This window comes from Brachionichthys hirsutus, chromosome 2, assembly GCF_040956055.1.
Source record: "Brachionichthys hirsutus isolate HB-005 chromosome 2, CSIRO-AGI_Bhir_v1, whole genome shotgun sequence".
In the NCBI taxonomy this organism is placed as follows: Eukaryota; Metazoa; Chordata; class Actinopteri; order Lophiiformes; family Brachionichthyidae; genus Brachionichthys; species Brachionichthys hirsutus.
In genome coordinates this window covers 14,486,140-14,701,085 of record NC_090898.1, presented here as the reverse complement: position 1 = coordinate 14,701,085, position 214,946 = coordinate 14,486,140, and the positions used below count along the sequence as shown (strand labels likewise).

Genomic DNA, 214,946 nt, shown 5'->3' with positions numbered 1-214,946 from the left:
CTGGAATGGAGACTGAATGTGTGCCATGTGACATTAAACATATGAGCCAATCAAATGTTCCCGTTCATTGCTACATTAACTTGCTGAGTGAAAACGACTCAAACAAGATTTAAACACTTGACAGCCCGATTAAAAAAAAAAATGATTTACATTATAATAAATAAAACAATACTTAGAGGCAAAATAAATGAAGAAAATATAAGAATATTATAGGAATAATAACTGTTTACATTTCAGATGAAGTTGAGTTTCACATTATGACGTCATCATCCTGGATTAACTCACAACCACTTCACCAGGAGCAAAGTTTGAATTCTCAGTCATCCATTCATTCTGCAGCAGTCATGTCTCTCAAATAAGCAATTATCTATTTCCTATTATTGATGGATGAACTGGAATTTATGTGTACAATTGGTGGAATGTCGAGAGCCCAGATGCTTTTCTTGAGGTTCCACTGATTACCAGCAGGGGGGAGTAGCATATAACAAAGGGCTGAAGAGGATAGGTTCAATCAAACCTCTGGCACAACTGGACGGCGTGTGATCATCAGATTTTAATCACGTTATGAAAGACAGCAGAGGTGATTCAGCGCGCGCACACATGCACACACACACACACAGGGAAAAAGGAGATCAAATAGGATCAGGTGTATTTCCCTCTGCGACAACTTTATCATTAAGAGATTACGTTTTACTTTGGAGAATACTTTGTATGACACAGATTACTTATCCTTCGGAATTAACTTTTACTTCAGAGATCAGTTTTTACTAAAACTGTATTTGCTTTGTTCTTTAAAGGCCAGCGTCAGATGAGTTCTTTTTACAAACACAGGTTTTCGATCATGAAGGTTGTGTGTTTAACCAATCAGAGTATTCTAACCTCAGCTGAGGCTCCTCCTATTCTGAAAGAGACCCTCCTCCTAACGACGAGCTAAATGGTTCCTTTCAACTGAGTTCAAACAACTCTCAATCATCAATTTATCGATACAACAAAATGTTATTTTAGACATTAAAAATGGAGTTCCTCAGGGCTCTGCTGTCAGTCCTCTATAGTTTTTCATGTTTTTTCCCCGGAAATGTGGTTTAAATGTTTGTTTGTTTTTATCTCTAGACCCTCCTCTTCATCATCTTACTCACTTGATCCTACAGCAACTAATAAATAGTACACCAGGAATCTTAAAAAAGTAATTGTCTGCCTCTTGTTCGCAGATTGGAGGATAGTATTTTTTTATGTACCGGTAATTAATATTTGATCAAAATAATTTTCTTTTTCATTTGTGCAGGTCCATAAATTTTCATCTGGAACAAGACTTCATGATACAGTCCAAATGCTACTATTTTTATACATATTGCATATAATACATTTTTACTAAGATTAAATATATTCATTTATGCCACATTTATCTGCTCTTTTATTCTAATCTCTCTTCTGTCAACCTCAGACTTAAACCATTTAAGAAGCAGCGCTCTGGTTGAGGTTCGAAGAGATTAAATTTGATTTGTTTTCGGATTGTATCCCTTTCAATGTGTGACAATACAAATGTATTATACAAATGTATATAGCGTTAAATGAAATTTTTTAAAACAAAGTTTGTGAGAGAAAATAAAAATAGAACTGGAACAAAGTTTTGTTGAGAGTAGAGAGAAAGGGAGTGGAAAATGGATGTGTGATGATGGAATGATGGAGCAGAGAAAAAAGGGTGAGCTGCGAGGGAAGGAGTGAAAATCGATGTTTGAAAATAGAAAAGAAAGGCAAGTTGAGTGATGTAAGAAAAGGAGAGCGAGAGAGAGATGAAAAGAGAGAGAGTGATGGGAACAGAGAGAGATTATTTAAGAGAGAGAGAGAGCGGTCCTGCCACTGAGCCGTGTTGCTAGGCAACTGAACATCTCCTCTTTGAAGTTTTTTCTCATTGTTTTTTGTGTGTGTGAACAATCAGGTCAAAGCGAGGCTCAGCAGTAACTATGGTAACCACCTCAACTCCAAGCCTGGCGGTCGTCCCGTCTCTGAGGAGAGAGAAATGCCCATGAAGTTCAGGTTTTCCTTTAAGCCTGAGCTGTGACTCTCAGGCAGATGACTCAACCCAAGGAGTGACGTTTTGTTTGTGGCCACTAGAGGGAAGAAATACTCTTGATGCACAGATCGACACAGGATGAAGATCGTCTCCTCCTATGAATGACACTGTTGATAGGACATTGACCATTTAAATACCTGTCCCTCGGGTAGAACAACAATTATAAACTTTGTGATTCTCAATTATTTTGCAAGGTTGTTTTTTTTTTAGATATTTTGTTAAACAGTTTTTTCCAGTGATGTTTATGTCAGGTCTGATCACCAGCGGTTACTCTGCAGGAGCAGCATCACAATACCAGCTGATCACTGTGACCAAATGATGTAATCAATCACCACCAGTCAGCTCGCATTCAGACATCCTTTCAAGTTTTAGCCAATGATTTTCTACTGATTAGATGAAACGAATTAATTTATTAATCATCTTAACTTCATTTGAACCACTCAGTAAAACTATGCCTCTCTCTCTCTCTCTCTCTCTCTCTCTCTCCCTCTCTCTCTCCTCAGCCCCCACCTTTGTCTCTCCTCAGTGTAAATTGATTCCGGTCACCCTTTAATTTTTTTAAGTTGGCGTGAAACAGACAGGAGCATGCATGACAATGTGTGTGTGTGTGTGTGTGTGTGTGTGTGTGTGTGTGTGTGTGTGTGTGATTATCCAGAACTCAAACTGCCTGATTTGAACACCACAGTGATCACGCTTCTTCGTTGCCTCTTTTCTTCATCAATATCCAGTTCTTAAAAATCTAAATGCTAAGCTAACGTCATCCAGCAAAAAAATAAAAACTTAGTCGACTAGATAATTACACGATGATGTCATCAAACTGCTGCCAACTGATTTAAAGTTTTCCCAAAGGGCTGAACTCTCTGTTTGGCTGCTAACGTTAGCCCCCAATGCGTGACTTCTCTGTGATGAGTTCGAAAAAGAGCTGCAACATCTCCAGAAGTGATGAAGACTCGCTGTCCTTCATCCCGGGTCAGAGCCGGCAGATCCAACCAGTGAGTCCACAAACAGAGGCGGTCCAGGCCGTGCATGATGTCATCCTTTCAACTGCTAATCTCTCCTGGAATACATTGGAGTACCAGCTCCTCACCTGACATCCTCTGTAATCCGTTTATCCGTTGGCATGACAACAGTTCTGATAATTAAAAAAAAAAAAAGCATTTTTAAACGGCAGACGTATGACATACGACAAGAGCCAGGCCATGAGGGGGTGCCACTTTCCAAACGCTACGCCACACATCTGCAAACACTTCCTGCATCAAGACGCCTCCAAAAACGATCTCGGTGTTCCGATTTGTTGAGTCAGCAGAAATTTGTGAAACAAAACACTTCTTCATTCCCCCCCCCGTTGTGTAAATTCAAACAAACCTCGTTTCCTTGTGGTTGGTTCATTCCGATTGACATCTTTGAGCTAACGGGCTAAATGTGCTAGCACTTACCAAGATAACTGCAACCATCTCAAAGGCTTGAAGGGCTTTGTTGTGATGACATCACAGATGGCACGTTTGGATCTCTCCCACCAATGAGGTTTGTGTTTGCTCAAACTTCTCCCTTACCACTTTATTTTCCCCTCCTCTTGTCCTTCCACCCGTCCTCCGCCATTCTTCCACAAGGAAAAATAAAGCCAAGAATGGAAGTGAAACAGGAGAAGTGGAAAGAGACGAGACAGCGATGGAAGGAGGAGAGGGGGGGGGTTAGACCACCTCAAGTGGCTTCAATTAAGAAAATTACAGAGAGCAGCCATAAGAAGAAACCCCAGAGCTGTCAGACTCACGGCTGATTACAGAGTCCTGCAGGATCTAAACCTGAACCTGATCCCAGTCTGGACTATTTTAGGCTCCAGCTGCTCTGGAAACACTGAGACTGTTGCCCCAGGCCGGAACCAGTCTTAACCAGTCCACATCTTAGTTTCGCTCACCTTCACTTAGCCAAGAAAATCTCTTGTGTGGGAGGGGCCCCACTTTAAAGAACTGCCCACAGACCAAACCCCTGACGACACCTCTCACCTGAGCCATCGCCTGCTGGCACGTCGAGCTCAAAGCGAATATTTGCCGACCATGTATGTAATTATATAGTTACTAATTAGGACTAGCTAATTAATCTGCTACGTGCAGCTGTAGCTAACATGTTTGATTGGATGGACGGACGTGTAGATTTAGCTTCAAACTCTTTACTTTGTACTATCATTGATTGGATATCTTCCAATCAGGTAGAGTCTGTTGGTCACCTGCGTTAGGTCACACCCACCAGTGACGTCACTAGTGTACGTCACTATTTATTAATCTGGAACAATCTCTCATGACATAACAAAATATTTATCTTCCTTTCCACATTCTCACTCTTTTCTATTTTCATCCTGCTCTCTGCTTCTCCATCTCAGTGATTTTCATCCCTCTCTTTCTCCATCCTCCCCTTCATATTTCTGTGTGTTCATCGCTTCATCTCTTTCTATCGCTCTTCCTGTTTTCTTGTCCTTTTCACACTCGTGCCTTTCTACAGCTATTTTCTTCCTCTCCTCCATCTCCATCCTTTCATCTCATCCCTCTTTTTTAATCATATATTCATCACTCGCCCTCTATATTTATATATTACACATTCTCTCTCTCTCTCTCATTCATTGATGCTCTCTCTCAGTCTCTCCACATCTGGCTCCAGGAGGGGAAAAACAGCAGATTAAGGAGCTGGACTGTACCAAAATATACTTTTAATGGTCGTGAACCAACATTTTTTTGTTTTTACTATCAGCACTGTTGTCATTTATTTATTTATTTTAACACGAAACCAGCTCTTATCTCATGTTAATCAGAATAAAACTATTGTTAGAAATGATCCGACCCTTTAATCGACGTTTCTCGGTTTGCGCGACCCGCTTTAATTGATTATCCCCTGCCAGCCGGGAGCGGAATGGTACGGTCCAGATGGGGGGCCGGCTTGTAGCGGAGAGGGGACAGTCCGAGCCAAACCAACCCGATGCAGGCGGTGTATTCTGGGGGGGAGACGCGCCGCGCGGAGGTCCCACTACCCGGGATTATTGTTCCACTGTGGTACGCGTGACGCCTCGTACCTGTCCGGACCCCCCCCCCCCCTGACGTCACTGCGATCTAGTTTACTTTATGCTGCGCGCGTGCGACTGTGGATGTAAATACCTGAAGTGTGGATTTAAACGCGCCGTTCCGTCCAGGTAAGAGCCGAGGTGTTTGGAGTTTTGGGAGGTGAGGAGGAGGAGGAGGGTGGGGTGTGTGTGGCGGGGGGGGGGCGCGCGCACACACGCACACACTGTGGATGTTTTGGGGAAAACGCCTCACCTCTCCACCGCATCACCAATCATGTGCGGCTCCTGCTCCGATTTTACGTTGGAAATGTCATATTTTTCTGTCTGTGTGTGTGTGGGGGGGGGGGGGCACACCACCGGTGGGGGTTGTTACCCCAGGTAGAGGTTACCCCCCCCCCCCCAGGGCATTTTGGTCCGTCCTTCGTTAACGCACCGAGCAGCTTTACGTTTTTTCATTTTAAATTGAATTCTGTGCGTGAAAGGGACGTGACCGTGTTTTTCTGTGAGCCGTGGGAGAGAGGGGGGGGGGGGGCAGTGGAGGAGGGGGTCTGGGAGGTAGCGAGGCTCCAGACGCCGAACCATTAAAGAAGAACAAAGGGGGGGGAGGCAGCAGAAAAACGCTTAAAATCGCAGCCGGATCGGCGGAAACGCGTGAACGCGTCGTGCGGGGACGCTGCGGGTTCACGCAGAACCCCCCCCCCCCCCCCCCCTTTAATGGTCTTCTGGATCGTGCGTCCGTCCATGTGCTGAAAAAGAGAACCCATCCCTCTGGACCAGTTCCGCTCACAGAACCCAGACTGATCGATCCAGCGGTTCTCAGTCGAAACGTTCGACAGGTTTATCGACTGATCGTTTCTGTTCGATGCAAACGATCATTTAGATTCACGCCAGGCTGAAGGTTATCAATCACATCTCCATTCAGTTGTGCAACACGCGACCTCCAGACTGATTGATCCTAAAATAACATAGAGATCAATACTGAACAGAATCCTCTACGATCAGCACCACGGTCAACAGATCAGTAATCAATAATCGGTGAGTAATTACGCAGGTGATTTATATATTTTTTTAACTTTTCTTCTGTTGCGATCAAACATTTAATTTCCTGTCAGTTTATCCGCAGTGATCAATACTGATCATTGAGATCTAAAGAGGATAAAATCACGTTATTGATTAGCTATTAGAAATGAGAGATGAAGACCGATTCTGACATGATAGCGCATCACTGTGTGCGTGTGCGTGTGCGTGTGTGTGTGTGTGTGAACTTTTCATCGATTGGTGTGAATGTCAAACACTAACCAGGCTCTGGTTAATACTTATTTCATTTTATTTATTTGAAGACGTGATTTTTTTTTTTAGTGTTTGCGTTCTCACGTGAGCCTTATTTACACGTCATAGTTCCTGCTGTCACCATGGCAACGACTACGTCCAGCTGATCAGCAGAGGATGATGATCAAACAGACCTGGTTTCCACGAAGGTCCAACCAAACTGCTAACTAGTAATAAATCCCTCGATGGTGACGTCATACGTCTGGGGGGGGGGGCATCTTGAGACGGAGTTTAGCCTCCTGGCAGCATGCTGCCCTGTTTCATTGTGCTAGCGCTGTGCTAACATGCTAAATAAGGATGTAAATTGAGAATAAATATGGCCGACAATCTGCTGTCCCGTGCTAGTGCCATGCTAACTTGATTTGCTTGTCTAACCTTTAACAGTTCTGATGCCCCCCCCCCCCTTTTATTTTTTACATTACATTACACATATGAAATACACACTACGCCACCTGCTGGTGTGGAGGTATTTCCTCTCGTTGATGCTAGCTGGCCATCAGTCGTTGTCTTGGAGACGAGTTTGCAGGAGAACAGAACAAACCGGGTTCCTCTGTAGAACCGGTCTGGGGGGGTCAAGAGGGGGGGCTCGTCTGAAGTCTGAAGCTTTAACACGTTTTCACCCTGAGCTCCAGGCCCCGCCCCACCACATGACGGGGGGGGCGGGGCTTCATTGCTCATCGCTGTTTCCATACGTCCCGTCTGAGGCCACCAGAACCAGTCTGGTCTCTGGAGGCCCAGCAGGTGGAGCGTCTGCCTTCCTTTCACACTTGCATTAGTTCAGAATCGGGCCCTGACATCACCGCCCACATGCTGAGTCGGTGATTGTCGGCTCTGAGGAAACGCTGAGTCAGCAGACGGAGAGACTCGCTCTGATATGACATTTTCAGCCTGCAGAGTTTCTGTCTGTAACGGCGTCCTGCTGCAGTGATGTCATGCAGAGGTTTGTGGTTGTCGGCTCGGAGTGGAGCCACGCCGGGTCGGCTGCTTTCCTCCTTTGCAGCCCCGAGGAACTTTACAACACACAGAAGCAGCCATCTTGGTGTTTCACTGGTACCTTTAACACCACATGATGGGGGGGCGGGGCTTCATTACTCATCGTAGGTGTTCTGGCAGCTGCTAGCAGTTAGCAGCAGCTCTTCGGCTTGAGGCAGCATGAGGTCCAGGAGCTTCTTATCTCTCCTGCACCCAACACAGCAACGCCTGCGCTTGGCACAGGGTGGCGCCGCCACATAGAACCCTGTGGTTCTGGGCCAGACCACCAGACGGGCTCCCCACCCAGGTCTGGCTGCAGAAACGAGGTCCTGTTAGCAGCTGACACCGAAGTTACCACGTCTGCTGCAAGCACTGCGGCTAACGCTAACACGTCGGCAGCCAGCATCGCAAACAGTTAAAGCGGGAACTTCATGAAAACCCTGAATATGGTAAAAAATAATAAAAACAAAGAGGATGAAACCAGTGGTACATGAACTGTGTACTATTTACAGTAAATACTAGAGCATTCAGTCACTACGGTGATGACAGCATGACTGGCAGGTGGTGGCGCTGTTTCTTCTTCTACGCACAAGGCAGACTATCGATGCTGTTTCCTCTCCTCGTTTCTGTTTAACACTCGACAGAATCCACCTCTTACGTGACACAACACACACACACACACACACAACACACACACACACACACACATATGCATGCAGGATGAGCTGAGGAACAGGAAGGAAGCAATCCGCTGACACTCTTCACTTCATTGATGCCTCCTGACCCCCCCCCCCCAGCAGCTGCGTGAGGTTGGGGTTAAACTCATACGTGTGTTCTTATCGACTTCAGACGTGTGTTAAAGTTTACAACCGGAAAACACCCAGTGAAGTGAAGTCGGTAGAGAGCGGCGTCTGAATAAATACTCTAATACAAAAAAATAATAATGAGGCGTGTCAAAGGGTTAACTCATCAAAGACCTTCTCCTGACGCCATTGTTTCCCTCCAGGATCTGGGACGACTTCACTTGCTTTAAAGTAGCTGCTGCTAACATTTAGGTAAGCAACTTAATTAGGCACTAATGAAGGCGGCGGCGAAACTCACAGACATTAAAGACAGGAAGGTTTTCCAGCGATGCGGTGCGTCACCAGTAGATCTCAGCGTGGAAATAAAGGACCAACCCGCTGTTTTTCTTGTTTCAGCTCATTTACAAGGCGGTGTGGAGTTTTAATATCACTCAGATTGTTTTTACGCACAGCGTGAAAACCTCCGTAGTTCCTGCTCAGCCCTTAAAAAATCCCATGTTGGTTTGTAGCCCTTCCCCCCTCCAGCGATATACCAGCAGCAAATTTACCTTCTTCAGGCCGCACTTTAAATAATCCAAGATGCTCATAGGTCAAGGGCCAATCAGGTGTTTTGTTTTACACGTCTGCCTCTAGCAGAAAAAAAACATTCAATGTTCCAGAAACAAAACAAAATAAACAACTTCATCTGCGCCGTGGCCTCGATGCCCCACATCCAATGTTTGGCGCCGCACTCGATCCATTTTAATGAAACGCCGATCCGAGCTGGCGTCACTTACTGAAAAGACAAGTGTGTACTGGTGCTGGTACTGAGCTGTTGGTCTCCATGGTAACAGTTTCTGGAGTGACGTCACAGGATGATGATAATCGTCAGGGTGATGTTGATGGTAGCGATGATAGCTGCCCCATTAGCACAGTGTGTGTAAATCAGGGCCTCTGTCAACTCTCTCTCTTTCCCTCTCTCTCTCTCACACACACACAGTGTTAGCCATCATCACTCTATCAAACTGTGATTTCATTAGGGCTGAGCTCTGTTGATCACATGACAGGCGTTTCATTGGACGGCTTAGCTGATGGAAACCAGAAGCGCTGGAGGTCTAAACAGTGGCGACGTGGCGGCCATGTTGTTTCTGTGGGACACACTGAAGTCAAATGTTGCAGTGACATTCACGAAGAGCTGCAGCAAATTGTTGCCTCTTTTAGCTCCATGTTTTGGTTTTGTTGGAAAAGTCCAGACACTTTTCCACGGCCTGTTATGGGTGCAACCGAAGCTGGATGGGGGTTGGCCATTTTTATGTTAGTAGCAGTTAGCAGCTAACACTATGCCTTCAGACTGAGACGGCGTGAGTTCAAAGAGCTACTGTGGGCTAACACAGTCATCTGGAACCAACGTCTGTGATGATAATAATAAAGTTAAAATGTTTTGGAACTCTTTTATTGGACTGTACTGGTGACCTTTGACCTCGCTGCACTGATTGATGGGCCTGAAAATCAAATCAGAGTTTATTCCTGGTCTGCGTTGAGCAGCACCGAAGGTCGCTTTGGCTGAGGCCAATCGATGTTTCCAGGACAGATGATTGGCGACGCCCACACGCATGAGACTAATATAATTAAATGTCATTATGCACATCTCGTGTGTAGCGCACACACACACACACACACACACACGAGTTCTTCAGGTAGTTAATTGGTGACATCATGATGTCATGAATGCTTCATTTAAAGCTGACATCATGCTCTAAACTGCGTGAACGGGTGCAGCACTGGCTGTAACATGCTAAAGCTAGCTGCTGGTTCGCTTTGCATAATTAGCTCGTGCTTATTTCATCAGCCGCGTGTGCAGGTGGCTAGCATAGCGGTTGGTACATACTGTAAGCCGAGCTGTCAGGCTAATTTTGGTAACCTTGTAACAGCGGTTTGCTAGGATAGTGTCTTTGTGCTAAGCTAAGGCTAAATATGGGTTCATGTAGAAAAGGTTGATCTTGAAGTTAACCATTTCCTTCCACATCTTCAGAAGTGTGAGGAGCTGCGAGGAGCCCGTATGGCACCCGGGGAGCAAACTGGGGTTCAGTATCTGTTCACATGCAGGCTGCAGGCGATGGAACCTCCGACTCCTGTTGGGTATGCGACCCCCCCGAGAACAGAAACCGAACCATTTCTCCTTCCTCTGTTAAATGAGAGTGAAGTGATGGAGCAGCAGTTTGTGATTAACTGCTGAGAGAAAGCAGCAGGAAGAAGCTCAGATTCACAGACAGGCAGTAAAGTGACAGGACAGCGTGTTAGCATGTTAGCGCTGTCACTGGTAATAGCACAGACAGTTAACAGCGGCTTGTAATTAGAGAGGCCGTCTGAGAGAAAGACGCAATAAAATTAAAGTACACAGTAGTTTACACTTCACTGTGTTCATTTAATTACAGGAAGTGACACAATAGTCAAATTAAATCAGATTTAAAGTCGCGGCGACACATTTTAAAGAGGAAAATCGGGTTCTGAGCGGTTTAGAGGTCCTTTTTCATGTTTTATAAAATAGAATCCTATTTAATCAATTTCTGTGTTTAGATATCAGGACAGATACTCACATCTGATTGGTTCATGGCTCTTTGATGGTTATCAACACTAGGATAATACTTTATCAACAAACTATTATATGGTCATTTCCCTGCAGCTGCAGTTGACAAAGCGTGCCCTGCAGAAGGAGAAAATGATCTCATTAGGATTTCAGCAGATCAATAAATGGAATAATAATCCTATTGATAGGTGGAGCTTTTCCATCTGCGTGTCCGGCTCTTATCTCCTCCATCGGACCACCCTGATCCCTCGGACCCACCCTCCTCCAGCAGGAAGCTGCAGCACAATGTGCCTTTGTGGTGGTTATTGGAGCCAAACAGGGCCTCAGTCAAAGAGATGGAGGGTGAGGAGGGGGGGGAGGATGCAGATGGAGGTGTCCCTGTGTGTGGGTGAGGGTCAGGGTGCACTGGTTCATGCCTCCTAGTTAGGAGCAACCGGTTGGAGTTTGGCCCATCTGTAAAAATTATTTAAACCTTCTCCTCCGTTGATGCCCCAAGTAATCAGTTACTTCAGTAAGGAGATCAAAGTAGAGTATCAGCAGGAAAATGTACCGTAAAATGGACATTTCAGACCTGTCAAAGCTCTGGGAAATGAAGCAGAGTTGTTTTTATTATATTCATTCATTCATTACTTCATTCATTCGTTACCTCTGCTGAGGCTGGGGGTTGTGAGATCACCGGCGTTGGTTTGCTTGACTGTTAGCATCATAGCTCAGAAAGTTAAGGATGGATCTTGATGATATTTTCAGGATATGTTGGGAATCTCACCAGGAACAGATGATTACATTTTGGTGATGATCCAGAAGAGATCCTGGATTCTGGATCACTTTGAAACGTCCGTTAACATTGCGGTCAATGGAGCTTCAAAATGTGTTCCTCAATATCTCGATTGATTATTGACCGATGTTTATGGAATTTGAACGAATCGTGTAGGGTGGGGATCTCTATCTCTATTATTATTCTGACATATGTTATTATCATATTATTATTTATTGTAATAATGTAACCATAATTCGCTTTCATAAATATTAAGCTGTCTGTTGGCCTCGGTTAACTTGGTCTGTGGTTCAGCAGGTCAATGGAGATGCGGTCCAGTTGGAGAAACTCTATCTGTCCAGCCAGCTGCCTGTTGTCTTCAGCACACACTGGTCCATCTGTCGAGCCCTCCTCTCCCTCGGCCAGCAGGATAATTAGCTAATGTGCTGATGTCTCACTGCCTCTTTGTGTTGGAATTGTGTGTCACAGGGTTAATAATGGAAGCCACTACTGCTGGAATAAAAAAATGTATTGCCCCTTCCATTCATAAAACACTTCTTCTACTGTCTCATTAGCAGCGGTCAGTTGGAGTCGAACCGCTGAATGCTTCGTCAACATCAACATCATTGTCACCATCGTCGCTAGTGAGGCCACTCGAGTTTTAGTCGGATCGACGTATTTCGAGTTTATGTTGATGTGAGCGCAGCGGTCGCCGCGGGGACGACTTGCTGGTTTCATCAAAAGAGTTTCTTCTTCAGATGTTTTTGAAAAGCAGCTCAGGAAGGCCCAGACCCTTTAGCGAGTTGGTGTGTCACCAAGGACGGTTTATTAGCGAGGACAGTTTGTTAGCGACGACACGCAATGGGAGTCATACATGGAATCCAATCTACACCTGAGATATTAAGGCTCCAACGTCTCCTCAGGTTTATCTGCTGCCAGCACCACTAAGGTGTTCCACTAGAGTCTTTGTGCTAAGCTAGGCTAAATAAAACAGACGACTTCACTGTACTGAAGAATCCAAAACATGCACTGAACAAACATTTTTCTTGCAATTCCAACAAATAATGTATGTTTTGTTTCGTGTGCTTTTTTTCCATCTCAAGAACTGCTAACTTCTAGCTAAGGGTAATGTCGGTTATGAGGATGGTAATATTGTAAAGGCTAACTGCTAACCAAGGTGAATGTAAATTCCTAGAATGTTATTGAAAGCTAACTGCTAGTTGAGGCTAATTTAAGTTCTTATGATGGCAATGTGAGCTAAGCGATGCTAATGACTTTATCTTAGTGATGTCATTGGGTGTCGTCGTCTGCCGGTTCTTGACCCCCTGCTGAGTTCATGAACATCAGAGATTTGCCTCTTGGTGAGTGCAGTAAACGTGAAACTAAATAAACTCCACTGTGTTTGTGTTGTGGCAGAAACACGCAGACGATCCTCTGTTTGGTCTCGTTCAAGATACAAACGTGGATTAAAGGCTTGAGGGACGTTTGTGTGGTTTCCAGCGATTCAATCCGTCAGTCAAACATAAACAGCTGCCGGGACGAGGGGGAAGTTTCCACCGGATCAGTGTTACGTGAGCTTCAGGAGCGAGAAGGCAGACGGAAACAGATCGATAATGTTGACTCGGTGTCGCACACATCTGATCTATACATCTCTGCACAATCCTATTCCTGTTTGAGCTTTTAGCATTAATAGCAGGATTTAAGCTCCTTGTCAGACTGGAGGTGAAGGATTGGTGTAGCTCTGGGCTGAGAGTCCAGAAGGTCCAGGTGTGTGTGTGTGCGCGTGTGTGTGTGTGCGTGTGTGTGTGTGTGTGTGTGAGAGAGAGAGGAGGCCTCGGAGTATAAATGGGTGCACCTGACCTCTTATCAGTGCTAATTCTAACAGAAGCATAACAGATCATGCTAATTTAGAGTGTACGACTAACAGTAATGCTAGTTTACAGTGTAGTGGTCATAATGCTAATGCATTAGCGGCGGTGTCTCTGGAACGTAACTCCATTGTTAAGTGAGGACCTGCTGTATTTAACCTTTTGAAATGTCCTCTGCGGGCTTCTGTAGTTGAATATTTGTACATTTCTGAAGTCTCTCTTTCTCTCTCTCTCTCTTTCCAGTCATGTCGCTTTGAAGCTGCCTCTTCATCAGACCTGCAGCCAGCTCTTCTCTCCTCCTCCCCTCCTCTCCTCCTCCATCCCTCCATCCTCTCCTCCTCTCTCTATCCACCATGCTCCCCTCTGACTCTTCACTTCCCCTCTTTCTCCTCCTCTCCCTCCTCCTCTCTTCCCCACTCCACTCTGCCCCGGCTGTTCCTCTCCCTCCATCCACGGCGCCCGACAGAGCGGTGTACCAGGTGTTCGACACCTCCCTCACCCACCTGACGGTCCACCGGAGGACAGGTGACGTGTTTGTCGGTGCCGTCAACAGAGTGCTGAAGCTGTCTGCCAATCTGACGGAGCTGAGGAGTCACATGACCGGCCCAGTGGAGGACAACGCCAAGTGTTACCCACCGCCCAGCGTCAGAGCCTGTGCCCACAGGTCTGTCTCACCTGTCTACACAACACCTGTCTGTCTCACCTCTTTTGCGGCACCTGTCTTATGTCCATTGGCTGTGTTTTTATCCTCATCTATTTCTCTGAACGGTTTACCTCTCTCTCTTGCCTATCTGTCTACATCCTCACCTTATGCTTGGTCAACTGTCTTCTCACTCACCTGTCTAACAGCTTACCTGTTGTCTCATGTCCCCACCTCCAGACTGGAGTCGTCGGACAATGTGAATAAGCTCTTACTGGTGGATTACACTGGGAACAGACTGGTGGCTTGTGGGTCGATCTGGCAGGGCATCTGTCAGTTTCTCAGACTGGAGGATCTTTTTAAACTCGGAGAGCCGCATCACCGTAAAGAACATTACCTGTCTGGGGCCAGGGAGGCTGACGGGATGGCAGGTAAGCTCCGGTGGAAAGTTGAGTCGCACCTGAGCAGGTAGAACACTAAGAGAAAGAACAACGAACTGTTTGACAGCTACTAAACCAGCAACAACAGGCACATCTAGCTAACTGCTAACCTAAGCTAATGTTAAATAAAAGAAATATCCAAAAATCTACGGTGAAGTTAATGCCGGGTTGAGCAGCTCTAGTCTCGCACCGGTAAAAATTAAGGAACACTTTTTGAAGCTACACGGAGATGGGGAATTGTTATTGCTAAAAAAAAGCCCTGAAATGTTTAATACCATTTGTTACAACATATATTTGTGAGCAATCCTTTGAGGATGCTGGACATAAAAAGAAAAGGAACAGACTTGGCTGTGAACATGACATGAGAGCGGCACCAAGGTGAAGCCACGCACCTGAGCTGTCTCTCAAAGGCAGCAGCATGTCATTTATTGTGAGTTCATGCACTGTGTTGGTTTTGGTCTTTGAAGAAGCTGATGTTCATGCACAGTTCATTTTGTGCACTATTAAAAAAATGAATTTGAAAAAAAAAGCATATTTTATTTTTCACTAAAGAAGGGTTTGGTGAATGTGCATATGAAACTGGCGGGGTTTGGTGCCTCCCACGAGGTTAAGAACCCCTGATGTTTGAATGTTCACTTTACGCGTTTCCTGCAGGTTTAAATTCGCCGGATCTCGTCCTGATATTTTGTTTTGACATTTTTTATGCCAAAAAGGAACAAAAACTTAGCTCCGGCATTTCCACTTTATTTTGTTCTTGACAGGCAGGAAAAGCATTTCAACCTGCAAGAGTCAATCATTTTGTCAGGGTGTCAAAATGTTTTCAGGTTTTTATTCAGCTTGTAGTTGGAACAAATAGGCCTGATTGACGGCTGCGTGGTCGATGCGCCTCATAGCAGATCTGTGAGACGCTGCGGCAGAATCTACGGGATGCCAGAGGGATCATCTGCGCGCTGTCAGACGACTCCAGAGCCAGAGACGTAGTTTTCCTACCGTGCCCCGTTTCTTCGACCTGTGGCATTTCTCCTGTCTCCTGAAAGTCGCCGCTTTGAGTTCACGTCAAACTTTTAGGTCCTAATTCACGACAGAGCCTGATTGGATGAATCGTTTTCCCCTCCCCTCCAGGCGTGGTTGTCGGTGAGGATGACTGGACGGCTGACCCGAAGAGGAAGAAGCCTTTGAAAGGCGGTAGCCGCCTGTTCATTGGCGCCGCCATCGATGGGAAGTCTGAGTACTTCCCCACGCTGTCCAGCAGGAAGCTGGTAGCGGACGAGGAGAGCGTCAACATGTTCTCGCTGGTCTACCAAGACGAGTTCGTTTCCTCACAGATCAAGATCCCGTCAGACACGCTGTCCCTCTACCCGGCCTTCGACATCTACTACGTCTACGGCTTCTCCAGCCGCACCTACGTCTACTTCCTGACCCTGCAGCTGGACACGCAGCTGACGCAGATGGACGCCGGTGGGGAAAAGTTCTTCACCTCCAAGATCGTCAGGATGTGCTCCGACGACACCGAGTTCTACTCCTACGTGGAGTTTCCCCTGGGCTGCAGCAAAGACGGCGTGGAGTACCGGCTGGTCCAGGCCGCCTACAAGCAGAAACCGGGGCGGCGGCTGGCCCAGGCGCTCGGCCTGTCTGAGGATGATGATGTCCTCTTTGTCGTTTTCTCACAGGTGATTTACCTTCATTATACCATCCTGAATCGAATCAATCAATCGTCAATCTGTCTTTCCTTCTTGTTCTTCTACTTGTTTTAATGCTCCGTGTGAAATTTCTGTTTGCTTCCTGGTTCTGTGGAGGCGGCACCTACTTCCAGGGTTGCCCCGCCCCCTCTGGGCTTTTGACCCGCCCCTCTCAGATTGTTCTTGTGGTTTCAGGGTCAGAAGAATCGCTCGAACCCCCCCAGAGAGACCGTCCTGTGTCTTTTCACCCTCCACGACATCAACCTGGTCATGAGAGAGAGGATCCGCTCCTGTTACCGTGGCGAGGGAAGACTCTCATTGCCGTGGTTACTCAACAAGGAGCTGCCCTGCATCCACACGGTGAGGAACAACTTCTCTTTTTCTCTCTCCCTGTCAAAAGGAAACACCAGCTCTGAGGAAAACCAGTTATCCCAGCAGGAACTGTAGAGAAAGAGACTTGTCTCTCACTGCAGTGGGGTTATTTAAGGTCACGGGGGGGGTAGGTGATGTTCTTATTCACAGCGCTGACGGCCTGTAATGGTAACCATGGCAACCGGCAGGGAAACGCGCCAGGATCTGAGTCCGGAGGCTCGGGTTGGATTTGGAAACTGGATGGTGGGAGTAGAAGTGGGGGATGGGAACGCGGTGTCAACACTAACTAACCAACTAACCAATCCGAGTCAGACTCAGGAAAATGTTTTGGGGGCAAAGACAGTGGAGGCGGAGCCAGCGATGAGGCTCTGACCTCCTTCTTTTATCATAAACAATGGGGGGTAATATGGCAGTGTCCCTTGTTTGTGTTTGTCTACTGTGTGTGCGTGTGTGTGTGTGTGTGTGTGCGTGTGCGTGTGATCTTGAGGCCTCTTTTGCTTGGTTTCCAGGTTGTCTTGGTCATTCTGTGAATATAATCTTCTTCCTATTTATCTACAGACGTCCATCTTCCTCTTCATTTACCCTTTTTGGTTTTCTTGGACTCACAAGGACCCCTCCTCCACGCATGTGTTTGTTTTTCTCAGGAGTTCTGGTAGCAGCATAGATACGACATAAAACCTAGCATTATCTGCGTCTAAAAGACGTTCTCCATCTTGTTTCGCCGTCTCACCGGCCGCAGAGGCAGAGCTCTGACAGCTGATTGGTCAGTAGAGAGGCACCAGGCACATGAAAATAATTGATCAGGACTCACAGTCTGATAAATAAAACCTGTCTTAGATTCATCGTCTTTCTGCTTAGTGGATGAAGATGTTCTTCTGGTATCGATCGCTCCTCTGTTGCTGTCGGAGTTTGGATGTCCTGTCGGGTCGGGTCGTCTGCTGAGATGATGGAAGGGAAATAAATGCTCTGTTCTGTCTGCTATAAATAGAGATGTGAGCTGATCTGAGAGCAGTTAGACCAATGTTTCTCCAGATTTTTCTGCTCTACTGCTGTGAGGCATCGAGGCCTGAACCCGCTAATGACAGGGTGTTAGCCGACCTTGGTGAGTGTGTGGACCCTGTAATGAAGGACTGCGCCCGGTTTCTATACACTCTCAGCATAATAACATACAGAAATATGAAACGATGACGGATTGAACCTGTTCTTGTTTCTGAAGGGATTATTTTTAAAGGTTTGAAATTATTCTCAATTACAAACTGGTCAGAAGTTCTAAAATTACCCATCAAATGTGGGTCTCAGTGGGTTTCAGGAAGTGAGCCTTGTGTGACAAACATTTCATTTACATGAGTCCAGCGGCGCTCGCAGCTTCATCTTTTGAATCTGTGATGGTTTAACTTGTATTTTGAGGAACTCTGGAGTTCAACATGGGCCACTGCTTGGTCCACGGATTATTATTATTACACTTGTCATTAATGACATCATGTTTAGGGGACCTTCATCTCAACAAATGTCTCCGTCCTCTCTATTCCACAGCCGAAGCAGATTGGAGATGATTTCTGCGGTCTGGTGCTGAACCAGCCGCTGGGGGGCCTGAGGGTCATCGAAGGGAACCCGCTGTATGAGGACCGGACTGAAGGCATGGGCGCCGTGGCAGCTTACACCTACGGAGAACATACAGTGGTGTTTGTGGGAACCCGGAGCGGACAGCTGAAGAAGGTAGGATGGATGGATGGATGCTGGTTGATTGGTTGACTCGAGGAGAACAAATCAGTGGTGTGGAAGTATTAGTATTCTTTTGGGATGATTCACAATTTTCCTCGTGAATGGACCAATCAGAGCAGAAGATTAATCTGATTGGAGGTTCAGTCATCTAATCGGCATCAGATGTGTGTGACTGTATCCGGGGGGAAATGAAATGAAAATGCCCGCTCATTGAGGCAGAAAGGGAGGAGGTCCCAAAAACCACACTGGAAGCAGACAGCCGGATCCAGGACCTGTAGGTGTTGTTGTTAAAATGAGAACACCGCCAGCATCCTAAGAAGCTGTGCCTGAATTCAGACCCAATAATAAACAGCAGGTATGTGATAAATATTTAATTCCTTCACGTGTTTTTTTGCTGTGTTTTCTGAGCTGCCGCCGGCTCCGTCCTCATTATTCTTATCCGTGAAGCTGAAGTGTTGTTGTGATTTCATAGACAGTAAACAGTGAGTTCATATCCAGGGTTTTTATTGGCTGAAAGGACGGAGGTGTAGCAGGACTGATCGGTCCAGAACTTCATCCCCTGGAGGAATTGTACTCGCTCCGTGCTTCTCATGCTGTGGTTCCGAGTATGCAGATCCCAGACTGAAGGAGTTTAGCTATATATAACTGTAATATACAGTATACTATTAGCTATAATAGCAAATATTACATAATCTTGGTTACAGTAGCAAACATCAGCTAACCGTTGGCTTACTTTATCTCTGATGCCTGAGACTAGGTTGTGTCTGTTCTGCATGGCTTTTATGAGGTCATCAGTTACATTTATCTCATTGATCTGGACAAAAATGTAATTTTAAACATTTATTTTCCATTTATCTCCTGTTCTATTCAAATATTCCATGGCTTTAAACCCTACCGGTGAGATCTGATCTCAGGGTTTGGGTTTAAACGACCTCTTCCGCTCATCAGGACTGATGGAGCCTCGTCTTCAGAACGATCCATTTCTGAATTCACTTGTACAACGCTGGATTATTGTGTTTTATGTGAATGTGAAGTGAATTTAAAAAGAGATGTAAAAATCAGACCCCAAAGAGCTGAAATCAACTCGCTCAGTGTTATCTGAATGAAATAGCGTTTAAAGGTCACTGTGGTGTAAATGATTAATTTTGCTCCTCTGGTGGTTTTCAGCAGGAGAACTCTTCTCCATGCATCTTCCTCCAGACGCATTCATCTCCATCAGTGGTCGTTAAAATTAAAAGATGCATTTAAAAAGCTCTTCTCCTTCCACATCTGACCTCACCATCAGCTCCAGCTCAGGTTTCCAGCCTCTGAAGGATGAATTTTAATTGGCTGAAAAGTAAAAATGGAGGCTGTTCACCCCGCTCACCTCCTCCCACGCAGCAACTGCTTTAATATTCAGAGACATGAGGCTCCTCTAAAGGATGACCTCTGAGAGGAGCAGTGATGGATGGAGGGAGGAGCAGAGGAGTAGCCGGAGAAGTCGTTTGCGTTGTGCTGGAAATGGAGGCTTTGGTTGTGTATTTTGGCGGAGAACACTTTTGTTCTGTATTTAGTGATTCTCCTCCTCCTTCTTATCCTTCTTTTTCTCCTCTCAATCACTACAGCAGCCAACCAGATGCTAAGAAATAGAGAACCTTCATCCCGTTTTCACGTCTCACACATTGAGGCAGAAATGTGTTCAGAAGAGTTTATTGATGACGAGAGAAATAAAAAATAATTATTAGTCTGATAGTTATCCTTGAAAAACTATATTTTTCACTAATGGTATTGTTCCTGTACTCTAACTGGTAATTTTATTACTTTGACTGGTATTTCTAGTACTCCAACTGGTCTTTCTAGTGTTCTTACTGGACAACGTACAGGTAATCATCGACTTGCGCCCTATGCGATGGCGACAGTTCGACTTTACGACTGCGCTGGTCTGTTGTTTTTTTATGAGGCGTTTTTACAGTTTCTGTGGTCTCACCCAGGATGTCTACCAGGAGGAAATTGTCTCTTTCTACTCCTCCTTTACAGAATCATGACGCATTACGGTAATTTAACATGGGCCGATTTACGACAAAGTCAGCTATCGACAAAACCCTCGGAACCAATTGTGGTCGTAAGTTGACGACCCCCTATACCGGTACTCGTTTAATGATGAGTTAGAACATGCTTTTCCCGAAATTTAAAAGTATGTCTTTAAAGAATCGTTGTTACGACAAGCAGAATGTACTGGCTGCGGAATTGTGAGTGAGTACTTTAACTGTTGTAAAGGATCTGAATACTTCTACACTGATTTTGACCTCTGAAATCTTGTAGTAACCTAACCTGAGTATCTGAGTCTAGCTCCTTTCTGTCCACTGGTTCCAACAAGCCGGTGTTAGCAGTGATCTGGATTAGTCTGACGTGGACCTGGAACCCGAAGCAGCTCTGGGGCATTTATTTTGTGTGCCAACACATGCAGGAAACCTCAAACGGAGCTAAATCCAGATAGAACACATTTTAAACTGCTGCTCAGTTTACCTCAGACTGGGAGCTGACCAGTCCAACCACAGCTCGCATCAGGCGATTCACTCAAAACAGATCTTGATGGATGAAGAACAAAACCTCTAAATCAAATTAATCATCGGAAAACCAAGTAACATTCCAGAAGAATTCCTGGATTTCAGTGTAAAAAGTGTCTCATAGAATCAAACACAAAGATTTGTTAATAACACGATCCTTATGAAAAGAGCTAGTGATGCCAACAGTGCCGTTTTAGTGGGATTAGCCATAGCAATGCGAGTGATCACGTTTTTATTTTTATTTTTTTACAGCCAAAAGGCAAAATAAATTATTTTAAAAAACAGTTGAAAATCATCTGAAGACTAACATCTGATTACGCTATCAGCTTAAATAGCTTCAGGATAAAGGAGGTGCAGCCGTGTAAAGCTAACAGTGCTAACCAGCATATTTCAGACTTTTTGAAACCAGTAAGGGTCAAACAGATATTAAGGTTTTTCACTGAAGCATCATCTGGTTGCTAAATGTGTTGTTATTTCTCTGAAAGAAATTAATTTAGGTTGGTCTTAAATATTTCAATATTCGTTTCAACGCTTCAAAAGACAATTTGTTTTTAAATCTTTGTGATTCTTTTAGTAGTACAGGCATCAGTACTGTTTACTGTACTAGCAGTAGTATCACTGCCACACAGAGTCATATTTCTTTAGTAGTTAGACTTGTTGCCGTGGCAACAGTAGTAATGGATTTCTCAGCTATCAGTAATCATTTCATATGAACTGATTTGACAGCTGATTGGCTCAGAGTGGGTGATGTCATTTGTGTGTTAAGAGAGAATGAGGCGACAGGAAGCTGGAAGGGTGTGTGTGTGCGTGCGCGTGTGTCTGTTCTGCTTCCAAAGCAAACAGGCGGAGACACGCTGCACTGACCGCAGCCCCCAAACGCACACACTCTCACCCAATCAGAGCTGAAGCTGTGCTCTGGTCTGTACTGGTTTCCAGTCTGTATGTTGTACTGGTGTCACTGGTTGAGAAGATCCAGACGGATGGCCCATGTTGAGGTGTGACTCCCCCAGTAAAGGAGCATTCCGCTGATTTCACTCCAGATAATCCATTAACGGGTCAAGAGGAGTTCTGCTAGGGTTAAGACGCCCAGCTTTGTAGCCAGGGAGGAGCTACATGCTAATTGCTATCAAGTAAAACGAATGTAATGCAAGCATTAGTCCATTAACTCCACTGGTTAGTTAATCTGGGAGCAAATTATACCACCTTGAGCTGTGACTCCAGATTCATCAGGAGGGCGAATGCTTTATGCTGAACCATTTTACACAATATCCCAGCTGTTTTTGGAGTCAGGACTGTCCAATCGTAGCCCTTGTTGTCTAGGCTGTTTAGTTTTAATGTCTTGTGAAGGCTGGAGGTAAATCTCAGGAGTCGTTTCTCACCACGGCCATCCGGTCTGATTATCAGGCTGAAAGACTGCAGTTATTCTGTTGATAATTCTGCATCTGGCGCTGTCAGCGCTCGTCCTTGTCCAGCTGGCACGTTGCCGACGTCCCTCAACTTTTCCTTTAAATCTTCGTCTATAGAGATTTCCACAAACTGACACAGTCTGAAAGCCTTTTTCCAGCATTCTTATTAAAGGACGCTTCCTCCTCCCGCTGCTCTTCCTCTCCTCCATTAGCACAAAGTGAATTAGCGGAGATGAGTCAGCCAATCAGCTGCGGCATTCAGAGGGAACGGAGCCATTATTGGCTAATGAGACGATGGGGAATCGAGGCTTTTATTCTAATAACAGTGATGTCTGTTTGTAAGCGAGCAGCCTGCACCTGCCGCTCTCCTCCCAAACATCCTTTTCCGGCTTTTGTTGCAGCAGCGAGCAAAGAAAGAATCCTCACAGCCAGAGTGGATAATCAATCTGCTGATCAGGTTAGCATCAGGAGATGTCTGCACCTGTTTCTGTCTTTGAGATGTTTCAGAGGAAGAAGCTGAATACCCCCCCCCCCCCCCCCCCCCCAATCAGGGCATGATTGTTTGTTGTTTCCAGATGGTTGCACCTGCGAGTCTCACCTGTGGAACTTATTTAACGCTCACTTCACGCAGGCGTCCCAGACAATGTGGTTCGCCCATCTAAATCAGCTACTTGGCTAATGTTGGCTATTGTAACAGCTGTTAGCTATGACATCAGAAAGTAGTTAATGTTAGTTGTTATTGTTGACATTAGCTATTGTAGCTGCCATTGGCTAATTTTTCCTTTGATAACAGAAATGTGTTACCTACCTTTGTACATTAGCTCCGAAAGCTAACATTACCTAATGCTAGCTATGATTACTGACATTCGATATCTGTAGCGAAAGGTATTTTTACAACTATACAATTGAATATGCGATGTAACTTAAGTAGTAAACTGATCAAACGGAAACATTCAGCTGCCCAGTGCTGATCCTGAAGGAGAACTTCAGCACCGGACAGCTCCATATGTAGCCGGCTACATATGGAGCTGTCCGGTGCTGATCCTGAAAGTGCCGTCTTTTCCGCGGGATAGGTGTTACCTACCTTTGTAAATTAGCTCTGAAAGCTAACATTAGCTAATGAGAGCTGTTCTGGTACGCATTAGCTATCATTAGATTTGCTAGCTAACTAGCGTGCAGAATTTAAGTTCCGCTTTTTACATCTGAATGCTAATCGGCCTCATCCTGTCGATACCTGGATGTTTGTTTAGAAGAAAACTTTGCAGTTAATCTCCTTCAGGCTTCCAGCAAGTCAAATCGCCCTCAGTGGAGCGGGGCAATTGATTGGTTACATTTTTTGATGAACTGACAGTAACTCAAACACACATCATCCCATTAGTAGTCTCATTTAACTGAGGTTGATTGGTGTGGGATTGGACGAAGACGTTCCACACCTGAGCTCTCTGCGTGCACGCACGCACGCACACATGCACATGCACCCGTCTCAGTTGGAGTTTAGGGCCAGCTGGTGTTTTTGTTTTGATATCTTGTAAATTAGATTAGAGTCATTGGTTGTTGCCGTAGCAACAGATAAATCACTTGCCAATCCGTTTCTCCTCTCTCACTTCTTGATTTGTAGCCAATCAGATATTTGAGCGAGTTCTGTCAAGCATGAGTTCATCGATAAATTATTACTAAATAGATTATTTAATAGAAGTGTTTATTGATACTAATATTCTGTTGATTATTGCCAGAATCTTGAACTCCTACACCTGGGGTAGGATCTCCTCCGCGATCTGGAGGGTACGCTCCACCCTTTTTCCGGCCTCGGATTTAGAGGTGCTGATTCTCATCCCGACCGCTTCACACGCGGCTGCGAACCGATCCAGTGAGAGCTGGGCACCATTTATAGCTGCTAAAAGGATCAGGGAGAGCGGGCCACGTCTGAAGCCTGGGTGTAGATTTATGCCTCTGCCTAGACCAGCTGCAACTGTCACGAGCCAACCAGATGTGTGTGCGCGAGGGCGGGCGGGTGCGTGCGTGATTGGCTCTCTGTCTGAAATCGGTTGAAGGTTCTGTCGGCATGTTGAGGCATTGTTTTGTACGGGTCAATGAGAGGCTTCTGTGTGCTTCCTGTTGTTGCCGTCAGGTTTTTCGTACTCGCGTTAATTTGTTTCCCTGTTTACGTTTCGTGTTTTCCTGAATGCGTGTTGAAGCGGAGGAGGCGGGGTTTGTCAGATTGGAATCAATGAGGTGTTAAAACACCAGTTGACAGTACGACTGACTGTGTGCGCACGCGTGCGTGCGTGTGTGTGTGTGTGTTAGAGAGGGAGTGTTTCCAGATGTTCTAGTTAAAAGCAGATGTGGATAAGCTCCTGTGATGAAGTTAGAAGCTGCAATCGTTTGTTTGGTGCCTGCTGAATACATGAAAGCAATTAGTTCCACATTAAATCCATATGATTAGATTGAACCTTTTGAATTCATTCTACAAAGGCAGCATTCATTATTATTATTATTTATTATTATCTCCGCCGAGGAGATTATGTTTTTGCCTGCTTTGGTTTGTCTGTTTGTCTGCCTGTTAGCAAGATCACTTTGAATCTTTCGGTAACATTGCGGTAAATGGAGCTTGCTGGCAGTGACACTCCAAAGGTTTCCATGTTGATAGGGTTAGGGAGCAGGGTCCGGATGTTCAACAGCTGTTAGCGTAGCATTGTATGTTAGCATTGGTGGGTGACAGGGCTAACAGGTTTGAACCTGTCAGAGAGAGCTGTAATGATTTAGTCTGTTTGCCTGACTGTTTGACCTCGTGTGTGTGTGTTTGTGTTTCCTGTAATTATTTAAACGGTACCTATTATGCTTTTCTCTCACATAAATCACGCCACTGTGTCACATGTTTATAGTAAACATGGTGAATGAGAAAAAGCACAGAGGCCGAGTCACGCTGCGGACAGGATGTCAGTCAGGCAACTTTCAAAATAAAGCACCATAAGTCAGACATACACAATAAAACATTTAAGATAGTTTCTGTGTTTGCATGAATGCATTGCAGATACAATCTTAAGCACAATTTTAAACACAACAAAGCTAAATATATCTGAAACCAACAAAGAATGCAGCTCAGTGAATGTATTTATATTAAGGGATGTTTAACATGACATTAACTATATAGTGTTACGGTGTGTGAGTGTGTGTGCGTGCATGTGTGTAGGTGTGTGTAGGTGTGTGCGTGTGTGTCCTTGCCAGGTGATAAATGACTGTTGGTCAGGACTCTCCGATAAATCACACACACCGCTTATCACAGTGGTGTGTGTGTGTGTGTGTGTGTGTGTCAGGACTCACCTTGGGAAATGACTTCATCTGTTTCTCTTCCTCTTTGTCCTCCTCACCCTCATCTCTCTCTCTCTCTCTCTCTCTCTCTCTCGTTCTCTCTATTGACCGTGTTTTTTACAGCAAAATCTATAAAGTCTTTCCCAAAGGACTGAGATCACGCACACACACACACACACACACGCACACAGACACACACACACACAGTTGGAACAGTGTGTGGTCTGAAATAAAAGCGAGCGAATCCGTTTCCTCTTTCATGGCTCATCCACAAAATATTCCTCTGTGCGTGTGTAGGTGCGTGTGTGTGTGTGTGTGTGGAGGCCGCTGCCACGCCCAGTCTGACGGCCATTTACATGACAGTTTTTTTGTTTTGTGAAACCTGCGTGGGACCCAATCAGATGTGAGGTCATCATTCAGTGTGAAGTGACGTAATCAAACGTCATCTATCTGCCGTCTGATTGGACCGTTTTATTCAGCTGCTTCATCCTGTTGCTTTTATCAGTATAGCGTTTGTGCTCAATACTGAAAGCATGTCATCAACTCTAATGATGTCATCAACTCTAATGATGTCATCAACTCTAACAATTACACAATGAAATGTAGCAGTGATGTAATTGCCTGTAATGGTGTCACCTATTCTAAGAACAATGTTATGTATTCTAATAATGATGTCATCCCCTCTGATGGTGAACATTCCTACCCGTTATAAAATCTGAAATGACCCCGACCCTAAACTGGGATGTTCTCCAAACCAGTCTTGATATCAAAAAGTCAATTTATCCCAGTGGAGAGCAGTTTAGACGTTGATCATGTTTCTGTGCTCAGGACCCCTCCCCTCAGAGGGGAGGGGCTTACATCTGGCTGTGATAGTTGAAATTAATCTGATCGATCAGAACCTTCATTATTATTTTCATCTATTTTCTGACCAGATCTGAGGAATTAGATTCAAACGGTTTGACGTTCTACCACGTTAGAACAGTTCTCAACATTTTTAAACTCCTCTGACTCTGCAGTTTTTATTAAAGTACTTTCTCTGCTGCAGTACTGCGGCCGTGCTGCAGTATTTGTGCTCCAGTGTATTAGGCTGTGTTTAGTTTCCAGAGATGGGAACATTCCTTTGTGTTCTGCTTTTTGTCACTGAGGCTGTAAACACACTGCAGCTCAGACCAGCCGTCTGACGGAGCTGAATACCGACGATAGAAAGGTGTCCAGAGAGCCTCCCGCCGCCCCTCAGGAGAACGCTCGGCCCCATTGGGGGGGGGGCAGACCCTTTGGTTGGCCACGCTGGTGCTAACTCAGACAGTGGTGCAGCAGTTAGTTGGAGGGTCACTGCCACCGGCAGTGGATCCTTCTCACGTCTCTGTGGACGACAACCAGTCCTGGTTCCTGTGGTGCAGATACAACCACAGTTCCTCCTACCACAACAAGCCTTCAAAGTTTTCTTCAGCTGGTTGTGTTACCATGGTGACCAGGAAAGGGCAGCGATCAGCTGATGTATGGAGACGGCTTCTCCAAGCCAGGTTGTTTTCTCTTCTCCTTCTAACCCATCTGCCCTCACTCGCTCCCTCTTCTACTTTTTTCCCCTTTGCATCATCCCTCTGTTTGCTAACAGCTGCCCTGCATACTGGAGGATGGATGATGTTGCATCAACACACACACACACACACAGAGGAGGATTCATTATTATTCGGTTTCCACGGTGACAATGGAAGAGCGGGTTTACCTTTAGCATCTTAAATGAGCTGATGTGTGTACAAACAGACACACTATAAAGTTACATTTATTAATTCAAGAATAATTATTGATGATAAAAAAGAACGGTGTTTTTAACCTCTTTCAAATAAATGAACAACGGTTTTATTTGCGTTTGATGTTTTTCCGTTTTATTGAAAGACGACGCCCGATTTAACAGAAATCTGACCTCAGGTAAAATTCTTCAATGGTCACATTAACAAGGAAAGAGGGGAACTACTGAAATAAAAAAACAGAAATGTCCTTAAACCACAGAATCATTCTTTATTTTATTTTCATCATTTAGATCCATTTTCTTGTAGACAACCTCGTTCTTTTCGTCTACATTTGAACCCGGTGCCTTCTTGCTGTGAGGCAACAGTGCTAACCACTGCACCACCGTGACACAGTTTATGTGTGTGTGTGTGTGTGTGTGCTTGAGGGGAATAAACCACAGTTGGTGGTCCCAGTATTTTCTATAGTGTGTGTGTGAGGGCTGGGGGATGGGAAGGAACTAATAAGATTACAACTGCCCCACCCCCCAGGTGTGGAGCCGACTGAACATTGTTTATTATCTGTCTGTAGCAGCTAAATGGATCTCTCTCTCTCGCTCTGCTGACCTGTTGATGCTAATAAACCAGTTAAATCATGAAAGCATCAAATTCTCAGAGGAAGCAGATATTTTATTGAAAATAATTTTAATCAGCAGATTTTTCTCTTTTTCCTTCAGGTTTGAATCGGGTCACGTGTTTCTGGTTAACACTTTCAAGTTCACAGTAAACCGACCAATCAGATAAATATCAATAAGAGTCACAGAGGTTCACGTGATCAGATCGGATTAGGTTCTAGTCCGTATGTCTGATCCCGTCCTCGTTCCGATCCATCAGCTGGGACTTTAATCACGTCACCAGACCGCTGTTTCTCTTTCGGCGAGGGTCATGATGTCACTTTCCTAAACACACAGCGGTGAAAGTATGCCTAAACCTAAATGTAGTAGGTTCGCATGTAAAATGAATGTGAGGAAGAACGAGAAGCAGCGATTCTTTAAGACGAAGACATCCTGAACACCTGCTGGTTCCTCCACCGGCGAGGTCCGCAGGAAGGAAAGGAGAACCCGAGAAGAACACATTTCAAATTTGTTCACATTAGCGGGTCACAGTGTGAGAGGAGCGGCAGCAGCTGGATGAAACCTGAGCTAGTATGCTAGCAGACATGCTGTGTGTGCGTGTGTGTGCGTGTGTGTGCGTGTGTCTGTTGCAGACAGCAGCCACTGTTGAGTTTCAGGATGTGTGTGAGGCGACAGATTGAATGAGCTGAATGAATCCGTTAACAGACGCTGATGCGTTCAGCACAAGGCGTCTGAAACATCAAAAGAAATACACAAATAAATATCTCAGATGTTTAAAAAAAAAGAAGTTTGCAGATTTTACATCTTCTGCAGTAAACCTTTCTGCTCAGAGATGTACAACATGGCAGCAGCGCATCGGTGACCAATCACAGTCCACCGCCACGCCACGTATGGCGGGAATGCTCAGCTGTCCACATACTTTTGGCAACGTGTTTTTGAATGAGCGTTAATGATTCTGTTAAGAGTGGACGACACTTAGCGGGCCGCAGATAACGGAGTAATAGCAGCAGCTGTGTGAGAGTAATCGGATCAGTTACCACAGCCATCGGTCATCTAAAAAATACTCAGAGTGTTCTATTACACCGGAATGTGAGCCAGCTGGCTGCCGGCGTGTGTGAGCGCCAAGATCACGTTACCACCAATAGCTGAGCGGAATAAACATTCGCCTCGTTTACACCGTCCAACCGAGGTGGGATGGAGACTTGTTGCTCCGCCTCTGAGAACATGGTAGAGGAAGTTACATTGACGAATCTACAGACTCCGCATCCTGTAGCAGTTAGCAGCCAGTAGCAGTTAGCAGCAGGTAGCAGTTAGCAGTCAGTAGCAGTTAGCAGCTAGTAGCAGTTAGCGGCTAGGAGTGTCTGGTTGTTAACAAGGTGCTGCAGGTTAACCCAAAACGAAAGATCAAAAACTTCTCGCTCAAACACAAAAGTATGAACCTGAAATCAGAATTTAATCCACGTGAAGAAACCAACTAATTAAATCAGGACATTTTAGGTCGTTGCAGGGCCGTTAGGTCGTTAGGTCATGCAGGGCCAAGACGAAAAGAGACCCGTGTTAGTCCATCACTTAAAAATGACACCCGGCGACTTTTACTGTGAACTTCCTGTTGGGTCACTTCCTGTGTTGGTGTGCTTCCCGTCTGGCACACACACACACACACAGAGTAATTGTGTGTGTTTATTCTGGAGGAACCTAAAAAGGGAGGTCATCTATAAAATCTTAACATGACATCAATCAATAAATTGGCGATCAAATGCAGTCAGGTCTGATTGATCACATTGATTGATGTGTTGCCTATAGTCACAGTTTATTGATCAGGACCGAGAAGGTAGGAGTTAAAGACAATGTCTTGATTTGTCCACCAAACATTCATGAAGCTTCACAGTGAAACCCAGTAAAAGAAGACACACACACACACAGCCTCTCATGACCTTTAACCTCTCACCCTTAGACAGTCTGATGTGTGTGTGTGAGGTTAGAACAAAGCAGGTGTTGATTGTTTGACTCTCAGGCTTCAGTTTCGGGTCAAAGGTCACTTCCTGCATTGCTGGGTCCATTCTTCCTCTGAAGGCGCGTTCTGTTTCTTCTTCTGTGGTCATCATGTTTTCATTACAGCGGAGATGGTTCATTTTCCTGTTAGCTTAGCACAATGGCTGGAGGCTGACAACTAGCGGAGCTCCATGGAACCGACAGGAGTTTAAAAAGTGTTTGTTTGGTTTTTCTTCCGGTCAGAAAATGAATCATCCTGTTTCTCAGCAGTTTGGTGAAATTTGAAATGTGTTTGTTTTATTGTAGAAAAACTCAAATCAGTTTCCAAAGCTCAGATTTCAGTGTGTTGCGTTCGCTGTCTGCTGCAGTGTCCTACTTTAAAATCTCCTCCCTTGCTCTGTGTCTAATTATCTGAGCTTCTTAATGATCGCACAGCTAATTAACAAAGAAACACTCCCCCCCCCCCACACTCAGCTTCCTTCCTTCCTTCCTTTGTTTATCCTGCTCGATGGCATCTTTATTCACCTTTACTTCCATTTTCCCCTCCCTTCCTAATTTCCATAATTTTATTTTTTGTTCCTGTCCCTTCGTCTTTTACTCCCACGTCTGCCTTCAATGCTCTCTATCGCCCCCTGCCTCTCTTTCATCTTTCCTCCCTTCCTTCCTTCCTGCCATCCTTCCCTCTTTAGTTTGCTTTTATTTCCTCCATCCCCTCTTCCTTCCATCGTTTTTTTCCTTACTGCTTTTTGTCTTCTCCCACCTTCTTTCATCTCCCGCCTGTCCTCAATGCTCTCTCTCTCCCTCTCTCTCCCTTCCTCCTCTTCCTCTGTGGTGTTTTTCTGGGTCACACGCAGGGAGGGAGGTTTGGGGAGATTTGGGGAATCTTATTTTAGTCGCTTCACATTTCCCAACATTCAAAGAGCCTTCTGCTTTATTTTAACATCATTATCATCGTCATTGTCGTCATCATCGTCATCATCATCATCAATCCTCAGATGGACTTCAATGAAATCTAATCCTGTCGTCCGTCTCATTTCTGTACGATGCTGTTTGTCTTAATCTGAAGTCGTTTCCGTCTTCTATTGGTTGGGTTTTTATATTTTTGCTGTCGTGCTCCTCAGAGGATGAACCTTGAGGTATTTTGAGGATGTCATCCTATTGCATCAGGTCACAGTAGAGCGCCCCCTCCAGCATACAGCTTTTTCCGCCTATCATTTCTCAATTATTATTGGAATCAAAACAACATTTCATTTCATTTCAAAGTGTCCTGTTAGCATCAGGCTAATGTATCGTTCCTTGTGTCTTTCAGATCCGAGTGGATGGGATCCCTCCGCCGGCCCAGAATGCTTTGCTGTATGAGACGATGATGGTGGTGGAAGGGAAGCCCATCCTGAGAGACATGGTGTTCAGTCCGGACCATCAGTTCATCTACCTGCTGAGTGACAGACAGGTAACCAATCAGAAAGAGATTCCAGAAATCAATCAGAAATAAACCAGAAAATCTGAGGAAACCTGAAATATTTCATATATTATGTTGTTTGAACATCTACAGACCGGAAGCTGTGAATATGAATATTAATTAGCTGGCGCCATGATAGAGTTTCCGTGTGTGTGTTTCCCATGTTAACGCTTGTATTGTACCGCCGAGAGGGAGCAGAGCTGAGCTCAATAACTTACTTCCTGTGCAGCTGATGCTCCACACACACACACACACACACACACACACACAGCTTTGGTTTTGTTTTCTTCACATAATCTGTTCATATTTTTATATGTTTGGTCTGATTTCAACGATCAGCTGTGTAAAACGTCAGAAATTAATTTGTGTCCAATAATGTATTAATATAATATTTATTGGATAAACAAATAATAATGACACATTTAAATTATTGAACATTTTACTTAATTAAAACGTAATTGTGGTTTGAGCAACCACTGAATCAAACTCTGGATTGTCAGATTAGGATTAAAGTCTCTCAGGTGAGTTCACCTGGAGCTGCTGTGTCCACTGTCCACAGACGAGAGCCAGATTCCACCCATGACCAAATCAATAACTGTTCAATGTGTTTTCATTCTGAGCAGGGCAGGTAGGACATCATGTTGATTACAGCAGCACATCATAAATCAGCCTGTTTGGATATGGAGCGCTGTTAGTTCATTAAAAATCATATTTCCAAAAGTATTGGGACGCAGCGATCTGCACACGCCTGAGGCAGCATTCAAACGTTCCTGACGGTCTGTTGCTCGTTGTTAATCTAGTGGTGTCATGATGCTTGTTTCTGGGATAAGGAAGTGAACTGTCTGTCTCGGGTAATTGATGCACCTGCTGAGAATACTTTAAACTCAAGTCGTCAGAGAATAGAGAGTGCAGAATCAGCTGTTTTCTACTTGAGGTCTGGCGACAGCGACGCCGGCCCTTTAAGAGATAAAGAGGTCAGGGAGAATGAAGCTGTTCATGCGTGAGCATCGGCGAGACAGACTGTCGACTGTGCAGTCGCACACACACACACACACACACAGTGAAATTCTGCCATACATGCAACAAATGTAATATATTTCCATTTAAACGCAGAAGTCTTAAAGCCCCTTTCTGTATCGAGCTTATTGTCAAAATGCCTCCAGAAGTATTCCACAACTGGAAGCTATTGTCCGTCAGGAATGGGCTAAGATTCCTCAGGAACATCGGTGTCCGGATCAGCATCGTAGCGATGGTCTTTAGTTTTGCTTCCGGCCTTACGTCGATATTAATTTAAGTCGATCAGTTAAGAGTGTCTACATCTTGTATTTATTTGATTTAGCTGCTTTACACCCAAATCAATGTCTGCGTCGATTCCATTGATTATGGATTGCTCTGTGTGCTTCAGGTGAGCAGGCTGCCGGTGGAGAGCTGTGAGCAGTACAGCAGCTGTTCAGCCTGTCTGGGATCAGGAGACCCCCACTGCGGCTGGTGTGTCCTCTTCAACAAGTAAGCCCCGCCTCCTGGACGTCAAAATAATAAACCACCGACTGAAGACGTCAGTTTTAAATGAAGTCAGTCAGAGCAAATGTGTGTGCTTAGCCCCGTGTTGACCCTGTGGTGACCTTTCACCTCTGCAGGTGTTCCAGACAGGAAGCGTGCGACAAGTGGGAGGAGCCTCAGCACTTCAACACCAGGCTGGACCAGTGTGTGGACATCTCTGTTACACCTAGCAACATGTCGGTCACCTCCCCGGCAATGCAGGTATGCAATCGCACCAGACCGGGGACGGTCGTCATTGGTGACACACACCTGACTCTCTCTCTCTCTCTTAGTTAACCATTCAAGTGCAGAACGTCCCGGCGCTGTCAGGGGGCGTGTCCTGTATGTTTGAGGAGCTGAGTGAAACCCTAGGGGAGGTGCTGGCTAAAGGTCATGTGATGTGTATGTCGCCATCACTGAGAGAGCTGCCAACACACAAACAGTCCCACGGTGAGACACACACACACACACACACACACACTTCTACGTGTTGTCGTACGTTTGTTGGTCGTGATGTCACGCTTTGGTTTCAGGAGAGAAGTGGGTTGTCCAGCTCAGCCTTCGGTCCACAGAGACAGGACATCAGTTCATCACCACCGACTTCATCTACTACAACTGCTCTGTGCTCAACTCGTAAGTCTGACACCTGCTCACCTTTTCAAGCCTGCTGCTACTGTACATTCGTCTTGTCCCGTGAGGGACAACCATCGATGTTTGGTTCGAAACATGGACACCCTTACTGGCGTAAACACAACCCTCACCTGTCATCTGTTGCTCCCTCTCAGGTGTACTTCCTGTGTCAGCAGCGCGTTTCCGTGTCATTGGTGTAAATATCGTCACGTTTGCACCAACAACCTGCAGGACTGCTCTTTCCAGGAGGGACGAGTCAGCAACATGGAGGTGGGAGCGCTCTCTAAACATTTAAACTCGTCTCCTTCTTCTTCAGGTGTTTTAAACAAGCCTCAATAATAATAATAATAATTGTTTAGTTAATATTAACTAGATTTTGTTCAGTTTTCAGAAACCAAAATATATCAAAATCATCATTTAAAAAAAATCGAATTGATCATAAAATCAAATAATCGAAAATATCAAAATCATCGTAGAATCAAATATCACGAAAATCATAAATCATCAAATCAAATCATTAGAAAATTACTTATTTTGTCTTTTTTCTGGGGCCCCTCAGGGCCCTCACTTTGAGCCACTACTAGAGTTAGATTAGAAGTAAAGCATCAACAACATGACATTAATCTCTTTTATAATGTGGTGGAGTGTAATACAGGAATAGATCAACATCTTTTCTACACACACACACACACACTCCAAAACCTATGATTAATTTCATGAAGAATTTTAATCGATCGCTTCACAGACCCAAAATATTTATTTTGGGATGTTTTGCGGCAGTTTGTGTTGAAGTTTTCGGTTGCGATGTTGTGAGCGAGTGAAGAAAGTGGAGGAGAGCAGGAGGTGGAGGTCAGAGCAGCTTATCTCCATCATTACACGGTTCAGTAAACAGCGATAAAACTTCAGGTCGGAAGCGAAGGACACGCACCGTCTTCATCAACACATTTCATGAACACACCAAACAACTCTGTTAGAGGTTGGCGGCTGGAACAGCTTGGGTGACCTGATGTCAGTGAAGGCCCCACCGTTTCAGTGTCCTTGCTGTTGCATTCAAGGACCAGTCTGATTTAATCTTCTGCTCATTTCTCACATTTTAAAAAGGTTTTTTTTTTTCAGCTGCTGATTCTGAAATGAACCATTGGTGGTTTGTGTAACATGTGACGATCAGTACGAGTACACTGGAGTAACAGATTACATTTTACTCTGATAAGTAGAGACAGACACTCTCGTTATCTCGCTCAGCGAGACGTCAGGCAGTCGCCGCCGTCTCATTGATTGGCGCTCAGTGTCATTACAGGTTGACGGTAACAACCTCTGATTGGCTAATTGGTTAATAGAAGATGAATAGACACTTAACTGACACAAAAGCATCCAATCAGAGCAATTAATGTTAATTACCAGGCAATTAAGCTGACTAAAGAGAGGAGGGAGGGAGGGAGGGACGAGAGAGAGAGAAGAAATATTCTGGCTGAGTGGAGGAAGTCCCTTTCAGAGTAAAAGTATTTTTGATAGAACAGTTGAAAAGAGAGCAGACCAATAAACAGTAAACCGATCAATACAGCACATATTTAATTTTTTGTAATTTTGTCACCTGAGGCTCTTTGTTTCAGTTGACTATCTTTCAACATAGTTGGACAAAGGATTGTGGATTTATTCCAAGAGGAGACCGGGCGATATGCGCCCTTTGCTGTGAAAGTGTGGTGTGTCGGACATCGAGTGGGCGGCAGCAAACCCCAAAGTCCAACAAAACTCATTTCCAGAAGAAGTCCTGGATCATTCTAGATGCCGTCATAGTCATCTTCTGGTGAGGATCAGAAGAAGGTGGATGTAGCGGGTAAAGCAGGAACATTCCAGAACTGGAGGTCTTCAACGTTCCCAGAACCTGGTGCCTGAATCTGCAGTAGATCTGCAGCAGGCTCTCTAGAAAGAACGAGAGACGTATAACATAGAGCATGATTTTGTTAGAATTCTGTTTTAATGATATTTAAGCCTCTGAGAGCCACACAACAACTACACACCAGTTCCTGCTGGCGTCCGCTGCGCTCTGGTCCTCTTCCTGTGGTGCTGATGGTCTTTCTGTCAATCACAATACAATTAATTACCGTGGTGACGCTCGTTAATAAAGGTTTCACCCCACTGAGCGCCAGGCATTGTGTGTGTGTGTGTGTGTGTGTGTGTGTTGAATCCATCACCAGTCAGCCATTGCTTAACACTCCATGAACACAGGATCTGATTGGCTGCCTTCTCTTTTTACAAACAAACCTTTTTTTTCCATTTGTGTATGGAACTGATTGACAGGTTGTTTTTTTTTAAGGTTGCCAGCAGGGGTTTATTAATGATGTCTGGTGCTACATTTAAAGCTGCGCTAATCAATAATTCATATTAGCAGCAGATGTGTCTGGTCATCATGACTCCATTAAGAACAGAAACCTCTCCTCTATCTCCCACCTTGTTGTCAGACATGCAAACAGCAAAAACATGGAGCCGGTTGCAAGAAGCGCTGCGTTTAACTAATTAGCCGGTGGAATATTCAGCAGCGAAAAGAGGAGCTAATGAAAACAAACCAGAGCTAAAAGTTCAAATGAGACCCTAACAAAACTCTAAACTTACATTTAAGCTACGATATTCCATCATTAGTCCTGCAAGGGGAAATTCCCATTCCGAATTAGCTTAGTTTATTCAAGCAGGTTTAAAGGTTGTTTCATGTTTATTGAATTTATTGGATAAATTAGACTTAAGACAGACAAGAGTTTATTTATTTATAGATAAAACATTTGACTCAGATTATCTTAAATTTTAATTTCATGGTAGCTAACAGTTTATTTTAACAGATAAATTATTTCAGTTGAAGTTACTAAATATTTTAATGGAAGCTAAAAAGTATTCTATCTATCAGTGTTAGAGAATAATTAGCTAACCTAGACAATACTCGCTCATGTTTTATATATTCATTGGTTTTTTTGCTATTGGAAACTCAGTAAATAATTGAGTTTGATGATTTAACACAGACATAAATACATAAAGGTGTACCACAAGCATCACTGTACGGCCTCTGGATTATCTCTCTCTCTCTCGCTCTCTCTCGCTCGCTGCAGGGCTGTCCTCAGATCCTCCCCACCTCTGACATCCTGGTCCCGGCGGGGATGGTCCGACCCATCACGCTACGAGCTCGTAACCTCCCCCAGCCTCAGTCAGGCCAGAAGAACTACGAGTGTGTGTTCAACATCCAGGGAAAGGTTCAACGCATTCCTGCTGTCCGCTTCAACTCCTCCTGCATCCAGTGTCAGAATACCTCGGTGAGAAACACTGCATTACCCAGCATGCACTGCTGGCATGATGACCATGACTTTAGTTTGGCAGGATGTGTTTATATGATTTTGGTATAGTTATATTATTTATTACAGGTAGTGGTAGTAATGGGATTACTGCAGTATATCTAATAATGTGATGTCATAGCTAATGTTTTTATAAGGTACCTAAACATATTTTTTACTCTCTGTGACACACACAAACACACATTTGTTCCATTTTATTACCAAATGGATGTCATCTTTCATTGAACTTCACCTTGTTGCCCTCCATCTCTCTGGTTGTCATGTCGACCTCAGTAGTGTGACCTATAAGGTTAAAGGTCAGGCTACAGGTGGACAGCTAGTATTGATGTGTCTGAGTGCGATTCAAATATGTAGGAAGCACACGCTACTGATTGATTGTTGTCCTGCGCTGAGGTGACACACACACACACACACACACACACACACCAACTGTTGTCCGTCTGCTCATGCTCATTTCCTGCCCTTCATCTGTCTTCCTGCTGGTGAACCACACTTACAGATGGTCAGTGTGTGTGTCTCTATTTGATTAAGTTACCATTCCCAGAGGAAATGGTCTGTTTAGCACAACACACACAGACACACACACACACACACATACACACACACAATATTCCTACAATCTTAACATTCCTCATCCAGACTCTTCATTTATCAAAATGAAAGCACAAAGTCCGTTTCTGTCTGAAAGACAGACCCAGGATTTACAGTTTAATGTGGTTTTAATCTGCTCTCACTTTTTTTGGGGGGGGGGGGGCAGCCACAAACTATATTGTAGCACATCTTGAGCTGTTTTTACTGATACCTGGATTAAAATGATGAAGATTATGAATTGTCAGTGTCGGAGCAGAGAAAGGCTCCGCCCTCTCGACCGGCGACATAACCAGAACAGTTAGACCAGAGGCGGATGGTGTGGAGACCTCTACACCTACATTATACATTCTGCACGTGTGTGGTAATTAACCCTACGGGTTGCAGCAGGTCGTAGCAGCTAAAAGGTGAAAGGTGTGGGCTCTCCACCCAGAGGTCCCAAGATACTGCATAACACCTTTATTAATTATCAGCCTTTAATTAAAATGTCTACCTCCTCCAGGATCATAATTATCACAGAATTTCATTTTCAATTTCCTAATTAAAGAGTCCAAACCCTTAAATTACTTCCTCCCCGTCTCTGTAGTACTGGTACGAAGGGGACGAGGCTGGCGATCTCTCCGTGGATTTCTCCATCGTGTGGGACGGAGACTTCTTCATCGACAAGCCTCCGACGATGAAGGGTAAAAAGATTCTCGTCGTCATCAGTCAGTGAAAAGCGTCTCCCACTGGGATCGTGTCGTAAAAATAAAGGCTTTCCCGATACAGGATTTACTTACGTAGGATTAATACGGCGAATGGTTCAATATGTAGCCGATAGCAACCGCGCTAGTTATTTTAGCGAGGAGTGTATCACCCGTTTCCTAATTGCGCAAACTCTTCTCGGCTCTTTGTTAGCATTGCTTTATAAGTGCGAGGCTCAGCGCTCCAGCTGCGGTCAGTGCCTCAAAGCGCCGACCGCCTTCGAGTGCGGATGGTGCACCGAAATCAGGAAGTGTCTCCTTCGGCAACACTGCCCAACACCCGAACAGAACTGGATGCACCACGGTCGACACAATCTACGCTGCAGCCACCCACGCATCACCAAGGTAGGGAATCAAACCTGCAACCTCATCACTCAGGAAAGAGATTAGCATGAGCCGACGTCATATTAGTCGTAGAAGCATTAGCAGAAATCCTATTAGCTGTAGCAGCACTGGCTAAAAAAAAAAATCATGTTTACCTTTGCACTATTGATTCAGATTGATCCCTTTCCCATACAGATTGACCCCCTGACAGGCCCTCGGGAGGGGGGGACGCGGGTGACGATTGAGGGGGAGAACCTCGGCCTGCAGGTGAAGGAGATCGCTCACGTTCAGGTGGCGGGGGTCCGCTGTAATCCTGTTCCTTCACAGTACATCAGCGCTGAGAGGTCAGTGTGCGTTAGCCGGTTGCTATGCCGGTAGCATGTCGAATGACTTCAGAGGCGCGTGACCACCTGTGTAACGTGTGCAGGATCGTGTGCGACATGGACGAGGCGCTCCTCCCTCACTCTCCGGGAGGTCCCGTCGAGCTTTGCATTGGAGTCTGTAGCGCCGAGTATCGAACGCTGTCCACCCAGACTTACTCCTTTGTGGTAACTGTAGTAGTAGAAGTAGTAGTACTTTTAGCAGTAAGAATTTACCAAACCTAAATCTATAAATGAGTCCTCCTCTTCCTACCCCAGAGCCCCAGTTTCGCTCGAGTCCATCCGGAGAGGGGTCCGGTTTCGGGTGGAACCAGGCTGACGGTTACGGGTCGCCATCTTGCTGCCGGCAGCAGCGTCAGCGTTTACATCGAAAGGGAGGACTGTCTGTTTGTGAAGTCAGTTTGAGCCTGTTCGCTCCGGTCAGCGAAAATCAATGTGTGAATATAATATCGCTGACCACGCCCCTCTCTTCCAGACGGACCAATCGGGAAATTGTTTGCATAACTCCAGCCTCCCTGTCAGCTTCCGGACCCGCCTCCATCCATCTGATGATTGACAAGGCCGAGGTGACGAACCCAGACATGAGATACATCTACACCGAGGACCCGACCATCACCAGCATCGAGCCCAACTGGACCATCCTCAAGTAAACGAGAGCCTCAGGGTTAATCACCAATCAATCAGAGTATTGTTCTCTAACCTGTGTGTGTGTGTGTGTGTGTGTGTGTGTGTGTAGTGGCAGCACAGTCATCACAGTAACCGGAACAAACCTGTTTACGATCCAGGAGCCTAAAGTTAGAGCCAAGTACGGCGGAGTGGAAACCAACAATGTGAGAAAACGCTGCTGTTGTTTTTACAAGGCTATCGCGTTAGCATCGGCTTGAGTGCACGTTTTCAGTTGTGTTTTGGGCAGGGTGGGGGGGAGGGGAGGGGACTGTCTCAGCTGCTTTTGGGTGGGCGATGGGGTTCATCCCATACAGGTCACGGGGAGAACATTCAGAATGCGGAAGTGTATAATGCACATTTAAAGGATGGAGGTTCACTCTCTTGTGATGATTTTTTTTTAATCTTCTCTCTCTCTTTAGTTTTGTACCGTTGTCAACGACAGCACCATGACGTGTTTGGCTCCTGGGCTGATCTACGGTAAACCGAACCCACCAGAGGGGGCGCTGCGTCCTGACGAGTTCGGCTTCATCTTTGACCAGGTAAAAAATAACAACTGGCGATGGCAGGGAGGCAGCGACCTTCAGCGACCTTCAGGGTTAAATTTGTTTTCAAGTGGTTCTAATCGCTCGAGCAGTTCTGGTTCTTGTGGTTTTGATGGTTGTTGATGTTGGTTTCCACAGGTGTCTTCTCTGCTGGTCATGAACTCCACCCCCTTCACTCACTACCCTAACCCCACCTTTGACCCCCTGGGGAACGCTGGGATCCTTGAGGTCAAACCAGGGTCACCCATCATCCTGAAGGTGAGAAAAGCAAAAGGAAGTTCAGAAGAACTGACATTTCCCTCGATAATTTGACTCTGCTACATTTATTTCTTTATTTGATTACTTCTAACAGAGCATTTCTGCGTTCTGATCTGGTTTCAGGGTAAAAACCTGATTCCTCCGGCTCCCGGGAACAACCGCCTGAACTACACCGTCCTGATTGGAGAGTCTCCCTGCCTGCTGACCGTGTCAGAGAATCAGCTGCTCTGTGATTCGCCGGATTTGACCGGAGAACAGCGAGTCCTGGTGAGCACCGCCCCGTGATTGGTTGGTTATATATCACGAAGATGATTTAGAGACCGTCATGTTTCATGGACAGATAGGAAATAAAGGAAAGAGGAGATATAAATGAGGAGCAGAGAAAGATAGAAGAGGAAGAAGAGGGCAGGGGGTCTTTAAAAAGGTGAAGATCATTAGGCGGCACTCCAGGGAATCATGGGTAATTAGTGATGTCACACACGTTCAAAGTAAAAGCAACGATCACATAGCGCGACCAAACACCATTGATACATTATTAAAACGATCGGCTACCGATCAATAACGAATGCCATGTTAGTGCTTTCACCGTCTCATCCGTTCATCATCATCAGCTCATCTTCATCATTTATTCATCGGTTTGTTCAAACGCGCTTTCATCTGTTTTATAATCAATATTTAGAGCCTATTAGAGGTTTTAATAAAACAATAACACAGAGCAAAGATAATTAATAAACACAGAACAGGAAAGAAAGAAAGAAAGAAAGACACTTCCACCTCGTTCTGATGAAGAAACGGCAGGTTATCTGGGGGGTGTGGCCTATTGTAGAGAGACCGAGGCGCTGGACCTCGTTCTCTAGATTAGTTAAATAAATAACGAATATGGTAGTTTTCTTTATACTGTCTTTCTTTCCAGCACAGCTCTGATGCTAACGTGATGCTCTGTCTCTAGATCCTCGTCGGTGGTCTGGAGTACTCTCCGGGTATGCTCCATATCTACTCCGACAGCGCCCTCACGTTGCCCGCCATCATTGGCATCGGAGCGGGCGGCGGCGTGCTGCTCATTGCCATCATCGCCGTGTTGATCGCCTACAAGAGGAAGACGCGAGACGCTGACCGGACGCTGAAACGTCTCCAGCTGCAGATGGACAACCTGGAGAGCCGGGTGGCGCTAGAATGCAAGGAGGGTATGTGAAGACATGAACTAACAACCAATGACAGAAGAACGGGCCGGATCCAAGATCAGGGTTTATTCTGGTTAGTCAAACAAATGAAAGCTTCCTCGTCGTCCTTTCAGCCTTCGCTGAGCTGCAGACGGACATCCAGGAGCTGACCAACGACATGGACGGAGTGAAGATTCCCTTCCTGGAGTATCGCAACTACACTATGAGAGTCATGTTCCCTGGAATAGAAGAACACCCGGTTCTCAAAGAGCTCGACGTACGTACCAGGAAGACATCACCACAGTGTTATTACAGAAGATTCATGCCGATTCATTTCTCCCTTTCAATTTAGCTCATTTATTTTGCTTCATTCTCATTAATTAGTCATTAAAAAAAAATATGTTAGCCCCATTTTATAGCTTTTATTATGAGCAAACAAGTCTCCGTAAAAGTCTTTAACTTTACTATAATTATATTATTATAATTAATAATCTGCTGGCGGTGACTACTGAAAGTTATTTGAACTTTTTTGTTTTTTCCAGCATGTGCTGAAATGTTGATCTCCTACATATGATGCTCAGGATCAGCACTGGACAGCTCCATATGTAGCCGGCTACACATGGAAGAAACACTGATTAGCAGATTAGCACTGTTTTTAATGCTCTGTAACATTCTATAACAGACTCTTAATGCCTATAACACTTCATAACTAGCTGTTACTGAGTAAACAATGCTTTATAACAGACTGTTACTAAGTACAGCTCCAACTGTTTGTGTTTCAGTCTCCAGCTAATGTGGAGAAAGCTCTGCGTCTATTCAGTCAACTCCTGAACAACAAGATGTTCCTGCTGACCTTCATCCACACCCTGGAGGCTCAGAGGTCATTCTCCATGAGAGACCGGGGGAACGTCGCCTCTTTGTTGATGGCAGCTCTGCAGGTACCTCTTAGTGACCTTCAGGCCGTCTGTGGCCACGATCGCCTCCTAATTGCTGACCAGTAGCTGATGATTGGATGTGAGTTGCTTCAGCTGGTTTTTGTGCTTCCTCTGTCCAGGGTCGTATGGAGTACGCGACCATGGTGCTGAAACAGCTGCTGGCTGATCTGATTGAGAAGAACCTGGAGAACAGGAATCATCCCAAACTTCTGCTAAGGAGGTAAGAGGATTAAAAAAAAAGGGAACACAATACGATCTAAACATGTTCTGAAAGTCGCGAATGTAAACGCGTGTCATTCTGGAGGACATTTACTTCCTGTGGGTTTGGGACATGGGCAGCGCAAAAATGCTCGCCATCAACCCCACGCCTAGTTTAACCTGCATGTATGAAGTTAGCATGTGTGAAATATCAAGATCGCACGGAACCTCTTGGACCCACAACCTTGATGCAAAAGGGAATCGTCCATTTTCAATTTGGTGCAGAGTCGAGGGGAAGTAAACGGGAAGTTGTTTGTCCTCAACTCCAATTTAAACTTCATATGTTGGATTAGACTTTACCTGTGACCTGTGTGTTCAGGACGGAATCAGTGGCCGAAAAGATGCTGACGAACTGGTTCACCTTCCTGCTGCATCGATTCCTCAAGGTCACCACCTCCTCGCTCCTTTTACTACCACTTATTCTTCTCGTCCTCCATTTTTCACTCTTTCACCTTCCTTCCTCTCTTACCTGTGACTATTCAGATCAAACCCTGACTTGATTTCTGATGGTTCTCTACCTGTCTGACAGGAATGTGCAGGTGAGCCTCTCTTCATGCTGTACTGCGCCATCAAGCAGCAAATGGAGAAAGGTCCGATCGACGCCATCACGGGAGAAGCTCGTTATTCTTTGAGCGAAGACAAACTCATTCGACAGCAGATCGATTACAAGCAGCTGGTAACACACACACACACACACACAAACACACACGCACACAGAGTGTATTAGCCTTCACACGCTGATCTCTTGCTCTCAGACCCTGATGTGTATCCCTCCGGAGGGCGAGGCCGGGACGGAGGTCCCGGTGAAGGTGCTGAACTGTGACACGGTGACTCAGGTCAAAGACAAGCTGTTGGACGCCGTTTATAAAGGAATCCCATTCTCCCAGAGACCTCAGGCCGACGACATGGACCTTGGTAACATTATCATCATCATCATCATCATCACTTTACGGGCCAGCGGTTCTGGTTCTTAGTCTGGAATAAAATGATGAATATAGAATAAATAAACATTTCATGAGTATAAAGGCGACGGTGTTGTAATGACTTGCCGATATGCCCAGGGTGAACCCCGCCTCCCACCCAAAATTAGCTGGGATAGGCTCCACCCCCCCACAAACCCGCACAGGAAATCAGTGACATTTGACTCACATTTCTATGGTGTTTATCTCAAAGGGTTAAATAGCGATGATGCTTCAGTCACGCTAGCAGTTCTGCCATACTGTACTTAGACACCGTCATGCTACCAGCTTAATGCTAACATTATCATGCTAATACAACATGTGGCAACATGTGGCTAACGCTGTTTAGCATGTCCTGAGTGCAGACCGACCGCGCTAACGGCGTTTTTGTGTCATCAGAGTGGCGTCAGGGCCGACTGACTCGGATCATCCTGCAGGATGAAGACGTAACCACCAAGATCGAGAGTGACTGGAAGAGGCTGAACACACTGGCACACTATCAGGTACACACACACACACACGCACACACGCGCACACACACGCGCACACACACACGCACACACACACACACACACACACACACACACACACACACACACACAGGGAGTTCTGTTTCTTATCCGTTCCTGCACTGAGTGTGGAGTCGATTTAAACTGTGGATGTGATAAGCTCGATTGAATGGATAATTAATCATCTGATTGGCTGATTGACTGGTGTGTTGCTAGGTAACAGACGGCTCCCTGGTGGCACTGGTCCAGAAGCAGGTTTCTGTCTACAACATCGCCAACTCCTTCACTTTCACCAGATCACTGAGCAGATACGGTAACACACGCGCATGCACACACACACACACACACACACACACACACACACACACACGCACACACATTCTCCCAGATGACAATCACAGGATTAATCCCTCTCTTTGTGTCTTCAGAATCGTTGCTTCGAACATCCAGCAGTCCTGACAGTCTGCGATCCAGAGCTCCGATGATCACCCCGGACCAGGAGACAGGTACCAGGCAGTATCCAGAACTGTTAGCCAGCATGCTAACCTCAGCTAGTGTGTTTAAATCGTGTGTGTCGGTTGTTGGCAGGAACTAAACTGTGGCACCTGGTGAAGAATCACGAGCACAGCGATCAGAGAGAAGGAGACCGAGGCAGCAAGATGGTTTCTGAGATCTACCTGACCAGACTGCTGGCTACCAAGGTAACAAACACACCATAATGAGGAGGGTGGAGCATCGCCATGAACCGAAGTGGGGGACTTATTAATTTTAATTTATTAGAATATCTGATGCCATTTGATTTTTGGGTGCTACATTCATTCATCCTGTGCTCTCGTCCTCCCGTCCACCAGGGGACGCTGCAGAAATTTGTGGACGACCTGTTTGAGACTGTGTTCAGCACCGCCCACCGGGGCTCTGCTCTCCCGTTGGCTATTAAATACATGTTTGACTTCCTGGACGAGCAGGCCGACAAACGGCAGATCAGCGACCCAGATGTCCGACACACCTGGAAGAGCAACTGGTAAGGAAAAAGACCGAACATCAGGGAGGACGCGAAGGAGAAATAATTTAAAGAGCTAACGGACGCTTCCCGTCAATCCTCAGCCTTCCTCTCAGGTTCTGGGTGAACGTCATTAAGAATCCTCAGTTTGTGTTCGACATCCATAAGAGCAGCATCACCGACGCCTGTCTGTCGGTCGTCGCTCAGACCTTCATGGACTCCTGCTCGACGTCCGAACATCGGCTCGGCAAAGACTCTCCGTCCAACAAGCTGCTCTACGCTAAAGACATCCCCAACTACAAGAGCTGGGTGGAGAGGTAGCTAACGTTAACTCACAGCTACGTGAAATGAATGTTGACGTAGCAAAGCACGCTAACCATTAAATTCTTTATTAAATTGTCTAAGTTATTGTTGTAAATGAGTTTTAAATCGGTACGTTGGCTCGTTCTCTGTGTCGTCCAGATACTACAGGGACATTGCCAAGATGCCGAGCATCAGCGATCAGGACATGGACGCCTACCTGGTGGAACAGTCCCGTCTCCATGGCAATGAGTTCAACACACTGAGCGCACTCAGCGAGCTTTACTTCTACATCAACAAGTACAAGGAAGAGGTAGGAGGGGTGGTGTTTCTCCTTTTGATGACACCCCAGTTTGGGGAGCCGCTTTACACCGACGGCGCCTGATTCAAATGGTCATTTCGGTGCTGGTCTGAGGTCTGTCCTCTCCATACAGATATTGACGGCGCTGGATCGGGACGGGTACTGTCGCAAACACAAGCTGAGGCACAAACTGGAGCAAGCCATCAACCTGATGTCTGGAAGCAGCTGAAAGAGAGGGGGGGGGGAAGGGGGGACGAACGGACCGATGGATGGATGTGGGATGGGTTAAGAGTGGGGGCGGGAGAAATGAGGGCATTTTGTTTTTCTGAACTGTTTGAACAGTCAGCTGAACTTCTCAGTGTTGGACCGAACTGAAGGCCACCGCTGTCTGTCTGTCTGTCTGTCTGTCTGTCAATTGATGGACTGATTGCCCCAGCTGGCTCTGTAGTCCGGTGGCTGGGGGGGGGGGGGGGGGGGGCAGGTTTGGACTTAACGTGTTACGGAGTCATTTTAGGGGAAAAGGAACCTTCTAGATACGCCTGTCGGTTTTGATTACAGGTGTAATCAGGGATCAAAACAAAGAGGCGTGGCTGTAGAAGAAGCCCGAGTCAGGTTCCACCTGCTCTGTGGATCTGGACTCATCGGTCTGACTTCAGGGTTTTCAGCCTAGTTTAGATCTGTCTGGATGTTAGGTTGAAGAGCCAACGGGTCAAGTCGAGTTTCAGTCCAAACGGCAAAATGCGTTCTGGTCTCGGGATGAAGGAACCAAGATGGTGTCCAGGAAGTCAACACGAACGGGCTCAAGCTAATCTGAAGAGTGTCACCGTGGTTGGGATGACATCGGGAAGATGAGCCGTCTTTGTTTTGTCCTCTCCCTGAACGGAAAAGAATCGGGATTCCAAACGACACGTTCGGTCAGTCTTTGAGGAGGATCATCGATCTGCTCTGATCTGGCGCCGTGACAGGTTCAGGCGGTCGTTTCAAGCTTTAACGTAGAAGGTAGATGCCCCCAAAACGTGACCAAGACTTGACCTCGGACTGTTCGACCGAGCCTCGTCAGGTTCTAGAGGGTTTAAAGAAACCACTCGATGCTTTTCTCTGGACAATCACTCTGTACCACAGCACACTGAGCCCGATGCCTACTGACCGACCGGTACCTGTGTCCATCAACCCGCCGCCTCCCAGAACCTTCACTTTCTCTCCTTCAGAACTTCACCTACTTTTATTTCACCCATCTTTCTTAAATAGTTCCTCTCGTTACTTCTTCTTCATCCTTCCCCTCGACCCTGCTTTGTCATTGGTCCGTCACGCTGGCCTCTGGCCTTCCTACTGGCCAGGAAGACTCTTTAGTAATGTACTGCCCGACCAATCAAGACTGTGGATTTTTTTTTTTTTGCCAGAATCGTGAATAAGACAGAATTTAATTGGTAGAATACATTCCAGCACAGGCAAACACGCAACGTCTGTAAATAAGCAGGTTGACTCGCTCAACTTTTTGTAAGTGGAGAACGGAGACGGGCCGCGGTTTTTCACCAGAATAACCTGGAAAATGTGGTTCTGGAACTGGAACTGGTTCTGGAAGCGCCTGTGAACTGGTTGGTGCCAGTCGGCTGCACATCCACTCACATCCAGCCATGCTTTACAGCGCCGTGCTCGCCGTGCCTGGGGGAAATACTGTGCGGTGCTACAAGCCCAGTATCATGTAAACGACCGGACTGGATCGCGTCAGAACCGGACCGGACTTGGACCAAACCCAGATCCAAAAACAACCTGGAATAGAGTTTTAACTGGACTGAACTTTTCAGGCTTGTGGCCATAATTGTAAAAAAAATTAAAAAAATAATATTGATGATAAAGTATGAAAAAGAAGTGGAAAAAAAAAAAAAGTTAACGTGTAATAAGAACTTGATTTGACCGTGTGGACTTTACGGAGCCAGACCTGTATAAAACTAAACATTATGCTACATCAGAGTCTGGAGGAGGAGAGAGCCAAGAGTCGGGGCGACCGCCTCGAACCAGCATTTAACCGGATAAATGCCCCCCCCCCCTTCCCAACACCCCGTAGTTCTGTGGTAGAACACTTTCACTTTGCACAGCTGGATCATGTTTGACCGTCAGACGTCCGTTTGGGTCCAGTAAATAAAAATCAAGGCTGATAATCTGACCTCTGATAGCGGTTAGCTGTTAGCCAGCAGCTATCACAGGCACAGCAGTCAACAACTAATAAAACACAAATCTGCTCGTGTCAGTAAGAGCAAATCTCTTAATATTTATGTAAACTAACGGATCGGTACCGTACGTATCTCCGTGTTGCTTTTGACCTCTGAACATCGGGGCAGGCGGCCATCTTGAGACGGGACGCCTTCCGGTGGCAGAGGGACGCTGGCGCATTGGTGAAAAACGTCCGTCTTTTGGCTCTCTGCGACGCCACGAAGCTGCTAAGCACCTTTTTTTTGTTTTTGTTTCTTGCTGTTGTTTCACTGTTGTTTGAATCTTTGGGGCCAAAAGGACCCGAATGAGGAGGAGGAAGAAAGAGGAAGGGTCCTGATAAAAGACTGCCTTTTAGCTGATTCATTATAGAAGTGGGAGGGAAGCCACTACGGTACCAGAACCACTGTTTGTCCGACACCCAACCTGTGAGCGTGTGATCCTCCTGCTGATGCTGCAGTGGAAACTCAGCCGATAAATCACCGATCGTATCTTCGGCACAATTAAAAGCCATTTTATCAAGGCGCCAGAGAAAAACATCCAACGTCTCCCATAAACTCAGAGTCGTGTCGTTAGGCCAGAATTTACATCATTGATGGGGAGGAGCCTGTAGAGAGAGGTGGAGGAGAAATAAATGTTGGGGGGAGAGAACATGTGAGGATCACAATGGAAAAGGAGGTCAGAGTCTCTTAGCATGCTGAGGAGGAGAAGGGACGGAAGGAGAGTCTGTGGGGAGACTACTGATCAGATGGAAGCAGCGTCATCCATCTGATCGGCTGAGGGGAGGTCTGTGAGGAGAAAACACTCCCAGAGGAGGAGGAGGAGGTGCTGACATTTCATCCGTTCACAAAATCAGTTCTGGAAATACATGGAATAATAATTTGAAACAAGTTTTCTTTAAATAACGTAGATTGCAAGTAGCTGTTTAATAAATCTAAACGCTCCGATTAATACCCAATTTAATTCCTCTGTAAGTAAATCGAGAGCGTTCAGCCAATCAGATGGTAGTTGGAGTTCTGCAGTACATCTTCCACCCACTGGTGGCAGCACCGAGCAGCGGTTTACTGGCTACAAGCCAAAAGCTCTTTGTCACGTGGTGCTGTTTGCAGGGAAATACGGCTCTCCTGTTGGTTGTCAGTGGGCAGGTGAGCATCACCTGGAGCAGGTCTCACTGAAATAAAGTTTGAAAATAATTAATTTAGGGTTTTTATTGATCAATGAATCATTTTCATTATTTATTCACAGGCGACGTGAAGAGATTTATGAGGAATCACTGCAGAATTGTGTTTGGATGTTTTTCCACTGCAGCAGAGAGAAGATTGTGTGTTTGGTTCTCTCTCTCTCTTTCTCTCTCTCTCTCTCTCTCTCTCACACACACACACACACAGTCTCAGTCAGATATTTATTGACTCTTGATTTTCTTTTAATTTATTTTTGTGATGAGATATTTATTGTGGGAGGATTTACATCATGTATTTGTTTGTACAGCGTTTTAAGAGAGAAAACAAAAACATTTTTGACGTGTAGTAAACAAACATGTTCGTGCTGGGAAACAACAACAACGAAACCAGAGGAATTCTAACATCTCGCCACCGATACAAACGTTAAAACTAGTTCCACGAAGCCAACGACCAGCTCGAGTAACATAGCCCCACCCTTCTCCACAAAGCCCCTCCCACTCCGGGAAACTCCTGGCAGATGGAGTCGAGCCATCAGCCCATCCCAGTGGGCTTCACTGTATCATAGCAACAGCAAACCACTGGTTGGATGTCTTTATTGTACAATAATATTACTATTATTTTAACCACTACATTTATTATTGCTCTGAGCTGGTGTTTCTCAGCTGGGATCAGGATCCACAATGTTCAAATTAACTTTATTCATTTAAATCTTGAAGCACTTTTTCGTATCAGTGTCTGAAAGGATGTCAATGCCAAACAAACTCCCAGATCTTTGGGTCCGCTTTGGGTTTCAGACCCGCAGGCTGAGAGGCAGAGCTCAAACCGGATCTTGTTGTGTCTTAATACGGGACTGATGTCGTGTGATCCAATCTGTTCGAGGCCCAACCAACATAAAGTAGCAGAAAATAGAGAGTCAGGACTGATCCAGACCCAAAGATGACCCTTGATCACAACCCCCCCCCCCCCCTAGAGGAAATCAGCAATCCCAGTCTGATGTCATGAATTGTTAGCTACACGTCAAACTCTGATCGTATCCTTCTTTCTTCTTCTGTTGTATGTGGGGGAAAGTAATCTATTACTGTAGGAATGACGTCACTGCTTTGGTTAAATTCATTCGTTCATTCTGCTCTCATCAGTACCTGACCTCGCAGCGTGCCCGTTCCGCCCCTGAAGCCTCGTGATTGGCCGGTCGTCACGTTTATGCTTCTTCCCGGAAGAACTGGTCGCCTTTGATCCTCTCCAGGGTGTAGTCAGGGCCCATTTATTTGATGCCATTCTCCATTGCCTTATTTTTTTAAATTTTTGCTGAGTTGAAAATGTTCTGATGATGATGATGAATTATCTTCATGTAATAGCCTGTGTCAGTTTTTATACCATTACCATTGCCTTCTGCTGAGTTTGTATATTTGTGTGATTTCACTAAAGTGTAATTGAAAAGTTGGACTCAAAGAAGTTTGTTTAGTCATTTGTTCAGTCGTGATGGTATATATATATATATATATATTTAGAAACTATTTCTTTCACACATCCCATGATATCCACTTAAGTTAAAGTCACGTTCAAATGGAACGTGACTTTAACTTTGGTCTCCTGCTGCGCTGACATCAGCCAGGGAAAGCCTGCAAGGGCACAGACTAATTAGTGGAGAACAATGAACCAACCTTATCAGCAGCAGCGGGACGAGAAGCGTTATCTAGGGGGGGGGTTTAATCTCAGGCTTTTAATTATCAGGAATTAAAATACACCAGAGATGAGAGTTCAGAGGAAACTGTTCCGATCAGCTCCAAGAAACAGATTCATTCGTTCTTTCTTTTCTGAGCTGGTCAGCCGTGAAACAATTAGAATTAACATCCGTCACCAGGAATGAATCAAAACAATGAAATTAAGAACAAAAGTAGAATATTCCAGTGTCATTTTACCATCTCATCTTTCTCCTAGAGTAGCAAGTTCAGGAAATCATGTTATTTAGACTTTCCTTTAGCCTCTGAGCTAAAAATGTTAGCATGGATCTCAACTGATCAAGGTGGTGCCTGGAAACCACACCCCCTACCTAGATGTGGAATATACTGTGTGTGTGTGTGTGTGTGTGTCTGCTGCCAGTTGCCCAGTCAGCATTTACTGGTCTCTCACACACCCAACCACTCTACCAAATTAACTGTTAATCATAAATGGTAAAAAGTGTTGAGTCACGACTTTCCTCATTTCTGCTCAGAGCCACACACAACACACACACACACACACACACACACACGCACACACAACTGAACGGATTATTTTTTTCATGCTGCATTAATTGGCTGATTACTTTCTCCATCAATAAATTGATTGGTTTGGTATAGGTATGGGTTCCAGTGTCAAGTAGAGTAAGAAATATTTAAACTTCTGCAGTCATCACAATCATCTAAAAGCATTTTGTTTAAAGTCCAAGATTTATTCTTCCACATAAACGACACGTAAGCTATTTCCAATGTAACATGAATCACACCAGCAGCCTGGCGGCGCCGTGGGTAGTGCTGTTGCCTCACCGTGTCGACGTGGATTCTCTGGCTCCTTCCCGCCGAAGACCTGCAGCTTAGGCGAATTGGTTGTGTTCAATTGTCCGTGCGTGTGTGAGTCATTGTTTGCCCCCGCATGGCCCCGTGATGACCCGGTGTCTCATCCGGGGTGTAAACCGATGGATTCTTGCTGGGGTAGGCCGCCAGCATCACCCGTGATAAAAAGGTTCAGGTCCACGCAGTGAAATCAGAAGTGATGCCAGATGACCATGAGGGTGGAGTCTCTAAATCAGAGGCTATCATTGGTTCAGGTGTGACCATGATGATGTCATAGCTCATCACCAGTGTCAAACCTGCATGTAGACCGGTGTCAAAATGCTGCAGTGACTTTGGAGAAGGTTTTTTGTTGGTTGATGATTCAGTCACTTCCTGTTAGCGATGCTAGCGCTGCTGCGGACCCTACCTCATTAACGCAGTCACCACGTCTGGTATTTAAACCACATTTTAGGCCCATTTTAAAGTTACACAGACTTAAATCTTTGCAACTTTTTGTTATCTCGATTTTTCCACTTCATTTGTTTTTCCATCTATGCCTCTGTGATGTTTTGACTTTGTTCGTGTTTCATTGGCAGCCACATGCCAGTTTTTTTGTTGTTGTTGTGTGTTGCTTTTTTGGAACTTCTCTTGGGCATCATTTTTCTTCCATCTCACAGAACAGAAACGTGTTTTTACTGTGAGATGAAACTCCTGGCTTCATTCTCTGTGGAAATGCATTCATCATAGAAATGAAAGCCCGCTGTCGCTGGAAATGATTCAACAGTAGGTGTTGGAAAAAAACGCATCAGTTATCCAGGGATTAGACCGTGCCGAACCCTTTCTCCCTCTGAGCTGCAGTTAATGAGGCTCTCCATGTTTGTTAGTGTGATGAAAATACCCACAATCCCTCAGGAGAAAATTAAGCCCCTCTCTCCAGAGATTAGACTAAGTACAGAACTGTGGGACGCAGTTCCCTGCAAAATATGTCAATCTTAATTATTATCATCTCCATTTAATGCCTTAAATTCTTATTTACATTTTTATTCAAGTGATACAGATGCAGACGCATCCCTGTGGATTCCCTGAGATTCACAGTAGTTAACAACGTGCACGCTCCAGGGATTAGACCAAAACGGGTTTTGTTCATACATTAGAAATATATCATAGTTAATGGTATTTAGGTCATGATATAAACAGTCTATGGAGAGAAAAGAAGTGACAGCAGAAGTTCAAAGACAGAAGATGTGTGAGCTTATCCTCTCCTCTGAATGTGTTCCCAGGTGATAGACATATCCCACCGGACCGGTCTATTCTAAACTGTAATGAGAACTGGCAACAGTATCCATGGATCAGAATAATGTGAACTGGTTAGAGAGTAACACGATTTAGGTACAGACTAATCCCTGGGTAAAAAAGGTTGTGTATCCCTCGACAGCTCCTCATGTAAAATAAAAATAATGACTCATGAAGTCACATTGACCCAGAGGCCATGCCTGTGTTTATATTTACATGCTATAGAGCAGGGGCCTCAAACTCAAATTACTTGGGGGGGGGGGGGGGGGGGGCTCATCAGGTATTCTACAAAAAAAAAAAACATTGTTAAAAAAAATCTAATTTCGCAAGTACGTGATTACTAACAGTACTTTAGTTAGTTAACTAAAGATTTCTGATAAATACAGTGGATAACAAAAAGAACGTAGCATGAACTCAAGATGAAAGCATAACGTGTGTGTTTACGTGACTCAAGTAGCTTCAAGTAGAAAGGTGTATGATGGGAAATGCAGTTTTACCTTGGCCTTCTGGGGTTAAGGTTAGCTGATGGTGCCAGCCTCTGTTTCTTCTAATCTGCTCATTGATTGGTTGAATGTTAATGTTGTGTCTGAATGGGAGCAGAGGACACACACACACACACACACATACATGCACACACACACACACACACACACACACACCTGTCCATTGACTGGAGCACCAGACAATTAGCTAATGGCTCCTTAAGATCGGCATCCAATAAATCTTCCAATCAATCAGTTAATCAAGACCGATTAGTCAGGATTCAATCGATTCTCTTGATTGATTGATCACAGGATGCAATCACCGTGGCAACCACATGGCATAGGAATGAAAAAACCATTGGTATGTGCTGAATCCCAGGGTTCATTGCACATCAGCAATATTTAGATTTTTATTCTGATACAACAAACAATTAAAGTTGATTTAAAATTTCAGACTCCATTTCTGATTTACTACAACTACCAAAGCTACCACAACTACACAGTATTTATTGTGACAACTATTAACTACAACAGTGTTGCTAGGTGACAGGTGAGAACAGGAGATGACGGTTTGGAGCGCGGTCAAAGACGGTCAAAGGTTCCGTAGAGTAGATCCTTTGAATCAGGACACAAGTAAAAGCAAAGCAAGAAACCTCAGAGATGATATTAGAACTTAATGCTGGCCAGTATTAATACTCAGATTCCCAGCAGGCAGCGTAAATTAAAGTGTGAAACGGTATTCTCTGCCGGTGTTTGAACACACCGTGGGCTGAGCCGACCCAGAAAACATATTTATTTATTAGTTATTTATCCCCAAACAGGATTCCGATCCAAAACTAGAGAATATGAACCCACACAAGGAATTATATATTTTAAGTAACAGCTTTTGTTTTACCATCAATTCAGAAAAAAATGCTCATCTGTTTGCTTATTTCAGATGGTGTGTGTGTGTGTGTGTGTGTGTGTGTGTGTGTGTGTGTGTGTGTGTGCGTGTGTGCGTTTGTGGGTATGTGGTATTATAATATTAAAAATTACATAAAAGCATGAATATATAGAAAGAAATATTTAATTAAATTCAACACCATTATTTGTAACCTACTAGTAACCATAGCAACAGCACGACATAAAACTAACTCTAACTAATAAATTTTCTTATGGAAATGTCTTTACTACACAAAGCTCACAGCATTACTGTACTCATACAGAAGTAGTATTATGAGTTGGAGTGATGACATCATCAACCAGTGATGCAGTAATACCCTACATACTCCGATTACTGTTGCAATCCTGATTTAATGTTTGCTGACATATTCATATAGTCGTCTGTTTTTGATCTGGTTTCAATCCTGAATCAGTTTATTCTGTTTTTATTAGAATAAAAGGAATATTTGTCTTATTTTGGTGAGTTCATTTAAAAAGTACATTTTAGTTTTGTCTTTTTTGGTTGACTTTTAATGTGGTCACAGTTTGATGACATCATCATCATCATCGTCATCATCATTGCGTGATGTCTCATTTTCAATCCGATCCCGGTTGGGATCCGGTCCAGTTCGGACTCAAATTTATCTTCTAATGTTCCTGATCTTGATCCTGGAGAAAATCTAGTTGTTCCAGAATAACTGTCAGAATAATGTGATCCAGATACTCTGGGCAGGACTTGGTGGCCCAGCAGTCACATGATGAGGGTCAGCCTATCAGGGGCTGGCGGCTTATGTGGCATCATGGAGAAGCTTTGGTGGAGGTTATTCCTGTTAAAATATTATACAAAATTAAGATCAATTTAAGAAGGACACGTCTTCGGGGATGATTTAAAGTCTGTCGTGAAGATGGCGCTCGTGGGAGCGTTGTGCTCTCGTTAAGTTTTTAAATGGTTGGTTCATGAATTAATAAAAAGTAAAAGATGAATCTTCAGTTTGTGGATCAAAACCAGACTTGAGTTTAATCCTGTTTTCAGTAAAACAGCTCATCGGACAGTCAGTTAACCGACAACCTGCCTCCTGCAGATTCAATTACGGAGGACATTACCGTAATTGAAGGCGTCCACATCTGACAGCCGCCGTCGGGAGTCTGCGGCTCCCGCTGAGGTCAGAGACTCTGTGGTCAAAGACTTCCTAAAAAGATGCTCAGACAAAACCTTTCTTTTATCATTTATTTGGTTTATTGGCAGGAAATGGGAAGAAAGCGTCTCCTGATCAGTGAAAGGATTACGCTGACATGGTTAAGCTGCCTAGCAACAGCCAGGCAGCGTTTGCATCATTTATGATTGGATGTCAGTTGGTCACGTGACACAGGGCTATATTTATTGAATGAAGTCTGGCCATCATATAAAATAATCTCGTTAGAGCAGACAGCTTTTAACTTTATTCTACACAACAGCTGACTCTTCTTCTTCTTCTTCTTCTTCTTCTTCTGCTTCTTCACCTTCTTCTTCTTTGGATTGATTGATTGAAGACATGTCTGAAATGCGAAAATGTAATATTAACTATTACAACGGAAACTAGTCATTAGCTTTGAGACGTGGCGTTAGCCAACATTAGCAGTGCCATCTGACATGGCTGACCTCCTGTCAGATTAAACAGACTGGTGCCCCCGTCTAGAAGAGGGGTTTTGTGTTACTGCTGCTTCATGCATTGATGAATTATTGATTATTGATTAGATTTAAGGACAGATTCATCCTCAGTCGGCAGCAGCAGTCAGACCTCTGCGTCCCTGGAGAGGGACAGATTACTGGGATTGCTTCCTGGTTCACTTTCCCCTTCATCTCCTCTTTCCTCCTCTCTTCTCCTCCATCTTTGTCCCTTCTAGAGTCCGTTCGTTCTTCCTCCTCATGGCTGTATTTGCCTAATCGTTTTATCCATGCGCCATGACTGGAACACTCTCTCCAGCAGAAGGACACATTACCCGCTGCCTGAACCGCCTCAGCCCCTGCCAGGATCAGGGGGGGGGGGGGGGGGCTGCACAGAGCTGATAACGACACACACTCCGGGGGTTTATCCGTCTGTGGCTTTAATGCTGCTGCTGATCGATGAGTCTGAAATATAATTCTGTTACAATGGACGGTGAAGACGGTAAAACATGGCCGCCTGCAAGAGTTTCACATCCAGTTGTCCTAAAATGACGATGACCTTATTAGACTTCAGTATTATCGAATTTCGTCACATGATCTGGATTTTTAGTCCAGATGTACTGTAAATAGAAATATTTGTAAAGTAGTTTAGGAATAAAAAATACGGAAATTGAGCCACACTAACAGGAAGTCACAAAATAGGACTACTCAGAGTACAACCGAATCATGCAGCATGTGATGACGAGTTCATTTCTCCATCACCCCTTGTGTCTGCTGCTTTTTAAATAATCACACCATTTTCAAGTTTTCCATTGGTCACCCAGAAAATGCTATCAGCCAATCAGGTGCCCCGGGGGGGTGCCTGTTTGGCTCAGCGCCGCCCAGCGACCAGAGGAAAGATTTTAAAGAGGTTTTATGTGCAATTTTAGATGACTGGAACAGGATGAGAGGAAAAAACACCTCTTGCTGCAAATGTTCACAAGAGCGTCTGAAAATATCCCCGTACGCGTGAACTGATTCCTCCTGTTTCCTGCTGTGGGTACACACAGTACACAAAAATACACATACTTGTTTGGAAACTGCAGTTTCTGTTGTGACGAACTGATGGACCTGTTTGCTCATCAATCCCTCTGGCAACGTTCTTGATCTTTATTCAGTTGAAATTACATGATACACATATTATGATCAGGGATCAATAAAGGCCTGTCTGTGTTCTCATCAGAACCTACATATTGTATCCTTGAAGATGGAGAACCAGTCTGACCAGTAACCAGTGTGATGTTTTTCCCGTCCGCCCTCCTGCCTCCAGGTTCTGCAGACAGTGTCTCCCTCTGCTGGTCAGAAGATGCAATGTGCACAAAGGAGACGAGCATAAACTGTTAATTACAGTTTGAGGCAAAATGATCCAGCCCGATTGTGTGTTAGCTTTATGGACAAAATCTACTATGATAAGCTGTTAATAACCAATAATAACTAGATCAATTGATATTAAAGTCCTTTCCTGACTGCAGGCTCTTTTGATCTTTTACCCTTTAATGACCAGCAGTCTAGTTCTTTCTAGAGACCCTGTTGCTGCAAACCTGATGCAGATCCAGACACCAGGTTCTGGGAGCGTTCCTGAGGAATCTTAGCCCATTTCCTCACAGACAAAGATACTCTCAAATATTCCTGCTTTAGCTGTGCCTCCACTTTATCCAGATCCTCACTGGAGGTTTTCCAGGCAGGCGACTGTGACGGCGTCTTGATGATCCAGGACTTCTTCTGGAACTGAGTCTCGATGGACTTTGGGATCATTGTCCTTCATCCTCAGCATCATCTTCCTCACAGATGGACACGTTTTAGACAGAATCAATCAGAGGCTGAGCCTTTGGACTCTGCAGGTTTCCAGTGGACCAGGACGCAAAGCAGCTTCAGAACATCACCATGCTTCACTGTGGGGAGGGGGTTCACTGGAATCAGCTTCATTCTTCCTCCTCCAGGCATGCTGCTGATCCAGAAGCACCAAAAGGTTGATAATGATGATGATGATGATGATGATGATGATGATGATGATGATGATGATGCTATTTAGGAGGTTGAGTTATTTCTAAAAAAAAAAGCACTCATCAGTAAAAGTAGATCTTTTTTATGTATTTGGTGGCGTTTTAATAAATGAAATATTCTTTGTCTGTGTTTTTATGCTAATAAAGCATTCTGAATTTGAATTCATGACCCCTTGTCTATGACTGGCGGATACTGACTCCTCCCACTTGTGTCTGTATCCAATCACGTCCTAGGATCAGAGTGAGCTGGCACTAAATGCCGGAAGCCCGACCCAGCCCGGCAGTAAGCTAGGCTAAGCTAGGCTAAGCGAGGCGTCGCTGCAGCGGGAGGACGACGTTTCTCTGGGTTCGTGTCTGCGGGAATCTTTACGGTAAGTCCGGTCTGCTGAATCACGACTTGCTAATAGCCCGTTCACAGCCCAGCGAAGCTAATGTTTGCTAATTCATTGGTTTAGTAAGTAGCTGAAACTATCAGGCCAGAATGTCGCCATAGCTGAGATGCGTAGTTGAACAACAGATAGAAAGTTCGGGCTTTGGATAGTGTTAAATATAATTAAATATAATAGGTATAATTAAATAGTTAATTAATTACAAGGTGAAGTTAAGATAACATGCTAGTCCAAGCTAATTTACAAATTGGGGCGCCTGTAACTCCAGGAAATAGACGGGAACAGATCGTCATGTCGCCGATAAGAGTTGATCGATAGTTTGATTTTATAGCGATGTGGAGCTTCAGTTCATCGGGCTGGTTGACGTTTTCTTTGTGTTTTAAGTCGAACAATCGCCTCTTAGATACATATTTGCTAACCGTGCGTCTGCCACGCCCCCCCGGAAACAGCTGACGGGAGATTAGGCTCGTCCGATGCAGCAAATAGTTCGTTATTTATGACGTTCATTTTATGATACGAGAGTGAGCGACCTTTTTATTAAAATGACGTCATCGGAGAGTCGACGTCAAACGTTCATGTGCTTCTCAGATGCGTGGCGGATGCTGCGGAACGGCTGTTTGATGACCAACAACAGATCTGGGACCAGCAGAAGATGAATGTCTGTAAACGATCTGCAGCTGATTCTGATCTATGAGTTTGATCCAGAATATCTCTCCGAGGATTCGTTATTGTGGGATGATTACTACATTCTATCTTCTAACTTCAACGTCGCCAGTGATTGGACAGGAATGGCGCCGACATCAGATCTAACGCGCTGGCGTCTGATCGGGGTCCAGGACGTAATCTGAATCTGGTGATCCGGATTGTTTACGTTTACGGGATCAGAGATTACGCCCAACGGTGATCCGGCCTGACCTGACATCAGGGCGGAGCCGAAACGGATTCAGTTAGGAGTCTAATTTATCTTAAGGTCGCATGCTGAGGGTCAGCCTATCAGAGTGGGTTAGAGGCGATGACGTCACAGGACGGTCTGGTCGGAGTGGCGTCTAATCTTTGGACGGGACCCAACTTATTGATCGCATGTCTGGATGATTGGGAGTGGTGTAATTGATGCATCAGGTATTGATTGGAAGGCCGGGGTGCGTGCGCTGAAGTCCTGCGTCTCCTGACCCATCGGAGGTTTATCCTCGTAGAACCATCACGTTTATTTCTCCATTTTGTTCTGCGTTCATCTTGTGACGACCATGATGCTAATATGCTCCGCCCCTCTGACCAAAGAGCAGTCCGTCTGTCATCCCCTCGTCTTCGTCATTTAACACCAATCGGTTTTTCGACCTCTGACCTCTGACCTGCTTTGTTTCCTCTTCAGGAGTGACCATGAGTCTGCAGTGGATGGCGGTGGCCACCTTCCTCTACGTCGAGGTCTTCTTCGTCCTGTTGCTCTGCATCCCCTTCATCTCTCCGAAGAGGTCTGTGTGCACGCACACACACACACACACACACACACACACACACACACACGCACAAACACGCGCCCCCCCCCCCCAAACTAATACGACTAACAATGCTATTGATGTCTCATCATAAACCTGCGTCCATTCAAAGCTCTATTTGGACACTAGATGGCACCACTGTGCAGTCTTACTACTTCATGTTTTTTTTTTGGGGTTTTTTTATGTGTGGTCATGTGACTCTGCCTGACCCCTCCAGATGGAGCCGCATCTTCAAGTCCCGGTTGATCCAGACCATCGCCATTTATGGTAACACCTGGTTCATGGTGGCCATCGCCATCCTCGTCTTCCTGCTCATCGGTAGGTGCTCTTTGTGACTCGCGTCCTCGCTGAATATCAGAGCTCTCCTATGCTGTAATGGCGTCCTGCACAGTGCCGCTGTCTTTGGGTGGGTGATCACGATGTGTGTGTGTGTGTGTGTGTGTGTGTGTGTGTGCGTGCATGTGTCTAGATGCTTTCCGTGAGGTGAGGAAGTACAGCGTGGCGGAGAAGGTGGATCTGACCAACAACCCGACGGCCATCGAACACATCCACATGAAGTTGTTCAGAGCTCAGAGGAACGAATACATCGCCGGCTTCGCCCTGCTGCTCTGCCTGTGAGGCGCGCGCACGCACGCACGCGCACACACACACACACACACAGTAGGATGGGACGTATCATCGGGTGTGTAATGTAAATCCTGCAGCATGATCCTGATTGGACGCGGCCTCGGTCCCCGTTTGTCTGACCCCTCAGACGGGGTCACGCGTCTGTTTTGGTGGTTTCTCCTGCATGATTGATGGGGGGGGGGGGGGGGGGGCAGCTTGTGTTCCAGTGGTTAGACCAATCCCTCCACTGACACCAGCTGATCGGAGCAGAGGCCATGTTCAGAACCGAAAGTGTGTCGTCCTGCAGAGGTTAACGCTATATTTAGCCACTGGTGACCGGCTGAGCTCCAAATGTGGATCAGTCCCCAGCAAAGGTGCTAATCTGTTAGCGGATGACATCATTACGGGGAACCAACCAGACCGACAGAGTGGTGAACTGTTCCTTTCATCCTTCGAAGCGGAACGAGGCAGTTAGTTTGTGTTTCAGCTGTGATTTATTACATCACACACACGCGCACACACGCACACACACACACACGGCCAGCAGGGAAATGTCAGGGGTGACTCCGGCTGCTTGTGCTGTTACTATGAATGGTTGCTGCTGAAACCCAACCGGAGCCGTGCGGCCCGCGTGTCGGTCGTGGCTGAGTCGTGTGCGTTCTGGACGCTCGGGTCCGCGTGGCCTCGCTAACCGGTGGTCCGTCCGCAGGCTGCTGCGTCGCATCGCCACTCTGCTGTCCCAGCAGGCCACGCTCATGGCCTCCAACGAAGCCTTCAAGAAGCAGGCAGAGGGCGCCAGCACCGCCGCCAGGAAGTACATGGAGGACAATGAGCTGCTTCAGGAGGTGAAACGCACGCGGCTGAAATGTTTAACCTCGAGAAGCTGTCAGAAATGTCGTGGTAACCGGATATGGGGTCATCAAGGTGAAGCGATCATCAAGGGCCCCCCCCCCCCCCCCCTGCTAAAAACAGGCATTGCTTCATATGTTTGACTCACACACACACACACACACACACACACGCCATTCACTCCCATGTTGATTATTTCAGACACTCGTTGATGGTGAAGCGTTTGGCCTCTGATTGGCTGCGTGCGTAAAGATCTTGACTCGGGACCTCCCCTTTTTAGTTCTAGTTTTACAGCCTCATAACTTCAAGCTTCTTGTTTCCAACAGAAAATGTAAATATATTTTTATTTATTTCTGGTGTTGCCGGGGAGAATCCTCGAGAGCTCGAGATTAATTTGAACTGGAAAAGCAAATTTTCTGACAAGCGGTCATCCGGTCCAGATATTACCATGGAAACGGGGAGACCTCCTCCCTGCAGGAATGTCATCGACTTAAAAGTATGCGAACAAAGTATTCAGACGATTGTTGTGGCCAAGTGGCAAAAGATGATGGAGAAACTGCATTTAGCATGTTAGCGCTTAGCTAGCAGCAGCAGTTTAGCACACATTTGGATTTATTTTCTGCATTTCCTGCCTTTGGGCGTGGAGGAGGTTCCAACGCGACTGTCTGTCCATACACAGTGTGAGAGTTAAAGCAGCCAATCAGCATAGAGCAGCTGTCGCACTGAGGTCAGGAGGTGCTTGGTATGAACACCTGTCGCTCTCCGGGTGGGTGGCTTCCTTCTCCAATTCGACCTCCTCTTTATTCTGTTTCTGATCCACCTGCAGATTTTCTTCATCGCATGTTTAAAAAATAAAATTCTTCAGATTCAGGGTGGAAATTTGAACTCGAAGTTAATCAATTGATCTGATTAATCGATGCCGTGGAGCGTCACATCTGAAATGCTGATGAAAGCTTCTTTCCTCCTTCTGATTCGACCTTGTTATGAGACGGGAGGTGCAGCAGCTCGCGGGATGGATGGTCTCCCGTCGGTAAAATACTCCGACCCTTTGTTCAACAGAAACTACGTGACGCTGGGGTGGAGGTGCCGGAGGCCGGGAGGAAGGGAGCAGGGCCACACGAGGAGAACAAGACCCTGAAAGAGGAGGTGAAGACCCTGAAAGGGGAGCTGGACACGACAAAGACAGGTGAGGAGGAGGAGGAGGGGAAAGTGGCAGAAAGGTGAATCTGCCATTTATTCAGAACCAGCGGGAGGAAATGTTTGTTTTTATTCTGAGGAGGCTTTGCTGTCAGGAGTTCAGGTCGCCTCCTTCATGTCTTCCAGCTCTGCAGAAGTCCGACGGCGACGTCCGAGCCATGAAGAAGCAGGCGGAGAACCTGGCGGTGGAATACGACAGGCTGCTGGAGGAGCACAGCAAACTGCTGGTAACGCGCGCGCGCGCGCACACACACACACACACACACACACACACACCTGCTCACAGGAACGCATTAGTCAAAGGCAGTTGGAGATAACTGTAGTTACTGCCTCCATTAAGGGGTGTGGCTGCTGGCCTTGATGGGAGGGCATTCTCCTGCTGACATTATGCCCTGTTCCTTGTCTGCAGGCGGTCAGCGACAAGAAATCTGACTGAGAAGCCTCCGCCCACCCCACGCGAGGCTTTTCTCGAGGATTACTTGACGTCTCTGGGGCGTGATTGGTTTATTTTGTGTCCCGTCAGAGTTTCACCAAAAGAACATCAGAAACGAAAGCGTTTTGTTTTTCATCATTCCGTGTTTCTGCAGGAGAGACGACTTTCATTCCAGTCATCCGCTGAGAAACGTCAAATGTTAAATTGTCGTACATTGTTTTAAAGTCGGGGTAGAAAGTCGCACACAAAATGATGAGAAACCGTCGGTTGGTCTGTCAGACAACGGCACCTGAATATTAACCTGGATCAGTGACCTTGATCGGAATCTGGTTTGATTTGTGTCCACATTGGTGTAAAATCTTTTATTCCTTTTTTGTTTTTGTTTTTTTTTGTGGCAGAAATGGAAAAGCTTTTTTTTATTTTGATGGGATTTGTTTAAACACATCTGTGATGATTTAAACGCTGTTTTTTTTTCGCCTTAATGCAGCGTCAACATTAATTCCTCATCCTGTCTTGTATTTGAACGGCTGTTCATTGATGGTACACTTGGATGCTCTGTATTGATAACGGCACAATCAATACTTGGTGTCTTCATCTGACCTGGATTAGGAGATTGAGGAAACGACTAAATAAGGGCAAGCATTCCCACCATTCGGAAGGTCCATGCACAGCCTTTATTTTGAAAATCTGTTGACTGTACTTTTCTGTGACTGGATGATACTTCTGGTTTCGATACAGAGATGGTGAGTTAATGTTTTCACCTATCATGTTTTTCTGTCACCCGATCAATGCTTTGGTGAGTTGTTTAAATAAAGGTTTGTTGAAGGTCAGAGATGTCACTTCCTTTTTTCATTTAGTTTGTTTTTACATTGATGCTTTTAAATGTCTTATATTAATTGTACTTCTATAAGTACTGCAACTAACACTCAGTACTATCAGAATACTCACCAAAGTTAGTTTTGCAGTGGAAAAAGTCACAATTTCTCCTTCAGTAAATGTTGAAAATGCCTCAAACATGAAGAATGGACGGAGATGAAATAAAACTGGAATGCTAAACTAAACTAAATCATTTTCTTTTTTTTTAATTTTATGTAATTTCTCTGTAGATGTAACTAAAATAAAAGTTTTTACTGGAGTGTATTTTAGTATTTAAATGTGTTTCCTAAAACAAAACAGTTTTCATCTCAAATCCTTGCGTTGGACAATTGCAAATATCTCCAGACACAAAATCCAATGCAAAGTTTTTGGATGAGTTTGCCAAACAAAGTTCAAAGCCACTCTGAACTTTTTGTATGAATAGTGCTGTACAAATAAACGTGCCTTGCCTTTTTCGGTTTATCCTGGGAATCACTGGAATTGGTTTCACCCCGGTAAAGGATCCGGGCCGTCCAACACGTGTTCCTTGTCCGTCGATCGTCTGTAAACACATCTAAAAATAATGCTTCACCTCGTCCGTCCTAATAAGGCAGCTGTCGGTCTAAACGTGTGCCCGGTCACATAGAAACCGGTTTGAACCGCCTTCAGATCAGCTTTCACAGCCTGCGTCTAAAACCGCTGCCCGAGCGCGTCTCAGGACGTCTGAACGCAGTCCAGGGGTTTTATTTCGGACAAAACTCGAGTCGAGATTCTCCCGTTGAATTTAAGCCACGCCCTGCTGAAGCCAAATACCCCTGTTAGCATCCCGCTACAAATACTGATGCTATTAATCAGATGTTTTATTCTGCAGAAGGGCTCTCCTCTCATCCTCATGATGTCACCAATGATGTCATGAGACTGATGAGAACCAGAAGCATGTAAACCACAGTTCTACAATCTTCATAACACATGAATGGAAACCCAGTGGAACCTCAAAGGGTTTTAAACTGCAGCAGAAATCCTGCCGAAAACTCAGTAACCATGGAGACAGGAGTGGTTGTCATGTTAGATTTATTGCTATTGGTTTAGTTAAACGAGCACAATGGTTGCAGCACGGGGACCCTCCCAGAGGTCAAAGGTCAGTCTAACACAGGTGACATAATCAGGGCTCAGTATCGTGAGCGTTTATCATCCCGTGTTACGAGCACATTTATGTTTATTGCTGTCCCGAGGACAAGTCTGGTCTGTGTGTGATCGACCTTTTGCTGATGATGTCCTTCTTTACATTAAACAACACTAAACGGATGGTTTAAAATCTTGAAATCTTTTCACCACAAATTAAATTCTGATTCTCAGATGTAATTAAATTTTTGTTTTACTTTTAGTGACATCTTTCCTCCCGTTCTTCAGCTCCTATCTGTTTCCAGCCCAAACACGGCGTCCTGGAACCAGAGATGTTTTGGTTCAGGCCTGGAACCCATTGATGCTCAGTGATCTCCACAGGTTATTGATTATAAGCCAAGGATACACAGAAAGATACTTTTTTAAATTAATCAAAACAGAGAAAAACCTCTTTGAAGCACTTTTAAAGAAGAAAGATTTCCCTTTCATGAGTGCTCTGCACCTCAAGGACCTTGTGCCACCCCGCCAAAATAAAGTCCCCACTCAGCACTGCTTGTTGACCTCGCATCACCGATGAATATCAGAAGAGTCTTTCTAAAAAAAAACAGTTTAAATTTGGTGTCAGCTTTTTTTAAAGCTGTGACACAGAACAGGCTGGTGAGGAAAACACTTCCAGGAACATCTCTTCCTGCCGGCGGCTGAAAGCAGCCGATGAGATGTTTGCATAAAAGCTGAAGCTGGACGTCGGCTGCCGGATTTTGGAGTTCAAAGCAACAGATTTGTGAATGATGGCAGTAGCGCCGATGCTGTACGTACGATATCTAAATCAAAAATGTTTTTAAAAATATATATATTTCCAAGCTAAAGAAAATTTAGCTTTGAGCTATATCTGAACTAAGTTGCTTTGGATTTGCCACAAACTCCGCCCCATTGTCACATGTTGGTGGTAAAAAAGAAAAAAAAAAAAAAAGGCACTGGGTTTGAGGAAGTGACTCCAAATATGCTCGACCGTCCAGGAATCAAACGCCCGGTCCGGAGCAGCGGATCAGGTCAAGATTCCACCTCGTTTCCACGTCTAAAAAATGTGACTGAAACATTTCAAAATCGTCCAGCGGACGCCCAGCTGAGCAAATTCCTGGAGTCTGAGGTAGCCTGAAGCTAGAGGCGCTTCGGCGAAACATGAACAATCAGCCCCGAATCATCGTCATATTTACACATTGTACACACACACACACACACACACCCCTAACCCTAAAATTAAAATGATTCTTTATGAACATGAAAAACAAAATGACATTCTGGTAAAAAGTGCTAGCAGTCGGTCGCTCTTATTTAATATTTCAATCGTTCCCTTTGACTGGTGAGTGGTTGCTAGGAGACAGAGTTGTAGATAAGCCCCCCACAGACTGCTAATTAGAAAAGCAGAACCATCCACAGGATGCTGTACTAGGTTCTGTTTGGCTCGTTGACCATTTGGGTTAAGACAACGACGTAAGGCGACGCTCGGCGTCCTCCGGCTCTCATCGCTCCGTCAGGACCAGGACCAGCAGGACGCTCCGTTTGGCACTTGAGTCAATGCAGAGCAAAGCCAGATTTTGACCCGACCTTTGAACCCCCCAACTTCCTTACAAAGGTTGAATGGGACGTTATGTTTATTCAGTCTCTGATTGGCCGGTTAGATGCGATCCATGAGTGATAAACGACGTGCTCTGTCTATTTGTGATGTTAGTCAAAATGATTCATATTATAATCAAATAATTAAGAATTAGATACATTGATCAGTTTTACTATTATTAGTTGGGGAGCAGAGAAGATTTAGACTAAAAACCTGAACAGGAGCAGGTTTAGGACCGGATTTGATCCAGAGCGACTCATTAAGTGCTCGAAGACGGTCTGATGATGCGTTCAAGGCTCTCTGAACAACGTCTTCCTGGCAACTTGGTGCATTCAAGAAACAGAAGGAGAAAGAGAAGAAAAAGACGACAACCTCGGCCATTTTAACGACTGGAGTCTGTCTAGAACTCTGTCTTCGTAACACACTGTCTCACTCACACACACACACACACACACACACATCTTAAAACAGAGCTGGAACCTATGAGGATGAGGCGATGGTGTGGTAACAGCCTCCATCTGCCCCCCACCCACCCACCACAAGAATGTGAGACGCCGTCAGCTGGAGAACCTTCCTCAGGTCCTCCAGGGCTCCTAGTTAAAGAAGGAGGAGCTGTTGTAACCCTAACCTGACCAATCAGTGGAGTCCTGCCACCCAGCTGAAGATGAAACAGGTGGGTCAGGTGGGAGGTGACGGCCTTCCTGTAGGCGGGATGGGAGGAGTTCAGCCTACATGACGCTCTCATAGATGATGACTTTGTCGTCGTCGGTGCCGGGGGACAGCAAGGTCAGGGACTTGATGTCGGGGGCCATGTACTCCAGGTGATGGGATCCCCACACCGGATTGGTCAGGTGGGCCCAACGCTGGAAGGCAGCGGGAAAAGATGCTGATGGTAAAACAATCCAGCAGATCAGAGACCCAACCAGACCGCTTCTATAACGCTACCTGGGTGGGGTTTGAATATTCACGCCAGCTACTTTAGCATTCAGCTAACATGCTGACCTCTTTGAAGGTTCCCTTGGCTCTGAACAGTTTGTAGAGAATGCTGACAGGGATGCACAGCATGGAGGACAGCGCCAGGCACCAGCCAATCACCTCGCCCCACCACGGGTAAACGTACGAGTTGTTGTAGGTCAGCGGCTTGTAGTTCACCAGGTGGAACAGGAAGATGCCCTGCAGAAAGGAGGAAGCACAACCGAGTCACCCGACTCCTCCCTCTTCTACCAATACAGCTTATTCATTAATTAATGTTTTCCTTTCTGGCAATTTATTGTGAAAGTCTATACCAGGGGTGTCAAACTCATTTTCTCCAAGGGCCACATTAGCGTTATGTTTGCCCTCCAAAGGTCAAATGTAAACCGTAACACAGTAAAAAGAAATTAACTAAATGTAATGTCATTTAATGTAAAATAAATGTAACTACTCCTTAACATGCTGTTAAATAAGTTTATTTTTTAAACTCTTTAAATTAAAATAAAATATTCAGTTTTGATATCACTTTTTTTTAAAAGGTTCTAACTTAAAAATTGTTAGAGATAAAGCCATACTGTAAATGAGAAAAATCATAAGTATGAACCAAAGTTTGTGATGGGAATAAATTAAAACATCTAATAATGTGGAAAAGTTCCATTCAAATGCAATCATCACGCAGGAACAAAGATAATCGATACAAAATCAAAGCAAAACCAAAAAAAAAAAACGAAGTGGGAAAGATAAAGAACATTCCCCGAGTCAATGCCGCGGAAAAGACGTCACTTTCAGGATCAGCACTGCACAGCTCCATATGTAGCCCTACATATGGAGCTGTCCAGTGCTGATCCTGATCCATATGTAGCCGGATCAACATTTCAGCACATGCTGGAAAAAATAAAAAAGTTCAAATAACTTTTAACTGAATACTGTCTGCATGACTTCATTATTATATAAATGAATGCTAGTTCATTGGATATAAAGATGTATTTTCCTTTTCTATGTCTATGTGATGAAACTAGCGCTGCTAGCTATCTTAGCTGTTGCTCTCTGTTCAGCCTCACCAAGCAGACACACGGAGTGATGAAGGACCAACACCACTTCATCCAGGGGAAAGGCCGATAGCCAATCATACGAGCTATATCATCCATGAAGCGGTCAGCACCTGCGGGAAATTAGCAAAGGAGAAACAGTCTGAAGATACTACAGAACATGAACGCCTCATTTAGCCGCTAACGCTAACAGCAGCAGTGTTTACCATCCGGTAATGTACGGAATGTTTAAACAACAACGACAACAACTAACTTTAGCACTAATTGATAAGCTACAGTCGTCAAATAAAATAAGCCTTTATTTATTTTTAGTTGCTTAAAATGAAACCTTGCGTTTTAGCTCTCATTGGGGAGGGGGGGGGGGGGGGGGGTCGATCCACCGAGAATAGAAGAAGTAGAATCTTTTCTATTTTTCTACGACTCACCTACGAAACATGTTCCTGTAATTTTAACACTACACTGAACTGTGACCTTTACTGTAACTCAGCTATTCACAGGGCTATTTTTAAATCAGATACTGTTCTATGGAAGCAATAGTCACTGTGAAACACAACACTCTGTGTGTGTGTGTGTGTGTGTGTGTGTGTGTGTGTGTGTGCACCCACCATAGACCCAGGCAACTACTATACATTCCCAGAATGCTTGCCACAGCAGAGTCATTCCGCTGGCTGAGTAGTAGTCGAACAGCTGGAAGACGTACATCCCTCCCTGCAGACACGGGTTCCGATCAGCTGCTGACGGTTATCAATGAACGCAACCCGATACACATGTGATTGTCTGACCTGTGTCACCATGGAGAGGTCGATTATGAAGCACAACGAACAGCAGATCGCCACGGCGATCTCCCTCTTGTAGCGATGGTAGTGCCTTCCAGGAAACAGATCCAGAATTCCAGTCACAAAACCCTCCACACCAACAAACTGGAGACGGACAGGTGGGAAACAGTCAGTCGGTCAGTCAGACCGGACAACGTTACGGATATTTATACCAATGATGTGTATTTTTAACTGATTTTTGAATCCGTAAGTGGGGTATTCAATGTTAAAAATGAAAAAGAAATTCTGACCTCATTCTGGATCCGATCCAGATGAAGTTCGGTGGTAAGATAGAGACCCTCACCCTACATGACTGTGTCAAATCCCATAAACATCGGTCAATAATCAACTCAAGGTATTGAGGAACAAATTTTGAAGATCCATTTACTGCAATGTTAATGAAAATTTCAAAGTGATCCATAATCCAGGATCTTTTCTGGATTATCACTAAAATGGAATCCTCTGTTTCTGGTAACATTCCCAAACCCGCCGTCTGTGCAGAGGTAAGAAGGTGATGCTTTATTCCATATATGGTGATGGGTGGTGGGAGTGGGGGGGGGGGGGTCACCTGACTACCAAGTCCCAGCAGCAGCAGCATGATAAAGAAGAGCGCCGCCCACAGAGGAGCCACCGGCATCAGGCTGACCGCCTTCGGGTACGCAATGAAGGCCAGACCTGGACCTGAAACACACACACACACACACACACACACACACACACACATCCAATCCTTGTTATTAGACCATTAGTTACCCATTCGCTCCCAGATCAGAATATTTTATCCGGGGTTCAATGTAGTACTGCAATGTTATCTTCCAGTAATAAGTAAACAAACTGCTGCAGAGCTGAACTAAATATAACTGAGGTCACATCGATTCAGTGTTAAATATACAGCCAGCCTGTAACCGTGCGCGCACACACACACGCACGCACACACAAAACCTTTCTCTCCAGGCCCAGAGATAAAGTATCCTTAATCTTTTATTAATTTATAGTCACATCTATTTTACGCTAAAAACATTTCCAGTCTTATTCCATCATCTCCAACACTATGACATCATAACAACAGATAGATTGCAGCACTGATGACCTCACTGAGGGTCATGTGACTATGTGGGACTACAACACTACAGATCGAATATAAACATACATATGACATCATCGGTCAGGCCCAGGTCGGCGTCACATGACTGTGCTATAACATCCTGTACATAGAAATTATTTTGCTAGCTTAGCATTAGCTTCCAGACAGCTGTTCGCATCTACCTGTTCAGGCACATTTTGAAAAACACATTAATGGACACAATGCAGCCAATCAGAACTTGAATATTCACCTGAGATTCTGATGACTGGACCTGAGGAAGGTGAGTAAGCAGCTGGTCCTACCTGAATCAGCCACCTGAGAGATGTCGACGCCCTGCTCAGCAGCCATGAAGCCCAGAATAGAAAACACAACGAACCCAGCGAAAAAACTGGTTCCACTGTTGATTAGAGCCAAGATGAAGGCATCTCTGCAGGAAAGAGGAGACATAATCAGGACTTCAGGAGTTGCGAGGATGCCTGTGTGTGTGTGTGTGTGTGGGGGGGGGGGGGTGTACTTGTAGCAGTCGTTGTTAAAGCGGTTGTAGCTGCCCAAAGCAGTCAGCGCTCCGAGCCCGATGGCGTAGGAGAAGAAGATTTGCGTGCCGGCATCAATCCACACCTGAAGAGAGATACCTGTTCAGTTCAGCATAGGTGTGGCATTATGGGTGGGACTAACAGGCCCGAGCCCACCCACTTCTGCAACTGGACTATCCCTAACTAACTAGACAAGCCTACGTTTGATCTTTTATTGAAATAGTTGATTTTGATGTTTAAATACATGATGAAGACTAAAACATGGCATTCTTTGGGTTGTCGTCAGGTGTCGTCTGGACCAATCACAGTCCAGGCAGGCTGTCAGACAGGTGTTGTGCTGGCTGCTTGCTGATTGACGGATATTTAGGTTGCAGGAAGTCCGATTAAGGACACGAGTACCTGAGCCTCCCCCAGTTTGGACCAATCTGGTTTGATGTAGTACATGATGCCTTCATAGGCTCCAGGAAGTGTGACTCCTCTGACCAGCAGGATGATGAGGACCACGTAGGGGAAGGTCGCCGTGAAGTAAACAATCTGAAACACAGGCAGATGTAACCAAGTACATTTACACTAGGGATGCACCGATCGATCGGCGCCGATATCCTTAATTTTGCGCGATCGGCCGATTTCTACTCATAAAACCGATTTTTTTTCTGCCGATCTTATCTACCTTCCTCAAAGGTCTTTTAAATGCGCCTGTTTAGCTTGGCTGGACATGTAGATGAGAAAAGGCGTCACATGTCTGGTGACGGAGCAGAACTGACCCGTGCCGTGTTTATTCTTGTTATTAGCCTTTGGCTTCGACTGTTTGTTGTTGGATGTTTGCCTTTTTGTCCTGTAATTATTTTACATTGAGGTCATCACGAAGCTTCTGCATTTGAGAAATTTGTCTTTTTGCAGAACAAGAAAGAAAACTTAAAACTCAGGACACCTTATTGGGGGTTTAGGTCGTTTTGTTAGTTTGTCCTGTAGATAGTCATTTTATTAACAACCTCAAGCCTGGTCATTTGCTTTTATTTTTAAAAGCACAATACTGCTGTGCACTTTATTTTGGTGAGAGGCTCAAAACAGGTCTGCAGCGCAGCCTGTTGCACAAATGGTTTGTTTTTTCAGTAACATAAGATTGGAACATTGAAATATGCGTGCTGTCAGTGAATTAAAAAATCGGTATCGGCGGGTCAGGACTTTTAAAAAAATCGGTGATCTGGCAGAACATTGCAATCGGTGCAGCCCTAATTTACACAGGTTCTGGCGATTACAGAGTAACTGAGTGTTTGAACCTTTGACCAATAAAAACCTAGAGTCAATGGTCAGGTTGGGACTCAATCAATTTACACAAAGAACAGATGAAACTCATGGATAAAACTACATTAATCTGAATGATGTGCTTTCATGTCTCCACAGAACAACATCTCAAACCTTCTGGGTCTGATCGAGACGGTTCTGAGCTGCTGGAGCCTCTTTTCTCAGTCTTTTGTGTCAAACTTCCTCAGTAAGACAGATTTCTTTTTAAAAAAAACAAAGGATCATTCCTTTCCTACCCCCCACCCCAAGCATACACTTAGGGTTAAAAACACTGTGAGAATGAAGGGCAGAAAACTAAACATGAAACCAAAGAAGAAGAAACACAAAAAGGAACGTGGAGTTTCAGCACCATGGAGAGATCCCAGGAGACACACACACACACACACCTTCTGACCTCCGGCCCCCCTGTGATGGGGTCACCCAGACGGGTCTACTCTCCTCCAGTGAGATGCTCAGCTTTCGCCCTCCTGCTGACGATCAGCGGAGCAGATTGTTTCTGCTGGACTGAGAGTCGTGTGAAGTGAAAGACGAACCCTGAGGCCCTCGGGTGGAGCAGAGTGAAGCCTCCTGCCACACAAACAATCCTCTAGAACCCGGTGAGGGTTTACATTGTTCGTCCTCACGGAGATGACGTGACAAAGAACAGGCCTCTGGCTCACCTTTATGACGCCACAGAACATCAAAGAGGCAAGAAACCCCTTCAGGGTGAATTTGCTTCAGTCTAATCCGACCTCTTCCAGTTCAGTCACATCCTGGACTAAATCAAATAAAGTGTCCACGCTAAAGTTTTCTTTATTATCGTGTCAGGAAGGCGATAGGGAGCCTTTGATGTCACCAACACAATCAGACCATCCATCCAAGTTCCCACATGATGGCATCATACTTGTGGGCGTATGCTGAGATTAAGATTAGCCTAATAGCAAAATGCTAACCAGATGTTTGTGATATTTCTGTCTCCCTGTTTCCATGGTAACACGTGTCCATGTTTACTGATGGTATGGGATGCAGAGGCTGGCAATCGAGCATGACAGGCAAAAATTGAATTTCTTTAAGACAACTGTTATGTCAGCATCGCCGAGATGACATCATTGCCAGCGGACCGTAAACAAAAATAGAAACCAGCAGCTGTTGCGGTATCTGTAGTACACATGCAGTACTGTACATGTGTACTTCTCTCTGCCTCTCAGTCACGTCCCACTGCAGTCAAGCTGCCCTCCGGCAGGACGACCAATCACAGCCCGCCACCTCACAGCCCCCCACTTCCTAAACCCGTGCCGTAACCATGGGAACGCTGAGCCTGCCATGTGACGGCAGTGTGTATGAGTCTCATCATCATAAGGCGATGAAGCACAGACGGTAAACCATGCTGCACGGCGAAGGCTGCGCCTTTAAAGGAACAGTCCCGCAAGTGTTGGAGGGAACCGATCCACGGAACCGATCCACGGAACCGATCCACGGAACCGATCCACGGAACCGATACACCCATCCATCCATCTTCTTGTAAAAAAGACGATTGTCTCGACTGCAGCCGCTTTTCATCTTTGCAGGTGACGCATTTCGCTGGAGCCGATCCCAGCTTGCTACGGGCGAGAGGCGGAGAACACCCCAAATGTGCCACCGGCACATTGCGGGACCAAATATTTTTTTATTCTTAGAGGCTAAAGAAGTCACAGATTCATGACCCGACCAGTGAGTCCAGTAAAAAAAATATTATTCAAATTGTTGTACATTTTTTGAGGGTAAATAAATGTTTTAATCCGCGTTCAGAATACCTTCCCGGTGGATTTGACTCCCTTCCAGACGCAGAAGTAAATCATGACCCAGACGGCCATCAGGCACAGCAGGACCTCCCAGTTAAACTTTCCGGGTTCATCCAGACCAGAAGAGATGTTGAGCACCTTGTTCCTGAACGGAGAGACGACAACAGTCGTGTTTGACCATTAGAAAAAGCTAGCTAACATAAAGCTAGCAGCTACCGCACAGCACCAAACAGGTTTTTGCCTTCACATCGCAGTCCACAACTGTCAACCAGAACCCAGCCAGAAGCACCAAAGCAGAACGTACTCCCAGAACTCGATGATGGGTGACCGTGCGTTGGCCAGGTCGGAGCAGGACATGTTGCCGGCGACGGTGGCGTTGGCCAGGCTCCCGTTCTTGCAGTTCTGATGTTGGAAGGCTTCGATACAGTTGAGCGTGTTCCATTCGTGGTCACAGGTGGACCAGGGGAGGGTGGCGTTAAAGGACTTGATAAGGTAGTAGAAGCCCCAAGCCAGCACCATGATGTAGTAGGTGTTACAGAAGAAGACGATCACCATGGAGGAATAGCCCAGACCTGAGGAAGAGGAGCAGGAGGAAGAATGAGTCACGTGTAATAAATATAACACATGGACAAAAGAAAGAAAAAAAACATTTAGTGAGGATCAATCGATCACAGACCGCCAAGGGTCACGTGGCAAACTCGTACCTGAGGGGAAAACATCTTATCAGCGCCGCGTGATTCATTACCTCACGCCGACAATAATAAAGTTTGACCTTCAACGACCTTGTCTGCACTGAGCGAAACAGGAAACACACTGAAAGCTCCAGGGCATCCATCAGGATGACAAAAAAAAAACAAAAAAGCATCTTGCATTCAGAACCCCATAGTAGCATCATGGCTAATGCTAGCTGATACCGCATGGGACGGCCTGCAGCGTACATAGCTGGAGGCCGTCAGCGCAGTTCCGTCACCCCGTCAGGGCGGAGGTTCGTCCGGAGCCCGGAGCAAACGTCCCGTCTCAAACCCAAACATCTCGTTTTTTGTGTCTAAACAGAGATGACCAGGAAGTAGACCGTTGGCGTTGTAAGTCTACGGGAGAGAAGGCGGAGCTCCGTCAACAACGCCAGAAGTCTAAAGGTTAGTGGAGGGTGTGTGTAGTAAACGGCAGCCATAGAGAAGTCACCTGTGAAGATCAAACAGTGTGTAAAGCTAACAAAGCTATCTGCCAGCAGTATTAAAGATATGCATTTAACTGCGTGTGTGCGTCTCTGTGTGTGTGTGTGTGTGTCTTGCTGGTAGTTTTCCAGGCCTGTCTGCTGGCACGTACTGCAGGATCACAGATTATCACCTCCAGATAAACCTCGACACAGAGCTGGAGTTGTGTTTGCAGACCGGCGTGTCGACTGGACGCCTCCAGACGACTTACTGCGTGGATTTCTAGAGATCTAGACTCTGATTGGATAAAGTTAAGCATGTGACCTTTACAGCAAGAGATCATCAGCTCCAAGTTAAAATGGGAGCTGATGAGGTCATTGGTTGGATGTCCTGTTGCTCCTCCCTCAGCAGGAAGTGTACGTCTGTTAGCTTCCAGATTAGCATCACTAGCACCAGCACATGTCACCATGATGGATGTGGAGTAAAGACTGAGGAAGTGTTTATAAGCTCCCCTTCACCCTACTGATGATGTCACCACGCCGTCAACAGCTGCTGAATTTAAACTGAGTTCTTCTCATTCTTCTACTCACCTTTAAACAGCGGAGCGATGTTCCAGACGTTGATGCTTCCAGCCTTCATGAACTGTCCCAGAGCGATTTCCAGGAAGAAGATCGGGATTCCTCCGATAAAAACAATCAGCAAGTAGGGAATCAGGAAGACACCTGCAGGAGGACACACAGATTCAACGTTACACTCAATGTGGCAATTCGGAATCAGCATCTATTGATTTTCACAACTGATAAAGTATGTGTAAAGAGTTACTGAATCAAATGTACATCGGACATTTAATGTAAATGTATTTCTTATTTGTTAAATGTGTTTATACGAGTTTCAATAAAAAATTAAAAGCTGAAAGCTTTTCACGATATTCGCTCAGCAATGAATGACCTTTGTTCGTATAGACTGAGGCGAGAGACATGAATGAATAATTAGTGATGCTCTCTCTTTATGTCTGTATTCTAATTAGTGGGATGAAGCAACAGTTTCTGGGTCAAAGCGCCACCAGGAGCTGGAATGAATGGAATCACCCTGGAATGATCTTGGGTGAGAGAGGAGAGGAGGGAGGAGGGTGCGAGCCAGAAGTTGCATAACAGCCTTCACACATGGATATTAAAGGAGAGAGAGAGAGAGAGACCCTCCTCTACAATAACCAGTATGACCACAAAGATAGATAGATGATAGCTAGGTGGAACCCCGCCCCCCTGCTCTGCCCTGACTGGTGTCAACAAACACGTCCAACGTGTGATTGGTTCAGCGCTGAAACTGAGACCCAACCAGAAATAGAGCTGCTGCTGCAGTTAGCCCTCTAAGCTGCGGCTAACACTACAGTGAGTTAGCTAAAATGGCTAATCCGAGTTAAATCACTGGGCTAAACGCTGACTGGCTGACAGGGTTAATGACAGAGCACAAGCGTCATCGTCATCAGTGAGGTCATGGTTCCAGGTCTAGCCCTGAACCGTGGGTACTGGGTAGTGTATTTGGCCCCGTTTTAGCTGAGCTTCCAGGTGACCCAGGACCAGAGGCAAGCGATCCATCATGTTGGATCCATTGAGTGTTGATTATGATTTATTAGCAGACATGGGTCTCGACTTGCAGGTCTTATCTTTTATCTTTCCCTGGAAGATGATACATTATTTCCCTGGTATCAGATGTGATTCTGGTAAATATTAATGTCAGCAGTTGAAGGTTCAGCAGGAAAAAACACAAAACTTTGGAATCTTTATGTGTTTTAAGACTGGTGTGGACAAACTGGTTCGTCATCTAACATCAGGCAAACAAACGTTACTGGAACAAACAACAACGTGACAATTAAACATTCAGTATTTATATTAAAGAAACAATTATCAATGTTTCTTGTCATTCCTGTTAACTGCTGCTGACCAATCAGAGTCCATCTCAGAGTCAACAAAGAACTTGATATGTCAGCAGCTTTTGATGATTAAACATGAAGCAGGTTAGAGAAATAAAATCTGCATTATTATAGATGGCAATGATTGACTGGGTTCTCTCTCCACGTATGCTGATGACATACATGTTTATATATTCAAAACAATTCATATTTAGAGACATTTTAAGATGTCGGCTCAACTGATAGAGGATGTTTGTGTGTATCAGGGTTTGCTAGTTAGCAGAATAGCTATATAAGAGAACATTCAAAGCTCCACCCACTACAGGAAAAACGCTGATGAGAATTGATGAGAGAGATAAAACTGAATTTGTAAATTAAGATTATTATTGGTTGAGCGTTTCTTCTGGTCTGCGGCCCGTTGAACGCCGCTTGCCTTGTTGGATTTAAGTTCTACATGCTCACAATAAACTTGTAGTTCACGTTACTAAAATGTAAAAATAAAATGGAATGGGCCCATCTATTTACTGATGATTACAGCAGATTTTTACAGTCGTTGAAGCCAACATGCAGACAAATATGTTCGTTTCATTTGCATTTATACAAAGCTTCTGAAAGTTTATGAGCAAAACAGAAATGTGTTAGTTCCTGTAAGACCTTCCCAAAATGTGTAAGGAATTGTAACGAGAAGGCGGCCCTAACATATCCCCACAACTAATCTATTATTCCAAAAATGGGACGTCACAACAACCCCAACCAGAAACAACCTACAGATAAAGGCGTCCACATACTTTTGGGCATGCAGTTTATAAACAAGGAACAGGAAACGAGGGGAGGAAACAAGGAGGAGCAGCGAGGACTGTCAACAGGATTAAAAGATTTCAGGCCACTCCGGTTAATCTCTCATCCACGTGGGGAGATGGATGATGATGTCACACTTGGCAGTCAGCCAGCTCGCTCTCACACACACACAAACACACACGCACACACACACACACACACACACACAAGGCATCATTAAACTGACACTGAATCTAATTATACCTCTGAACATCAAAGACTCAAATGACAGCCCTGACCTTCGACCCCTATTCCAGAGTTACCACCATGGAGACGTGCAGATAAGCACCAACGCCTGAACTGTCCAATCACAGAGCAGAATTATTGGGCTGTAAGAACGAGGATCATGTGACCTCTTTACTTGCAACGACAGCTATTTTGTAGCTACCGGCATGTGTTCGTGTGTGTGGGGGGGGGGGGGGGGGGCATGGTCAGGTGACTGCAGGAGTAAAACACAAATTCACTGCAGGATCATAAATCTGAGCGATTCTGCAGAGGAGAGAGGAAGAGGATGAGGAAGAACAACGGGCAGACAAAGGACATCAGATTATTATACTTCACTGGAGTATTTACACTCCATGTTCTAAAGCAACAAAAAAAAATGTTCAATAAAGTTTTGGGCATTGAGACAAACATGATGCCATCACTTGAACGCGCAGCAAGAGGTGCCAGCAGATGGCGTTCAGATTTCACCTGCTAACCGGAGTCATGGTGACATCCGGCTAATAGCGGCTAATGTGGCTAACAAAAAAAAAAAAAAAGCATGAATGGTCCTTTAAAGAGCTGGATAAATCAGGTGTGGAGCAGGTGACCTTTCAGTCGAGTCCGTTACCAGGACGTCAGAGTGTGGAGCGAGAGATTTAACGCTCCTCCTCCTCCTCCTCCTCCTCGCTGTGTGATCGTCCAGACCTTTATTATCTGTCCATTCAGACTGTGGGAACGAGACCTTCTCCAGTCAGGAGGAACGTCTCTATTTTTCTTTCTTTCTTTCAGCACGCCGTCTCTCTTCTGGAGCCACCCGTCCTGTCCTGAGTGGGATGGGTGGGGTGAGCGGAGGACAACGGGTTCTTCACAACGCCTCGTAGATACATGCTCACCGGTTCTCCTCCGCTGCAGGTTAGAGGAGCCTGGAGAACCTCGAGGGAACCTGTCAGCAGAACCTTCACAGCGCCCACCTCCCATGCACCTATCCATTCCTCCCTCCCATGCCTCAGCAGAGCCATCAGCCGCCACCACCAGCAGTGGGCCAAAGAAACGGCAGAAACGGCACGTGGCTTCCTGAGGGTGATGTCGCACGAGGAACGGTTCCATACCTTTAAATGGTTAAATTCAACTATCAGACATGACCGGGTGTTCCTCTGGGGGGGGGGGGGGGGGGCGTGGTTTTAGGATCTGAACCTGTTATTTAACAAAGTTTCTCTGACATGTATAAAAAACAAAACAGCAAAACACACCCAGGTGGTGAAAAAGAAAAAGCAGGAGAGGGGGCGGGGCTTCAGTCGCCTGTACCTGTGAGGAGGGATGCAGCGAAGCCCAAATACTTCTGTTCCGTAATAAACAAAAGTTCCGCTGGCCAGACGAGCTGCTTGTGTTCGACTTTCATCACGTGTGAACAGACATTAAAATATAGTTCCTGATCAATGTTCCCCTCTAATTTTTCATGTGTCCCTTTGGACAACTTTGAGCAACATTATAATAATACATTTTATTTTAAACGCACTTTACATTTAAAAGCAAATCTCAAAGCATACACAATAAAAAACAGATACAATCATCACGCAAAGGATGTGTGTACTGCGGTCCCGCGAGAACTCCGATTACAATGGCGTCATTAGATGCGTAAAAACACGTGAATCTCATCATTAACCGGAGCAGCCGGTCACCGGTCACCGACTCACCGTGGGAAATAGCACGGAATGCATTTTTACGTGTTTATGTTATTTTCAATTTAGGAAGGATTTTTGTTTTTTGTTTTTTGTGCGCAACGTAGATTTTTGCTGCGCGAAGACCGTATCAGCTGTGCGTAATTACGCACGAGCGCACCTTAGAGGGAACACTGTTCTTGATCCCTTTAATTAATATCAGATAATTAATGACAGGAAGTAAATATTCTTTCAAGGTTGAAAACATGCGTCGTGTGTGTGTGTGTGTGTGTGTGTGCGCGCGTGTGTGCGCGCGTCTTACCTCCGCCGTTCTTGTAGCACAGGTAGGGGAACCTCCACACATTCCCCAGCCCCACAGCGAAGCCCACGCAGGACATGATGAAGTCCATCTGCCGCGTCCACGTCTCCCGCTCCTGGTCACCCGCCGCCCGCTTCTCTGGGACGGGACCGGCCCCACCGGAGCCCGCCGCCGCCGCCATCAGCGGGACGAGGCTCCCGTTAGCAGCCGCGGAGGGGTACCCGCCGCTCCCGTTAGACAGGAGGAGGGGGCTCCCCCCGGTCTCCTCCAGGAGAACCAGAGAGCAGGAGGAGGCTTTGCGCGCCTGCTTCTCCATCACTCGCAGTCAGTTTAACTTTTACTTTATTCCCACAGCTAGAACCCACCAAAAAACAGTCAGGAACCAGTCAGGAACCAGTCAGAAACTAGTCAGGAACTAGTCAGGAACTAGTCAGGACACAGTCAGAAACTAGTCAGGAACCTGTCAGGAACCAGTCAGAAAAGTCCACACTATTTCTGCAGTTTCTGGGACAATTCGTTTTGCTTTTACTTATTTTTTGCTCACCACCGACCAACCGGACACCAGTCGGGAACCAGTCAGAAACCAGTCAGGAACCAGTCAGAAACCAGTCAGGAACCAGTCAGGAACCAGTCAGGAACCGATGAGTCAGTCAGCAGCAGGTGCAGCTCTACTCGGCTCCGGAATCCACCGTCGCCTTCATTCATAAAACACGTGATTCACCGAAGCGGGAGGATATTTTAACTCTTATTTAATTAAACAGTTCACTAATTATAAATCAGATGAAATGATCCAAAAAGGTCAAAATAAAAAATAACGGGTCAAGCACCGAGAACCGGACCGCGACCTTCAAAAACAATCCACGAAACACTTGAATGTGAGTCTGAAGAATCGCATGGGAACGGAGAGTCACGGAGGAGACCGCGGCCGAGGAAGGGACGGAGACGACGGCACCGTCGCGGGTTCGACTCCAGCGGTCAGCACCGAGCTTCAGTCCCGGCGGCGGCGGCGGGCGGCGGGCGGCGTGTGGGGGGCGAGAGGGAGTCGCTGCTGCTCCATGAGACGCTTCTAAGCACGGAGAAGGAGCTGCGAGGTTTCAGGTCCTCCTCCTGGAGGCGGCTTTAAAGTAGCAGAGAGGGGGACTAATGGCGGTGACGTCACACACACACGGCCCGCCCCCTCTGTCTCTCTCTCTCTCTCTCTCTCTCTCTCTCTGTGTGTACGTCACAGGATCATTCATCCCAGCTGGAAACTCCCTCCTCCCATCAAGGCTGGATGTGTCTGACGTCACAAGTGCCTCCCCACCTCCTTTTTGGATATTTAATGTTTAAGTTTATAAAAATTATAATACTGCTACTATGGCATGCCGTTCAGGAACTTATTATATATATATATCAAAAGTGAGGTCTGAGAACATGGACCGAACTATGAAAAGTCTGAGAATATGGACCGAACTCTTAAAAAGGTACTTAAAACTAAAAAAAACTTAAAAAACAAGACAAACTCCTAAAGTTTCACAGCATGAAAATCTTTTATTAAAGTTTTCTAAATGCATTTTGTGTCTGCAGTTACAGTTCAATGGTCAATGAGCAGTTTTGAAGGCTTTAAGGCACAGGATGAAAAAAAATACATCTATAAAGAAAGACTATAAAAATATAAATACAAAGTAAAAAAAAAAATACAATACAATACAGTATATCAAAAATGTAAAGGAAAAACAAATACTGTCAATATTCACAATAAATCGCTTCCTGTCAATTTCCTACCAAAACTGGAAGTCAGAAAATAGTTGAAATCATCACAGAATAACACCAATACCGCAATAATAAAGATTATTTAAAATATATAAGTAGGAAAAAATGAATAAACGTAATGAATGATTCGTGTTCCACTCAGCGGAGCTGCTGCTAACATCACTAGAGGGCGCCAAAGCGTTTCTCATATTTTACTCTCCCGCAGGCTTCAATTCAAACATCTCCCCATATTTCAATACATTTCCTAATAATTATTATTTTTCCCTTTTATTCTGAGATTTCAGACATTTGTTTTCAATGTTTTGAAAATTAATTTTAAAAATGAGCTTTAAGGCTTAATTTAAGTTACCATTTACAAACATTAAATTGTTTTTCTTCTGGCAGCTGTGATCCCATCCTAGATTAAATATCAGTATTTAATATTTAGATACGAAAATCTAATAAAGTTAAATCTCACCAAGATAAATATCTTGCCTTTTCCCATAAAATTTCTCAGTAACATTAAAAAATTAAAAACTGCATACAGATAACAGAATAGATCAAGTTTTTAAATAAAATTAATACAATTACATTTGTTATATATAAAACAATGAATTAATTTGAGAACTACCAAATAGTGACACATTTCGGTCACTGTTTTGTCCTTTGATAAAATAAATTTGGTGTAGAAGATGACAAAATGTTTTATTCATTCTCTTAATATTAGATCATTTCAAACCAACACAGACTCCATTAAATGTTTCTCATCTTTAGATGAAGTCTTTTCTGCACAATTCTTCTTCGAACCATTAAACAGTAATACTACCTTTTTGTAAAAAGTATCTTGATTGATTTGTGCTTACATGAACCATCAGCTGTCTGTCTCGAAGGTAAAACTCATAACATCAAATTACAGTAACACTTTGTTTGTGTGTGTGTGTGTGTATCTATATAGCAATTTAAAACGTTTTTTCCCATTATTAGCTTTGGATATTTATAGATGGCCGGAACAGACTAAATTGTTTTCAGTTATTTTATATGGGAAAAACTGATTTGACACACTAGTTTGGTCCAGTAACGAATTATACTCGTATGTCAAGGTATTACTGTACAATACAAATAATGTAGTACTGACGGCCGACCGGTAGGGGGCGCTGTTCTATCTGAAGCAGGGCGTCGTCCTTCCTCGTGTCACTCAGGATCCTTTTTCTTTTGCTACAAATCTGGAACAAGCAGAGAAGAAAATGGGAAGAGAAGAAAAGGAAGAAGTCACGTCGGATTCCGCTCATCCGATCTGGCATCCGCCCACAAGAAAATGTTTACCCTCACGATTTACATCAAGGACAAACATTGTCCCACTCACCCTGCCATACCTTCAAGTTCATGCGCTTTGAGTTTAAGCTACTTCACTGCCAAGCTAAAGCTACTATTAATGTTCTAACATTAGCCGGAAAAAAAAGCCAGCCGCTAAAGTTAGCCCCGCCAAGTCAAGCGGTGACCCAGCGAGGAATGATAATGAGCCACGTGATCACGTAGTTTTAAAACTCAGAACTGCAGAGGTTACGTAATCCGACCCGCGCGAACACACCTGAGCAGGTAGACGACCTAAATCAGCCCGTTTGAGTTTCATCGCAGGTGAAACCAGAAAGACGAGTCAATCCGTGGCTTTTCTGTGAACCCCTACGAGAGAGGGTTTTGTTTTCCCAAAACCAAATAACAAAACACAACATGTCAACACTGAGCTCCCATTGGCCGAGACCTGCTTACACACCACTAGCCTATTGATAGCTAGCAGCTAATCCACCACAGAGCCAGGCGCTGAAAACACCTGCCGACAACGTCCACCTGGAAACCAAAGTCGAAGCCTGAATCTCCGAAGGAAAGGTTTCATTTTTAAGCCGAGAAAACAGTTTGTTTTCTAAACATCCAGAAATTATTTCTGTTTACATAAAAACACAAATACCACATGAAATAAAGTGAATCCACGTTACACTTATTTCTCTAACTTTGAGACAAATTGAGACAAACACCAGAGAGTTTGGGTCCAAGTCTGTTTGTTTATATAAAAGTTTACCAAAATAAGTATTTACAAACTCAGAGGCATCGGAAACAAATCAACAATTAAGTGCAAATCAACAGACGGATGATGAAAGCGATTTAACACAATCAAACAAACATCCAGAAAGGAAGAGGAAGTTCATCCACCACATAGAGCGATCTGATTGGACGCTCAGAACACTGAAGCGACGCAGTGTGTGTGCGTGTGTGTGCGTGTGTGTGCGTGTGTCTCTCTTGATTGCCTGTCCCAACAGATTAAAGTGAACGACGGTCATTCGAGAAAACAAAATGTCATTTGTGTTCAGCCTTTGGATGAAAATATAAATCCTCCGAATTCCACAGTTTTATTAACGCTCATTTAAACCTCAGATCAGCGACGTTTGACTTTCATCAACATTCCTTTTGTCCAAACTCCAACCTTATAGACTTTAAACCACAAGACATTTTACTGTAAGCATTAAATATGCATGTGTTTATAATTCTAATAAAGGTAATGGCACGTAAAAACATTTAACGGGATGGGACCCGCTTTCTCACATAAACATAAAAGAGAGAGACATTCATACATTAAAGTAATTAAGGCTTATAGAACAAACTGGACTTTTCTTGCTTATTATTTTTTAGTCTCAATGTGACAGAGAAATGTCTGTGAAGGTTCCTCAGTCATCCAGGTCGGGGTAACCCGAAGAAGCCTCTTGGATGAAATGTCTTCAACCAAACTTTAAAATCCAGCTGATTCTTCTTTTTGTATCTTCTTGATTGTTTGAGTGACAAAGAAATATTTCCAGCAAAGAAAATAATCCAGATTATTCCCGACGATGTCCTTGGCAAAAATAACTTTTAGTTTTCTAGTGGAATTCCGATAAATAGTGTTTATTATCCTGAGACTAAAATGTCTTAATTATTAGCGTATCAGATTTTGTTTCGACATTCAGAGATATGACTCAGCAGAATTCGTGTATCCGACTCAGCAGCTTTGTGCTGATTGCCGAGTCGGGTTGCGTGCCGGTGAGATGCTACCAGGAAAACTCACTGTGATTGTCGGAATCTGGTTGCCTTGGAGACAGAAATATGTCGTTTTCATAAAGAAAACTCTAGGACGAGCCAGAACTCCGGCTGGTTCTGCTGGTTCTGCTCTCCTGCGGCTAAAACACGAGTCAGGACTGATCCCAGACCAGCATCTTTGACTGGGTCGTCCACCTGAAGTTCCTCTTCCTCCTGGTTCCACCACCACCCAAACACAAACCAACAGATCGTTTCATTTCCGCTTAAATCAGAACAGCTGATATTACTTTCACCACGAGAACGAGTCCAAACACACACGCCCCCACAGGCCGCCTCCTTCAACGCAATTATCACGATTTCGTCATTTGAGATGCTCCAATCAACGAGCACGATCCCCCTCAGCTCCGCCCGCCGTCCGTCCGACAGACCTGTACAACGCTAACGACACGGCTAACACCGACACGCGAGTATGGCTTCTGTACAGGCGACAGGAAAAGGCACCAATCACAAACATGGCCGCCATCAGGCGCCACGTTTGGAGGTTCTTCACTATATGCAGCTCCCGGCAAAGCATCCGATTCGTTTAAAAGGTTTATTCAATCTGACCAACCAGCAGCAGGATATTGAACAATATTCCTCCTGAGGCCACACCCACACAGACCGGGATTTTAAACTGGGATGCAAACTGACGCCTGAAGCCTGACGGAGAGATCGACTCTCATTGGCTCCGAAGCACCGATACTCTGGATACTTTCTCTAAATCGGTGAATCAATAATCCATCGATGAATAATAAGCGACCATTTGTCTGGTTAGCGCTTCAGTGCTTGAGGGAGCTGCACAGCGAAAACATTTAACCAGCACGAGATCAATATATCGTCTGTTAGCATAAGGCTTCTCTTTTCATTCAGTTAGTAAAGGAAAGAGTTTAAGGCAGAAAGGGCAAGAAAGGGTCTCCTCCTCCTCCTCCTCCTCCTCCTCCTCCTCCTCCTCCGAGGCAAAGGAGGAGAGATGTGAAGAGGCTCCACCTCACAGCCGAGGAGCAGTGAAGGAGTCAAGAGCTTTGAGGACATCTTTGACTCCTTGGTGTTAATGACGAAGTGTGTTATGTCATCTGCTGGAAGAGGAGAGGAGGAGGAGGAGGAGGAGTTTTAAAAGAGGAGGAGAAAAATATTCACTTTTTCTCCATAGTTTCCAGGAGCTCAGGAGAAAGGAGGTTAATAGGAGTGAAGGAACGGACATGGGGGGGGGGGGGGGGGGGGGGTGAGAGACCTTGAGACAGCAGGAGAGCGAGCACTCCTGACCTCTGACCCCACCGAGAGCAGGAGAGATGGATGGAGAGGAGTTGGGGGGGGGGGGGGGGTCACTTCACCAGCACTGACTTTGGTAGAAACTCGTCCATCTCCGCGACTCCGTTCGTCCTCGGCGACCTCGAAGACGCCGAGGCGGGGGAGGGGGAGGGGGCTGTTCTGGGGAGGCTGTACATGTAGACGGCAGCAATGACGAGTCCCGCCCCCGCCGTGAAGAGCAGGTCCACGTGAAAGCCGAACAGGTGTATGGACAGCACGGTGGAGACGATGATGGAGAAGGACGTGGCGAAGCCCTTCAGGATGTTGTCGGCGTACTTCACCACCACGGCGACCAGCAGCCCGCCGAACGCCTGGTTCAGGATGACGCACCACACCATGCCGGTGTATCCGTGCAGGAAGCCCCGCTCGGCGACGGCGGCGCCGTCCTTCCACCACAGCCCCAGCATGCCGAGCGACATGCCGAAGATCCCCAACTGCACGTTCCTCACCCAGACGGAGGCGGAGCTTCCCTTCAGGATCTTCTCAAAGTAGACGCCGGCGAAGCCCGACGACAGGCAGCTGATCACCACGGCGATCAAGCCCACCATGTAGCTCTGGGCGGAGCCGTCCGACACAGACGCCTCCTTCTTCCCCTCCTGCTGCACCTGAGGGTCCAGCAGTGGCAGTCAATCGATCAATCAAGTCATTGATCGGCATTCAGAAGCCCGCATAAACCCGGTGAAATTACTAAACTAACCGAGTTATCTACAGATCAACTTTTGTAACTAATTAATTCATTTGTGCGTCGCGCTTGTTGTTGCCCCTTTATTAAAAGCATTAGCCATGTTAGCTGAACTCAGCTAATGTCATCGATGATGGTTGAAAGCCGCTAGCATTAGCCATGTTAGCTGAACTCAGCTAATGTCATCGATGATGGTTGCAAGCCGCTAGCATTAGCCATGTTAGCTGAACTCAGCTAATGTCATCGATGATGGTTGCAAGCCGCTAGCATTAGCCATGTTAGCTGAACTCAGCTAATGTCATCCATGATGGTTGCAAGCCGCTAGCATTAGCCATGTTAGCTGAACTCAGCTAATGTCATCCATGATGGTTGCAAGCCGCTAGCATTAGCCATGTTAGCTGAACTCAGCTAATGTCATCGATGATGGTTGCAAGCCGCTAGCATTAGCCATGTTAGCTGAACTCAGCTAATGTCATGGATGATGGTTGCAAGCCGCTAGCATTAGCCATGTTAGCTGAACTCAGCTAATGTCATCGATGATGGCTGCAAGCCGCTAGCATTAGCCATGTTAGCTGAACGTAGCCGACGCTACCCAGAATGGCAAATCGAGACGTCCTTTTCTGTCCAGTATTTATTTAACCGCTGGTCGGTTTGCTGCAGCTGAAGGTGCCGTACCTGTACAATGGCTACTCCAGTGAAGAGCAGCAGCAGAGACACCCACTGAACCCTGGACAGAGACTTCCTCAACATCATCACGCTGAAGAGCGCCGTGGTGAGGATCTTCAGCTGGTACGTGACCTTCGGAGAACACAAAAGTTCAACATCAGGTTCTCCGTTCTTTGCAACCCCCCCCCCCCCCCCCCCGAGGAGAATATCCATACAAAGATGGTTCGTCTTAAATGTACGTAAATAAGAAAACACCGGATGTGCACAGGAGGCGGTACCGACCTGGAAGGTGGCTGCCGGCAGGTTGGAGATGGCGACGTACTGCAGGTTGTTCTGCAGGGTGTAGATGAGTGAAGGAACGGCCAGTTTCAGGGTGTCTTTGTACTGGAAGACGACGGCGTCCACCAGGAACAACACCGTCTCCTTCACGTTGACTGCAGGACAAACAGGCAGATTTCTGTGTGTTCTAACATCCCCCCCCCCTTCCCCCCCTGCCGTCATGACAACAGGCTGCTGTGACTTTTCACATCCGCTCTGGTGTTACAGCTAGTAAACATCCGTGTAGCGTGCCTGGAGAACTCACGTCTCTTCTGCAGCAGGATGAGCAGCAAACACGTCAGCACCTTTAGGACCTCCGCCATCACGACGGCCGACGTTGCAAAGAAGCGATCGCCGGGCAACGTGCGGACGTACCGGATGCTAAGAATGAGCGACGCATTCTGGACCACGAGCACCGCCAGGCTGATGTACTTCAGCTTTTTGTTCACTGCAGGGGAAACACGTCATCACACAACTACACCGGGCGTGGCTTCATCCTGCGTCTCCTCACTGATTGGTTAGCATTTCGCATTTTTGTATTGTAGAATTAATTGCCAACTTGCGGCATTTTTTTTTTGTAAAATGCTGCGTCTGTCACACATGTTCTTAACAGCCCTCATTTGTTGGTTGTTCTGCAGTTCTGCCCCCCTCAACTATGACAAAAGAGTTTTGAACAAAGTTAATGCCATAACTTGTGTTGGATGATCTTTATTTATTATTTACTATTACTTACTTGATCGATGGAGTAATGTTGTTTTCTTAACCTGATAAATTGAGAGGATTTATGTTATAATAACAATAAGCTATCCATATGTTTTTACAACTATACTGTGTCACGGTTTACATTTGGCCTTTTTAGGGCAAACATTATGCTAATGTGGTCCTCTGAGAAAACGCGGATTTAGCTTGTTTTAACTCAAGTTAAAACACCAACCAATGATTTCCGCTAAATAAATGACAGACATGTCGACAGACCGGACCCGGACACGGACACACCGGGTCCGGGTCCACGTCACCATCCAGCTACGAAGCCCATACCTGGATGTGTAAACCGGATGTTTGCACGTCGCTGCAGACTCAGGTAGCAACACGGGGAAAAACATTTTTAGGCTTAGCTGCTGATAATTAGCCTGGCCTTGTTAGCATGCTAACAGTCTGTTTCCTTTCTTATTTACTAAACAACGTCTGACGGTATCAACATTTAGCATACTAGTTAGCTTGTCTCGTTAACTTATATGAAGAAGTTAGCCAAGTTTGTTAGTTTAGCCGCTAGTTAGCTAGCTGTCACAGCCCGTCAGAAAGCGAATTAAAAGTTATCGATAAAAATATATTCTCAGTGTAGCAGCCACCCGGGCAGGAGTCTCCCCGGCCGAGTCCCCCCTACCTTCATTCTGACCCTGGTCCTCCTGCGCCGTCCCGCTCTGATTCCCGGCTTCTACACTTCTCCCCATCTTCGCGTCCGGAGCGAGCATTTTATCCGGCCCGCAGCTCGGCTAGCACAACAGTAGCCTCCTGGAGGACGCTGCGTCTCAGTTCAGACCCGACGCGGAACTGGAGGTCTGTGGAGAGAGACGGCGGACTGAATATGAGAACGGACCTGAGTCGCCCGCGATGACGTCAGCAGGAGCGCCGACCTAAAACACACTCCCGAGGAGGGGGTGTCACTCTGAAGGGAAAACCCCGTTTTAAAAGTTAAATAGTTTCAAAAATTAAAATGGTAATTGAAATAAAAATGTAAAAGTCACGACAACCTGTGCAAAATGTAAACACTGTGACGACATGCACTCATACATATATACATATAATGTTAATTTTTGGTTCCAGTTATTGTGGTTAACATGATAACATGTTATTTGAATGTGTATTATTATTATATTTATATAATATATTATTATAGGTTCTAATAATACACGACTAAAGTTTATTTTCTTTTTTTCTTTACTTAGTTTTTATTGAACATTTCGTTTGACTCGATTAGTTTTCATAGCTCGTAAAAGAGAAGCTCCGAAATAACAGTCGGAGTGAGACCTCTGCTCATTGTCTCACAACGAGTACTTCCTGGTTCCGCTTCTGGTGAAAGGTTACGCCAACCATGACTCGAACAGCTCACCTGTCAGTCTTTTCTGTTGTTTGGCGTGGCGCCACCTGCTGGTTAGACGCAGCAACAAACTAAGGTTCCTCAAAATAGCATTAACTTGAAAACTTATTCGGCAAATATCGTCACGTATGGACTCAGGAGGAGGATTGTGGGTAATGCATGAAACAGGAATCAAGAAATGATGATGTGAACATTTTTATTTTTATTCAAACATGGGATCTTTGTTTTGTTTACTTTGTGATCCATAACTTCATATTTAATGTAAATAAACAGAATCAGTGAGGACAAGTCACTTAGAACCAAAAATACACAAATATCTACAGAAACACAAGAACCAGAACCATGGGGTTCACAAAACCACATGGTTCACATTAAATTACTTTTAAACCCAAAATCCTGACTGGGCAATTCTATAATGTATAATATTACTATATCATTTTAGGTATTTGTATTTATAACAGAGAAAAAAAGTTCTGTTTTCATAATAAGTACCTCAGAAGAACCGAGAGCCAGAGGAACCTGGAGATGGACCTGGGCAGCTTTAAACTCCATGATTAAGACCTGTGTGAAACATGAGCCATGGAAACCCTTATAAAACATCAGAAGTAGATGTCTCTCTGGAGAACAGTTCCTCTCAGGCTGAACGAGAACGTCTCTGGTGGACATCAGCACCAACTCAAAGAACCGCTGAAAGGCTGCAGAAGCTGGCTCGGTGGGTAAGCGGAGCGACTTTCACAGCTGCTGCTTCTGCAGCGATTAAATAGATCAATAAATAACCATGTGCAGCATGGTGGCGCAGAGGGTAGCGCGGTTGCCTCCCAGAAAGAGGATTCGGAGGGGTTTTATTCCTTTCTGTGTGGAGTTTGTTTCATATCTACAAGAAAATAGATCGATGGATAAATAACTGTCCCAAATCCAACATGGCTGCCTGTGGAGGAGCAGGAGGCTACAGCGACCGGCTGCTGTGGTCGTCCTGCAGCTCAGTCCCTTCCTCCTCCACCTCCCCTCCCTCCATCCATGAGTGAGACAGGATCTCCTCCAGAGTTGGACGTTCCTCGGGCCGGTAGGACAGACACCAGCGAATCAGAGACTGGCACTCTGGGAAGAAGAGGGAGGAGTTAAGTAAGATACGGACACGTTCAATACTGTACTCCGCCGAGCCAATAAGAATTCAAAGGAGCTGGATGTAGGTGGGGCTTCAGCTCACCTTGAGAGACCCGTTTGGTGAAAATGGGTGTGGCTTGCACGATCTCCTTATCGTACTCGAACGGGATGTCGCCGCAAACCATGTCGAAGAGCAAAACGCCGAGAGACCAGACGGTGAGAGAGATGGCCTCGTAGGAGTGAGACAGGATCCACTCGGGAGGACTGTAGACACGGGTCCCTGAGGAGGAGGAGGAGGAGGAGGAGGTGGTGAGAGAGGACTGCAGACCACAGGGCTTCGCCGTCAGACGTCAGGTCATACCTTCAAACTCGCTGTACGGGGTGTGTTTGAGCAGCGCCCCCGATCCAAAGTCCACGACCTTGACACCGAGCGTCCTGGTGTTGACCACGATGTTCTCGTCTTTGATGTCTCGGTGCACGACGCCACGAGCGTGAACGAAACGAAGGGCCTCCACGATCTGACGGAAGAACCTGATGGACACAGAGCAGGATCCGTGAGACCCGAACTCGGACCAGGGGGGGGGGGGGGGCAGAAGGATCAGGCAGAACCCGGGAGGAGTACCGGAGCGCGAGGCGTTCGGGCAGCGCTCCCATCTCTGTGATGAAGTCGAACAGATCCCGGCTGTGAGGCGGGCGCTCCAGCACCAGCAGGAAGCCCCGCCCCTCCGCCTCAAACCAGTCCAGCATGCGGACGACGCCCACTTGGCCCCCGCTCTCCGACAGGCGGTGCAGCAGAGCGATCTCCATGGGAACTGGACCGACCTCACCTGGCTGAGGATGAATTCGTTAGTTAGACCTTTACTGAGTAATGGAGGAGAACTTTCAGAAAGATTTAAAGTCAGCGCTAAACTCGGAGGGGAAAATAAAAACGTCGCCATTTTAAAATCTCTCCCTCCCATGTTTGCCTCTCTGATCAGTTCCAAATGTGTTACATTCACTTTTTTGTTCAATCATCTGCACATTTGGACAAAAGATGGCTGTGGCTCAGTTGGTAGAGTGGGTCGTCCAGTGATCAGAAGGTCGGTGGTTCGAATCCCAGCTCTGACTGTCTGCGTGTCGAAGTGTCCTTGGGCAAGGCACTGAACCCCAAATTGCTCCCAGTGGGTCTGGCCGCACCTTGCATGGCAGCAGTCGCCCACTGGAGTATGAATGTGTGTGTGACTGGGTGAATGTGAGGCCTCATGTAAAGCGCCTTGAGCGCCGCGAAGCGGTGGAAAGGCGCTATATAAGTGCAGTCCATTTACCATTTACCATTTACCATTTAATAATAAGGATATTTATTGTTACACACAGTATTGATTTATCTTTTTATGTACACACACACACCTCAGCCCCTTCCCCTCATTCTTAATGGTCCTTATTGGAAAGAGGTGTGTGTGGGGGGGGGGGGGGGGGGGGGTCTTACTTAAAAATAACAGGTGAGGGCAAGACCCTATGGTGTCATATGAACCTCACACACACACATACGCACACACACGGCTGTAATTCACCGGTCAGTCCAGCAGAGGGGAGAACTAACCCGCATGTACAGTGAGGCAGAGTTTACGCTTTGTAAACGAGATGCATCACCTTCATCTTTAGAAAACCTTTTCCTTTTTACTTCATATCTATCAATCAATCAATCAATCAATCAATCAATCAATCAATCACTACATTCATTCCGTCGCTCACCAGTCTGCTCCACTGCTGGACTCTGTCACTGGGAATCTGTTTAATGGCCACCTGGATAGAAAACGGGTTCTGTTTATTTGATATTTCGCAGTATTAAAGCAATCAGCGTATTAAACTCGGGGGATTGATTGATTGATTGGAGGGTTTCATTCTGACCTGGAGTCCATCAGAGAGTCTCTGTCCCGAAAACACCGAACCGAAACCACCGCTGCCGAGCAGAGGCCCGCTGCTGTACCGGGCGGAGAACGGCTCCTGCCCTGGGACGCAACACCAGATCTTTACCGGCCCTGTCCACTTTATGACGTCACGCGTGATTCACACTCATTAAATATCTTTTATTTGCCTGATTTTAGCCTTTAACTAATAGACAGCAGGCGAGGAATTATGAGGAACAGACATTATATATTCGTTTGCATATTTTAATCTTATTTACCGTTTTTAACTCGGACGTCCTCCTTCCATTGAAGCTCCGCGCGTCTTATCTCCAACATCTTATATTAGTTGGATTCATTGAAGCCGATCAAATCCATGATGAGCAGAGTTATCGATTTATATCGATTTTAAACCATGAAATCCGACTGAAACCGGTTTCTCCCGTTTCTTAAAAGAAATAAAAATCTTTAGATGTTAATTCCTCCCGCGCATCATTTTATTAAACGACAAACGCCGACTTGTTGTTTCATCCCTGCTATGAAGTCTCGTTCCTTCTTTATTTGAGTCTACGCTACTGTTTTGTTTTGTTTTTATATTCCGACCACGCCCATAACGCCCTCGCTGGCGAATCACCGCCGAGACGTGTGTTCAATGTTTTGAACTGTCGGCCAACCAGAGGCCGCCTGCGGTAGGACTCGTTTAATATTCAAATCCCGCGAGACGAATTCGTAGAATTCAGGCGCGCGCGCCATGACGACGGGAAAGAGGACGATGGTTTCCCCTAAACGCGCGCGCACACACACGCACACACACGCACACACACACACACACCCGCCTCAGGTTAATCTCAGCGGTTCGATCGCGCCTTCTTCTTTCCGCGAAGTTTCAACTTCCTGTTTCAGCAGCAAAGTTCATTAGACTGAGAAAGACGTTAACTTCTGTCTTAAACACAAAACACAAAACACTTTTTATGGTAACAAGTTTGCTTATTTACATTTTATGTCCGTTAATTTTCTTCTGGTCATTTTAAGCAGGATGTTTGAACAATAATCTTTGGGGAAAGCCTTTATTGGAAAGAAGCATATTTGTTTTATTTAATGGGAAAAGCTTTAGGCTTTTTAGTTTTCATAAAGGCTTCAACAGCATCCCACTCGTCTCTTTACGTCTTTCTCGTAACAGCGGCATTACATTATATATTAAATCCCTATTATGGTGGAACGTTGTGATCAGAATGGGTGTAGCCAGGCACAGCTCAGTAAAGACCAAAACTATTTTTAACTACATCACGTGGAATAAACTTCCAGTGATTCCGGGAAGTGAATCTTATAACGCATGAAAACGCATCTATGACATCCTCAGATACCTGAACAGGTCGCACTCTTGATTTTTATCAATGGAATCTCCACCCAACTGAAGCATCACTAAGAGTATTTACAACTAAATTTAGGCTATAAGCAAAACAAGCCGTGTAATTTATCATTGTACGTTAAATCCAATGAAATATTACTGGTGATGCATTCAAATATAATCAGAATTCCAAAGCTCCTGGTTAAAATGAAGAGAACATCTTTCGATGCTTCGTGTCGTGACACACAAATACGTATGGTGTAATTGCATACTCTTGCTCTTAATTTCCCTTCACATTTTTTAAAAGTAGTGCTTAAATGTGTTCATTTCATTAGGATAACATGTTTCAGGTAAGCTTTTACAAATTCTATTAACATATGATGTTGTTGCGTCATGTAACAGGCATGCAGAACCAGCCACGGAACCCAAACAGGCCAAACACCTGTCCTGTGTGCAGATGCCCCAGAAATGAGGAAGCTATTCTCTCTCTCTCTTCTGTTTGCTCAACCTATCAGGAAAATATTTCTCAGAAGAAATTCAAAGACATAATTTGGGGAATTCACAGCCATAAATAACAAATATAATAATCTATCATAGTTGTATTTAAAGAATAAAAAAAATAAAATAGTGACAATGTTCTGGTATTAAATTCAGTGAAAATAGCACAAAGAAATAAGTATTTTTGTTTTGTTTTGCATCCGCTTATGGTTTTAAATGGTTTTTGTGGATTTGAATGTTTGGAGAACTTAAATCGCATCACATGATATTGTTCTAGTCATGTGACCTTTTATAAGAATACACTCTAACAGGATACTGATATAAAACACGGGAAACAATGCTGCTGTGGATAACAGTAAAGTTAGCGTGTCGACTCTTATAGTCTTTAAAGCAGACATCAGGCGATAGCTTGGTTGCTAAACAGCATGCTAATTTGAGCATTTGTTTCCCGAGTGGAAGAAGAGATGAGTGAGGCAGAGCAGAAAAAAAATAAAGGACAGGAGATTAAATGAAGCAATATGAGACAAAAGAAGGAAGCAAAAGGAAAATGGAAGAAAGACGGCCAGTGTCCGTGTGCAGAAAATACATCTTTACATTTAGAAGCTTTTTTTTTTCAGAAAACATTTTCCTCTTTTTATTCCAAGAAAAAGAAAAAATCTTTTCATCTCAAACAAGGAAATAAAATAAAACAAAATTATAATATTAATAACAACAATAATCAATCATTAATAGGATAAGTATGACAATTCTCAATTTTTTCTCTCCTTTTTTATTTATCTTTTTTCTCTATGATGATATTGGTCGTGGTCAATTAAACATGCAGCTAAATAAGTCTGAGGATGATGGTGGTGGTGAGGAAGAGGAGGGAAGGTTGAAGAAGGAGGGGGGAAGAGCGTGACTGACCGTGGAGTCTCTTCTGACATTTTCTTTCTGTTGGTCGACACAAAATGTCTGACAGTGAAAACAGGAAGATGTGATGTTGCTACTGGCAGCTAGGCTAACTGTATGGCAGATTATTAGCGATGTTATGAACGTAGAAGCCCAAAAAGCCGGCAGGAAAATATAGCAGGGCTACAGTTGCAAGTTAGTTCTCTAAAGAACAAGCTAACGCAGATAACAGGATACATAAAAACAGTATCTTTAGCATGGTCACATTTTTAGTGCTAATTCGCATTCAAAAAATGACTTCCAATGTTCATCACAAGAAAAGCAATAATGACGGGAATCAAGCTAACCATTGTTAGCTATTGAAAGCTAACAATGGCACAGCTTGCCAACATGAAGGCTGAAGATTTAAACACAGTAAGACTTCGGGTGATAGCATGCTGACTTAGCTGAGTAGACACCAAGAGACTGGTAATCTTTGTCAATTCTGATTAGCATAAAAGTGTTTGCAATTTTCATTAGAACTCTTTCTACAAAATCTTTCCCAATAGGAGCTCTGAGAAGAGCAATATGAAGCTGAAACAATCAGGCATCGGCTATGCTGAACAGAAACAGCATGAAATGATGAGTGCTGCTAGCATTAGCAACAAGAACAGCAGAGAAAAATACTTTAGAATAAGTAGCTAGCTATGTTGTGACACAGCTTGTTAACACAGCTAGCTGTAAAATGTAGTAAGACTTCAGGTAATGGCTTTCTTAAAAAAAGCAGTGTGCTAACGTAGATTAAACGACTGATTACATTCCTCATTATTATCAATGGCCCTGATAGCTACAGAGCTAATAGCCTGCTACACCAGAATATGAAAATCTAAACTGATCAATGTTTCCTGTTGAAAGATAGCTGCCAAATACGGTGTTTAATGTCAGTAGAGCAAAATGACCACTGGTGCCGAGTCAGCGATGACAGTAGGGGGGTGGGGGGGGGGGCTGGATCACTACTGGTTGGAAAGAGGTTGTTGGAAGAAAGGAAGAGGGGATGACAGAAAAGAGAAAAATGAACAGATGAGCTGAAACATCTGGAAACTTCTGGAGAAAAAAAAAAAACAAGGGAGGAGTTCTTTCTTTTTTTCCATGGTTGATCTCCATCTGCAGGTCAGAGGCGGGGAGGGCGGAGTCAGGGTGGCAGAGGGAAGGAGGGGAGGTCAAAGGTCGGAAAAGGTTGTATTTGAGTGTGTTTTTGTGTGACAGCCGCTATCAGCTGCTGTCGGGTGACGGCTCTCGTTCTCGATGCATGGCGGCGCTCTGGTGTTTCATGGTGTCCAGGTACTCCTGCTGAGAGACGGCCAGAACCGATGCCAGAATCTGATCGTCCTCCCAGTCCGTCAGTCCTGAATGCACACAGAGCAGAACCGACTCAGGTACTCAGACGTTCCCCAGATCTAAGGCTAAAAGAAGGCGATGACAAAAGAGTCTGGAAAGCAGTGATGAGCTGGAGGGAGATGCTATGCTCCGCCCACTCATAATGGATCAAGTCTCAGACGTTAGACACAGTATTGATAATGTCAGAAGTAAAAGTAAAGTGTTGTACCACAGTTTACAGTATAACCATGGCAACCACAGAACAATTCTTGTCAAGAAATAACATGTTAATGATGCCGTACGCTGAGCGCAGGTAGCATCTTTAGCCTCACCAAATGCTGTGGGAGACATTTCCTGCATAATGGCTCTGTACTCCAAATGATGACGACTCTGATTGCTGGGACCTACACACACACACACACACACACACACACACAGATTTAAATAAATATCAAATCTGAAATGTTAGCCACAGTTAGCTGTTATTGCTAGCGTTAGCTGTCACGGGTGCCTTACCTGGTGCGCAGGGGGATGGGGGTTTGCTAAGGATGAGGGCGGCTCCGGTGGGGGAAGGGGGCTTGTTGATGGTCGACGGGGCAGTCGTGAGTTCAGAATGGGAGGGGTCTGAGTCACGTTGCCGTGGCGACCGCGCGCTCCAATCGTCAAAGCCACTTGAGGCTGCGGCTGTAGCAGAGCTGCAGGTAGCGCTGGCTTTACGGGGCTGAGGGGGAAGGCTCAGATTAAAGGAACATCCCACTCATTTTCCACCTCCATTCATCATATCCCCCCCCCCCCCCCCCCACACACACCTGTCGGGCCTGCTTCTCCTGGTCCTGCAGCCACTGCAGGTAGGACTCCCGTGCAACCTGCTCCTCAATAGCCTCATTGGTGGCCTCCCAGTCTGTGGCACGCTTCTTGTCCTCCAGCATTTGCTGCTCGATCCACGACTCCTCCGACGTCTTGATGGCAGACTTCATGAGAGACTGCTCAGCGTACTGGGGGGGGGGGGGGGGGGGGGGAGAAACCACTGTCAGGAACACACACAGGAAACACTCAGCATCACTGGGACAGCTGTTACCCCTGGTTTGAAGGCGGGGAGTCCCAGGCCAACCCCGATCGTGGCTTTGTTGGGGTTCACCACCGAGTTGTAGTGGATGTTACGGTGGTAGCTCACTCTTATTGGCTCGTCGTTATTTTGGTGTATGCCGTGGAATGTGTTGATTGGCTCTGTGGCAGGAAGAAGTTGCTGATCATTCCACCAGTGGAGCCGATTGGACGAAGCTGGTTGGCTGAACTGACTGACCTGTGCTGTACTGGTACACTTCCACAGGTCGGTTGTACATCTCGGCCATGGCCTGCATCTCGATGTGGTTGCCGTGGCAATTGTTTTTCCTCTTTCTATTTATGTATGTGGTGAAGTCCTCTGTCACGTAGTTGGAGAAATAGTCGGCATTCTTCATCTGGACAGAAAAACAGATGTGGCGACGGAGAAGTTCAACGGAGCGGGCAGGTGAGTTCAGGTGAGTGTGAGGTCAGAGGAACTCACCAGGTAGTCCATACAGTGTTTCCGGACCACTTCGTGCATGTCCTGGTCTCCATACACCTGATCAGCTGGGACACGGAGACAGGCTGGTTACCTCTAAAACTAAAATGTTTAAACTCTCACGGGAGAGTTCATCACGTAGGTTCAAAACTGCGCTGATGCTAGCGATGCTAATCTGGAAGCTAACAGAAATGCACTTCCTGCTAAGAGAGGAGCAACAAGACCTCCATCAGCTGCCATAGCAGCAGTTTTCCCTCTCGCTGAAATGTTCACACTTTAACATGTAAAGGAATCTCAAATCCAGAGCCCAAACTAACGACGGGTGGAAACACTTGAATGCATCATTCGCAGAAAAATAAACCAACAGTCAGAATGAGATCAGGAAACGAAAAAAGATACCACAGATTCTCAGCCCCAATTGGTTGGTCACACACACACACACACACACACACACACACTTTATGCTAATGAGCATCGCTTCGGTTTGATTTACAGCAAGTCACATGATATGTCACGATGCCAATTCTCAGAATCTCCCTGAAAACTTCCTGTTTCTCTTTAGCGGCCTGTCTGCGTATCTGTTGGTGTTGGTGTGTGTGTGTGTGTGTGTGTGTGTGTGTGTAAAAGTCATTTCGTTGAAACGTTGAAGGTTCCAACGAAACCTTCACACGCGTGTGGTTTTCACACATACACAAAAGATGACACATGGTTGAGCAGCAGGTGTGATCAACGATCCGAGCTGTGGATTATTTTATACATATATATATATACATATACACACACATGTACATATATGCAGACAGAGAGAGGGGAAGCGGAGGAGTCAAGCAGATCGATGCTAGATGCTGTGAAAACACACTGATAGACTTCAAACTTCTGTAGAATAAAAACAGAAACGCACTCACACAGGAAACAACTCACTGATTGGTCAGCCTGGATGCTCTTCTAAGAAAGAGGTGTGGCCTCCTCGTGTTTCTTCTGATGTTGATAAAGTTTTTTTTTTTTTATCTGAAGTTGACAGTGTGACTCCACCCAGACCTGGAGAACCGGGCTGCAGACTACAAACCTTTCTGGGTAATGTTGTTTGTGTGTGTACTTTATTCCGGCGTAACAAAAATGTGATAATATTTAAAATATCAAATGGACTCGAGTAGAGGGCAACGTCATAGCATCTAGCCCGCCTGATCCAGACAAGAAGAAACAGCGCCACCACTTGTCTCACCCTCAGGTTCTGTTTTCGCCACTAAATAGCATGATGCTAAGGAAGTTCAGACATGATTGGTTGAGTCAGTTGGTTATCAGTGAGTACTGGTTTAAACCCCAACATAAAAACACAATGTGAAAACTTATCAACACTCAAACGGGCCGGCAAGCTGTGAATGCAGTACCGAGTACTGCATGTATTGAAGCCAGTCCTTCGTCTGGTCGGACAAGTTCATCAACACAACTGGAATGTGCCCACTACCAGCCGCGTCACCTCGACTGTAGTATCAGTACAACAAACACAAAGTACCCCATATATCGGTCATATCAAGGAATCGTGGTTACATTTTAGTTTGTTTTTATACCTATACAGTAAAACTGTCAGATCAATGTAGTTTATCTAAAACACATTCAATTAAAATACTCAAGCACTAACCCTTTAGAACTTTATTTGATTAAAAGGTACTTTAACTTGAGTGAGTTAATCAAATTTTATTTTTAATTTAGATAAGCAAATTGATAATCAATTATGTCTGGGGATGATCAGCACATCTGATGTGTGTAGGTGTGTGTGTGCGTGTGTGTGTGTGTGTGTGTGTGTGTTGTTGGTCCTGCTGGTCCAGTCTGTAGCAGGTCTGACTTGCCTGATTTACTGGTTCCTCGCTAACAGACTTTCACGCGTGAAAAGAATCCTTCAGCTTTTCTTTTGTCGACCCGCTGAGTTGTGGCGATGTAACGGACCAATAGCATCTGCTTAAGCATAATTTAAGGCGTGTCCAACAGCCTTTATATACTTTATAAAAGGACCAAACAAATATGACAGACACAAAAGTCCCGTCATTAGAGAAATCAACATAGTCCAACACTGACACCTATTGGTGGCCAAAGGAACTGAACGCAGCCCGCGGGAGGGTGTGTGTGTGTGTGTGTGCACGTGTGTCACTCACCAACTGCTCTGAACAGACACGCCCCGTCCTCCTTCATCTTCTTGATGACAAATCCTTTCTTCTCCCCCAGAGCTTTTTCAAACCAGTGCTCCTGCTGAACACACACACATTCCATCAGGATTGTGTCAAATCAACTACAAACATTTAACCTTTTCCTTCCTCCAACAGTCATCTCGCTCATCAACACCGACATGTGTTACCATGGTAACAGAGAGACCTCCTCTATACAGAACCACCCTGCGTTTAAAATGCATTTTAATCACAGTTTAAAATCAGAGACGCGTGATCTGACCTAGAACCACCTGGATCAGTGTGGGGAGTCACCTGTATAGGAGGGGGCGGGGGCGGGGGGGGCGGGGGGGTACCTGGATGTTACCTGGTGTTATGTGTCCATAAATCACATTTTAGAAATTAACACACATGCAAAAACTCATGTTATAACTAGGTTAGTTAGTTAGTCTCTCTCTCTCTCTCTCTCACTCACTCTCTCACACACACACTCGCACACACACACACACACACACACACTGCCTGGATCATGTGAGAGAATAAACCTGTTTTTAAGTTAAATATTTTTACAAAGGCCATGTCTTTTTTAAATCAACAACAGAAAAATTATTGATGAGTTTTGTTTCTATATATAAAATGCTCTATTATTGATTGTTTTTTTTAATCGTGCTTCTTTGAACTGTTTAGAGAACCGTCACCGATGCAAAGCTGATGTTGCATATTGTCAATTTAAATGAGAATCACGTTACAATAAACAACCAGAAAGTCATCGTTCTATTCCATCTATTACTACTGTTGAGGCTGTTTATTACTCAGTCAGTCCACAGACTAATCGAATACTAAAATAACAGATTACTGCAGCCCTAGATTACTCTCAGGATATGAGTACGACATTATCCTTCAGGGTTTCATCACTACTTTGTGGATCACCTCCAGATTTTCTGACTCCTTTAGAGACTTGATGTTTCCTGTCTGCAACCGACCAACCAACCTGCCCGCTCGCCCGTCCGTCCGTCCGCCCGCCCGTCCGTCCACCCGTCCGTCCGTCCATCCACGTTTGGTTTGACAGAGCTAAATTATATTTAGTAGACTTATGGGACTGATTGGACTCAATAAAGGGGAATAAACCTTGTTAAAATAACATCTGGTCAAAATGTTTTTGCATATGATACGAGTTTAATGTTTTAAACATGCAGATGTTTGTTTTTTAAACCAACCGTATAAAACTGTGCTTTTAGTCCATAAATAAATGAGGGATTGTCAGAGAAATAAAGTTTTTAAAATCATAATAACATTTAATAAATAAACACATTTTACCACGAATCACTTAAATATTTAATATCTCAAAGAACTTAACCTGTGGCAATTCTATAAATAAGCAGATACAACTTCAATGAGAATTAGTATAATATTCATCAAGTAAAACGAGCAGAACTAATGGTAATAGTACTTCATTGTAATACTGTAGTACTATGAGGTAGTACGAGTCCATACTGTGTGGCATTATCACCTGTACGATTTACTACTTACTGCATCAGTGCAGTAAAATTGAGTCTTTTTTATGTACTAAAAGTAGTATTGTCAGAGTACTTTACTGTAGTAGTATTTACACATTTCCCATTAACGCCTTTTAATTGGGGTTTAGATCAACCTTGATTGGTTTAGTTTGTAACAATTTTAAACTGACTTCCACTAAAATGTATTTAAATACAAAAGTCAGTTAAACCTGAACCTAAACCAAGTAAGCTCAGGTGTACTCGGAACACACCTGAGCTCCGAACAGATCGCTCCTCACTTAGCAACACTTCGTTTTTTCTCGTTAACGTACAATACTTTCATGTTTATTTCTCGTGACAGCGAAATTAAAAACTAATTCTAATAGACTGTATTGTATCCGAGTTGTAGATAATAAGGCTCGAAACATCTATAAAGCCTTATAAACCCTGAGACACAATGTAAACCCATTTAATCCGTTAATATTGAAATGGTAGTTTTAGCATTCTTTGCTAATGTAAGCTAACGTTAGCTTCCTACCTGCTCCACTGTCGCCGGGTCGACGGACTGCAGCCGGGCAGCGTTTTCGTATTCGTCTTCACTATTGTTCCCGGCTCCTTCCTCCGTATCCTGGCTGGACCCCGTACCTCCCGGTCCGGCCACACCGGGCTGGCCTCCGCCGGCCAGAGCCGCCACCACCGCGCCGGAGCAGGTGCCAGCCTGCCGCCGCCTCTTGCTCAAACCGGGCCCGGAGCAGCAGCTGCCAATGGCTCCACCGCATCCGGCGACGCCGCCCGACACGACGAGCTCGCCGCGCGACCCGGCCACTATTCCACCGCTGCTGTCTCGACCCTCGCCCGGCCCTACCGGCGACGCAGACCCGACCGGTGGCGGAGAGGCCTGCTGCGGCCGCGAGCTCGCCTCGATGCTCCGCCTGTCGTCTCTTGCAGAGGGCGGAGCGGGTTGGTAGGACCACGGCGGAGGGGAAGCCCTCGGCCGCGCTCCTGTCCGACCTGCATGAGGATGGGGGTGCTGGTGGGGGTCAGAGCCGCTCCGTCGGTCGCTGTCATCGGCGTGGTCCGAAACGCCGACCCCAGAGCTGGGCTTCTTCTTCGGGAGAATCGTCATGGTGGTGTCAATGTGTGAGGGAAGCAGGGAGGGGGTCAGAGGGTGACGAGTCCTCCCTTTCTAGATCGAATGATTCGGTTTGATCGCCCTCCGGTGCGGCCGTGCGGCTCGAATCACCGAGCTAATCCTCCTAACGACCGAATCCGACGGGACAACGACAACTCGGCTCCCTTCTGACGGCGAAGGTGAACAAAAACAAAAACGCGTCTCCCTCTTCCCGTTCTCCAGCGTCCAGTCCACAAAACATCAACACAATCTGACGGGCAGCGACGTCACTTCCTGCTTGCAACGGAAGTTTAGTTACGCCAGGCACTTTCAAAATAATTTTGCTATTAGTGCTTATTTTATTTTTAGTGCTGTCTTGAAGAGATTAAATACAATTATTATCGCTGATATTGAATTCATGTTATATTTTGTAAATACTTTCATGTTATCAATGCTTTCATATTATCAATACTGTATGTCAGTAGTATGTCCTCTATATTAGCTACTTTCATTCATTCATCCATCTTTCTGACCGCTTTTGTCCGTGACCGGGTCACGGGTCATGGGTGGAAGGAAGCCGGAGAACCCAGAGAGAACCCACACAGACACGGGGAGAACATGCAAAGTCCTCACAGAAAAGCTGCAAGTCGGATTCGAACTTGTGACCTTCTTGCTGTGAGGCAACAGAACTTCTGGTCATTTATTCCTATATTTCCATTGAGCTATTTTTTATTATCCGGACTTGCATGCATATATCCTCTCCTTCTCTACTTCTTTATGGGCTACCTCAGGGCTCTTTTCTCGGTCCTGTATAGATCCAAACATTTGTACCCTATAATGACTTCCACTGTTCCACAATGCAGAAATGTACCACAAACTACTAGAACCACAAGATTTAAATAATATAAAGGTCTAATTTTATATTACATCTATATAATTCTACAAGAGAAGCATCACAATATTGTAGGGCCAAAGTAATGTTATTATAAAATGAAATAATATTATGCAAGCAACGTGTGCATACTACATCAATAAACCCTGATGCTAACATCACATCATCTATCTCCTCCAGTAAAGATTTACTTTTCACCAGATGTTTCTGGGACTTTTAGATAAATTTTAGTCCACAATCTTTTCAAATTCCTAATTTTTCTTTAATCTAAAAATATTAATAATGATCAAAGAGGTTTACAATGAAAAAGAACCTGAGATTATTAAAGACCCAGAATAACAAGTGATAAAGTGTTTTAATTACCCCTCAACATGCATGCACACACACACACACACACACACACTCACACGCACACACATATTTAATTTACATTTTTAGTTAAGATACATTATCAGTGCGGAATAATATAATAATAATAATAATATTCTTCGTCATCATAAAACCCTGAATGTTTCCGGTCATTGACAATTATGAACAGCAGGGGGCGCCAGCAGTGCGAAGTTTCCAATCACAGATCAAATCAATCAGATCAATAAACGTGTTTTACAAATCATCTGCAGTGTGGTTGATGTTTTTTTAAGGAAAAAAGTTAAGATGGTGTAAACTGGAACCAATCAGACCAGTAAGGTAAGAAACCTACAAACTAGATCAGAGATGGGGAAAAAGCCAGCAGATATTTGTCAAATTTTTCTTAGCAAATTTTCTTAGCAAATAGATTTGTTATTTGTTAACTTTCTGTTTTGAATACAGGATGTTCAAGTGATTCTTGGAAAATAGTAAAAGTTAAATATTCACAATGGTTGCCAGTGCCATTTGTGCTGCATTAATGTTCATTAGATGAACTAATTTTCAATAATCAGATTTTTTTCAGAGCAACAGTACTGTCAGTGTGCTTGAAAGAGGAGGGAAGAGAAAGAAGAGTTAATCCATAGGGCAGGAATAAGAAATCAAATCATTCTCTTTAGCTGACATCCATCACATCTGTCCACAGGACTAAACAATTTAAACAACTGAAACCATCTGGTGTCCCCTCATTAATCATAAACCCAAAATTCGAGAATATCACCCATGTCTTTGGTGTGGAATCATATTAATTGGCTCACAGAAAAAAACATCTTAGCTAATAAGCAATTTTTTTTTACTTATAAATGATCATACCGCGAGAACCCATAAGCATCGGCACAGCAATCGTCAATTCTTGTTTTTTTTAATCATTCATTTCGGGGTGAACCTGGACCGTTTCATGGTGTGAACTAGGGCTGTCACGATATCAGATTTTCTGTTCACGATTATTTGATGTGACGCTGCTGTGCATTCTGGGTAACTGTCAAAAGAGTCAAACCCTTTATGTATTGATGAATAAATTAAGGTTGTTGCTATCTGCTTGAAGATAAATCAACCAGCAGGAGTATTGAGGATTTATGATTAATGAGTTCAAAGAAGAAACACCGGACTGCTCCTTTTAAGACCGAATCTGAACTCGTGTTTAGATCCCTCCGTTTCACGCGACCTCTGACAGCTTTCATCGCAGCAGTTTCTCTCCCACCCACGAGTCTTTTGGTGCCGCCTCTCTTCTCCGGCTACCACATGTAAGTCTTTGTCGTGTCAATCGGGCTCGCTCCCGTCTCCCCTTCCCTGTGCCCCGCCTCCTCGTCCTCCTTGTCGTCCTTGTCTTTCTCAGCCTCGCTCTCCCGCAGCGTGATGAGCGGCGGGTACAGCTCGTTCAGCGGGATGGACGTGACCTGCTGGATGTACTTCTTCAGCGAATGTCCACAGGACTTGTGCTGCTGCACGCGACGGCCCGTGTAGACCGCCAGCAGCGCCATGATGGACAGAGCGAACATGGAGCCCAAGACCGCCGCCAGCGCCACGCTACTGCGGCGCGACACCACCATCTCCACAGAGAACCCTGCCTCCTTCGTGGTGACGTTGAGACAGGAGATGCGGACTGGGGAGGAGGGGGAGAGAGAGGAGGTGGAGGTGGGAGAGGAAGAGGAAGAGGGGATAGTAAGAGAGGAGAAGAGGGCGAGGCAGACGTGATACTCTGTGGCAGGAAGGAGGTGAGTCAGGTTGTACTCCTGAATGTCCGCCGGAACCTGTGGGAGGAGAGAGACAGTGAACTCACCTCCGTTGTCCAACCGTTAACACAGACACCTGAACACACCACAAATACCGCGTTTGACTGGTAGGTGGGCGTGGTTGATAGACAGGTGGGCGTGGTTCACCTCGGCGGTGTAGCTGATCTGAGGATTGTCGATGTGGACGGTGGCGCTGATCCAGCGTGGGAGAGGGAAGGGGGCGTCCTGCTGGTTCTTCTTCACCACCGATGAAGCTCCTCCGCTGGGGTACAACTTCCACTCCAGCACCACCGACTGGGCGTGAACCACCTGAACCGAACGGAACCGGGATATCAAAATGAAATCATTAAAAATCCACCCATTTTCCTGTCGACTTCTTAGACGACCTTGATCTTCTCCTCGGCTGCCGCTTTATCTGCCTCGTGGGTCATGAGTTTGCTGGAGACTATGGATGAGAGGCGGGGAACACCCCAGATGAGTCACCAGTGCATCTCGGGGCCACACATAGACAGACAACCGCTCCAGCACACACACACACACACCTACGGAACCTTCTTGTGAGGTGACAGCACTACTGACTGCGCCACCCATGAATAATAATGATAATGGTGGCGTACCTTGGCCAGCACCACCAGAGAGGCTGCAGCGCTGGACATGTTCCCCAGCCAGGGCTGCTCTCCACGGGGCTCCCCACTCCACTCGTTCCCCACACTCGACCTCCAGCCTGCCGAGTCTACAGTCACCGAGACGCTCCTCGTGTCGGCCCCCTCCGTGTTCCACGCCACGCAGGTATACACACCTGAGAGCGAGAGGGCAAGGCAGAGAGAGAGAGAGAGAGAGAAAGAGAGAGACATCTATGTGAAAACATCTGGAATAATCTTTAATGGGAGAATGTATTATTTTCATGAGTCGGATGCAGCCTTACGCTAACGCTAACCTGTGTCTGAAGGATCGGCGTGTTCAATCACCAACGCTCCGGGTTCCGACACGTGAAGCTTCCTCTTCCTGCTCAGGCCCCGCCCCTCCTCCGATATGATTGGTGCAGCCGACGTCTCCGAGCTCACCTGAAGGAAGAGGCAAAGAAAACATTTCAATAAGACAGAAGAGAGAAAAATGGAGAGCGGTTGAAAGTGAACAAACATGGCCGTCTGTATTTACTGTATCTTATGTGGTCAATAAGAAAGAGGAGGGGCTAAATGTTGGCTCTGCTCATACAGCAGATTTTATTTAGATATTTGGCCACATTTGGTCAATGGTTTTAGTGACCCCGCCCACCTTGTCTCCAGTGGGCGTCACCCAGTAGAACTGGGGGATGGGCTCAGCGTCAGCCCAACACTCCAGTGCGATTGGCTGCCCGGCGCTGATGTTCACGGCGGAAGGAATGGCGTGAGGAGAGATGTGAGGCAGGCAGCTGTTGGTCCCGCCCCCATCAGCTCCACGCCAACCGAACGCCACCACCTCCTGCAGCTCCCGACCGACCAGGTGAGATGGGGAGGAGCAGAGGGTGACCGAGGACTCAAGGACCTTTAAATGCGATTGGTTGCCAAGGTGAGGCCCCCAGGAGGAGAGACAATCACATCGCAGTGGGTTGGAGTGAATAGATATCTCCTCCAGGGAGGGGAGGGAGGAAAGGAGTTCTCCAGAGAGGAGGCTCAGCCGGTTACTGTGAAGGAGGAGGGTCCGTAGAGAAGACAGATCACTGACGAGAGGGGAGAAGAGGAGTAGAGAGGAGATATTAGACCTTTCTTTCATCATCACCGTCTCTTGTTCTGAGGCAGACAGTCAGACAGACACCTGAAGGCCCCCGGGCTAATGTGGGACAGCTGTGGGTTGCTGCAGAGCTCCAGTTTGACCATCTCCGGAAGGTTCTGGAACGCAGCTTGCTCCACCAGCAGCAGCTCCTCCATGTTGTTCAAGCTAAAAAACAGAAGTCCTGGTTGTTAGAACTCAGAATCGGACCAGGAACCAAGACCAAATCGATGGGAGAACTGACCTGAGCTCCTCCAAGTGCTGAAGGCTCTGAAAATCTCCCTGCTGAACGCGGGTGATTGGGTTCCTGTTCAGATCCAGGAACTTCAGGTTCGGAAGAGCGCTCAGAGCGTCTCGAGGAACGGACCTGCCAGCAGAACGCCGGCCACATCAGCCAGTGTGAAAGGGCTACAGAGTCTAAGGAGAACCGAGGCGAGGACTGGGCTCACCTGAGCCGGTTGTCATAGAAAGACAGACTTTCCAGGTAGTCGAGGCCCAGGAAGGCAGCTGAGGGGATGGAAGCCAGTCCCATCCCAGCTAGAACCAGACTGTGGAGACGAGACAGAGGTAGAAAGTTCTTCTCCTCCAGACCCAGGATGGGGTTCTCTCCGATCATCAGGATCTCCAGGGACGGCAGGGATTCAAACCAGCGGCTATCGATGGCCACCAGCCGGTTGGAGTTCAGGTGGAGCCTACAAGACCAAGCAGAGGGAACGGTGTGAACTGACTGAACTTCATTAATCGGTTCTAATATTTATAAAGAAGAAGAGGAAGAAATCAGAAAACGAGAACGAAGGCGTTACCGCAGCAGGTTGGTGAGTCCCGTGAAGGCGTTGGGTCCGATGGAGGCGATGCGGTTGTGGTTGATGTAGAGCTCCTCCAGACTGGACAGGTTCTTCAGACTGAAGTCCTCCAGTTCCTCAATGAGGTTCTCCTCCAGGTACAGAGTCACCAGCCGACCCAGAGAGGAGAGACTCATAGCGCTCACCTGGACAGACAGCGCGGCGTCAGGGGCGTCATGTGACACGACAACGGGCCGCCTCAAGCGAACTACCTGCGTGAAGTGGTTCTGGGACAGGTCCAATTCCGTCAGGTTGACCAGACTCTGCAGTTCAGTTGTGATGGAGGAGATGTTGTTGCTCTGCAGCAGCAGAACCTGAAACAGCCAATGATGATGATGATGATGAATATATTTATTAGATAGAATGTTAGCGTACAAGTACAGTCACACAGTAGCATGTATTACAGTACAAGTACAGTCAAACATCCTGTCTAAGAGGAGCATTTCAAAAAAGCCCTTGCGGTCTTGTTACCGTTGAAAGTCCTTAGTACATAAATCATCGACATTTAACAGTACAATTTTCGCATTCTTAAATAAATAAATAAAACCAATATTAAATGACTCAATTTATGCAAAATAACATTAGAAAAATAAAAAAATAAAAAATATTTTACACCACAGATGCAAACTTACAATAAATTACACCACAGATGTAAAATGACAATGAATGACAATAAATTACATAAATTACAATAAATTACCAAGACACTTAATATGTGCAACGTAGGTGGACCAAAAAAAGGGGGGGGGGGGGTTTGTCGTGATGACTATCTCCGTTTCTGTCCCCCTAAAAGGTGTATTTTTAGGGCCGTTTTGAAGGAGGCCAAAGAGGTGCATGTTTTGAGGGCGGGAGTCAAACCGTTCCACCCTTGGGGGGGCGGTATTATAAAAAGATGATTTACCCATGTTAGTCCTATAGGAGGGGGTAATCAGGCTGTTGTTTGAGCTCCCTCTAGTGTTGGGGCTGTGGGTGTCACTAAATCTGTGGAGGTGTTCTGTCAGGTAGGCAGGGATTGAGGGGACTGAGGGCAGAGCTGCATTGACGATTTTAAAAGCCAATCCCATTTTGAGCTGTTTAACCCTGTCTTCTACCCTGAGCCATTTTAGGCTAGCAAAATGTCCAGGAAGAAGGTGGGTCATGGGCCCCAGAATGAGGAGTAGCCGAATTAGTTTGAAGGTTCAGTGTCTCACAAACATGGCCGCCCCGACCTGGCGCCATGGCTACCTGCGTGCTGGACGAGACGTTGGCGGGAATCCTCTGCAGGTGAAGCTCATTGCAGTCGACCGTCCTCGCCTGGTGATACACAGACTGGGGCGTGTACCAGGGCCGCGTCTCACACACACACAGCAGGGGACACAGCACAGCGCCGCCTACAGGAAGTAACACACACACTGTGCTTTAAAACCCATGATTCACATTCTAATTAAATAGAAATAGCACTTACCTTCGCGAGTAACACCTGCCTCTGTACGCACCGATGATGTCACCAGGAAGAGGAGGGGAATGAAAACGACTGCCAATCCCATGATGCACCGGGAGGTGGAGCTGAGCTGTATTTGTTTCACGGTGGTGACAACTTCCTCCAGAAGATCAGACAGGACGCAACTGGACGGGCACAGGAAAAAAAAAATAGAATATAGAATATTAATTCAAAAGGCGGTGACATCATTCTGTCTGAAGTTTATTAGAAATGAATCTCCTCTTGAGCCGACCTTGGATCCTGTTTAATGGTTTCCGGCTCATCGTCTCATTTCAAGTCTTCTTTAACACAGGATGTTCATGCCGTTAATTACTATATAGTTTTAAAATTGACCATAAAGCATTCAATGATCCGTCAGATGGTGGCTAAGCTATAGCTGATGCTAATTTTCATAGCTCTGAACCTCCTGCTTCTTGTTAACGGCAAACTGAAGGAGGTTCATCTCCGTGCTCCTACATCTGAACACATCTGCTCCCCCCTCCCGCTGAGCAGATGGAATATTGATGAGGCGGAATTAATTATTTAAAGAGCTGCGAGCGCCTCCTTAAATGTCCTACTGGAGAGGCTGTGATTGGAGGAGAGCAGGAGACACTGGTTAATTCACTCACACACACACACACACACACACACACACACACACACACACACACACACACACACACACACACAGGAGTGAGTGAGGATCCAGGATCTCTTTTGGATCATCACCAATAATTAATCACCCGTTCCTGGTAACATTCCCAACATTTCCTAAAAAGTTAATCAAGATCCGTCCATAACATTTTGAGTTATCTTGCAAAAAGACAAAAAAAAAAAAAACAACACCACGAAAACATAACCTCCTCAGCGGAGGTGATCATGAATGAAGGAAAAAAAACCAGGAAACAGCAGATCTGTGCTGGTTTCCTGTGATTTTTAAAACAACATTTCTATCAGTCAATCACAGAACAGTTCTGTGAAGCTCCACTTCCTTCTCACCAAACTTTGTTTTGATCAGATAATATTATAGATGATGTCCAGTGACGTCACAATTTATGCGGAGATCATAATTTATGTCTATTAATACTAACGGGGCTGATGGTGCGTTTAAGGGAAATCGTATTTCTGAGCGTTTACAGTAAATAACGCCTCAGCAGCGGTGAGGCGACCTCAGGCCGGTCCCGTCGAGCAGCCGGAGGTCTGACAGGTTCTCACCTTGATCGTCCACTTTGCAGCTTCTCCGCCTGCAGCTCCTACGCGTGCGGCTCCTCCACCTCCTCCGCCCGCTGCTCCTCTCTTGCTCCGAGCGGTAGAAATCCACAGAGGCTCCTTTCGGAGGATTCAGCGGGTCCAGTAAAGGAGGAAGGATCTCCTTTTCTGTTGATCCAACGAAGGGCGGCCTGCCTCTTTTATCCCGAGCATCCCTGCCTCCCTTCCGTCATTGTCTGCCAGCAGCTGACTCTGAAGCAGCCAATGGGATTTATTGGCCACCGGTTGACGGACCAATCAGAGCTGGGATGCTGCACAGCGGTAAGGGAGGAGAGAGAGAGGGATGGGTGGGGGGGGGGGGGGGGGGTTTGGGGGCTCAGTTGCTATGACGTAATGCTCTCGATTCTCCCGATGACGGTCCCTCGGTCGATCTTGATTAAAGACACTGAAAGTGAAGGAGTTCAGAGTTCAACGGGGAAAAGATCGTAAACCAGGATGCGACATAAAACCTGCACGAACACAAAGACTGTTGATCACATGACTGAATCCACGATTCTTGACTGAACTGATGCTTTTCGAGATACAATATTAACATGAATTATGAATCATTACTGATCTGTTTGAGGACCAGGTGACGTCAGCGTCCAGTGTCATACCGTTATCACATGTTAGACTAGATTTTCCCTGTTTAATATATTTATTACTAATTTCCACACAGAAAATAACATACAGAAATACAAACATAATGCAAAAAATATATTTAAAAAATTAAATAAAAATAAAACCCACCCAGCCCGTTCATCTGGTCTCAAGTAAAATCCGGCCGCAGGATAGGGGGTCTTCTCTGCCCCCCCGGATCAACACTGTGTGTTAGAATGTGAATGTTTCCTCCCAACACGCACACACACACACACACACACTTTTATTTTTCTGAAAGGCACGTACCGGTACTTGCTTGTGAAAATAATCCACTCAAATTGGATTAAATCTGAAGTTAACATGAATTATTATAAATCATTATCTATTAAATCCGCCCATCCTCTACCGTTTATCCGGGGCTCTGTCGCAGAGGTAACACTCTGAGCAGGGATTTACAGACTTCCCTTCCCCAGACACCTCCTCTGGCTCTTCCGGGGGGATCCCGAGGAATTCCCACACAGACACAGAACATGAAGAGGTTAAAACATATATATAGTATTTTTTTTATATTTAACACCTCACAAGAACCGGAGCGCACTTACTGTTTCTCTCTCGTTGTGGCTGTATAATTTTGATTCTGGTTCCTGTAAATGTTTGTCAGCACAAATCATTGATCGTGTGTGCGTGTGTGTGATCATCAGGGCTTTCCAGGCTATTATTGATCGTCTTAGATCATCACTGATGAGTCAGCACATTCTGAATCATCAGAAAACATGACGAGCACTTTCACATAACAGCTGGTCAGAGATCAGACAGTAAACACATCGCTTGATTCATCAATTTTATCCAATCAATGATTATCAATTACAATCTGTTTACCTACATTTAACAGTGTCCCAACACTAGTTATGAAGTAAACATCATCGTCAGTAGTATTTAGGAGAATATTATTAGTTTTTTACCGGGACACACTGATACTATTAAAGTGTGTACTAAACTGATACTATTAGTGTGTACTACTAGAGTATCTCTGATACGTAATAAGTTCTCGAACGTCTCTCAGCTTGTAGAAAAGGAATCAGATGAACATTTCCACTAACAGTCCATAAAAATATCTTTTTTATTTCTCCAGTAAATGATGTGCGGAACAAGTAGAGCTCAAAAAAATAAACGCAGGCCACGCCCCCTTTCATCAATAAACTCCTCTGCCAATCACAGCTGAGGAGAGGCGGGGCCACGCAGAATCTGACAGTGACAATAGACCACGTAACTGACACGTAAATCCCATCGAATGCTCAGAATATATAGATTTATATGCTGGATTAGATTTATGTACAGAATGATAGAAAGCATGTTTACAATTACAGGCTACGCACCAGACCGTCCCCGGCTGATGACATCATGCTGCAAAGGATCATGGGACACTTTCTCTTCACTGCAGTGGTGCAAACAGCAACGATGCCGAAATCTACAACATCTCTTCGCCAAAAGTACGAGGATGGTCTAATCTGTTCACTAAATGTTTCAGAAATCAATAAATCTGACCCGATCCATGATGACCCCGTCGGAAACAAAACAGTTCTCAGGTCAGCTCCAGAGGAAGCCCAACCCCACCAGAGTCAATACATTTGATCAGTTACACGTTATGTTCCGTCCACATACTTTTGGCCACCTGACTAGTCAAAAATACTCAAACCATTTTAAAGAGCTGATTCAGGTTTTTTTCAGCTATATGTCGCCATAGCAACCAGCAGCTGTGGCATATAGCGCCTCCCGATGCTCCAGAAGCCTCGACCTCATCGTTCATGGAGGTGAAAATGATGGAAGGCGGTCGAGGTGGCGCTGCGGGCACGAGGCAGAATACGTCATGATTTGATTGGTTGATCAGGATTTCATCTCGTGTGCCACCAGAGGCAACGATCTTAACACATGGTCTGAATGTCACCCAGAATGCAATGCTGTCGGTAATCGATAGAAAACATTCTCGGTGTTCTGCTGGTGAGAGGAAGTTGACCTTAAATATGCGCTTTATTAGAAATGGCTTATTTTTAAAATGGTCGTGCCGTAAAAGATGGCCGCCGGTGAGATTCTTTCTTCTTCTGCAGCTCTGGACTCTGTAAGGCCCGTTATATACTTTACTCACAATAAAACATCTCTGATAGAAAAATAGAATCATGCTGTCGAGAGAGAGAGAACAGTCGAACACGATGGCTTAATGCTGCGTTTGCGTCACAGCGGAGAACCGATCTGGGGCCGGAGGCGTCGGCGGAACGGACGGTGAAACAGCTCGTTGGGCCGGACTTAGTCTGGTAGAAATTACAATTATTGATTGAAGAGACGCTTCAGTGGAAGTTATATAAAAATAATAAAGTAAATTCACATCTTTAAAAAAAAGATTAAACTAAAATTATTTAAACCAGATTAAATTTATAATTAAACCAGATCAAATTTAGATTAAACAAACCAGATTATATTCTGATTATACAAACCATATTAAATTCATAAAATTAACCAGATTAAATTAATAATAAATAAACCAGATTAAATTCAGATTAGATAAACCAGATTAAACAAACCAGATTAAAGTCATGTTACGTAAACCCGACGCATCGCCTCATTCCAGCGCCACTCAGTTCCCGGTGTGTGCGTCGGCACACAGAAGCGTAGAATCACAAGGAGCGTCGGCTCCGCAGCAACAACAACAGGTCAGCAAACAGTCAGGCGTCAGGTTACCTCGGCAACCACAAAGCTAAAGCAGCATCAAAAAGGATAACGGCGAGAACGAATGCGGGCATTGGTCAGAAGATGCTGCATCTTTAGAAAGTCAAAGATTTACGTTCTTCGGCACTCGAGTCACCGCTGGAGGAGCGTCGCTATAGCAACGACGACAGCTCCAGCTCAGGCTCATGACCGACGTCCACAATAAGGCTGCGTTCACAACAACAGCATTGTTTGAGGGTTGTGAGAACACATAAACCCAATCACATCTGGTCGAGGATCAGATCCAAGACCAGAGACCCTCCACCAAACACCCTTTTTAAAAGGGAACGAGAACCTTCGTAAACCTGCTAACAAACAGACAAAACACCAGGAAGAGGCGATAACCCCCCCACCAACCCACCAACCCGACCCGCCTCCAACCAACAAGGTGGAGAAACAATAAACAGCTTCCAGTCGAGTAAACTCTGCCGTTACAACTTATTCGGTTCTTTTTTTTTTTTTTTTTTACAACAGAGAGTAAAATCAAAGGCGAACGCAGCCAAACCCTGAAACCATTCTTTACCAAGCGAGCAGGAGCACGACGTGACGTCAAACCACAAACGGCATTTGTTCAACAGTCGCCACGACAACCGTACGAAAAGCAGGAAAGACGAAACATCTGAAGAAGCTTCCACGGCGCTCCGAGATTGGAAACGAAGAAAATAAACATCTGATCGAAGCCGCGCAACAAAAATCGGCCGGCGTCCGAAATAAACGCGCCTGTAGGAATGTGAAAATAAACTCGCCCTCTTCCACAGAGAGTCAGCAGTCCTCTGTGATTGGTCAGTTCAGCCCACTAAAAGGCAAGGCAAAAACCTTTCCTCATAGAAATCCAGCAGCGTGTAGAAACGTTCTCTGGGTTGCGTCCCAGGACCAGGACGACGCCCCCAAAACAGGAAACAAATAAATAAACAAAATCATGAGCAAAGACGGTGCTGCAGGAGCGGCTGGAGAGCATTCCTGATTGGTCTGTCGTCGTTTCTCGAGTAAAAGCTCAACATCTGGTTCCAGCTTGTTCCATTTAGAACATTTTGACAAACCGATTCAGTCGAAGAAACATATCCTCCTCCTCCAGACGAGATGAGGAAAAGAAGCATCCCATTCTCCCGTCGTCACAGCAACGAAGAAGAAGCAGCCTCCAGCGTGTCCGGCAGTCAGGTCTCGTTCTCCAAGCTGGGTCAAAGGTCCCCCATTCACTGACACGAATGCCATTCTTACTGGCGCCCAATAAATAGCACCGTTCCCGGTTCCAGTCTCAGAACCGGGGGGGCAAGGAGAGTTCTACGGCCGAGCGTGAGTCTGCCAAGGGCTCAGGGTTTCTGGGGTCCGGGGGACAGAACCACGGGGGTGGAGAGACCGTCGACACTCAGGGCCGGGATGTGGATCTGGTTGCTGCCGTTAGACGGAAACTGGAGAGACACAGAGACACGGGCGGTGATGTCATCATGTCGACGTCATGTGACACACACACACAAACATTTTTATTTCACTGAGTAACTGATTTTTATTGTTGAAGCTTTTTACAAATATTTGCATGTTTTTGGATCGTGCTACTGTTTGCTCCGAGGAGCTGAACAAATGAACCGTAGCCGAGTAACGTTCCACACAAATACCAGTTCTCCAGTTCCTCGTGAACAAAACGGGAGCCTTTGATTCTCAGCATGTTCTTTGTGATTAGTAAAGTCTTAAAAGATTTTAAAAAAACAGCCAGTAACAGCTAGTAGCTGGAAGTAGCTAGTAGCAGGATTTAGCTAGTAGCTGGAAGTAGCTAGTAGCTGGAAATAGCTAGTAGCTAGTAGCTGGAAATAGCTAGTAGCTGGAAGTAGCTAGTAGCTGGAAGTAGCTAGTAGCTAGTAGCTGAAAGTAGCTGGAAGTAGCTAGTAGCTGGAAGTAGCTAGTAGCTAGTAGCTGGAGTAGCTAGTAGCTGGAAATAGCTGGTAGCTGGAAGTAGCTGGAAGTAGCTAGTAGCTAGTAGCTGAAAGTAGCTGGAAGTAGCTAGTAGCTGGAAATAGCTGGTAGCTGGAAGTAGCTAGTAGCTGGAAATAGCTAGTAGCTAGTAGCTGGAAATAGCTAGTAGCTGGAAGTAGCTAGTAGCTGGAAGTAGCTAGTAGCTAGTAGCTGAAAGTAGCTGGAAGTAGCTAGTAGCTGGAAGTAGCTAGTAGCTAGTAGCTGGAGTAGCTAGTAGCTGGAAATAGCTGGTAGCTGGAAGTAGCTGGAAGTAGCTAGTAGCTAGTAGCTGAAAGTAGCTGGAAGTAGCTAGTAGCTGGAAGTAGCTAGTAGCTAGTAGCTGGAAGTAGCTAGTAGCTGGAAATAGCTGGTAGCTGGAAGTAGCTGGAAGTAGCTAGTAGCTAGTAGCTGAAAGTAGCTGGAAGTAGCTAGTAGCTGGAAATAGCTGGTAGCTGGAAGTAGCTGGAAGTAGCTAGTAGCTAGTAGCTGAAAGTAGCTGGAAGTAGCTAGTAGCAGGTGTTGCATGTTGACAGAACCGTGTTAATAAATGCTAATATAAATAGATTCAGTGTCGCTCTGAATTGCCGCCATCACGCGAATCATCATTTCATTCCTGTTCTACCTGGAAAGAGAGTTTGGCCGGTGAGCGAGGAGCAATGGGACTGAGCGTGCTCCAGAAATGGATGTTGGAGGGAAGCGGGCTGGGAGTCAAAAGGACCGGCGTCTGGAACCAACAGACAGACAAGAACGACTTAGGACGCGGTCATTTCTAACAGCTGTTCTCTGGGGGGGGGGGTGTTACCAGGGCGTGGGAGGTGATGACAGTCGGCGTGAGCGTGTTGGTCGCCGATCCGGGAGCCAATAAACTGTTGACGGCTGCGTTCACCTGCAGAGGAAACAGCGGATGATGATCATCCGGTGGCATTGAATAACTTTATTGATAATTACAAACAGTACAGCAGGAGTCGCACCTTATCCAGGGAGAGGCCGGGGGGCAGGGAGGGTGAGGAGGGCAGCTCCAGGCCCCGAGGTTTCTTCGGTTTGGGAGGAAGTGCATACGATGTGGAGGTGGCGAGTATGGAGGACGTCAGAGACGGTACGGACGGATCTGACGGAGACACAGAAGAGGGACATCAGGAGACGTCAGACCACCCAGACGTGTTTATGTAAATGCTCAAAGGCACTTTGTCCGGTTACCTGTGACCACGCCCTTCCTTCCGCCTTCCTCTGCAGGCGGCTGAACTCCGACCCCGGCCTCCCCGGCGCAGGGAGAGGGCGGGCCTTCCGCCGTGGGGAGGGGCGACTCGGGCTCCCCGGGGTCACAGATCAGCTGAGGAACCTGCGAGGAGCGGAGTGACGAGGGCGCCGTTACGTTGCTGATCCGGCATCAGATTAAAACTGCATTTAGAACTTCTCACCTCCTCCATTTGTTTCTCCTCCAGAGACACCATCTCCAGTATCTCCTCCTCCGACGGCAGGTTCTCCTCCTTGATGACGATGGGGGGAAGAGGAGGTCTGCCGGAGGGAGGGGCAGCAGCGGAAGGAACAGCGGTGGGAAGAGCTTGCATCAAGGCCGCCTGCTGCTGCTGCTGCTGCTGCTGCTGGTGGGGAGAAGAGTTGATGATGATGAACACAGGAGGAGGAGGAGGAGGAGGAGGCTGCGGAGTGAATCCAGCTCCCCCGCAGCCATCCTGCTGCGGCCCCATTGGCACGTTGGCAGGAGGAACGGGATTGGCCGACCCGTTGACGGGCCCGAGGGGGATGAGGGAGGAGGGATCCCCGACATTGGTGAGATAAATCTGAGGAGGTTCGCTCAGAAGAGGAGCAGGAGGATTCTGGGAAAAAAAAAAAGAGACAAACAAAGGGGGAAATCTCTTCGTGATGCGTTTAAAGACCGCCGTTGTTTTAAGTACTCAGTCCATCATGACCCCTCTTTCTGCGTCACCACTTTAAAAAAAACTTAAACTACAAGAATGACTGAAACCGACCAATCACAGGGCAGGGCATGATGCTGACCTGTGATTGGCTGGAGGTGTTGGTTGGCATCTGCGGGCTGAGAGCTGGAGTTTGACACGGAGACGGCTGAGTGACAATCACCTGGAGAGAGGAGTCGATGGCTCCTCCCACTGACGGAGGAGGGTTGGACTCCAATACACACACCTGAGGAGGAGGAGGAGGAAGGTCATTGGCTCAACAAACAGTCTTTACGCGTCGTCTCTCACTCACCTCTCTGGGCGTGCGATCGGCCTTGGGGGTGGAGTCTAGCTGCAGCAGGAGCTCCGTCTTGATTGGCCGTGGGTTGGGCGCGCCCTGCAGCGATTGGATGGTGAAGGTGGAGTACAGGCCAGACTTCATGTAGTCGTTACGGGAGCTTTTCTGGGAGTTGCTTGGTGACGAGCGCTGAGAATCGATATGGAAATTAATCAACGGACTCGTATCAGAGTATCTGAAGCCGAAGGAAGGGAAGTGTGTACCTGTGGCAAGCCCTTCGACTGACAGGCTGAGGTCGCCCCCCCGATGCCCTTCGACTGACTGTTGGTCTCGGCGACGTCCTCTCCCCCCTCGGGGAGGGAGGGGTCGGGCTGACTGACGAACTTATAGACGAACTTTTGACCGCTCACCTTCTTTATGATGTTCTACAGACACAAAGCGCCGTGCTGACCACCAGCCACAAGATCAGAAGTATTTCCTGTACTATCGTCAGTGCAGTACCTTGTCATAGTAGTACCGTAGAGCTCGGCTCAGCTTGTCGTAGTTCATGTTGTGCTTGTTCTTGCGGAGTCCCCACAGGCGCGCGACTTCCTCAGCGTCCAGCAGCTTGAACTCTCCGTCCTCACCCGTCCAGGAGATCAGGTGACACTGCCGCTGGTCCTCCAGCAGGTGCAGCAGGAACTGCCAGAGAGTGATGGAGGGGTCCATCGCTGAAGGCCGACAGAAGGACAGCGTCGGAAAAAGCAACATCTGCTGCAGCTAACAGCTAATTCTAATGCTACAGCTACCAGCTAATTCTAATGCTATAGCTAACAGCTAATTTTAATGCTGCAGCTACCAGCTAATTCTAATGCTGCAGCTACCAGCTAATTCTAATGCTGCAGCTAACAGCTAATTCTAATGCTGCAGCTAACAGCTAATTCTAATGCTATAGCTACCAGCTAATTCTAATGCTGCAGCCAACAGCTAATTCTAATGCTGCAGCTAACAGCTAATTCTAACGCTGCAGCTAACAGCTAATTCTAATGCTGCAGCTACCAGCTAATTCTAATGCTGCAGCTACCAGCTAATTCTAATGCTGCAGCCAACAGCTAATTCTAATGCTGCAGCTACCAGCTAATTCTAATGCTGCAGCTAACAGCTAATTCTAATGCTGCAGCTACCAGCTAATTCTAATGCTGCAGCTACCAGCTAATTCTAATGCTGCAGCTACCAGCTAATTCTAATGCTGCAGCTACCAGCTAATTCTAATGCTGCAGCTACCAGCTAATTCTAATGCTGCAGCTACCAGCTAATTCTAATGCTACGGCTACAACCGTAGCGCATTGTCGTAGGTCTGCATGACCGAGGTGGCCCAGCTGGTTCTGCTGGTTCTGAGTCGACCCAACATTCTGTTCATCCTGTTGTTTCACTCGCATAATTATCACACAAAAGATGAACATTTCACAAACGTTGACACGCGTCAGAGTCAGGACAACGTGTTATATTACGTCACTGACTTACCTGTTACCATAGCAACAATCAACATTAAGTCATCTACTCCACTCTGTCATTTCGATCTACTGCTTCCTTACTCTTTACTTTACTCCACCGTGTTTTTATAATTCGTCACTGCATTTTTTTTTACTACACTGCTTTTCTTCAGACCCTTCATTTCTTTTTTACTTCACACTCTACTGCACTGTACTTATTTTCTTTACTGCACACTAATGCCTTTCTTCACCACACTCAAATGTGTGTGTGTGTGTGTGTGTGTGTGTGTGTGTGTGTGTGCGCGCACTCTATTTGTTTACTGTATTGTACAGCGCTGTTCTGAAGGGTCTTTCATGTGGGGACTCTTCACCGTCTTTATATCTGGTTCCGTTCTTAAAACGCAGCTGGTGACGTTCTCTGGGTTTCTTAAAAGGGTGGAGAAATATTATCAGGCTGCAAGTTTTCACATGCATCATGCCCCCCCCCCCCCTGCAATCATTATAATAACACAAAGATGGAGCTGCTGCAGGACTCGTTGCTTTCACACCTGTTGCCGCAGAGAAACACAAACAGCATGGAGCAATTTCACAATTACCGTTTATCAGCGGGGTTGAATCCATATTCAGCTCAGGATTCCGTCCTCGGCGGGTTCAATCCCGGTCCATACTGCTGGGCTGTAGTGGATCGCTTTTCTGTCCGTATTTGCTTGGGGGTTTCTTTTTTTTTGGGGGGGGGTCTGTTGTCGGAGCAGTTTATAGATGTCAAAGTCTGGATGGAGAGGCGACGTTCGGGAGCTTCTTCCGCGGCTCGCTGGCGTTACGTAACGGCTCCGAGCTGCTGCTGCTGGGCTCCCGTCGCTCCATGCTAACATAAACAGTCAGCGACAGCTCGTAAATCCAGTCCGACAAACACCAGCACGGACGGTAACGGGGTTAGAAACCGACGGAAGGCAGGCTTAAAGCCTTTATCTTAGTGTTACATAATATCGAATAGCTTTGTGCTAGCATAAACACGCGAGTTCAGCATGTTTCTGTGGCGGTAATAGAGATGTTATATCCGCTATGTCTTGCTGTGTTGACACTAGCTGCTGGGAGCTAACTAGCTCGTAAGCTAACAATGCTCACAAAGCAGGCTGACGCGACTTAAACAAAAATAATAATATATTTAAACTCTAAGAAGATTCCAGAGGAGCCATTTGAACCGCTATTCATGTTTCCAACAACATAAAGTTAATCTAAGTTTCGTTTTTTACGGAGGCGAAGGCTGTTAGCCTCGAGTGCTACTCAGCTAGCCTAGCCTGCTACCGTGACAGCCCGCCCCGCCTTCCCCTGCTGCTGGTGCGTCATCCCCCCCGAACAGCGCTGCCGACTGCGGGCTGGAGTTCACGAGGAACCGTCCGGAGTCCGCCGAGACGGACGGAACGCAGTTCGTAAAATCCTCCGGGGTCTTTCGGGGCAGACTGCCGACTGAAGGCATCACTTAAAGGTTGTTCTCCCGCTGTTTGTTCTTGTTGCGACGAACGGCTCTGTAATACTTTGTCAGTCAAGGTACCGGAAATACGAATAAAGCACTTCCTGTAGGGAATTTCAAAATAACACTCATATTTCCTCTGCTGTGTGGATTTTGTAAAAGAATGCATTTTGTTGAACATTAGAATCTTTATCAGACACATTGGCTGATCCTCTTAGCATCCAGTTTCCATGGCAACGAGCTCAGAGCTGGTGACTAAGCAGCTCTTAGCTCGTGTTTCTTTTTCGTTTAATAATACTCATTAGATCACGTCTATTTAACAAAAACAAATTATATCTTGGAATAAACAATATAAATATGAGTGAACTGGAATAATTAGGCATGAATTATTAAATTAATTTAATAATTATTGCACAATACAGCAATGCTCAGGGATAATGTGACCTCTTCTGGTCATATTAAAGTGCTGTAGATCTTCACTAAAGTCACACGAATTATTCAATAAGTTAAATCATTATGACCAGAGGTTAAACCCCGTCTCTCTCTGGTGTCCCATTGCTTCATACACCCTTGAAATAAAATTAATTGCTGAAGTAATCAGATTACCCAACATAGGGAGAGGTTTGGGCCAAACATAAGGAATCCAACCATCTCCAGGCTTCTGTGCTTATATATTTATTTATCAGTTTAATACACAGTGGCTAAAAAGGTCATCCCCAGGAAAAGCTTTTTTTCTACCCCCCCACCCCCACCTGAAAAGCATTTTATTTTGAAGCGGTACGGATACACCCTTAACTAAATTTTAGTGACTGACTTTGCCAAATTTCCCAATTTCCAATCTTCATGCTAAGCTAGGCTAAACACTGAGTCTGTAGGTCAATAAATGAGTCGTTGCTTTTCGTCCGCTCACTGGGAAACGGGAGGCTGTTGCTAACCTGACAGATGCTAATATCATCCGTCACCCAATTGAAGACAAAGACATCAGCAGCTACGTCAGCTGCTCCTGTTGGTAGATATAAATGGGTGTACATATAATAATGAATCCTGAGGACATTTTTTGAGACTCAAAATCGCCTCCTTTAGGATCTTGGACTCCTCTTTAACTCAGCAGCGCCCCCTAGGGACACGCTGCTCCTGTGACGTGGAGGTTTTTTCCACATGACTTCAGAACATGAACAGTTTGATTAAACATTAAACCAGCGTCACCAGTCTGAACGTCTCCTGAGCCGAGCAGGCCTAAAGCACGTCTCTTCTTCTGTCCTCTGGGAGGTCCGAGAGACCCTGCAGCTCACGCAGTCCCTGAGGAGGAGGAGGAGGAGAAGACGACAGCCAATCAGCCCTCTCGTCTGCTGGCAAAAAACCAGAACCGACCTGATGAACTGACCTCCAGCACCATCCGAATGTTGGCTTTAATCTTAGCCGAGTCTTTGGTGAGCTGCTCCGTGAAGCTGAAACGCACAGCATATCTCATTCAGAATAATGGGATCAACTAGCATTGAGCTAATACATGACAGATATTCTTCTACATTACTTTGAGATAATGATTTAAAAAAAAAAAAGTGTTGTCTTGACAGTTGATGCAGCTCTAAAACCACAGAAGAAGAACGTGTACTGACGCCGTGAGCTGATTCGTCTTTTTGTCGATGAATCGCAGAGCTTCGTCATGGCTCATCTCCACGAAGAAACCGTAACCGACCGCCACGAAGATTCTGGACGAGTCCTCACTGATGGAAAAGTAGAGGGGGGGGGCGGAGTTTAAAAAGTCCATCTTGAATGTTTTATTACTTACATTACTTATATATATATATTTTTTTACAGCTGAGAACAAGATCTGCTTCAGCATCCGTCCCGGACAACCCGATCTCAGGTCATCGGGCTATTCTTCTTTCAGAGGGCGCTGGTCAGTGTAGACCAGGACCCATTAGCATTCACACTGCTAAAGGGACGGGGTCCCCTGGTCCTACTGCTGAGTGGACTGGAGGGATTCTGTTGCTGTTAATGTATTAGGCTGGTTTATTTTTATTCTTTTTATGTCAATCATTTATTAATATGATGTTTTATTTTATTTTGACAGGGTGGATACATTTACGACTAAAGCTGAAGGCGAGTCGAGCTGCACTTTTGATCATAAACTCAAACCACATCCGGACCCGGTCCGGTTCACATGAGCTTTTAGCAGCTTGAATGCTAACGCGACCCGGGCCTACTCAACCAACGTCCTCTGGAACCCCTTCACACTTGGGTTCAATGCAGAAGCGTGAACAGGATTGTTATTGATCGGTTGTTGATCAGCTTACACTTCAGCCTGGACGTAGAAGTTGCAGCCGAGATCGACCTCCGTCTTCAGCCGCTGGGAGCAGGACTCCTGCAGGAGCACAGCGTGACATCGCCGCTGAATGGCGAGCGGGTTGTAACAGGCAACACCGTTTACTCCCGCTGACTTTCTCGGATTTTAAAATTGCATTCATGTGTACGATCATATAAAAATCATACGTAAAATAAAAAAATAAATAAAAACTTAATCTGACCTGCAAGCTCTGGATGCTGTTCTTCAGCTGCAGGTACAGTGAAATCTTCTCATAGATGGAATCTCGTTGCTCCGACACCTTCCTGACGAGCAGAGTTTAAATATTCAAAATAAACTTTATTAATGCAACACAGTCAACAGTTTCAAACGTGACACTCGACGAAGTATCAAATTATAAATGAATACAATACTGAAATGCAGCATTAAAAAAATGGAACATATTCCAGAGGGATTTAATATGACATTAAACAGTCTCGTTAATTTAGGAATTTCGTCTCTTACTGTAGATCTCTCTGCAGGACGTCTGAGATGAAGTTTTCATACTGCAGAACCTTCTGGTCCGCGTTAGCATTAGCATTAGCACTGACAGGCAGAGACATCGTCACCGTTTCACGTCACGTGGTCAATTTTCCGCCGGTGACCCGCTGAATGACGCGACGTATTAATCGATAACGATTCTGCGCCAATGTCAACCGGATAAATCCGTGGAAGCGCCTCATTTAAACCAGTGAACGGCGCTATTTGAGCTGCTCCGGAAGTGTTCTCGCGGATAACCGGATGTGCACTTACCACAAAGATAACTTAATAATTTCGAAATAAAAGCAGGAATTTTGGAATGAGAAAAAAAAGCATATCCGTTCAGTAAGAGACATTAAATTAATTCGTTACGAGACAGTATTAAATTCAGCGAGAAAGCCCCCCCCCCCCTCTATTTTATTACAGTAATTCTAGAAAGGACTATTAAAATATTGATCTTTTAACATTGTAAGCCGTTTCAGCTTTGCTCCTGCCCAACATACATCTAGTAGTTTGTGCACAATGACATGAAACGTGTCATATTTGCTTCTATTTTAATTTAAAATAACTCAAAATCAAGGGAAACAAAAATGGCCAAAGACCCCTTTAGTTACAGAACATAACAGAAATACCTCGACATGCGAGTGTTCAGAGACGTGAGCAAACCTGCGAGCCAATTTTTTGCTTTGAGACACGAGCAACTTCTAGTCGATTGCATGCTTAATTCCGGCAAAGGTTTTACACCAGATGCCATTCCGGACTCTGGACCGGCTCAGGGGAGACGCCGCCTCTGAGGATAAAGCTTCCCATTAATCTTTGAACAAACTGAGTTTGTGTTTGTTTCCATGAAGATGGAAACCAAGCATCTCTGTGTTATTATGGATGATAAAAACAAACACATCAGCTAACAGTGTTGGCTTCGTTTTATTCTCCATGACAAAAGTGGTTCAGAATTCAATCAAAGGAACTGGCATGCACATAATTAGGAGCATCAAATGCATTATACAGTGTGTGTGCACGTTACCCCTCCAGGACAATTTTAGACAGGATGAAGACCACAAATACAGTCATAATATTAAACAAATGTTAATTAAATTAAAAACTCATCTGCAGAGTTAATTCAATAAATTAAGGATTCGATTTCCAACCTCCAAAGTCGTATAACATTATGTTAAATCATTTTCACTTTAGGAGTAACGAGTCGTCTGACTGGCAGATCAATAAATAGCATCATCCCATTCAAAGCCTTACTGCAACACTCAACATTATTTCTGTTTTCCTGATCTTTTTTCCATTTTCTTACAGTAACGAGTCCTTCAAAATAAAATACTGATAACAGTTCATTTCACATCAAACAACGACACGCTCGCCAGAAAATGAAAATATTTTTTTTACCAAAATGAGATATCACTTTCTTCAGTGCAAAAAAACGAACTGTGCAAGCTCCTTCAGGGATCTATTCCTTCGACAAACGACTCGGACAGTGTTGAACGGTGGCCTAGAAATAAGAAAGTGGTAAGAGTCCTAAAAAGAGAAGAGCCAAACCAAGGCACTTAAAGTAAAAATAAATCAGCAGGGTGCGTTTTAAAAACAGCAGTTTAATAAAAAGGACCGCGTGAGAGCAGCGCTGTCGACGTTAGCCGTCCTGACAGAACTCCTCCCAGAGCCAGCTAGAATTCACGATGGGGTGATCAATAGATTGCTATATTCAAGAGACCTTTCAAATTTCACATTGGAAGTTTCGTCTCACTTTGAACACTTAATTTTACGGGCCATTATAAATTCCTTCTCCTTCACGCAGCAGCCCTAAAAGCATCCGGATCTTTAGCACGATTGCGGGAGCAGGAAACTGGCTTGCCGAGGGTTTACACCTATTCTACAGAGCACGAATACGTCGGCAGCGATGAAACACAGAAATGAATGTCAAGCTCAGCCGTTTGAGAGAGGAAAAGCAGACGCGTAATGGGAACCGTTGTTGTGACTGCGGGACCAAGACAAATGAGAACGGTACAAAATGTTAGCATTAAAGATTCAGAGACGTCTTTTACAACCCATGAACCAAACGAGACACTCGGTGCCTCAGCATCCTCCTGGATGACTCCCGAAAGATGAGAAATGGCTGCTGCGAAATAACCGCAACCCGCCGCTTTTCAGGAAACGTTAGGAATGATCCGTGACGATCCAGAATCGAGCTCTTAAACCCAACCCTGATCCGTAAGAAACGGAAAGACGCACGGCGGCGCTGTCCCGACTTGGTCTGCATAGTTGGAGCGCGTCGGTTTCAGAAGCCTCGCGTCTGATCGCGCCGCGTTTAACCTGAGGTGGGGGCAGTTTATGGCCGGTCTCTCTGCCAGTCGAAGAAATGGCAGTTTTTTTTTTTTACTGGCCTACGGTTAAAAGGGCGTGGCCGATAGAGACAACGAATCGGAGGCTTCGTTGGCTAAAAAAAAACTGCAACTTTACAAGGGGGCGAGACGGTCACCGTTGATCTGGAGGCTCACAGACGCACAGCAGACAAAACCTCTCCGGGTTTGGGATAAATACTGTCAACGGTTCAGCCTCGGACGAGGCCGGACGGAGGTCGGATCCACAATCAATGACTTCACAGAGAAATGAGCAGCACGTTTGTCTCTTCATCCTCCTCCCGGCTGCATGCAGGTTTCTCCGCTCCAAGCAGAAAAACCAAGACGGGGGGGATGAGAGATGTGGGTTTTTTTTTTTGGATCCATGGCGTGCAGACTGGGGAATGTTGCGTCGTATCTGGGATGGACAGGATGCCTTGATTCGGGAAAGGAGGTAGGAGCCAGGGAGTCAACATGAAGACAGATCCTCACGGAGAAGAGGAGGTCGGGGTAATGAGAGGAGTGTTTCAGCGCTACGGAGACGGGGGGAGGGGACAGAGACAGACGGGGACAGGGACAGAGACAGAGACACGTTTAGTTCACATGAAAACTGAGACAAAGCGAAAGCAGGTCAAATTATTTGGATGAACCGATTAATAAAAAGGAAAAGAAAATCCAGCAAATTAGTGGCTCCCTGCCGTTTAAACTGATGTATGAAAATAAATCTTAAAAATAAATTAAATAATTCAAACCCTTAAAATCAACTGTTCTAATCCAAAAAATATTTTAAACAATTGATCATCATGTTGATTTTGCAATTTAAAATAAACCGTATTATCATCTTATCATCCTTTATGTCTGGATGTTTGTTTTCTATGTAAATTCTAATATAAACAATAAAATAAATAATTCTACTTGAAGCCAGTTAAAGATCACCGAGAATCATAAACATTTCGCTTGGACACCATTTTAAATGTTCCATTTCCGTACATTTGTACTTTAGAAGCTCTGAAGTCATCGGGAACGTTTCGATCCCGGCACAAATTAGCTTGTTGCTAACTTCTGATGAAACTGAACAGCTTTGGAGTATTTTATCGCCGAGAACGATCCCGTCTGCTTTTTCATCTCATCTCCTGCGAGGCGGTTTGGAATGGGAGCTCCCGGGCCGGGCAGGCGGTCCCGGAGGTTTCCTTCCGGGACCTTCGTCGGTGGACGATCGTTGCCTCGACGGCCTACAGGCTGGGGGCATCCTGCTCTTACCGGGGGGGTTGTGACCAGCGAGGGGCGTGGCCGTCGGGCCGCCTGGACATTTAGCATTGACCCAAGAGGCGCCGGCGCCCGACTGAAACGCTCCCGCTTGCACGGAACCGGACCGGCGACCCGCCGGTTCTCTTGCTACTGCGCTCGGATTGCGGTCCGGACTCGGCTCGCTTCCACCCCATGCCTCAGGCGTGTTAGCGTGCACGCAGAAAGCATTAGAAGAGGTTAGATTACCGGCGGATGGCGAGAACAAAGAGGCCCTCCGCCTGGTTGAAGCTGCGGGAACAACCCGAGTCGTGATGAAGGTGTCCTGGCGTGACGGGCCCGAAGCTCGCCGGGCCGACGAGCCCCCTCTTGGACCGCCGGCGTGCGTTTTAACCGCTAACTCGCTGCTGACCGGACGGGTTGGGGAGCGACCGCTACAACGCGCCGGGCTGAAAACGCCACCGACGCTACGACTCCTAATGAAGGTGGCGTCCCGGGGGGGGAGACCCCCGCCATTGTGAGGCGTGTCGCTCGCCCGAGCGGGGCTGCCTGGACAAAGAGAGAGAGCGGTTCTTACGGGGCTCGTGTGGAGGCTCCGGGTGAGGCTTCGCAGGTGGTGCGTGGCCATAGTGGGAATGCCGGCGCCGAGAACCGGGCTGGCCCGCGGGCTGCTCCTCAGCTGGGGGCGCGCGGGACTGCTCCGGAGGCTCCGAGGAGCCCGGCCCGACTTGCTGGCGAGCTCTTTGGCCCGGGAGCGGCGGGGGCTGCCGTTTAAGCTGTGGGGAGACATGGGGGCCTCCAGGTCCTCCAGCCGCTGAGTGAGAGCCAGTTTCTGCTGGATGGCCATACGCAGCAGAGAGTTCAGCGTCCGCTTCTCGTCCTCGGCCGCGGCCAGCTGCCGCTGCATCTCATCCAACTGGGTGACGTACTGGTCACACCTGGGGGGCGCAGAGAGCATGCAAGCATGCAGGAGCAGGCGAAGACGAAGTCACACACACACACACACACACACACGCGCGCGCTGAGCACCTGCTGATCATTAATGGATTGTTATGTCAATCAGAAGTAAACGAATCACAAAGGCTCCTCAAACTGGTTATGTTTTCCTTGCCTTACAAAATGAAAGAATTTAATTTGATGTCAAATAAAGAGCTTTAATTTGATGAGTTTTTTTTTTTTATCCCAGTACTTCAAAGTATTTTTTAATTATTTACTATTCATCATTTTTGGGGAAAAACCGATCAGGATGAATTTTAGTAATATGTGTAAAACTGCATTTGGCCACATGATGGCGCCACACAACTTTTGAACGGTAATCCCGATGCCTGCTGAAACTGCTCTCCGATCCTCCTTGGGGGGATCAGGAAATGCCGGCTCGCGGCTGAGAGGCACCAACGCACGTCCAGAAAGCTTTTCTGACCAACGATGAGATCGGGGGAAAGACGCGAATGCAAAACATTCCTCCAATCCAAGTCAGTAGATTCTAAGAGGACAGCCATTTAGTGGAGCGTCTTTCCTTTCAAATCTGTCTGTGCCCCCCCCCCCACCCCCCCGGCACAGGGCAGCGCATGTGGTTCATAATCTTCACCTGAACCGGTGGCTTGTCTGCAGCCGTAACGACAACGCTAAGCTCATTATAGAACTCGTTTCTGTGCCGACTCGACTGTCACGGGGCAAATAAAATGAACATTTAACTTAATGACACGACGAAACAAAACCGTCTTACCGACTGGCAAACATGACCCGGAGGGACGAGAAGGTGGCGGCGTCCTCCTTCAAGGCTTTGAGCTCGTTCCGCAATTTCGTCATGGTCTCCGACACCAAGCTCTTCTCCGTCTCGTACTTGGTCTTCAAGTTGGACAGAGCCAACTCTGCAGTCTGTGGCGGTAAAGGAAGACAATTCAAACGCACATTCTGGTGACATGAGAAAGCAGCCGGCTTGTTTTTAAGCACGTCGGGACGTCGGGAATCCCAGATTCGGAGTTTGTGCCCCAGAACGCGAGCACGTTTCAGATTCGGGCACTTGACAGGCCGCGTCGTTTATTCCGTGGGGAAGAAGCGGGCCGAGAGTTTCATTTTCAGATTCCTCTCATCGAGAGGCGTCTGGACCCTTTCAAAATAAAACACAGATCAGCCGCGGCAACAAACTCGGCAGAGTCTTTGTGCACAAGTAAAACCGAACCAACGCACGTTTTGTAACGCTGGAGCCCGAATCGGGGTCGCGACCTCGCGTCTCGAGGTTTACAGCCGAGTCAGGCGAACCGCCTCGGGCGCTTGTTTGCGTTTCTGCGCCGCGTGAGCGAGGAACCGCTGAGGTCACGGCTGACGCAGCTCACGCAGCGCCCGAGGAGAAATGCTCATTAGCCGTCCCGAGTTCACGCAAGTTGAACTCGACTTCAGGCGCTTGTGACTCGCCGCAACCGGTCGACCAATTAAACGCCGCCGCTGGCGAGGTCTTTATCGGACCGCAGACAAACAATGGACACAGAGGAAGCCATTTTGGTGCCCTGCCTGTTTGTTCGCCTTGAGGACCGTCCTGAGGGTCGCAATCTGCTCCCGCTTGGTGCTGAGAAGGGACTTGAGCTTCAGCACTTCCTCCAAGAGGCTTTCGGCGTCGCGCTCCGGCTCGCCGCCGCCGCCGCTCAACCCCGAGTGGGGCACGGCGCCCTTCTGGCGACAGAGGTCCACCGCCACCTGGGAAGCACGGAGAGTCGGTCAGACTTCACTCGGCGGGGCCGATTCATCTGATGCTTAAACGTGTTTTCAGCGACGCGACGGGGAACGGTTCCCAAACACGACCGACTCCTGAAGGGATTCTCTGCGAACGTTAATCTCTGATAATCCAATCGGTTCAAACCCAGACACGTGTCAGCCGGGCCTGCACCAGGTGCTGGATCTGACCGTCTGAGCTGAGGAGCTAAGGCGATCCCCCCCCCCCCCCCCGGCACCGATCAATAAACGACCCGATGCGCCGCGACTCACCCGGAGGTGTTTCACCTGGCACCGGATGACCGCCACCAAGTTGCGGACGTTTGAAGGGTCCCTGAAGTCCAGCGTGGGGGACCCGGGGCAGCTGGGCGCGTCCCCGCCGGCCCCCGCCCCCGCGCTGTCCACCTCCCCCATGAACTGCAGCGCGGACGCTTTGGAGACGAACGCGTCGTCGGCCCGCGCCGGCCTCCTCTGGCCGTTGTGCTGGGCGTGGCCGTGGTGCGGCCGCCGCGCGCCCGCCCTGGCGCCGTCGCGGTAGTAATCCAGCGTGACCCGCTTGGGCGTCAGGTCGCTGCACACGCAGATGTGGTGGTAGAGGTTGGACAGCTCCTCGGAGAAGGCCAGCAGCTCCTCCTGGGCGACGCTCAGGTGGCCCTCGGAGTCCACGGCCACCTTCCGCGTGGCTCCGATCTCCTCCTCCAGCTCGCCGATGCGCTCCTGGTCCTGCTTGCTGGACTTGATGCACTGGCGGATCTTGTCGGCCAGGTCCTGGGCCTCGGCCCTCCAGCGGTCCTTCTCCCGCCTGTGCCGCTGCTCCAGCGCGTCGTAGCGCGCCCCCGCCTGAGACAGCTCGTCCCGCAGCTTCAGCAGCTCGTCGCTGGCCGAGCGCACGCGCGCCTCCAGCACCTCTTTGCTCTTGGCGTCCACCTCGTAGTCCAGGTCCTCGCCGCCGCCGCCGCCGCCCTCCCTGCTCGCCGTCCCGCCCGCCTCCTCGCCGCCCCGTGCAGCTTTCAGCCGCTGGGTGAGAGAGCCCACCTCGGCCTCCTGCTGCTTGAGGGTCTGCTTGGACATCACCAGCTGCATCTGCAGCTCCTCCACTTTGCTGACCAGAGTGGATTTCTCTCGCTCCGCCTAAACACACACACAGAGAAAAACGAGGGATCATTATTGATCATTGATTAGACTTCTCAAGCTGAAGGATTCTCCTTCACACTTTGGAATATTTAATGCTGACCTCATTCAACATCTGGCTGGCAGGCTCTTCCTAACCCAACCTCTGATGTAAGTGCATCGTGAATAATTTATTTCCCTCAGAGACAGACTTCCTTCATTTCCTCAAGTACCCCTTTATTTGCCCGGCAGGTTGGAGGAGCTTAAATTGCCCCCAGGCGGTTTCTCTTCCTGTAGACAGGCTCACGCTTTCACATAGGATGTGGTTTAAAGCAGGAAGCCCCCCCCCCTCCCATCATGTTGCGCTCGCCTACCTGCAGGAGCTGCTGCTTCAGTTTTTGACCGTCTGAAAACTGGAGTTCGCTCAGGAGGTCGGAGACGAGCCCGGAGGCCGGAGCGCGCAGGAACAAGTCGCCGCTGCGTGGGGTCGAGTAGCGATGGATGCGGCCGTTGCTTTTGGGGCCCCCCAAGCCAGAACCGTTATCGAAGCCGCTGTCTTGCTCCTCCCCCTTTCCCTCTCCTCCCTGCCCCTCCCCCTGACTGTCGTCCAGCTGATCCAAGTGGAGCTCCAGGCTCCCGACAGAGTCGAAGGGGTTGAGCGTGAGAGCGGAGAGTTCTCGCCGCAGCGCGTTCTTCTGCTCCCGCTCCTCCTTCAGGGCCTCCAGGGCCTCATCCAGCTGCCTCTCCGCGATCTCCCTCAGCCTCGCCGCCTCGTCCAGCTGAGCCCGCTGCTCCTCCTGCTCCTCGTTCTTCTGGCTCAGCTCCAGCTTCATCGCTTCGAACTCGACCTGCGCAAAGATCAAAAAGGAACGCAGGTGAAGGCACGTCCACAGGAACCGTAGCTGAACTCTGCAGCAACGGGACGCAGGAATCCGCCCGACATCAGAACTACGCTTCGTTGTTAGCAGGCATGTTCAGTGGTTTTAAACACACGGACAGCAAAACACGCACAGACGGCAGAAAGTAAGAAATCAGAGTCCGAACTTGACTTCAGATTTCATGGCTCGGGCATTTCCTTTAATAAATAAGCACCCTAGAAATACAGAAATAGAAAACAAACATTTGCCGCCGACTCAGCCTTTTCCAAACCGGCCCGATCCGGTCCTGAAGTTATGGCAACAAAGGCATGCGAGGGAGATCAGCGATCAGAGTTTGCTGCACGCACAAAGCACTTTTGTTCAAGCGGTGCGCGACGGCGACGACAACATTACGCGTAATCAGCATATTTGAACGCACGCCGTTCTGGAAACGCGACCGACCTGGTTCTCCTTCAACACGGACACTTGCTTCTGCAGAGAAATGTTCTCGTCTTCCAGCTCGCCGTTGTCCTGCAGCTGGCGCGCCTCGCGTACTTTATACTCCTTCATTTCGTCCCTCAGGTGGCCTTTCTCTGCCTCCAGACACTCGCACTCCTGCAGAACACAAGACGGGGATCGGGAATGAGCCCGCCGGCGAAGCGTTTGGGGTTCCGTCCGTGCACCGTGGCGACCTCCGGCTGGCGCCGCGCGGCAGAACGAACGCCCGGCGAGTCGCCGTACCTTTTTCAGCTGGTTGGAGGACACCCCCAGCCTATCGATTTCCGCGTGGGCATTGCTCAGAGCCAGGCGCGCCTGCTTGAGCTCTGCCTGGACTTCCTCCATGCGTGTTGCCATGGCAGCCTCCTTAGTGGCCGTCTCCTGCAGTAAACTCTCCTCCCGGCACTCTCCGTCAGCAGCCGCTCGCTTCTGGCTGCTCACAGAATCTGCAAACGCCTTTAGAGACAAAAAAAAAAAAGGGGGGGGGGGGGGGTCAAGGCGAAGAACTCAGACATCTTTAACAAAGATCACCGTTAACCTTTAATAAAAAGACACCTAGAAACGCCTTTCTCACCATTTAAAACTCTAATTTTGATACACTAGACCAGTCGTGGGCAAACTACGGTCCGCGGGGCACATATCTGCCCAAATGATGTCATTAAATTACATTTGATTATAATTAAACCTCATTCATTTGACCTTGTCCCTGTAAGATGCCAAATCCTTTGATGTAATGGCTCCAATCCAAGACCCTCATCTTCATATATTGGTGCCTTTTTTTTTTATTCTTTTTTTTTTATGTGGTTGAAAGTCATTTCTGTCCAACAGCTAGTGAAACAATGAAAGGATATTCTTTGCATTGTTGCATCTTTTAGACGTGCCTTATGTCAACAGGGAAGAAACCACGTCAACCCAAAAAAATAGACGCCATTCGAATGACAGAAAGGTCAAACTCCAGCAACACAGACCGGATGGAGAATTCCGGAATCCCTCGGGCGTTCCCACCTCCTTGAGCTGCTGCAGCTCCCCTTTGAGGGCTTCGTGTTCCTCTTCCAGCTGCCCGTGCTTCATTTTGAGAGCAGCGCTCTCCTCCAGCACCGCCAGACCGTAACGGGCCGCCTGCAGCTTCTCCTCCGTGGCCTCCTGCAGCTCCAAAGTCAGCCGGCCCACCTCGGCCTTCAGGTCGCCGCCGGCCGTCTCTGCATCCACGTCCAGCATCTCTGCCCGGAACGCAACAACAAATGTTCTACTGGGGGGGGGAGCACCTTCAGGACTCCTCTCCCATCACTCCACGCTTGAAAGGAACCACAAAAACACGGCGGTTGATGTAATATAGCACCAAGAAGACACCACGTGGTTCCAAACACTAAATATTTTCCCTTTTATATTTTCAAACTGGCACTTATTATTACTATTTTTGATTCTTCAACTTAATGGGATGTAAAACCAGCCCAGCGAGATTACAACTCAAAATCAACTCCATAAAAAATTTAATCTGTATTATCCTATAACTAACGCTGTTGTTGGTCAGTTTTACAGCTATAATAGGCGGCTGAAGCATTATATAACCCCAAAAAACTAACAATAAAATGAGCATCCGCATCGACTGGGCGGGGCGAGGGTCACCCAGCTTCCTCCTCTTCTTTGACCGAAGATGGAAACACAGCCCGTCCACAGTCCGGAGACATTATGATGTCGGTGAAATTGTCCTTTCTAGACCTCAGACGAGGTCATCGTAACATTTAAACTAAGGATAAAGTGAGCGAGGTCATCTCCACAATATTTCGACATCCGTTTAATCCGGAATAAAAGAGAAATATTCCGACGAGGAAACCAAATCTATGACGATTTAACATCCACTGGCGAGAGACGTTTCACCCCAACACAGATCAGAAATACACCATTTCAGTTAAAAAATGTAATCTAGTGGAAGCATTTACCCGCCGCCTGACCTCAGCTTCGTATGTTTGTGGCTAGCTAAAATGCACATCGGACAAGCTAACTAGCTAAAGCAACATAGCAACTTACCAGTTTTTGTTTCAAGATGGAGCTTGCCTTTATCTAAAATGATCTGTGTACTTCTTTCTGGGCGACCGCCGGTCTCGGTAATGGCCCGAGGTATCGATCCGGTGAACTAAAGGAGCCTCTTCCCTTCCCCGGGGTTCTCCGGTTTCAATCGGAGGAGGCGCAGCCGCGCAAGTGTCAAAAGCGCGCCGAAAGCATGAACGCACGATTACCCCCCTCTAGCTAGCCAACGGCGCAATGCGACCCGTTTTATGTGACTTTGTTGGTATTCAATTCTGTCAACTGAGTTATGATAACATAATTAAACATGTCTGGTTAATAGCAAACGAATATGGGAGAAATAAAAACCAGATCCGTCGAGAAATAAAGCCCTTTTCCCCGTCTCGCCCTTTTACTTCCGGGTTAAACAAAATGACTTCCGGGTGTGCTACTGCTATTTGACTGTCTCTGGACACTGACGCGGGTAAATAACGATCGATTTATACAATGAAGATCGTTACCTGGAACATAAATGGCATAAGAACTTTCCGAGGCGGCATTAAAGAGATTCTTGATTCACTGGACGCAGATATTATCTGTGTTCAGGAGACAAAAGTGACAAGTAAGTGGTTAGCTTTGGCGTTTGGACAACGCGGGGCTGTAAAGTAACGATCAAAATACCAAATAAAAATATACTAAAAGCTAAATTCCCCCCCACAGGAGATTTACTTGAAGAAAGAACCGCAATCGTGGACGGGTACAACTCCTATTTCAGCTACAGTCGGGGTCGCAGCGGATATTCAGGTCCATTACAGTTTTATGTCCCTTTTAGGCTTCCGTGGTTTAAAGTTTGAGTGTTTTCTTTTTCTTCCTCTCCAATCTTGTGTGTTAGCAGTTTTGTTTTTAGTTTTCCTATGATTTATCTGACCTCATTTTGTGTTGATAAATCATGTCGTCACTGTTTTATCCCTGCAGGTCTCTTGGCAATTACATTTACTTCATCCAAACAAGAAGGCAGAAACTTCTAAAGTAAACTTTACTGAATTGACACCTCATATTACTGCCCGTCTCCCATTCCTGACGTACACAGGAGTTGCCACTTACTGTAAAGACAGCGCCACTCCGTTTGCTGCTGAGGAGGGTCTCTCCGGACTGCTGACCAATCATGAAGGAGCGATCGGTTGTTACGGTGACCAGGCTGAGTTCTGTGCAAAGGAGCTTCAGGTGTTGGACAACGAAGGACGGGCCTTTATTACGCAGCACCGAATCGTGTGAGTAGAAGATCCCGATGCGTTTGTCTTCTTAATTTATATAACATGTCATCTTGCTCTAAACTGGAAATGTCTGTGCCCCCCCCCCCCCCCCCCCCCCAGGTGTCAGGACAAACAGAAAACTCTTACTGTGATCAATGTGTACTGCCCACGTGCTGACCCTGACAAGCCAGAGCGAAAGCAGTTCAAGCTGCAGTTTTACAGGTTGCTTCAGTGTCGGGCCGAAGCGATACTGAAAGATGGGAGGCGAGTTGAGAAGTTTCCAGATAGTTACAATCAGCCGTATCCTGCTTTGAACACAACCTTATTCATTTAAACCAGTTGAGGCTGTTGTATATTTTGCTTTGGTCTGTTTTGTCATTTTAGATGATTTATCATGAGATATTATTTTATAATAATAATAATTGATTTTATTCTGACTTTTAAAAAGAAACACACAGCATACTGGTACATAAACTCACAAAAAGAAAGACTTTTTTTTTTAGTTCATAACCAAATAAGTGGTTACTACAATTCAAACTCACAAACGTGATTCTTTTTATTTGTATTTTTCAGTCGCGTGATTGTTTTAGGAGATATAAACACATCTCACCGGCCATTAGACCACTGTGACCCCAGCGATCCTGTAAGTAAAAGGTTAGAATAGGGTTATGAATGTGTTTCTGGATGGGTTCATGTAATGTCTCCTTTGAAGTTAAATAATAATGTGAATACCACTCTTGTATCTTACATGGCTTACGATACAGATACTGCTTATACACATATTTATATGAATATAAAAATGTTGGCCTGGCTCTGTACAAATGTTTCAAACGAAACTGCTCAGCAGGACATTTAAAGCCGTAAAAGCAAATTATATCCTGTATGCTTAATATGAAAGAACATTATAATGTAATATGACATTTTTTATTATGTGTTTGTTTCTGCTAAATGTATACGGAAAATATATTTTTCTTTTCTTCAATACTCAGGATGATTTTGATGAAAACCCCGGGAGGAAGTGGCTTAATGGATTTTTGCTCGGTGTCGGGCAGGAAGAGGAAACGAACGAGGAAGAAACTGATAAAGAATCTGATGAAATGGTTCCCAGCCACACTGGGAAATTTGTGGATGCCTTCCGCTATTTCCACCCAAGTCGTGCCAATGCTTTCACATGCTGGTCCACGCTCACTGGAGCCCGGCAGACCAACTACGGCACTCGCATCGACTATATTTTCGCAGATTGCCAGCTCGTCCACGAAGAGCAGCTTACAGCGGCAGATATCATGCCAGAGGTGGGGGGGTCAGACCACTGTCCCGTGTGGGGTCAGTTGAGCTGCTCTGTCCTCCCCAGCTCCAAGCCTCCTTTCCTCTGTACCCGCTACCTACCAGAGTTTGCTGGCAAGCAGCAGAAACTCTCTCGTTTCCTCGTTAAGGTGGAACAAAAATCAAGTAAGCCGGAACAGAGCAGTGCAATTCCTGGTTCTCAAGAAGAGGAGGAAAGGATGGAGAATTTAAACCCGGCCAGAGCCGGAAGCATCTCGGGTAAAAAACGACTCCCAGCATCGGGCTCTGTGGTGCCGAAAGGGAAAAAGACAAAGACGGTAAAGGATTCTGCAAAGCCACAGGGCAGCCTCCTTTCCTTTTTCAAACCCAAAGCCACAAATGTTATTCCCACTACTGAAGCAGATGTTGGACAATGTGAAGAAACACTTGGCCTCGATGACGACACTTCATTATTGAGCTCCCGGAAAGGCGTCTCCTCTACCTCAAGCAGCGTCTGTGACGGCTCAGCGCAGCTGTGCACCAGCGGCACCACAGGCGGAACGGCAGAACAGATGAACACCGAGCGTCTGACCTCACGTCTCTCTGTGGAGCGTTCGTCTACCGAGAGGGGCGCGTCGTTTTGGAAGTCGGTGCTCCGTGGGCCACCTCCGCCGCCCGCCTGCAAGGTCCACGGGGAGCCCTGTGTGCGCCGTACCGTGAAAAAGGAGGGCCCAAACATGGGCAGACAGTTCTTTGTTTGCGCTCGTCCTCAGGGACGAGCGTCCAACCCTGACGCTCGTTGTAATTTCTTTGCATGGGTTGATAAAGAGAAGCGAGTTTAAGTATTTGGGCCACAAGTTTTTGCTGACTCATTCGACAAACTACTGTAATGTAATGTAAAAACGTGTCTAATTGTTTCCAATTTTTATTGTTGACTCTAGATAAATAATAAATAATTTCTTTTTTATTACTTTGTGTAATTTGTCTGAACTGAAATTAGAAGACAATTAGTATTTATTTTCAAATCTGAGACTCTCGTGTCTTTGTTTTTACCCCAACCATGAACAAAGTGGGAAGGGGTTGAAGAAACTATCGGGTTGCTCCAGTCGTCCGTCTGTCCGTCAACCATCCAATATTTTTCTGCAAATGTTTGTAAAAATAAACACTGTTTGTCGTGTCTTTGGCTATTTAGAGTTTTTTTAATATTTTATTTTCATAGTTATAATTCAGACGTGGGCTCGTCATGGAAGATCCACCACTACCCACTGCGTCACCGTGCTGCCCTATTTAAATAACTTGTGGGTCTGCATGTGTGACGGAGGATAATATATTTCACACACGTCTCTGGACGTTAGAATGAATTTGTTAAAGCATTATTATTGACAATTTGACCGAATCTGCTTCGCACCATTTAGAGTTATGCATTTTCCCTTTCTACATTTTACGGAGGAAATAATTAATACGCATACTTCAAAAGCAGTCACTTTATTCACTGTATGAAAGTGACATTTTAAAAGTCTTTTCCTCACACCTTATGGATTATGATGATCAAAACCTCCATTTTTTGCGAGGGTGACATATATAAATATTTATTTGGCCGCCACTAGATGGCGATGGTTGGCGAGTTTGTGTCACAAACTTGAAGGAGATTAAATATAAAGATGATCTCCACAGCAACACGTTTTATTATTGGCACCACCAGCTTCACATCCGAGCTATGATTCACCTTAAAGTTAAGAGTATTGTAATCAGAATTAAGTGTGCATCTCCCAGCGCTAGGCCTCATTTTGCTTCACCCCCAAAATTAATCCTGGAGGTGGCCAAAAAAAACAACACAGAATCAAATCTGACATTGTCCAAAAGTGCACAGTTGAATTTCCCAGAGTAACAGAGCAGTAAGTGTGGCCCGATCAGTCTGCAGGAACAGGGAGGGGCTTGGTTTATGACATGGCAGGATGTTTCCTAACCTCCCTTCTCCCATTTTTCTCTCTCCATTTGCAGTTGGAGGCAAATTGTTGGAGTGGAGCAGCCAGCAGCGACTAACCGTTGCCCCGTTTCTTCTGCCTAGACTGGAGACATCCGTTTGTTTGACTGTAACTTGAGAGGTGAGTGCCAGAAGAGCCTCAGGGGGCCAACACAAAGCCAGCTTTCTTCAGCTCTCAGGCCCACGACACACTTTCCCACACGTGGCGGGAGACCTGAGAAAATGGCCAGATGTTCTATTCTGGTAACGACGAGTGAGTCGATACACTCTGTGCTTTTCAAAGCCGGTTTGACTTTAGCAGCTCAGGATGTATTTGTGGCCTGACTTTTACTCTTTCAGCTCCGTGACATGTTGGGCAGCGTCCAGAAGCACGAAAGGCGTAAGGATTTTAAACGACTCACTGAAATGGGAGCTCGCCTTGACTCCACAATGCTGCACGGTGTGGACAGAAATCGTCTTAAATCGTTTGAGCGAGACCAAAATCTCTCACCGTGAACTGGATGGAACATTTTCTAAGGCTCAAGAAGTGTGTTAAATGAAACATTTAGGAGGTAAAATAATCTTCCACGTGTGCCTCCAGCCTTTACGATCAGACAGAAGGGCTTTGTGCGCCGGTGAGATAAAGGACATGTGGGTGTTTTCTTGGGTGTGTAATGGTTGTATCTCTTACGCTTGTCTATCAGTTGACTGAAATATTTTTTCACTGCCCAATGTTCATTCCTCCAAGCGCACGATAACCTGCAGACGTGCATCATGTTTCCGCTCTTAAGCACCGTTACGTGTGAGCGGCTTTAAAGAAGCACTTATCTCCTAAGCTACTTACCGTCACCAGTGCTGTGGGTGTCTGCCTAACGACCCCCCCAGTGCTGTGGGTGTCTGCCTAACGACCCCCCCAGTGCTGTGGGTGTCTGCCTAACGACCCCCCCCAGTGCTGTGGGTGTCTGCCTAACGACCCCCCCAGTGCTGTGGGTGTCCGCCTAACGAACCCCCCAGTGCTGTGGGTGTCCACCTAATGAACTAGTTTGTAATAACACGGTAATTAAACTCAAGCATGAACACCTGTTGATAGAGTAGCTTCCTGTGATGACCCATTTGTGTAATCTATAGGCAGGCCTTTAACGCCACACGTTGTGTAGGCATTGTTTAGGTGTTGTGTATGTGTATAGGTGTTTAGGTGTTGACACCACACGTTGATTAGGTGTTGTTTAGGTTGTTGTTTTAGTGTTGTTTAGGTGTTGTTGTTTTAGCGTTGTTTAGGTTGTTGTTTTAGTGTTGTTGTTTTAGTGTTGTTTTAGTGTTGTTTAGACATTGTTTAGGTGTTGTTTAGGTGTTGTTTTAGTGTTGTTTTAGTGTTGTTTAGACATTGTTTAGGCGTTGTTTAGGTGTTGTTTTAGTGTTGTTTTAGTGTTGTTTAGACATTGTTTAGGTGTTGTTTCTGCGTTGACACCGGGTGAGCACTTCATGGGTTTTTCCTTTTACAGCTGTGATGCTACCTGTTGCCTCACAACAAATGGTTAAACATGGGTGTTCCCATTTCTCTCTTTCTCCCTCCCATCCTCTAATCTCTCTCACACTCTCTCTCTCTCTCTCACACACTACCGAGGAGCTCTGGAAGGACTCCTTAGGGTGGTGGGGGGGGTAAAAAACCCGACATATAAACATTGAAAGAGAAAATTAGGTGAACTTGCACCAGGATTTGTTTCTTTCAATATTCAGAAAACTTCACTTTTTTTCTTGACAACCAGGGTAAGTTGTAAAGTGTGTGTGTGTGTGAGCATGTGTGTGTCCTTGTGTTTTAGATGAGGAAGAGAAGGGAAGGGCTAACTGTCAATAGTGAGTTGGTCTTGCGTCAGACAAAAAGCCATGTGGTGCAGAGTAAGGCTACAAAAATAGCTCTTTAAATTCAAATGTATTATTTGTTTGACCGGATTATTTTGTATCGATCATTAAGTATCATTTTAAATGGACTTTTCTTGACTACTGGACTCTTTTTTTTTTAAAGGACACAAGGAGGTTGTTGAAAGATGGTCATAAACACAATGATACGTAAATTATAGAAGCGCTATTTTGTCCTTTATTACTTTTTTCCACTCTTTTGCTGCTTCTGTTGGCAAAGAAACGTGGAACGTGTTCCTTGCTAACCAGGTTTGGCTTGTTCCTTCACCGCTTCCACCTGAAAGCGTCGTCAAGTATTTCCCTCTTCTAAGATCAGCCTTTTTATAAAGTACGAGTGAGAACCAGCCCCAAAAAACTGGCTAGTTTTGTTCGATTTAAATGATAAAAACATTTTGAACAGGACAGTCATTGAGTTTGTAGCTAAAGGGAGTAACACCAGTCAGACTGAACCTGAAGCCAGCATTCAGGGGGAAAAGCCACTCTTTATTTAGACTTAACAGCACCGTCTACATAGGAACCCTTTGTCTCGCCCACTGCAGCCTCCTTTCTGCATGGGTCACTGTGCATCAACAGGCCTTTCCAGCATTCCGCGTAGGAACACGACAAATTCCAGGTTTTTTTTTTTTAAACACTTAAGGAATTGCACAATGTGGTGCGAGTGTGTTTTCTCTGGGCAGATGTGAAAATACTCCCATGACCTCTACGTCCGTTCCCGGAGTCGATCCATTCCAGTTTTGTGTGACCCCACAGACTAAAAGACTAAATAGGATCTTTAAAAACCTTCGAATGACACCAGCTATAAATTAACTTATATTTCAAGGAAAAGTCTTCCTTTAGGCCGGAATACCGGGCATTTGTAGTGTCTTAACAGTTTCTTCCGCCACAACTGAAGAAGGGAACAGAATTCCGAAGCAAAATGGTGTCAGATTTGTGTGTTTTTGCACTGGCCAGAAAGAAAATGCTAAAATTCTTATTTTCTTTGCCTGGGAAAAATTGCAGTTTTGGGCGTCTTGATGCTTTAAATATAAATATATACCTTTTTAAGACACATTACAGAGTGCTTGTTATTGTTTATGTTCTGTAACAAAAATTCAATAAAATCTATGTACAAAAAACAAAAAAAAGGACACATAACAATGCTTGTGTCGTCATATTGAAAGTTTCATCCAGCTCAATTGCAAATAACTGGAAGGGTTGCATTGACATGCTGAAGGCGTTTTACAGAATTGGTTTTCTATTAGGCCGACGTTGCTGCGTTTACTGTCCTGCCGATCAGAGTCAATTTATCCAAATTCTCCTTCAGCTTCTTGGGAGATTGTTTAAGGTGAAGTGACGGACTATGAATCCAAGATTCAACTGTTAAAAGCTCAGTGTTCCGCTCCAAAATGTACAGTGAGCAAGATCCGAGGATTAGCTTTGTTGGAATGTAGTTTTTTTTTTATGCAATGTATAAATAATGCCACCTGGCGGGAAATGTTTTCCACGCATCAGTACATAAGAAGATTATGAAGTCGTTCTGTGTTTGCTTCCAGTCAGGTGGTAACAAGTTTGGAGAGAGTCCTTTCAGTGCAGCAGGTTTGAAATCCCAACCAGGATGGAGCTCCAGAAGATGAACGGACACAGCAGGGATGACGGGTAGGACTCACAGGAGCTCCCGCTGCAGGCCAGTTTTAAAATGGTTTGGTTTAAGGACACTGTGGACTGTTTTGCTTCTCCCCCCCCAACCCCCCATCTAGATTTGATGGGGTGGAAACCATGACAGAACACGAGGAGTTTCTCCCAAGTACGACCGGCGTCAAGAAAGAAAGTCGCTTCACAGATGTGAGTCGTTTGGCTGGAGACTACAGAACGTGATGATTTGTTGCGGTAAACACTGTGGCAGTGATTCATGCTGTATAACGTCCGCCGCCGTCTCCTTGCTGCAGTTTGAGGGAAAGACGTCATTTTCCATGTCCGCCTTTAACCTCAGCAACGCCATAATGGGAAGCGGAATTCTGGGATTGGCCTTCGCTATGTCCAACACCGGAATCATCCTTTTTATGTGAGTATGGGACCCGAACTCGGTCCCGTAGTTTGATTTCACTTTGCATCTGCCCGCATTTGTCAGCGCGTGTTTGTGCACGTGTTATTCAAGCTGTCCACGTCAGCTTTTTTTTTTTAATTCATGTTCTATTTGGGGAAAGTGGAATATAAATCCCCCCCCTGATATTCAAGAATAGAATGGGGGAGCTTGCCATGTGTGTGTGTGTGTGTGTGTGTGTGTGCATGTGTGTGTTTATGCGTTGTGGAGCTTTTTGCTTACTGGAGTTATTTCGGTTGGTCCTCGCTTGCATGAGATGCCGAATCCGTGCCTTAAAAACCTGCTGATTTTTGTCCGACAGCGTGAAAGATGCTTTGTCTACACCTTTTACAGTGTTGTGCAATTGTTTGCTGCTTGTCTTTCCGTTGTGCTGTGGTGGAAAAGTGCTCTACTTATAATTAATATCCAATCCTTGTTTTGATGTGCGCGCTAGATGTTTGGTTGAAGGCTTATATTACAAATCAGAACTTAAATAGCGTTAGCATTGGGGCACACAGATTGGATGCAGCCATTAGAAGAGAGTCCTTATAGGGCTAGAAAAGTAGCGCCAAGAGGACTTGTGTGTATCGTCTGACTGTTTGGACAGGTATGTGTGCTGTCAACGCGGGGGGGGGGGGGGGGGGGGGCAGCGTTCGTGTCCTCGTGTGTTCCTGTTGTTCTACCTGTAATAACTGTGGCTGCAGTTTGTGTAACACGAAGCCTGACCTGTCATCTGCACATTAGAGCTCATGCACGCTACAGCTTCTCTAAATCAGATTGAGTGTTTAAAAATAGGCCGCGGTGATCAGAGCTAAGACACGCCTCCATCTGTCTTGTGCTTTGTCGCTGGGGGGGGGGGGGGGGGGGGGGGGAGGTGCATCTACACTCAGTTGTGTAGATGCAAAACAAAATACAGACACATGAGAAATTTGACATTCTAATTTCTTTGCATTTCTCTCTTTGTGCATTGGGATTGTGAACCCCCCCCCCATAAAATTTATTATATTACTATCCATACTTTTAGCCCGGATCGCGGGGGGGGGGGGGGGGGGGGGGGGGGGGGGGGCATAGAGACACACACAACCCAGTCACACACACACTACAGACAATTTAGAAAAAACAATTCACCTAAACTGCATGTTTTTGAAGGTGGGAGGGAACCGGATGAGACCCACGGGGACACGGGAAGAACACAAACTCCACACAGATAGGATTCGAACCCAGTTCCTTCCTGCTGTGGGGTGACAGCGCTAACCACTACACCACCATGCTGCCCTATTATTATTATTATAATTTTTGTATTATTAATCATAATAATTTTATTTATTCAGACTCAAAAAAAAAGAAAAGAACGATCAAGCATGTTTCAAGGTGTGGCATCCAAACAAAAATCCAGACACGCAAGATTGAAAGGGTGCGGCGTTCCCAGTCGCTATGACTCCCGATAACACCCGATTGAACTAACCGGAGGGCTGCGCTCCTAGTTTGACGTGAAATTCCCGACACATCTCTCTCTTCTTCCGTATGTTCCAGAATCCTGTTGATTTTCATTGCCATCCTGTCCGCATATTCAATTCACCTCCTGTTGAGAAGCGCCGGAGTCGTCGGTAAGAAGCAACACGTGCGAGTCGATTCCGGACCGTGAACTCATCGCACTCACACACGTGCCACATTTTGTGTTACTCCAGGAATCCGAGCTTACGAGCAGCTTGGGAATCGGGCTTTTGGACCTGCGGGGAAAATACTTGCTGCTTGCATCATCACAATACACAACATCGGAGGTATTCTCAAGCAGCCCCTCCCTTGATCTTCACGTCTATTCCAAAGCATCCCTGTGCATTTGATAAGGATATGATCTAACTGAAAATCATTCCTTCCAGCAATGTCCAGCTACCTCTTTATCATCAAGTCGGAGCTCCCGCTGGTTATTCAAGCCTTCCTGAGCAAACATGAAAACACAGGGTGAGCGCCAGAGTGATACTCAGTTCACCAATAGTGTAGCAGTTCCTTCTTTTTATTCCTTGTGTTGCACTGATTTATTCATCCGTTTTTGTTTCTGTTTGTCTCTTAGAGAGTGGTACTTGAATGGAAACTTCTTGATCATCATTGTTAGTCTTTGCATCATCTTTCCTCTAGCTCTCATGAAACAACTCGGTACGATTCTCATCCTGTCGTCAGTTTGGTTTTTTTATTATTTCCCATACTTTCCAATGTTCATCATGTCTACATTAGCCTGCTTTCTTGACTATCTCATCCTGAACTGAAACGTTAAAGTTTTCCTGACTCTGTCCCTGACTGGAAACCGTCTTCTCGTTGGGCGCAGGTTACCTGGGCTACACCAGCAGCTTCTCCCTCTGCTGCATGGTGTTTTTCCTGATTGCGGTCAGTCTTTAAAGATCAATAGTTCCTCCATTCAATAGTTATCTTTGGGCTCACCAATTGATTTTTGTCTCTAGGTCATCTACAAGAAATTCCGCATCTTGTGTCCACTGGAGGACGAATATCACAACTCGACTATTTTTGCAGATCGCGCTAACGTGACGGACGACGTCTGCGAGGCGAAGCTCTTCACGACCAACTCTCAGGTAAGAATGAAAACACTTTGTCTGGAGAGGATGCAACACCCCCCAGCATTGAGCTGCGATGTGTGTGGGGATCAAACTGACCTCTGCCGTTGCTTGGCTCTTAGACGGCATACACCATTCCCATTCTGGCCTTTGCCTTCGTCTGTCACCCGGAGGTGCTGCCCATCTACACCGAGCTTAAAAAGTAAGTCCAGGATCCAAATGCGGTTCTTTTTAGGGACGTCCCGATCAGGTTTGATTGTTACCCCAGAGTCATTTGATTTTGAACCGATACCGAGTCTGGATCCGATACTTCTTCAATACATAAAAAAAATAAAGACGAGTGAAAAACCCTTATTTTTTTTATTTTAATCATCTTATTTCACCATTTAACTCGTAAACAGAGCACGTCTGTGGCGTAGCTTGAACATTCAAGTAATAAAATACTTTTTTCACTTTGGACTTGGACTCGTGCAACAGGAAAATATTAAATAAATATTTAATAGTTAAAATAAAACGAACAGCACCTCATCGCCAGGTTTCTGTCATCCACCTCAGAATACTTCCACACCGCAGACGTACTCGCGCGACTAGCTTCAAGCTGCTTTCGTGCTTTCCGATCACAAGATCGGATCGGGACATCCCTAGTTTGTTTGTTTTTACTGGCAAACAGAGAAACAATTCAAATTAATTGAATTCTTCTGCTTGTTTTTACATCAGTCCCACCAAGAAACGCATGCAAAATGTCGCTAACCTTTCCATCCTGGCCATGTTCGTGATGTACCTGCTCACCGCTCTCTTTGGTTACCTCACCTTTTTCGGTAAGTACGTCTTAAATGTTGACATGAATGCCGTGATTTTAACATGAATTAATTGGAGCATGTCAAAGGGTGACTGGTTCTGTCTGTGGTGCAGGCGCCGTGGAATCAGAGCTGCTGCACACCTACAGCCGGGTCGACCCGCTGGACGTCCTGGTGCTCTGCGTCCGTCTGGCTGTCCTGGTGGCCGTCACCCTGACGGTCCCCGTGGTTCTATTTCCGGTAAGAACCCCCCCCATCGCACGAGTTTAACGAGAATATGTTGACTCTAATGATGACTCCAACCTGTTTTAAATGTTTATAATAGTTAATAATTATCATTGTTAAGGTCAAATGACGACACCAAGCTGTTTTGAAAGCAGGATATACATTTGTATTGTTTTTCCACAGAGATAATTGTTGCATTTTGAGTTGACATGCGTCATTGCAGAGACGTTATGTTGTGTAAATTAAATAAGTAAAACACTCGATCATTATAGTTTTCATTTAGTATCCTGATGTTGTTTTTTACCTATTCCAGCTATTTTTTCTTAGATCGTGATAACAATAATCCAGATTATATACAAATAATAAAAATTATTTTAAGGACACCTTTTCAGGCTGTGTGTTCTTTCCGCTCACGTTATTTTGACCAATGCTTATAAATGTTTTCAAGAATTTTCTGTCCTGCTCATTCATTTGTGGGTAACATCTAATTACTTCGATGATATTCTTTCAATCATGTACTTGTGGTTAAATAAGGGGCAGCCTTTTTTTTTTTTTTTTATGTATTTGAAACTTAAACTTATAAAGTCAAGAAGGAGTCCAGTTGTTTACCGTTGAACCTGTTAGGATCGGCGTGACCTGGACGTGTGAGAATCCTCACGAAGAGTAACGTTGAAATATTTCCTTATCTGTGGTCTGAAATGTCGTCGCCTTTTCCTTTTTTGCAGATCCGCAGAGCCGTGCTTCAGATCTTGTTCCCTGAAAAGCCTTTCCGCTGGCTCACACACATCATTATTGCCTTTTGTCTCGTTTTCCTGGTCAACCTGCTCGTCATCTTTGTGCCCACCATCCGTGACATCTTTGGCCTCATTGGTAGGTTTGGCCACCTCACCTGGACTTCACGGCCGTTCTCACAGTTCGCTATCGGTGATAATTACTTGCTCTTTGCTCTCCTCCTTCCTCCTCAGGAGCCACATCCGCCCCCACCCTCATCTTCATCCTGCCGGGAACCTTCTACGTTCGGATTGTTCCTGTGGAGCAGGAGCCTTTTCTGTCCAGACCCAAGATTCAGGTACTGTAAAACCTCAACTATCCACGTTGCTACGAATTCGTCTTGGTCTTTTAAATGATGTGTTCTTAAGGTATAATTGATGCAGGCGTCATTTCCTTCCGCCCCTGCAGGCCGCATGCTTTGCCGCACTGGGATTCATCTTCATGGTCATGAGTTTGTCGTTCATCATCATCGATTGGGTGTCCGGGGAGCCCGGGAGTCGGGGCGGACACTAACCGCCACGACGGACCGACCGAGATAATGCAAGAAGAATTCCAACCCAAGCCCCCCCCCCCTATCAATAAATTAGCCCCTCAGCCAAAGCCAAAGAGTAAGAATTTGGCTGCAGAAAATGAAGGATATGTGAAGAACCTTCACCTGCATCAAAAAACGAAAGCGTCTCGGCATGTGATGATGCAGACGAAGGCCCTGCAGTGGAGGAGAGAACACGGAGGCAGACTGAATAAAGCCTACCTCGTCCCAAAGAATGCCATTTGGAGGCATGTCTAGAAGCGCAAGAAAGCAGAACGATAAATGTAAACGGAGCGAGTCAGATGGAAATCCCGTTTTAGAGTGTGGATGAGTACAGTTCCGTGGAACTGCTCAGTCACTACCAGCATTCTTTAATCAGCCTCACGACCCTCTCAGATTTTCACTTGACACTCGTAAAGGTAATTACTTGCTTCTCCAGGAGTATGCCGTTATCATCATAAAAAAAACAATTATCCCGTTAATGCATCAGCTTCAACCCTCAAACAAAGACGGCGCAATTTGTGGTTTTCTGCTGCTATTTATTACGACCAACCAGACACGTGAGCCGCAGACAGACAGACAGACGGATGTCCCATTAAAACAGCGTGTAAGACAAGAACTTATTTTTGCCACATTCTGCAAAGGCCAATCAAACATTGTATATATATATATATTAAAAAAAAGTTTAAAAAAAAGATCCAATTCTGGAAATGCTGCGTATTCTGCAGCCCCAGAAACTGGTTTTAAGTTAAAACGAAAGTCTTTTTTTCTTTTTCTTGAAAAGATGTGCGATGTAAATTAACTTGAATGTCGTCTTGTCAAATAAAATCTCCTTCATTTGTACTGAAACTTTAAGGCTGTTTTCTTACATTTAAAAGTGAAGGTTGGTGTTCTTACTCACAGCAGGGGGGGGGGGGGGGGCAACTGCACCGTCTCTCCTCGGAAATGGAAAGATTACACCCATTCGTGCACTGGCTCTGAGAGGAGGAAGAAGAGTGTGCGTTAGAGAAGTGCGCTTGGCCGTTTCCTGCTTTGAGCTGACGTGCGTCTGCAGAACAGAGAGGAGGAGAAGCTTCCTTGAATTTAGTGCCCGTAGCGTTTGCGGTAGGAGAGACGACAATTCTTCAAAAAGGTTGCACTCGTTCGTTTAAGACATTTCTGGGAGGCCCAGCGGAGGACCATGAGCCGTCGATCTAAAACTAAAGCCGGAGCCCGGAGCTCTCTGCTGAGCCTGCAGGAGAGCGAGAGGCTGGAGGAGCTGCTGGGGAGGAGGTGTGCTGTAAGTTCTGACCCGATAGAGGGGAGTCCGTGTCGTACCATTTCTAATCAAATGGAACGACTGAAGTAGCAAAGAGATCCGAGGTCAAACGGGTTATTCTGGTTGCCTTTGCAGGAACGCTCTTCGCTCGGGGCCTTCAGACTGGAAGATAAGCACGCGTCGACGTCACGCGGCGTAGATTCTGACGTTTGTTTTACATTTCAAAACGTTATCTTTGATGCAGCCTCCTTTCAAATGAATCCGTGACACACGATGATGATGCTGATGAAGTATGAGATGAATTGCTGCTAGTAGCCGATCAGAGAAAAAAAAGAGGTAGCTGCTACAGGAAATGGCAGCTGAACCATTTCTTCCTCTGGTGTCAGAATTAGACATCATGGGGTCCTGCCTTACAGCCTTTTGTTTCAGGCAGACGCAGTTTCCCCCTCACCGGCACATTCTAAAGGCTCAGCAGGCCGCAGGGTTATTATCTGAACGCGTAAAGGCAGATAAAGGAAGTCAAATCCTCTTTGCGAAACTTCACGTCTGCAGTAAAATGCTCCGAGGCGTCCTCTCGGAGGTGAACTGTTTGCAATGCGTGTGTCATCTGTGTGTTTAGTCCATGGCCACTGCGGTGGCGCAGCTGCTCGTGGCTCTCCCTCGCCGCCCTTCCGTGTGGAGCTTGCAGCACAGCGGCGTGGTCTGCTTCGTCAAAGACAACCCTCGCCGCTCCTACTTCATCCGGATGTTTGATTTGAAGGTTAGACCTCATCGCCGCCGAGGTTGAATGGTGGCACGCAGGCCTTTTAATGGGCTCTTAATGTAACCTGGCGTGCTGTGAACTTTGAAGTGAGCAAACATTGTGGGGATGACTCACCTCTTGTTTTTTTTATCTACAGATGGGACAGCAGGTGTGGGAACAGGAGCTCTACGACGAAATCATTTACGCCTCGCCGCAGACGTACTTTCACACATTTCCGGCAGACGTAAGCGTGTCTCGACCTCATGTGCAGTCCGCATGTTCTGTCCTTGCGTCTGCATGGGCTCCAGGTCAGAAACCATACAGGCTGAATTGCTGACAGGAAATGGCCCTCAGAGCTCTGGCCATGGGCGCCGGAGGGGATCCAGACTCCTTAGAGCACATGTGTCAAACCTGTCCAGTGGAGGGCCGAGACACTCCAGGTTTTCTTTCCAACCATCTCTCCAGCAGCTGATCTCACTAATGAGTTCCTTCTCTCAAATCGGTGGTGTTGATAATTACAATCACCTGCTTTAGTAGCCGGCTGGAAGGAAACCCTGAAGTGTCTCGGCCCTCCACGGACGGGTTTGACACCCCTGCCTTAGAGACCCTGAAACGGATAAGCAGTTAGAGAAAATGAATGAATGCTCGTCGTTCAGGGCGTCCTAAACCAGGGGTCGGGAACATATGCACAGATAAAAAAAAAAAAAAAACTTTTTTTTTTTTTTTTTTTTTACTCGCCTCGCCCGTGCTGACCGCAGCTGATTCGTGCACCCAGGTCGTGTGTCGTGTTTTTTGTTGTAATCTTATGTTCCGTTTTCTTTGCGGCACCAGCCAGTCGCCGCCTGTTAGTCGAGCTTGTGCTGCGGGGGCATTTTGCACGGCTGGCATTTTATTGTGAAAAATCGCAGAGCGGAAGCACGCTGTCGCGGTTCCGCCCTGAGCCTGGGCTGCCATTAGGGGTGGGTGTGGCCAGCTGTGTGCACGGTGGCAAGAGTGGACTTTGTTTGGCTCCGCCTTAATTCCAGATTACTGGCTATTTTAATGTACTTTTACCTGGGACCTTCTTTTGGAATAAATGTGTGAAGAAGACGGGGCCCTGCGTTTGCTTCAAGAAGGCAACACTTACTTTTTGGTTTTTCTCTCCTCTCGGCTGTGTATTATTGTTATATATATTACGTTGGCCCCCGGCCGCCCCTCGTCCTGTGTGCAGCTCCAGGTGTAAATGATCAATTCAACCATCGCACCGTCTCTGTTCTCTGCTTTCTGGGGTCCGCTCACGTTAGTCCGTAACGTTCAGAGGCTTATTATACTCGTTTTATTACCTGCTTACCGCTTATGCTGGCATTTAGTTGAATTCACGTTTAAAATATATTATATGGCTCTCACTGAAATAAATGTCCAAATATTTTGCTTTCATGGCTCTTAGTCAAAAAGGTTCCCGACCCCTGTCCTAAACTGATGCTTTTGCCTGATGCGATTCCTTTTTCATGCCTCAAACGCCACAGGATTGTCAAGTGGGATTAAACTTCGCTATGCAACAGGAAGCGGAAGTCTTCCAAAATGTTGTGGAGGACAAAATCAACCAAAGACACAGCCGGCAAGGTCAGCGAGGTCACGGTCTCCAATCCGATGTCATTTCTTTATATATAAACAGTGATAATAACTGAAGCACCCATACAAACATGTATTTGTACCTGTTCTTAAATCAACTTGTAATATTTGCTGAAACTCAACATCTATACATCCAAATAATAAATATCCACGGCTATGAATTATTAACTTTAGGTAATGAGCAATTACTTACTTCCTTGTTTGACGGACGGGTGATTCTTTTATAGAGAATAAAAAAAGATAAATATACTTACTCTGAAACATGGCGCAGCTGCGTGGCTCAAAATGGTTTCTTTCCCTTCCTTGTTGCTGACAGAAAAGAAACAGCGCCCCCTGCCTCCTGGTGGTAAGATAAAAGAAGCTCCACTGCTGCATTGTTTGCATGAACTCCTCCTGACGTCTCCTCCCGCTTCTCGCAGCTGCACAAAGAGGATCCCTGCCTCTGATCCCGACAGAGAAAGGTGTGTGGCTCCCAACACCTCTCTAATGTTGCTGCTGTTGATTGAAATGAAATTGCAACGCAGCAACCTGCATGTGTTTCCTACTAAAGCACCTCCTGGCGGCCCTGGTTCTCCTCACATGGCCACAGTGGACATCCAGAACCCAGATATCCAGTCTTCACGCTACCGTTCCATGGTTTCCCCGACTGCATCCTCAGCTCCAGCCGGCAAAGGGAAGAAGGATAAGAACAAGAAAAAGGGAAGCAAACTCTCCAAAGCAGACATCGGGGCGCCGAGCGGCTTCAAGTACGTCTTCGGCTCCATTAATGTGCCGACGTCGGTGGAGGACGCCGTTCCGTCGTGTAACGGCGCTTCCTTTTGACTCCTTCCTCTCAGGCACGTCTCTCATGTCGGATGGGATCCCAACAATCTCGATCCCGACCTGTGGAACCTGCTCTCCCAGGCTGGGATCAGCGAAGTTGAGATGAGGGACGAGCAGACCTCCCAGCTCATCTATAACGTCATCGAGCAGTCGGGAGGCATGGAGGCGGTCAAAAGGGAGGTGAACAGAGCAGGTAAGACCCCCACTGCCTCCCTTTCTTCTCCTTGTTGCTCTCGCTGCAGCCCACAGGTGATCATAAGGGTCCGAGTACTTTTGTTCGACAGCTGCTGGACCGCCACCGCCTCCGCCTGGCAAGCAAGGGCCTCTGCCTCCATACCCGCCGCCCCCACGAGGCCGCTCTGGCCCCCTGCCTCCGATCCCAGGCCAGTCACAGCGTGGGAGCCCATCACCCCAGTCACCACCGGGACGAGGAGGCCCACCACCCCCACCTCCTCCATCAAACAGAGGCGGTCTACCGCCGCCACCACCACCGGCAGCGTACTCCACACCTCCCCAAATAGCATCCTCGAAGAGCTCCAGCGTTTCGCCCGTCGCCCTCCAGGACCTGCGCCCTCCCCTGCCAACATCAACCCCTCAGCACCCCGCGGGATTCCCGCCTCCTTCCGTCCCTTCGACACCCAGCAGAGGAGGCCATCCTCCTGCTCCCCCACCTCCACCGCCACCTCCCCAAACCTCAGATTTCCCCCCTCCTCCTCCTCCTCCTCTCTCCGGTGGCCCATCCCCATCCATCGCTCCTTCCGCCGGACCTGGAGACGGCAGAGGAGCTCTGCTGAATCAGATCAGACTCGGGAAGAAGCTCAGAAATGTAATCCGATCTCCTTCTCTCAGATTGATCCAAAACGGCGACCAAAGAAAAGGTTGTTTGTGCGTTTGTTGCACAGATGAGTATTTAAACCTCCTCTTGTCCCCCGTGGGCGTTACAGGTGGCAGAATGCGCCGATGGACCGCCACCTACGCCGCCGGAATCAAGCGAGGGAATCGTCGGCGCTCTAATGATGGTCATGAAGAAGAGGAGCAAAGTCATCCATTCCTCTGGTAAAGTTGAGAATCTGAATTTGAACCCTGCACAAAAGGGAAAGTTGAAAAGAGAAATTCTGCATCGTCTCTTTCAGATGAAAGCGAAGATGAGGGGGGAGATGAAGATGACGACGACGATGAATGGGATGACTGATGCAGGAGGCCTCGTTGGTGTGAAATGTCTTCAGTGTAAATACTGCCTGGTACGAAACGGTGTAGATCAATAAATGTTGAAGAAATTCAAGACTCGAAAGTGAAACAAACCCCGTTTGAAAGAATTCTGAAATGTTTATGTGTATTTGTTTGAACATTTCCAGTGTAAGGGTTCATCACCATGACAACACTACATCACTTGCAACGACGGTGAACGGCGGCTCGGGCTGGAAAATGAATTAAATTGTTCTTTGCGCTCCCATGGAGAGGGAAAACGACATCCGAGCCAGAATCAATCCCATTTTTTATAGCATAATGTACATAAAAAAAATAATCTGTGCAAAGATCCCCAATTCCCTTGAATACCACCACCGACAAAGTGCATAACAGAGAATACTGTACGATATATAACACTCACATACTGCAGGTCAAGGGTCACAGGACTGTGAGGGAGACATTATAGGACAACATCTGATGGAATCAGCGTAACAGAACACGAGACGCATCATAAACATCTTTACACACCGAGAGCTAAGACGAAAAGGAGGTAAAACTGTACAACAAAACAGAAATGCATGCAAAATATGCATTCAACATAGCGTCGTCATCCAATGATGGTATCATATATTATATTCACAATCAATATATTACATTTCTGTTTTTAAAGGAACTTGGAAGTACCATATGTGTGGTTTTCGGGTTGAAGCCTATTAAATACATGCTGCATATACTTTACATCACAGTTTACCATTTTCCAAAAAGAAAAATATGTACAAGAAGTATGCGACCCATCACAATCTCCAGTCTTATTTTCTCACAACCGGAATATCGTAATTGATGGGAAGTCCATCTTTGTTGCGACGTTCATGGACCATCCGAAAAATCTGACATTTATGAATCGGCTGCGTAAAATCTGGCTTCAAGCAACCCAATCGTTATGTGGAGACACACCCTTTTTCTTTTCTTTTTTTGGACAGGATGCTTCACCATTTTAGGATGGGGCAAGCTGTAGCTTTTGTTTTTGCAACAAACCAAACACTCCGATAGTGACTCACAAGTGACGTGTGGGGTTTCCTGCAGCACCTAAAGAGGACGTTTCAAAGCCAGAGCCAAGTCAAGCGGATTTAAATAATTCATAGTGTTCACTGGGAAACGGTCACAGGTAATGTAAAACATGTACAATTCATCTGCAAAACCACCAATATGGTACTTTAGACACAAAGGTCCACCATAAAGTCCAGACAGGCCAGCGTTGGACAGTGCCCCCCCCTCCCCCACCCCCCCACGCCCCCGCCCTCTAGCCGAGGCCTTGGTCCTGGCTCTCTGTGTGCCTGCGGCTGGTGCGTTTGCGCTGCTGCTGCTGTTTGGGACTGAGTTGTTCCCAGTAGGACTGACAGTACTGGTTAATCAGTCTTATCTCCGGTGGGAAAGGCGTGGAGACGACGGCCGATGGCCTGTAGGATCCCGCCTGGCGAGTTTTCGCTTCCTCGTCGTCGTCGTCTTGTGCGGTGAGCGCTAAAACGATGTCTCGATCCAGGATGCGGAGCGCCACGCGGACCACCGTGTGTTTGAAGTTGTTTTCAGTGGCCAGGCAGTGGTAGAGCCCTGCGTCTGATTGGTTGAGAGACTTCAGGAGGATACCGTGGTTGGTCTTTAGGACGCCACCGGCACGGTTGAGCTGTGGAAGAATAAAACAGAAGGGAAGACCAAGACGGGGAATAAAAAAATAAAAATAAAATAAAAAGATTCACCGCAGTTAGCTTAGCATAACAATATAGAAAGAGGGGTCACAGCTAGCTGCGAACAGAGGGCGTTAGATTGTTTTACACACACAATACGTGCCTGAATATTTCTTCAATATTCTCATGCAACGTTCTGCAAGGAAGGAGTCGTATTTTCCCCAAAGGCCACATTATTCCTTTAACACTCGTATAATCTGTTCTTCCTCACCAGTTTCCTTTTCCCTTCCCTCTGGAAGAGCCACTTAACGGAGGCCTGGGGAGAGCGAGGCTGGCATTCCAGGAAGGTGCTGCTGCCCTCCACCCCGAACTGCACCGTTTCTCTCAGACGTTTCTCCACTGCACAGAAAGAAAGAACAAACATGACAACCATGCAAAGATAAAATATGAATTTTGAAGTTCCAAACCTTTGGCATTGAAGCCCCTGCATTGCCTCAGCGGGTCACCGTGTTTGACATCCTGTCTCCTGCTCCTCCTGCAACACAGATCCGGATTAAGAAATGGTTTGACCTCATTTTATAGTCTGGAAACGGGGACAGGAGACGTCCCGGACCTCTTGGTGGACGGGGTGAATGCAGAGCAGCTCTCTCCGTCCCAGGCGCAGTAGGGGTCCCGAGCCAGGCAGCAGTCGGAGCAGGCCCTGCCGTAAACGCCGCAGCGGTGCAGCGACACCTGGGTCAGACCCGCGTCCGATGACACGTACAGCTGTTGCTATGGTGACACAAGGGAGGCAAACTCAGTCAGGCTGTGAGGTATTTTCGTCACAAACTTAAGGAAGAATGTTCTTACTCTTTTAGAGGAGATCTTCATGGTTTTGACGGGAGCTCTAGTCTGAAATTAATATTTTAAAAACAGCAGAATAGCATTTAACTTTGCGATCGGACTAGCGTCGTCTTTTCATGAATACATATTCAGACATACCCGGAAAACCTCCACTTCCTCTAGCGTCAGTTCCTCCATGCTGCTCGTGTCCTTGGGCAAAACGATTACCTTTTGGACAGTGCCTCGATCTGGAAGAGAAAGAAACCAAATTTCATTTCCAATCATGTTTTTTATTTGTCTAAAAAAAAACCCCCCCAAAAAAAACAAAAGGAGGCTTGCACGCCGTCTCACCTGTGCCGAGGAACAGCACCTCATAGCGCCCGTCCACAGCGTCCACCTGGTCCACCGCCAGGGAGGTGAAGCGGTAGTCCACGCCGGTTCTGACCACCAGGGGGCGACGGTGGATCGGATAAACTGGATTGAACATGAGGGGATGGGCTCTGATGAAATTTACAGCCTCGTCAGAAAAGTTCTTGGAGGAGCGGACGCCGGGAGTGAAGGTTCCTCCGGGACACTGGACGTGAGGAAAGAAGACGAAGCGTGTTCATGCGTGCATTTCCTGTCATCCCTTCGGATGCCTGTGGTTTCTGTTATTGCATCACTTTGGGGGGGAAAAGCATGCTTGCAACATACTGTTCCAGGCCGCGGGTACGGAATCTTGCCAGTGTACTCTGTCCATTGGTAATTGTGGCCGTGCTTGTGGGCGAACGGTCCATTGAAGACGTTGCGGATGTCAGCCATCGAGTAGACGCAGACCGCCGAGCCCTTGAACACGGAGCTTGAGCCGAAACAGACAATTAAGAATTAAAGGATGGAGACCGGCGTGCACCCCGAGCCCTGAATGGCGCACGTAAACAAGGGTGCGAGTTCACTCCCAACGCCGCCAAACCCGACCTACCCGGCCGTGGCGAAGAGCGCGTACACCGTGGGGCTCCGCTCGTCTTGCGTCGGCTGAAGAAACACGTCCCCTGAAAGAGGAACGGAGTCCAGATGGATAAGACGCCTCAAAAACGTGGCGACCGTCGCGTGGCGGCCTCACGTAGTTCATCGAACCGCGTCTCCACGCCGTCGTCTCCGATCACCGAGCAGATGAGGCGAGCCTTCAGGAACGTGGTCCAGCGGTTCACCAGAGACTTCTGTCCTCCTTCGTCGTTCTGGAGACGCAGAGGAAACGAGGTCGCGGCTCGACGCTTCATATTAAGCACGCTTTAAGTGCCGTTTTATCTTACCAGACACACTCTGCCCACCCTGGCTAGAACGCCGGGACTCGCCACGCCGCTGGAGTCTAAACTCTTCTCACGGAAGAAGAAGTAAAGCTTGTCGTCATTCCTCTCTGCGCTGTCGGGGATCTGCTGGATCTGAACAAACACGGGCTCTGGGGGGGTAAAAATAAATAAATAAGCAGAGAGAGGATTGACTCGAGTGGTTGTCAAATAAAAAGAGGGGAACCGTAACCTGCAATCGGCGCCATTTACCCCCCCCCCCTCCCACACGCCCACGCTTACTCACCGTTCAGCCACCTGGAGTCGTACTGCTCGGTTCGGATTGCCGTTCTCCCTCCCATGGTCCTGAACAAAGCAGCATCTGTGCTCATGAAGTCAATATGGACCCCCGCGTATAGATTACCATCTGCAGGGGGGGGGGGGGGCAGAAAGCAAGTCGTAATTCAGCAGGGAGAGGAATTTCTGTTATAGATTTTGCTCTTTTTGTGGGTGTGGAAAACGAAGCGCGTCTTACGGATCAGGACGGCGATGTTCTCCTGTTTGGGATCATAGGAACATTTCCCCTTCCCCGAGTCCACATACCCAGCGACCAGCCTGAACAGGTAATCCTGCAGAGGGACCGCAGACACGTTAAAAAAAAAAACGGAGCGATGAAACGTCACAAGGGAGCAATGGGGAACTCGTAAACAAATCAGCGGCCCAGGGGCTGTAAATGTCTTCACGCGTTCACCTCTGCCCTCCAGCCTCGGTTGATGAATGTGCAGATGGGCTGGTACGCCCCCGTCCCACAGGTGTACAGGTGGGTGCGGTTCCACGGCTCTATCAGCCGCACAAAGTTGGCGCATTCGCCCTGCACAAAGAGGGGCGGGGATTCAAAGGGCGCCATGGATACCGTCCCACGTTGAAAGCAGACGGCTCTATAGTGTGTGAAAGGACAGGATGCAGAGGCATGATCTCACCTGTCTCCCCTTTCCTGTCATCTGACATTCTCCCTTTCTCTTGGCAGACGCCGGCCAGTGGATCTGCATTTTTTTTAATTTTTTTTTTAAATCACAAAACAAAAATGGAGGGATCAGTGCGTGTCGGCGCCGGATGCCAAAAATCAGCAGGAAGCCGAGTTGTTAGAGTCGGTACTCACTATGAGGGGCTCCTTGTTGACATTCTGCATGTCCAGGGCCACCAGGTACTCCCGGCTGCCCAGGTACAGACGGCCCTGGTCCTGGTCCACCAGCAGGATGCGGTAGTCGCTGGTGTTGAAGGAGAAGCTGAAGGGTCTGGCGGCCCTCGTGTCCATCAGTTCTGAGTGAAACGTGTGCGTTTGGGAAGCCGAAAGCAGAGGAAGCAAAAGTTGATGCAATGTACGACTTTAACACGCTTCACTGCCGGCGGCTGGAATCGCAGCTCGGCCCCCACCCCCCCCCCGAACAACTTAGTTGCGTTTTAAAAAAGGAACACATTTGCTTTTAAGATCTCAATATTTCATGTGTGCTGATTGAGTTGGAGGCGCCGCGTGGCGTGGAGTTGGAAGAGGAAAGCGGGTCCCTCGGGGAACACGGTCAGTGGAGCTAATTCTTCAGATCAGGATTGTGTTTAGCAGAGCGGAACCTGTTAAGACACGCTGCAGCGGAAAATGCCCCCCCCCCCACACACACACACATTTTTTTTGTTCCCCCGAAAGCTTGGATTGAACATTTATCATCTGCCGCAGCACAAACGGATCGTGTGCTGCTTCTGCATGGGAGCCGTTTCCATTCTCCCATCTGCTGATGATGATGAATATATTTATTAGATAGAATGTTAGAGTACAAGTACAGTCACACAGTAGCATGTATTACAGTACAAATAAAGTCAAACATCCTGTCTAAGAGGAGCATTTCAAAAAAGCCCTTGCGGTCTTGTTTCCGTTGCTAATTGGTTAACACACGAAAAAGCAGCGCGCACACACACACACACACACACACACACACACACACACACATCAGTGACGTGTGCGCGGCTATGCAGTGACATAGGCATGTTAAAGAGAGACGGCTTATATGATGACAAATGTTCCCAGGGAGCCTCAGAAGGCGGCTTACGGGGATTCAGGAGGAAGCCCAATCTTTATTTACAGTGCCTGCCATCTTCCTTCCGAGGTCAATGTGAACAGGATGCAGTCAAGGTGCCGCTAAAATAATCTACGCATGTCGGACCCTCCGGACGACACGGGATGAAGTCCCAGAGGTGGGCCGAGGTCCGGTTCCGTTCCCGAGGAGTAAACACAGGATAAACGAGCGCCCGGTTTGGCTCCACCGTGCCGTAGTGGATTCTCTGAAGAGGCTAAATGTGGAAATGCCACACCCCTGTGCATGTCTCCGTTCTCCAGAAATAGCAAACAATGCACTGCCATCATCTGGTAAACATCCAGCAAACACTTATCCGCTGACATTCTCGCATTGATAGGGAAACACTGGGACGCTCTCGTGTTACAACTGGACTACGCATCGTCACCGAGGCCCGGATGACCGCCGACCCGGGCCCAAAGCACGAACAGAGCGGAGAGGGGCCTGGGATCCTGGAAACGGCTTTCAATCTCGCCTCGCATTATGCTCTGCGATTATTCCAATCGGAACTGACAAAACCTCCAAGTGACAAAGGAAACAATGCCAGATCCTGACCCCCCCCCCCAGTCCTCCTGTACCGAGGGGAGTCGGCTCATTCGCTCAGAGGGGTCACATGTCCGCCAGCCGCCGCAAAAACCTCCTCCATGGGCGCCTCACGGAACAAAGGGACTCGGTGTCACAAACAATGGACAATAAATCCATGGAGTTTTACGAAATAGTTGGCGAGCAAATCAGAGTTTTTCCCTATTCCTTTCAGTACTGGGGGGGGCGGGGGGGGGGGGCGTCCGGGATGTGTGAGCGGCAATCAACACGTCTCTGCCGTACATCAACGTGTCACGGAGAGCGCCGGAAAGAGGTGCAACACAGCGAGGATCCGGATCGGCCTCAAGATCAGACATGCAAAATGGTCAAACCACTCCTCGCTGCAGCCCTGTGTGTGTGTGTGTGTGTGTGTGTGTGTGTGTGCGTGTGCGTGCGTGCGTGCGTGCGTGCGTGCGTGTGTGTGTGTGCGTGTGCGTGCGTGAGCTGTTTACCAAAAGGGGATTAATGTTAAAGGTTACATGAAAAGCACATCATTATTTCTCTCCAGTCTCAAATGGAAACTTTGCTGCATGTCACAACCGCAAACGTGCAGCAGCTGTTTTCAGTCTCACTAAATCGTCTGAATTCAGACCGGCGCTGCGCGTGCGACTCCGACCGCCGTCGACAGCGTCGCTCGCGGCGAGCTCGCCTCTAATCTCGCCTCTAATCTCCATCAGATGTCTCGTGTGGAGATTCAGCAAAATCAAACACGACTGGATCGCTCCAGCCCATCGGGCTCAGGCACGGAGACACTTTCAAATGTTAATAATAATAATGATGCTTTGGTCTTACATTGCGCTTTTCTAAACGTTAACTCTGCCCGGATCTGACGCGGACCTGACTTGGACCTGACGCGGACCTGACTTGGACCTGAGGCGGACCTGGCCCGGATCTGGCCTGGATCTGGCCCGGACCTGACCCGGACCTGACCCGGACCTGACCCGGACCTGGCCCGGACCTGACCCGAACCTGACCCGGACCTGACCCGGACCTGACCCGGACCTGACCCGGACCTGACCCGGACCTGGCCCGGATCTGACGTGGATCTGACGCGGACCCGGACCGGACCTGACCCGGATCTGACCCGGACCTGACCCGGACCTGACCTGGATCTGGCCCAGACCTGGCCCGGATCTGGCCCGGACCTGGCCCGGATCTGGCCCGGACCTGGCCCGGATCTGGCCCGGACCTGACCCGGATCTGACCCGGGACCGAACACATTTTGATTCATCTCCACATGAAAGCGTGAATCCGCTTCACACCTGTGTTTGTGTAACAGTCGACGTGTTCAGACACACCTGATAAGGTGATAAAAGTAACTGAAATCAATCGTCAGGTGTTATTTTGATCAAAAGTCTCATCCACATTTTAATAACGTGAACTTCTGCGGTGAGAGGGAAAGAGGACAAAGGAGGAGCGCTCACGGGAAAATCCGGAATGCCTGGATAAAAAAAGGCTTGAACACAAACACCAATCCTCCTTTTGGACATGCACCAAGGCTTAAAGCGCTAAAATATCACTTTACTCTGGATCAAATTCAAGACTCTTCCCTCCTTGTGTTATCCTGTCAAAGGCATCAAAACAGGTCAGGGATGGTGTGTGTTGCATTCAGGGTGGGGTGAGGGTGGGGGGGGGGCTGTCAAAGGGCACAAGCAGCACCCGATCACACGTAACATCCACCTTTTGTTTCCAGTGTTTGACATGTGGCAGGAAGTACGCTCTTTACGCGTGCACGGAGAGGAAACGCGGCCGCGGGCGTGGATGCGCGCACGTCCGTGTGCGGCGGTTTGCGCGTGTGCACAAAAGTGACTCTGTGGCGGGCGGGGTCTGAGCCGATCTCACCTTTGAAGGACAGGCGAACCCTCGGAGAAGACTGCTGCAGGCCCCAGCCTCGGTAAACACACAAGGCCAACAGGAGGAGTCGGGCTCCGGGTGCTGTCATGGTAACAGTCACGCAGGTAGCCCAGAGAGATCTAAATCTGGATGAAAAGAAGAAAGAGGAATGGACTATTATTATAGAGCCCCCCCCCCATGAGGAATAGAAGACAAAAAGAGGAGGAGAGGCTGGAAGTCTGTCTCACTTTCTCTGATCGCTCTGATCAGACGTTTGGCCCGCAGCCTTCGAGAACAACGTCCAAATCTTCAACACCTGCGCTGGAAATGATGACAGCCTCATTATTTATTTAGAGAGTAAATGCAGCGAGGTGCGTGTTAAGACCGTATAGTGCCGTTTAAAAATAAAAAGCACAGCGGCCAGGAAAAGCAGGTTTGTCTCGGCTTCGTCTCCTGCCTTTTATGAAACGCATCCCGGTTTCCTAGACGTACATTTCTCCAGAAGAAACGGGAGGCTCCGGTGCCCATCAGTGATTTCCCTCAGCCGCTCTCTCAGACGCCGACGGGTGAAAGACGTGACAGTTCAAAGACGCAGGGATTCCCCGCTGAAGGGATTCCTGACAGTTCAGGGGTGTCGAAGCGGAGCCCGGCCGTTAGACCCTAACTCAAGCATTCATTATGCATCTGCACTTTGCTGGAGAGGATCCCGTGTAAATTATGAATACTAAAAGCCGAGCCCACAACATCCATTAAATTGTGTCCCTGAAGGCGTTTGGTTCGGGCTCTAAGGCGTCCCACGGGCTTTTTTCTTCTTCTTCTTCTGGCGGCGGCGGCGTCGCCGTAGCCGAGGCCTCGAGCGGCACAAACCACAAACCTCGAAATGAGAATGAGGGCTTTAAAGGAGACGGTCATGAGGAAAAAGTACATTTTTATATTTCACAGTAATGGATTAAGTCATGTGCGATGCAGGAACTAGAAACACGTTTCCGTTAAAAATGAGTTCTGAAACTGACATGAATGGCAAACAGAGGCCATCGGGAGCGCCTCGCTGCTTTCTTGGCACAATGACAGGCTCACCAGGGAAGCTTGATCTCGATTCCTCCCATGTGTGTGTGTGTGTGTGTGTGTGTGTGTGTGCGCGGAAGATGAGCCAGAGCCACAAGTATAAACACAGTACAACTAAAATGATTCTCAGTGATTACAACCACTGAGCTCCAGGTTCAGGCTCGCAGCCATCATTTCAGGTCACACCCGGAGTGTCTAACAGAGACGTTTAATTATGTTAAAGCCGAATCACAGCAAACAAACAGCAACTCCTCCTAGATGCGTTTGCGTTTCTCATCAAAGCCAATGTCAGACAGAGAGAGGCCACGTCAAAGGAGATAGAAATGAAAAAGGAAAGGATCCCATAAATGTCAACCCTAAAACTGCACCGTCCTACTTTGTCCCACGGAAACCAGCCAAGCAGTTTTCAAGTGAAATCTTATTAACCCCCCCCCCCCCCCATCACCCAACAATAAATACAAATAATAATAAAGATTTTCACCCAGCACACACAATTAAAGTTCTTATTTTTAATAAATGGTGCAGCAACAAGGCTTAAACTGATGCCTTTCAGGCTATATTCACATTTAAAACCATATTTAACACGAATTATTCAAAAAGTAGAAGAAGGTTTTGTGTTTAAACTAGACCCGTCATTTAGGACCTGCAGGTTAAAACGCGCCTTTGGAGCCCTGCGCGCCGCGGCCAGCCTGAATGGCAGCATTTCTACTGGTTTTCTGTTCTGGGCGGTACCGGTACTGGTCCTGGTACCGGTACTGGACAGAATCAGGTCGGGCTGTAATAACAGCATATGTTTCTCCTTCAGAATAATTACAGGACACCCATAATTCGTTTTCCTCCCGAGGAGCGCGCACTTACCTGTGAACTCCACATCCAGAAATACGCACCAAACAAATGCGCGCACCGGATCGTGCGCGCTACAGAGTAACCAAACCCGAGTTAAAAGTTAAACCAGGGACCAGTTAAATGTCCTACCTTCGATTCCCGACTCTCTCAATGCCCGCGACGCCTCTGAGATCCTGAGACCCCCCCCCCGCAAAAAAAAGAAAAAAGAAAACCTGGCAGGATGTTATCCGCGTTTTAGACCTCAGAGATGTGACAGGAGTAAAAAAAAAAAAAAAACTGTTAATCAGTCGCTTCCAGGAAGGATTAAAAGAAAGCAAAAAAACGCACAACTAATCTCCGGATGTTTGCGCCACTCGCGCAAAAAGAAAGTTCACGCGTGCGTGCGTGGCGGCGATCATCCCCGCGGTGGGAACGGATCGATCATCTGCGGTAATCTTCGGTTCGGTTCGAATCACAGGTGCAGGTGTTGGGAGAGAGTCTGCCCTTCTGTCCTCTCCCGTCTGCTCTGCCCCCCCGCATTGGACCAAACCCCTCGGTGCGCCATACGGGTATGATGATTAACCCCGTCGCTGCCGGCGCACTCTCAACCGCTTTAAATCGGTTTCCTCTGTTGATAAAGTCTACGGAAGCCGGATGGCTCAGCTGAATGGCTCAATGGGAATAGAAACGTTTCCCTCGTGCACCGGATCCACCCTAAAACACGACGCAGGGGAGTGCGAGTCGCTTTTAAAGAGGAGTCGAGGCTACAATGTTGCCAGAACTCCTCCAGTCAGGAGAAAAGATTCTTGAGATTCCTGTCGGGTTGGCTCCGGCGTCCATGACAACGGTGACAAAGTAACCAGGAGAGGCCTGGAGGGGGGGGGCTCCATCCTGATAATAGAGCCTTGAGCTTGAAATGAAAACAACGCCTCTCTTCTTTACCGGCTTTGTGGCTGAGCTCGGATGCTGGAATGGCGTGGAACAAAAAGAGACGTGAACGTGAGACGAGCTGTGGGTTGGATGAACAGTTGAGACATTGTGGGGTGAAAGGTCGGGGGAAGGGGGGGGCAGCCCCGAGCCTCACTTGGTTTAATTCTTAGTGTTTAATGTAATAAACTTTATTGGGTTTGAGTCACAAACCGCCTGCAGATCCTCATTGGTCGAGGAGAGTCCGGCGGCGGGGAGGCCGTTTCCCGGCCCACAGGACGCGTCCCACCGTTTCCAATGAGGAAATGAGTCACCAGAGTTCGCTGGGGTCAGTTTTCCCGGGTGGCGCTTCGGCCACGGACGCCGGTTCTCGCCACGCACCTCTTAACGCCATCCGTGTTCCTCGCCGTCCGGTTCATCCGACCGGCGGCCTCATCTTGTGTGGATTAGAAAGCAGGATGAACATCTGGTGTGATGGATGGCTCCTGTGAAATGAGAGTGTAGTTTACCCGCCCCCCCCCCGGAGGGCCCCCCCCTCCTGGACACTCAGACACATCAATCACGACGGTTCCAGGGTCCGCCTTGAGGGAAGGCGAGCAGCTCCGTGACCTGCTGATGGACTTTCTGACGCCGTTGATGAAGTGAAGACTGTTTGAACATGCCTGAAGAAGAGCAGCAAGCCCAAGGTGTGCCATCATGACCCCCCCCCCCCCCCCCCCCAGAGAGGTATTTGCTCAGTAGACAAAAAAATAAAGGATTATTTGCCCTATTTTTCTACCACCGCCGGGCCGCTTGCCAAATTATTATCTTAAAAGCGTGGAAAATATGCAAACACCAAAATGTGAGATAAAAGGAACCGGCTCTGTGTGACGTTCAGGAACTTCTCACATCACTGATTATAAAAGGAGCGCTACCTCGGAAAAGGGAGCGTTCGGGTCCCGGCCTGCTCGCCTCGCCGATCCCGCTGAATGTTGAGCAGGAATTCTGCAGCTTCCCCTTCAGAGATTCCGTGTCGTCTGCAGCCGTCCAGCATGCCACGTGTCTCCAGGGCCAGCCGGCCAGCCAGCCAGCCAGCCGGCCGCCATCTGCCTTGAAGACAGGACTGGCACTCACTCCTAAATGCAGCTGCAGAGAATCAACAGCTGTTGAAGAAGAGTTTCCTCCAAATAACAGGGGACATGTGTGTAGGGGGGGGGGGGGGGCAGTGGATGCCTTAAAAGTGGTAAATGTGTCAGCATTCCTGCAGAAAGAAGCTTTTGGTGACTGAAGCTTCAGGGATGAACCATAAAAATGTTTTGTGGCTTCAGAGCAAAAAACAATGTGAGAATAGAATCATCTCGTGCATGCATAGGCACGGGACGCGCACGCACGCACGCGCACTTGCTACCGCTGCCGCTTGAGTTTCTCTTATCTCTCCCCGCGCGCACCTTTCCTTTCTCCTCCCGGCATCCTTCAGGTGAATCTCAACGTCACAGACGCGAAGGCGCCGCAATCTGCTCCATTCTGTCAAACTGTTGTCGCGCGTGGGCGTGCGTGTGCGTGTGCACGATCTGTGCTGTGCGTGTGTGGGGGGGGTGTAGGCTCATTCATCTGTCAGGTGTGATCGCGGCTCTCTGTAACTATCGGCGCCGCGCCCGGGCATGAGCGCGCGCTCGATGATCTCCAAGATAAGAGTCATCCATCTGCCGCGCGTAACTGTCAGCGCCCGGGCAGCCCGCCTTATCACCGAGCTCCTCCACTCCCCTCAATCCCCCCCCCCCCTTCTTCGCCTCCGTGCGTAAAACTTGATGAGCCGAGACGGCTGCACCTTTGCGCGCGGTGTTGATGAAATCTTGCAAGCGTGCATGTGGCGCGCAGCTCCTGCACACGCACAGGTATAGTTGGTTATTCCTCAACCTATCAGATTACTGCCTGTAGATGCCCCCCCCCCCCCCCGCCCCCTCCCCTCCGAGCCGCTTTGTGAAACGTGAGAGCATGAAGCAGCACGACAAGATGAATTGCGCACAGTAGCGACACCGGCTCAGCCAAGGGGGTGTAATTTACACCGGTGAACCCATTTAGGCCTCTGTCCCGCCCCCACGCATAACAAAGCCCCCCCCCCCCCCTGACCACAAAGAGCCCCCGGGACGGCTTTGTTGTGTAGCAATCTGGACTTAGCTTGTTGCAATCAATACTGTAGCAGCAGCCCCCATTATTAATTCACAGCCTTAAAAACATGTTGGGGGGGGGCTGCATCTTCAAAGAGGAGGCACCGTTTCACGTACGTGTATAGGGTTAGGGTTACCATTTCCATCATCAGTATTAATAGTATATGCCCATCCCAGAGTGCCCCCCCCTCCCCCCGGGGGGGGGGGGGGGGGGGGGGGCTGCTGGGGCTGCAGCCGGACGGTTTTTTTTATTTATAGCTGTGCATTAAAAGCGGAATCAGGGGGTTTAAGTGTTCCGCTGCGCCGCCGCTGCCGTTCTTTGTCTGAGCCTGTCCAAAAATGCCCCCCCCGGGGGGGCTATTTGCAGTGCCCCGTTCAGAATGGACACGGGGAGAGCTCGGGAACAAGTCGATCTATGTTGGGGTTTGTTTGTTTGTTTGTTTGTTTCATTCTTCTCAAGGTAAACATGCAGGCTTCGAAGCCACGCCCGTCGCAGGTGACGTCACGCGTGAAGTCACCTGCGTGACGTTTGTTCCAAGGACTTCGCAGGATTTTGTGGGAGTTGAGTGAACTTTGTTTGTGACGTTTAGGTATAGTCAAAAAGCTAAATATTAAAAGCATCGTTACAAACTTTATACATGCAATGAAATACCGGACAATAACCTGAGCTGCACCGCCGCCTGGTGGTTGCGTTACGCACAGCGCCTTACAGCGCATATGTTGTACATTACATTTTTTAGAGCACATAAAAAACCCACAATGGACAGGAGAAGTGAAATAATTTCCTATTTTATTAGATCTGAGTCAAAAAAAGGTGAAGAATTATAATCAAGCAAACAAAATTAACCAACACAAGTAGGTACCTTCCAGACTACACGGTTCTATAAAACAAAACACATTTTTCTGATCAGGTTAATGAAAGAAAAAAAAAAACCTCCAGACTATTTGACAGATTTATTCATTAACTAAACACGTGCAACTTATTTCATTGAAAAGACAAAGCAGAAATATTATTTTACAGGTCATTCTCTAAGAAAGGCAAGCAAATACACACTACTTCTGTTACAGTGCATCCCATAGTGCTGCAGTGATTTTTATTGACATTTACTGATATACACAGGGGGAAAAAAAAAATCCTTGTAAAATAACACAAACATCCCATCTTAATCTCACACTCGGACGCGCCTTGATGTGGACATGAACAAAAAAAAAAAAAAGTGTAATAAATACCAGCGTTTTCAAACTATGACGACACAAATCTTAAAACACGTCACAAGTGTTTGTGAAATTAAGTTAAGAATCTACAGAAAAGGAAAATACAAAAACCTATCCACAGAAACACTCGTAAAACGATGCCAGAGATGGATTACAGACGGTGAGCGGGCGTGGCGCGGCAACGCCGAACAGGTAGATGAAGTAGCAACGCGTGTAGCATCTCAAAACAATAGAAGCTCCCATTTACGACAGCAGCGAACGCATCTTCTTATACATGGCCACAATCGCGTGATGGAATTATGCAAGGTAACGTTCTTTCAATTGAACCACCGCGATCATCCCTGAGAACAAAATTTGGTTCGGTACACAGTGCATCTGAAATACGCCGTCACAATATTGATTCAGACAAACAAAAAGCATTTAAATGACCTTGATTTTAAATTTGCTGCATTTCACTTCTCGATAAGTAGCAGCGACCGAAGTGTCGCCGGCGTGCGCGCATGCCGTCCCGTGGCGCTCCTCCTGAAATGGAAGAACTCTACCTGCATGACGTGTCCGTCTTAAAACTGGTTAAAAAACATCTTGCAAAAAGTACATCGGATTATACGCGCGTACACGGACTATAAAACAGAGAAGGGAAACATGCTGCCTCGGCTTTACGATGTTTAACCCCGACTTGCACATCTGGAATTTATTTTTTTTAGGTATGAAACAACAAAAACTAATTTTCTGTGCATAAAGATGACGACAGTTTGCTCTTCATCGACAGCCTCCTCCTCCTCCTCCTCCTCCTCTGCATCCACGGACGCTTTTGCCTTCCTTCATCAGCCCGTTTCTCCTCTTCCTCTTGACTTCTTCTCAGGCCTCGTCCTCCTCCTCTTCCTCTTCCTGCTCGCTGTCATCAGTGCCTAAAGGAAAAAAAGAAAAAAGAAAATTTTAGGGATCGTATTACTCCAAATTCTTTATTCAAATAAAAATCAACGCGTAGAAAATGAAGACAGGATTTCGCTTTAAGATGAAATCATATTTATATTGAAAAAATTACGTGTGCGCCGACCTTCCGTGAGGATCAATGACGTTTGAACCACATTTACATATTCCGTATTTCAGCAACTGACCAGCACTTGGCCCCTTCTCCTCCTCCTCCTCCTCCTCCTCCTCTTCTTCCTCCTCCCCCACTTCCTCTTCGTTATCCTCCTCCTCCTCCTCCCCCTCCTCCTCGTCCTCTTTACTTGGGCCTTGTTTTGCCTCTCCGGCTTCCTCGCCGGGATCATCGTCCGAGTCGGAAATCACCACACACTCGTCTCTTTTGGTGTCGCCAGCTTCTCTGGCACCGCTGCCACTACTGACGAAGATAAAAACACACTTCTGTGAGCAGCATAAACACAAACACACACACACACACACACACACACACACACACAGTAACAGGTTACAGACATTCCACACGTTACACTGCGCGCCTGTTGCTAGGATACGCTCAGCCGTTACCTGCCGTTCTCCCTGGGTTCCCACAGCGGCGTGATGTAGTATCTCAGCGGGTCTCTGTACAGGTCGTCCCTCAGAATCTGAACACCAACACAGACGTTATTTCAACACGTCAAGTCCGAGCGCTCCGTTCCGGCGTGCGAGTCACCGATCCAACCACGAACGGATAAGGAAGCGACAGAAACACATCTTCATTGTAATTCTCAGCGGTCGAGAGACAAAAAGCGACACAGAAAACGTCACGACACCAAAAAAAAAAAAAAAACGTTGAGATTACATCACGCGACTCTTTAACGACCCATTCGTGATGTAATCAGAAACCGTTGCCACGACAACGGCATGGACGCCAGCTGTACCTGTGCGACGTCATCTTGTCCTGGGTTGCTATGGTCACCAAACCAGTTGAAGAAAGTGTGGTAGACCCCACGAGACGACTTTCGAGGTTCGCTTTGGGCCGTCAGGTTCTGCCCGCGGTGCCACAGGATGGGGTTGGAGAACGACATGGGACTTCCTGGAATGGGCGCAGAACAAAAAACATAAAGGAAAACCTCAGAAACTCTTTACGGCGCCATAAAAGCGCGAATCCATCACGTTCTCACCTCTCATGCCGAGGTGCAGCTCCTTCATGATGATGTTGTTCTGGAAGTACGGGTTCCGTCTGAAGTGGAAACGGATCCTGTAACCTAATTTATCATTTTTAAACGACTCGATCTGGAAAAAAAAAGATGAAAGCGTTTCACTACACACAAGCGGGGTGGGGGGGGGGGGGTGGTGTCCCGGGCGGCGAGCTCCTACCTCGAGGTCGGTCATGTAGCTGAGAGCGTCTTCGTCAACCTCATCGATGTGAGCCGAGAGGTGAGGATGGTTCAGCAGCTGGGCGGATCAAAGTTAAGAAACACTCGGATGAAATTCAGACAGGCAGGAATCGGGGGGGTCGGGGGTCGGGTTCTCTTTTTGAGGATACAGCCGTCACCCAGAAGCCGGGGATCGACTTCGCGATGGAGCTGCGCTGATCCAGATGTGGACGCCGCAGCCGACCGATCTTCTGCTCCAGCCGCTGGTGGAGTCGGGCGCTTCTCTTCTCCAGAGCTTCCAGCCTCATCTGGATCTGGGCCAGCAGCGCCACCGACTGCCTCATCTCCGGCGCCATCTTCACCGACACGATGGCGCACTCCCCGTCGTCGTTGTCCTCGTTGTCCGAGGGGAAGGAGGAGCTCGGCGTGGACGACGACCCCGACGCGGACTCGTCGCCGTCGTCCGCTTCCGGCAAGTCGTCCCCGTCCCCGTCTCCGCCGCCGCCGGCGGCACCGGCGCTACGCGCGGACGTGGAGCTGTCGGCGGCGGCCGCCTGCGTCTTGGAGCTCGCCCTCGACGACTGGTGGCTCCCGCGTTTGAACCTGCTCGCCTGTTTGGCCCTTTCTGAGGAGCAAGGGGTCTCCCGCCGCCCGTCTTCCTCGTCCCGTCCCGTGAGGCTGGCGAGCGCCTCGGCGGCCGCGATGGCTGCCGAGTCGGATCGGTCTCGTGGGGTCGAGGGGCTTGTTCCTGCGGTCTCCTCAGCATCTTCCTTCACGCCGGCGGATCCCTGCGCATCCGCGGGCTGCGTTCTTTCACCGGTGCCGGGATTCGACCTGTTGACGGGCTGTGCGCTTGACCCTGGACCCAGATCCGCGTGCACAGCTGCTGGGTCCCCCTCACCATCCTTTGACTGTCCGTCAGGCTCAGATATTTCTTTGAAGTTACTCTCCGCTTCAGCGCCGACTTTCTTTGATGCGTCACTTACTTTCGACGACTTGCTGGGAATCGCGCTGCCCTCGTCGCGGTCGGGCGATGAGGAACGTTTCCTCGATGCAGAGTCCGAGGACTGCGCGCAGCCCGTCAGTTCGCTCATGCTAGCTAGCTAGCGAGCTAGCGAGCTAAGCAGCCCGCAAGCACAACCGAACGAACTCAAGCGCAACCGCGCACAGCGGTGAACTAGCCGCCGCAATACGCGCCGTGAATCCGCAACTCGATTCGTAATGTGACCTACATTCTCAACGAGGCGAGAACAGGAAGCAGTTCTTGTATTTCACCGCGGCCTTTAAGCGCGTTAACGCAGGCTAATGCTAGTTAGCTCGCGTTACCTGATTCGCGTGTCCTCGCAGTGATGGCCGAACCGCATTTTCAAGAATAAAGGTCAAGCGAAGGAGGCTCCGTCTCAGTAAACGTCCACTAATAAGTATATTACCCTTAATTACAAAGCGGAATATTTATGCTACTTTATAATTCGTTAGCTCGCTATGTGTGCGTCGACGTGTGAGAAAAACAATGTCATGATTGGCTACGGCGCGCCGCGCTAAAACCTCCCGACCAATCATTTGCAAGAGTGTGTTTACGCGATAGAACGTACGTCCAGAGATCACCGCTGATTGGACACAGGCCACTCTCAGGACTTCCGGCTTGCGTAACAAGCTCTCGCGAGATTATCTCAAAGAATGGAGGGTGCCGCTGAAACGGTACATACCAAATGTAAACCTTATGGGGAAAATGAATAGTTTGAATGGAGTTTTAGATATAGTGGCGAGAGACAAATCGTATGATCATGCGCCGCAGTTTCGCTGCATCAGTTGATGTGAAACACCTCGCTATAAATAGTAGCGACGACACGTGCCACAGCCATTTTATGGCACTTTATAAAATAAAAAATGCAATTTTTCTAAAGGAAAACATCTTTGACTCGATGATGTGTTCTGCTGCATCAACTTTTGAGACGTGTCTTTATTTAAATAGTGTCACGCCATCTACTCTCAGTCTCAGTTCTGTTTTACATCAAAGTTATTGGAATAAGTTTGCAATTAAATTGAATTAAAAAAAAAAGGCAGCTCTTATTTGGCTGTCAAAAAGTTCTCCCTTCATACTATGTTAATGAAGGGAGTATGTTAATTCGATTTAATTACAAAAACAATCATGCCCCCCCCCCACTTCAATTACGATACAGTTTAATTTCTTACGCGTGGGTTTGTGTTTGTAATTAATCAAACAATTAGTGAAGCGTGTACGGTCATGTATGGAGGTGGTCTCCATGGAATTGACCTTGGCCTTGCATGCGTGGGAATCTAACGGAGGCTGTAGCTTGTGTGTGTTTAGTCTGAGAAAAGGAATAATAAACGATAATCCGGAGCGTTTCTGGAATCCATTTCCCAATACGTTCCAGTGTTCTTCTGCATGTTATTATTCAAATATGGGGAATTTGACTTTAAATTAACATGGAGAGTTTTGTTGTTGTTGTTAAAAACAATATGCATTTCTTGTTTTCTTTTTACTTCAGCACCAATATCACTGTTGTAGGGGCAACAGAATAGATGTGAAAAAGATTTTGTTGAATGAATTGTGAATTGAATTCTTTTAAATGCGCCATACAGCGGTGTCATGGTCCTTTTTTAATATCCCAAATTTCCAGTGGCGGGCGCTTCGCCAGGCTGAACCAAGCTGAACGGGGGGGAGTCGCAGGATTATACCAACTTCGAGGCGCAGAGATCCCGAGAGGTCAAATCTATAATTAGAGGCTGCTTCCTCAGCGAGGGGAGCTAAATTGCGGTGCGTATTTGTAAACCGAAGATACGCGATGACGCGCGTCGGAGGTAAAGACGCGTTTTCCACGGGCGACATTTAACCGCGCACGTTAACGCAAGAGGCGCTTACGCGTGCGGGAGCATGCAGGACTGCACGGGATGAGCACTGCTGCTTAAATCATGAGTATTTGATCGTGTATTTTTGGAGGGGGTGGGGGGTGGGGGGAGGGCGCCATTTGTATTCTGTTTCAGTGTAACTTCCAACGAGTTGGTAGAAACATGTCATTTTTATCTATACCAAGTGAAGAAGGTCTTTTTACCACCATTAAATGCCGCAAGTCATCCGGAGAGGCAGAGAGAAGGTTCCCGATGGAAGAAGACGAGGACGAGGACGAGGAGGATGATGAGGATGAAGATGATGGGACGGAGAACGTCCGCCTCATCCCGAGATGCTCCCCGGTGCCCAGAAAGAGAGGCCAGTCCATCCACGACGAGACGGCCGAGTACATCCGGATCCACTCGGCGCTGCCCGCCGGGAAGAAGGTGTCGTTCGCAGACGCAACAGGCGGGGACCTGGTGGACGTGCGGGAGTTCGCTGCGAACCACGCAGAGGAAGAGGAGGACAGCTCAAGGTGGGAGGAAGAGGAAGCCAAGTATCGGAAGCCTCAGCGCGCGCCGACCTACCGTGTGCGCCCGGAGTTTTACGCGCTGGCCGGCGGCGCGCTGCTGCGGGCTGTGCGCACGAACAGAGTGGAGTTGGAGCTGATATCCGCGGCGGAGAACGAGCCACTCGCCTTCCGCGGGCTGATCCGAGTCCTGAACGTCTGCTTCCACAAGGCGGTTTACGTCCGGGCCACCATGGACAGGTGGGCCAGCCACTTCGATCACCCGGCAGAGCACGTCCAGGGATCCACCGACGGGGACACCGACCGCTTCTCCTTCAAGCTGTCCTTCGCGCCCCCGTTCACCGCGCACGGGTCGCGCATAGAGTTCGTGGTTCGGTACGAGACCCCTGACGGGGACTACTGGGCTAATAACTCCTCCATGAATTACGCGGTGACTCTGCTGCTGTCCTTTGATGACGAGCCGCCCCAGAGGAGCGTCAACACGCAGGAAATAAAAGGTATCCTCAGAGCCCCGAAGGCTTACAGGTAAATCTCCCGCTGCTTTGTGAACTGTATCCATCAATCAAAGGTCAAACTGCTACTTGTTAATGTAGTAACCAGTGACGTCACAGTTGCGTATTAGCCATTGATTAATGAATTAGCTGTCTGATCTAAACAGGGTCTCATTGGGGCTGTGCAGCAGCTGCAGAGCTAATTCCCTTTGATCTTTTTGTCAGAACAGCAAGAACTCGAATCTAAATTTATAGTGGGCTTCACGACCAAAGAGACACGGACTGAAGCAGAGATTGAGAATCGTGGATCAATTTCAGTATGGATAGTTTAGCTTTTTTTAAAGTCTGAGGTCTGCAGGGATTGAGAGAACGTGTTCTTTGCCCCTTTTACAATGCCGATCATCCAGTGGTGTGAGAGAGGTCGATCAAAATAGGCAAAGGGCAGGTGTCGTTTTCAGGCCTGGTTCATCCGGTTACACCTGTATTAAATTTACCCCTGACCTTTTCTCCCAGAGACACGGGGAGTCTACAACTACCCTTGCGTAGTTACAGACCGGCACACAAACCCGTCCTCTGCTCGGCTAATCCCTGGGAGGACGATTTAAAGTTGTATTTTATTTTAAATTGTTGCATCAACATAAAAGCGTGCGCTGACAGGGACAGAACACAGGAGGGACGCTCCCGCCGCTTATAAGAACCCGTACAAGGGTATAAGCTGATGCTGGTCACGCAGGGCTTCTGTGAAGTGGCTGTGTGGAAGTCGGACCGGGTCAGATGGGTTTTGTTAGGGATTGATGAAAAGGATGAGTCTGCAGGAGCAGAAACTGAACCAGCTCCATCGCCGTAGCAACGACGAACGATTCACCGAATGTCACTGATAATTGGATTTCAACATATGAGGGAAGGTTACAGGGAGAGAAGTCTGGACATTATAATTTAATAGCTGCTCTGTGATAATAGTTAAACATTGAAGCGAGCCTCCCGCCGGGTTCGGTTCTGTTTAACCACCTTGTGCAAATAAAGATAGAACACGAAGCAGCTGATGAATTCTGAGGCCAGAACCGGAACAGTAGGTCCCAAAAGGGGCATATAGAGTTTCCTTTTTCCATCGGTCCATATATATCATATATATATTGTTTTATTTGGGGGGGGGGTGGGGTCTCGCCACATCTCAAAAACTGCAAGTCAGAATTCAGCGTAATTTCCAGCATGCTTTGTAAGTCCTCTGAAGGTCTGCGTCTCAGTTTGCTTCCATCGACGTTCTTCAGGCGCACATTCATTTAAACCTGCTCGAGGTCCCGTTCTATCCACATCAGTGCAAACAAAGTGTTTCCAAAGCTGATCTGTACAAAGTTTCTGAATTTAAAAAAAAAAAAAAATATTTCTGTAATCTTTATCAGATCAAAATAACATTTGATTTTATACTTCGTAAGCAGGACTATTGTGAAAAGCTTGTCCAGTTTATGCCCACGCTATTTGTTTCTGTCACATCCTGGCATCCCCTGAAGGCCCCTTTTCTTCTTATAGAAAATATCATATAAATATAAATGTGTAAATATACGGATGATAGGCAGAGTAAACTCTGACTGCTTGCAGAGTCCATGTCCCTCCACACACACACACACACACACACACACACATGCTGCAGCTCGCCCGTCACACCCATGTCTGGTAAACCCGTCTGAGTAATCTTGAATTCACTGCTTTCTGTCTTACATTCATGTATCTCTCTCTCTTTTCTTTCAGTGCAAATGATGATTTTGATTCAGAGGACGAGCGGGAAGGAGAAGAAGGTGCAACATGAATGCCTTACAGACCAAACTAAGCCCATCCTGGAGATATCCCTTCTAACGCTGGCTAAATACGCCGTTTGCCTTGTCAGATGATCACAGCACTAATTATCTATTTGTCATCAACAGAAGAAGCGGGACCGTCCAAGTCAGGACTTGTCAGGCCGACGGCGGTCTACCCGGCCATCGCTCAGCCGGAGATTGACGTCGAGGTAAGGAGGAAAGAGACAGGAAGTGCTTTTAGTGGAATGTTTCTCCAGAGTTATGCTTTTTAATGAAGTCACTCACGCACCACTTGGGGACGTATTTAGTAAAGGATCCTCATTTGCATGCAGTTTTTGACACATTTCATTTTAACAGGTAAGCAGGCTAAGCTGCTGTGCCCCCCCCCCCCCCCCCGCAGTCACAAGGCCGATCAAACATAACAAGACATTTAGGTTCAACTTTTAAAGCTCATCATCAAAGGCTTGCTTGTTTATATTGTTCACAGCTCATTGAAGCTTCAGCATCGACTTAGGTAACGTGACGCCATCGCTGTCGGCTTGCCGTTGTGTTCGTAGCACGACGCATGCTCGTGTTCGTGCACTTTTCAGTCTGGTTGCCATTTCATCCTGCAGTCGTGTCTTTTTTTCAGCGATTCATTCAGACCACGTGGAATCATGTCCGACACCCACGACACTCACAAGCCACAGGAGCATATTTCACAATCCATATGCGAATAAATTAGCTTCATGGTGGAACTATAACGTAGGCAACTTTTTTTTTTATGTGGAAAGGAGTACTAAACCATCCGGGGAGTTACGTTACCTTTTTAAAAAAAAAGGGTTCACAGACGAGGAATTTTTCCCGGTGAAGTCGTGCAACATGTAACAGTAATGACTAAGTTACAAAAAACATATATAAGTATACACAGACGTGTATTAGCAGCAGTAAAACGTTCATGAGTCCGGGACAGAATTATGTTTTTTTTTTTATTGTTGGCATTTCATCTCAATTTAACCTTCGGTGTTTGTCACAGTACAGAGAGTTCATTCTTCTTTCACAGAAAGCAGCATTGCAGCATTTTGGGATTCCACTTCTGTTCCCGCAGAACCTCTCGAGTTGAGCATGAGGATAAATAATGAGCGGGACCTTGCATTGATCCGATTCCCTTCCGTCTTGAATGCTGCTGTTGCCGAATGCAAGCGTCTTCGGACGAGCTCATCATTCCGCTAACGATCCGCGCGTCTGTCATCGTTCTGCTCCTTCGCATTTCCTCACCGTTACACTGTCAGCATGAGATCCATCTCACGGCGGCGAAGCCTCTTCGCTCTGCGTGTTAAATGTAGAGCACAAACCTTCCTCTTCCTCTTCCTCTTCCTCTTCCTCTTTCATTGTCGCTGTTTTACTCCCACAGATGACAGCTCCACCTTCCGGTTCCTCTGCCCCGCCTCGCCGAGCGCTTCCCTCTGTCGATGACGCGCTGTCCGCCGCTCACGCTGTGCCCGCAGGTGATCGACTCCCTCGCGGGTCATCGGAAGCCGCCCGCCGAACCGATTCACCCTTTGTGCTCTGTGCCAGCGAATCGGCGCAGCCAGACGAGCCGCGGCGGCCTTTACCCAGACTCCACTGTGAAACGGACACCGTTCCCTTTACGCGCCTACCGTCCTCGGCTCCTTCCCTCCCGCGAGAATCAAGGTCGGGATCAGACGGTTCCCGAGCAGCAGAGGTGCCCCGCCCCTCGGGAGCCTCTGGCGTGCATCGTTCAACCGCTGAGACAGATCCGTGGACGGCCGAGAAGCGCGCCTCTGCTCCGAGTGCGGTTGCAGCGGGACTGATGGAGCTTGATGCGGGATTATCAGAAGGGTCCACCGGGCCCGAAGCGCACCTGGACGGCGGGACGCCTCCGCCGGCTCCCGCAGGGGAGAATCGGGCGTCTCCGTTCGCAGAAGGCGAATCTCCGGCGTCACCTGCGCTCGCAGAGAAGTCCTCCGCGAGCGCAGGTGTCACCGAGACGAGCCAAAACGCTGTCTCAGCGTGGGAAGAGCAGGAAGATGCTCCCCGGGTTCCCCCCGGCAGATTGTTAGAGCATCCACCAGAGGTTTCCCAACTCCAGCCCGAGTGCGGCGTCATCGGGAGCCTGATGCCGGCCGCCGTCTTCCTGAGCGGAGCCGTCTCCCTCTGGGTAGCGTTGCAGGATCCCGATGTCCTTTACCTCATCGGGCTACTTCTGGTCCTGCGCCGCTTCTAATTACGCCGTCCTGATCCTTTCTCAAAAAAAGTGCCTTTTCACGACTACTAATTAAGCCCAGTTGTCGACCCATTCTAGCCATTACAAAAGTCCGATGGGGAAAACCACTGTCAAAATAGCGTTAAGATGTGGCGTTCAGTCTGCCAAACTAGTGTTAAGTAATATAACGGTAGTCACGCGTCACGCTGCTATCGAAGCACAGTTTCCTGCCAGAGGTGTTTTTATTTGTGGGCTGTCGTTCTTTTTCCTCGTCACGTTGCAGACGTGCTGTATTCTGATTCTGTCAGTCGCCCCCGGTTGTTTTTCCGACTGTTGTTGTTGACGTAGGCGAGGCTGTTGTCTAACCGCACTGCCGTGAGTTTAACCTCTGTGAATCTGTGAATTTTTGCCGAAGGATGAATTATCTTTACTGTAGCGTGTGACATAAAAAAAAAAAAAAAAGAGAGAGAGAGACGTGTACGAATGGAATTTTGTTTACAAAATGCAAAAGCAGGAGATTTTTTTTTTTTTTTTTACCGGTGGTGACCGTCAGAGTGAAATCGGTGCTGCTTGAGGGTTAAAACGTGGATATTTAGAAAACACCAGCTTCCTCAGCGTGTCCTCCTCACTGGTGCACAAACGTCTTCCTGGCGATGCTAGCTAGTGAGCTCATTTGGTAGCCGCTCAACACGAGATTTTACCGCGCTACTTTCACGACCTCGCAGACGCGCGGAAGCACTGAATGAGATGTTTGAAGTGATGCAAGTTTTCACGGTGTCTTGCCATTAAACGTGGTCGTATGCTGTGGAACGCTACGCGTCTTTATTCCCTCCTCTCCTCCGTCTGCGCTGCACAAATAAGATTTCCATGCACGGCAATGCCGCTGCGCTGCAGAGCAAATCGTTTTGACAGTCGTCTGGTGGTTTTTCATCAAGGTGTCTTGCTTTTCACAGACATCGGCCTTATTAATACTGATGACAGTCTCCTGCGTATCTATTTTAAACCAATAGCTCAGGATCAGGATCTGCATCCATAACGAGATCCACCTCAAAGTTTAATCAAGTCTCGCAGGCAAACAAACAAACAAACACATATCAGACCCCTATTTGTTTGTTTGTTCTCTTAACCTCCTCCTGCTGTCTATGACGGAGGTAATCGGAGCCTTTAGCGCCTCTGCTGCTGGATCGCATGCAGGGTGGCTTGACGGGGAAGCGCACAAGCAGAAACTCGAGCTTCAAATAGAAGCTTAAGGTCACGCATTGCACTGAAGCCATGGCTCCGCGCCGGACCGCGGAGATTGCTGACCATAAGATGAGGAATGGCAGGCTGACAGTCCTCAGGAAACCTCCTCGGAGGCTGCACGAGGAGACGACGCAGGCGATTTGTGATTGAGCTGGAAGCTTGGGAGACTTTAAAACTGCTAGAAACTATAGAGTTCAGTGATTTCCTGCTGTATCGTGAATGAAAACCCGCAAACACCCTCGAATGTCGGCTTTCCTTCAGATTATGTGGATTACGCATTTGACTTTAAAGAATTACTCGTCAACGCACACGTGCGGTTCCCAGACTTGTGCAGGGTGAAAGGAGCGAGCGATTAAATGTCACATTGAACATTTGAGAAGGCCTAAAACTGACAGCGGGACACCGACCACAGGCAGTGGCTTTGGAATAATGGAAGATGTTTTAAACAGCATACAAGAGAAAGCTGCGTTTATATTAGCAGGGATTTTTAAAGGGGGGGCTTTTTCTAGAACAACACAATCAGCAGTAAATCCCACAAAGACGAGACAAATCTTGTTTTCCATAACACCCCTGCATCAAAGAAGAATTAGCATCATTAGACTCGGCTTCACAGTCATTATACTGCGTGAGTCTGACTACTAGAAATAAATATATACCGGAATATTAATTTTATGAAGACATCCATCTTTTGTTTATATTATTTTTTTACATGGTATCTAAAGGTGATTCCCCCAGTAAGATTTTTTAAATCTGTCATTTAAAATTTAGTAACTTGCACCTTCTATAAATTTGCGATGTATAAACATACAAACAGGTTTTAGCTGCGAGCTAAATGCTAAGATTGAAACGCTAACCTGCTAACGATCAGTGTGTCTCCATAAGCATTGATTACAGCAGTAATCCTCCTCCTCATGGACCGTACCAACCTGCCAGTGACGTCAGCTAACGGGATGCCGGCCCACTCCTCAATCAGAGCAGAGGAGGAGAAGAGGAGTCGCTGCCGAGTCGGCGGAGGACGTCCGCCCCGTCGCGCCCTCTCAGGTTGTCAGAGGAGTTTAGGTTGAGGTTAATCCTGGTTGAGGTTAATCCTGTTCAACTAGTCCAGAGCTTTCTCCAGCATTCTTCAGAAACTGGGCAGGGCACCCGTTTCAGGTGGTCAAACGCTCCAACATGTCCCAGACTTAATCAGGTATGAACACGCCCATCCTGAGGGCCAATCATCAAACAGCTCCCTAACCCTGGATCATCATCAAGAGGTTCTAGATTGTTCTCGGGATCTTTACGCACCAACCATGAAAAATAAAAGTGAATCAGAGTTTTTTTAACTGATTTTGGAATCCGTAAAGGGAGTTTTCAGTGTTCAGATTGAACATTTCCTGACCTCATTCTGGATCAGATCCATTTACTGCAATGCTAATGAGAATTCCAAATTGATCCAGAATCCAGGATCTCTTCTGGATCATCAGCAAAATTCCAGAACGTTTTGAGTCATCTCGCAACCGGACACCTCGACGGACGTGAAAACGTCTCTTATCGGGTCCTAAGAAAAATTGTTCCTACAAAGCTGGAATAGAAAGTGTGTCGTACGCTGTATGGAATAACGTCACTGGCGATGATTAAAGTTCTGAAGCTAATATTTGATAAGTTTTACGCATTTATTCATATTAAATTCTTTCTGAGGACCCAGAATTCCTTGCTGCTGCCCCCACAGGGCCTGTCTGTTTCACCCCCCGGGGGGGGGCAGCCCGGTCTACCCTCAAGAGAACGGAACCAATAAGAGACGCACGTTGTTGACATCTTAAGAAAGCACACAGGATTCCATAGAGAGGCTGAACCATCACATTCAGGTTTCTCTCTCTCCCTCCCTCCCCCTCTCTCTCTCTCCCCCCTCCCTCCCTCCCTCCGAATAAAACCGACGGTTCCCGAGCTGCCTCCTCGCAAGCAGCCATATCTGGGGATTATTCCGGAATAATTCGCCTATTTGTTTGGTTCTCTCTTTGTATCGTGATGGGATCGTGATCTCGACGCGACGTGGATCCCTGCGCGACATTGCTCAAAGATGAACCTGCTCCGCCATGGAGGCTCTTATTGCGGGGATGTAGTCCGCTTTCGCCGGGCAGCGAAACAATGACTGCATACAACAGTTCAGGGTAAATACATCGCCTTTTTTTTTTTTTTTTTTGGACTGAGAAATGGGAGAAAAGAGACGCGTCTGCGTGGAATAATTATTCTGCTCCCACCAGCCAATATAAACGCAAAGACAATTCATTTAAGGGATGCGCGACGTTCTCTGCTTGTGGGTGCGTTATTATAGGCATTAAAAACACCTTTTGGATGCACGCACTGAACATCTATGCGTTTTATCGCGTCCGTTTCTGGGTTTGCTGGAATCCATCTTCGACGTGATGCAACATTAAACCCGTTTCCTCGGATCCCCGTGAAAGGGTGGCATAAACGCCTGAACGGCAGAGCCCCCATCCCGGATTGTCCCGTTATTAGACAGCCTCGACCGTGTTTTTTTATTATTATTATTATTATTTACATTCATTTCGGTGTCCTTGCGCTGGATTTACGCATAACAGGTGTCGTTTTGCGCCCCGGCGGCGCAGCGAAGATGCTTTTCCTCTCCGTTTGACGAGCAACAAAAGCGGCTGGGATCGTTTCTGTTTGTTTTTGTTGCGGGAGAAGAACGGATCGGAAAAATATGAGGGATGAAAGGTAGGTTATTCGCCCCCCCCCCCTTCTCTCTTCCTCCCTCAGACGCGCGCACGCACGCACACACAAACACCGGAGGTGATTTAGACACCTGTTCATCTTTTTTTTTTTTTGTGTGTGGCTTCAGCCTGTGTTTCGGGCCCAGCCGGAATGGTGGCCGGATAATCAGGTGGAATGAGAATATGCGTGGAAAAATAAACCCACAGTGTTTCATGGCCTACATAGACGAGGCCCACCCAGCCCGCTTTGATCACCATCCCTTCAGCCTATTCATGTTTTAGACGAGGGTACTTCATTTTTTTCCACCCTCATTGATTCTCAGATTTTTTTTTCTCCACGTCTTTATTAAATAAATCAGATTAAATAAATCAGATTATAGGCTCGCCGAGGCGTGGCGATGAAAACAAGAAAAATGTCTCCTAAGATTCAACACATTCCGACAGTAAATCCAGAATGGCTGCCTGCTCTGCGCCCTTATATCCTAACATTGATGTGCCGTGTTCAGATCACACCCTCTGCTCCTGAACTGGCTATCGCATGCACACACGCGCACGCACACACACACACACAGAGCAGCAGGGAGCAATGATTAGATGTTCTTTGCTCATTTACAACATCGCTCTTGGACATGCCCAGTGCTGGTTGTCTGCTCCATCCCCCTGTACGCCCCCATGCATTCACTCAAACACCCACACTTGCACAAAGTATGCGAGCTGTTGTATCTTAGCAACGGGCAAGGTAATTACTGAGAGAGCCAAGGAGCTGGCATGCTGTCGAGCGGCGGATCCGATCCCAGCCACAGAGAAAACAGGAAGGCAGAGATTTCCAGTGTTGCCCGACGTCGCGCTTCTACATCAATGCTGCTAATGTGAGCTCCGTTCCCTTCCAGTGGGCTCATTTTTTGACCCGACGGGCCCGTCAGACATCTTGTTTTTCCAATTCCTCACATTGTGCGTCTCTGCCCACAGGTGGAGAGGCTGTGGACAAAGAGGAAAGATGAATCTGTCGTGTAGAAAAGATCCTTACGGCCTCTCCTTGTAAAGACGAGAGAGAGCTGCGCGAGACGACGGCTGTAGGCGGATCGCTAGCGTTTCTAAAGGGCCTGTAGAAGGTGACAGAATGGCCAACCAGACCTTTGCCATCGATGGCCCCGGCAGCTTGCTGGCTGTGCTGGCCTCGCAGAGCGGACTGGCGAGAAGCGGCGGCAGCAGCAACGGCGGCGGAGTCTCTGCCACGGATGTGTCCGCCTACTTTAAGCTGGTCTTCTTGGGTCTGATCATCTGTGTGAGCCTCGTAGGCAACCTCTTGGTCTCTCTGCTGGTCTTACGAGACAGGACACTTCACAAGGCTCCCTACTTCTTCCTCCTGGACCTGTGCCTGGCCGACGCGGTCCGCTCCGCCGCTTGTTTCCCTTTCGTGCTGGTTTCCGTCCACAGCAGCTCGGCCTGGACTTACAGCGCCATGAGTTGTAAAGTCGTGGCTTTTATGGCTGTGCTGTTTTGCTTTCACGCTGCCTTCATGCTGTTCTGCGTGGCCGTCACCCGCTACCTTGCCATCGCCCACCACCGGTTCTATGCCAAGCGCATGACTATCTGGACCTGCGCCGCCATCGTTTGCATGGTGTGGACTCTGGCCGTCGCCATGGCGTTCCCGCCGGTCTTTGACGTGGGGACGTACAAGTTCATCCGTGATGAGGATCAGTGCATTTTTGAACACCGCTACTTGAAGACCAACGACACCCTGGGCTTCATGCTCATGCTGGCTGTGGTGGTTCTGGCCACCCACGGTTTCTACGCCAAGCTGCTGCTGTTCGAGTACAGGCACCGTAAAATGAAACCCGTCCAGCTGGTCCCGGCTATCAGCCAGAACTGGACCTTCCACGGCCCCGGGGCCACAGGTCAAGCCGCAGCCAACTGGATCGCAGGGTTCGGCCGCGGTCCCATGCCACCAACTCTGTTGGGCATCAGGCAAAATTTACACAATCAACACCGGCGGCTGCTTGGGATGGAAGAAGTGCGGTCCGAGAGGAGGCTGGGTAGGATGTTCTACACCATCACCTTGCTCTTCCTCGTCCTCTGGGCTCCCTACATCGTGGCGTGCTTCTGGAGGGTGTTTGTCAAGTCGTGCTCCATCCCTCACAGGTACCTCTCCATCACGGTGTGGATGAGTTTCGCCCAAGCCGGAGTCAATCCCATCTTCTGTCTCCTACTTAACGAGGACTTGAGGAAAGTGCTGAGAGCTCACCTGCCCACCTACTGGAGGACTAAACAACACCTGCCCCAGGACGAGGCCTACTGCATCATGTGATCAGACATGACCTTAACAAAGGGAATGTTTCAGGTCCTTCAAGAGGAATAGAGATGTGCTGTAACACAGCTTGGATGTTTTATTGTGAAGAATGTTGATATTTGAGTAAAAACGTGTCTGGGCCAAAAGGTGCGAACCGTGGAAAAGCCCCGGCAGCAAAGAAATGGTTTGCATTTCTGAATATGTAAAATGTGTGATTCATAAGTAGGAGGAACAACGACAACGAGCGCCACGCCCACCGAGTGCAACCGATGCCATTTGAAAATAACGTTGCCTTATATCAGTGGGACACGTGAGAATGACTTCCTGCGTCGCACGCGGGACAAAGCAGAACAAACAGAGGTCTGAAATCCTTGAAGAAAGACGCTATGGACTGGGAATAGAGCGTCACAGACGCTTAAACACATCAAGGGTCTGATTAGATCGGACCCCCCCCCCCCCCTCCACAGACGCCTTTTCATGTAATTCAAAGGAGACTGCAAAATGGACCCAAATTCCTTGGATGCATTTAAATCGTGTTGTGAACCCAAGAAGCCCTGAACATTCTTCTTTTTTTGGGGGGGGGGGGGGGGGCTTATTTAGGGCGTGTCAGGTTTCTTTGTATCATAAAAATTGCCTGTTTTTCTTTATTTGTAAACTATACATGTTAAGCAGATGACACTATTTTGAAATATGACTGGATTTCATATTGTATAGACTGTGCAGGAATGAATATTCCTGTTTCTGTGTTTTTATATCGCAGTTGTAATGAATGTGTGTGAGAGAAAGGAAGAGAGGACGGAGGCAGAAAGACCAGACAGGGGGGTAGTAATCTTAAGTCAGTGCAACAGCAACCTCATCTTTGTGTCTCAAAATCATGCAAAAATTGAACAGTCACCACATAGAAATTAATCCTTCAAGTGGATTTCAGTAAGTGAAAATGTTTGATTTGTTTTTCTTGTTAAATGGCGATGTATGATGAAATGCAAATGAAGAATGAGAAGGGGACAGAATAATTAGAAAACACTTGTACATTACAAACAGACCATAGGATTTAATGACTTGAAGGATGATGTAAATTGAATCGTTTAAAAAAAAAAAAGCAAAAAAAAAAAAAAGTTAATGAACATTTATTTGCAAATTGTGATCTTGGGAATGTTTTTAAAAGTGCTGTTATGTTTTCACAAGAATACAAAAAAAAAATGAAGAAAATGAAGCAGCACTTAATGTGAAGAGAACTTGAATGTTACAAGGCCCGGTTATATTTCACCTCGATGTGTAAATGTCGCAATTTGAGTCCTGGGATCACGGTAAATTTAAAATCTGAACGTCTTGAGGCTGGATCGGACCCCGGAGAGGCTCGCTGTGGCTACATTGAATCGTTGCTCCAAATGAAGATTCATGTAATACAAATGTTAGACCTAACGTATGTTATAGGCATAGATATAATTGTGCAGTCGATTTTCTGAATGTGGACACTCGCACAGCAAACTGTATTAGCATGCATTCCACTGCATTTCATAGATTTAAGACTGTGGATATGGAATAACGAAGCGAAAAGTGAACTGCGGTCCGTAATTTTTACGTCTGGCATCCCTTTGCGAGATGATATTCTGTAATTGTACAGTTAAATTGAGGTGGTTCTTTTGCCCACTCATCAATAAAGACTCTACTTTTGATGCATTCTTAGTCATGACCTGCCTGGGTGTTCTCTTGTCCGGTTCCCCCCGTGGAAAAACCTTCACACGAATCAGGCTGCCTTACTGGGCTTGAAGTGAAAATTGCATCTTATGTCCGTTTTACTTTTTTGATTTCAAAATAGGAAAGTACATTTGGAACACATCAGTTGAGCTTTTTGTAACTGCATGAAATGGAAAAAGTGAATCTTGATGCTTTCCTGTCCGGCAAACACTAGAGCGTTCATTAAACTGGTTCTATAATGACATCACAGGTTAATGCCAAGAATATGACAAAACATTTGTATGCATTTATTTTAGGAGCTAAAACGTTTTTCTTGCAAGGATTGTTTGGGTGAAAATTGCTCAGTCGTATCTATAATATCCACCATACAGGAAAAATTCTGAACTGCACCCTACAGTAATATTCCAGATCTGCTGATATGGATTAAGGCTCGTGGAAAATTCACCACTTGGACGGAACGAATGATAATGCGGCCGACTGCCGATTCATTTTGGTGCCAAATGTGACGCATCCAGAAGAGATACTGAGGTTGGGCTCTGATGAAATCAGTTAGTGAAACGTTGGTTTTCTTACATAACCATCAAAGTAACAGTAACATCAACGTGATTCGAAATTACAGAGGCGGATTTTCACGATGAGAGTGGTTTTATTGCTGAGCAATGTCCTTGCGCGAAAACAGCTGAATTAGTCTTAAGCAAATTACAATTCTGTATTTGTCACATGACGAATTTGTTATTTCTCTAGTCTCATTTTAGATTGTAAAGGAAAAATTATTCATAATGCGAGGTCCTTGAAACGTGAAATAAAAGCAGGCAAAGGAATTAACATACCGAATCAGAACATTTGACACTGGCAGACTTTAACATGGAGCAATTTCTTTACCTTTTTAACCTTTAAATATAACAACCTGATTTCAAAGACGCCAAATTTTAACTCAACAATCCAATCTAGAAAACGGAGGCTGTAAAATTACCCACATCCTCCTCCAGCATCGTGCGCTGAAAGGAGCAGCGCCACATTCACTTACTGGACCTGAGGAATGGGTTTAAGGCGGCGTTCCTTCCCTCAACAGAGCAGAAAAACTCTTATTTATTCTGCGGTACGATACCCGATGAAGCAAACAAGAGCTTAAAAAGAACCCCCCCGCTGACAAAAGAATCCTCTTTTGATAGTGAGTTAATTCATCTCCATCATGAGGAACATAAATCACATAAATAACGGACTGAATCTCTCTCTCTCTGGTTGTACGGCAAACAGACCATAATACATGAGGAAAATATATTTTCTGTCTCAACTTCATTTAGACTACGAATGAGATTATATATATATATATATATATATATATATATATATATTTTTACCAATCCATTAGTCCGGTTTTAACAGGCCGTGCCCATCTGTGCCTCTTTGTCTCCCGAGAACCGATTTGTATGATTCATCTGAAGCTCTTCCTTTGTGGCTTTCTTCCCACCGCCCACAAGGCCGCCTTGCTCATTGGTGAAAACCTTTCCTCACCCACCTATCTGGAGACGCAGCGCTGCACCTCAGGCCCCATCAGAACACACAGCGTCAGTGTTAGTAATAAGTCTTTATTTTTTTTATCTGCACCTATCCTGCCTGTTTCGAACAAAAGCCACATCCCGACCTTCCCGGACAGCGAGCATCCATGACGCTTCCACTCCCACGCGGCGTACATTTATATGCCGGCATCACAATGGCCCTCGCCAACCTCGAGAGGAAACGATCCAGCCTGAGGTCGCTGCGTTTGAAATGTTGCCTATAATTCCCCAACTTACAGCCCATTTCCACATATTTTTGTTCCGCGTCTTTCCTTGTGTGGCGAAGGGAGCGTGAGAGCAACGTCCCATAATGCCTTGAGAAAATAGTCCGACAATGAAACAAACAAACGTGCAATTTGACTGTAAATGTCCACATAAAAGCGCTTGAATTGATTAGTCAGGATATTATTAATGATTCCTTTGCTGATGCTAGAAAGAAGTATTAAGAATAAAGTACCAACAAATTAAATCACATTTTAAGAGACCAATAAAATAATACATGAGAAAGTTCAGTGTGACGACACAGGAGCTTCTTTTTTGGAGCTAAATGCTAACAGCTTGTCCAACCTGTTCATAGTTAGTATATTCACATCCTAGATCATTAAGAGACAAAGCCCGCCGTCAGTGAGTAATTTATTCTGCATGTGCATTTGAATAAATTAGAGGAATGTGTGACCAGTATAACCAAATACACACACAGATACACACAAGGAGAAAGGTATAGAAACACGCTTGTTTGTCTTGTAATGATCAGTTTGACGCGCTTACCAGCTCCGGAGCATGCACAGGGTCTCAGATGCAAACAGGCAGCAGCAGAAAGCGACAGCAAATCAGGCGGTCTGACGACGCTGCTTGAATAGCAGTTACATAAATAGTGAAGTACATCGACGCCAGAGTGGCTTTTACTGTGATTCAAAGGGTTGGATCTGGTTTCTCTGGAAGATTAGGTTATGTCCTCTTCAAATAAATTCAGTCATATCCGCACAAAGTCAGAGGTAAGCCATGACACATGCATGGGAGAAGTGGTCTGTGCTGAAAAGCAATTACTCAGCTGCAAACTGAACGAGCGCGCACCCCCCCCCCTTCATTTCCATGACATCCCCACCTCCTTCACAAATCTGATTGCACTTGAGCTTCCTTAAATCGAACATTTAACGCAGCCCGTTACATTCCAGTGAGACTCTACACACGTTACTAACAGGTAACGGAGCGGCAGCATTTTTTTTTTTTAACGTGCGGTGGACGGAGCCATTTTGTGCGAGGACCTGTCACTTTTGCTCCCGCCTCCAGATGATGACCATGCCCGTGGAATCGGCAGATGCCAGTAAACTCTCGTCACAGTTGAAGCTGACGTCCAGCACCGGGCCCCCGTGGCCCTGCAGCTTGTTCACGATGGGCTTGGTGTTGCGTTCCACGTCAAAGAAGTACACACAGGCGTCCTCGCTGCCAGTCACTGCGTCCGAGGACAAAACGTGAGGATCAAGAACTTTAATAGTGAAAAAAATTAATCTAGGACAATAATGACAATTGTAAAAAGATTTATTTTGCCTCAAAACTCTCTCAAAAGTATTAACATGACTTGCACGCATTACAAAGCCTTTGAATTTGAACATTTCTTCAGTTCTTAAACAAACCTGTGGCATTTCTAACAATGAGATGACATCATATCCTGCACTCACGCCTGTCACGGGTATTTTTAAGTGAGATGCTTCTGTTAATTCAAACATCAACAACACGCCTTCTACAACGCAACAGTCGTCAGGAAATAATTAAGCCGGAGAGACGAAGTAAGGTGTAAGTAAGCAAGTCACTCAAAAATACAAACAAACACGCAACTCGACAGCTCAAATGTTGTCTCGCTATCTTCTGCGTGGCGTTACCAGCATGTAACGGCTTCTTACCCACGCAGGCCCCCTGCCGGAAAGACATGAGGGGACAGAAGATGCTGTGAACCAGCTGGGAGCCGTGCTGGATGGGGAAGCTTCTCTTCAGCTGCAGCGTGCCGTCATTGTCCACCACCCTGCAGGGCAACGTAAATACACGTTCACACACAAGCAGAGAGTAAAGCAACCACTAATGCCAGACCCCCCCCCCCCCCCCCCCTCCCTGACCTGTACAGCAGCAGCTTGTTGACGCAGGCGTTGATGAGCAGGGAGGGGTCCCTGGCTTCCCGGCTAATCCAGGACCGAGCAGATATGCTGCAGATGGAGCTTCCTTCACTCACCACCAGCCGCTTGGCTTTGGTCAGCTTCCCTGTGTGTGGAGGGGGGGGGGGGGGGGGGCAGCAAAGACATCATTTAATCATCTTGCACCCAGAGATGGAAGGAATTCTGAGCACGATGCAAAAGGTGTACCGGTAGCCATGTCAAAGAGGAAGGAGAAGATGCTCCCCCTGTCGTCACCCGCCCAGAGGATCCGGCCTGGAGCATCAAAGGACAGAGACAGCACGCGGCCCGTCAGCTTACTGGAGCCCCCCTTCACCTTCTTCCCGGTGGAGATGTTCACCACCTGCAGGTGGTGCTTGCTGTTTCCCACCTGCGATACAGAACTGGGGGTGAGGAATTTCGGGATTCTCACAGAGCAGCGCTTGAGGATTTGATGCAGGAAAATTGGCTGCGGGGTTCTCCCCAACGAGTAAAACAGCGCAGGTTGATCTCGGGGGGGAACTGGAACGATTATCTGGGGTCTAAGCCTAGAAATTCTGTAATCCGATAGAAAAAAATAGAAAAATCTGTTTGTGTTCATCAGAATGAAATGAAAACCTCTAAAATGTTGTAGCTCATTTAAAAACAAACATCCATCTTCCTCATGTTCAATTTAATGTGCAGAACTGAGTCAAAACACAATCATCCGAGACTTTTACCACCGTTTCGGTGACAAAGAACAACATTTAGTGGTAACATTTTAATCACTCCAAATATGCATGACAGAACTGGGAATGAGAACAGAAGCTACGACTGATTCACGAATCCGCTTGTTTTGTGTAAAATAAGACGCGTTGTGATGAATTAAACTAGTTCTAAGTAAGACCAGGAATTAAAAGCTGCATAACTCCCCGTCAGATAGTTTTCTGGGTGCAGCAGGATGTAGCAAAAAGTAACCTTTATCCACGAGTCTGAATGCCATGCGTCAGAATACTTCAAGAATGAACAACACAGTAAAGGTCTTTGCAGTAACTCAGGCGGCGGTGCGGTAACATTTACATGACAGGAAGGCTTTCTGGTATTTTTCAGGTCTTTTCAGGCGTTTCCCCCACAAAGCGTTCGCTCCGGATTGACACACAGCTCAGATTTAATTAAGGCGTATCAAAGCAGAAATCTCACGGTGTGAGAAAAGAAACATCTCTTTTCTGTCGCATCCTGATGAACCGCTGAATCCCGTTGTTTTCCACATTTTGAGGCAGCATGTGTCATTTATTTGGTGTAAGACTCACTTCATGCTTCTTACTCAACTACAGAATTTGTGGTCATCGCAAACAGACTCATCTTTCGCCACAGTAAGGTATGCAAATTACTGCTTTTTAAAATCTTACCCTTCCTCTTCCTAAACATTTTGAAAGCATACTATCCTGACAGAATGATTCATGCATGAAACAGACACATTTAGTCCATAAACACAACGACTTGATTTGTGATGGAACAAACATTAAAACAATAGTGCAAAACACAAAATTGCTGCGTCTTCAATTTTTGAACCTTAAATGTCTAATTTTACTTTTTACATTTTATTTAATTTAAAACCGTGTTCATTTTTTACCGTCTGTATTTCTTTGCCGTTTTTATATTATGTACACTATGTAAAGCAACTTTGAGTGTCCAGAAAAGCGCTATATAAATAAAATGTATTATTATTATTATTAACTTTAAAAAAAGGAAAAGAAACAGTAAGTGTGATGAATCTACTGAAAAGACAGCCAGTGAGAGGGATCCGCCCACATTATTTATGCTTTTATATGTGGTTCCAACCGTGCACGGAGGGGGGAACGCCTCTGAAGACGGACTCACCACAGTCAGGTTGTTATTCATGGGCTGGAAAGTGCAGCAGAGCAACTCGCTGGACTCCGGGTCTCTGACCTCTCTGATGCATCGGCCGTCCTCCGTGTTCCAAATACGCAGAGTCCCGTCGAGCGACGTGGACACGATGACGTCGTTGCTCAGAGACCAAGCGAAGTCTGTGACGGGCCCGCCGTGACCCTTCAGGGTCGCCTTAACGCTGGGAGGCGTCGGGGACAACGTCATGATCGACAGGGTGCCGTCCAGTGAGCAGCAAGCGAGGAGGTGCTTGTCGTCGTTGGCGAACTGCAGCCGTGGAACTGGAGCGGCGAGGAGGGAGACGGGAGTGAAGTGCAGATCGGCGAACGCGACGCGTGCAGCAATCAGAGACGCCGCACTCACCGGCAGAGTCCACGTGTTGGTCGAATATGTGGTGCATGCCAGCGAAAGCATAGTTTTCACTCAGAGTCGTGTCTCCGGCCATCGCCCGACTGGCCTCGGCCACGGACGTCGGCACCAAGCTGCCCGGAGGGCTGCAGACGCAAATAAAACACAATCCAACACAACGCACAAAAAAAAAAAGAACTTCATTTGTAATTTATGGTTATTTTGCATCTGTGGTGTACGCCAGCGTGCCGTACCGCTCATCGTAGACGGCTCGGTTCATCTGGGCTTGCAGCTGGTAGGAGCCTCTGCTGACGGAGCGGCGGTGACCACGGGCACCTTGGGCGCGGGGGTCCTCCTCAAAGTCCTGCTCAAGATGAGAGAAGAGGGAGGGAGGGGGGGGGGGGGGCAGAACCTCGTAGAAGTGAGAGCAAGTAAAACTAAAGAATGTGCAATCACACACAACCTTGAAATAATAATCAGCCATTATTTACAGCTGAATGAAAACCAAGCAGACGGCTTCAACCGGCCGTACACCCCGTTTTAATCCCAACATCCCCCCCCCTGTTCGTTTGGGTCTGACCTCCATGCGGTCCAACGTGGTGCGGGAGCTGCGCACGCTGCTGGCCCTGAAGCTGCTCTGCTCAGACAGGGGCCCGTAGCGCAGGGCCAGCAGCTGGCTGCGCAGCCTCAGGTACTGCCTGCGCAGCCCCGGCTCAAAGCCACACTTGGCGTTCTCCCTGAGCAGCTGGCTGCGCCTGCGGATGTACTGAGTCCTGAACTGAGGGAACGTCGGCGTGCGGTAAGCATTGTACCTGAGGAGGGGAAGGAAACGACACGGACCCATGAGCAACAAAAGGCGTGAACGGCTTCCTCCTCATTCGAGTCCATTCATGGCCGCCGCAGCGCGGCGTGATCGAGTCTCACCTCGCGTCCACTGCCAGAACCTGCTGCCAAACAGCTGCCATTCCACAAACGGTCTCGGTCGACAGGAATCCACCGCCAGGGCACAATCCTGTCAAAAGACACAGCAAGTACTCAAGTACTACTACTACTACTACTACTACCACCATCATTATTATTATTTGTTAGCGGTTTGCAATAAGCAAACATAAAAACATCTGAATTCCCCCCCCCCCCCACCCCCCCATTCAACACTAAATATTTCCTATAATGACTGACGGTCTGCAGGTTTGTCTGCAGATGACAGCTAGCGTCGCGAAGCTAGCTAGCCTCAGCTAGAAAGCTAGCCAAAACATCATCATATATGCGATGCCCACGCAGAAAAAAAGTGCTTTTCATTCATTCGTTCGCTCATTCATTCATTCATTCATTCATTCATCCGTCGACACGCGGCGCGTCGTGGGGTGTGTTCTTCTAAAAGAACGCGCAGCTCAAAAGTATTCGTAAAACGGCTCACCTTCCCTAGCTTTCCTCCATCGCTGCCCTTTGTTGTCCGGTCACGTGACCGTGACGCGTTAGAGCCAACCCACTTTATGACGTGTGAGCTGCGCGGATCCGTTTTGACGAATCACATCACAGCGTCTACTTTTACGTCATTCACACCCGATTTATGGCAAACGACTGAAATAGACGCAAGCGCGTTTACGTCAGTGTCGTTCCATCGGATGGAAATCGGTTTTATTCACGCACCATCGTCCTCCTGCGCACAACGACACGCAGTAACACGAGTACTACTCATATTTGGTACTACTCATGTTTGTGTGTTTGTTTGTGGTGTCTTTGTGGATCACGGAGGGCAGAAATAACCATTATTATTATTAACCACGGTCTATTCAATGAGCATAAACAAGGATGGCTTAACAGATCCCCACATAATATTATTATCTGACACTAGAGGTAAATGTGTTGATATAATGAATCCTACATCTCCATGTGATGACTGATGACACATGAAATAAAATAGTCTTGGGCCTTGTAGACTATTAAAAAACAAATAAACAGTGTCATGTGTCATAATAAAAATGCTGTCTTGTCATGTACAATAGAAACACAGTGACGCAGTTGCAATGGCTTCACAATGGCTTCACAATGGCATTATTACAAGGTCAGCTCTGAGGTTTCGCCCGGCTCAGCAAAGACCTGCAGAGTTAGGGGGGGGGGGGGGGGGGCATGCTGCTCAGCTGACAGGGCTCTTTGCTTGTTCATGGTGCTCTTTCTCGAAGGGGCCCCGGTGGCAGAGCCATTCACCGGCGTGGGCCATAAATGATCGAGTTGAACGCCACGTTTAACACTTCATCGGCACAGACTCTGGAGCACAGCCAAAATGCCGGGAACAAAAGGTAAGCAACCTTGAGAGGAAAGGTTTATACATGATTTGAGAAATTCATCCGGAGGCCAGAATCATTGCACGGCACACCATGCCAAGATTAGATTTGTTTTTGGAAGAATTGTGGAAAAACTGACCGTATTATTACAAATTCCAGGTAATAAATCGGACAAGAAGTCAGCTACAAAGGTGGGAAATCATTGCTATTCCGTCCCCCAAAACCTTATTTTCCTCCTCAATGTGTAAATTGTTTCACTGTGTCTATATTTGCTTGAATTTCACAGCAACCTCAGAGTCCTAAAGAGCAGCCGACGAAAGGTGATCAGAAAGGAGATGATAACAAGAAGCAAGGAGGTAAATATTGAAATAGCCTTTGTTCTGTCACCATGCTTGATCCAGTGAATGAAACATGGACACCAGTTGACTAAAGATGGGATTTCAGACACAAATCGCCTCCCTGTGTCTGGCACACAGTGTGGAAATGAGAGGCTGTGATTGCTGCGTCCCCAGTGGAGGTATCTGTCTTTGTTTCGTCCCCTCGCAGGACAGCCGAAGGGAGAGAAGCAATAACTTCCAGGCATTTGTGAAGATGGCTTTGGAGACACTGCTGGGGTCTTGCCGTCGTAAACACGGGGGCTCCCGGGGCAAACAGAGCTGAGTGCCCCCCCCCCCGAGCCTGTAGACTGGCTCCAGTACAGTATCCGCCCATCTCTCACAGAGGCAGAGAATAAACCTGATCTCCATCCATCACTATCTGTTGCTCAACCTCTGTTTCTCCCCCCCATTCCCCTTACTGGAAGCTAAGAAATAAGACTCCGGATCAAACTCCAGTTTAACCCCTTCTGATCCTTCCCTTAATCACTCTCACCCTATTATAGACTGTCTAACGGTCCAAACATTTTGTAAATAATATTTCAAATAAACAATCATTTCTTACGGCAGTCAACTCGTACATCCTCCTTTTTTTGTTCAAGGTATTTTATATCTGTTGCAGTAAATAAAACAAGGAGAGCAACTCGTGTTTCATGTCAAATTTTATAAAAATATCACAGGTGTGTCAGTGCCTTCACATTTACAGGGAGAAATGGTGGCTGAAAATAAATATCAGAATAATATTTAAAATACTGCGCTTGTTAGATTGAGCGGTTCTAGGATGTATTCTCAGGTGGCAGCAAACATCCAGGCGCTAATCTAAAACACTACATCCTAGTCAAGTTAACATTCGATATTATATAAGAAACTTATGTACAGAATCTGAACACGATGTCATCGGATAAACAAATACATCAAAAAAGCATCACTGTAATAAAAATCTGCAATGAAGGATAACTATTCAATATATACCGAGTAATTTTGTCTAGTAAAAAAATGGAAGGGAGTAACACGCATGGAATACCCAGATTCTAAACGCTTCTTTTTTTGGAAGGCTTTCAAAATGCTCACAAATACAAAGAAAATAAGTAAGAATTGAAAAAAAAAAAAGGTTAAAAAGGAATAACACAAAAATACAAACACCATCATAAATTAATTTATTAACTCGCTGAGTGCTTTACCAAAATTCACAAAAGGGGAAATGCTTCTTCTTAACATTATAATATCTGCCTGTGCTCTTTTCAGTAAAAACTACATTTGTTAGTCTCACACACGCTCCGGAGACACGGCGCGTTATCGTTGTCTTATTTCCAACAAATTGCGTGAAGAGCCCGAAAGCATTGATCATTCCTTCAGAGTGGCGGCACGGTGGCGGACTGGTTAGCTTTAGCATCTCCCTGCTCTAAATGGAAGCAGCAGTGATGCTGGCGTGAAATTTATTGGCACAGATTTGCCTCACAGCGAGAAGGTACTGGGTACACCAGGATGTATTAATCCGCTGCTGAAAATAGTTCCCATAAAACACACTGGTTTGAGATATATTTGCCGACCTGTCTAAAACACAGTTGTTTTCATCCAGCTTTTAGCAAATGAAAGCACAGAGAATTATTTTTGGCTTGGGGCCACAGGAAAGCCTGTTGAAATGATAAAGCGGTGAGAGGTGGGCGACTACTTTATATTCGTTTGGTTCTTTCAGGGGGATTTATTGAACGTAAGAAACCACACAATATGATCGGTCTTTTGCTTAAATACCTAAATCAGGACCGTAAAACACTCGAAGTCAAGGAGGAACCACATCGGGGGGGGGCATCTTCTGCGGTCGATGCTGAAACCTAGATAATGGGCTCTATCGTTTGTCCACAGAAAGGAGCAGCTGATTGGCATTGATTGTGACTCGCAGTGAGACATCAGTAGCTGCGGTCACGACGTGAAGCCTTGAAATCCGCTGCTCAGATTAAAAGGATTGGATACGGAGGAAAGGAGAGGAGAGGAGAGGAGAGGAGAGGAGAGGAGAGGAGAGGAGAGGAGGGAGGAGCGGCGACCAGTCCGCGGATATCAAAAACTAGCGCCCAGCAGGTTGGAATGCTGGATTACCCAGAAGACAACCTGATCACAGCATGTCTCTTTGTCGTCGTAGATTCCGTTCTCGTCGGTCTGATGCAGAATAAAGTCGAGAACCAGCCTCGCGCATCTCATTGCTGCTTTACCTTCTCTGTCTCTGCATCATTAGAGGATGAGACGGTACAAAACCCAGCACCCGAACGTGAGCCAGTGGCTCGTCCAGCTCAGCTCTGACCACTTCTGAATGGTATGGTGCGCTATATCATCCTGGGGGGGGGGGGGGGGGGGACTACTTTCAGAACATAGACATTTTTTTTGTGCAGATGAAATTGACTTGTCTAAATACGGCTCCATATGCTCTTCCATGCACCTCACCTCATCATCATCATCGTCCAGGTAGTCCACACTGGAGTTGAACACAGAGCCCAAGTACGTCAGGTGGAGGATTGCCAAAGCACTGAAGGCGATGTTGATCATATACACCCATAGTGCCTGCAGAAGAAGCGACAAAGCAGCATATAAAAACTTTTTCCAGCTTCTATCCACTCTGAAAGTAGCAGGCGAGCCGAATGTTTGGACTCAAACTGATAAAAGGATCTCAAACTGCAGATCTGATTTAGAGCAACGGGGAAATTCTTTATGAAACGGCGTTTTTATAGGTTCTAACATATCAGGGCCTACAACGCTCAGCATTATATTGCAGCGTGTGCTGGCAGGGATCATTATTATTCCCCCCGTGTAACCAATACAAGATGAGGACTTTAGCCGGGCGCCTTGCCAGTAAAACGTTTTCCATCCACCCAACAACACAGACGCTGCAGATGTGCTTCACCGTGGCTTGACAACCTGAACCCAGCATTGGGAATGCAACTTTATTGATCATGCTAATTATTGTAAAAGTGGTTTAGTAATTTTCCTGAATGCTAGCCCAGCGGCGCTACTAGGTAAGCTGCTGCCTGCTCTAAATGGAAGCAGCAGTGATGCCGGTGTGATAGTCATTTGCACAGATAAAACAGCTGGAAGCAAACCAGGATCGGAACAAGACTTTTAGCAGTTATCTAAAATTGATGAATAAAAAAAAACATGTAGCATCTAAAATCTGATGTTTTGCCACAGAGTCCCATTAAACTCAGTTTTACATTAAAACCATGCACAGTTTACATTTGTATAAAATTCAACTTAACACGATGAAAGAAAATAAATCGTGTTTGGTGGAAACAACAGAAAAACAACAAAATAAAAACACTGAGAGGCACAAGTATTTATGGAGGTTAATATATTTGAAAAGTTTGGCTGAATTGATTGTAAAGAACTGGAGCGAGACAGCAATACTGATCCTTTTATCCTCCCACTATACCCCCCCCCCCTTTATGTAGAGAATACCTCCTTAGGGTCAAGCAGGAAGTAGAGATCTTCTCATCTCAAGGCTGCCGAGCATTCACACAGAGCCGAAGAGAAAAGGAGCCCGCTACCTTTTTGTTCCTGTGAGTGCAGTTAGCCCGACATTTCCTCGACAGCACACAGGCGCTGAAAATGGCCGCAAGCCTCTTCCGCAACACTGAAACACAAAACACGAGCATTTCCGACCATGAGAAGCAGATTACGAGCGCCGCAGTGAACAGGAGACGCGTCACACGGTGGCTGCAATTAGCCGTTACTGCAGAGCTCAGCGCCGTTCCTAAATGAAAAGGTTCTAATGCGGAAAAGAGAAAACATTAGGCTACGTCTCACCGTGCTCGACGTACGTGATGACTCCGAGAGACACGAGCACCGCGGCCAGATGGAAGCTCAAACCCTGCCAGACACGAGAGGGAGAACGTTTACGACGCTGTGACGTCAACAGCAAAATATAAAACACGCGCGCTTCCATACGGAACTCACGTGCAGGAGGGCGCTGGCTGTATACGTCGCCATGACGGCATAGAACGTTCCGAACTGGAGGGCCCGCTTAAAAACATCTGCGGAGGAGAGTCAGCTTGAGTGTTTGAATGAGCCGTTCTGGCGTCGATAAAGAGAACGGAAGCGTTGGCGGCGGCCGCCGGAGCCGCCGCTTGTCGACTCACAGGTGTGCAGGAAGCGAGACGTGGGCAGATTCCACGATGTTACCACTTCGCCCATGGACCGGGGGAACTCTACGTCCAGCGGTTTGGATACAGTCACGTCCCTGTCGCAAGGGAAATGTAAAAGATGAGAACGCAGAGACGGACGCCGGCGTCCCTCCCGTCGGCGGACGCACGCCGCTCTGACCATTTCAGGTTTTCCTTCTCCTCCGTGAAGCCCGCCCCGGCCAGAGTGGCGGTGGTCTCGCTCAAGTAGCCGACGAAGTAGTTGCTGAAGTGGAAGGACATTGTGTTCTCGTACGCCAGCAGCCACCTAGTTACGACGTGACGGAGAGGAAGACGAAAGACGGCAGAATCTTAAGAGAATGCCGACGAAACGGGATGAATGAATGGCGGCGCGGCAACGACAGACGTACTTCGCTGGCGTTCCTCTGGCGAGCGGAAGGGCAAAGAGAGAAGGTGAGCCGGTTCGTGTTAGTCACACAACTGATGCGGTGAATGAGAGGAGGGGGGGGGGGGGGTCCCGGGTCGGGTATACATGTGGCTGCATGGAGAGGGGGGGGTGCATGCAGGTAAAGGTGTTGCACAAATGGTTGGACAGAAAATGCGTTCAAGAATGCAAAACATGTGGAATCACTGACAAAGAATTACCTGATTTTTCTCCTCTTTTTGCTGCAATAATAATAATAATAAGAAGAACAACGACGACATTTAAGATGACAGAGATCCATATCAGGGATTAACAGAGGCGCTCGTTTGTTGCTGTGCTCCTGACCTTCGTAGCAGCTCGTCTCCATAGACTGGGATGAAATATGGGAAGAGGTAGGGGGCCACGCAGTTGGAGACAACGAGGCAGGCTTGGCTCTTCAGCCAGCTAACGGACGCTTTCAGCAGCCACGGAAGGCTCTAAAGAGGCAAAAGAAGTCTCATTCCGACTTGTGTTCCATCCTCATTTCTGACTATTGCCTCACACTCACCAGCCTCCGTCCCTCCAAAGCGTCTCTGTAGCTGTTGAAGCTGATCCAGGGGCCAAAGATGACTGTGCCCACAAAGTAAATGTAGCCCATGAACTCGATGGGCGACGGCACGCCGGTCACAACGCCTCGGTCCAGGTCGAAGGCCAGAGAGACGGCTTTCATGGCGACCACCATCTGCGAACCTAGACAACGGCGGCGCTTAAAAAGGGTCCAGACACGAGTCCGTCGTGGGTGTCGATACGAAGGCTTTACCTCTCATCTTGTGCCAGTTGGTCGTGTCCATCATGTGCAGCTCTCTGATGAAAGAAAGCGTCACACTTTGAAGTTCACCTCTAACCTCAACTGCGCATCAGAGGGACTCCCCTCTTACCCCAGCAGCAGGTAGATGAGCACCGTGACGGAGAGGAAGGCGCCTCGCATGGTCGAGTGGCGGCACAGGAAGAGGAAGAGGTAGCAGAGGAGGCTGAGCAGCACCACCCAGATCATGTGGAGCTCGAAGAACAGGTAGAGCGTGTAGAACCCCCCCGCGACGGTGCTCAGGTGTTTCAGGAAAGACGGGAGGCCTGGTGTCACCAGACAGAAGGCTAGCAGAGGACACGGGCACAGAAAGGGCACGTTTGGAGCGCGACATGGCCGGACTCTCACCCAGCATCCAGAGGAGCCGGCACAGCAGGCAGATCAGCAGCAGCTGCCACACCTGCTCCAGGCCCTGCTGGGCGGTGGGCAGCAGGCAGCCGGGGGCCAGTTCCTGGAAGAACCTCTGGCGGCCGAACACGCCCATCGCTCTACTTCAGAAGAGAGAGAGATTCTACGGAAACCGCATATCCCAGCATGCACAGCACCTGACTGTATATCCATGCAATGATTTTTTTTTTTTTACACACAAGGATATAATTAGGAACCAGATGCGTTAGCCTGGATTTGTGGGAGCGATCACGTGACATCGAAGCATGGCAGATGGTTTAACAAACTAAAACAGGCCTCGTCTTTAATCGAAGACTAATTTGAGGGCAGGAGCATTTCTATGACTCTCCGCAATGCAGTCAAGCCGGGGGGGGGGTCAACGCGAGATGCCGAAAAGCTAAATATATTCTATTTGCGAGGAGAAGCTCCAGCAGCAGACGCCCGTTAACCTGGCTTCACCTGGTCGGCGGAATTTGTAGTTTTTCTACCCACAAATCGAAGCTGCTTCCCAGCCCCCCCACCCCACGCAGGAAACATTCGAACCACCGGCTGCGTCGGTTCCATTTCCAGGGGTTAGCTTACCCTTTCGGCGCAGCAGTCCGAGCTTCCTGCCGGTGTTTCTACGCGGCTGCTTCCCGTCCCCTTCCGTGTTCGCTGCCGCGGCGTGTTTATTAATTTTTTATTTTAACACATTCGGTCCAGATGCGGCTCATCTGGATTCCATTTGCCACAGCATCAGCACCACTGGGCCTGTCAGCCAAGCATCCGGGCGGAAACACACACATCCGATCTGCGTCCTACGGCCAGGCACGGCAACCAATCAGGGCCGTCGTCGGCTTACGCGACAAGTGAAGTGACCAATCATAACCGCCCACCATTTCCGGTGTCTCGTGTCCAATAGAAATGTGTACAGCTCATACTATGTTACGCTTTAACAGAAATTAACAGTAAGATTTTTTAGTTAACTCCATAACATCTTTCTTGACTTTTACCAATAAAAGTATTAAGTTGCCCTTTTAAGGCTTCATATAATTTTTAATGAGCCAACAAGTCGAGAGATCTGAATGTTTGTCACTCATTAGAATCGTGAAACGTTTAACTTTCAATAAAGTTATTTATATACATTTAAACATTAATAAAGCGGCTTTATTGATTTCTTGCTATAAATCACCAAATCTGAAGCTGCATATGTTGTTAATTTTAGTCCTCTATCACAACATGGAAACACAAAACACAATATATAAATGAGTAATCAATCAGTTGAACATAAATATGTGATTCTGGTATTATTTTCACTTAGTCACAAACGTAAATATATATATATAAAAAACAAATGTATAAAAGGTGGCTTGCTAAAATGTGATACCATAACTCAAAAGAACAAGGAAAGCATTTTAGTCGGCTTTTTAAAGTGATTTATACAAAAACACAACATATTTGGCTTTTCTCTCTGATTTCAGTGTAAGGCAGAAAATAAAAACCATGCAATAAAAAGCAACACACTTTATCACACACAAGCCTACAAAGTATAATGCCAGTGTATCCCAAATACTGCCACTCATATTCACATAGTACATGCAGGGAAATGATTTCTGTACAAACATCTTCCTGTTATAAAACAAGAATGGCCGATATCTGACCAGCCAGTGAGGTAAAATGGGGAAATACAGTGTCATGTAACATAAGAGCAGCGACGTGTTCATTCACCTACATTCAGTTCTACGTCGAGTTGAACCATACTTTGACCCAACAAAGGAAAGACGCACTGTGGAGCAGTGCGTCAGGAACATGTCACAGGAACATGTGCCATTAGTGTTGAACAAAGAGGATAATGACAAAGCCCCAACCGAGCAAAGTGGGACAAGCTAACAAAAAAAATATAGAGAATTAATTCACCGTTCGTTTCTGAAAGGGAAAAACATTTCCTTTACCGTTTCGATCAGAGCACAATCTCCACGTCGTAAGCAATCCTACAATTTTCTTCCTTTTTGATCTCTACACTTGGCTCACACGGCGCAGGTACAGGGAGCTTACGTGGCTCCTCTTTCACAATGTTATCCTCATCTTTAACATCTATCGGTTTGCTAAAAATATATTCATAGTTTCTATTAACGTCAAGAAAGGCTGACGTGAGGTACTGCGGCGAAAAGATCTTTAGTGAGGGGGGAAGAACGGGCTGACCGGCGCCTGCAGCCTTCCTCGAGTACTTGGGTACCGGCCGACGGAGACGCGGGCAGAAGCGGGGCGTTACCCTGACTGGTGTAGGGACATCTGACCTGACCCTCATGTGCGAGACCGGAGGCAGGGGATTATGGATCTTGGGGAGAGGTTTTGGGGGTGGCGGCTGATCATCTAAGTCAGAAGAACTGTGCGGATCAGGCTCGAGCGGAGACTCGGTGACTGGGGAACCCTGCTCAGGCGGAGGCGGAGATGTAGGCGTAGGCGTAGGCGGAGACGGAGACGGAGACGGAGGAGGAGACGTAGGCGTCGGCTGCGGCTGGAACAAAACGTGATTATGAAGTTGGCAGAAGAGCACGCCACACGTGCCACACTTCCTGCCATCTTTGACATGCAGCAGTTTATGGCGCTTAAGGCATTGAATTGTTGTGAAGGAACGATCGCACACGTTGCATGGAAAGGACGGCTCCTCATCGTGCTTGTGCTGAGCAAAACCTGCCTGACTCGTGAAGACATTCCCACAAATCTCACATACAAGTAGCTTTTCTTCTTCCTCCTCTTTTTCATGCAGCTGTTTGTGTTTAACAAGCTGCGACGCCACGGTGAACAGCTGTTGGCACTGGTCACACTTGTAGCCATTCTCTGGCGCGTACACAGACCGCAGACACAAAGAGGGGATCCGCGTCCCCCGATTCACGCTCGGTGGCGCTCTACACGACGGCGATGGCTCGCTTACGCTCAGTGACGCTTGCGATTTGAGTTCGTTAGCTTCACATTCAGCATTAGATCCTACAGTTATTGTTTGTCCATCCTAGAAAACACACACAAAAAAAAAGAGTTTGGATTGAAAAGTCTAGAACAATACAGAAATACGGAATTTGTTTCCCGAAAGCGTGACATAAAACGCAGCCAGGATATTGTGGATCCTACCTTTGGCACCGGCGGTGAAGGCGATGTCTGCGTCTCAGGAGATTCCAGCGAGGAACCGTCTTTCATTTCTTTATTCACGTGGGTTTTACGGCGCTTTCTTCTCCAACCAAAACACCTTTTTAGAAGCACAGTGTAAACAGACTTATTAGAAAACACAATCATTGTGTTATACACATCATTTGCCGGAGCGCAGTAGGACGCATTAGCAGTTTTCAAATAACATGACATATATGAGGATTAACAAGGACTTAGCTCAAGGATTTAGCTACGGGGCTGCATAAATTACCTATAAATATTTCAGAAGTGTCATTCCTGGAATTGTTTTCTTGACTGGGCGCCACTATGAAATGTCAGAAAATGCAATTTTATATGACAAAACATGTCAAACGTGCTCGATTTGAGAGGCAGCTAATCTCTCCTTCCAGAAATTGAAACCTGAAAGAGTTTGTCATGTTATCTTAAAAATAAAATAAAATAATGAACTGACGAATTGAAAAGTCACAGGTAATCAACTCTTTCATTCAGTAACCGATTAATCCATTGATTAGTCTACAAAGAGGCAATTAAAGAATATTTAATTGTAAAGTTACATGTATATAATAATGTAATCGTCTCAGCCCCGGATTCCAGGTCTTCCATTTACTGGCACTATAATTATTTACACTACGTTCTAGCAGGTTACATAAATTCTAAGTTACCTAACTACTATATTAATGAACATTCCTTACCTTATTTGTTTTTTCTTGCGGCTTTGGGCCTGTTCATCGCGGGGGAAAATCGAGGGCACATAGTCGGGGTCGTCGCGGTCCACGGACGCCTCCCCTAAAACACACGCACGATCCAAACGCGGACATTTTAAGGGAGTTTTATTATAAATCTAAACAAGAGTCAGCTGGTTAATATGACATGAAGCAGAAGGAACGCGCGGCTGACTTGCCTGATATAAAATGAGCGCCACAAATAAGAGCATTTCCGTTGATATTGTCGGTATTGCTGTGTCGTTTGATGGCTTTTAACCATAACTGTCTCCGGCTGACCTGAAAACGTCGATTTCCACGCGGTATTCTGTGAAATTTGAGTTTTCTGGTTGTGGAATGCGCATTTCTACAACCGACAATACAACAACTGTTTTTATATGACATTTTTCAGCTTCACTGTCCGGGAAAGGAAGTTATCCGCAACAAAAAGCAACAAAAAGCAACAAAAAGCAGCAAAAAGCAACAAAAGGAAACCGACTTCCGCAACCGAGACGCGCGCGCACCTATGAGAGTGAAACTTTAATCTTACTATGGTGAAGGCTTAAACCATGTCATTCTCCGATTGGCTAGTTAGCTTGCGTCAGTTTTAGCATTTGGGCTGACGCTTGGTTATTGTTAGGGTGAATATGGATAAGCCAATCAGATGCAGGGATGGGCGTGTTTTAACCTCGCCATAGTAGGATTTCTTTTTAATTTAGTAAACTATGCCTGTGACTCTTTGCATTTAGCGCAGCTCACTGAGGACCCCTACTGGTCGGCGTTAAGCATAGGTCTGTCGATGACCTATATAATTTAGTGCACTTTATCAAAAAGAGAAATCATCCACACTACAGTAAATCAGGGTTATAGAGTATGTTGAACTTTCGTTACTTTAGTTATAACAATGCAAAGTTATACGTGCAGTTATACAAAAATTGGTTATGCCAATTAATCAATAAACAAAGTCACAGCCATTGCTATGGTATGGTTCAAGGATATGGTTTTAATAGTGCGTTTTGAGGAATGTGAAACTGAATATCAATAGTTTTGGCTATAATTATTTCACTTGTCCTTCTAGTCTTTTTCAGCACAACACCAACAGATGTCACTGTTGTTTAATTAGAGGAACAGACAGGATTTTTCAAACACAATAATACTGTAAAATCAACTCCTGATACTATTTTCAAGTATTTTCAAGAAACACAGAAAACAAACTGTAGTATTGCAAACCAAAATATGAAAAAGAAAAATAACATAACATAGGTTTAAGATTTGAAGGGTAGGGTATAGTGTTTGGGGTTTATGTTAGGGGGAAATAGGGTTAGAAGTCGGCACAGGGTTAGGCTCCTGGACAGCAGTAACCCGGATGAGTATAACGAATAAAATCCTACGAAGTTGCACTAAAACTAATCAAGTGATTTTTGTGTTAACACGACTGCTAATCGACAAGCAGTCCTTCCTACAAGCAGATGATAATCCATTTATCAAGTCTAGTGCATCTTCACACTTAAAGATGATTAAAACATGAAGCATTTTAACAGTGAAAACTCATTACTTACACTCACATAGCCGTGACAGCGGTTTGCGGCCATTAACCAAACACAGAGGCTGGAATGATTAGGGCAGAATATTACACAATTTGAGGTACATAGTGTTACTACAATGACAGCGCCTGATGCATTGCCATGTGTTAATTATTCCTCTGCTGTCTTGAGTGTGTTTGTGTTGCCCGTTAGGTCATAGCTGACGCTTTATCGCTGCCCTCATTCCTCCTGGGAGGCTCTTAACTGTCTTCTGTTTTTACAACACACTATTACATTTAATGTTCTGTCTTTACAATCAGATTTACTGCAGTTGTTGCATGTAAAAAAAACAACAACCTGAAAACACTGTACGCATATTCAGTTACTTTATGAGGTAAAACATGGGGGATGCTCCCTGCTTGGTTATTGCCCGTATAAATTCCGATCCTGGCATAAGGATGGTGTGTGGTGTTTTCCTACTACGGTACATTAACACATCTGAGTTCGGTACACAACAGATAATAAACCACACATTAACTAGGAAACAACTGTCACCTCCATTAATCAGAGAATCAAATGAATGAGAACAGATTGAAATAGTAATAGAATAGTAATCCAAAATAATGATGTATCCTTAGTAAAAAAATACAATAAATCAACCCTTTATAGTTTACACCATTTCAAAAAGAACAACTTCAATCAAAGTCTGCTAATTCATGTGAGCAGAAGACATTTCTTTACCTGGCCGAGTTCTTCCAGAATACCTTCACCCTGGATTGGCAGCTGTGGTCGATAAATGTTGCCTCCCAACCACAGAGACGGAGCAGGAACCGCTGCCTTCAGTATTTCATCGCATCGAAACAGACCGGCTCTGTGTTTGTGTGAAAAACAGGGCCTGAATGTAAGATAACGCTGACGCCTGGAGCATTTCAGTTTTCTCTTATAGTTAGCAGAACTGTTTTTTTTTTTTTTTTGCATTGATGACCTCTGTACGACGCTTCAGGATACAATTTAAATATCGAGTGTGTTTTATGTTATCCACAAGCTTCTCACCTGGAAAAAAAATAATCAAGTGCCATTGCCGCCATGTCCCTTTCCTCCCTCCTTCCACTCTTCTCTCAAGGTGACTCCTCCATCTGCACCCGCCCTGGTCTTGCCAACCCTTCCCTCTGCAGTAACCGTATTACGGGGAGCTGATCTGCCCCCCCCCCCCCCCCCCCCTCTCTCTTCACAACACAACACAACACACTCAGTCGGTCTTATTCCATTCATATTTTCATCTCACAGTCACGACTCGTCTTTACGCTGGCTTCGTTTCTCTGCACAGCATCCTCATTTTAATTACCCTCTTCTTCATCCCTCCTTTATATCATTATGAGTGGCTGGAAGGAGGAGGGGGGGGGGGGGGCAACAAAGAGTAGATTAAGGAAAACATATAAGGAAAATTGGAAACCGGGTGGGTATTGGCTGAGGTGAAGAAAAGGGTGAGGATTTCATTTTGGATTACAAGTGGACCGAAAATGGATTTGTGTTTTTTTTTTACAAGCTCAAACGACGCAGCTTTTTTTAAAGCTTCCTTCCTGTTTGTCTTTTCATTCAGCGACCAGAACAACCGGCCTTATCGACGCCTTCCTGACTCCACAGTCGTCACCCGGCGTGATCGATGCCCCACAAGAGGCGCCTGGGCGTGTCCCAGCTTGTTTGGCTGTGTGACGCTGACAACCTTTTCTGTTCACCCACTCAGGCTCAGCCACTTCCACTCCGTCACTCAGTTGACTTGTGAAGGGCTTTGAGCCACGACAACGCAATTACACATTCTCTTCACCCACACAGTCAGGCTCCTCCCCCCCCCCCCCCCCTCCCACAACCTCCTCCCTACCCCTCCTGCCGTTTCCATCCCTAACTGGCGTGGCTCAGATTTCTCGCTGGCACCTTTAACCTCCGTCTCCCTCTTCCGTTTTCATCCCTTTCTCCACACTTCCTTCTACACCAGAGTTCAGAGAAACACACAAAGGGGCGGCGGAGGAAAAGCTGGGGCAAGAGAGAGCGGGGAGGCCGGAGGGCTGAAGACGAGAGACGAGGATGAGGTTGAAAGGCAGCGTGAAATAGTGTGAAAGGTGAGGGACGGAGTAAGGGAGGGTGTAATGGAGTGGGGGGGGGGGGGGGGGTGCCTAATGATATATTGATTTGACGGAGCCTGGGGCAAATAGGTAGGAGTGTAAGGGAGGGGCAGAAGCAGATTACAGATGTTTCCAACACCTGTGTGAGACAAGGGGTGTTTAGTGTAAGCAGAAATATTTACATTCCGTATATTCCAACATTCCATCATTGGGGGGGGTCGGAATCAATGGGGATTTACTGCAGTCCCTCTTCAGAAACCACAAAGGTGTGTCCACATATGTGCCCTCGTGGGTCACAGTAGGGGAAGGACGTTGATTATTGATCATTAAATTCATTGCTGGCGGGGGGGTAATATAGTCTTTATTGATCTGAACAGTTTGAGAAGATGAAACACGATTGAAAACCTGCGTGGGAATAATCTGGGATGTGACATCTGGGATCAACAAGCAGCAAGAATATCAATTATGAAAATTAATTTATCTCTCCGACCGAGCCCTTAATTCAATATCACGAAGAACGCTGAAGCACCACCAGGCTTCTGTTCACACTGTCGCATCTGAATTAACGGGGAGTCAGAGGTCGGAAGTTTGGAACAAGCAGCCATCCGGGTCTGAAATAAAGAATCTATAACGGAGATTGATCGCTAGGCAGCGCTGGGTAGCAACTGATCACTGACCGCCTGAAAAGCAGGAACATTTGCATGATCTGGAAAGAGCTCGTCTTCATACTGGAGGAAGATGCTTCTAGAATACAAGGAGCATCTGACCAGCTGTAAATGCTTGATGTCTGAACTACTGCCGCTTTAATTGAATCCTTTTGTTTTTAGTTTAATATTCAAGTAAATAAATGTCTATCCAGGAATCCAGCAAGGCTTTTGAGTAAAATGAATTAAATTAAGTGGCGGTCTCCAATCTCAGACTCTGAAAAGCCCAGAATTAGACAACTCCCTTGTATCCCCCCCCCCCCCCCTCCATTATGGCTTTGTGGTAATCACCATTCCCTTTGGAAAATTCAAATCAACACCCACGATGCTTCTTTTTTGTTTCCCTCTCTCTCTCAAATCCCTTCATTTCTCAACCTGCTGGTCTCATATACGGACTTTCTCTCATACCCTCCTCATCCTCAGCTTGCCCCCCCCCTCCCCCGGCTCTCAAGCCCTTTTCTTTTCTACTCTTGTTTGACCTTGGTCTCCATCCGATGCTCCGCCCCCCCTCTGCTCCTCTTTCTGTTGCGAAACACTCCGAGCGCGATGAGAATCGGTAATAGAGGGTGTGCAGCTGTGATCAGTGAAGATTTGAGAACAGTGATGGGCTAACATGAGGGAATAATACCCCTCCTGCTTCTGCCCCATCTCCCCGGCTGCTATGAAAAGCCATTAATTTGTGTAAGAGGGCTTACACATCCCAGTTGCCAGTCGGCCTCTGATGGTGACAGATGCTGCTCGGCGTCTCTCGAGTGTCTCCGTTCCACTACGTCTCACCGTGTTATTCACACAGCTTTACAATCTTTCTCTAATTTGCTATTAAAATATTATTCTAGACGTCAAAATCTTCCCTGCATGCCTTCTTCTCTCCGTTACTTACCCAAAGTGTTACTGAGATCGAACCTAATGCCAGAGAGAAGTGAGAACAATAGATCACGGCAAGATGACTCACAGAGAGCTAGTCCCACTCCCACAGGCCAGCCAATTCAGCGAATTCACCTTTTTAATACAAGTACTTGCAGATAACTTGATGCCATTTTTTCCCCGTCTTGATAGTACAATCTGAACTTTCTGTAATATTGGAGTCAAATTTAAATAAAGATTTAACTTGAAAAAAAAAAAGAATTTCAGTGCTTTAAAGAGGTTTACAAAAGTCTTAAAAGTGTAATATATGAATAAAAACTAGATAGATGTGTAATAAATGAGTTGTAAATGTTGAATTTCATTCTAACTTCAGATTCAATCTCTTCTCGGCGTACTACAGGTCGGATGAGGATGAGGAGTGTCTACTTCATGAAATATTTATAACACTAAAGTCTTTAAGCGTTGACTAAAAAGCACTGGGCCCAATAGTGATCCTTGTGGGATACCATTTTCAATCATTTCACATCTAGATTTGAAACTGGCTGCAGCAACAGTTGAACCCGCGTGAATGATGTCAGAGCTGACCGAAATCTTACAAGATGCGATCAAAAACCTTGTGAAACAACAACTCGACGGCTTTTAATGAAGCCAAATCGGGATCAAATTACAAACACGTCAGCCTCGATTCCCGTGTGGCGTCTTCGGCCACTTGATGAGCGAGTCCATGCTTCTGTGCGGCTGACCACATTCCCTCCACGCTACTATGATTAAACGCGGTGCCCTCTCCTCTCAGTCTATCCATAGCTCCACGACACGGCCTCTCCGTGCCTCTTTCAGGCCTCTCTCGCCCTTGTCGCTTCCTCTGTGAAATAGCTTTCACACGCAGACTCGCCCAGAATGTGAATGAAGCCGCCGCGAGTGGTCGTTTTTTCCCAAAGCCTGTCAGCCGTAACCCTTCCATGCATGCATACACACTCAAACGTAAAGAGGACATATGGCTATTGCAAACTTGATTTATGCACTGGCAGTATTTTGTTGGAGTTGAACAAGTAATGAGAACATTGTTAAAATTCTGCCAGTAGTCCATCGCTCTACGGCTGTCGGCCCCTGAAGAAAAGGAAGGCCTTGTTTTCTTTTTCCTTTCACATCAATTATTTTTCCTCTCCTCCGGTTTGCCCCTCTCCCCTCCTTTACTTTTACTTTCCTTTTTTTGCTCCCTGAAAACGTCTGTGCTGAAAAACTGTCAGAACCTGCTCTTGGAAATGTAAGATGACAAACACTGGTATTTAAAATGGAATGAGCCGTACAGGGCGGCTGTGTGTTCAAAGGGGATCATCCCGATCATCTCCCCGTCCTCTGGAGCCGGCCAGCTGATGTTCCTGATATTTCACTGCAAATCATTGACATTTTTGTGTTGGGATTGAGAACCTAAAGCAGAGAGATTGTGATGCTGGAGAGCAACGCACGACAAAAGTAATCCTTTAAGGGGAGACATCCTAAAATATCAGTGAGCCTGTGGCCATGAAATCCTGTTTCAGGCTTACAGTGACTTGTGAGGATGAAAATGTGTGTGTGTGTGTGTGTGTGACAGGGCAATAGATGTACACACAATATTACGTGCGTTCAGAATTTATTGGCAGCTAATAAATATCTCCTGATGTCACAGAGTTCAAGCACATAAAAGAGAGAAATGAGGAAACTAGAAGATTAAAAAAAAGACCCTCCCTCCCCCGACAGAAATCTTAATCGTTGTCATCAGCTTCATCTTTCGGTCTTCAGCATCGACGAGTCTAACCCTTCTCGCCCTGTGGACCGTCGCTCATCTTCATCGCTGTAGTTCTTGGCAGGGCCGCTGCAGAAAAGCCTTTTAGCCGGCGCGGGGTGGCGTTCGGATTGTGATGGAGTTTCAGTGGGGGAACCGGAGTGGATTTTCACTCATGAATATTTCCCACTTTGGCTGGCACACACTTAAACGACCCCCCCCCCCCCCCATCCGATAGCAGGTCATTTTGATTTCTGCAGAAACTGTTGCACCCCTCCCCATCCACCCGACATTTGTGCCTCTCTCCCACACAGTCATTTGCATTTTCTCCTCCATATCTCCCAATTCATCCCATCACACCTGTTCTTCACTTGTTTTTTTCTCCTCTTCTCCTCCTGTTTCTTTTCCCTGCTTGTCCGTGGAGGCGCGTGTTCCTCATTCAAATGCACAGCCAGGCAGGAGCTCCTCACCTGCTTAGGGCATTTTCACTGGGATGCAAAAGGTGCTATCATCCCCTTCTTTTTTTTTAAACATTCCCATCACGCATGACCCTCTTCCCTGCATTGCAAGGGCGCGCCTTCACATTTAATTCACTTTTATGCAGCTTTGTTATAGTTATCTCATCCCGGTCCTGCGCTAACAGAATACACAGTCTGCTAGCTCTCTCGCCTGCAGACAAGCAAAAAGAAGCAGGGGAGTGGAGAAAGTGAAGGCGAGGGTAGCAAATGAGGTGTGGGCATAAAACACAGGGAGGGGGAGAGAGAGAGAGAGAGAGAGAGAGGGGAGTAGCCCATCCCTTGAACTGGAGAGAAAGATGTTGGAGGAGAGAGAGAGAGAGAGAGAGAGAGAGAGATTCAAATCCAGCTGTATCAGTTGTGCGGCACGCACATCAGCATCAGCAGGCGACTTCACCGCTGTGGGGACAACCTCCTTTTGTGTAAGCCCCGCTGCAGTGGGAGGGGAGGGGAGGGGAGGGGAGGGGGGGGGGGGGGCACATTTACCGTCGCGCCTGAGGAGCGAAGCCAAGGAGTATCGTCCAATCAGCAGTCAGTAATTCCTCTCATCCTGTGAGGCTGCTGATGGTGATTCATCACTGACCCGAGAGAAGAGCAGCTCAACAGAAACCACCGGGAACAGTCGGCACGGTTCTGTGCGTCTTCTTCTCCTTTCACAAACGTCCTCCTGTGGATTAATCTCAAGCAGAGGATGTCCAGAGGACAAACGAGGGATTAAAACGGACTTCCGTGGCTTTGCCTTTCCTCGTTCCCCCCCCCCCCCCCCCCCCCTGCTGCAGAATGAGGATGGACTAACTTTTACAGGCGCGTGTGCCATGTGAGGGAATCATTTTATCCTCACTGCTCAAAAGGAAGACAAAGATCGGCACTTCTCAGAACTATTATCGTTTCACACCGTGTTTGATTCTGCAGCATCCCGACTCTCTGAGTGGTACTCAGGTAGGAACCGTGATGAGGGAGACGGGGCTCCTCATCCTCTGGAGAAGGACGTGGTCCGAGCGAAGCCCTGAATGAGGATTAGCTCTGACACCTGGTCTCTGGCAGCACACAGGGGCGAGACGGACATTTTAGACAAGCCTCTAGTTATGAAGGATTACATTTAACCGACATGGACGAGGGAGGGGGGCAGATGAGGAAGCTGCTTTGAGATTTCGCTGCCCTCTAATGCAGGTGATCCTTAAGGGGCTGCAGACTGAAGCTAAGTGGGCGTCCCGTATCAATACACGGAGCTGTAACAGCCAGGCAAGGGCAATTAAAATAGTCATTACTGAGGCGTGAGAGAATGTGCTTACAAGTAAATGTAAAACACACACACACATACACACACACACACACACACACACACACACATGTTGATTTAAATAATCTGTCTGGGCCTTCACACGATTTTGTTATGTTAGCATAATGATAATAAAACTCTTGAATCTTGAATCTTGAGCACAAAATCCAAATGATCCCCGAGTCAGTTTGATATTGATTTTCCGACTCAGATCTCAACTTAAGAATCAATGAGAATCAATGGTGTCGCAATATCGGACAACATTCCTGCATGTCTGTTTACGTGCCTTGTGTCATTTGGAAAACTGACCCCCCCCGTTAACAACAGTTCTGCTGACAGTTACAGCAAATCTGGCAGCTCGTGTGAGTCGTCAGGCCTGTAGTAGAAAGAAACTCCCGACTTGATGCGTCTGCAGGTTGTATTTTGGGGCCTCGTATCTTATCTGGACGGCGCAGCAGGAGCTCAGCAACATCCCGGGCAGCACCTCGCATGGACCACAGCGTGTAAACGTAAAT

General features: G+C 46.6%; 18 protein-coding genes and 1 long non-coding RNA gene across 20 annotated transcripts; 7 read left to right on the top strand and 12 right to left on the bottom strand.

Annotated features, from left to right (window-relative positions):
• The first annotated feature begins 13,682 nt into the window (after positions 1–13,682).
• Positions 13,683–45,995, top strand: plxna3 (plexin A3). The gene is made up of 37 exons (XM_068750894.1): positions 13,683–14,076; positions 14,293–14,483; positions 15,615–16,162; positions 16,367–16,531; positions 18,077–18,259; positions 31,190–31,330; positions 32,745–32,845; positions 32,977–33,100; positions 33,172–33,328; positions 33,412–33,511; positions 33,664–33,778; positions 36,604–36,804; positions 38,018–38,114; positions 38,329–38,519; positions 38,694–38,842; positions 38,926–39,046; positions 39,137–39,273; positions 39,354–39,524; positions 39,615–39,708; positions 39,964–40,083; positions 40,225–40,344; positions 40,468–40,611; positions 41,294–41,528; positions 41,639–41,781; positions 42,287–42,442; positions 42,559–42,659; positions 43,017–43,083; positions 43,227–43,373; positions 43,453–43,612; positions 44,056–44,159; positions 44,382–44,478; positions 44,594–44,671; positions 44,754–44,866; positions 45,017–45,186; positions 45,270–45,482; positions 45,628–45,778; positions 45,900–45,995. Exons 1-37 carry the CDS (start codon positions 13,766–13,768, stop codon positions 45,993–45,995), a joined length of 5,712 nt encoding a protein of 1,903 aa, XP_068606995.1. The 5' UTR covers positions 13,683–13,765.
• A 12,412-nt stretch (positions 45,996–58,407) lies between these two features.
• Positions 58,408–63,866, top strand: bcap31 (B cell receptor associated protein 31). The gene is made up of 8 exons (XM_068747702.1): positions 58,408–58,440; positions 59,828–59,927; positions 60,169–60,269; positions 60,421–60,565; positions 61,267–61,402; positions 62,466–62,592; positions 62,730–62,830; positions 63,013–63,866. Exons 2-8 carry the CDS (start codon positions 59,836–59,838, stop codon positions 63,037–63,039), a joined length of 729 nt encoding a protein of 242 aa, XP_068603803.1. The 5' UTR covers positions 58,408–58,440; positions 59,828–59,835; the 3' UTR covers positions 63,040–63,866.
• A 3,490-nt stretch (positions 63,867–67,356) lies between these two features.
• On the bottom strand, positions 67,357–80,543 carry slc6a8 (solute carrier family 6 member 8). The gene is made up of 13 exons (XM_068745789.1): positions 80,231–80,543; positions 75,891–76,022; positions 74,451–74,718; positions 74,159–74,291; positions 71,481–71,615; positions 71,063–71,166; positions 70,851–70,975; positions 70,033–70,145; positions 69,432–69,569; positions 69,255–69,357; positions 68,662–68,762; positions 67,631–67,801; positions 67,357–67,491 (listed from the first exon to the last, which is right to left on the bottom strand). Exons 1-13 carry the CDS (start codon positions 80,541–80,543, stop codon positions 67,357–67,359), a joined length of 1,971 nt encoding a protein of 656 aa, XP_068601890.1.
• A 2,489-nt stretch (positions 80,544–83,032) lies between these two features.
• Positions 83,033–89,485, bottom strand: slc35a2 (solute carrier family 35 member 2). Its single transcript, XM_068753906.1, has 6 exons — positions 89,419–89,485; positions 88,300–88,482; positions 87,999–88,150; positions 87,726–87,848; positions 86,402–86,973; positions 83,033–83,181 (listed from the first exon to the last, which is right to left on the bottom strand). The coding sequence occupies exons 1-6, from the start codon at positions 89,483–89,485 to the stop codon at positions 83,154–83,156; spliced, it is 1,125 nt and encodes a 374-aa protein (XP_068610007.1). The 3' UTR covers positions 83,033–83,153.
• Positions 89,486–91,078: 1,593 nt separating this feature from the next.
• pim2 (Pim-2 proto-oncogene, serine/threonine kinase) lies at positions 91,079–93,458 on the bottom strand. Its single transcript, XM_068744403.1, has 7 exons — positions 93,401–93,458; positions 93,124–93,224; positions 92,968–93,018; positions 91,859–92,067; positions 91,598–91,767; positions 91,340–91,516; positions 91,079–91,230 (listed from the first exon to the last, which is right to left on the bottom strand). Exons 1-7 carry the CDS (start codon positions 93,456–93,458, stop codon positions 91,079–91,081), a joined length of 918 nt encoding a protein of 305 aa, XP_068600504.1.
• Positions 93,459–95,577: 2,119 nt separating this feature from the next.
• On the bottom strand, positions 95,578–103,533 carry otud5a (OTU deubiquitinase 5a). The gene is made up of 9 exons (XM_068747737.1): positions 102,946–103,533; positions 100,903–100,996; positions 98,756–98,820; positions 98,513–98,669; positions 98,288–98,436; positions 98,019–98,204; positions 97,726–97,930; positions 97,542–97,613; positions 95,578–97,238 (listed from the first exon to the last, which is right to left on the bottom strand). The coding sequence occupies exons 1-9, from the start codon at positions 103,531–103,533 to the stop codon at positions 97,105–97,107; spliced, it is 1,650 nt and encodes a 549-aa protein (XP_068603838.1). The 3' UTR covers positions 95,578–97,104.
• Positions 103,534–105,924: 2,391 nt separating this feature from the next.
• Positions 105,925–110,665, bottom strand: si:ch211-180f4.1 (uncharacterized protein LOC100144405 homolog). Its single transcript, XM_068746452.1, has 12 exons — positions 110,584–110,665; positions 110,364–110,509; positions 109,352–109,453; positions 109,101–109,285; positions 108,747–108,989; positions 108,542–108,664; positions 108,343–108,465; positions 107,824–108,247; positions 107,486–107,612; positions 107,166–107,347; positions 106,696–106,857; positions 105,925–106,566 (listed from the first exon to the last, which is right to left on the bottom strand). Exons 1-12 carry the CDS (start codon positions 110,663–110,665, stop codon positions 106,051–106,053), a joined length of 2,415 nt encoding a protein of 804 aa, XP_068602553.1. The 3' UTR covers positions 105,925–106,050.
• A 5,851-nt stretch (positions 110,666–116,516) lies between these two features.
• Positions 116,517–121,457, bottom strand: elk1 (ETS transcription factor ELK1). Its single transcript, XM_068751424.1, has 11 exons — positions 121,433–121,457; positions 119,866–120,074; positions 119,628–119,789; positions 119,380–119,553; positions 119,170–119,313; positions 118,572–118,988; positions 118,351–118,492; positions 118,125–118,261; positions 117,956–118,039; positions 117,776–117,877; positions 116,517–116,615 (listed from the first exon to the last, which is right to left on the bottom strand). The coding sequence occupies exons 1-11, from the start codon at positions 121,455–121,457 to the stop codon at positions 116,517–116,519; spliced, it is 1,695 nt and encodes a 564-aa protein (XP_068607525.1).
• A 1,320-nt stretch (positions 121,458–122,777) lies between these two features.
• On the bottom strand, positions 122,778–125,369 carry uxt (ubiquitously-expressed, prefoldin-like chaperone). Its single transcript, XM_068749221.1, has 6 exons — positions 125,117–125,369; positions 124,836–124,917; positions 124,605–124,672; positions 123,924–124,031; positions 123,692–123,755; positions 122,778–123,606 (listed from the first exon to the last, which is right to left on the bottom strand). Exons 1-6 carry the CDS (start codon positions 125,212–125,214, stop codon positions 123,544–123,546), a joined length of 483 nt encoding a protein of 160 aa, XP_068605322.1. The 5' UTR covers positions 125,215–125,369; the 3' UTR covers positions 122,778–123,543.
• Positions 124,019–124,798, top strand: LOC137905003 (uncharacterized). Its single transcript, XR_011105823.1, has 3 exons — positions 124,019–124,042; positions 124,126–124,174; positions 124,382–124,798. It is a non-coding gene; the product is annotated as an uncharacterized lncRNA (long non-coding RNA).
• Positions 125,370–128,000: 2,631 nt separating the features above from the next.
• zgc:162200 (uncharacterized protein LOC558638 homolog) lies at positions 128,001–135,110 on the bottom strand. Its single transcript, XM_068753860.1, has 9 exons — positions 134,898–135,110; positions 134,136–134,348; positions 133,857–134,009; positions 132,912–133,385; positions 131,701–132,558; positions 131,230–131,412; positions 130,445–130,596; positions 129,296–129,656; positions 128,001–128,006 (listed from the first exon to the last, which is right to left on the bottom strand). The coding sequence occupies exons 1-9, from the start codon at positions 135,108–135,110 to the stop codon at positions 128,001–128,003; spliced, it is 2,613 nt and encodes an 870-aa protein (XP_068609961.1).
• Positions 135,111–136,403: 1,293 nt separating this feature from the next.
• On the top strand, positions 136,404–139,442 carry apex2 (APEX nuclease (apurinic/apyrimidinic endonuclease) 2). The gene is made up of 6 exons (XM_068752307.1): positions 136,404–136,518; positions 136,617–136,700; positions 136,987–137,167; positions 137,270–137,413; positions 137,723–137,792; positions 138,139–139,442. Exons 1-6 carry the CDS (start codon positions 136,404–136,406, stop codon positions 139,252–139,254), a joined length of 1,710 nt encoding a protein of 569 aa, XP_068608408.1. The 3' UTR covers positions 139,255–139,442.
• A 1,046-nt stretch (positions 139,443–140,488) lies between these two features.
• LOC137902441 (sodium-coupled neutral amino acid transporter 3-like) lies at positions 140,489–150,089 on the top strand. 2 transcript variants are annotated; one of them, XM_068746541.1, is made up of 16 exons: positions 140,489–140,517; positions 143,825–143,927; positions 144,029–144,113; positions 144,218–144,333; positions 145,885–145,958; positions 146,040–146,132; positions 146,232–146,313; positions 146,423–146,505; positions 146,675–146,733; positions 146,808–146,936; positions 147,041–147,120; positions 147,636–147,736; positions 147,831–147,955; positions 148,666–148,810; positions 148,906–149,009; positions 149,120–150,089. In XM_068746541.1, the coding sequence occupies exons 2-16, from the start codon at positions 143,887–143,889 to the stop codon at positions 149,222–149,224; spliced, it is 1,422 nt and encodes a 473-aa protein (XP_068602642.1). In that variant the 5' UTR covers positions 140,489–140,517; positions 143,825–143,886; the 3' UTR covers positions 149,225–150,089. The 2 variants fall into 2 exon arrangements, with proteins under 2 accessions (XP_068602642.1, XP_068602634.1); XM_068746533.1 differs by lacking the exon at positions 140,489–140,517 and adding an exon at positions 142,010–142,142.
• A 266-nt stretch (positions 150,090–150,355) lies between these two features.
• Positions 150,356–154,929, top strand: wasb (WASP actin nucleation promoting factor b). The gene is made up of 11 exons (XM_068746523.1): positions 150,356–150,519; positions 151,118–151,258; positions 151,398–151,484; positions 152,746–152,842; positions 153,168–153,197; positions 153,271–153,316; positions 153,376–153,597; positions 153,688–153,866; positions 153,958–154,499; positions 154,618–154,729; positions 154,807–154,929. The coding sequence occupies exons 1-11, from the start codon at positions 150,421–150,423 to the stop codon at positions 154,863–154,865; spliced, it is 1,614 nt and encodes a 537-aa protein (XP_068602624.1). The 5' UTR covers positions 150,356–150,420; the 3' UTR covers positions 154,866–154,929.
• Positions 154,930–156,161: 1,232 nt separating this feature from the next.
• On the bottom strand, positions 156,162–167,015 carry sema3ga (sema domain, immunoglobulin domain (Ig), short basic domain, secreted, (semaphorin) 3Ga). The gene is made up of 18 exons (XM_068753848.1): positions 166,897–167,015; positions 163,175–163,311; positions 159,787–159,947; positions 159,608–159,670; positions 159,379–159,498; positions 159,163–159,256; positions 158,935–159,054; positions 158,655–158,800; positions 158,465–158,579; positions 158,324–158,393; positions 158,059–158,203; positions 157,717–157,939; positions 157,525–157,613; positions 157,393–157,434; positions 157,157–157,314; positions 157,011–157,078; positions 156,815–156,942; positions 156,162–156,542 (listed from the first exon to the last, which is right to left on the bottom strand). The coding sequence occupies exons 1-18, from the start codon at positions 167,013–167,015 to the stop codon at positions 156,162–156,164; spliced, it is 2,379 nt and encodes a 792-aa protein (XP_068609949.1).
• A 1,887-nt stretch (positions 167,016–168,902) lies between these two features.
• tspy (testis specific protein Y-linked) lies at positions 168,903–172,720 on the bottom strand. Its single transcript, XM_068753826.1, has 7 exons — positions 171,797–172,720; positions 171,628–171,705; positions 171,432–171,543; positions 171,189–171,343; positions 170,836–170,912; positions 170,463–170,680; positions 168,903–170,252 (listed from the first exon to the last, which is right to left on the bottom strand). The coding sequence occupies exons 1-7, from the start codon at positions 172,718–172,720 to the stop codon at positions 170,203–170,205; spliced, it is 1,614 nt and encodes a 537-aa protein (XP_068609927.1). The 3' UTR covers positions 168,903–170,202.
• Positions 172,721–184,563: 11,843 nt separating this feature from the next.
• Positions 184,564–185,760, top strand: gpr173 (G protein-coupled receptor 173). Its single transcript, XM_068749131.1, has one exon. It carries the CDS (start codon positions 184,573–184,575, stop codon positions 185,758–185,760), a length of 1,188 nt encoding a protein of 395 aa, XP_068605232.1. The 5' UTR covers positions 184,564–184,572.
• A 3,278-nt stretch (positions 185,761–189,038) lies between these two features.
• On the bottom strand, positions 189,039–194,822 carry wdr13 (WD repeat domain 13). The gene is made up of 10 exons (XM_068747341.1): positions 194,796–194,822; positions 194,303–194,390; positions 193,959–194,190; positions 193,633–193,742; positions 193,394–193,524; positions 193,004–193,311; positions 191,354–191,534; positions 191,111–191,252; positions 190,901–191,019; positions 189,039–190,452 (listed from the first exon to the last, which is right to left on the bottom strand). The coding sequence occupies exons 2-10, from the start codon at positions 194,341–194,343 to the stop codon at positions 190,268–190,270; spliced, it is 1,449 nt and encodes a 482-aa protein (XP_068603442.1). The 5' UTR covers positions 194,344–194,390; positions 194,796–194,822; the 3' UTR covers positions 189,039–190,267.
• Positions 194,823–198,263: 3,441 nt separating this feature from the next.
• LOC137905009 (protein-serine O-palmitoleoyltransferase porcupine-like) lies at positions 198,264–201,916 on the bottom strand. Its single transcript, XM_068749237.1, has 14 exons — positions 201,781–201,916; positions 201,506–201,698; positions 201,388–201,431; positions 201,136–201,317; positions 200,934–201,064; positions 200,810–200,830; positions 200,575–200,589; positions 200,346–200,471; positions 200,162–200,262; positions 199,980–200,056; positions 199,830–199,893; positions 199,571–199,656; positions 198,474–198,590; positions 198,264–198,365 (listed from the first exon to the last, which is right to left on the bottom strand). Exons 1-14 carry the CDS (start codon positions 201,914–201,916, stop codon positions 198,264–198,266), a joined length of 1,395 nt encoding a protein of 464 aa, XP_068605338.1.
• Between the last annotated feature and the right edge of the window lie 13,030 nt (positions 201,917–214,946).

Bases quoted from the DNA above. Each gene is read 5' to 3' on its own strand.
- wdr13 (XM_068747341.1), bottom strand. From the start codon at position 194,343: ATGGCAGCTGTTTGGCAGCAGGTTCTGGCAGTGGACGCGAG. The intron at 193,525-193,632 runs GTACGGCACGCT...TTGCGTCTGCAG, and splicing joins CGAGCCGTCTACGATGAGCG to CCCTCCGGGCAGCTTGGTGC. The intron at 191,020-191,110 runs GTCAGGGAGGGG...GTTGCCCTGCAG, and splicing joins AACAAGCTGCTGCTGTACAG to GGTGGTGGACAATGACGGCA.
- bcap31 (XM_068747702.1), top strand. From the start codon at position 59,836: ATGAGTCTGCAGTGGATGGCGGTGGCCACCTTCCTCTACGTCGAGGTC. The intron at 60,270-60,420 runs GTAGGTGCTCTT...GCATGTGTCTAG, and splicing joins CCTCGTCTTCCTGCTCATCG to ATGCTTTCCGTGAGGTGAGG. The intron at 62,593-62,729 runs GTGAGGAGGAGG...CATGTCTTCCAG, and splicing joins GCTGGACACGACAAAGACAG to CTCTGCAGAAGTCCGACGGC.
- LOC137902441 (XM_068746541.1), top strand. From the start codon at position 143,887: ATGGAGCTCCAGAAGATGAACGGACACAGCAGGGATGACGG. The intron at 143,928-144,028 runs GTAGGACTCACA...CCCCCCATCTAG, and splicing joins GGACACAGCAGGGATGACGG to ATTTGATGGGGTGGAAACCA. The intron at 146,937-147,040 runs GTAAGAATGAAA...CTTGGCTCTTAG, and splicing joins TCTTCACGACCAACTCTCAG to ACGGCATACACCATTCCCAT.
- elk1 (XM_068751424.1), bottom strand. From the start codon at position 121,457: ATGGATTCAACCCCGCTGATAAACG. The intron at 120,075-121,432 runs GTAATTGTGAAA...GTCGGCCTTCAG, and splicing joins TTCAACCCCGCTGATAAACG to CGATGGACCCCTCCATCACT. The intron at 117,878-117,955 runs GTAACACCCCCC...TGTTGGTTCCAG, and splicing joins TCATCACCTCCCACGCCCTG to ACGCCGGTCCTTTTGACTCC.
- plxna3 (XM_068750894.1), top strand. From the start codon at position 13,766: ATGCTCCCCTCTGACTCTTCACTTCCCCTCTTTCTCCTCCTCTCCCTC. The intron at 41,529-41,638 runs GTATGTGAAGAC...TCGTCCTTTCAG, and splicing joins GGCGCTAGAATGCAAGGAGG to CCTTCGCTGAGCTGCAGACG. The intron at 45,483-45,627 runs GTAGCTAACGTT...TGTGTCGTCCAG, and splicing joins TACAAGAGCTGGGTGGAGAG to ATACTACAGGGACATTGCCA.
- tspy (XM_068753826.1), bottom strand. From the start codon at position 172,720: ATGAGCGAACTGACGGGCTGCGCGCAGTCCTCGGACTCTGCATCGAGG. The intron at 171,544-171,627 runs GTAGGAGCTCGC...TTTTTTTTCCAG, and splicing joins GCTACATGACCGACCTCGAG to ATCGAGTCGTTTAAAAATGA. The intron at 171,344-171,431 runs GTGAGAACGTGA...CGCCCATTCCAG, and splicing joins GCTGCACCTCGGCATGAGAG to GAAGTCCCATGTCGTTCTCC.
- otud5a (XM_068747737.1), bottom strand. From the start codon at position 103,533: ATGACGATTCTCCCGAAGAAGAAGCCCAGCTCTGGGGTCGGCGTTTCG. The intron at 98,821-100,902 runs GTGAGTGACACA...TCCGTGTCCCAG, and splicing joins GTGTCTGTTCAGAGCAGTTG to CTGATCAGGTGTATGGAGAC. The intron at 97,239-97,541 runs GTGAGGCTAAAG...GTGTGCATTCAG, and splicing joins AATGTCTCCCACAGCATTTG to GACTGACGGACTGGGAGGAC.
- gpr173 (XM_068749131.1), top strand. From the start codon at position 184,573: ATGGCCAACCAGACCTTTGCCATCGATGGCCCCGGCAGCTTGCTGGCT.
- uxt (XM_068749221.1), bottom strand. From the start codon at position 125,214: ATGTCTCTGCCTGTCAGTGCTAATGCTAATGCTAACGCGGACCAGAAG. The intron at 124,918-125,116 runs GTAAGAGACGAA...TCTGCTCGTCAG, and splicing joins GTCCTGCAGAGAGATCTACA to GAAGGTGTCGGAGCAACGAG. The intron at 124,032-124,604 runs GTAAGCTGATCA...CTTTTCCATCAG, and splicing joins TTCTACGTCCAGGCTGAAGT to TGAGGACTCGTCCAGAATCT.
- zgc:162200 (XM_068753860.1), bottom strand. From the start codon at position 135,110: ATGCTGGACGTGGATGCAGAGACGGCCGGCGGCGACCTGAAGGCCGAG. The intron at 134,010-134,135 runs GTACGGCGACTC...TGTGTTCTGCAG, and splicing joins CCTCCAACCAGCTGAAAAAG to GAGTGCGAGTGTCTGGAGGC. The intron at 132,559-132,911 runs GTAGGCGAGCGC...GTGTGTGTTTAG, and splicing joins TGAAGCAGCAGCTCCTGCAG to GCGGAGCGAGAGAAATCCAC.
- apex2 (XM_068752307.1), top strand. From the start codon at position 136,404: ATGAAGATCGTTACCTGGAACATAAATGGCATAAGAACTTTCCGAGGC. The intron at 136,701-136,986 runs GTCCATTACAGT...TGACGTACACAG, and splicing joins GGGTCGCAGCGGATATTCAG to GAGTTGCCACTTACTGTAAA. The intron at 137,414-137,722 runs GCGAGTTGAGAA...TGTATTTTTCAG, and splicing joins GCGATACTGAAAGATGGGAG to TCGCGTGATTGTTTTAGGAG.
- si:ch211-180f4.1 (XM_068746452.1), bottom strand. From the start codon at position 110,665: ATGGGATTGGCAGTCGTTTTCATTCCCCTCCTCTTCCTGGTGACATCA. The intron at 108,990-109,100 runs GTAACGCCTTCG...TTGGTCTTGTAG, and splicing joins GGACTCACCAACCTGCTGCG to GCTCCACCTGAACTCCAACC. The intron at 107,348-107,485 runs GTTAGCGTTAGC...TCTCGCTCTCAG, and splicing joins CGCCGATCCTTCAGACACAG to GTGTGTATACCTGCGTGGCG.
- sema3ga (XM_068753848.1), bottom strand. From the start codon at position 167,015: ATGCTGGACGGCTGCAGACGACACGGAATCTCTGAAGGGGAAGCTGCA. The intron at 158,394-158,464 runs GTGAGGCCGCCA...TTCCTCTTTCAG, and splicing joins GACGCGGTTCGATGAACTAC to GGGACGTGTTTCTTCAGCCG. The intron at 157,435-157,524 runs GTATGTCTGAAT...TATTAATTTCAG, and splicing joins AGGAAGTGGAGGTTTTCCGG to ACTAGAGCTCCCGTCAAAAC.
- LOC137905009 (XM_068749237.1), bottom strand. From the start codon at position 201,916: ATGGGCGTGTTCGGCCGCCAGAGGTTCTTCCAGGAACTGGCCCCCGGC. The intron at 201,318-201,387 runs GTAAAGCCTTCG...GCCGTTGTCTAG, and splicing joins CAACTGGCACAAGATGAGAG to GTTCGCAGATGGTGGTCGCC. The intron at 199,657-199,829 runs GTGAGACGTAGC...TTTGTGTTTCAG, and splicing joins CATCACGTACGTCGAGCACG to TGTTGCGGAAGAGGCTTGCG.
- wasb (XM_068746523.1), top strand. From the start codon at position 150,421: ATGAGCCGTCGATCTAAAACTAAAGCCGGAGCCCGGAGCTCTCTGCTG. The intron at 152,843-153,167 runs GTCAGCGAGGTC...TGTTGCTGACAG, and splicing joins CCAAAGACACAGCCGGCAAG to AAAAGAAACAGCGCCCCCTG. The intron at 153,198-153,270 runs GTAAGATAAAAG...CGCTTCTCGCAG, and splicing joins GCGCCCCCTGCCTCCTGGTG to CTGCACAAAGAGGATCCCTG.
- slc35a2 (XM_068753906.1), bottom strand. From the start codon at position 89,485: ATGGGGAGAAGTGTAGAAGCCGGGAATCAGAGCGGGACGGCGCAGGAG. The intron at 88,483-89,418 runs GTAGGGGGGACT...TTTCCCCTGCAG, and splicing joins GGACCAGGGTCAGAATGAAG to TGAACAAAAAGCTGAAGTAC. The intron at 87,849-87,998 runs GTCGGTACCGCC...TGTTCTCCGAAG, and splicing joins TGCCGGCAGCCACCTTCCAG to GTCACGTACCAGCTGAAGAT.
- pim2 (XM_068744403.1), bottom strand. From the start codon at position 93,458: ATGTTGGAGATAAGACGCGCGGAGCTTCAATGGAAGGAGGACGTCCGA. The intron at 92,068-92,967 runs GTGAGCGACGGA...ATTCATCCTCAG, and splicing joins TCCAGCAGTGGAGCAGACTG to CCAGGTGAGGTCGGTCCAGT. The intron at 91,231-91,339 runs GTGAGCTGAAGC...TCTTCTTCCCAG, and splicing joins CACCAAACGGGTCTCTCAAG to AGTGCCAGTCTCTGATTCGC.
- slc6a8 (XM_068745789.1), bottom strand. From the start codon at position 80,543: ATGGAGAAGCAGGCGCGCAAAGCCTCCTCCTGCTCTCTGGTTCTCCTG. The intron at 74,719-75,890 runs GTGAGTAGAAGA...CCTCTTCCTCAG, and splicing joins CATCGCTCCGCTGTTTAAAG to GTCTGGGCTATTCCTCCATG. The intron at 67,802-68,661 runs GTGAGGCTGAAC...TCCTTTCTGCAG, and splicing joins TCACTCCGTGTGTCTGCTTG to GGCATCTTCCTGTTCCACCT.